Source organism: Podarcis liolepis, assembly GCF_965112155.1.
Source record: "Podarcis liolepis genome assembly, chromosome: 5".
Taxonomy (NCBI): domain Eukaryota; kingdom Metazoa; phylum Chordata; class Lepidosauria; order Squamata; family Lacertidae; genus Podarcis; species Podarcis liolepis.
The window spans coordinates 73600755-73889112 of NC_139556.1; the positions used below are offsets into that span (position 1 = coordinate 73600755).

General features: G+C 42.2%; 1 protein-coding gene and 1 long non-coding RNA gene across 22 annotated transcripts; both read right to left on the reverse strand.

The window, feature by feature from the left end:
- Positions 1–4809: 4809 nt before the first annotated feature.
- On the reverse strand, positions 4810–207293 carry DOCK10 (dedicator of cytokinesis 10). Of its 21 annotated transcripts, XM_083506256.1 has the most exons (58): positions 207107–207293; positions 181406–181496; positions 104775–104891; positions 100095–100184; positions 94337–94419; positions 90105–90177; positions 89699–89821; positions 89175–89309; positions 82952–83135; positions 81245–81330; positions 79656–79739; positions 78725–78880; positions 74577–74795; positions 74192–74314; positions 73490–73572; positions 69353–69475; positions 67452–67531; positions 65958–66145; positions 64846–64911; positions 63200–63292; positions 62386–62509; positions 61745–61866; positions 59792–59878; positions 57987–58079; positions 55674–55792; positions 53924–53993; positions 47034–47147; positions 46050–46121; positions 44484–44630; positions 43522–43605; positions 42046–42142; positions 41772–41816; positions 40993–41168; positions 40774–40890; positions 39647–39758; positions 38019–38140; positions 37813–37927; positions 36286–36352; positions 34592–34639; positions 33753–33854; positions 31328–31452; positions 30927–31039; positions 29621–29758; positions 27074–27256; positions 26253–26363; positions 24714–24929; positions 24133–24190; positions 23713–23811; positions 21775–21881; positions 19967–20089; positions 18789–18902; positions 13866–14012; positions 12141–12351; positions 9575–9765; positions 8552–8652; positions 8139–8277; positions 6858–6933; positions 4810–5426 (listed from the first exon to the last, which is right to left on the reverse strand). In XM_083506256.1, the coding sequence occupies exons 2-58, from the start codon at positions 181490–181492 to the stop codon at positions 5359–5361; spliced, it is 6546 nt and encodes a 2181-aa protein (XP_083362382.1). In that variant the 5' UTR covers positions 181493–181496; positions 207107–207293; the 3' UTR covers positions 4810–5358. The 21 variants fall into 21 exon arrangements, with proteins under 21 accessions (XP_083362382.1, XP_083362395.1, XP_083362396.1 ...); XM_083506269.1 differs by lacking the exons at positions 181406–181496; positions 207107–207293 and adding an exon at positions 179136–179383 and having other exon boundaries at positions 104775–104894; XM_083506270.1 differs by lacking the exons at positions 181406–181496; positions 207107–207293 and adding an exon at positions 179136–179331.
- On the reverse strand, positions 38402–39585 carry LOC310708404. Its single transcript, XR_014527003.1, has 2 exons — positions 39287–39585; positions 38402–39035 (listed from the first exon to the last, which is right to left on the reverse strand). It is a non-coding gene; the product is annotated as an uncharacterized lncRNA (long non-coding RNA).
- Positions 207294–288358: the final 81065 nt, after the last annotated feature.

Here is a 288358-nt window from a genome sequence, read left to right on the forward strand (position 1 = left end):
ATAAGGATAAGGTGAAGATTACCGTATTTTTACTCTATGATATTCACTTTTCCCCTCCTAAAAAGTAAGGGGAAATGTCTGTGCGTCTTATTGAGCAAATGAAGGCTGTGCAGCTATCCCAGAAGCCAGAACAGCAAGAGGGATTGCTGCTTTCACTGCACAGTGATCCCTCTTGTTCTGGCTTCTGAGATTCAGAATATTTTTTTCTTGTTTTCCTCCTCCAAAAACTAGGTGCGTCTTATGGTCTGGTGCATCTTATAGAGCGAAAAATACGGTAGTTCCCTTTCCATCTACAGTGGAATTTGATGCTCCTCTACTTAGAAGCAAGCAATTTGAGTTCAATGGGTACGTGTGCATAGGATTGCAGCCTGAGTGCAGGACTAGGTCTGTCCAAGCAGAGCGGTGGCCTCCAAGATTGGGACCCACTTTGCCCCCCAGCCCATCCAATCATTAGGCACCTAAGGTGGCTGTTGCCAAGGGGCAAGAAGGTCACAGCTGTGTGTCAATGCACTATGGCAGGTGTTGGGACCCTGTAGCCTTCCAGATGTTGTCAGACTTCAACTCCCATCAGCTCCAGAACCCTGTGCTAGAACATTAGGCTTTGCACCTAAGGAGACCTAGGTGTAAATAATCAACAAATCCTACTAGGTGTCCTTGGGTCAGCTGCATACTTGGATCCAGGAAAAAGGATGTATGCTGCCTTGAGTTCGTTGGAGATAATAAATGCAATAAACCATTATCATTCCTCTTTAGGAGAGGAATTAAGCACACAAGAGATTGCCCCAAGTCAACCAGTAAATTTCAGACCTTTCAGAGGCCTTCTATTTAATTCTACCGGTGTGTGTATATTAATGCTGGGGAGTGTATTAAGCATGGCTGCAGAAAAGAGAAATACTCTGTGGTACCCAGTGCATTTTTTTTGTGGGTACGCAGGGGTACGCATATCCCTGAACATTTTGTGAATCCAAGTTTGGTCTCAGTGAGGGGCAGTATGTCAATATGAGTAGGAAAATGAGAGTACCCCTAAACATTTTTTTTAAAGAAAAAAAGCGCTGGTGATACCAGAATCTACATTTATAAATAGAAATGTGCTTGGATGCAATGACAACTTAATTCAGATTTCAGGTGGCTGTACAGCAGCATTAATCAAGGCTCAGAGTGACAGAATATCTCAACAGTTTAAGAATATTGCAGTTACTAACACATACCGCCAGGCATAAAAACTGAACATAATGAAAGAAATTTCAAGGGTAATTGCTTTTATGGATAGAGTAGCTTGTGGCTTGACCACAACTGTAATTACATTTGTATCTTCTTCCTGATAATGATGAAAAGCAGCACAGCAAATTGGAAGAGGTGTCTATTTTCTAAATGCGGTTTTAGAACTGAAACCATCTCTCATATTTCTAGGATGGTAAGGGCAGCCTCAAAGTGTCAAACAGGCACTTCTCCAGGAATTGCCAGCTTGAACTACAAATATACCTTAAAACATATGAGCTACACATTATCGTCTGGAGGTGTGACTGCCTGCTTATCTAGCAGAGGTAGGGAAATTCAATACAGTACAGCTGGTGACTTTTTAGGAGGGGAAAAGTGAATATCATAGAGCAAAAATACGGTAATCTTCACCTTAAAGTCTTCACCTTAAATGTTTGCACAGCAAGCATTTTAAAATTGATTTCCATTAGCCAGGCATCCTTATTGAAAAATATGCATCTAAATTGTATGTTTATTCAGAAGCAAGTCCTTCTGAGTTTAGCAGAGTTTACTACCAAGTAAGTCTGCATGTGATTGCAACTTCGCAGTGCAATCCTATATACGCCTCCTTAGAAATAAGCCCAACTGAGTTCAGTAAATGTTAGTCCCAAGCAAGTGTGTCTATGATTGCAGCCTTGTGTGTCTTATTTACAACTGCACACTATGCAGTTATATTGGACAATAAATATACAATGATGCAGCAATAAAACTAGCACATTTGCAAGGTATCAAATTGGATAGGGGTGTGCATGTTGAGCAGGGGCATCTTACCCATAGAGGCTAGTGGCGTGGGGCGCCAGGGCGCCAAGTTCTGGAGGGTGCCAGGGAAGAGGTGGAGACTGGATGCGGCACCTCCCGGCATCAGCTCGCCACCCTCGCCCGCCTCTGCCATGCTGCGCCAAAGCAGTGCTGTGCCTGGAGCCTCCGTCTGCCTCTTCCCCGCCGGAGGAGCTGCCTTCTAGCCACTGCCTGCCTCCTCCAGTCCCGCCAGCAGCGTCACCCTCCCTAAAAAACTCTGGGAAATGGGGGGGAGCGCGGCGGGGCGGTAGAGGGAGCTTTGCACCACGGCTCCGGATATGCTTAAGACGGCCCTGATGTTGAGATTCCAGCATTGCAGGGGGTTGGAATAGATGAGCCTCAGGTTCCCTTCCAACTCTTCAATTCTATGAGCCTATGATTCTATGAAATATTCAGACCAGAGTGACCAGGCTATCTCACTTCAGCATCTGAGGCACACAAGCAACCAAGATCACTCCAGGAGGACTAAAACCATTTGCAAAATTAAGCATATAACCGCTGGTCATATTCTGAAAGACCAGTACTTATACATTGTACATCCAGATCTTACAGAACCGTTATGTTAGTCTAATATGTGGTGTCCTGCTCTAGCAGACCTGCTGTTGCTTGGAAACTTTCTCACGGCTGTGCTGGTGTTTTCGATTCAAATGAGCTGAAAAGTCTCCCAGAGGATGCCTACATTGTGCTTAAGTCACAAGTGGCATTTTAAATGGCTGTACCATATCTGGGACCAGGAGGGATGCAGCAGTGCTTAGAGCTAGTGCCAACCCTCATTTGAAAACATAACTAGTAACATTGGGCTCAAGGGTCCTGATGATAGCAGGAAAAGTGATGTGCTCAGGTAACAGAATATAGGGCCAAAAAATTGTTCCAATTAGGTCCCCCTTGCCTCTATCCAGAGAATGGAAAAACACTACCGGCTCTTCCTGATCACTGTTATCAACCTTCGGAAAGAAGCACTTTTAACAACATACAGAGGCATTTTCTTGTTATATTTTCCTCAGCAATGCAGGAATTGCAACTCCTAGAAGATCGCCGTGTAACTAAAAAGTTACTTTCAGACACTGCGTTTTTGTTAACAACCCTGTGATTTTAGTGGTTTTTAATTTTCCCAGTGCTGAATATGAAAGGCAGAGCTGTCCTCACCAACATGAAGATTAGATCCACATTCCTTCCATTTGGTTATGTGGCTGAAGCTGATAATGAGACGCAGGCTGATTTTCATTACAAGCAAGCACTTCACTCAACAGTGTGTATTATAGAGGTGACAGACGGAACAATTATCTACACACAAGCTAATGCTATCACTATATAAATGAGAAAAGGGAACTGGAGCAGTATAGTGTATTATGAGTAAGCAACAACACCCCCCCGTATTACAAGTTATCTCCCATGAATGTGAGTAAAATACACAAATAAGTGCAAAAGTTGATAATAGAGGGGGTAAAGGATAATATTTAAGAACGATGAAATTTTACCCTTTTCCTCTATTATCAAAACTGCCTTGATTTATATATTTGCAGACTGTCCGAGTCAGCAAAATTGCTGTGTTCTAATGAGAAAAGTAACCAGCGGCAACTCACAAAGTGATGGGACTGCTTCTCTGGTTTGAGCAGGATGGAGGATCACCGTTCACTCCATTTCTTCACCCCCCCCATGTCTTTCACTCACTCAACACATCTTGCTTGATCTCCATTACGTACTGCTCTCTACAGTCGTACACACCCTCACTTATTCTTCCCTCTGTGTACATGGACACACACATATCACCCAACTTTTTCACATACTGAGCTACACATCCCATTCTTTACCTTCATAAATGCACCTTCATAAATGCTATCAACACACACACACACACACACACACACACACACACACCTCATACCCCAGTTGCACACAAATACCGGTACCCAACACAACCAGGAAGGGTACCACAAGCCCTTTTAAATCACAGCAACTTCATCCAACTTTGAAAGATAATCACCATTCTAAATCAACTTCATCTTAGCAAGGGCTAGGAAGGTGTCAGCAACATTCAAAGGACTATCCCACAAGGGAACCTCATTTGCATCTCAACAATCCTAGCTCCTCACCTTTAAGGGCAGGCAAAGTCTTCAAGCACAGTTTGGACAACTTCTAGCTCTGAAATTCCTGCATTGAGAGAAGGCTGGGCAGGAAGATCTACAACAGAGATGTTGTTGGACTCCAACACTCTCAAGGAGGCTCACCCAATAACAATGTAAAATCGCATGTAACCCTCAAGCAAACCACCCTGGGCTTCTTGGAGGAGGGGCCAGATAAAAATGTGATAGATCAGAGATACATCAACCCCATCAACCCCAGCCAGCAAGGAAATCCAGCAACAGTGCTTGGTTCTCCACTCCTGTGACAGGCAGAATTGTGTGTGAATGTACCTTAAGTTTATAATGCCAGAGTGGGAGGTGATTAATACCTCCTGAGCCCAGCTGAGCCTGTAATCTGCTGGATGAGCTGGAGATCTGCTGCACCTTAAACAGCTCATCCCAATGGATCTTACCATAGGATTGCCCCTCAATGAAGGACTTTTTAGGCAGGGGAGAAAGGAGAATACAGTAGGCAGGGAAAGGTGAATGAAACTGAGTGCATGGAACCCTGAACCAAAGCACTGCACACTGAAACACTCCTGTTGCAGGACCCAACTTGTATGGTGCATTCCCAATGGACATTGCAACATGCCGATGAATTCCCGTATCACAAAGAAATAATTATCAGTAATTTTTTACACATAGACAAATATTTTAATATAATTGTATCTGAAACGTTATCCACATTTTAGTAATTATTAACTAAAAACTTTGTAAAAATGACATATTTTACACATCTTCTATTTACAATCGCAATATTCTTAAAGGTTATAAAACATCCACTTTTGACTTTTAAAATATATGTATACTAGGACTTGTATTAGATTATATTATCATTTACAGCAAGCGTAAGGCTTGTTGAGAAACCAAACTTTCAATGGAAATATCACGTTCAGTCTGTTTAATAAAGGCTGAATCATAATAAAGAAAACCATAGGAAATGTGCAAATATCAGGAAAGGCAAGAACATTAAAAGTATCAAACTTACAATTAAAAAAAAAAAACACTGAAAATGTTCAATAAATTAAAACAATGCACCGCGTTTCATTTTCGTGGGATCCATCATGATTTTGCTTATTCAGAATAATCCCAGTTTTCTAGCAATCCGTCGAAAGTCAATTTCAGCGATCAAATGTCAGCACTGGAGGCAATCAGTGGCCCAGGTGGGCCTGTGATTGTTCTACTGATTGCATGGGAATAAGTTGGTTCCACTCCTTGCTGCTTTGCCGAATCCTCCTTGTACGTGATCTTTTAAAGAACAAGTTTTTAAAAAAGACTTATGAGATGCAGAAAACTGGCAGAAATCAATACAATTGTACTATATTAAACACAGTTGTTCTAAAATATATCTTTCCAAGGATCGTACTGGATGGCAGTTACTGCCATATGAACGGGAAGGCAACTATGGGTCCTTTTGCCACCTTGCTCATTCCTCCCCCAGCCCCCTTCCGGAATCCTATAAGGCGGAATGTCCCCTGAATTAGAAGAAATAAATAACAACAACAACAACAACAATAATAATTTTTATTTATACCCCACCCTCCCCAGCCAAGGCTGGGCTCAGAGCGGCTATAAATAGAAATAAAAATAGAAAGCGGAAAGCAAAACACACTAACACCCCCCCAAAAAACCTGCCCTGATTTCAACTTTTGCTTCTTCTGTCTTTGTAACATCACCATGCTGCTTCTATTACAGAGAGAGGTTCAAGGTTCTTATATTAATTTACAAAGCCCTGAACAACTTAGGTCCAGGGTATCTTCAGGCGATATCTGAACACGTCCTTATATCCCAGCTCCATCACTGAGATGGAGCCTTGTTGGTCATTTCCCAAATTGGTGATGCTCATTTGACAACAAGAAGAAACCAGTCCAGCATTGTGGAATACTCTGCCAATAGAGATTCAGTAGGTGCCTTTTGTACTACCCTTTAAATGCCTACTGGAAACTTCTCTATTCTGCTAGGCCTATGTGGGCAATTAAGAAAATAACTTTCCACATTGGTTTATTGATGTCTGGGTTTTTTAATATTTTTTGTTGCAGGTTTTATGTATCATTGCTGTAAAAAACGTGGACATTTTTCTTTTTGTGATATAACAGTATAACAATAACAATAATAAAAAACATGATTGCTGTGGCACTTCTATATCTCAAAACATGTATATGAATCTGGTTTGCTGTGATTACAGGTAGCATTTACCGAGTGAGGTAAAAATAATAGTGTTTGTGTGGCACAAATGTTCGAAAGAAATATTAATTCAAGTGAGAAGTGTGTGTATTAAAAAATGAACATAGGAAATGGGCCTCAGTTATAAGTCCGCAAAGGCCTAAACAAGAGTACACTGTATCCTATCCTTACATTTCTCTCTGATCCCATATTATGTCCTAAGCTCTTTAAAGGAAATGGTGACTCATGCCCATTCCCAGTGCTATTTTTCTAGAAAAAGTGGTGCCGGAACTCACCACAAACTTTTCCCTTATTCTCTTATATCAATTGCATCCAGCTGAGAGGTGCCGGAGCTGAGCTCTGGCTGAAAAAAGCCTTGCCCATTCCTATGCTACAAGAATCGAAACAGAAATGATGTCCTAAGTAGACATTAAAAGTCGGGCTACACAGAAGACTAGCCAAGTGAGGATGTATGACAGTAAAGGAGCATGTAGACATAAAGAAAACCAAACATACCACTTTTGGCTATAGTATTGAGGGAAATGTTAGACAGTGAGGCAGAGAAGTTGTATAAGCAGTGACCATGACAGAGCTGTCAGGAAAAAGAGAGAGAGAGAGAGAGAGATGTTGATGAAGATGCTACCGCCATGGAAGGCACAAACAATGTGACAATGAGCAACGCAATGAGCAACCCCCAAAGCCCAGGCGAGAAAATGCAGTTAAGGGCTATTTGTGGTCGAGACACACACGTTATACTTGGATGCGGTAAAATTACAACAGGAGAGTTGACCTTTTCGGTTTGCATGGTTAATATATGTGCTGAGGTGGTGAAAGCTGAGATCTACCAAGCAAGCTTAAAGGGGTAACCCTATACCCAAGCATCTCCCGTGGCTGTCTGCTCACTGGGTGCTCTGGGAGGGCAGGACTCTTGGGGTGTGCAAGTGGGAGAGGTGCCACTGCCAAGGTGTATGAGGCAGTCAGTTGGCTCAGGCCTCCTCAGATGCAACCCAATGGGGCTGGCATAATGGGCAGAACAGCAGGAAGGTGATGGGTGATATAACTGAGGATGCTGTACCTGAATGGGGGTGGGCTCCCCTCCTTTTCCAGTGCAGATTTGAACCTGGAGCCTCCTGTGAGACCTGAGATGTGCCAGCAGGTTAGGGTTCTTCCTGCAGGCCATACTGACTGAGGGGACAGAGATGTGTTGCTAGGGCATAAGGAAAAATCTAATAGACAACATGGTGGGCTGCATTTCTTTTCCTGATCAGTGATCTTACTTGAATCCTAGTGAGACGTAAGGAAAAGGCAGGGGGTGTATGTCTGGGGCCTGGAGGTTAAGATCACAAGAAGAGCCTGGTGGATCAGGCCCATGGCCCATCTAGTCCAGCATCCTGTTCTCACAGTGGCCAACCAGATGGCTGTGGGGAAGCTCTCAAGAAGGACCTGAGCACCAGAGCCCTCTCTCTTCCTGTGGTTTCCAGCAAGTGGTATTCAGAAGTATTACTTCTGACCGTAGAGGCAGAGCATCACCACTGGTAGGGCTAGGCTTTGTAGGATGAGGATGAGGAGTGGAGATGGGGGTGTCTGCAGCCAGGAATTGCTCTCCAAGTGAAGGAAGTTTGGGAGTTGGAAGACCTGTCCCTTCCTTTCCAGCTGGACTTCCAACCCCCCATTCCCCAGGTTCTTCTCCAAACCAGGCTCAGGCTGCCTCCTGTAACATCTCTAATGCCGTAGGAATAAGAGAAATAAAATAGGTCCAAGCCATCAGCCACAAGGAGGTAAAACAGAATCGCCAACCTGTTCATTCATAACTTCAGAGAGCTCACTGAGCATATCCTTGTAATGAGATTTCATTTCTTCCTGGTATTCCAGCTGGTCCTCCTTAATCAGCCGCTCATTAACTTCCAGAGCTTGTCCGCATGCGTCTGCAAACTGCCTGCATAGCACAGGAAACGCCACATTTTTAATATCTAGGCAATGCAAAACAGTATTCTTCTCTCATTACAGATTTAAACAGTGATGGAGACAGGTGCAACTGAACTTCAAGGGATTTCTCTCTCTGCGTATGAACAGAAGAATGCAGTTCTGTGTTTGCCGCCTGGTGCTTTGTCAGGATTTGGTTAACGTTAAGTCAAACAGCTTTAGTTTCATTTGCTGAACATTTCTTAAAGGAGTGATTGCCTTGCTGTCTCTGGAATGGAAATGCTTACCTGAAGATTTCCTTCAAAAGTTTAACTTGGTTGTCTGGGTACTTCTTCGCATTTGTTTCCTCAAGGAAAGCTCGCGCATAAGCCATTGGTCCTGCATTTACCTAAAAGATAAAACATGCTGCTTTTTAACAAGGAAGGGCAAAGCTGGAGAAAGTCCTATGCTATCTTATCTTGTGAGGATTTGCCATTTCTTTTCATTCATTCAACAGGATTTTTTCTGTTCTACTTAATTGTCCACACCTTTAAGCCTGGGGACGGACTGATGGACTTGGCTCTCAGGCCTCCCCATGTGCCCTGCCAGGCTGTTTTTGGGAAGCCATGCCTGTCCACTTTACACCTGACTTCATACATGACATCAGGTGTGGGGAGGGATGCCAAAGGAACAGTCAGGAGCATAAAAGTTTTTCTAAATCCTGTTCTGTTACCTAGTATGAATCCAAATTGCACTTGAGGTGGTTGAAATTATCAGCCTCAGGCTTAAAAACAGTTTGCTTAAACAGCAACGCAATGCAAGGTCTAGGATAAGAATCCTGGTAGGAATTTGAATAACTCCCTATAGGTCTCAAGCTTCTCTCTTTCTCTTTTTCTTTTCTTTATTTCTATTGTTTTTTTTCCTCTTCTTTGTTTATTTCTAATTTTACTGTATTATGGAAAAATTTTAATAAAAGCTTTTACATAAAAAGGGATGCCCTGTGTTTGTCTATTTCCAGCTGCTATAGTACAAAACATGTTATTATTTTTTTTTTTAAAAAGGTAACAATTTATCTACTTGCTTGTAACCTATAGGGGACATTGTGGTTTTATCCTTATAATATTTTAATGCACACTGCAGTCTTCAAGAGGCGAGAGATTTTTGGGTTGTCGGCACATACTTCAGGTTTAGATTGTGGTAGCTTTTGATTATGAGTAATAAAGTCCATAACAGAATAACGACAAAAAAGTGGAGATTTTGTTCCTTTTGATGATGCGTAATATGAAATGTTGAAATCCTTAAGCCTCAATGAAGGACCAAGCCATATTTACCTTAACACTGACACTTCCTTGTAGTTTCAATTGTAGCCTAATCATATCTACTTCCTCCATTGTGCAAAGCTGATTGAGTTCCAAAATCTTCTTAGACATCTCATCAATGGCTACTTCAATGGGGTTCAGCTCTGTGCTTGTTTGGCTTATGACCTGTATTCTTTTCTTCACATAAGGGAATAAATGGCTGGCTGCATGCAAACACAAGAGGGCACGTTTAAGGAAAATTCCCCTTCTCCTGCAGTCAAGGCATTAATCTCACATATTCACAATTAAAATGCAAAATAAAAAAATTCCTTCCAGTAGCACCTTAAAGACCAACTAAGTTAGTTCTTGGTATGAGCTTTTGTGTGCATGCACACTTCTTCAGATACACAGTGTGTATCTGAAGAAGTGTGCATGCACACGAAAGCTCATACCAAGAACTAACTTAGTTGGTCTTTAAGGTGCTACTGGAAGGAATTTTTTTATTTTGACTATGGCAGACCAACACGGCTACCTATCTACAATTAAAATGCAGCCATCATTCGTGCAGTGCTTATGTAATAAATCCATTTACTGGACGTTCAATATTTTTTTAAAAAATTCTGAATGCTGATGAACACACTACACAAACTGAATCACTACACAACAGAATTTATTCTCAGAGTAAAAGAACGACATCATTCCTATTATAAAATCTAGCACTTGGTTTTTAATTTATTCTCCAGTAAATTAGGAGATGGGCAAATAATAAGATTAATAAATTTATTATACCACTCCCATCTGACTGGGTTGTCCCAGCCACTCTGAACAGCTACCAACAGAAATAGAGAGGGACAGGAAAAAAACAAACAAAAACATCAAGCATTAAAAACTTCTCCAAAAATGGTGGGATGGAATTCAATGTCATGCTCTTTCAGTCGCTACATCTGCATAAACTGTGTAGCTTGCCAGATTGAACTGCCCCTCCTTCCTTTTCAGAGGGTTCTCCAGACTCCCCCAAGCTAAGCTCAGGGGGGCATGGGGGGAGGTGGCCCTGTTGCACAAATGGAAGTCCTTGCACAGGGCTTCTACTGATGGGGATGCTTAGAGGAAATCTGTCCAGCATGATTAACTCTAAAGAAGCTTCAGTAGAAACAGCAACCTTACCAAAAAGGAATAGTTTTTGATCCAGGCTATGTTAATCAGTGGGTGGCGCTGTGGTCTAAACCACAGAGCCTAGAGATTGCTGATCAGAAGGTCGGCAGTTCGAATCCCTGCGACGGGGTGAGCTTCCATTGCCTAGTCCCTGCTCCTGTCAACCTAGCAGTTTGAAAGCACGTCAAAATGCAAGTAGATAAATAGGTACCACTCCAGCGAGAAGGTAAACAGGGTTTCCGTGTGCTGCTCTGGGTCGCCAGAAGCGGCTTAGTCATGCTAGTCACATGTACGCCAGCTCCCTCAGCCAGTAAAGTGAGATGAGCGCCGCAACCCCAGAGTCGTCTGCAACTAGACTTAACGGTCAGGGGTCCCTTTACCTTTATGTTAATCACTTTAGGCTACTATCTTATGCCCACTTAACTGGGAGTAAGTCCCATGGAACGTGATGGGAATTTTGAGTAGACACATACAGGAAATCAGTGGGACAAAACTGATCACAGCTAGCTCAGTGGGAGTTCAACAGGACTAAGGAGTGTCCAGCATAGGCCTGCATCCTACCCAACTTGGATGGCAAAATAGCATCTTTCCACCTTTGCTCAATTTGCAGAAATAATAATAATAATAATTTATTATTTATACCCCGCCCATCTGGCTGGGCCTCCCCAGCCACTCTGGGCGGCTTCCATAAAAACCGAAAATACAGTAAAATATCACACGTTAAAAACTTCCCTGAACAGGGCTGCCTTAAGATGTCTTCTGAATGTCAGGTAGTTGTTTATCGCTTTGACATCTGCTGGAAGGGCGTTCCACAGGGCGGGCGCCACTACCGAGAAGGCCCTCTGCCTGGTTCCCTGTAGCTTTGCTTCTCGCAATGAGGGAACCGCCAGAAGGCCCTCGGCGCTGGACCTCAGCGTCCGGGCAGAATGATGGGGGTGGAGACGCTCCTTCAGGTATACTGGACCGAGGCCGAGAAACCTCTCTGTATCTGCTTGCTAACATACTATGGGTTGTTTCTTTCTTTGTTTGCAGTGCTGAGAATGTGGACTAGCTTTCACTTTTGTTTCAGTGGGCATGTCCAAGATATTGCCTCTCTGCTTTCCCCCCCCCCCCGCAATAGTTGTTTATTTTTATTTTTTTAAAATACATGGATTATTTAAAATGCATTTTATAGGCTTTGTGTATTGAAGTTCTAAGGTACAGTACTACAGTTGATATAGTAAAATGAGATCCAGATTGCAGGAACAAATAAGGTTTGCTGAACCAATAACTCACACAAATTTAACAAAAGAAATGAAGAACTTTGGTCCTGGGGGGGAAAAAGGTTATGTGCCAAATGTCCTAAAAACAAAGATTCCCTCCTAAAACTATACATTCCTGAGCGCAACCTTTGGCAGCTCCACAACAAGCCTCCCTTGTGCCCTAAATAATGCAACAGCCATCATACTTGTCAGAATGGTCCTTCTCTTGCATTGCTCTTCCACCCCTCCGTGTTTCTTCCCTGACAACGTGAAGGGCGTTTCAAACACAAAGCGATTGATGTTGTGATGCGTTTCAAAGTCAGTCTTCCGCTCCTCGGCTTCTTTCTCTTCAAAGAAGGGTGTGACGTATGTCACTTGGATGTAAGCGTATTTCGGATCTAAGTCTTTGGGGTTAACCTGGACAGGCACGGCAAATGAAACAGCTGAGATCAGAATGGGGAGTATGACCAAACATTAATTAAAGACAGATATAGCAACGAATGGCTCGGTAGTGGGGATGGGCGGCGGCGGGGGGAGGCGCAAACAACCCCATCCTCTTTCTTTTAATGGCATGGCAAGGAAGATCAGAGTCCTTTTTCTATGCATTCTGAAAAGAATGGCAGTGGTTTATATAGCCCTGTGCTCTTTGCAGTCGACAGGGTGCACATGAATTTTGTACTTGGGCATTTCTACTGACTAAAGTGTGTGTGTAGCGGGGAGTGTTCTCATGACAGAAAGTGAAAGGCAACAATCCCTAAGGAAGGCTTTCTTGGTGGCAGTTCCACCATGATTCAACCCTTCACTTGGAAGTTAGACATGCGAACTCCTCCTGCTTGCACTTCGATTTGGTGCGTGAGGTTAAGCTACCCAACAAGTTATTTGTAGAATTGTACATTGTTTTAATTGCTTTCAATATTGTATCTTTATATTGCAAACTTATGGCTGTAAAGTTTCAACAACGTAATGTTGTAAGCTTATGGTGAACAGCAGGTAATAAATAATAACAGCAGCAGCAGCAACAACAATGTCTGAGGTTGTATGTCTGAGATTATTTTTTAAATATCTAATTTCAAGCACGTCATTTCAAGTCTTCTGAATGGAAAAGAGTAAGCAAGTAAATCAGAGGAAACTCCAAATACAATTCATCCCTAAATCTTCATCCAGCCTTCCATACCACCTCTGGCAAGCTACTGAGACCAAGTAAACTGCAGCCATGTGAGAGGAAGAACTCTTTTGAAATATAGGTGCTCATGGATCTCTCATTCTCAGCAATAGCCTAGTGTAGCTCTCCCCAATCTGATGGCCTCCTAATGTTTGTTGGACTACAACTCCCATCATTGGCCAAGCTGGCTGGGGCTGATGGGAGTTGTAGTCCATAAGGCACCAGCTTGGGAAAGTCTGGCCTAGCAAGTACCAAAAGTGGAAGAGGCACAAGGCCCTCACTCCTCTAGTCCTTCATTGTACAGAAAGATTTTAAAAAGTGTTTTCTTATAGCGGGTTGCCTCCAATTAAATCCTACCCACTGAAATGAATGGATAGGAGTAAGTTAGGTCGATTAATTCCAGCTGGTCTACTCTCTGGATGCAACCGCATTTCAATACACTTGGCAATGAACAATAAACTTTCCTTTATTTGCTGGTTAGCGGAATTAGCCCCTGACCTGCTCATTTAAGTATTATGAACTACTACATGCTAACAAGGGAACAGCACTGTGATTACTAAGGTGTGCTAGAAATCAACATCCTTTCACGTTCAGAATCTTTTGAGGACAATCCATCAGGACTTTTTCCTTTGCAAATCCCAGTGAAATGCTAGGAGCCACATAAGAATGTGTTTCTGCACATATTCCATTTATTTCAGCGGGGCCTGTGCAACAGAACTTCCAGCTACCTCGTGCTCAGAGTCTCAGCGGCGCTAATTTTTTTCCGTACCTTGTTTGAGTCTTGGATTATTTTCACATTGTCCGCTCCGAACTTATCTGCATAAAGCTTCAGCAATCTCTGTGAGATCTCAGACAGGCCTGTTAATTTGGGCTCTTTGTAGATGTATTCCTTGCCCTCCTCTTCTTCAAAAAAGCCCTATTTAAAATACAAACCATAATAGTTAAGAGGAAAGTAAGCAAGACAATACTTCCAAGCAATCCACTGTGGATGGAAGGTGTAACATATCTAATTGATAAGGGACAAAAAGCAAACCACACACACCAGCTTATCTGAATGCTGCAGCGTGTGCTTGATGAAGGAATGGAAGGCAAGAAAACCAAACTCTGTATATTAGCACAGGATGAATCTAAGCTTTTTACCAGTGGGACAAAACTCTGATGTGAAATGCGAAAGAAAATCTCTTTGGAGAGCAAACTACTAGTCAGTACAGTATAACAGGGGCACCCGCATTTTGTGGAGACTGCACCACCGTGTGGTGCAATCCAGTAATTGTCACAGGAGATGTGAAATAATCTCACAGCGCCATTAATATATGTTCAACCCACTATTCAGCGAAAAATAAACAGAACAGGGGGGAAAGTCTGCAATTAAAGTAGGACAAAATGCTTTAGAAGCATGTTAGGGGTTAACAGCCAACTCTAAACAGAATTTAGTGGGTGGAGAAGCTGAATGGACACAGTAGGATTTGGTTGTGAGTAAACATACACAGGCTTGTGTTGTTAGTCTACTGAAGTTTCTCAAACTTGGGTCTCCAGCTGTTGTTGGACTACAACTCCCATCATCCCTAGCTAGCAGGACCAGTGGTCAGGGATGATGGGAGTTGTAGTAAGTGTGGATAAGCCCTAAGCCTGACTATGTGCTATAGTAATGGAGGGCAAGAACTTGACAGAGGACTGCCATGTTTCTCAAAATGTGAAGTTTTGCAGTAAAACCAGTAACAAAGCCGACTCCGGATATATTCCTATGAAGTGCTGTGCCACTATTGAATCCTTCCTTTGTGCCTCCTCCACATGTTTACAGAATCCTCAAGCTCATCAGGAAGGATCCTGATGTAGGAAGAAAATGTGTTTCCTTTCACCGTTCTTTTTGTGTTGGGGTGACTCATTCACTCTGACTCTCCTGGCAGCCAAACATTTGGAGGTGGCAATTAAGAAGTCAGCAGCTCTGTGAAAACTTTACGGTTTTCAAAACACTCTTAGGTACACATAATTGCACCTATTTTACAGAACTTGAGTGAAGCATTATTTTTGTCTATTGTTCAGGCTGGCTTATGAATAGTGAAGTCTAACACATAGTTTTTCTGTGAGCCCCAGAAATCCTCATTTAGGAATTTTGTATTTCAGATCTGTGTTTGTGAACCGTAGAATTGGAGTCTTCTGTGGGTTTTTCATCAAATGCATTCTTGCCAAGAAAGAGCTGGTTACATAGAAATACTAATGTCTGTACATACATGAGTACTAAATAAGTCATATGATAGCAGTTCTGCTTATTTTTAAAAGAGTCATTGTTGACCAAGAAGCTTTCTCATAAGGTATTACTAAACAACATGTTTTAAACCTGTGAAATTTCTGCAGTTTTCTGGGAAGATTAACTTTTTTCAGTTTCTTAGGTTTAGCTCTCTCGATGTTTTTGAACTGTACTGTGAAGTTGAGTATGTTTGGACACCAACATTTCAGTATAAACTGCTGGCTTGCTAAGCATAATGAGCAGCCTCTAATATATAATATTGCCAGGGAAAGAGAACCTGCAAGTTCACAATCACCATGACGATAAGGTGTTGATGCTAACTCAAAGAAAGTATTTCGAAGCCTCAAATAATTTTGAAATAAACACCTTCAAAATCAGGAACAGGGAACCTGTGGTCCTCCAGATGTTGTTGAATTTCACCTTCCACAAACTCTGACCACTGGTTGGTGGGGGATGATGGGAGCTGGAAGTCCAACAACATCTGGGGGGGCAGCAGATTCCCATCCTTGCTTAGGTGAACAGAACTGCTACAACAGCCAAGCAGATGAAGATCTCCTTGCCACTCGATAAATAGGTGCACTGAAATATTTAATGCGTAGAAAGATGCTACAATAGATTTTCCATACATGAACACAACTTTAAAGTCCACTCTTCCTTTATTATTTTTTGTCTTTTTCACATTGCCCTCCCTTTCATAAATCAAAGCTGCAGATTGAGCAAAAATTAAAAATGACAACTGGCTGGTTCTTTGGCTTTTACATCTGAAACCAGAAAAGCAAGGACCAAAGTCATTCCTTGTCCATTCCCAGCTTTTTGCACTGGGTTTTGCCCTTGTGATTCCCCCTGAACAGCTTGTTTCCAGCCACATAAGAATGTTTTATTTCAAGTCTAGCAACTGCAACAGGGTCCGGAAGAAGGTTGTAACAGCAGCCCATTGATGATTACAGAAAAACCTCTCGTAGTCCTTTCTGCCTCATAACCATTTATTTATTGCCTCCTCCTCCTCTTTCTTGCCAAAATGGCTCTTAATCAGTTGGGATACAGCAAGGGATAGCCTTGAGGCTTGTATTACAGTCTCTTCTTTTCTGCCCTGAGTTACATCACTTGGGCTCACTAAAAGCAAGTTTAATAGAAGCATCTGCCTCCTTGAGAGAGGGGACAATTCTGAGGGTTTTCCTTGTGCCAAATGAGTGAGCAGGTGAGACTGGGGTTAAGCACAGGACTTGCATCCAGGAGAGCCTGTGGTTGGCTGTCCACATCGCCAGCCACATGGGCTCTTTTGCCTATCTGCCAGGATGTCCCCTTGGAATGCAAAGGCTTCCTTGTTCCTTCATCTCTTGGTCAGGTAGGTGAGGTATAGATTGGCCCTGGAACAGCAGTGTAGCTCCTCCTAGACATGTTTGTTTTCCCTCTCCATCTCCCCTCTTGATTTGCTTTCTGTTTTAGCCCTGATCCCTCACCCCTGTGCCTGGCCTTATGTGCTTCCTACAAGGTATCTCTGGATTCTGGTTTTGAAGGTCCCAGCTGACTGGGGCTACCTCCTCCCTCACTGGAGGTCCAAGGTTCTCTTCCACCACCCTGGCTTCTCCTAGAGACTCTTAGTGGTGTCCCCATTTCTGCCATTTCAGTGCAACCTCCTCTCTCTTTCCTCCCATCTTGTTGGCAGGCAGGGGCCAAATGCAACCTTCTCCATTTGGCCCTCAGGACTTTCCCCAGGTCACAGCCACTATTTCCAGGACACTTTTCTCACCAGCCATGCTTTGCACCTCTAGCTTGTTTGGAATAAGCCCTTCAATTTTGAGTATGTTCCAGATATGCAAACAACCAACAACATTTAGAGGGCCAGAGGACCCTATCTTTGGTCTGCAGTTATATTCTGGAAGATTTCTGGCCTCTTGAGCATTTATTTGAGGAGCTGCGAGGAGATAGGTATCTAAGTTGGGCAATAAGACCCTGAAATAGTTTCACTGTGGGTGGGGATGGAGTTAACTATAAATACCTTCTTAGCTCTGCAAACACATAACTGGCAAATCTGCTTGCAGTGGACATTTCAGTGAAAAGGAGACATGGCCTGAACCTGTTTCCTCTGGACAGAGGAACAGGATTAAGCCTCAAGTATGTAAACAGCAAAGAATCAGCTGTAATTTCAGAAAGCAGAACAAAAGAATTAGTTTTGCAAGATGCGACACGGCATATAAATGAGTGAAAGCAATGTCATTTCACCTCTCACATTGAATGCTAAAGCACTTGAAGTTAGGGTTAACTCATACAGGGAAGACAATGAGTAAGAAGAATTAAAGAAAAAGCATGCAAAAGAATAGACAACTTACCACAGCCTTGAATAAGACCAAGAGAAGAAAAGAGCAAATTTCTGCATTAAAACCTAATTAGCAGACAGAATGATTCAGATCAATCTGTTCTTTACACACCTCCTCTTTTCATTAGATTAGGGGGAATTGTTTGCCTGGAGAGCACTCTCTGAGAGAGCATGCTTAGTCCCCTCACCCAACTGGTGTATAGCAGAGACAAGCATAAGCACACACTACACCAATACAAGCATGCAGAAAGAGCACGTGCTCCAAGACTACTCTACAATGTACTGCAGAGAGCATCAGAGGCAAGCTAGAAAGCAAAGCCAGAGAGTCTATGAGAAATTCAACTAATGCAGGGATGTGGATTTCAGGCCACATAGGGGGAAAAAATATCTTGATTGCTTAAAACTATTTTGCAGTTGTAGTAGGGATAATTTTGGATAACATGACAAATGTCGAGTGGCAGGAGGAATCGCCAGAGGATAAATGTGGTATTTGTATCCCTTTTTCTCTGTTTCCCATTAGAAAATGTGCATCTCTCTTTTATCTCCGAGTAAACAATTGAAATGATGAGACTGGCTATTGGGTCCGTTGGTGCCACAAAAGTCAAAAGTGATAGACCTGCCGTAATTTTAGACTGCCTCCAAGGATTATGAGGTATGTTATGGGATCTCAAATAGGTAAACATGGTTAGTGATCAATCACTTCTGTGTCACCATTCATGGTGCTTCACTACTGTCATGTTAATTGTCTTTGATCCCATGCATGTTTATTTGGAAGCTGAATAGGACTTACACCCCAAGTAAGCATGCATAGGCTTGTATCTAGATGTGCAGGGAAACAGCCATTTTCTTGTGCAAGGCCCCATCAATATTGCTTATGCACTGCCTCAGTTAAATATATATTAAAGACCCGACTTTTGCTCTGGAGATGGTAGCACCGGTTCACTCCAATCTTCAGCAAAGATTTCAGAATTAGATCCTTAATAGTAAGTCAGCTAGCATCATCCTTAATATCACCCCATATCATCTTGTTTTCTTATTATACTTTCCTTAAGAAGAGCATCTGTGGAACTGTCTTTTAGAAATGTATATGGTATCTGTATGTTCGCAAACATGTTGGAGTCACTCACCTGCCCATAAAATGCTACCCGGTAGTACCGTCCAAATAAGCGCTTCTCAGAATTCACGACTTCTGCCACTTTCAGATAAGATCTATGGATGTCGTAGTACAACTCTGACAGTCTCTGGAGGTAGAAGAATGAATGAAATAAAAATAGGCTTTTTAAAAAGCGAAAGCACTGATCTTCAATACAACTTTGCACTAAACTTGGGAGCTCCCTGGATCACTGATTTAAGAGGCTTTAGTCTAGCCACATTCGCCATTATAAGCAAAGTGCTTAAGTCCTATGTCAATTATGGGAGTTTATCTTTTCCCACTTGCTCCTTCTGTATATACTCAAAACAAAAGCTGCATTTGGGGAAAAAAAGGTTTCACTTATTTTAAATGTAATTGTTACATGGATTTATTAATTATTTTCTCTCTCTCTCTGGATCACTTGTATTACAGGACTTCTCAAGAGGCTCCCCACACATGCTTGACTCAACCAGTGCCAATTTGGGCTCACTGTACGGGCAAGTATTTAAATGGAAGAGGGAAGGGAAAAGAGAGTAGGCAAGGAAGGGAAAGGGAGAAAGTTGGGCATATCATTTGTCTTAGTTGGAAAACTTTTAAATTAAATGTTTGTTTTTTAAAAAAAAATGTGTGCACATTTTGTACTGGGGTGTCAGGATTTCCCTTCACATATAGCTGAATGCATTGAAAGCCACTTCTCTATAGTGCAACGCCATAGCTGGAGGAAGCAGGCTGGACATGGATAACAGAATTACACAGGCAAAGCAAATTGTTGTGTCTTTCTTATGCCATGAATACCCTCTGTCCTGGGTGAGCCAACAGGAGTGCAGAAAGCTTCTGGCACATTGGTTTTTGCTGTGTGCAGAATTGCAAAGAGTCCAACAAACTCAATTCACATTGAGATGGTCTCTCTGAGCCCTGTGCCCTAGGTGGCTGCCTAGTTGTACTGATGATAGTACCAGACTTGAATGGAAAAACTGTAGCCTAGAAACTGTCCCCTGCATCACCACCATGCCTTTTGTCACTGTGCATAGGCTATACACAAAGTCTTTAGCCACTAGAGGAGGAATAACATGGAAAAAAGAATGAAAAATGAAAGTATGTCCAACTATGCCATGGCATTTTCCAGGACTCTTCTCAGAGCAACTGCTAGATCTTATTTTCAGCTTTTCGTACCTTGAAGTCTCTCTGTTTTTCAAACACTGCAATGATTGGCTTGTTAACTTCAGCAATGAGCTCATATCTTTCGGATTTCCACAAAAAGTCAACACACAATTCCAGCTGCGACACCAGGATGTTCTGTAATCACACAAGTAAAAAGAATGTTAAATCTGTGTATTAACCACTGTTGATATAGTTGAAGTCAAAGGCCTGGTTTAAGAAATTAGTGAAGCAAGTAACTGAAGCAAACGTCTAAGGACATCTTTGCATCTTACATGCCAAGGGTGCTTGGTTTTGGTAGGTGTGTTAATAGGTGTTGCACCGCAATGTACATGCTCACATGCTGCCACTATCTTTCTTAAGTTGATAGCACGAGGTGACTTATGTGGGCATGTGAACCACTGTATGCAATCTATGAGCACATCTACTAAATGCAGGTAGTTTCAGCATAGTAAAGGCATCCAAGAAGCTGCCCTAACTTTAAGCAAAAGTGTGGTGTCATAAGGAACATCAGACACAAACGAAAGACCATCCACATCTGCTAGATTATTTATATTGGTTGCAGATCAAGCACATGAGGATAAAATCCAACAGACTTTTCTGAGACCCAGAAAGGCTACATGCATGATCAGCTATCAAACACATTGATATAACTAGCTCCAATTCTCCTGCTTTCAGATATATGGGGTGAAAGGATGCCTTTTCTTCCAAAACTGGATACACCCACCAATTTATTTCAGTGCATGCTTTCTGTGGGCAATAGACGTTTCATTTTGGAGCGCATAGCTTTTGCTCAAGGTATTGTTTTCTTTCATAGAAAGAGAGGGTCCCTCAACATATTGTTCAAAGTTCTGACAATCCCAGCTTCTTAGAAGATTCTTAGAAGATTTCAGTTCCTTGATGGATGATCCAGGAAATAGCACTGATTTCTCTTCCCAGCTCCCCCCTGTGCTAGTAAACGTTTCAATAAGACACTGAAAACAGGACTTTGGGTTTGGCAATTATAAGCCTACCCTCTATCGGGGATTTATCTATCAATTAGGATTTTGTCCTAGGAAACCTCCACTGAAGGAAATGGGATGTTCTCACTCTTCCTGGTTATGCCTCAGAGAGCACTGTTGAAATTCTATTTTTGTAGATTGGTTTATTTCTGCTGCTAAATTAGAATTGTAGATATGTAGTACTTGTGCTGTGATGATAGAGAACTGTTGTTGTTTTTTTACTGTGGCTTGTTTCATACAGCAACAAAAAGTAGTGTGCAAAAGTAAAATGTAGCTGCAATCCTATGTATGGTTTCATTGGTCTAGGTAGGTCCCACTGGTCATGTTCATATGTCACAGTAAACCATGGTTTAGCACAACACATATGAGCTGGAAGTAGCCTGAGGCTTACTCGTGTGTTTCACCCTCTCCTCTCCTTCTTATGTGCTGAGAGGAAATCTTTGGAAAACTTTCTTTCAATTTCCCATAAACATGGTTGGTTATTGCATCTGAACCAGGGAGCGTGGATTGCACTAACTATGGTTAGTGTAAACAAGTCAGCTTCATAACCCATATGTTGAAGCTGGTTGGTTTTGAAACTAATCAGAACTACTGACAAGCTAAAGTTGATAAGAAACTGACGGCAAAAGCTTTTGTGGTTCTCCTCCTGGCTAGGAGGGCAGGGAAGAGGTGAGTGTGCAGGCCTGAGGCTCACTCGGGCTTATCCCAGCTCATGCATGTCACACTAAACAATGATCTAGCATGACATATGAACATAACCAGTGGGACTTATTTCTGAAAAAGCACGCACGGGATCAGGGTGTAAACATTAGCACTGCTGACCTCATTATATGGTGTATCCTGCATTCCAGAGTCTTCCTTCATAGCTCCTTCTTCTTTAATATTTGGTGTAATGTTGAGGAAAGCTGGCCATCCCATAGAAAACAAGCCTTTTTAAAAAAACAAGAGAAAGAGCCCCATGAATCTATTAATATTACACTCTTAAAAAGAAGAGGATGCTACTATAAAGAATGCTTTAAAGAAATGCTGATCAAAAGGACTTTTTTCAGAGCCCATAGGGTGAGTAGAACAAATGGAATGGGGTAATTTTGTGATAGGTTATTTATAAATTCCATTCAGTTCATTAACCTATTGGCAAGGCTGAAGTGTTATGATTGGATGATTCAGGCAAATAATATTCTTATTCAAAAAGCATTATTGAGAAACCTCCCAAATAATTGTATTGCTAATATGGCAAGGCATTTCTTTATTTGGACCATTCATAAATAAACAACGCTCCTGGATTCTTTATAAATAAAAAAAATGCTGACAGAATCATATGCTTTGTGTTTAGTCTGAAGTTATGAAAAGATGAATTGCCTCCCCATCATCCAGCCCCCTTGCCAAGGTGATTTAGGAAAAGAGGGTAGGGCAAGGTGGTGACAATGAATACTGCTGGCACAGAATCTAGCTTCTTTTGAACATGGCCTGAATCTTGGATTGGCCTGAAACCATTTTGAAAGGTTTTGAGAGAACAAACGGTTGAAATTCACATTTGATCCACTCATTTCAAGACTCAGAACTATCACCATAATATTTGTGAGTGGTCACATTTTCTCCCTTTCTCCCCTAAATTGCTTATGATTTTGCCACTACAGTAAATATATTTTATTTTGCTTTTGGAAACAGGAAAAAAAAATCACCAGAATGATGTTACATGGATTTTTTTTGAACTCTAATGCAGGAAGAATGGAATTTCACTGGGAAGAGCTACCATGTTATTAGGAGGTTTTTTGTTCTAATAATTTCCTCAACTACGTGGCAACAGTCCAGTTCTAAGGCAATGGATGCATGCCTCCATCTTAGGACTGGGGGTTTTCCACCCGAGGGAGATGTAGATGTAGCTTGATTTACATGCCTTTTCTTTCTCCCATCCTTATTAGAAAGCAAGGCAAGGGAAATGCAACCCACAAGAGTAATGCAAAATGCAGTCCAAGCATAATCTGAACTGAGATAAACTAAGCAACCTGCAACAAGCAGTGAGAACTATCCCACTACTGATCCCCACTTCCTTCTTGGATGCTACTAGATCAGGGATGGAGTGCCTCTGGCCCTCTAGGTGGTTGCCATTTGGCTGCAGTTGATGGGAACTGGAATCCAACATCATCTCCAAGGCCACGTGTTCTCCATCCATGTTCTAGATATTCCTTCTACCAGGACTAGAATCCTTGAAACCAATAGACTAAAGGTGGGGCAAGAGGTAGCTAGAACTACTAGGGTATGGAGGTAGGTGGACCCTACTCCACATACATAGTCATTGGGCACAGGATTGCTGTTGCCCATGGGAAGCTTGCAGAAGTGGCCATGCTGACTTATCATGCCTTGGTGTGTGTTTGTGTGTGTTAGAGAGAGTGACCTTTGCAGGCAACCAAATTTCATTTTCTTGTTTATCTTGGTGGGTTTGCTAAGTGATTATTATGCAGGCATACCCCATGCATACCTTAATGTGGAAAGTCAATGACCTGAGAAGTTGTCTTGGAGTAATCCTTATAAGAAAAATGTATACAGCATTGCAGTAAAAGACTTCTTCTAATTCAGTCTTCCAACCAATGACAGAAACAGAGAGAAGACCTGACACCTCCCAATGTCAAAGAATATAAATATGCATCATGATATTCCCTCCCTTTTCAGTTAACCTCTTCTTCTGTTGAATCTCTGCAACCGGTGTGGGTCAAATGTGGTTGTCTATGCCACATAAACAGACGTGGTTAGAACACTCACTTCCTCCAGTATGAGTTGTTAGTAAGACATTACTATCAGAGAGTTCAGCATCTTCCAGGAGCATACGAGAGGTACATATCTTTTCCATTTTCCAGTAACCTACGATAGTGTGAGATGTTATTAGCATTCTGCTATCTGTATGTGTTAATACATGCATACTTAATGATACACACTAAAGAAATGAGATACAAATGTCCCCCTTCCCAAAAGAGATTGAGTTAAGCTTCATTTTCACACCACATGCAAGGTTGTAACCATTGATTTTACTGGTTGTAGTATCTTACATGGGAAACATTTGAGAAGAGTCAAAGCTGCTTAAAGGATAACTACAAAAGGACATGAATTTCATCAGATTGAAATAGGCGGTCACATTTTACTGTTTGCTGCATCGATGCTAGCCTTGGAATAAAGTTATCTTACCCTTTCTTTTCAGGTATTCGGCAATAAGGGCAGCTATATGGATATAGCACATAGCAGCCTGCAACAAGAAATTGTATGCAAGTGTTAATATTAAGCCGCACAGATTTTCTTTATCCTCATAAATGTCAGGCAAGTGTTTTGCAGAAAGGTAGCCAAGCTTCACTTGACAGATTTATTAGTGTGAATGTTTGTGCAAAACAAGAAACTGATGCTGAAGTCTTTACTTGAGCTAAGCTCCAGTTACCAAGAGATTTGCCTAAAAAGGCTAAGAGTATGGCTAAATGAGAGCATCAGGATTTCAACCATAAAAACAACTATCTGGGTCATGTCCTTGTAAGAGCTTAGAAAATAAAGGAGTCTAAAATAATTTGAACTCTGAATCAGGTTTCTTTTGGGGTGGGAAAGGATGCACAATAACACTCAATAAAGTGCTTGCATTTTAACAAAACAATTGTTAGCAAATGTCAACGGGTGATAATACATGCTCTGCTCCAGCCAGATGTATTTAAGTCAGACTCATATAGAGTGCTCCTCCCAATCCCTTTTGGATACAAAATCAATCGTTAGTATTTGCAAGTTACCTCTGATAAGTCACCATTTCTAGCATGGATCTTGGCCATGCTTTCTAGCCAAGTCCTACGCAATTCAGGCGTGCTGGCGTATGAATTTGCCAAACTGTACTGCAAATCCACTAGCATCTCGGGGTCCTTCTCATGTTCCTTCATTTGAGCTGTAGCCATCAAAACCGTCCTTATGCGTTTGGTCAAGTCTTTCACTTCTGCTGGGAAGTTGCTGTTCTTTGGGGAGGAGAAGCAGCAGAAGTGTACTTTTAAACTTACAGAATTTCCGTTTCCATGTTAAATCACATACTTTTGGGACAGATGACATAGTGGACCATACACACACTTCAAAATCCTGTGCTTGCTGGCTCTTGCTCCTGTTCATACACAGTTACTGACAACTTTGCATGCCACTCCATTTTTGTGCATCATCTTTTTTATATAGCATTTATCATGCAATTCAAAAACCTTGATCATGTGCAAAGTGGTAGCTGAACATCTAGCCACAGACTAGGCAGGTGGGATATGCAGGACTTCCCAGAGGTCATAGGAGTTAACCAAAAGATACTGGGTCAGGATGGATGTGTATGGAGGCAAAAAGCCATGACCCCAGTACAGTTAGGGGAACCCTCTCCAGGAATCTAATACATACTTTGGAAAGTTATTCATTCACTAAGCATTTGGACACCTCTTGAGAAACTGTAACACAATTTTGCATGAAGATTATTGAGATCAGGGAGCAGGTTTTTGTCTATGTTTGGATACAACCAGATGTCACTTTGAATCAAGATGGCAGACTGAACCATTGAAAACTGCACTGATTTTAATTGCTGATTTCAAAACTGCACTGATTTTTGATCTCTTAGAATTCTAAGGGAACACTGTTGATGAAGCTACCAGTAGCATACAAAGCAGACTGAAAAGAGCAACCTCTTATAGAAGGTTTATAGAATTGTAATGTCCGAAGGGACCACAAGGGCCATATAGTCTAACCCCCTGCATGACCATGAGATTCCATGTCTCATGCTGTACTAACTGAGATCTTCAGCTTTCCACTGACATTGATCTATTTTTTCTAAAGGACCCAGTCCATGTGATACTTACCAGCATTATCTTTTTATTTATTACATTGGTGCCCTACTTTTCAGGCCTGATTAGCTCCCGAACAAGCTTACAATGAATATTTACCAGAATATACAATTTCATCAGACTTTGTACTGATAAAGCAGGGGAGAGGGTGCCAGAAAAATTGGTGTGATTTAGCAATACCCTAAATGATTCTGAGCAAATTTCAAGTCAATATTGGGTAATTTATTTACTCCAGAAATAGCTTCAATGATTGCAGTGGTGAAACAAAATACAATTCAGTACCTGCAAAGATATTAGCAGTAGGGACTGGACTGGATTATGCATCTCAGAGTGATTAGAAAATTAAGTATATTTCTTTTGCAAAATATATTTTTGGAAGGTTTTCACAGAAAGGACTAAGATTGTAATAGAGGATAATGTAGCTTAGGACCCATCTATTTATAGTTGTAAGTAATACCAGTCATTTCTTACTTTCATTTGCTTGTCTCCGTTAGCGAAGTTATTTGTAATCGCCAGTGAATGCTGAAACCGGGAGCCTCCAATTCCTGCATCTGCAATCAACTGGCTTACAGCTTTGATGAGCTAAAAAACATTAAAAGGAGGTGTTAGCATAAGTAAATCAAGCTAGCCAGTGGTTATTCCTTAGACGAACTACTAGTACAACTTAATAGACTGCAAAAAGGGCTGTAGTTTAGGGGCAGAACATCTGCTTTGCATGCAGAAGGTCCCAAGTTCAACCATCAATTTCTCCAGGAAGGGCTGGGAATGTCCTGCGTCTGTAATCCTGGAGAGCCTCTGCCAGCCAGTGTAGACAGTACTGAGCTAGATGGCTCCAGGGTCCGACCTAGTACAAAGAGGATCCTATGTTGACTGAGTTACAACATGGACAATAGTCCAAGTAGTTGTCTGTATATGTTCAAAGAGGGAACTAACAGCTCAAATGATGGCAGTGCCCCATGCGACATTTCAGAATTATAATCAGGGATATATAGGACACTAAGTGTGTCTCAAGAAGATTTCTACGCTGTGGACTGCATTTCCAGAATTAAACCTGCTCCTTTCCAACCAGAAAGTTTCCTTTAGTTTAGAAAGAAAAGTTGGGGTTTTGGGGATTTTGCCAAGGTACAGCAGGACTGGAAGAACAGAAGTGCTTGGGAACTCTATGTGATCTGCACATAGACACTGCTCATCTCTAGACTGAGTCGAGGCAAAAACTAAAACAATGCCATGACCAGGAAATTCAAAATGTAATCTGTGTGGGATGCTTATTCATCACCATAGTGTTTACTTACCTGCAAATGGGACCTGACTATTGACTTCTGCTTATTAAATTCAAAGTTCTTTCTCATGAAGAAATACAGCAGAGCAGAGGCTTCCATCTGTGTCGACCGTGACCTGTGATTGCAGCACTTAAGAATTTCATAGCAGAATGAGCCACATAAGTCAGCCTGCCCTTGGAAGAATGCTGAAGGGAACTATGGAGACAAAGATACACCTTTGCTACAACATAAGAGATTTCTTATAACACAAATGAAGCATCTGTCAGTGCTGGAAGGCAATCAAAGACCTCATGCCACATAAACTGCCTACAGTTGAGAAGGAGCTAGTCGTGACCTACAAAAAACACCAACAAGACTATCTGCATGGGCCACCGTGATCTCCAAAGATCATTGCTCAAGGTCATTCTGATTCACCCAGGTGTACATGTCATAGGGATACGACACAAATATTGCTGCATATGTGGCTAGCTAACACCTAGCTCAATGGTTGCAAGTGAGCACGAGGCAGGAGAAACACTCAGAGAGCAACATGTTGTATAGTTGATGTTTAGTGAAACAGACCTCTCCCTCACTAGAAGTCTTCAAGCAGAGACTATAGACAGTCATCTCTCGGGGATGTTCTAGCTCTGGATTTCTTCAGTGTGTAGGTAAAAGGTTGGATTGGATTGCAGTAGGAGTTGGCTAAATGGGGTGCCTCCATGAACTCACCTTCAACGGCATCACTACAGATTACTGGGAGGAGTGAGGCAGCAGCAGGGTTGGTGTGATGCAGCTGTAGCACTGGAGCTAAATGGATGCCCCCACTTGCACCGACTTCACTGCTGCTTCACCCATCCCAGTACGTTGCAGTGATGCTGGTGATGAAAGGTCATGTAAGGGCTGCTGCCCCACCCTTCAGCTCTTATTATTGATCACGGACTTCTGGAAACCATAGAACTCCCGCTTTCTGCTTGGACAAGCAGTACAACCATAGCCTCAATAACTTCTAAAAACATCCTAAGAACTGGTTGAAGTAGCTTTAAGTCCCAATTTGCTTTTGCTTCTGATGCGATTTCTTCTCCTCTTTAATTTTGATAGGATGTATCTAATATAAAATCTAAATAAAGATAGTATCCAATTAATGATATGAATAAATGAACTGAGATTTCTCTGAGTAACAACATGATCGGCTGAGCAGACTACGGAGAATAAGTAACATTATTCTTTGCATGCCACCTGTTGAGATGAGATTACTGAAGGAAAATGGAATGGAATGAGCAGGAAGAGAGCAACGTTACCATGTCAAGATGGAGCTAACCCCCATAGATATTTCAAGGAAGCATCCAAATCCATTCACTCCAGAGATAGCTCAGTGGCAGAGAGAACATGCTTTGCATGAAGAAGGTCCCACATTCAGTCCCTGGGTTCTCCAGGTAGGGCTTAGAAAGACTCCCTGCCTGAAATCCTGGACAATCACTGCCAGTCAGAATAGGCACTACTGAGCCAGATAGACTATTGGTCTGATGCAGTGTAAGGCATCTGTACGTCTCCACTCTCCCACTATTAAACAGGCTCCTGACAGTCTGCCACGTAATTGAAAGCTGTTCCTGCTGGGTTTGTCTAATGTTTCCCTTGGCCCTAGAAATATGCCACTGGCGGCGTTACAATAGCACACGTTGCGAAAGAAAAGCATTCTCCTCGCATTCTGTTTCGAGTACTTCACCGTAGGGTTCCGTTCAAGGAAGGGCTTGTCTTTATCCGGCAAAAACGTGGCTTTTGAAAATTTGCCGTATTAAGCAATGACTGAAGATGGTGGAGGAAAAAGCTGTGGATGGAATGGGCAATGAGGAAGGGAAGGCCAGTTCAGCTCCATGCTGCAGACGTATGAGTAGGACTGCAAAGGCTTCCCACTGGCACCTATCTGGTTGGCAACCATGACAACAGAGGGTTGGACTAGAAGAGCTTTTGGTCTGATCCTGGAAGGTCTGTTCTTACGTTCGTATGTTCAGTAGTCCATGAACAAACACAAGGAGCTTTGCTGAAGAACTAGATTAAAAAATAATAATGATCCCGGACTTTCTCTCCCAAATAATTCTTTATGAACTCTGATGTTGAATGTTGCCTGGGTATCAAATATTGACTGCTTGATGCTAAAGCTCAATTTAATGCCATATTTGATTTTAATATTTGTTATAAGAAAGGATGTGACTGTTAACAAGCAATGGGCTGCCATTTTAATACTTGGCTGTATTTGATCTTCAATAATATTGATCTATGATCAAATATTACAGCTGACATGCAATGCCTTTGTTGGAACTCTAGCATTTGATAGCTAGCATCTGCTTTTTTTTTTAAAGCAACCAACAGACTGATAACATGTCTATATCGATCAATGTCTGAGGTAAAATTTTGAATCTAAAACACAAATTTCTATGAGAAATTATCTGAAATTGTATTTCAGTACTGATTTCCAGGATGCAACTTGATCACTAATTATGTGGCAGGCATGGTTTCAACGCTGGTTTAAACAACAAACGAGCACTTCTTATCACAGGTGACCCAACTGTAGCAGGGACGTACCTTACTCACAAACAATCTAAGAGCAGCAAAGACGTGCTTGAGGGCTGCTGCAGAGTGATTGATTTGCAGAAACAGCAGGAAGGTATCAAAGACTTTCTTCATCAGTGTGTTCTGGCAATCTGATTGTTGCAGCTGTCTCTGAAAAACGAGCCAACAAACATCTTTCAGTCTTTCAAAAGCTAAACTGCCTGGCTTTCTCTGCATCTGTTTCTCCTGCCCAAATGGGCAAGGCCTGCTTTAACAGAATTAGCAACACAACGTCAAGTCAGCTGCTTCAATACTACCTCCCAAAGTATCTCAAATAATATCTTCTCCCTTAAAATAATTCTGCCTCCCCCCACTTGCTGCCCCTTAGGCCAGGAAGTTCCAGGACACTTACATGATGTTCCTCCTCCTCCTCTCATCAAAACCTATGTTTCTAGGAAGGCTTTGCCACCAAGAATGGTGGGGCTGCACTGTTCACCTGACCTCCCTTTGGCCAGCTTGTTGCAGCATACCAAGAAGGAAAGGTGGAAAGGTGAGATGGCAGTGCAGTGCAGTGCAAATGCACTGGCAGAGCCAATCAGACACTCCTATTGACATGCTTGCACAGTGCGGACCTCACTGTTGTCTTATCTTTCTCTCTCTCCATCCAGAAAAACCTGCAGCAACCCAGCCTGAGGGAGATCCATTGAATAGCACCTCACACCACTACTGTTTGGCACAATGCCACAATCCACTGAAACTTTAGTTTAGGGCAATGTTTTACTGTTATAACACATGCCTTGAATGCAAAAGCTCCAAGGAAAAAAGAGAGAGAGTAAATATACATTTTGCAGAACTTTCTGATATTATATCATATGCCTGCTCACCTGCTTATGTTTCCTAGATCTGCATAACTATTGTGAATTGCAGAGGAAAAAACAACACCCTCAGATTCTAGGGTGCATCAACAGTAAATGTAGCCATGCACATTTTTCTGTCTGAAAGGTGAATTGCTTACATCTCTGCAAATGCCTATCACAGAAAGATATGAATGTTTATGCAACTGTATATAAGAAACAGGACTCAGTAGAGAGTAGGAAGTAAGAAGAATCTTGGTAGAGGGTTAAAAGCCTATCATAATAATACATAATGCAAGGTGCATTGGGCCTAGCACATTCCACTTACTTTTCCAAGCATGATTCGTAGATTTTGCCCAGATATGATACCTTTGGGTCATGTCTTTCTCCAAAAAATTAAACCGTGCAACTATAATAGGTTGGCATAAATAATAGAAAACTGTGATTTTCATGTAAAGCATTAATTTGTCATATGGAAATCATACCTGATGATGTTGAGTAAACAGACATAATAAGTCAAGAATAGTAAGGCAAACTTCCGTGGCAATGTTGGCTTCGGTATCTACGTAGTTCACAATATCTGTTTCATTGGAACCACCTACAACAAAACAAATGTCATGGGAAAATGTATTTGAGGACAACAAGCGCAGACCAATTCACTAATGGCAAGTGCCAACAGTGAAGGGGAGGTCATTTTAACAGCATTTGTGTAAAACACTAGGCTTACTATCACAGTTATTTTTTTAGCTAAATTGCTAAAGATATAAGCTTGAATGAGTTGTTTTAATGGATGCTCTGGAGTAAGACTCATAAAGACTCATTACCCACACGGCAGCAGCTGACATTAGAGCAAAATGCAACATACACCTAGGTCTTTTGTGCTTACTTGCAATGGTGCTGTCTATCATCTGCAGGAGTTTAGGGTTGGAGAAGGCATTCTTGCCACGTATTATTGGTAAAGTTTGAGATCTGTGGTGCTTGTGGACGTCACCGCTGGAGGCAGAATGTATCCTGCAAAATGAGAAGTTAGAGGGTCTTGCTTAAATGTTACATACTGTGTCCCAAAAGTTCTTCATTTGCTTCAATATATAGAGTAAGATGCCAGTTTCTATTTGACATATTCCATTTTCTCCCAATATGAATGTAATGAAGCAAGGAGAAGTAATGGGCAGCAAAGTGGGATATAAAGCTCACTAGAAAGATTACTTAGCTGAAATTTTGTACACATGTGTTAAGTAACTTTAGGGACTTGGGTAAACTGGCAATTGTCTCCTCATGCTTGCAGCAATGACAGAAGGGGTTCAGGATTGGAAAACTGAATCTTGAGTCACAGACTCTGCATTTTTGTGCACAATCTTTAATGGTGTTTTATGTCTTATAGCAACAGACTGCCCTGATATATTATTGTATAGCAGTTTAAAAACAATTTAAGAAAAAACAGTTTCATGTCTTTTATGCTTACGCGCTTCACTGTTAACATTATATAAGAGAGATCAGCTCTCTGTTGGCACCAAATACCCAAATTCAAGAAAATTACCTGGCATGCTATGTACTGAACTCTTACTAGCAACTGACTGAACATGCAATAAAATATATTTAATGGGTTGTATATTTAGCTAAATTAATACCTCTCTTTAAAAAGGCAGAAACAAGTATAAAGCATATGTGGTATTAATATGGCTATACTTATTTTTTTCTTTTTAAAGCAGATGATTATTGTAGGGCTACAAACCACCATCCCCAAATCATGGCATCACAACAGGGCACCAACAGAAGGAATTTAAAATATTATTATTATTTAATAATTAAAAAAAAATGGGAGGGGATGTTGATAAGCCACAAAACCCCCCAAAAACTTCTCAGGGAGGGGGATGTTGATAAGCCACAAAAAACCCAAAAAACTTCTCAGGGGTAAGTTAAATGTAGCCCATGTATCCATTCCTGCAGATAAGCATATCTTTGTTTTATCAGAGGTGTAGGCTGGGGCTTCAGCAGCAGAACAGATTTCTTAACAGCAGAACTTCCAATTAATAAAGCTCTCAAAAACAATCAGAAGGAGCACTGGCAATTATCAAGATTCTCTTAAGATACAGCCTTCTAAGTCTTGTTAAGTTAAAGGCACAATGGCAAGAAAAAGACCAAGTGATTGCTTTGGAGAGAGCAGAGTGAAGCAGTGGGTTAAGAATTTGCTGCAGTACACCTCATTGCTAGGCCTTTGTTTTGTTGAGGTGTCAGGGTCGTTTTCCTGTAAACATGCCGCAATACAATGGCCCAGTGAAAGGATTCATTCAGTTCTGTAAAGTGAGATCAGGGCTTATTCTGGAGCGAGAAGCAAAGGAGTGCATCATTCCCCCTCATGCTTCATTTGGTCCAGCCATTCGCCATGACACAAGGCTATTATACTGGCAACTGTTGAGTTTCAGTTAGCTGTGAATGAACAAAGTGGCTCTCAAAGAACCATGGGATAAAAATATAAATGTGTCTTAAAGCCTACAAGCAGAGCAGATTCAAAATGTTCAGCCCTTAACATTAAGATGCATCTCACTGTCTTCAACGAACCAAATAACAGCACAACAGGGATTTTAATCACAATACCTAAGGATTCCTAAAGTCAAAAAACCAAAAGTGAACTGGATCGGAACCCATCAACATTTCCATCTTTTACTTTAAAGCAGCAACAGGAGGCTCTGAACTTTTTGCAATGCTGGTGTTGGAGAAGGAGGATTTCCCCTCTTGATTAATTTATGATTGCTCAAAAGTAAGCCCCATTGAATTCAATAGGGCTTATATCTCTGTAAATGAGATTAAGATTCTACTCTAAATCACACATCTATCTAAAAGTACTAAAACTCAACAACGGGAGGTAGTGGAAGATACAGGTACCTCTATTCTGTTAATAACAGCTTGCAGAAACAAATCTGGAGCACTTTGATTTTAAGTAAAAAATGAAAATATTGGGGAGATGTAGCCATGTATAGCTCAGCCCTTAGAGTCACTGCACACTGGCTGCTTTGCCTGTGGTAGGTCTACATGCAGATCACAAGGCAGAGCTGTCATGTCCAAGGAGCTGTAAGCACAAAGCAACCTATTTCACAGCACTGAGGCGACCCAGATGCAAAACTGGCTGGATCTATTGATAAAGTGGATACAAGATAAATATTACAAAAATATTGTGGTCATATGGCTTGTTAGATTGAAGTAACTGCATGGAAAAAGTATAGAGAAAAAGAAGAGGAGCATGGGATAGGGTTACTGTTGACTCCTTTTAGCTTGGGATGAAGTTAAAAGCTCAGTAGCAAAATGTATCTTACCATTGGGGCAGAAGCCCAGAGGTCTGGCAGGATGAGTTAGAGCCTTTCAGGGTTCCATTATTCTGTGTTGTTTGAGCAACCTTAAAAGCAGCAGCAATTTTCCTAATAATAATAATAATAATAATAATAATAATAATAATAATAATATTGTTGTAAGATGTAATCCTTAATATGCTTTTATATAATCAGCCTTATTGAACACAACAGGACTTATTTCTGAGAAAACATGCATTGAGTTGTCCTTTTTCATATGAAAAACACAATGGGTAAAAGATAATAAAAATACCAATAGTTTGTTTTCATTTTATAACTGCTGGAAATGTAGCAGACAGAACAGCTCATTGTTGCTGCTGGAAATGAAAAACAAACCATCATAATATTGCCAAGGAAAAGTGCGTGCCTGATCCTTGGCAGCTGCAAAAATAGCCTCATACTTCAGAAATAGTGGCCAAAAAATGAAGAGGCAAGAAGGTATTGGATTGCAAATGCTGCAAAGTATTATTGATCCCTTTTATACTACCTGTCATAGGAAAAGTCAACTGTTAAAAGCAACATGCAGCTGCTAATGCCATCAAACTAGAAGTTTTGCACACAGGGACGAACCCTCCTTAAGTTTTTTCATGTACCTAATTACTTATCTTCTTGGTAGTAACAAGGGAAGCAGCATTACTTGGAATCCTACCAGCTTTAGTGCATTTGGAGCTCAGCTTTCTGAGAAAAAAGCCAGTCTGGATTGAACTTGTACACACTGATATTTGGGTCATTCATTTACATGCCAGCTTCAAAGTGTGTTTGAAATTTCATCTTGCCATATGTTATATAACTAAAGCACAACTTACCTCACTATGTTTCGTTTCCCAAGGTATCTGAAATTTTGGAAGCAAACCCTGAAAGAAAGAAAAAGTGAGACTCTGATAGTTTTTGTTTGATAGTACAGGGATGGTCAGGCACTCACCTGAGCATAAAGTCAAAAGTTTGAACAGCAACAGGGCATGCACACCCTCTTCCTTGCATGTGTCCATCCCCTAAGTCTCCAACTTTCTTCATACTGTTCAGAGAAGGTCTTGTAGGGGTGAGGAACCTTGGTTTAACAGGGTCCCCAATTGCACAAACAGTTCTACTCATGTTCAAGTGAGTGCAAGGAGAAGCCCAGGCTTTGCCTCTGGAATATGGCAAAGGTCAGGAACTGAGTGGGGTGCGCCATGTGCATTGGGAGAGGGGGTTGTGTGCATGCCCTCCCCACCACACTTTCAGCATTTGCATGTTCAGGTGAGTGCCTGAACACATCTTATATAACAATGCACGTACACACACTTTACACTGAACCATTTTTTTCTCTTGCCAGGAGTATGGCACTGCAGCAAGACCAAGCTTGCATAACCACATCTAGCTTACAAGACATACAAGCCACCTTTCAGCTCAGGTTTTCCATGCCTTTGGAAGCCGACAGGATAGGAAAAGGGAAGCATTGGGAGTCATGATTCACCCCCAATTCTGAGCAGAAGTCACTGGACTAGACCTCCCATCAGCCCGTATCGTTGGCCAAACTGAATGGGCTGATGGGAGTTTGAGTCCAACAACATCTGGAGGGCCAAAGTTCTTCATCTCTGCTCTAGAGGTTAAACTAGTTTGGCTCTTTTGACAGGGCTGAGGATTCCTGAACAAGACAGAACTGACAGTGTCATAATTTCTCTATCATTTCTGTGGTAGTTTTATAAAGAAGTGGGCACCTTCTGTGCCAACCTTTAAACGGTTCTATTCCAACAGGCCTATGCAGGCAATTAAGAACACACCCTTCCACAATGGTTAATTGATGTCTGCTTTTGATGGTTTTATTGTATGGTCTTATGTTTCCATTGTGGGAACTGCTTTGATATTTTTTAAATGATACAGTGGTATACAAATATTTCTATAAATTAATAGCTGAGCACACCCACATCTTTCACCTCCAGGTAGCTGGCTCTGTGTACAGCAAACTATAGGGATCACATGCATAGTGCTGAGGACAGCAGAATCCTAGGCATGTCTACTCAGAAGTAAATTGGACTCACTTTGAGGAATGCATGCATAGAATCATCTCCTAAGAGATATAAGGAGATTCTGAGCCCTTTCATGGCATGTGATCTATAGTGAGGCTGACATAGGGAGCAAATAATCTTCATTTATTTCACAACAGAAAGAAGGGGAAGGAATTTGTCCCATGATGGGTCAGGAATGCATATGATGAAAACATTTTCTGTTCTCTATGTATGGGAGACCATAACACACCATGTTTTAGGCACAGATGTTATTAGAAGAGGTTCAAGATTCACAGGTTTCCTAGGTATATGGGTGGGGAGAGGGAACAATATTTCAAAAGGCCAGCAAAGATTGGAAATAATTGGCCTTTAACAGTTCAAAAACAACGCATATGTGGATCTGAGGCTAATAATTTTCAAAACGTCAGTAAAACCCAGTATTTACACCTTGCTTCGTTCTATTTGAGTCACTGCCAATGACAGCCTTAGAAGGACAAACCTCAGAGTGAGCTTACTCTAAAATGCTGAAAAAGTCTGTTATCTCTGTGAATGGGGCTCTCTGCCAGTAGGAGATCAATGTATCTGGAAAGAGACATAAAAAATATAAATCTATTATTTGCCCGCAATTAAAGAGCTGACTCAAAGCATTAAGAACATAAGAAGAACAGTGCTGGATCAGAGCACAGGCCCAGCTGGTCCAGGACCCTGTTCCCATAGTGGCCAACTAGATGCCTATAGGAAGTCTGTAAACAAGAGCATAGGAACACAGGAAGCTGCCTTATACCAAGCCAGACCATTGGTCCATCTGGCTCAGTATCGTCTACACCGATTGGCAGTGGCTGTCCAGGGTTCAGACAGGAGTCTCTCCCTGCCGAGCTGGAGATGCTGGGAATTAAACCTGGGATCCTCTGCATGCAAGGCAGATGCTGCGCCATTGAGCTACAGCCCCTTCCAAAGGCCAGTTGGTACACTACCATTCTCACAGCCTTGTGAGGTAAGCCCAGGGGGGAGGAGCTATGTAGGATACAAATGAAGCTGAGGACATGAATGCAGCAGAACGCTTCCCATTTGTTAGTCCTAGAAACTGGTATTCAGAGGCATATTGCTCCAGCTCTGGAGGTTGAGCATTGTCTTCATGGCAGGTAGCCATGGCAGCTTTCTGCTCCATATATTTATCTAATTCCCTTTTTAAGCCATCCATGTTGGTCACTGCTGCATTGTGTGGGAATGAATTCCATGATTTAACTATGCGCTGTATGAAAAAATAATTTCTTCTTCCTATGAAATATTCAGGTTTATTTGACGTAGGGGATACCTGATTCTATCCACTTTTTCCCACACCATGTGTAATCTTATAATAATAATAATAATTTATTATTTTTATTATTTGTACCCCGCCCATCGGGCTGGGTTTCCCCAGCCACTCTGGGCGGCTTCCATAGAAACCAAAAATACACTAAAATATCACAGATTAAAAGCTTCCCTGAACAGGGCTGCCTTAAAATGTCTTCTGAATGTCAGGTAGTTATTTATCGCTTTGACATCTGATGGGAGGGCGTTCCACAGGGCGGGCGCCACTACCGAGAAGGCCCTCTGCCTGGTTCCCTGTAGCTTTGCTTCTCGCAATGAGGGAACCGCCAGAAGGCCCTCGGCGCTGGACCTCAGCGTCCGGGCAGAACGATGGGGGTGGAGACGCTCCTTCAGGTATACTGGGCCGAGGCTGTTTAGGGCTTTAAAGGTCAACACCAGCACTTTGAATTGTGCTTGGAAACGTACTGGGAGCCAATGTAGGTCTTTCAAGACCGGTGTTATGTGGTTTCGGCGGCCGCCCCCAGTCACCAGTCTAGCTGCCGCATTCTGGATTAGTTGTAGTTCCCGAGTCACCTTCAAAGGTAGCCCCACGTAGAGCGCATTGCAGTAGTCCAAGCGGGAGATAACTAGAGCACTGCTTATACACTGCTACCATGTCCCCTTTTATTTATTTTCCCAAATGAAGCTTGAAACATTTTTTTGTGAGGGCTTGCACTCTATGGTTTCCTCACCTTCCGAAATTGTTTTCATAATGTGAAGGAAACACATCAGGAGACTTCTCGTTTCAGCCTGATCTAGTTTGTCAAACCGAAGAGCTGACCCAATCAGGGATAATGGCCTCACAATCTGTTAAGAGTGAAATACAAAGGATCTTTGTAGTGACTTGGAGGCCTTCAGATTCTGAAAATTGTTTCCAACCATTCACACGCATGCGTACCTTTTCACAGGTTTCTGTCGCCTCACTGTTCTTTTCGTTGGTGCTTGGGTTAGAGTCGAGACTTGCTAAGGAGCCTCTGGAGTCAGCATGGTTTGCTGCAGAAATAGCTACTGATGAAAAAGCTGGAAACAAAACCCACAACGAACATGCTAAAATGATGTTTATGGACACAAAAATTAGGCAGAAGAATGAAAACTCAAAGTGTAGGGTGGAAAAGTGACACACTTGTGGAACACAATGTTGCTCAATTAATGAAGACACTGATGGCCATGGGTCTGAGTGTATGAAACACTGTTGACATAGGATGATAAATATACAGGGATATTTGTGCTGTTGTTACTGATGATGTTAGGTACATTCTGAGACACAATGGACCAAAGATCACTGAAATGAAGAATTTTATTACGCACAATTAGTATTGTATACAGATAGAAGTACATACATCGAACAGTATTTCTATTATATCCTTTTGGCCAGGAGTTAATTTTATTTATTATTACTTATTTTAAACACTTGTATCCCGCCTTTGGAAGGTCTCTGACAGGACAAGGAGTTAATGATGCCCATGTTTCTGAGCTCAGCCGACCTCTGCTGTTGACTTGTGTTGGGGTGTTTTGTCATTCTGCATGTTCCTGCTGTAGCTATGGAATGTGTGGTGGATTGAATTACTGATGGTGACTGCCAGCACTGAGCCTAAAAACAGAGTGCTGAAGGCCAGCTATGAATCTGCTGGATTCTATGCTGGTCCATTACCCACATGGGACCAAAATGGGCCTTTCAACTGCACTGACCTAGAGCTGGCACAGCAATTTTTTTTTGGAAGAAACACTCTCCAACCTCCCACCCTGACCAGCATAAGCCAGTAAGGCTTCAGATGTGCTGGTAAATCTGTCGCTCCTCCTGAGTACAATTTATAATTACTATTCTAATTATTTACTTTACAAAAATGAGTTGAGAACAATGTGACCTGTTCAAAGTTCTTTTATTTTGGGCACCAATTTTTATGGAGCTCGGTCCCTGCTCCTGCCAACCTAGCAGTTCGAAAGCACGTCAAAGTGCAAGTAGAAAAATAGGTACTGCTCTGGCGGGAAGGTAAACGGCGTTTCCGTGCGCTGCTCTGGTTCACCAGAAGCGGCTTAGTCATGCTGGCCACATGACCCGGCAGCTGTACGCCGGCTCCCTCGGCCAATAAAGCAAGATGAGCGCCGCAACCCCAGAGTCGGCCACAACTGGACCTAATGGTCAGGGGTCCCTTTACCTTTAACTACAAAGCAGGGAAAAGTGTAATAAACTGATTAACTCCTCTCCCCTGGAATTATGGGAGAATGGAATATTTAAGCATATGCATACATTTAGGAAGCATGGAGAAATCCCAAAGGGATTCCTCTTCCTTAAAACAAGAACAACAGGCTGGGGTCATGTTTGATATCATTAACAGAAGGAATAAGATAAAGTCTGGTGTGAGAGTGCTGTAGCTGTACAAACTGAAAAACTAACTCAGGCATTATTTGGATGACGAAAATATATAATACGAAGTTTTCTTGCCTTGCATGTTAAGGAAATAATCAGAGTTTAAAAACTGGTAACAAGCCTCATGGTGGAGCAATCTGCCCCAAATGCTTTCGTACCTGCTATAGAGTTAAGAACATCTTTGGAAAAAGAGGTATCTACAGAGTTTGCATGTTTCATTGCTGCCTGACTCTGAAATCCACCAGTAGTACTCAAATCATCTCTGGATCCCTGGATTTCAATGAGAACAAGGGAACAAATTTAGTCACTCATATCATCAGCTTTCGAAAACAGCCTGTTAATTTGATAGTTATATAATTACATTGCTACTGGAATGGTTTTCTGGCATGACGTTAAAAATAAAAACAACCCAGCACCTGCTGATTAATGCCAAGGAGAGCTTATCCTCACTACCAAGTTAATCTTTCATATTTCCATCTACATATTTTTCCTGTGTGCTCAAATCAAATTCAGATAAAGCCCTATTCGTGTGCTACTTGTGTCTACATATGCATGTAGAGCAAGGAGAGGAACCTTCTGCTGCCTTTGCCTCTAAGGCAAGTGTATTGGTTGACATATGAATCCTGTATATCAAGTCAGCCAACATGAATATACTCAGTGGTTACTTCCCCTGAAAGTTGCTAGGTCAGGTGGTGTTGTCTCCCAGAGCATAAGAAGTTGGGAGTCACTGTACAGGGCTATGGAGAGTGGGAGCAGCACAGCATTTCATATGGTTTTGCTATGAAGGCTCTTCCAAACAAGAAATCTCTGACAACAGTGAGAACACCAAGCTACTACAGTCACATGAGTGGACCATGTGAATGAATGCTTGAATTGGTCTTTGGTTGCACTATAGTAACTCTTCCTCTTGTCCTTCATCATCATCATTATTTTTTAATAGCCACAGTCACCTCTCAGGGTTTTAGAACAATGGCTGGATAATCCAGATACTACTGTAATATAGCTGAGAAGCCTCTTTAGACAGGGCTATGTATAGACTTCTATATAATTTACAGTTAATTAATCCATAAGGGCTAACACAAGTCTGTTGAGGGCCCTCGAGGTGGATATATGAGTGTGTAGCTCATTTAAGGGCCTTCAGCCTAGTGAATTTGGGTCAATTGTTGATAAATTAACCTAATTATTCACCCAGCAAAGACAGATCTGAAAACAGAAAGGTCTGTATGAAAACGTAACAAAAATGACTCAAAATGAATTTGTGGAACAGAAGCTCACTCTTGTTTACCTGATTGGACGTATTTATGTTGAACGGAAACAGGTCCTTCATATATATCCTTGGCATGTTGTCTAAAAGCATGCCATACAGGGGCATATACAGGTTTGCTATCTTTGCCTGTTTCTCCTGGGGAAAAAAAATGAAATTCAAAGAGAAAGGCTCACTGCAGGTGGCTGACTGGTAGATTTCAAAAGCACACAGGAATATGCAAGTAAGGCAAAAATTTACCAGGTCGGCATATCGATCATCAAAGGAATGTTTCGCCATGAGGTTTTTTAGTACTGCCAAGGCCATGTGCCTAATATCCTGATCTTCCTGGAGCGCAAACCCAACCTCTCGCAGAAGTAATCCAATTAAGAAATGCTTTCGGCAAAACTCATTTGTCACAGTATACTCTGGAATATCTTGAAGAGAACAGGCAAGAGGTTCATTGCATATTACTAAAGTTATGCATGTCCAAGAAATAGATATGCCAGCAAGAGTCTAGTACTATTATCAGCCATTGCTATTATCCAGTTAACTTTTTTTTAATTAAAAAAACCTCATTATATTTTCACAAAGCTCTTTCGATTGAACCAGTTATTTTTCAAAGGTTCCTAAGGCAATGAAATATTATATCTATCTTTGCAAACATTTCTGTAAGGTATGGTTGGTGGATATTAGTCTCATCCAAGATCGCACAATATGGAAAACATCCAAACAACAACAACAACAACAACAACAACAATTTATTTATACCCCGCCCATCTGGCTGGGCTTCCCCAGCCACTCTGGGCGGCTTCCAAAATATTAAATATTAAAATACTGTAATACATCAAACATTAAAAGCTTCCCTAAACAGGGCTGCCTTTAGATGTCTAACTCCCAACTATCAACATTTGTAAATGCTTGGCTTCAGGTAATATTGTAGCTAATTTCAGAAGTGCTATGAATGGGATTTGGACCTCTTAGTGTGTTCATCCATTAATTTATGGTCATGGAAGGAATAAAAGCAATTCACCTCTTACCTGATGCATGAAACTGCAGTGTTGTTTCTGATGGTGTTGCTGGATCTTAAAAGATTTTGCAGAAATAGAAGGGGAGGGGAAAGACAACAATTACCTTTTTATACAATGAGCTGACTTAGGAAATGCAAATTGGGCACGTTGATCCTTCATATAATTAGATTAAGCATCAAAGTTCCATTGATTTCCCTAGGGCTTATTTCCAAGTAAGTGTCTTTAGGATAAAAAAGTTTGTTTTCCTTGAAAAGAAATAATAAATAAATAAGGAAGTTCTTACCTGGTATGTCTGCCGATCTCATAGGCAGGCACAGAGGAATGAAGTGTTCATGATTGCATACTTCTTGAAGAAAGTCAAATTTATACTGGAACAAGATCTGAAATGTTACAATAGTGATTGTTTTGCACTCAGTATTGGAGATTTACACTTGCATTACACAGGTCACACAGAAAAGAGGAAACCAGTGGTCTGTCATGTAAAGCAAAACTGGGTTTGGTTTTGCTATTTCACTGCAATTTATTTTGGATCCTTAAATATATTTTATTTCTTATGAGCATTAAATTGTATTGAATAAGAGGATACCCTTTGGGAGAGGGCAGAATATACTGTGTAATAAATGTGAAAATAATTCCCATATGTTGCTTTTATGTTTGGACTATTGGTGACCCAGGGGAAAAGGACTGTGTAAGCACTTCCTGTTTAGTCAAGAAGCAAGGCAATGAAGAACAGATATGGATACTTCACAGTTTGCTGGAGTAGAGCCTTTCAGTACTTCCCTTATGAATAAGCTTTCAACAAGGGGTGTATTTCGAGAGGAAATGCAGTATGCAGAGTGCCCTGCTGATGTCGGCATCCTTTTTACTGCACATCCATGATGATTTGTGCACATGATTGTGTCAGAGCAGTCACATGTGATCCCGCTTTATATATTGTTTGTGTCTGCAAATGCTTTGGGTTGGTCTCATTTTTGTTGCCCCTCTGGATAGCAAAAATGTGGTAGCATCAGGGAAGCATCACAGAACCAGCTGAAATAGAATAATTCCACCACTGATGCATTGTTACTGGGCCAGAATGCACCCTCAATAAAATAACAGTCTGGAGGGGTCTGAAGTCTTGGGGAGTGTAGTAAGACTGGGTATAGCTTTAGGGGCTGCACTGTATAGATAAATGTTGCATAACTGCTTCCACATGTTTTGGTAAAGCTTTGATTATAAATGCAACAGAAAAGTAGTATCTTGTATAGACCAACACTCTCTTCATATTAATCCTGATGTTAGGATCATCCTACTGTGTGTAGGACCCTGGCAGAGACACATGCCTGACTGGCATGTTCTCTCCATCCTGGTCGTTCATTCGGGAGCTTCAAAAGCTTTCTCCAGCCTGAACATCACAGTGACTGATACCAAGAGGCATTAGTACACTTACATAGTTTGCGTAACAGACTCAGTAGCACAGCATTTTGGCTAATCTACATTATTTACATATAATACACTCGGAGCATTCTGACTTGGCTCCTTCCTCTTTCTCATCAGACACCAAAGAGAAAGAACAAAGGACAACAGTCCCACATCACGGAACACTGTAATACCAAACATCCTGTCTCCGTCACTTCCCACTAAGTGGAATGAAAACATACACCGTCATGTGACATAAAACAATCCCATGACTGCAGGCACGGAGCAAGAATCCTAACACCTGATTCTTTCAGCTGCTGAAGAACTGGGCTGTACATTTAAACACTATGCGTTATCTTACCTTGTGGTCACCTGGTCCAAACATGCTTATATAGCTGTTGATCATCTTAAATACAAATCCACGGTCCATGAATGTGAAACAACGCTAAGAATAAAAATTGAGCTATTTTAATTATTCACTCTGGAAAGGGATTATATTAGCAGAAGAAAGGCAACAAAGCACCAAAGTTATCATCATCCTGTCAAACAATAAATTGACTGTGGACCATATCTGGTCTTGGGGACCAAATATTTGTCAGCAGTTTTCAGCTCAACAAGGAAGTCACCTTATATAAATGGCACTAAGAGATGAAGAGTCAAAGTAATGTGGGTTCTTTTTTTGCAGGGAGGGGAAGCCAAAGTAAGGCATTGTCTAGAAGCCTAACTATAGGTTTGACAAGCATGGATTCAATCCAACCCCCCACACCATATATCCCTGGACTGACATTATGCCGTGGAAAAAATAAATTAAGCTTTTGACATGGCACTAGAAACATACTTTCTCTGCAACCTGTGATTTGCTAGAACTAGTGTCAGTGAAAACCAGGTGTCTTGTTCTATAAAGGGCTATAAATACAAATTGTAAGGTAGTATGATAAAGTTGCATAGTATGCTAAATTAGCATGAGCTTCTCCACATGGAGTGTAGCTGCACAGCTTCCAGGTTCTGACTGCTCCAAGCTGAAGGCAAACAACCCAGTGCTGCTTATCAGGCACCCAGAAACATTTAAATGTATGACATTTCAGCAACATGTAGAAAATCCACACTGTTTGTAGTGGCTTTATGGATGTTGCAAAACAGGGCTGAGGAACCTCCAGATACTGCTGGACTACAACCCCATCATGCCTAACCATTGGCTGGCCTGGCCAGGGAATTGGAGTCCAATAACCTCTGGAGCGCCATAAATTCTCCATCCCTGCTCTAAAATGTAGATCAGACCATACCAAGGCTAAGTAAAGGCTATTTGCGGTAAAAGCATCTTACCTTCAGAAACCTGCCAATGCTGTGATTTGCATTCCTTGTTTCTTCAAGAGCATCCCTGTGTTTCCAAACAACATGATCTGAAATCACCATAATGAGCGTATCCAGCTCATTTTGGAATGATTCTGGAAATCTCTGAGTGCGAGGCATCTGAACAGACAGCAGATGACGTTTTTAGAATATAAGTTTAACCCTGTCACCACTCAAAGTTCCCCTGTGGTTCTCTCCAGCCCACAAAACCCAACAAAGCTGCAACTTTCAAAGCTATAGAGCGCTCTATAAGAGAATTTGATGGTATTACTCATGAATGGGTTGTTAGATAGAGTGGCCCACCTGTGAAGCCAGCTATGACAACTGCCTCAGGTGGCAGGATCTCAATGTAGATCTTATGTAGGTTCAGAACCATGTATTGGAAGGGAGGAAGAGGTAATTATATCAGTTTTGCATAGGAACCTACTTATGGTAAGACAAACCATTGATCCATCTAACTTGGTATTGTCTATTTTGACTGAGCAGCAGCTCTCCAATCAAAGAAAGGAAGGGGGGGTCCTCCAGAAAGATGGTTTCATCTGTGAACCTCCCAATTTTGTTCAACTACTAGCTATTGATTGTAACAATTAAAAAATGATTTTATTTGAGCTCCTATAAGTCCTACCAGCATGACCAACTGTGAGGGATTGTGGATGTTGTAGTATATCTGGAAGTCCCACCCATGCTCCAAAATTACATTTGATGTGCCATGAGAGCACAAAAATGTACAATGCTACCTTATATTGAGTCAGACCATCTAATCAACACTGTCTACACTGATTAGCAGAAGCTCTCTCTGAGATCTCAGGCAGAGGTCTCTCTTAAGAGGTCACTCTAAAGTGGTGATACTGGGGATTAAACTGGGAACCTCCAGCATACAGAGTGCATGCACTACCACTGCGTTATTGTCCTTCCAGTACCTAGAGCGCAGCCATTATATTATTAATTTGTGAGAAGCGACAGTCTATGCACTAGCTCACACATCTTTGGATCCTGGCAAATGCTACTTTTTAAGGGGGAGGGAGGGAAGGAAGGGGATATTAATGGGTTTTTGTTTTTTTACTTAGCTTATTTCTGGGAGGGAAAAACTATGCTTAAGAAAGTGTTTACCTGACAGCCTAATGAAATATAATTGGGACTGTGGAGTAATCACAGCCTTGGCTCTGCCAGACGGAACAAGATAAGGATTATGTCATGCACACTCTGTGCAATTATCTCTCCGAAACAGCAGATGTGTCGCTGTTGCCTCATTTCTCTGCCAGATACACATTTGATTCTGCTGAATGTTTGTCTGTGAGCCGAGCTACGCATTTTCTTATCTGCATAGCTCTACCTTTAACTCCATGGTTTGAATAGAGGTGTTTAATACAAATTATCTTCAGGTAGATGTGTGTGTGTGTGTGTGTGTGACAATGGGCATATGCCAAAGTATCTTTTTATGCTCAGGGATGTTTTTGTTCAAGTAAGGTATTTTAAATGTGTGTCTGTGTAAAGATTGATATCTGCTTATTCATAATGGAGAGCAGCACACAGTCTTACCTGTATTCTCTTTGTATCCACCAAATGCTGAGCCATTGATTTTAAGATAATTGCGAAAAAGAACCAGGAGTGCTATTAAAATTGGAAAAAAGAGAGAGCAGTAAGTTATCACAATGACAGCAATGCTCATTTCTTTCTTTTCCTTGTTCACCCTTACTTTATAGTTTCCTTCTTAAAATCAGAATGATCTCTGTAATTTAGGTGAGGCACGAAGAAAAGTTTTACAAACAAACAAACAAACAAATTTGGAGTTTCAATGGTCCAAATATTCCACATATTGCCATCTTGTTTCCAGAAGCTGCTGGCAAGATTGTGAACACTGTGAGAAAACTGACCTGCTCTTCTATAAGCAGGGATCTACTTTAATTCCCAGTTTGGATATGTGTGAATACAGAAGGAATGTACTATAATTTCATTAAAAACAACAACCCACTAATAAGTTAATAGTTGTCCATAGAGCATATAGCACTCATTCAATTAATAACCAAAACTGAATGATCAACTTGGTGTGAACTTTCAGACTTCAGGGTGATTTCTAGATTAGAGTAGGGCAACAACGGAATCTAATGGGTGCCTTGCACTTGTAAAATATGTTGTGCAAACCCTAGTACAGCTGTTCCTATTACTAGGTAATAGTTAAGCTTGTGCACTACAGCTTGTGCAATGTAACTCTCAAACTTCATGTGCAAATGCCACGTTGGATCTCATCCCATATCTCCATGTACGGTACTTTAAATGCTGACACCCCAGTCAAGAATCCCATATGAACTTCTATGGGCACCCAGTTGGGAAGATCTGTTTATGCAAATGGCTCTGTTCACTTCAGTGGAATGGATAACCCAACAAACACAAATGAAGTGAAGCACTCTCTGGTGTATGGAGCAGTAAAAAGCCAACGACACACAAAAAAGGAGCATGAAGAAAATGGTAAATCTGTGCAAATCTTTCTAGAACTTGTAGCTTTGGAAAAGAAGAAAGATTTACCTTTAAAACATGTTTCACTGTTCTTTGCTCATTTGACTTCAACAGACCGGTCATATTCTTAGCTAGCTCCTCGTGAACTGTTCTTTCTTCAAATGACTTGGTCTTGAATACATACTAAATATATATATAATAAAAATAATAATAAAAACATCATCCACATACACAGAGGAATAGTTGGCAGTGAGAAGGCTGGTCTCCCAAGACTCAGTGTAACATTCCTATTTGTTTGAAATGATTGCCATCTGACAGAAATAACAGAAGAGACACAGTGGTCTTTATATTTAAAGCAGAATTTATTGCACTGATTTATCATTTCTGCTTTCTCAAGCAGAATGAAAGGAAGAAGCGTATCAATTCAGAGTCCTCAGGTTCAGGAGGAGTTATGTGCTGTCTAGATACAGTGGTACCTTGGTTTACGAACTTAATCCGTTCCAGGGGTCCGTTCTTAAGCCAAAACCATTCTTAAACCAAGGCACGCTTTTCCTAATGAGGCCTCCCACCACCGGTGCCCTTCCACCATTCGGATTTCATTCTTAGACCAAGGTAAAGTTCTCAAACTGGGACACTACTTCCAGTTTTGCAGAGTTTATAAATTGAATCGTTCTTAAACCAGACTGTTCTTAAACCGAGGTACCACTGTATATAAATAAATGCAAGAATAGGAATTATGTATGAATGCTTGAGGCCATGGCGATAATCAGAATCTCCATATCTTTTTGTTTATCAAACTGCAGAAATCCTGAATTGCTGTTCATTGCATAAGCACTTCGGGCTGAAGAGCTGGAAGTTTCTTTTGAGACAGGAAAGCACTCAACACTGTTTTTCCTTAAGTCCTTTTACCTTTGGCATTGGAAATACTGCTTTTATGTACTGAGCTACGTGCAATGTGGGGTTTCGGATCATGTATTTCCCAGCATCATTTTCTAAAAGCAATTCTCTCTGTGTGTATGTAGATTTGGAGCTGTGAGGGATCTTAACTGCTTCCCTCCAGGGCAAGTCCCCAATGCAAATTGCCTCCCACTGCTCAATGAAGATAAAATTGTGTGGGTACTCTGTGACTAAAAGTGGCTTCATGAGGACTTCTTGCCTCTTGCAACTGGAGTAGGGAGGTTTCCAAAAAGTACCAAGTTTAAGGTTTGGCACTGCTCAGAGCAATCTAAATACAGTTGATTAATTCATCGAATAACCATTACTGTACAAACATAATGAATCACTAAATATTGTCCAGCTATTTAAGAGTTTTTAATGCAAATACATGTAATGTTGGTGTCTGGGCTATGATGTAATTAAAAAGAAGTGAAATCCTTCACAAGTCTGCTTAGCAGTAAGTCTTGCTGAGTTTAATGCGGATTACTCTCAGGTATAGCTGAATTTGGAAGAAAGGTCCTTTGAACTCAGTGGGTTTCCTTCCTGGGTAGACATGTATAGGATTGTACTGTGAATATGGATGCATACACACTATATATTTACAACCCATTCAAAGCACATTCTTTCCTTCAAAGAATTCTGGTCACTGTAACTTACCCATCTCAGAGTTAGAATTCCTAGCAACAAACTACAATGCCCATAATTATTTGAGGGGGAAGGGAATGTGCTTTGATTGTACCTCAGAGGAATAGTGTATATGCAGCACCTACTCTGGAAATTTTTGGTTTCATTAACTGATCCCTGCTCTTTGCTTTCCAAATCATGAAAACACTGGACCCTGCACCAAAGTGTGGACAGAGCCAACCCTTGAAGTACGGTAAATGTTATGGCAGTTTTGTAAAACAAAGAAAGAAACAAAAACTCATTTTACAGGCCAATCATTATCTACTAACAAATGAGTAGAAGAATGGTCCACATTCCTATTTTACCTACAACTTTGGTATAAGAATCATTAATGCTTGATTCACACTCTTTTCCCCCCTAAAGGTTGACACCACTTTTAAGTTTACTCACAGAAGCCAAGTCTTCTGATAATGGTGAATAGCAACACCTTCAAAACATGCCTTTTGAAATAGGCAATTAAATGTTGAACATATACATTTAAATATTAAAGCATCAATCCTGGCAGCACAAAATCATCAACAGATGCAATTAGCTTGCACATGCACCATTCTTTAGCAATAAACTCTCCTTACTGGCCAATCTGGAAATGTATGGAATGTAGTAACTCGCACATTTAATATTTTTTCTGAAATATGGGACGAAGGGGCAAACCAGCCATTCAACCAGAAGAGGAGGTTAAGGGGTGATATGATAGCCATGTTCAAATATATAAAAGGATGTCACATAGAGGAGGGAGAAAGGTTGTTTTCTGCTGCTCCAGAGAAGCGGACATGGAGCAATGGATCCAAACTACAAGAAAGAAGATTCCACCTAAACATTAGGAAGAACTTCCTGACAGTAAGAGCTGTTCGACGGTGGAATTTGCTGCCAAGGAGTGTGGTGGAGTCTCCTTCTTTGGAGGTCTTTAAGCAGAGGCTTGACAACCATATGTCAGGAGTGCTCTGATGGTGTTTCCTGCTTGGCAGGGGGTTGGACTTAATTGCCCTTGTGGTCTCTTCCAACTCTATGATTCTATGAACCAATGCTGCTCTGAGCATATTAAGTCAGAGAATACTTTTAGCAACAACTAATTAAACACTTACACATTCCTCAGTCATTTACACCTGAAGAATACACTACATCTAAGCTTTGCACCACTGTCACTCCAGGCATAATTTGGTTAATGAAATGTGACTTGTACAAGGAATTATGTACTGTGTATGTGAAACAGCATTAAGCTTAACTGATCTTGAAATTGTTCCCTAATAAACCTTTCATCACACACTCTTCTTAGGCTGGAGCTTGATGCTATAGGAGATGCAAGGCTACAGTCTGAAAGAATAGAGTCCTATAGCAATTATGTGAAATCTTTGACCCTTCAAATATTGCTGAACTACAACACCCATCATCCCCGACCATTGGTGACACTTGCTGGGGCTGATGGAAGTTGTAGTTCAGCACTATCTGGAGGGCCAAAGTTCCCACACACCTGGCCTATAGCATCTCTTTCTTTCCTGATTTATATAGGGATAATGCATATTATGATATTGTCATGCAGAACAATGGCATCATGCTTTGTGACGAATATCTGAAGAAGGGGAAAGGGGAATAATTCATCTGCAGCGGATGCTGACCTGCTGCCAAAGTCCAAATCATAGAACAGCAGCAGCAGCGACGACAACAATTATTTGTAAACACTTCTGAGTGTTCAAAAAACTTCACATACATTGGCTGCATTTGCACATTATGGTAAATATAAAGCATGGCTTATCGTATACGAGTGTGATCGTTTCATTCTTCCCCTCTTCTCCCACAATCCCTGGCTTGGCATTACATCCAAACCAGGTATTGTGATTTCTTTCACTCCAGCAAATCACAAGTAAGCCAGGAGCAAACCTTGGATATAGATGGTTTGTTGGGGGCGAAACAAACAATGATCTCTGGTATGGCCATGATGCTAGCCAAGGGCTGTGGCCTGTTTCCTCCTTTTGTGAGTGGGGTTCATCATGACATATGAACTGGGCTGCTATCTTGTTTGAATCCTTACAACAACACTGTGAGGTGTATTAATATCCCTATGCAGCAGCTGGAGAATTTAGACTGAGAGGGAGTAGCTTCTTAAAGGCCACATAGTGATTTCATGTCAGAGGTAAAATTCAAGGTGCCTGATTCACAGCTCATTCTCTTAGCTACAACTGCAGAATAGCCCTTGACATTCTTCAGAATGTTTGTTAATTATGGGGTTGCTTCTTTCTCTTGCAAGGTAGTTTTTCTATCCATTGCCCAATTTTTTTCCTACCCAGTGCTAGATTAAATCCCATGGAAGCCCCAGGGCCCCTAGGCAGGCAAAATCTCTCCCCTCACCTATGTGCGTGCTCTAGTGGGATAACATGGAAATAAGAAAGCTTGATTGTAATGTTCTTTCAAGATCAAGTCAATATTATTTTGATCCATTGTTGTGGGGCCCCTAAAAGGCTTGGGGCCTATAGCCCAGTGCCTTCTCTGCCTATTTGATAATCTGGCACTGTTTCTAGCAATAAATTCTTAAACCCTTGCTAAAAAACAACAAGCATACAGAATGAATACTAGTTTATTCCATTTGCCAAAATATTCACATAACCCACACTTGTATGCTGTATCCAATTACAATTTGAACATAAGAAAGGTGTTTAATTTCCTTTATCACACTCACTTTATTATTTTGCTCATCATAGGTGTAAGCTTTCTTTATTCAGCAGTGTAATACTCAGAGAACCAAATGAAAAAAGTGTTTCTTGTTTTGTTCTCACAAAAATGTGTAACTACTGTAGATTCAATTTATTTTTTGTTATGCCTCTTCTAGGCACAAAGTCAAGCAGTAAAGGATTTATATCCCAACACTTAATATTTCTGATGGCATATCTGCCTGAGATAACTGCAAATCTTCATGATCTGTGACAATATATGGATGCAGAACTCAGTAAATCTCACCCTAACACAGACATGGACTGAAAACCGTAATTCTTAGCTTTAGGTCATTGCTGTCCTAAAGTGCTTCAACTACTGTACACTCATATCCTAATAGCGAGGATGAATACATTCACTTTTTGATTCAAGGATGAACTGCATGAATGAAATAGCTATCACATATCAAACACCACAGTTAGACCTTTCATATCACCTCAAACACAATGCTTTACAATGGAAGCAGTTCACACATTCCCTTTAAAAACATTCGGCGGAAAGTCACTGAGCAATGATTCTGAAGCTATGTACATGCACATGTGAATCAGACCTAAATTCACTAGTTTATTCTTTTAACAAAATTTTTGTACCACTTATTCTCTAGAAATCCTCTAAGTGGCTGGACTAATATGGTGTAACTCCAAGCCAGAGGTGAAGGCTGGCACCAACTGCTCTCTAAATTTTCTTATTCCTTTGTTCACTGAAACACAGAATTTTCTAAACTTCTGCTTTTGAACTAGTTTGTATGAGGCTTGCCAGTGTCTGTGAGCTGATTCACACTATTTATTTTTTTCTTACTTCAAGGAATTTTTGTTGTGATAAGTGCACAGCAGACATTCTCATATGGAAACATTTCATGTGAATCTGTTCAATATGATCCTGTTCAGTCCTTTCTAACCTGGTGCCTCCAGATGATATGGATTTGAACTCCATTCAGCCCCAGGCTTCAAAGCCATGCTGGCTGGGTTTCAGAGGAGATGTAGTCCAAAACATATGCAGGGATCCTGGTTGGAATAAGCTGTTCTAGATCTTTGTCACCCCTCCAAGAGACTGCAAAGTCAGATTTGTCTGGAGATGGGCATGTCAGCAGGCAACAGTTGAAACTTATTTGTAAATCAAGCTGTTATTTCTTATTGCTACTGGAGAAGATCACATGGTTCATTATTATCTATTGAGCTGCAGTTCTGTATTGTAAAGGTAAAGGACCCCTGGATGATTAGTTCCAGTAAAAGGCGACTATGGGGTTGCGGCACTCATCCTGCTTTCAGGTCAAGGGAGCCGGTGTTTGTCCGCAGACAGACTTCCGGGTCAGGTGGCCAGCATGACTTAACCGCTTCTGGCGCAACATAACACCGTGACAGAAACCAGAGTGCACACGGAAACGCTGTTTACCTTCCTGCCGCAGCAGTACCTATTTATCTACTTGCACTGGTGTGTTTTTGAACTGCTAGGTTGGCAGGAGCTGGGACAGAGGAATGGGAGCTTACCCCATTCATGGGGATTTGAACTGCTGACCTTCTGATTGGCAAGCCCAAGGGGCTCAGTGGTTTAGACCACAGCGCCACCTGCGTCCCTGTATTGTAAGCAGCACATAAAGTGGTACATCTCAATTCAGAAATCCATAAACTGGAAGATATGCTACAGATCTAGGAACTGCATATAACTCTGTGGATGCCAGGCAGTCCGTGTAACCCGCCCAGGAGGTGTGTGGCACCATTCATACCACAAAAGCTACCACAGACGTATCAAAATTTTCAAAAGTAGGGGGGGGGTGTCCATGGATTGGCTTTTGAAAAAACAGGGTGTTCGCAGTACTTAGCTAATTGGGAACCACTTAGCTGCCTGGACTCCTATGCACATGTCTGATGATGTATGATTTCTATCTGCCCCAAGGGTGGTATTGGTAAAAAGACTGCATGTAATGTACTGAATGTGCATAGAGCTCTATGTATGTACATGCAAAAATTATCACTTCCCCATCCACCGAAGATGCATCAGCTGGGGGATATTCTTTCTCCTTTCAGGAAGTTAGTCTAATGGAGGTCTGCAGCAGGGACTTCTAAGTGGCTAGACTGAATTTCTGTACACAAGGATATGCTTTTAAGGTACTTGGTGCCAGCTTCCTAAATATCCTGGCAAGTTCAATGGCAGTTTTGAGTGAGAAGTGAATGGAGAAGGGGCATAACAAGCAGTGCAGACTCACGATAATGTGCAAAGAATCATGCTGGAAGATTTAAAATATTTAACATACCATAAGCAGGTACAAAAGCACTGTAATTTGGACAAATAAAAAAAAAGTTTCTTAAGAAAATAATGGGGGAAAAATAAGGAAATATTACGGCACAAGCAATTTCAAAGCACACAGAAAAGCATAGTTATTAAAATTGACCACCGAAGCCAATTTGACCATTTGTCAATTCCTTGTAAGAGGAGCAATTGATGAAATCACCACAGTTAACTTATAAAGGAAGATAACACACCTCTTACAACAACGTAAAATGCTATTTGCCATCAGAGAGGAAACCTGAGATAGGTATGTAATGTAAATGTAAAATGCTATTTGCCATCAGAGAGGAAACCTGAGATAGGTATGTAATGTAACAGAGATGATCAAAAAGTAAGTTAAATGCTCTTACCTTTACATATGTCTGAATACAGTGGTCTAATTGTTCTTCATGGAACTTGGCAACAATATCAGTAAGCACCCTGTAAAGTTAAATTATTGGATGACCATGAAGATACACATTTTCCCTTGGAGTTGTTTGACATTCAACATGGAACACAAGAAAAATCAATTGATTAAGGCAGAGGTTTTCAACCTTTTTGAGGCCACGGCTCCCTTAACCAACTACATTCTTTCTGTGGGGCTCAGGAGCCCAGTTATGACACCCTTTGCCTGCAGAGCTGGCCGCCTCTTGTCCTTTTTCAAACACCCTTTCTTGTGGAGTGTTCCCTCAGCCTCCTCTCCTCTCTTCTTGGGAGTCCTCAGGGCAGAGGAGGGAGGGAAGGAAGGAAGGAAGGAAGGAAGGAAGGAAGGAAGGAAGGAAGGGGGACAGAGGCCAGCATTGCCCGTGGCACCCCTGACCATCATTCAAGGAACACCAGGGTGCCATGAATAGCTGTCAACCTTCCCCTTTTTTGCGGGAAATTCCCTTATTCCAGCAACGTTTCCCACTGCTTCCAGCTGCTATCCCGGATTGTTAGATATCCCGTAGATTGTCCCTGGGACAGGTGAGGCTGCTGATCCCTTATTTTCAAATCTGAAAGTTGACAGCTATGGCACTGCCATGGCACACCAGTTGAAAACCACTGAATTAAGGGGTTGGTTTTTTCTGAACCTAAGGAGCTCTCCAAACTTGTTTTAGCTTGCAAAACAACATTTTATTATTATTTTTTAAATGCACATGTGTGGAGCTAGAACTGGTTAACTCGGGTTCTAGAAGCAAACAGCTGACATAGGAGATTCTAGGGGCTTGCATTGCTATCTGCTTTGGGAACACTGATGTACAGGATAACTTCAGGATAAATGCTTTGCTCCATATTTGCTTTTTAATGTTTATTTTTCGTCAGCAGACCAGTGGTCTGATTGCATATAAGGCAGCTTCCTAACTTCAAAGCCTATAAAAATTCTAATATAGAGATTTTAATAACGGTATCATAAAACTCCAGTGCTGTTCTGCCTATGAAATTAAGGCAGTTAGTTCTGGAATGGAAGAAGAAAAATCCAGCATTTTTCATTGAATTAAAAATGGAAACACTACTTTCTACAAAAAATTCATTCTGGACTTCACAATCTACTCTGGAGTTTGGGCATAATGAAATGGACCCAACCTTACATATGTCAAAAACATATTGGATTATTTAGCAAAGTTGTGGCCTCTGTGAAGTCAGCTGCAAAACTCTGCTTGGCGATTTTAGTAAAATTGAGCCGTTCCAAAGGCAAAAATAAATACACAGATAATCAAGAGATGTGTCATGCGGAAGTGCATTCTAAATACAGCCTTAGTTATTCTGCCCATCCCTTCCCATAAATGTGACCTCTTTGGTGTAGATGACAGGATCACAGAAAATTGCCTCTTCCCCTCCCCAAAAACTGCATATACAGATGTTTTCAAACATGAATGCCATTTTTAAAGTTAAGGCGGCATTCCCAATTTTGGTGTAGGTGACTAGAGGTTGTCTGGCACCTGCTAGGAAGGGTGTAGCTGTTTTACATAGAGAAGGTCCCAGATTTTACCCCAGAATTTCCAGGTACAGCTGGAAAAGACCCCCACTTTAGAGTCAATGCCTGTTAGTGTGGACAATACTGGGCTAGAGGAATTAAGGCAACTTCCTATGTTACCAGTACACACGGCAAACATGAAACGAATACAATGGAAAATAAACCTGGTCACAGCAGTTGTAATCTCATCCTCCTTATTCTGTACAAGTACCCAGAAGAGCTGGTTCAGAATCACAGGCAGAAAATTCACGATGACGTGGATCCTCTCAATTTTAAGCAAATTCTGATTAGGAAACAAAAATACATGTAAAGACAGGCAGATTCTCTGCTGCTTTGTGACAACTGCACATTAATGTAATTTCATCAAGGTAGAGTTATATTTTGCCGTAGAAACAGTTGTACACAAAATCACCTTTGATTTAAACTGTATTTTAAATAGGTATGCAAAGATAAAGCCAGAGCAGTATAGCTGTTCAGGTGTTGAACATGGAGCAGGGAGATGTGGTTTGGATTTATGCACGTCCAATGGACCTGCCTGGGTGCCACTGATCTGATAACACTTTCTCAACTTAACCAGCTTTAGGTGTCTATTTCTGAAATCTTCTATCCTTGCATGGTTAGCCAACAATGACAGAGTTAAGAAAGGATAAAATACAGTGACCCAGTGTATGCCATTGTGAGCTTCTTGGACAAAGGGAAGTGTGAAAAATAAATTAATATCAAGATTAATGGAGAATTTTCTCTGCATTAGCCTGCTGTTTTCTAAACCTTAAGGCAGTCTTCACCAACCTGCTGCCCTTCAGAGGTTTTGGACTACAACTCCCATCAGCTCCAGGCAGTACATGCTGGCTGGGGCTGATGGGAGTTGTAGTTCAAAACCTCTGAAAGGCCGTACGTTGGCAAAGGCTGCCTTACGAAAGCTCAAGAGAAGCCTTAGTGCCAGCAAATTGCTAAAGACTGAGCTGTGGAAAATTGACCACAAAGGGAGGGGTGTAGTTAATGACCACATTTCCTCATCCTGTTACTTCCTCTATATGTTGCAGCTGTTTGAATGAGGAAAACCCCCAAAAGAATGACATAAAGCTTCAGATTTAGCTTTTAAAGTGGCTAAATTTAATTTTGGGAAACTTTCTTGAATGAAAATGTGCAAATGGCTGTTCCAAGAGCATCACGGATCACAAACTGCAATATGCACATTTACCTCATGACAAAAGTGACATCAGAAATAGTGATGGACAAAGAGTTATGAGCTAGTTTTAAAGGGGCAATTTGATCATCTGTAAACAAGACCGTTATTGTTCAAAAAAACAGTGAACCTAAAGTTGGTGTCCTAGGATAAGCTACAATGATTCCTCCAACTTTCATGACTTTAAAAGGGGATTATACACATTCAGGGAGAATAAAAGAATGCCTGGTCACAATAAATGACATCAAAACTCTCAGTGGTGGCAATATACTAAGCCCACCCCCACCCCCTGATCAGAGTCACCATGCCTGAATGCCAGTTGCTGGGGAACATGAACAGGAGATAGCTATTTCACTCATATCCTGCCTGTGTGCTTCCAAAACACATCTGGTCACTCACTGTGGGAACAGAAGGCTAGACTAGATGAGTCTCTGGTCAGATCTGGCAAGGCTCTTCTTATGGTATTCGGCACGCAGTGCTGTACATGGGGCATTGCTGAGCTCCTAGCTTCCAAACATAGCATGTCGCTAGCTCTCATTGGAGAAAGAGGGTGAGGGGTGAAGCAAGGGGAGTTCAGGGTTGTGTGGCACAACAGAGCCAATCAGATGCTCTTGCGATTACATTCCCAAACAGCTCTGAGCTCCCCACGCCTTATCCCCTCTCTGGTAAGCACGAGCAATATGCTGCTACACAGGCCGCTACTGCTCTCAGGACATAGGGATGCTCTTATGGTGTTCTACCACCTATGCACTCACATAATGAATGGGAAGGCCAGTAAACAGCAACACTCAAGGTCATACGGTTCCTGGGAGCCAAATAAGGAAAGCAAACATTGTGTACCCTGGAGTTTTCTTGAGTGCTCCAGAACAACCTTGTAAATAGCCACTTTGCCTGATCACCAGTGGCAAATAAAAGTTACATCAGTGTGACTAGGCAGGATGATTTATTTTTTCATTTGGGAGAGAGTAGGATAATTTCCTTTTCTGAAGCAGCCCGTGCTGTGAATGGTGAACTTAGGTGGGCAGCTATTAAACATTTGCCATGGGCCTGTAACTTTTGGGCTAAACCTTTTTTGGGGGGCGATCAGTGTCATTTGCAAAGCTGCTTTGGAGCTATTCAGCAACGTGCCATCCATTATTGTGAATATGTGTGCATTTCTAAAACTGATACAATGGGAGTTATTCAAAAGGCAAAGTCAAAACGTAGCATTACTTAGTGGTAATCTCATCTTTATCACTACTACCAAATGCATCATTATCATTAGCACTGCCATTATCATTTATCATCTTACCTTACAAGAGATGATAAAGTTTGAGGTAGGTGGTTGGGAGAGATCCCTGTCCCTTTTTTGGCACTGCTGGAAAAATCTATTCAGATATGGATCCTACAAGCAGCAAAATACATTATTTACTTATTTATACCCACATCATGTACACATTGTATCCTGCTCTTCCTCCTATAGAAGCAGAGGGAAATCCAACCACATATGAACAAGAAACAAAACAGCAGTACGTATCCATCATTAAAAACGTACCAAATTCCATCAAACTGTTTCAGTAGCAGCAAAATACAACACCAAAACTACCGACACTCAGTCTATTTCAAAGTGATACACAAAATGACAGTGAAGTGTCAGAAATACTGACTTGCATTCTTATAAGCAGAAGTGTAATGGCAAGCAATGAAACAATGAAAAATTAGCCTGATACAGTTAACTTCTGCATCACTCCTTTATATATGTTTTTCATGTTTTATTCAGCGTTGATCAGATCTGTTGCAGTGTCAGCAGTGTCACTGACTTCCTAGAAAAGAAGATTGTATTTTCACTAATACCTACACCCTCCCCCTTTCTGCAAAAGATTAATTAGTCTGTTTTCTTTAGCTATTTACTGTGCAGAATCTTACCCCATAGATCTGTGCTGCTGGACAAATGTGAAAGAGGTCCCCCACCTGCTGCTGTTGTCCACCAGAGGCCCCCACTGTCATCATGGAAAGCTTGATGGATCGAACACGACTGCTGGTGGCAGCCAGCACAGAGCCCCAGAATGGGATATAGCAGAGCACGGCCAGCCATAAATCTCCACATCCTAAGCCCATCCATTCCCCTGAAAGGGGCTGGATCTGGGCTTCTCACACACACAAAAACGTTTCCCTCTACCTGCCCTGACCCAGCATGAGCTGCCAGGGCTTCAGATGTGGTGGCTGATCTGTTGCTCTGCTGCTGCCAACCATAGCTCAGGACTGCTGTGAAATTTTTGTTTTGACAATCTTTGTATACAGGGGTACCTTGGTTTATGAACTTAATCCATTCCAGAAGTCCCTTCTTAAACCAAAGCGTTCTTAAACCAAGGTGTGCTTTCCCATAGCAGTGGGGGACTCAATTTACAAATGGAACACACTCAATAGGAAGCGGAACATGTTCAGCTTCCAAGGCAAAGTTCACAAACCGAAACACCGACTTCAGGGTTTGTAGTGTTCTTAATCCAAGTTGTTCATAAACTAAGCTGTTCTTAAACCAAGGTAACCACTGTAATTTCTTGAGGAAGTGAGTACGGAATATTCATATTAAACAATTTATTACAGACTAAACTAAATAGTCTATCTTTGTCCTTTGGTGATCACAAGTAGCTGAGTAAGATTGCCTTCCATGAAAACGGTCTTAACAACGAGTCCGTAAGTGACTGTGGAGGCCAATTCTGGATCCACATGTCCTTCCACAGTAGGGACATAGGTTTCTGCATGGGAGTTGATCACGGTGAGGGTTTGCCAAATGTGACTTCCTCTTAGTTCGATTCTCCTTTTCGCCCTGAGTTTGTGCTTCTTCAAAGTCCATTACACCTTTGGTGAAGGCTGTTCTCCAGTGGGAGCACTTGCAGGCCTGTGTTTCCCAGTTATCAGTGCTTATACTACATTTTTTTAGATTTTAGATTTTTTAGATTTGCCTGTCTATACATTCATATTCAATACTGCATCTGTAAAGTGAAAACCATGCTGACCCAACTGAAATGTTAAGCAGAAATTCTACATGCAGCCTTTGTATTCAGCCTTTCACACACACTACCTTTCACCAAGATAATTTTTTGTAAAGGTGCTCACCTGAGTATAAACTGTCGATACAACCAACGAAGACACTTTGAAGAGTGGCTTCCCTCCATCTACCCACTTCAAGTCACTTCCGCTGTGCTGCAAACAATACAAACAGCACGTATTTCTATTTAATTCCTTAATTTGTAACACTAGATTTGTAACACTTGCTAAAACATGGTGCAGGATCGTTCCAAGGGGGAAAATGGAGGATGCCATTAAACAGCCAAACATTCAGCCTTTCAGAACCTCAGCCTTCTGTTGGATCCATTCAGAGGCCCCATTTTCAGAATGGAGATACTTCCCTGTAGTGAGTTCTGCAGCTGTTGTGGTAAGTGTATGAATACTGGAAACACATGGGCAGGACTAATCATATTTGTCTAAATTTATAAAAATCACCATGTCTAAATTTATAAAATGAAATACTGAGTCAAACTCCTCCTGTCACTGGAAATGTAAAAATCTGTGCACATGTCCAATTTAGGCAACAACAACAACAACAACAACAATTTAATTATACCCCGCCCAGCTGGCTGGGTTTCCCCAGCCACTCTGGGTGGCTTCCAACAGAATATTAAAATACAACAGTCTATTAAACATTAAAAGCTTCCCTAAACAGGACTGCCTTCAGATGTCTTCTAAAAGTCTGGTAGTTGTTTTTATCTTTTACATCTGGTGGGAGGGTGTTCCACAGGGCGGGTGCCACTACCGAGAAGGCCCTCTGCCTGGTTCCCTGTAACTTGGCTTCTCCCAGGGAGGGAACCGCCAGAAGGCCCTCGGCACTGGTACCCCCCCCCCCCCTTGACAGTGTTATCAAAAGCAAGAGTAGCCAACCTGGCACCATCTGCACTACGCATTTAAAGCAGTATCATGCCATTTCAAACAGGCTTGGCTTTCTCCAAAGAATCCTGGGAACTGTAGTTTGTTAAGGGTACTGAGAGTTGTTAGGAGACTCTTATTCCCTTCACCGAGCTACAGTTTCTGAGTGGTTTAACAGTCAATTCCTTTTCCCTCTGTGATGGTAAAAGGTGTCTCGTAGTAACTCTCTTTGGGGGAAGCCGTGACTGTTTAAAGTGATAAGATGCTGATTTAAATGCAAAGTGCAGATGAGGCCTAAACGTTGTTGGACACCAGCACAATGTCCACTACCCCTAATCCAAAGTCATGTCGCCGCATATTTTATAGACTACCCAGAACCAGAAAATGCTGCACCTATTTGTAGGTGTCCAGAACAGAAGTAGCTGTTCAGTATGTGATTCCAGACATGTATGGGATTATAACCAACAACCATGTGTCTTAATATGAAGGGCATATTTACACTGTACTTCACTGTGTCAGCTCTACAGCAGGTGCAGCATAGAAGAAAATTCTCTCACGTAATCCACACTGCATGCAAAATGTACCAGGTGAAGCAATGTGTGCATACACAATTATCTACCAGAGCCGGCCACCACAGAAAAAGGATGTGGTTGTATGAGGTGATTCTCTCTCTCTCTCTCTCTCTCTCACACACACACACACACACTGTACACATGAGGCAATGTGTGTCTGTGAGCTTGAGGTTTACTTCTGTAACCTATCATATGTAGAATCATAGAATCATAGAATCATAGAGTTGGAAGAGACCACAAGGGCCATCGAGTCCAACCCCCTGCCAAGCAGGAAACACCATCAGAGCACTCCTGACATATGGTTGTCAAGCCTCTGCTTAAAGACCTCCAAAGAAGGAGACTCCACCACACTCCTTGGCAGCAAATTCCACTGTCGAACAGCTCTTACTGTCAGGAAGTGAACCCCTCTTTCACCTTCATTTGTGAACCCCTCTTTCACCTTCATTTCAGTAAGGCAGTGTCAGACACCAAGGATAATAAAACTGCACAAATACTATAAATATTTCAAATTGTAAGATTCACAGACACTTTTCTTTTTGCTGGAGAGACACAAAACTCAAATGCTACACAATACCTTTCCAGCTGCAGGATCCTGAAGGCTCAGATAACCGGGAGGCAGGCTGGTTGCCACTGGTATGCTGTGTTCTTGAGACACTAGCTGGTCATCTTTCAGTAAAGGGAGCCAAGCATATCCCACTGCATCCAAAAGGAGGTCTAATTAGCATTAGAACATTTTGCTTCATTGAAATAAAGAGAATCAATGATGGTCACACACACAAAACTAATCTTGTCATAAATGCTTGACCTAAAATGGTACTACGTAATACAGTGGTGCCCCGCAAGACGAATGCCTCGCAAGACGAAAAACTCGCTAGACGAAAGGGTTTTGCGGTTTTTGAGCTGCTTCGCAAGATGAATTTCCCTATGGGCTTGCTTCGCAAGACGAAAACGTCTTGCAAGTTTGTTTCCTTTTTCTTAACACCGTTAATACAGTTGCGACTTGACTTCGAGGAGCAACTCATAGAACGCGGTGTGGTAGCCTTTTTTGAGTTTTTTGGTGATTTTTGAAGCTTTTCCAAAACTTTTCCGACACTGTGCTTCGCAAGACGAAAAATTCGCTAGACGAAAAAACTCGCGGAATGAATTAATTTCGTCTTGCGAGGCACTACTGTACAGAAACAATACAAATCATGGCTTCGATCAAAGTATAGCTACCTGATGTTTCCAGGGCCTCTTTCTTTTTGGCATTAGCTTTCGCATTTATGTCGCAGGTGACGTGATAAAATGAAAAGAGAATGTGGTGCTTCTTATGGAGTTGAGTAGGCAGCTCAAGCTTCACCTGAAATGTAAAATGTTGCAAACATTTTTAGTTAAGACGGACTCAAACAAGAGCAAGAGTGGAATCCTGGATGGCTTGAGCCTGATCTTAAATTATCATTGTTTCAATACAGTCAACTGCCCCTCTTGTCCCTACGCTGTGGAACTTGTGCATGAAATGGGGATGAGAGTACAAAACTCTACCCAGTTACATAAGTCTATTACTTTTTAAAATATGTCTTTTGAAAAACAGCACTGTTCAGGCAAGCCTTTGGAACGTGTTTTTTCAACAAACCTGTCTTTATTGATGTTTTTATTGAAGTTATTGTAGTATTATGTTTTTATGTTGCACACCATATACAGTGTGTTTTATAAATATTAAATAAACAAATAACAAACAAAATAATTGACCGTGTGTCTTATAATTTTCAAAAACTGTGTGTGTGTATAGAACCACCTCATAGCCCCAGCCCTTTCCTTAAAAACAGTTCCTAAAGGCCTGTCTTCTCTTGCCAATGGAAGGACAACAAGGAGGTAGCCAGTCTAACTTCTCTAGGGAGGAAGTTCTAAAATTTGGGAGCAGCTACCAAGAAGGCCCTCTCCCGTGTCCCCACCAAGCATGCCTGTCAGGGTGGCGGGACTGAGAGCTTTAACTGTTAAATGTATCCTAAGTAGTAGTAATACATATGAAGTCACAATAAAGTAAGCTTACCTCATCGTAAAAATCAGGGTTCTGTGAATGATGTAGAACAGCTGTATATGCTGCTGATGCAAAGAGTGGTCCACCAGGTTTTCCGTAGATACACTGTTCAAATAGATTGTGCTTTAATTCGTTTGTAACATTTTGTGGATTGTATTCCCAACAACTGCTTTAAGTGCCCAAAGCTCTGAAGGCTTTATCAACCTGGATTCTCATAACTTATATGAACTCTTGTCATAATGTGGCCAGAAGAATTGATGTGGATCATACCTGATATGAGACAACAGTGTACACTGGACTGTTTCTCTCTCTCTCTCTCTCTCTCTCTCTCACACACACACACACACACACACACACATATTCACACATATGAAACAGTTCAGTGTACAATGTCCTCTCATCTACCTACCTACCTACCTTCAGGGGGGAAGACCTGAACCAATGGTTTCAAATGATAGGAAATGAGATTCTGACTAAACATTAGGAATAATTTTCAGATGGTAAGAGATAATAATAATAATAATAATAATAATAATAATAATAATTTATACCCCGCCCATCTGGCTGGGCCTCCCCAGCCACTCTGGGCGGCTTCCAAAAGAATATTAAAATACTATAATACATCAAACATTAAAAGCTTCCCGAAACAGGGCTGCCTTCAGATGCTTCTAAAAGCCTGGTAGTTGTTGTTCTCTTTGACATCTGGTGGGAGGGCGTTCCACAGGGCGGGCGCCACTGCCGAGAAGGCCCTCTGCCTGGTTCCCTGTAACTTGGCTTCTCGCAATGAGGGAACCGCCAGAAGGCCCTCGGCGCTGGACCTCAGCGTCCGGGCAGAATGATGGGGGTGGAGATGCTCCTTCAGGTATACTGGACCGAGGCCGTTTAGGGCTTCAAAGGTCAGCACCAACACTTTGAATTGTGCTCGGAAACGTACTGGGAGCCAATGTAGGTCTTTCAAGACCGGTGTTATATGGTCTCGGCGGCAGCCCCCAGTCACCAGTCTTGCTGCCGCATTCTGGATTAGTTGTAGTTTCCGAGTCACCTTCAAAGGTAGCCCCACGTAGAGTGCATTGCAGTAGTCCAAGCGGGAGATAACCAGAGCATGCACCACTCTGGCGAGACAGTCCGCAGGCAGATAGGGTCTCAGCCTACGTACCAGATGGAGCTGGTAAACAGCTGCCCTGGACACAGATTTGACCTGTGCCTCCATGGACAGCTGTGAGTCCAAAATGACTCCCAGGCTGCGCACCTGGTCCTTCAGGGGCACAGTTACCCCATTCAGGACCAGGGAATCCTCCACACCTGCCCGCCTCCTGTCCCCCCAAAACAGTACTTCTGTCTTGTCAGGATTCAACCTCTGTTTGACAGTGTAGGATGGTGGACTCTGCTGGAATTTTTAAACAGAAGTTGGATAGTCCTCTGTCAGGGAGATTCCTGCATCGGAGGAGGTTGGACTAGATGTCCCTTTGTGTCCCCTTCCAGCTCTACAATTCTATGACTCTAAGTACTGCAGAATAAGCATTTCCAGAAGTCCTACTAATAATTGTCGTTATAAAGGATTGTTATGGAAATACAAACAATGCATGGAACAGCCTTAGTGGTGCCAAAGAAATTGCTTTCGACCTATTGTTTTGTGAATGAGATCCATCTCTGCTCACCTTCATGGGTTTGGCTCCTTCTTCATCGGAACTTTTAAATTCAATACAGACTGTTATATTCCGTGCCTGTAAGGAAAAGGTGCAAATGGAAATTATTAGCTCATAAATTACATGCAAATTAAAGACGTGTGAAATACAAGGCTTTGTTCCAAATCTGGCACTATGCTGCCAAGTTGAGAGCAAACCAGAGCAGTGTTATGAAGCCAGAAAGAAGACTGCGAAATATTTAACCTCTTATCAGCTGGAGTATATGAACACAGAAAGCCGACCCTTCACTTTTAAAACTTGCTTTGGTTATAATTCACATTCTGTATATAGTAATATTCAAAACGATCATTAATTTATGTTTATTTTTTCAGGTTTAACACTGGAGTTCTGTATTTGGACATACTGTGTTGTTAAATGTGATTTTTTTTAAACAGGGTATGTCTATGTGGCCGAGCCCTGCTTTAAAGCAGGTCTCATTTATTTCAGTGAAGCACATCTTAATGAAGTGTGTTTAGAATCAATCCTAGTTCCATTACATTGTAGCTGCTTCTCTAATGTCATTAACTACTATAGTTTGTCAGATCATTAACCCTGATTGAGATTTTGGAAAACAAAATGCAATTTTTAAATTGAGCAAAAGAAACAAACAGAAACGAGAGGCCTATTCCACAGGAAAGTCTGCTATACAGGTCCAAATGCTATTGATAAAATCAACAGGTCTTATTTTTACATAAATGCGTGTACAACTGGGTGTTCCAAAGGTGAATAGGGTTCAGACATATTCTATATTCGTTGCAAACTAAGGGCCAAATTATCTCTTGGTGAATGGTTATTAGGAGCACAGTGAGCTTTCAAGGAGCAACGAAGCTAGCATTCAACTGCTTAATCGCGCTCAGATCCCTTGTGAGAACAGCTGAGGCCAAGCAGCTGAATAATTGAAAGCATCACTTAATTGCTAGGGATCTAACCTATGCACTGAAAGCTGCTTGTGAATCCTTCAGTTTAAGGGAATTGAGATTTTAGTCGCAAACTAGTCAGTAGGTAAGTCCTGCTGAACAAAGAGGGACTTACTTTAGAGTAAACACACTGAGGGTTGCTGTGCTAAGGCTCTTGCTTTGGCATACCTTGTTGAAGCATTTTTGGCTATCATATTTCAGATGTTTGGGATAGATGTAGATTTGGTTTTTATATACTCTATAAGTCTGGGAGTACTTTGTCGATTCTTGGACAAATTCTTCCACCTCTACTGTGGGCTGATGCTCCTTGATATCATTGAATGGCTTGATTGGAATAAAAGATGATGTTACACAATCTTGAGAAAGAAAAAGAAAGAAAGAAAACCCTTTAGTCACAAAACTGTAGCCTTTTACTATTATGGGCTATAATCTAGAAAGCCCAGCAAACACAGCAGGGCTTCTTATACCTCTTCCCTACAACCCCCACAACAACCACACCATCACAGTTCTTGATGAATCAATCAATCAATCAATCAGACGTTGGTTTTCTGGGTCAAAACTCATACTTGGCTGAGCAATATCTTGGTGGGGTTGGGGAGTGCTGAATCTTGGAAGATCTGAAATATTCAAACCCTGCTGGGCACCCAGCAGCAGTGAGGGATGAATGGTGCTTCCCTCTCATCTGTTTTCCTTTCTGGGTAATTTTTTGGGGAAGTTGGGGGTTCCCTGGGCTGGGAAACCCTCCAGAACTGGCATATTATATCCTCCTGTTTGGGATAAATATTTGGGTAATTGGAAAGCTTTGGACTGAAGATGTATTCAGTCCAATATAACACTATGTAAAGATACACACTATGTAAAGATGCACACATGGGCATCCACAGAGTGGGAACTGGGGCAGGGGCTTGTTTCTTCCCAACTGGATGAACCGCAATCCACAGATTCCTGGCTTACCTTTTAAAAAGAGCATAATTCTAGCATGTGTAGAATTTTATTATTTGTATGCTGCCCACCTGACTGGGTTGCCCAGAACATGCGATACAAAAGTAAAATGTACATGTACTATTCATCTCATGTTTTTGTGAGAAATCAGCCTGCTTTCCCTGTTCAGTGTTTTACTTTCGACCTTCCCCCACCTGGAAAAATTCCTGCAGATGCCTATGGATGCAGAATTTGTTGAAGGAGGAAATCCTATTAAACTGGCAGAGGAGGAACCACGAGTGATACATATTTCCTTTGTGCATGTTCTTATGGCTCATGTGAAGATGGGGGATATTATCTCTTTCCCCTTGTCAGAAAAAAGGGCATCTCTTTCCATCACACAAGGTCTGAAAATGTATGGGAAGGAAGACTAAGACAGCCATGCTTCTACTTTTGCTGCTTGTATGGAATGTTTGAAATTGCAAATGGTTTTATCCATGAAATTCTGTGGAGCACAGATATGGTGATGTGCCATGCAGCCTAGTGTCAGATGTGTTAATGGTACAAAATCTGCCTATCTACCAAACTCCTTCACAAAACTCCACTCCTATGCAAAGCAACCACAGAATCAATAAAAACAATCCTTTTTTTAAAAAGTGATATTCATCCCCCCCCCAATTAATCCCAGTGTCTCATCACAATGGTTAGCAACTTCTTAGAAATTATAAATTGGAATCATACTTTGGTGCTCCAAAGGTACAGAATCAACTGTGATTTCTAAGCTGCCAGGTATGATCTGAATTTTGTTGATCTTCTCTGCCCTGCAAACATCAGAGGAATATTTTTTAAAGGTGACGCGGACGGAATAAGCAAGAGCAGTTGTAAGTGAACACAGACATTGATCACATCATCACCGTATGTTTGAAGCACTCTTATACCACTTTAATAGTCATTGTTTTCCCCAAAGAAACCAAGGAATTGTAGTTTGTTAATGGTGTTGAGAGCTGATAGGAGATCTTTCACAGACCTACAGTTCCCAGTACAAATTAATGGTGGGACCATCATATAAAGCAGCGGTTAGGGAACTGTGGCCCTCCAGATGTTGATGAACTACAACTCTCATTATCCTCATCCACTGGCCATACGACTGGGGCTGATGACAGAAATAGTCCTGCAACATTTGGAGGAAACCTGCCCCCCCCCAAGTATAAAGGAAAATGGAATTAGTGATTTAAGGCACAAAGAAAAGAATAAAGCAAAACATTAAATTTTAGTGAACTGCTGAACTACAGCAAAATCCATTTTTCTTCTCGAATAGAAGTGAGGTAACTGTCAGGAAAAGAACTCTTTTATTTAAACTTATTCCTGTTATTTTTTAGCAACAATTATTGTAATAATGGTAGGAAATAACTCTGAGCAATATTCACTGTATTGTCATTCAGCTACGCCTAGCTGAAAAAACGGTGTCAGCTTCTGTATTGTAACAATGAAGGGATGAAGAACGAAGTGAAAGCTCTGTCTAGGTGACCATTATTCCATTGCTGAAAGCTCTTCAATGGCAAATTTGAAAAGCATTATCAAGGCTAGAATTGCTAAGCTGTATAGAACAAAGCCTTGCTGATGACGAATTGCCGTAGATTCTGAAAAAGCAAACTAGGCTGGATTCAGCCACTGAAGATTAACTTTGTACTGCAACCTGAAGTACAGAGTAACCCTAGGGCTCTCTCTGCCCTTGGCTTAAGAGAAAACCCAAAGCAGGCTTATCCTGAGAGTCCTGCTAGGGAGCTGTGAAAGGTAAAAGGACCCCCGACCATTAGGTCCAGTCGTGGCCGACTCTGGGGTTGTGGCGCTCATCTCGCTTTATTGGCCGAGGAAGCTGGCGTACACCTTCTGGGTCATGTGGCCAGCATGACTAAGCCACTTCTGGTGAACCAGAGCAGTGCACGAAATGCCGTTTACCTTCCTGCCGGAGCGGTACCTATTTATCTACTTGCACTTTGATGTGCTTTCAAACTGCTAGGTTGGCAGGAGCAGGGACCGAGCAACAAGAGCTCATCCCGTTGCGGGGATTCAAACCGCCGACCTTCTGATCGGCAAGTCCTAGACTCTGTGGTTTAATCCACAGAGTCACCTGTGTCCCTTCCCAGGGAGCTGTACACAGCCCTAAACCAGTTGGGTTACCAGCTACTGTATGGAGCCTGAACATATAATCAAAGTTCCAAAGACGACACAGAGGCCTTGCTTTGTTAAATTCTTATAAATCATTGAACATGAACAGAGAGGGGTGAAAAAGACCCTTAATGAAATGAAGCAGTTACTGGATGAAAACCACTCTGTACGGGACTCTGTAACACTCCTCCATGAAATGCATCTATATATCTTTAATTCCTACACTTTCCCCTTGCTTCAACTGAAATTAATTCCATTCAGCACTATAATCAAGCGGCCATAAAGTTTGTTAATGCAGCAAACATCTCTCCAGTTTTCCCAAAGAGCTTTGCTGGAAACCCACTTTGGCATGCAACTGACTAATGTGAAAACCATTCCATGTAATGTGGTTGTTTTGGCATTCATCGCTTCTGTGCAAACAAAACCATTGATGCAAAGCAGTTAATCAACACAGCCAAGCAATGATTCCTTACCTTCTGTATTCCGTGACGAGTTTCATTAAGTCATCCGTTGAAATTTTGCTACTTTCTTGCCTGAACAAAGGTGAGAACCGGGAATCTCTGTCAATATTTCCCTGATTATCTTTAAAGACTGGTCTGTAACAAAGGGGAAACAATATATTAAATGAAAACCAAGCTATTGTTAATTATCTCTAGGGATGCATGAGTTCCTTCCTTTGCCGCTGAGTTCTACTTTCAAGCTTTCTTTTTACTAATTCCATCTTTTATTTTTTTAAAAAATCCCCAAACCTAAAATAAACATAATTTATCTAGAGGTTTTCAGCAATATGTCAGTCAGATTGTGGCGTGGGCATTGAAATCCAAGTAGTTCAATAATATTCACACCACACACCAGATTTCTGGCAGCACTTAGGATGATATCAAGGAGGTACCTCCATTCTTGTTGTGGGTACAAGTCTATGCAAATATACCTGGGAATAAACTAGGGTGACCAGAGCACCTTTAATGGTGGAGTAGATGAGGGAATTGCTGCCTTCTCATGCTACAATTAAAGGTCCAGGAGTCCTGTCCTCTTACACTTTTTGGCCACCTTGGAACAAACCTCACAGAATAGAGTGAGGCTGACTTCTGAAGATGCAGCCACAGGGCTGCAAAATAAATAAATAAATAAACAAATAAATAATCATATATTTATACCCCGCCCATCAGGCTGGGTTTTCCCAGCCACGCTGGGCGGCTCCCATCAGAATATTAAAAACACAATAAAACATCAAAAACTTCTCCAAACAGGGCTGCCTTCATATGTCTTCTAAAAGTCAGATACAGTGGTACCTCAGGTTACTTACGCTTCAGGTTACATATGCTTCAGGTTACAGACTCTGCTAACCCAGAAATAGTACCTCGGGTTAAGAACTTTGCTTCAGGATGAGAACAGAAATTGTGCTCCAGTGGCGTGGCAGCAGCAGGAGACCCCATTAGCTAAAGTGGTGCTTCAGGTTAAGAACAGTTTCAGGTTAAGAATGGACCTCTGGAACGAATTAAGTACTCAACCCGAGGTACCACTGTAGTTGTTTATTTCCTTGACATCTGATGGGAGGGCGTTCCACAGGGCGGGTGCCACTACCGAGAAGACCCTCTGCCTGTTGCCTGTAACCTCACTTCTCGCACTGAGGGAACCACCAGAAGGCCATTGACGCTGGACTTCAGTGTCCGAGCTGAACTATGGTGGTGGAGACGCTCCTTCAGATATACTGGACCAAGGCTATTTAGGGCTTTAAAGGTCAGCACCAACACTTTGAATTGTACATAGAAATTCTGTAGCATTGCCATGACATGACAGAAAGTGTTGGGAATCAGGATGTTTTCCTAGGATGCAGCTTTAAAGAAGGGCTGAGCAAGCTTAAGAGCTCCAGGATCTACTTTGTATTTACTACAGTCCAGTGGCGTAGAGTGGGTTGTCAGCACCCGGGGCAAGGCAAGTAATTTGCGCCCCCTAACCCGTGGATTTTAGCACTCGAGTCTCTTCCGCGCCCCCCCCCCAGATGTTGCGCCCGGTGCGGCTGGCCCGCCCTGCACCCCCCACGCTACGCCACTGCTACAGTCCCAAGGTAAGTATAAAATAGTGGCTCAGGGAGGGTGTAGATGGAAGCTGAAGGGGCCGTCAATGACTGAATCAGTGTTGAGGGGGACACCTGCTGTTTGTTCCCTGGGAAGACTGAGCTCACATGAAAGTCTACTCCCCATTTCACCTTAAGTTTTCTCACTTCAGCAGCCTTATTTGGGGGTACAGTGGAGTTGGGAGACTTTGGGTTCTTGCTGTTGTTAAGCAACTGTAGGCACATGCATACAAATAAACTGGCTTCTTTTGAACTCTATGTGCAACATCTCTCCCTCCCTATTCCTTTCCTAAGAGCTCTCTGTTCCCCCTTGGTATGAGGGATCATTATCCTTGGTCTTCCCACCCTCCACATTTTGTCTTATCATTTTGACATCGCTTCTGTAGCTTACTTGAAGATGCAGTTGTCCCCAACTTGAAAATAGCATGCTTTTTTTTTTTTAAGGAACAAGGTAAGCCAATGTGAAAATTATTCTCTAGAAAGGAAACACAGGCTGAGGATAAGATGATAAGAGTGACTTTCCACTGAAGTTCCCAGGAAGGGTCTATTTTTCTGATTATGGATAAAGTTTATGATATAATTGTGACAGTCGGCTTGTACGGTATATCTTTTTCTTCTATTTCTTCTTTTCTCTCTTGCCTTTTTCTCTCTTCCTTTTTATTTCTTATTTTGGTTCTCCTTTATCCCCCCCCCCCAAGACTAGTTTGGCTTTTATTGTATTTTATGTTGAAAATTTTTCAATTTTTAATTTTTTTTTAAAAAAAGAGTGAGTTTCCACCCAGAGAACTGATAAGTTTAGGTTCTGATACTTCACCTCTTAGTTTTAAGCCCTTCCTTCATAAGATATACAGGTTCAGATTCTCCACCACTGGATATTGGGGAAGCAGTTGGTTAGGTAGATATAGAATCAGACATAAAGGATACTTCTAATATTACAAGTCATTGAGATATTCTACATATTGGATTCTAAAATGGTCTGGTAATATTCGGTGCTCCAGATGTTGTTCAGTTCCCACTCCCATCAGCCCTAGCCATCATGCCCAGTAGCCGTGGGATGATGAGAGCTGTCATTCACTAACATCTGGAGGGCCACATTTCCCCCCACCTTTTTTGAAAATAATAGAATAATAGAATGGAAGGAAGGCTATATGGAAAATATTTTGTGGGAAATGAGGTCTCCAAGTACAAATCCTATTTGCAAACTCTGGCAGCTGTGGTAGAAATATGAGAAAGGGAGACTGACTTCTCACATTGTAATTCTAATGTGTGCTGCAATTATTGTCTCTTGGGAAAGTGTAGAGGGCAACAACCCAAATTCCAGGACACAGAAACTTCTTTTGTGACAAAGGGCAGTTTTAGTGGTCAGCTTGAGATCTTGTCAGATTAGGAGTGACTCAAGAGTAAAGATTACATTATGGCTGCATGTGCCTGCTTTAAATTATAATAGCACAAAGTAAAATATAAAAATCCACATTAAATGGGAATAGTACTATAGCCAGAAATTAAAGAAATGGAAAGCACATTCACAGTCCAAGATTTCTGCTTTTCATCATAGCCGAGCCACATTTTGCACAGCATGTTGTGTGTGTCTAGTGGAAATATCTATTTATAGCCTTGTGCAATTTACTAGGGCAAATTCCACTTTGTGAGCTGAAAACATGGATAAATCTACGAACTCCAGGAACTTTACTTTGGTTATGTGAAGGGACTATTGATCTACAATTACCAGCCGTGCTAAAGCTATCCTGTGCTTTAATTTAAATGATGCTTTTGCAGTCTGTGAGCTACCTGTATAAGGATTGGTACCTTGTCTGTCCAGTAACATATAAGAGCAGGAATTAAATGGGATGGGTGTGAGATGCAGTTACTTGCCAAGTCAATGCCACTCACTCGACCACTCTATTTTAAACTAGCATGCAATTTAAAATAGTGAAATGAAATTCCGCCCAGCCTTGAAAAGCACAGAAAGGTGAAACAGGAAGTGGGTGAGAGAATCATTTCCCCAACTTCCTTTTTCTGCTCTATGTAGTTTTTAAAGATCATATCAGCAGCTGAACAGAAAGTGGAGCGACCAAGAGGGTAGGAGAGAAAGGGGAACAGACCAGAAAACTGAGGAAGGGAAAGCAGAATGGCCAGAGGGGAGAAAGGGGTATGTCACAGGAGAGAGAGAGAGAGAGAGAATTGCTTAGAGGGTGAAGGAAGATACACATCCACATATACATATACATATACTGGTCCAGTGAAATGCATCCTCCCTACCCCAAAACACAAATGAGTCACCCATTGAGCTTCACAGCTGAGTGGGGAATTTGAATTCTGCTCTCTGCTCTCCTAGTCTAACCCTCTAACCACTACCCTACATTGGCTCTCTTTCTTTCCTTGCCCTGGAGAACTATACCAATTTATAGTCCTCTATATAGGGGTAGTGCTGTTGTTGTGCCTGGCTGTTTCAAGAAGAAGGGCCAGTTCCTTTCGCAGCCTCTGTTGGTATGATCAATTGCTGAAAATGACATTCACAAAGGCAGCTACGTACCGTACAGACCAGGCAAAAGGCATCCGGTATTTCCCCAACTTGCTGCAGAATTGCTTGTTGGATTTTAACACTCTCTGGGCCCACTAGGGGGAAAAACACACAGATTAATAATTCCTATAAAGAAAACTATCTGAAATCCCATAAACATACTGTAAATGTTACCCTGCTGGATGATCACTAGAAGTTTTAATTATTCAGAAGGAAAGAGTGACACGAAAGCTGCACATTTCAAGCACTTGTTGATTCCTCCAACCAATGGTCTGCCATAAAATTGGAGGATGCTCATTTGTCCATTGGGCCCGACCCACTTGCCAGTGCAGGACAAGACAGAGCAAGAGCATCTTCAAGAAGTGGCTGTCTATCCCCCTGCTTGAAGGCCTCAAGAGAAGGGCAGCCTGCCACCGCTCTAAGTAACTGGTACCATTATGTTGGTTTCATCAATGGACCTAGTTGAGTTATGGGAGGGGAGGGATTTGTAACCATCAATACCATAGCCCAGCAGGTTCCATTACTTAGCTATCAGCTACTTAGACAATGGGAGTACTCAGGCAATGAGAAACAAGCAGAAGCAGATCATTCATAGAACTGAAAATCCACCGTGGTCCTATAGATTGCTAAAGCAGGTTCTGAGGAGGTTTCTCAGTACAGTGTTCGACTTGACCCCTGGATTGCGAAAGGCATTCCATCTTTCGACCACATTACCTTGTTAGAGTCTGGATTCCTTATGTAAGGTTCTGCACTGGTGGCAATATTTCCCATGAGCACCTTTTCAATCTTTGCCACCAAAACTATTTCAGAATGAGGGTTACTTATGGAGAAAACAGCCTGTGGAGACAAGAGGTGAAATTCACTAAGACAGAAGAAGTCCCAATATGTGAGAGAAACATTTAAATAACTAAAGGCTCCCATGAGCCAAGCACAGCTCTTGGCTGAAAGGGCAGCGACTATTATACTACTGAGCCTAGCAAGTCACGCTGAGAGCCTTTTCAGCTAAAGAGCAGAAAAAAAGGTATAAATAAATAACTATAATTTTCTGCTTTAACAAGTCAAAAGCAAATGCCTGTGGAACTAGTGAAGTTTTGGGTACCTGTTTTGGGTACTTCAGCCATTCTTCTGGAAACCCCTTGACCTGTGGTTCCTCGTCTTTGGTGCCAGCAGACTCAATAGTACCATTTTCCAATGAGGGTGAAGGACCTGACATCATCTGTCTAACCAGAGTATGGTTTAGATCCACGTGAAAATCAGCAGAGAGCTTCCTGCTGTCCCGTATATCAAAAAGAGCCACACTCACAAAGAATGGCTCAATCTGGAGGCAAAGAGCAGGAACGAAAAGTGAAAAATCAGAATAATAGCAGGCTAAAGCTGCAAGGTTGACAGTGCAATCCTATGCACTGTAACTCAGATTAAGTGGTATAAGGGACTGAGAAGCAGCAAGAAGTGACTTCAACTCTCACCATGAAGGAGAATTGGCCCCATTCATCTCTGAGAAATGGCCATAGCTTAGTGACAGGCAGCGGTGGAGCAAGCCGATTGGGTGCCTGGGGCGGCACGTGTGCCTTGCACCCAGGGCCGGAGCCAGCCGCCCGCGGGGTGGGGACAGCCAGAGCGGGATGCTCTGCGGGGTCTCAAAAGAGTCTGCTTGCTTCCTTCCACTCAGTTGCCCTACAGCTGAGGGGGAGGTGGCGGGCGGACCGTTTGGGGCAGGTTGGAGCTTGCGGGCACCCAAGCCACCACGTCATTCTCAAGAGTGGGTCGGCATTTTGTCACCCCCCTCGGTGGTGACACCTGGGGTGACCCGCTCCTACTGCACCCCCTTCCTCCGCCCCTGTCGCCAGGTAGGCCAGGGAATGCTCCCTGTCTGAAACCCTGGAAAGCCACTGCCAGTCTCACAATACTGAACTAGACAATTGGAGACAGTATTAGGAAGTTTCCTCTGTTCAGTTCAGGCAACTTCTTTCCAGAGGAGTATATATAGGTTTGAAGCCCTACGCTGCAATTATATACATGCTTATATGGATCATTGTACTCAATGTAGGGCTGCCATGCATCCGGAATTTCCTGGACATAGTCTGAATTTGTCTGTCGGAAAAAATCCCTTCTTTTGTGGGGGGAGATTTTGCAAAAAAAAAATCTCAACAACTTTTGTGTCCGGATTTTCACTTTGTGAAATATGGCAACCCTAACTCTATAGGACTTACTTTTGAGTAGGCATGGACAGAATTGCATTGTTAATCAGCTTAACAAGCAACGTTTTTGCTGATTAATGCACCTGGGTAAGTTTTAATTGGGAAGGCCAAGTTTTATTTTGTTTGAGACTGCATTGGGTCTGTAACTGATAAAAGTAACTAAAAAGAAAATGCTTATTATGGTGTTTTCCTCTAAGTTTTTAAAGAGTTGGATTAAGTTTAGCCAGTAAATGAAATCTGGTTTACATTTGAACTAGGAATCCTTGTTTCAAGCTAACACTGGTCAGTTTTAACAAGGCAACTTCAAACAAAAAATTATGAAGCTGGCATATTGAAGGAACCAGACTCTGAAACCCGAGTTCCTGGCTTGAATGTAACGCTAAGCTCAGATTTTTTAAAACTGGAAAGAAACCTGGCAGTCCTCCTGGTCACAGAGGATGGGGAGAGGAGTGTGCAAGCCCACATTTCATTCATGCTCAGTGAGATTCATCCACATAGCACTAAACCATGGTAATGTGCGACCCAAGCAAATGTGTGCATTTTCCTTTTAAATTAGTTTGGCTGTTGTTTGTTCGAAGATATGCTTTCAGCTAGGTTTATAAAATGTGTTTCTATCAATTTCTGCAATTTCTATTGACCTGTCCCAACCCACTGACTAAGACTCCGTATGTTAGTTGCTTGCTCTTCACTTTTTGGAAATCCTGCATTAGCAAATAAATAAAATAAAAGCAATTATGCACTCGTCCCATTCTCACTACAGCTATGATTTTGCCAGCATTTTCATCCTGCCAAAAAAGTATTGACTGGCATGTGCAAAATAAATACTGCTGATGTCATCTGCTAATGAAAGAAACCAATGTCTTCTCCAAAAACCACAGAAATTGCATTGTCAGAACCTAACTGACACAGTCCCTTCAACCTGCCCTCTGTAACATAGACACTGGCAAAAATCTGATGCTCCTGAACTGGTATTTTGTAATTTATTCCAAGGCAGCTTTTATTTAGTTCCTAATTTCAACAGATACATTATATTTTGGACTTCTGCAATAGTTATTTTTTATTTTGTCATTTTGATGTAAAAATTAGAAACAGTTTTCTGGAGAAATGTTAAATTGGATCCAGTATAAGCTGGTCATGTTTAAGTTCCATTGAAAGTTGTAGCAAACTTGTCCCATTGTTTTCAATAGGAGTAAAGCATGACTAGCTGAGCCTGGGTCCAACCCATGGGCTGCAATTCTGCATTCTATTCCATGTGCAGTGAGATGAGTTCTATTTCAGCTTATAGACTGCTCCAAGGTCCCTCCATCAGACAGCAGACACTGATCTTTGCTCCCAAGGCCCCATGCCCCGAATTACATTACATAAAAGTGAATAGGTAAAGACACACAAACTCATTTGTTTGTATACGGTTTGATCTAAAGCCTGATGCAGCCAGCTTTTGTACTGATTAAGGTCAGGTAGTTGCAAGCCCCTATTAAGATGGATATTAAAATGAAAAAGAGGCTTAGCATCATGTTTTTATTTCTTTATCTTAAATCTAGAAGGAAACTGTGTTTCAAAAATATGTGTACATTCAGTGTTGTTTATATAAATTGATTTCTATAACATCACCACTCTTTATACATAAATAACAGCAAAATAAAAATGCAGACTAAAACCTGCTGTTTTTACCAAATCCCCATGAAAAGCAACAGGCTTCAGAAGGGATGTGAGTCACTCTCTTGAGGAAACAAAGCAGTGGCTTCATTCACACGCAACACTGGCCATAAACCATGGCTACAGAAACTGCACCCGTGCAACGCAGTTCAACATCTCTGCTTTGCTCATCCTATCTTTGAGCAGGGAAATGAACCACACAGCACATCTGGCTTAGTATTATGTGGGAACCAGCGCTCATGGGTTGTTTCTCCCCAACAGGGCCAGCAAAAGACATTACATAGCCTGAGACTGGCACAGCTATCCTTTTCTGCCTCCCTACCACTTCCTCTTTCCTCTCTCATTGCCGCCACCATCTCCTCCCACGCTCCTGCTCCATATTCCTCTTCTGGCCTGATCAGCCACAGGTGCTTCTACCTTCACTCTGAGGAAAGAGTGTGGGGGGTGGGGAGTCCTCCCCCAGAGCAAGGCATTGTGGGTAAGGTCACCAAAAGATGGCCTGGCACTTTAAAGTACAGCTCAAAAATGCATTCACAAATTTCCTTTGTTCTTTGTTCTGAAGATTTGTTCTTTCAGCTCATGGTTTGTTTATTCATTTATATGTATTTATTGCATTTATATCGCACCTTTTCTCCAAGAAGCTCAAGGTGGCGAACGTGGTTCTGCTACTCCTCATTTAGTCCCTACAAGAACCCTGTGAGGTGGGTTGTGCTGAGAGTCAGCGACTGGCCCAACATTACCAAGTGAGCTTCATGGCTAAGGGGGGATTTGAACCCTGGTCTCCCAGGTACCAGCATTACCCTCTAACCATTAGTACTTGTTTGCATGTGATGCTAAGACAGCAATTCCATTGTTTGTTTCTCCTGTCCAGGAAGGGAAGAGCAAAGTGCAGACTGCTTGAACTGTGTGTACCACCATGCAGCTCATGGAGAGGCCAATGTCCCTATGCTTTACTGGCCAATATTTCTCCTGACCATGGCCAGTGTCTTGATATAAGCCCCCCTACCTCTGCTTATAAGGAACGTGGGTGGCTCTGTGGGTTAAACCACAGAGCCTAGGACTTGCCGATCAGAAGGTCGGCAGTTTGAATCCCCGTGACGGCGTGAGCTCCCGTTGCTCGGTCCCAGCTCCTGCCAACCTAGCAGTTCGAAAGCACGTCAAAGTGCAAGTAGATAAATAGGTACCGCTCTGGCGGGAAGGTAAACGGCGTTTCCGTGCACTGCTCTGGTTCACCAGAAGCAGCTTAGTCATGCTGGCCACATGACCTGGAAGCTGTATGCCGGCTCCCTCGGTCAATAAAGCGAGATGAGCGCCACAACCCCAGAGTAGGTCACGACTGGACCTAATGGCCAGGGGTCCCTTTACCTTTACTTTACCTCTGCTTAAGACTTACATTGGTGACTGGGTCACTTTCATTATCAGAAACACAGGCCTGAAGATTCAGATTAAGGGATTTGCATGTTATCATGATTCGCTTGGCATCCTTTTCCTGAAAAGGCTTGAGCAATGAATCTGCTGCTGGAAATTCCTTTCTTTGAGGATTCAAGGTCTGGAATAAAGACACAGGGATAATTAGCTGATTGAAGTTAGTGTACAGAATTTATAGGGAAAACAGACTTTTCTGGAAAATAGTTGTAAGATCAGAGATCCAGTGACAGACAGCATAAAATTCATTTCTTTACAAGCCAGTTTTTGAAGAAAGACAGTATGTGGGACACTCCTGATAGTTCCAATGCCCTCATAATTGTGATGAATGGTGGCCCTGGAGGGAGTTTTCTCTGTGGCAGCCCTTAAATTGTGATTGATTGAGTTTACTTCTATGCCATTTTCCCACAATGAGCTGTGGCCAAAGCAGTTTACAGCAAAGATTCAAAAGATTGAAATACAGAGCATTAGAAATACATGCAAATATACAAAATACAGAGCAGCATCAGTAAACTGTGGAACTCCCTCCACACAGAGCTGCATTTAGCATTTTCATTACACAGCTTCCATTGTATGTTGATTATAAGCCTCTTTAGTCTGACCCTGGACATTTAAGGTATTTTTTTTGTAGAATCCACCCTTTCCACTTTGTTTAATTTATACTCTGCAGCTTTTGCTTAGAATTGTTTTAACTTGTCTTTATTATTGTATATAAACTGTTCTACTTTTTTTTAATTGTATGGTTGTATTACTGTAATCTGCCCTTGGACCTTACAAAGCAATAATAAATAATAAAGGCAAAACATTGAGAATGACACAGCTGTCTCCCCAATGGACATGCTGGTCACTTTTAGCTTTCTCTCACCTAACAATATAAAGCAACAAAGAATAATACTTACAGCAATATCAGGATCTAGGGAGAATAGATTCAACCTATCCATATTTCGAGATGCTCTGACAGTTTCTTCTGTTTCTGTGAGGTACTGCAACAACAACAACATCCCCTTATGCTACAGGTAAACATCATATTAGCTCAAATTGCTTCATGTCAGGGGTTCAAATTTGACCCACAAAGCTATTTTCCTCCTCCCTGCAACACACACACACACACACGTATTCAAATTTATAATTTGTGTCTCTTTGTTTCTGGTATTTCTCCCTCTTTTTGAATGTTAGCCTGCAAAGCAAACCCAGGTGGGAAATCTACATTTAATCTGGGGCAGAATCTCTAAAACATTCAAGAATATCACCTTGCTGTAATTCAGATAATCCTGTCTTATTTTGAGTAATTCATTTAACTTAATTATTGACCATGTTTAATTTCATCCAACAGTGTTGTTTGTAATTAAAATACATACTTATTTCCAGTGCTGTAGCAAATTACTTCAGATGCACCAGTACAACATTATAAATTATAATTATAAATTTGCCAGCAGCAAAGTAGCAAACACCAAGCTGAAAATACATAAACAGTAAGTGGCAAGGCAACTCTTCAAAATCTGACACTATGTATGCAAATTGTTGTAAGAGAGTCAAATTTACATTCACGTGCTCTGATTTGGAAAAACCTCAAGCTGTTTGGATAAATATTTTCCAAACCAGTTTTTTCCCCCTTTAATTGTAAACTCACTTTAATCATGAAGCCTAAATGATTTCAGTTTTGTTTCCTGCCATCTACAAGATCCTTGTTGTTAACAATGAAAAAATATCATGAAGTACCAGTATTAATGTGGCAGCATGTACTGTGAAGAAAATTTAACAGGTGCATTCTGCTATGCCTCATATTTCTCCCAGTACTATTAAAAAAGTTTGCAACTGAGGTTAACCACATAAATGGCTCCATAGCAGCTAAGATGCCTTTAGAATGGCATGTGGACAAAGTCATCTGTCACAATGTCTCCAACAAGCCAAATCTCCACCCATTTTGCACCCGGTACTATACTAAAATGATACATCTTTAGATGGCAGCTGTTCCCAGCAAAACCTATTCTCTCCTATCAAAAAAGGTTAGATTTGGAGGAGCAATTTTACTAAATGGTTGAATTTACTTCAACAAGGACTAGTGATGGAGACCAACTTGGATGCTTTGAAAGGGGATTAGACAGATTTATAGTCAAGATGGCTAGTTTCTACCTCCACTGTCACAGCCAGCATATCTCTGAATACCAGCTGGGAATTACAAGTAAGGAGAATGTTGTTGCACTCAGGTCCTGCTATTGGGGTTCCCAGAGGCATCTGGTTGGCCACTGTGAGAAAAGGATGCTGGACTAAATGGCACTTAGGCCTGATGCAGCAGGACTTTTCTTATGTGCTTATCCTGATGAGGAGAGTTGAATGGTCCTAGGCTGGTTTGCAAGGCTGGAGCTGCATGGTGCATCTTGCCACTAGAGCAGGACACTCTGGACCACAGATATGAATGCTTAGCTTTGGCACATGCAAAAAACAGAAGTTATTATTATTATTATTTTTAACAACAGTAGTCTCTTACTTTTGAAAAATCTGGATGCAGGCTGCTCTCTGCAGAATCCGTTTCCTCTTGCGGACAATCATAGTTCATTGACATGTCTTCCAAATCTTAAAAAACGAAAAGCACAACTGAAGAGTCAGAATCAGAAAAATCTTTATTTCCATCAGCCACCAGCCATAGCAATACAATAAAATGTACTGAAGATAGAGGTAAAAACATAACTATAGAAAATAGATTTTTGGGGTTTTCACATCAACAATCCAATAATAGATCTTATTCTAATTGCCTCCGCTAAAAACCTTGCAGTTTTTGTTGTCACCGGATCATCTTGATCTGCTAAAAGAAAGGGCACAGTAGCAGTGGTTGAGCGACCTGACATGGGCAATAATAGAGGGGTAATAACCTCCTCAAATCTTTATAAAGTGTGCAAGCCAGAAGCACATGAGCCACTGACTCAATACTGCCATCTCCACAGGGACATAACCATTTTTCCAGAAGAATATTTTGAAACCGACCCTCAAGTACAGCCAAAGGCAGTTTATTCAATCTTGCGAAAGTGAAAGTGCGTCTGTATTTTGGAATTGTTAAATTTTGCAAACAGAGTGCCAGCGTGTCAAAATGACTAAGTGGAAAATAATCATACCATGGACAAAAATTTCCTTATTGTAGCCAGATTATTCTGTCGCTCGGTATCATATAGGAGCTGCCTAATTAACAACTGAAGATTAATTTCTCCCAAATTCTTTAATGATGAAATCTATGATATGATACAGGAGCTCTGCATATGCAGGGGCTCTCCTGCTTCCTTTTATAAGTTGCCCTCTGCCCATCGAATGGCAGGGTAGGGGGAAAGAGCAGGACAACTCTATGTGCCTATCAGTGATATATTTCTACTAGCACTACAGCTTCTAGCTACACAACATAATTTCCCCTTCCTCTCCATTCCCCATGCACCTCCTATATCTGCCCTAGATTTACTTCTAGTCTTCCAGAGCAGTTTTTAGGAGGGTGTTTAGGGAGAGGAGAGGAAGTTCTGTTGTGCAGCCAGAAGTCCTTGAGCCAGCAGAGGTACTTTGTTAGATACTGCCCACTGTCTATCTAGAAAGAAAACCATTAGAGAAACATTTTTAACAACCTTTTCATCAATACCAATTAGCTAAGGACTGCCACTTTCATCACAAAACCTCTTTAGCAACGGAACATCTCTGTGGCTGTCAAGTAACTATCTTCTGCTGCCATGTGTCAAAGAAAAGTTGCGATTCTCTTGTGGAATTATGACTCACATGTAGAGCCCACCACAGGATATGCCCTGTGGTTGAAGGAAGGCTTAATAAGAGCATAGGCTCTTCCACTGCGTCTCCTTTGATGTAAATGCATTTTGAATCATAGGGCAGGTCTCACTATATAAGGTCTCCTAAACCTTTAACAATGTGATTGGTTTGTGGCTTCCTGCCCCAATATATAAATTAGATGGAAACGAAGTGATAGAAATGCATTTGCTAATACCCTGTATGTGCTGGTTTATACCATGCTGTTCCGAAGGACACTACAGGGAGCAGTGCACCTAGAAAAACTTTTAAAACAACCAACACTATGCAACAGGGATTCCGAACAATTAATGCTTCAACAGATCTATGCAAAAAAAAGGGGGGGAAGCAAAGCTTTACTTTTATCACTGCATTAAAAAAACGCAATGCACCCAAAATTATTAAAGGCATTCCCTGTTACCAAATTTCAGATCTGTGATGTCTGCGCTCTTCCTCTCTTGAATGGACCCTTCTGGATTTATCTGCAGGATCTTGTTGAGAGTGAAAATCCATTCATCCATATCTTGCTCATTTTCAGCTGCCAGCACAAAGTATGTCAAGTCATTCATTTTCAGCTCAAAGGCATGTTTTCGAAGCCTGTTATTCTATTGGATCAAGATATTTATAAGAAGCAGGGAGGAAGCAATGGGAAAAAAGCATTAAACTATAATGGCAAAGCCTATATTGAACAAATAGAACAAGAAGTAGCATCTGTAAGTTGCAGATACAAATGTTCTCCTTAGGCGGGTAATTGGGAATCAATAGTGGTAGAAGCAATGGAAGGTTTCTGTACCTCCTATACCTCAAACAACAGAAAAAGCACAGGATAATGCCTTATTCTGAGTCAGACCAATCGCCCATCATAGGTCAGTGTTGTTTACACCGACTGGCAGCAGTTCTCCTAGGGATTGCTCTACCACTGAGCTACAGCCTTGCTAAGTCTTAGGTATTTAAAGTTTCAGTCTATTTCCATCAGGACTATCCCTGAACAGATGCTTTGCAATTTGATCCAATAATGTCTCCCAGTTCCACTCAGTTCATTTGGGCTTGCTATCAAGTAACTGTATGTGGGACCACAAACCTAGTTGCTTATAATAGGAAGGTTGAAAGTTGTCCACAGCTGATAATGCTCAGAAAGTTTGCACAAGGCAGTTGTATACCAATATTTTTATATGGTGCTCTAATGCTCTCTATGCTGGCCTCTTCATAGTATCTATGCTTTTTGGGCCACCAGAGTGATGGACATTGCTACTTGGTTGTATAAAACTGGATTAGTCAGGCTCATATGGAAGAGCTGACTATAAGACCCCCCCCCCCAAAAGCAAGTCCCTCTGTAATAACTGCCAGGTCATTGCTTGAAATGGCTATTGATTAGCACTTTAAAGCAGACATAGTCAACACGATGCCCTTCAGATGTTTCAGACTACAACTCCCATCAGCTACAGCTTTCATGGCCAATGGTTGAGGGTGGTGGAAATTGTTGTCCACAACATCTGGAGAGCACTGCATTGGCTATCCTTGCTTTAAAGAGGAGACTGGATTGATATTCAATAATTGCAGACAGGCTAAACTGTATTCAGAAAAGTGCTGGGAACAACACCCCCACATCCCACGCAAGCATTTTCTCAAAATGCAAAGTAATGTTCAGAACAGAAAATAACGTTAATAGAAAAAAGAGACAGTGTATTCCAATGGAAGCCAAGCAAAATAAATGGATTGAAATGAATTGAAATATAAAAGCCAGCTAGTGTTTTACATGGCTACTGGTACTGCATGGCCTTTGATCTCTGTCTGCTGACTTAATTGAATTCCTTATAAACGACTTCTTTATAGCATTCCATAACATGCAAATACTTTCTCTCCCAAGAAACACATACAAAAGGGGAGCCCTCTCTTTTAATCTGCACTCAAATTATTCTTTCCTTGCATCTCATTCAATTCTTAAAGAACAAGAAAGCATCCTGGAAGATGTGACTTTCTTGGAAGATTAAAAATCTGCCAAGGATTTAACTATAGACTGAATCCTCTGTTTATTAAGAAGATGCAAATGAACTGCCTTCATGAAAGCAAGGAACAAATGTCATTTAATTCGAATGTTTTCTATACTGGCACTTCACCTTTTCTGCAAAGTCATTCAAATTAGATGACAAAACGTTATCGAGTTTCTTTTTTTTATAGCAAAAATCATTTTCACATGCTGAGTACTTAAACATACCAGACAACAGGAATTCAATATGTATTTATAAGATGTGCTTCAAAGTTTTGGCAAGCCTACAAGGTTCTGTGCAAAAGCTTCTTTTTCATATCTACAGCCAAATATTTCCTTCTGTGGCAAAGTTAATATAACGTGTGCCGTCCCCCTCCCCCTTTGATTCTTTACTGCTCCTACTACTGGATAAATTGGCTTTAGACTTTAGTATCTCCCACATTTAACTTAAAGTTCAACATTATGGTCTACATAAAGAATGTCACAAACACCACATCATATAGGTTGAGATAGATATTCCAGGCTCAGCCCAGATTATGTCTAATGTCTACTGGAACTATCCATCTCTTAAAAGATCACAGAGTGGTTTGAGAAGTAATTCACATTTAGAGTTTATTTAGGTTTTAACTTTCCAACAGCTATTTTATGTTACACAGACCCAGGCCTATGTATTAATCCACATATAACACCCCCCCCCAAAAAAAATCACATATGCCAGAGAAAGTAGAAGATCAAAACAACTATGAATACAGTACTTCTAATGGACTGGATATATTGAGTTTCCATGATGTGAAATACTTTATTTCACACCAAACAGCTGAACAGCCAAGAGCAAACATAGAGAACTAGAAAGTTGGGAGGCTGCACTACAACATGTGGTGCCTGCAAGTTTTCACCAATAGGAAAAATAGCACCAGGAGGGCAATTTAAGTCTGAGAAAGTGGTATGGAGAAATACTTTCTGTCCCAGGATTGCTATCCCAATCTGATCTGAATCCCACCCTCATCACTGGCTATGTGACACAATTAACTAATTGTCCCTAGCCTTCAGTCAAGGTTCAACAGACAATACACACGTACTTAACTAAAGTAAACGTTGCTGAATATCTGGGCACAGGTCTCCAGGTATCTTTGTTGAGTTCTGAGAAAGCTCTGGCTTCCAGAACAACAAATGTTCTAGAGGTTCTGATTTAGAGGATGCAAATGGCAGGTCTGTTCATTCACATTTCTTGTCCAACAATACTTTGTTCTCTGTATCAACTCATTTTTATCTCTGATAATACCACCTGATAAGTGGCAGGGGAAACAAATAATCTTTTCCAAAGCTTGGAATTAACATTTCCAAATGTTCCACATATGTGACATATGGATCTAGACTAGCCATGCTGGAAAGGGTTGATGTGAGCTGGAGTCCAACCATGTATGGAAGGATACAGGTTCCCCATTCCTGGTCAACTTACCAAACAAAAGCTAGCCAGGATTCAACAGGATAAAGCAAACTTTGAATATCTATGTTACCATAATTGTATTTCAAAGGGTGGGGGGTAGACTCTGCAACACTAACTAAAATATAAGAATGCTGAGATATTCCTGTATGTGGAAAAAATGGGATTTTGTTCCCAGGTAAGGGATGTAGGGAACATGTGGCCCTCTAGATGTTGTTAAACTACAACTCCCACAATCCCTGGCAATTAGTCTTGCTGGCAGGGGCTGATGGGAGATGGAGTTCAACAACATCCAGAGAGGGCTGCAGGTTCCCTATCTCTACCTTAAAATAATGTGCTTCAGTTTGCTCCTTTTGAATATATGGGATAAGTAATGTAATGTGTTATTTAAAGGCACTGTAGAAAAACAACTATGACTAACATTCAGCATGCTAGGCCAGCGGCGTAGCGTGGGTTGTCAGCACCCGGGGCAAGGCAAGTAATTTGCACCCCCTAACTCGGGGCAAGGCAAGTAATTTGCGCCCCCTAACCCCTAACTTGCCGTCGCTGCCAGCTTCTTCTTGCTGCTGCCTGGTCTGGTCTGGTGTGGTTCTCTCCCGCGCTCAGTGCTGCGCTGGGCGGCCGCTGCACTGTCCCTCCCCCAGATAGTCCCTCGCTCTCTCTCTGCACCGCACGCCTGGCACCCACCCCTCACCAGTGGGTGGCGACCCAGTGGCTCGGATTGGATTCGCACAGCCAGCACTGCAGTGAGAGAGAGTGAGTGAGCCAGGTAGGGGCAGAGAGCTGCGAGTGCGGGCGCCCCCCCCAGATGTTGCGCCCGGTGCGGCCGGCCCCTCCTGCACCCCCCACGCTACACCACTGTGCTAGGCTACCAGCCTTCTCTAACAAGTTCCATCTTTTTCAGCAAATAGATTTATGTAACTCTCTCTTGGTTTTGAATTGATGAAATTACAAAAAGCAGGTAGGATAAAACATTTGTATTATATGGCAGAAGAAACACACTCTGTATTTTGCATGGTTGAAATATATGAATGGATGCTACAACTAAGTTAGATGTTGCTCTGTGTTGGAGACACTGTGGTCAGTCAGAGAGTATTTGTATCTCCTTTTTGAGGCATACTTCCTCTGTTCAGCAAAGACGATAAATATAGTACAGCTGTAAAACTTGAGTATTCGCCAGGAAGTCTGGTTGAGCAACCACCACTACACAGCAAAGTGCCTTAAGAAAACCTCAAGAACCCAAAGAAAACATATTTGTAGCAACCAAAGCAGTCATAAGGATAAGTGCTATGAATCAGGACCCTAAAAGTTAGGCGATTCTTTCAAGAGGAAGAGGGGTCTTTCATGGCTCACGTGGAACTCCATGTGTGAATCAGTATTATCTCAAACGTCCAAGAACTACTAGATCAGGATGATTCACTCTCTTGCTTCCAAGTTGGCAAGCGCATGACACCACCAGAAAACATCTGGTGCAATTTAAGTTAGCTCTACGTTGTCCATTCAACAAAATGTAGCAAAAAAGTTCATCATTAAATGTATTGGCATTTTTTATTTTATTTTCTTCTTCTTTTTCTTTTAAAGCAATTAATTATTCGGGTGACTCAATCATCCGATTTGATAACTACATTAAGGAGATGTTCTGTGAATGATATCCGGTGTGAGTCACACTTGGAATATGACTTAGGTAATTTAATTCTATTGATTTTGAGGACTCTACTCTGAGTATGACTTATGGAGCAATCTAAATATCTGAGCAGTAGTGGCAAAGCCTAACAGAGTGGTGCAGCTGCCACCACGTCCACAGACCTGCCACTCACGCTGGTTGGGGGAGGCTGGCACAGCAAAGAGGCCCAGTTCAGGCCCAATGCTTTCTAGTGATGGTGGTAAGACTGGTTCAGGGTTCAGGGGATATATGGCCATCCCAGTTCTGCCTCCTCTCTGTCTCCCAAAATGCCTCATTTCAGGGATTTTCATTGGCCAATGCCAACAGTAGTTTCATGTGTCAGCCTGATAGACTGGGAATTTGGACTGAAATCTTAGTCAACACATACACCCTGTCTCTATGTATATAGATATTGTACATGCATACAAACTTACACAGTAGTTTCACGATTACCTGTGTTTCAACCTGCATGTATTAGCCTATATACCAATAACAAACTCATCCGCTAGGCACTGATCCATATACAGTATAATCAAAATGGTGGCATTCATGCTCAAGACATGTGTGTGATCAACAGGTTTGCGAGGGGCCTCAAGGTATTTATGTATTTGAAATATTTATATCTTACTTTTTAACTGAATGACCCTCAGGTCAATTACAATGGGTTATCATAATACGCACTCAAAGAAGTAGTGGCAATATGTGGTTGTGTGTAGCCACAGAACCACTATCCTGGCATTGGCATCAATGCTATTTACCTGGGTAGGACTAAGGTGGGACAACAGTGAAGTCAGAGCTACCATACTACAGCCCTGTCAATGTAAGCAGTAGAGAGGCCAGCACTGGGAGAGTGGCCCTGTGGCTTTGTACCACTACTGTACACAAAGCCACACCACCCAGCACCCTTTGAGCAATGAATGGGGTCACAGAATGCTTCCTTTCAGCTCCGCAGTCTAAGTCAACTGACAGTAGAAGCCAAGTGGCAGGAAGGAGGAAGCAAATTCTACCCCCACCCAGCTGTTGCTTTGCTGGCTGATGCATGGGCTCAGTTTTGTCTCCCCTGGTGTTATTTTGCAGGTATGCAAAAGCACAAAAAGGCTTTAGGGGTGGGGGTAACTTATCAGTGGAAGGGAAAAGCCCAAAGAACCCAGTGAAGACTGAGGATGCTTAGTGGTCAAAGAGCACTAAGTGTCTGCTTTAGTGCAAGAAATGGAAAACCGGAGGGATATTTTGGAAAACTGCATGGTTGAGTGGAAACCTGAACAGGAGCACTTCACAGTGCAACATTCTGTTGCAGGTCACTCTTGCCTTTCAGTTAGACTGAAAGAAGGGTGCCATGGAAGCTGTGAGCAGATGATGCAACCACCTTCTCTGCACAATGGATTTATATTGTTTTGATGCTGCTTTTATTGGAGCAATTGCCGATTTTCAGAATGTGCTTAAACAGCCTCAGAAGGACGGTTTAAGTGGGACATACGTTATGGAAACACACACATATTCCGGTACATTTGTATATAGCTTATATTTGAAAACCCAGCAAAATGGCTTACCTGCACAACCCCCGTACAGGAATCCAAAAAGATGCAGCCTTTGGGTTCCTTTGATATCTTTTCATCTTTGTAGAAGTTCATTATGTATGAGTTGTCTGACAACTGTGTCAGCTGGAAGTAGCGCTTTTTGAATGACTAGGTGAAAACAAACAAACCAAGATTGGACGTACTGCAAATTGTTTCTGAAAGGTGTTTTATTCAGAGAATTTTTTTTAAGTGTAGCACTACTGATAAACATTTCAAGTATACGTTTTTGGTAGACAATGGCAACATCCACTTTGCTATCACTTATAGTGCAATTTATGCATTTCTACTCAGACGTAAGCCCTGCTGAATTCAATGAGGGCTCACTCCAAGGTAATGTGAGAATAGCATTGCAGCCCATATGCACTTTCATTGATTCTATTTTGAGACAAAGAACTAAATGAAAACGGAAAGCAGAAATGCAATGATCGTGGGAGACAGAGAAGGGAGAGGATGGATAGATAATAACCAAAACAATGAAGACGTGGTATTTTCCTTACCCGAACCATAATGCTGTTGTTTACTGTGCTGTTAAAATTCCCTTTATAAAGCCAGCCCGATTTGAAAACTCCTGTATTTCCTCCTCCTCCACCTCCTTTTGAAGATGAGTGGGATGTTGTATCCTGGGCAAAACACATGGTTAATATTCCTTTGACTTGTTGATTTCCCTTCCCTCCCCCTCCTTATTTTTTTGCAAGTTGAAAACATCAAGCCATACTATGTGATTTAATACCTTCTTTCTATTAAACAAAACAATTTCCACTTCCTTTTTAAGTATATGTTTTTCTTTTTTGAGCAAGCAATGACCAACAAAGTTTGTTTCTATTAAGTTTACATGAGAATAAGGAAAACACCAAGATACTCAGCACTGAGGAGGAAAATGCTGGTGGGGGCAGGTGTGCTTACTTCGTCCTTGTCAACATCTTCATGATCAATTTCAAAGGAATGTGAAGGGAGTTTATCTGGTCTGCATTCGTGCCTAAGGAAAAGCAAATGGATTAATTTTCATCTTCATGAAATATAATGGAGTATTCCCTTTAAAAGAGGGGGAGGGGCTGCTAATGCAGTCAGTCAGACCTCTTATTTCTCCATCGTTTAAAAATATAGTGGTAAGAAGTGGATGGGTAAGGCATCGAGGAGCTTGGGAGCATTGGGTTGGCTCTGCCATTGCTCCTACATGCAGCGGCGGAGCAAGCCGATCAGGCGCCTGGGGCGGCACACGTGCCCTGCACCCAGGGGTGGGGCTAGCTGGGGCAGGATGCTCCTCGGGGCCTCCGAGGAGTCTGCCTGCCTCCTCCCACTCAGCCGCCCTACAGCTGAGGGGCAGGCGGCGGGCTGACTGTTTAGGGCAGCCCAGAGCCTGCAGGCACCCAAGCCACAGTGTCACTCCCAGGAGAGACGTGTGGCTCGGGCTCACTGCAGGCCCCATGGTGAGTGCCCGCCCCCACCACACACCCCTTCCTCTGCCCCTGCCTACATGGTGCCAAGCTCCCCATTGTCTTGCCCTCCCCCCCCCCGCTTGATGACCAGCAGTGATATACAGCATTGGGAAGCCAGGAAAGCAATGCAACCCCACTAATGCCAACCTGCCAACTGCTACTACTTAATTGTGATCTCCTGGTACTAAAAGGGTGATTTCATGGCTATTCTAAAAGTGTCTAATAAACACTGGGACTTGTCCATGCTTAACTCCCTTATAAAAACTACTATTGTATTTTATTTAAAACAAGTTCAATAAAATCAACAAGAATACAACATGCACATTAACTGGAGATGTATTTTTTTTTTAAAATACAACCAGAAAAGGCTTGGACAAGCATGTATTGTAAATTTTAAACAAGTACCAAAAGCACATTCCAGCTGGCACCTGTCTCATTTCAGAAGAGAGACAACCCCCCAAACTGGGCACCACCTCAGGCAAGACCCTACTTCCCAGTTGCCACAAGATGAACTTCAACAGACCATGGCACAACCCGGGGGGGGGGGGCTTAACTAAAGATCTTATTGAACAGACAGGGCTATCTACTTGTTTATTTAATGAGTTGCTTCCCAGGAAACTTCCTGTGATGGGATGATGAGCTGCTTGTGCGTAAAATCCAAATCCCTCAGAGTTTGTTCAAGTCCGCAAACCTCTGTCTGTAACGGAGCCCCTTAAGCATGGCTCCGTCAGTCGCTGGCAGATTCCGACATTGGTTGCTTTCGGAATCGCTTCCAACATAAAAGCTCCTTAACAGAAACACGTCTTCTGGACTCACGGCGTGACAGTTTCCGGTGAGGAGTGGGTGTCCCTATGGGAGGTCCAGAAACCTCCCCACTGTTCTCGCTGGAAGTGTCTCTGAGCCATTCCTCCTGCTCACTTTCCCTCGGAGCCCCTCCTCTCCCCCTGCTGGTTCCCTCTTCAGCTGCTGAGTCTCTCCCAACCTCTGTGAGCCCTTCCACCTCCTGTCCTTCCGATGGCCGTTCCCTGACACTTCCCAAAGTGATTAGCAATAAAAAACAACAACATGAAAACTAAAAACAATTTCAGATCCCATTCAGAGACACAGTGGGGATAAGAATCTCCATTTAAAAGAAAAAGAAGGACTTTGAAAGGTGCTGAGATGTGTCTATCATATAGGTTCTAGGAGGGGTTCCAATGGTGCCCCCACACTGAAGACCCAATTCCTATATCACATTGAATCTCTTGATATATATATATAATCTCTTGATGAGATTATATGTATCAGCAGCTTTCTCCTGCAGAACACACCAATCAGCTGGGTAAATAATAGGTGACACAATCTTTTAGATATCTCAGTCTCAAGTTGCATAGGGCTTTGTATTCCTGTACCAACAACTTAGCTAACTAGTAGCCTGTGTATCTGGTCTATATCAAAGAATGGTGTATATTTTTGCTTTTCAACAACAGCCTACATCAGTGGTGCCCAAACTTTTTTCAAAGAGGGCCAGATTTGATCAAGTGGAGGGCCTTGAGGGCTGACCAAAGGACCAACCAAAGTTCTTGACCTTTTTTTAGGATTGAAGTTGCTGGGGATTTTTTAGAATTTTACCCCGGGGAATAAACTGCCACAGGGGCAGTTAAACCGACTGCCAGGCCAGATTAGGCCCCCAAAACGGACTTTGGACATGCCTGGACTACATCTTCTTAAAGAAGAAATCAGATGCTCACGAAAAATCTATACTAGCTGCTAAATACACAGGATGAGGCATATTACACATTGTAAATGCTTCCCTGTCATCTTACTTCACAATTTAAGGACAAAAAGACTGTCCCAAAGTCAACTTTTTTGTCTCCAGATGATTATATGCCCACTTGTGCAGATTTTTTTTGTATTCCCCCTGCCAAATGTTTCCTGCTATTGAAAAAAAAACTGCTTTTGAGTGCAGTTGACTCCTTCACCAATCTATGTGCTCCGTAGAGTGTCCAAAACAGCCAGTTAACACAACATGCCTTGAGGGAAGGAAACAATTGAATCTTCCCAGTGCAGCGCTTCAAGGTTTCAGTCATGCTGGCAGCGTAGTATCACTGCCCGGTTCTAATTCATGTGATTATCAGTACAAAATCCAAAGACAAGGTTCTGATTAGTATTGAAAAATAAAAGCTCTATGAGCTATTTTGGGTCTGGTGAAAAATAACTTGCTGGGAGGAAGGCACTTAAATAAAAGCTGATTTAAAACAAAAACAATCTCCTCACCAAACTTCTAAGTTTCTACAATATAATGGAAGTCAGGATGGGATGAGACACAAGGTGTCCAGTGAAAGGCCAACCCGTTTACTCCCAAGCTGTTATTAAGATGGAAGGGACAGGAGAGATGTAGAAGTGATGCCTCAAAGTGCTGGGCCTTCTGAATCTGCCGTGCAGCTCTATGGACTGTCATTGTCATCAGTGGGCCAGATCAAATGGTATCCCTGTCACACAGGCTTGACAAGTACAGGAAGCCATGAGTGAGTTCTTCACTTAGATCTACTCCCAGGGTGTTTTAAGAGGACAGGGAGAAATGCCCGCTTCTAATAGCGCACATTTCCTTCCCCCCTTTCAGCTAACTAGATTATTGCATGCAAACATCCTTATGGGCTTAAGCTATCTTCCGGTTAATGTGGTCAGGAATGATTTGGGTTTTTTGTTTTTTGTTTGTTTTTGGTAGGATCAGAGGGGGAAATCCAGTTGGTTACCCTCTGCTGTCCAAAGGCATCAATAAGCAGAATGGGGAGGAAGGCAATTTTCAGGGATTCCTCATCCTCCTTTCCAACCCCCTAAATCTGCCCCAAAGAGGCCCAGACCCTTCATAGCTGATTTGTGGGGGCAGGGGCATGCAGAGATGGGGAGGAATGATTGAAAATTGTCTCCCTTCATGATGATGTCTGTCCAGTTTTAAATATTGTGTAATATTGATTTTAATATTAATGCTGTGTTTTAATTGTTGCAATTCACCCTGGGACCTTAGGGTTAGCAACATCATCATCAACAACAAGATATTAGTCCCTGAGTTTCATGTGTAAACCAGGGTGGAATTCAATGCGGTGTTGCGCTAAAATGAACATTCCATCAGCGCAAGCATTCCAGCTTCAGGCAAAACTATTCCCCTCCTCCCCACTATGCTGTTCTGTAGTTTCTGCTGACGTTCCCCCGCAAGCTTCTCAGGGTGGCAGAAATTTAAAAGGCGCCCTTCCTGCTGATCTTAACACCCAAGAGCAATTAGCTTAGATGTCCAAACTGCTCTTACAACTTGAAAGGGTTAAGAACCACATTATGTTTCCAGATAAATATCAATTATATAAGAATTCATGGGAGTATGACTTGCCCAAAGACTCCTGAGTTGAAGACACTTTAAGTCAAGGACACCCAGGCTCTATGCTTACATTCTTACTCACAACAGCACACCGATTTTGAAATCCAGTTCAGTGTCCATCAAGCACTGCTGTTGCCCAACATGCATTCCATGGAGATTAATTACGTGATATGAATTCATTATGACTGAACTAAATGGCAGCCATAGCAGGAAATGTTGTGTATACAGTGTCCGAGGATAACTTACCAGAAGCTAGGGGCAGTTCCATAGCATAAACCTAGACACTGACATATAATTATTAAAAATAACATTAAAGCAACAGGAAAAAAATAGAGAGAGTCTCTTACCTTGGTAATTGTCTAAAATCTCCTGAGTACTGCTCATATCTGTAGTTTACAATGTGCCATTGGGAACTGTAATATTTACAAGCCTAAAAAAAAAATTGAGAAAGGAACAGTTACATCAAGCAGATTTAGTGGTGGTGGGGATTGATAATTCATACACAGAAAAAAATGCAGATCACCCTTGTGGATGCACTCCCACATGTGCAAAAAGTTATGCATGTCCAAGAAATATACCTAGTACACACACTGGTCCCTGCATCCCAAATGTACCACCAAATGTTTGGTGCTATTATCACTGTTGCACCAATAAGCTGTTGGAGGGAAGACCACTTCCAGGCACTCATATTTGCCATTCCCACACACTCCCAACAGCTGATTTATTCTCTTGGAGACAACAGCTGTAGGTAAGAAAACCCTTGTGCACAGGATCTCTAAGATCTGTGCCTCGGAGAAGAAACATTCAGTCGTTGTAATCCTCCATGATTAAGTCACGCAATGAAATCAGCAGGGCTGAAGTGTGAGTAAATGGGTGAGGAGAACCTTGTAGGAAAGTACGCAACAGGCCTTTTAGGGTCTTTCCCTCCTGAAAAGCAGCCCTTTCCTTCAATATTGTATGGAGAGTGCTGTTTATTCCCCCAAATGTAATTTCACTACCCTTGCAAGCTCACCAGTCCTAAGCTTTTCCATTTTTCCTCCTCTCTGTTTTTTCCTAATATTCCTTATGGTGCATGCAATCCCTGTTCCAGTGGAATCAGTGGCAAGACTCCAATCAAGTTAATGATTGCACCCTCTGTGCAATTAATTATATCTCAACTGTCTTTTCTTCTTCTTCTTCTTCTTAAGCAGAACTACTTATTTTTCCTCCACACAACTCATATTTTCCAAACCATGATTTGGCTTTGTTGCTCATCTTGGACTCATTCGTTAGCACAGTGAGGTATCTTTCAATATGTGTGTGATTCTCTCTCTGTGTGTACCCATAGTTCATCACATATCCCTCAAGGAGGATCCCTCACTGCCAAGAGAAGTGGAACATTAAACCTGTAAACTGTGTTGAGAGCAGCAGACAGTTTTGTCTTCACACTAAAAAAACATTTCCCAGTATATTATTCTAATATTATGACAAATTTGCTAAGAAATAAAAACTTCATAGGAACTTCATCAAGAAGTAAACAACAAAGAGAATGGACTTGATTAAATCCTGTCTTGAGAATTAGGGTTAAAGCTTTGTGGCAGGATTTAATAATTGTACAGTGCCGTAAGAGCACTACAACATTGTCTAATCAAATTGCAAGTGTGCCCAGTAGCAAGTTGATTTATGCACTGCTGTGTCAGCTGAGCTGCCTTGGCTCTTTGTCCTGTGCTTGTGCCACAACATAGCTGTGGAAATAATTCTTAGATGAGAACTAGGAAATAAAAAATAAAAAGGACCACACATGCTGCTCTTCAAATTAAATCTGTGCTTTTACTCTGATTCAAGTGCCCAGGGCAGGAGTCCTAGAAACATCGAGTTTATTTGATTACCAGCCCTACCACAGGTACAGAATGACCTTGAGTTAGGTTGCAATCCAATGCTTATCTTAATGGAGCAATGAGGCCATCTCTTCAACAGCAGCCCTGCTGTGCAGACCAGCATTTTGCTAGGGCAATGGTGGAAGCAGTGGCGGAGCTTCATGCTCCTGCACCAGGGAGTGGAGAGCAGACGGGTGCAGGGGTGGCGTGCGTCCTGGGGGTGTGGCACACTGCCTGTGGGGGCGGGGCGCCCAGCACGGGCGGCGGGGGCGGGGGGCACTGTTGGGATACTGCCAGGGAGACAAAGTCCATCATGGCCCCCACGTCGCCTCCGGACGTCCATCGATCTCCCGTAGACATGCAGTATCAGCAATTAGCGACACGAGCTCCAGAAATAGCTTGCCACATTCCAGAGCTGATGCACGCTCTTATCAGCAGATAATGCACAGCGAAGGATGCACGCAGGAGAGCATTATTTATAAGTTTATTCTGCGTTAGTCAGAACAGAGAAAAAACATGACCGCCTGCTTCAGTGTTTAGGCACCGAGAGAGAAACGAAAGCAATAGAAAACATAAACTTCCTGTGAACAGGAAATACACAGACTCTGTGACTCACAAAGCCTGCTCCCTTTTAAGGTGGAACGGAAATATCCTAACAGGCACAGCTGCAATGGCACCCTGCTGGGATTGCGCTGCCAGGGGCTGTGTGCTCCCCCGCACTCTTCTTCCTCCGCCAGTGGGTGGAAGGCGTGCAGACAAATTGCTGCACTAGTCTAGAATCTGGGGGCTTCCCATTGGCTGCCAATGGTGGGAATCCACCTATCCACATGTTTGGCAAGTGGAACAGGGAGCCCCAAACCAGCAGAGTGATGCTAGTGGAAGCTGGCAGGGCTGAATGGAGGGACACCTCTGCCAAATCCACCCCATTGCCCCCAAAATGGCACAAAATGATTTCAGGGTCAGTCACTCTATCCCAGCTTTGACTGTCTGTTTGCAAAAGTCTAATAGAAATAACCTCCAATGTACAACTGCTGCAAGGAGCAACAAAATAAAAGCTGTGAAGAACAGTCTCAGTGTGATGAGGAGCACATTTATTTATTTTCTCCCAGTTATATTCTGCCTTTCTTCCATCATGGAATCCAAGGCAAATCCCATATTGTTCCCAAGAAGTCACCCATCCAGGTGCGGACCAGCTCAGACCTGCCTAGCTTTTGCAAGGTAGCAGTCCCATGTGCCTGCAGACATAAATTATTATATTGCTAACTAGCATATATGATAGATGATAGATAGATAGATAGATGATAGATAGATAGATGATGATAGGATAGATAGATAGATAGATAGATAGATAGATAGATAGATAGATAGAGATAACCAACCCAGCATATCTTTCCCACAAAATTAGAGGCAATGGGTTGTGTATCTGGACAAAGTTAATTAAACCTGATGTCACCAAAGACATAAATTAAATCTCATTGATTTAAATGGAACTTATGTCTAGATTTGACCTAATGCGAGTTCTGCATGAAACGCTGGACTGGGATATAAGGGGATCAGTCCCTTGTGTGCAGATTAGCAGGTGGACAAGAACATTCCTAGCTCTGTTCCCCCTCCCCCCCCCCCCGTAGTTTAGGTTTTTCTGAAAGAAAGCTGGTAAACATCTGGTCCATGATAAGTGTATATTTGATTAGCAGCAATGTGTACACACTACTATATGAGCCAGTGAAAAAGCCCTTTCAGTGAGTTGGATAAGGATCAGAAAAGATCCCACACTTCATTCATTTTGTGGCTGGCACATGGACAAAAACTGCATTCTTAAGAAAGGGCCAGTTTTCTTCTTTTCCACTGGCATTTCTCTTACTAGTCATTATACATGGGGGGAATGCAATAGTTATGCATGCATTGGAAGATCAACAGAGCATTAATTCTCAATAATATGCCATATTCACTCGAGCAATTGTAAATAGATACGGAGTTGACACATACAACTAACCACAGTTCTTGGACCTACAGTTTAATACAAAAGGGTTGCTTTCTTCATAGAGATCAATACATCTAACGTAAACAGAACAAAAAGCACATTCAAATAACTGTAAAAGACTAGCTTAAAGCTGCAAAGCTAGTTATATGAAGAACTGTATCATTTTTGGACAGCAGTGTACCACAGATGAGCACATGCTAGACGGGGCCCCTGCAAAGTTCAGATGATGTTCCAACAAGCTACTTCCTGCCAGACCACCCATCTATAAACTGGGCAGAGCCACATCTAAAAATGAGGAAAAAAATATTATTCCTTAGTAGGATCATGCCAGACTTGGATGACAAGTCTTTAAAAATGTGCTGATGATATTATGTTTTTCCTTGATACCATTATGGCATGTGTCAGCCAGGAAGTTTAGACTAGGATAAGAATAGGAATCTAGAAGATCCTACAAATGAAAGCTGGAAACATTTCTTGAATATACTCAGGTTAGACTCAGTTCCTCTTTCTTGACAACATGTGAGAGAAAGGGGATGTTACAGTGCCCTATTTGACCCCTGTAATAAGCATGGGAAAAAGACAAAAGAATAATTAATATAATTTAACCAAGATGGGTGTGACATTTCACGAACTTCCTCTGCACAGCAAAGTTTGTGAAAGTGAAAACAAATCATATATTATTCTAGCCAAGGTCCATGGCAAACCTACAGCAACTGTACCAATAAAACAAAACAGATCTATAATGTGAGCCAACATCCATGATTTAAGAGAGAGGTTACCAGAGACAAGCAGCCAGTTGATGCAAGTTATATCATATAGCATTCTAAATATTGTTCATAATTAGCATGCAGAATAAATATATGTAACATTTATTCTGCATGTAAAACCATTATATACTATTTTGTATTTCCAGGATTTTAAAAAGTGAATGTATAGGAAAATGTGTCTCCACAGAACCTGAGGTTAAATTCCAGGAAGTCTGTCCTGTGGGTATCATCTGTTAGCAGGGCATACCACTTTGTGGCTCTGTTATATTTGGGGAAACAATATTTTCAAGATCTTATTAATCATTCCACCAGGTACCTCAACTATATGGGCTGGAATAAAGGAATCCTTACATCAGCTTCCCAGAGCCTTCTATAACCTCCCAGAGCCTTCTACAGGATTAAAACTCCCACCCCACGCCAGTCATTGGCCATGTTGTCTTAGGCTGATGAGAGTTTTAGTCCAAAGTATCTGAGATGAATCAGGTTGGGGAAGGCTGTCCTTCATTTCTGAGTGACCTTTATTACTGCTGATGGTTACAAAGCACATCCTTATTCTGAACCTTAGCAATACTTTCAGTCTCAGCCAGTGGCGTAGCGTGGGTTGTCAGCACCCGGGGCAAGGCAAGTAATTTGCGCCCCCTAACCCGTGGATTTTAGCAGGGGGCAGAGAGCTGCGAGTGCGAGCGCGCCCCCCCAGATGTTGTGCCCGGTGTGGCCGCCCCCCCCCGACCCCCCATGCTACGCCACTGGTCTCAGCAGAGGAAAGAAAAGCCTGGGTGCTACTAAATACTTTGTGCTGAGGTTTTCGTTTACTTGCTATATATAGACTTGGAAATGGAAAGTGGAACAGTTTAAAGCCCTTATCCTGAGACTGTTCCATTAACCAAATTCCCATTGAAATCATAATTCCATCTCCCTGCATTTGCCATTGTGCCACTGCTTTCACACTTCCTTTGGCTCCAAGGAAGGCTTCAGCCTAAGCGACAACTTGCCAGTTCACAATAATTTCCAGATAGAATATGTCATGTTCCGCTCTGAAAGTCATTGCTTTTCTAATAAAAGCAAGGAAGCCAGTGCTGGCTTTGCTACTGTGTTGAGTATCATGTTTCAACTCCCGCCTCACTTTTTCTGAAGATCACAACTGGAAACAGGATACTTTCCCAAATGGAATACTTGCTAAGTTAGGACAACAGCTACTCCACACTGAGTAGTGATTTATGTGGAGGAGCCATAGCTCAGTGGTAGAGCATCTGCTTTCCATTCAGAAGGTCTCAAGTTCAACCCCTGATACCTCCAGCTAGAGATGAGAATGTTCCCTGTCTGAAATCCTGGAGAGGCTCTGGCAGTCAGTGTAGACTGTATTGGGCTAAATCCCATCAAGATGCTATTGTTCATGCCTTCTTGAAAGGCCATAACATTGTTTAATCTTTAATTAAAATAAAATCCACAGCAACAAGGGTACCTATGTAAGGTCAAGGAGATGAAACAAATGTTAATTTACCTCTTTAACAAACAAATGCTCTGCTTTTTGCTCTGTATCTTCAGAAACTGATGAGTACAGTGTTCTTATTTCCCAGGGAACTGTGGTTATCTGCAATTAAACAAAAGAGATTCAAAATGTTTTAGCATTCTCATTTTAGTCTAATAGAGAAGTGGAACAGGGATCTGCTCCATAGAGATGGATAACCTGGTTCTGAGACAAGTGATACAGCAATGGAGTCCTTTGCTTCCCCAACATCATAGCATTTGAGCTAGAGAATAAGACTTTCCAGTGCATAGCTCAGTCAGTAGAGCATGAGACTCTTAATCTCAGGGTTGTAGGTTTGAGCCCCACATAGGGGAAAAGATATCTGCATTGTAGAGGTTGGACTTAGATGACCCTCATGGTCCCTTCCAACTCTACAAGTCTATGAAACTGTTAACAGAACAATTTGCTTCATCAGCTCAACATGAATTGTATCGGAGGTATGTTGATACCCCTGAAAGCAATTTCTACTTTCTGCATCCTGCTGAAAATGAATTTTCAATGAAATTGCTAAATATATTCCTACTCACATATATCTCAATATCTAATAATGTTCTTTCACACAGCACTACCTGTTTATTGGCATAAACAGGGAACATTTTGTGAAACATCACAATTTCACAGCATGATTGTGGGGATTAAGGAGCGGAACTGGAAAGTATTTTGCAAGGTAATGTGTTCTATATAAATTATTAGTATTTATGCAGAACATGTCACCAGGCAAAATGCTTTGCAATCCCCATTAATCATGTAATCCCCATAATCATGTTGTGAAATTGATTGTTATTATATTATTCAGCGTGATGGAGTACCTGTAGCGATCAGAGATGTGCTTTTGCATTTAACCCATTGGACTTGGAGATGAAAAATGCAATCTCTGATTAAAGGAAGCTGGAAGGAAAACTGACAGCTCTACACAGCTTAGAGCAGGGATGGCCAATGTGTGTTGTTGGACTCCAGCTCCCATCATCCCTGGTTTATGAGCATGGCTCTAGCCCTTTCCCTGAAGAAAGGGAAACTCAAACAACAGAAGGCTTGTGAGTGCCTGTGTGAGTGCCTGGAGGCGGTTGGAGGATGAATGGTGGGTAATGGATTGAGGTTGAATCCTGACAAGACAGAAGTACTGTTTTTGGGGGACAGGGGGTGGGCTGGTGTGGAGGACTCCCTGGTCCTGAATGGGGTAACTGTGCCCCTGAAGGATCAGGTGCGCAGCCTGGGAGTCATTTTGGACTCACAGCTGTCCATGGAAGCACAGGTCAATTCTGTATCCAGGGCAGCTGTCTACCAGCTCCACCTGGTACGCAGGCTGAGACCCTACCTGCCTGTGGACTGTCTAGCCAGAGTGGTGCATGCTCTAGTTATCTCCCGCTTGGACTACTGCAATGCGCTCTACATGGGGCTACCTTTGAAGGTGACCCGGAAACTACAACTAATCCAGAATACAGCAGCTAGACTGGTGACTGGGGGTGGCCACTGAGACCACATAACACCGGTCTTGAAAGACCTACCTTGGCTCTCAGTACGTTTCCGAGCACAATTCAAAGTGTTGGTGTTGACCTTTAAAGCCCTAAACGGCCTCGGCCCTGTATACCTGAAGGAGCGTCTCCACTCCCATCGTTCAGCCCGGATGCTGAGGTCCAGCACCGAGGGCCTTCTAGCAGTTCCCTCATTGCGAGAAGCAAAACTACAGGGAACCAGGCAGAGGGCCTTCTCGGTAGTGGCGCCCGCCCTGTGGAACGCCTTCCCATCAGATGTCAAAGAGATAAACAACTACCTGACATTCAGAAGACATCTTAAGGCAGCCCTGTTCAGGGAAATTTTTAATGTGTGACATCTTAGTTTATTTTTGGTCTTTGTGGGAGCTGCCCAGAGTGGCTGGGGAAACCCAGCTAGATGAGCGGGGTACAAATAATAAATTATTATTATTATTATAAGGCTTAAACAAAAGTCACTCTCTTTGAAGATTGACTGTAGTCAGGAACCAACTGCAAAGATTCTTTGGGGGAAGTCTGGGCTTGCACATTGTGGGAGATGGGAAGAATCCGGGAGAAGTTGCCTTAAATCCCCAGTTCCTCTCTGAAGTTCAGTCTTGTATATTTCATGCCATGCGGATGTGGCATGAATGTGAATGTGGATGGGAGGAGGAAGTAGTAACCACCAGAGAGACAAGGGGGCCAGGTGCCAAACATCTGGCAAGTTGGCCACATTGCTGTGAAAATTGTATAAACGTATGTTGTGGCTCCATATATCAGGTTGGAGACAGAAATTATTCAGCTGTTTTGCTCAAATAACCCACTAAAATTCATGTTTGAAATGTATGGGCAGTTTGTGGATTAAAAGCCATTGTTCTAATATGCACCACATTCTCCTAAATGAACAAATGAACTTAAAAGGAATTCAAGACTCAAAATTTAGAAAGAACTGGGGTATGAAGAATCCTGTGCTCCTCTCAGTATTGTTCTTCAAGTTGCAATGAACTTCCCTTCTGAGAATTAGGCGTGCTCAGACCACTAGCTTCAAACTCTGCCACAAAAGTGCTTCCTGTTCAGTAGAGTAATTTTGTTTCTAAACTGCTGCAGTTTGTATTAGTCTGAAATGAGTTGATTTTAGCATCTGACAAGGGCAGCAAACGGTTTGGGGTTGTAACAGCTCACATTTTTAAATGGAAACATTCTCTCACCAAAGGTTGTAAAAATGAAAACACAGCTCTAGAGAAAGAAACAGATCTGCACAGATCTTCATTTGGGGGAGCAGCCCAATACTCACAGCATGACCAGGGGATGTAGCCGCCTGAAAGCAGTTGCTGAGCAACCTAGTCAATGCTCTCTGAGAAGCTCTGCTGCATGCCCATCTCAGGGACATTGGCCCTCTTGCCAGGTCCCCTCTCCAATGAGCAATGGTATACAGTGATACTTTGCAGTCTAATAGCATGCCATCTCTATTTTTTGTGATTCAGAATTACTACCCTTGCTAAGCATGGAGGATAGACAGAAATTCTCATGAGTTAGAGAGGTTTACCATGGCAAAGTAAGATTGCACCTCAACTGGAAACTGGCTGAGCCTCCCTAGAGAGATACATCTCACGTTCGGATCTCTTGATCAAAAGATGAGGTGGCTGAAACTCATTGCCTGCTATTATTAAAATGCACCACTTTCAATGCCTTCTGGTACAGAAAGAAGCAAAAGCCTATATCATTTGTGATAACATTTCAGCATGCAAATCAAAATATTTAATGAACTAATTTGCAAAATGGCTTGAATGAGCTGCATGGGATGGGATCTTGACCTTGAATTGGATTGACCTACCACAGATGGAAATGCTCTTTCCCTCCACAGGCTTTTGATTACCTGGTTAGGTGGGGGAGGTGTGTGTGTGTGTATGTATGTATGTGTATGTATATGTATACATATATATATATTCCAAAATTTACTTGAGGGGAAATTGAAGCAAACCTGCCAGAGAGAGAGGATCCATCTCAAAAGGCTGACAGTTCATTCTAAGTGAAGTGTTGAGATTGTTGGACCCTGTACCCTTCTAGCAAGGCTTTGGGAAAAGAATCCCCTTCTTTCACATTTGGTATCACGGTAGTGGGAAAGAACCCACAACTTTAACACTGGTGCTAAAGTTTTCCAACACTAACCTCTCAAGCGCAATACCTTTCAGTAGGCAGTGAATCAGTTAGCTTATGAGGTGTTTTATTTTCCTAGGCTAAGTACTGCGGGAACAAATAATCTTCTAGTTTGTCCTGAATTTAAATGCTTCCATTTCCAGATCTGCAAGTCATTATGCTACAAAAATGAAAACTAGTGAACCGAGCTGAAACTTTGGTCATTCCTGGATGTGGTGGAGCAGAAGGAGAAGAATTATTTCTCATTAAGTTCTATGGATTACTGGGCTATGGCAATAAGTACAGGCAAAATGTAATCTGGGTGGATAAACACCACACCATAGGAAGAGCGGTTATACCCAGTGCTCAACCAGGCTTGCCACTGTGTGTGTGGCACTTTCCTCTCGTGACCATGATGAGCTACTGGTCTTCCATCCAACTTTGAAGCTGTGGAGGTGGACAGAGATAATCATGGCAAATGTGCCAAAGCTGGCTGGAAGGCTGAGGATTGTTTGACAGTGATGTGGGCCAAGGCTCCTGGAGGGTCTAACCAGCAGGGAAGTCTGGTGGGTTAAAATTACTCTTCCAGAGGCGATCCCAATGAGCTACGCCCCTCACTATCCCCTTCCCTCAGGGAAGCCTTGGGGGAGAGTCTTGGACATTGATGTGTGAAAGTGTTCAAGCGGCAACACCCAACTTACCAGGGAAGTTGCTGTGAGAGATGTGCATTTGGTACACATTTAGCTTTAAAGCTAAAGAACAGGTTTTTGCTAGGAAAGGAGCTGGACAAGGGGGAAACTGCCTGGACCCATGCCTAGAAAGCACAAGTCAAGTGGAAAAATACTCAGCCCTATGCTTTCTAGAAACAGGACATGCAGAACTATGGACATGCCCTAATATCCATGTACGGTATATATCTCATTGGGTTTAAAAGTTTTCTGATGCAGAGCTACATTGCTCTCTTCTGCAATAAGAACTGGTCCAGCTTAGCCAGGAGCTCTAGAGGGGAAATGGTGCTGGGTGAGCTCTGGCTTCATTTGTCGCTTACCGAAAAATCATCATCTGGGAACAAGATGAGTTCTTTGAGACCGTCGTTTTCAACAGTCTTCTCAATTTCCCCAATGACAGTTTCATAATCCAAAGGCTCTAGAAGTTTGGGTTTCTCCTGCTGATGAAACAGAAACAAGACACAAGAACAACATTAAGCTCAGATGACATCTTCTCAGTTTCTAATATATAAACAATATATACACAATATGAGATCTGCTGCTTTCATGCACAGCAAGATGTGCTGAGAAAAAGCACACACCGAGACAAAAACATCATCGGCTGGTCAAAATGTTCATTATTAGCCTGATTAATCCCTGATAGTTAGCTTGCTCAAGGAGGGGTGGTGGATAATTATAGCATGTGGAAATAATATCAAATCATCCTACACATCCTGCACACATCATCAACATATTTAGCTCAGGAACTTGTCCTTTAAAATAAAAAAATACATACGTAATGCCTTATCACAGCTCATGGGCAATATTCTCAGTAAATTTGCTGCAGAACAGCCTGTTGTAATTTCAAATGTTTCCCTGAGCTGCACACTTATCCCCCCCCCCCCGCCGCCACATTACTCTTTATGCTTGGACACATTTTAAATTCATGTGGCTTACTAGAAATAGAAATAAAAAGTACTATTGCTCTATTTAACTTGGCATTTATCCTGATCTCTTTGTCAGGATAAAGTATTTTTCAGTCAGCCCCATTCCATTGCCAGTCAGAAGCTGGACTATATTTTCACAAGCCATCATGAAAGCATTGTTATTGCTGAAGTGCAATATTAGCCTTTTAAAAAAAAGTGCTCAGGAGAAACAGTCAAATAAAAGGTAAATCTTCATGTAATAACAAAATGTGTGTAGGGGAGGGGTTATTCTTGTTTTTATTATGTATTTTGTCTTTTCTACCTTGTATTTTTATGTTGTGAACTGCTCTGAGATCTAAGGATAAAGGGCAGTATACAAATTAAATAATAATTAATAATAATAATAATAATAATAATTATTATTATTATTATTATTATTCATGTGCCACACCCACACCAGCTGGAGAGCCCACTGAGTAGGCAAATGAGTTTGAAATGTAAGATTATGGCCACAGTCCTAACTCTCCTTCACCTGGAAGGAAAACCCATTGAATTTGGCAGAGTTTACTTTTGAGTATACATAGCTAGGATTTTGCTGTTCATGTCAGCTGGGTGGTGGTGATCATGCCCATTGCTATGTTGCACTAGGGATGGCTGGGCACATGAATGCAGAAGATCCCCACACCCTCTCCAGCTTGGGCTTGACTGTTTGGTTGCAAACTTTTGGATGTGAAAAGGAGAACAAGGGATTGTTATGACCTGTTGAAGGGGCACACAAATAGGTCAGCAACTAAGGCCTTGGTTCTGAACACAGTTGGACTGAAGGAAAGGCATGGGGGCCTGGTAACCATACAGTGGTGCCCCGCAAGACGAATGCCTCGCGAGACGAAAAACCCGCTAGACGAAAGAGTTTTCCATTTTTTGAGTCGTTCCGCAAGACGAATTTCCCTATGGGCTTGCTTCGCAAGATGAAACGTCTTGCAAGTTCTTGCGAGTTTGTTTCCTTTTTCTTAAAGCCGCTAAGCCGCTAATAGCCGCTAAGCCGCTAATAGCCGTGCTTCGCAAGACAAAAAAACCGCAAGACAAAGAGACTCGCGGAACGGATTAATTTCGTCTTGCGAGGCACCACTGTACAGCTTGGCTTAGCTACCTAGGCCAGCCAAAATGTGTGGTCCTCTAGGTGATGAGTCAATGTGGAACCACAGTCGGGGGAAATATTTGACAAACCATAATATATGCAGATCTACCACACAGAAATCACTGGGTGAAGTATTTGTCTCATCTAAAAAAAACAATTGCGTGGCAAGGCCCCCAAAGCAGCCCCTCGTTGGAATAAAATTCACACTGACACAGAAATTTTGTTTTTAGGTTATTGGGCAAAATTTTAGGCCACAACTTTATTGATTACAGAAATGTGAGTGGTATTGGCTTAGGCATTGGCAAAGGACTATATCGGACTCCTGCCCCCTTTGCAGGAAGTCAGTAAGGGTAAACCACCCAAAGAGGAAGCTACATCGGGGGAACCCGCCTGTAGCTCTCCTCCGTGTTCCCAGAGGCCTGGCATGGCCCTAGCCCCTCAAGCGGACTTCAGACAGGATCCAGGCCCTGGATTCCTTTAATGGAATACCCTTGGCTGACCTCCCTTCCCCCACAAATCAATGAGCCAATGCCTAACCGCCAAACCTTACAAAGTTGTGCCGATTGCTAAGAGGTAGGCAGTGGCGTAGCGTGGGTTGTCAGCACCCGGGGCAAGGCAAGTAATTTGCGCCCCCTAATCTGTGGATTTGCGCCCCCTAACCCGTGGATTTGTGCCCCCTAACCCTAACCCCCAGATGTTGCGCCCAGTGCGGCCGCCCCCCCTGCACCCCCCACGCTACGCCACTGGAGGTAGGCGAAAACCAAGTGACCAGTGCCAATCTGCCAAATGGAAAAATTCCTACCTGGCCCCCGTCCCAAGACAGATGACCAACCAAAGTCCAAAGCAAGGCCAGAGGACATCTAAAATAAAGGGTGGGTGGGTGTTCGGCAGTGCGAAGCAGGTGCTTGGCATGCGTCACGCTGCCATTTTATATCCCCCCATGATCACCCCACACAAAAGTGATTGGCCAAGAAGCCAGGGTGATCTTGGCGCCACCCTGGCATGACGGCATTACTCCGACCATGCTGGGGGGGTCTACCGGCAACCAGGACCATCCTTAAAGATGATCCCACTTGCCTGCAACTGAAACTGCATTTGTGTTAACAGAGCTTCCCCATCCTCTCTTCCACCCCAACCCCTGGAGCAGATTTTGGGGGTGCATGGGGGCTGGCAGCTGCAGCAGGAGGGGGAAGATTCACTGTACAAACAGAAGTCTATCGAGCAAGCAAAACATCCACACTACAGTTTGTTTTTATAGGACTGAGCACAGTGATATTCAGGCACCTAAATTCTTTGAGCAACAAAAAACACACAGAGAAGACTTTTGAAGCACTTCAAATATTTATCTGAAGTTTACAGAGGTAATGCGAGGTGAGTACGCAAGCCTTATTCAAAATACAGTATTCAAATATCTGATAAAGGAGATAGTGAAATCCTACCAATTCAGTTACACTAGAATGGTCCCTAGCGTTTTAGCTGACTTCTAAGAAGTTCTAAGATCAAGGTTACTGCGGGTGTTCTGGGTGTGATGTTGCTGTCTCAAAGAGCAATAGTAAAGAAAAGTTGCCAGTATTATATTACAAACTTGAAAGCAACGGGGTAGAAAGCCAAGCAGGGAAAGTGCAAACTGTACAGAAATCTTGATTTTGGATGGTCATTGTATTAGCTTATGCAGCAAAGAGAAACTGGTTTTACTGAAGTTACTCCATGTTTATGAGGTTCACATTTCTTACTACTACAGCACATTTTGTCTGAATCTTGTCTATGTTTTCCATTTGTTTTTCTTACCCTTGAATTCTGTGTCCCTATTGCCAGTGCAAAAACATTCTACCCCCCTGGTATTACACTGGCGCCACCACCATCACAACTTGTGAAATGATGCAATTGCTGGACTTCCCATGTGTTGGTTCAGCTGTGCTTCCCAAAACCCCCAGCATTATTTTACCAGAACTGTAGTAATGGACAATTAAGGAAAATAGATTCATTCATTTTAAACCAATGTGATTTTTAGTATTAAGTGGTCCAATCCTATCCAAGAATATTTCATACTAATATGTGAACCACTTAGATTTGTTTTTGGAGGGAGGGGATTAAGCGGCATATAAATCTTTCCAAGTAAATAAAATATCCTATATGCTCTATATGCTTTGGCACAAGCTTGGCAAAAATGGCACTATGACACAAGGCAAGTGAAGAATAGCTTTGCACACATAGTCCAGCTACCTTTAAAGGGCAATTTGATAGCACAAAGCTCACAAATAGTTTCAAGATGGCTGCTGTGTGATGTGGAGCTTGTTCATGTACTTCAGAGAAAGAGGGAGCTGAATTCATGATGTTGATGACCAATTGCATGGGAGCCTTACATAATGCAATTTCTCTTTCTCAACATATGGATGGGGTGGGGGGAGAGAACGGGGCCAGTGATTCCCAGACTCGCCCCCACCCACTTCATGGACCACTTGAAAATTGCTGCAGGTCTTGTTGGGCTCACTTAATGATTTTTCTGCCTGTTGTAGCAATTGTGATTCCATAGAATTCAAACTGTAGTACAATAAAATACAACATAAGAAATAAAAGAAGCAATTAAAAATGCAATTAAAACCAACATGATGGGCTGTCTCTCATCTACAACCAGAAATCCACAGACACCACAGACAACCAGACACCACAGACCACCGGAATGAAACTTACAGGCCACAGTTTGGGAACCCCTGAATTTTGTTTCAGAAATGAGATGGGGGATCAATATCTGAACTCCTCCCTATGCTCCCAGCTGCAGGACCCTAAATAATCCAGAGTTCTAAAGTTCAGGATATGCAGTCTGAGTAGTGCTGATTTCATTCTTTGCAGAGAAAATTGGTTGTGATTTGGCAAACAAAGCCCTGCAATTCACTTTCCTTCTCCTTGCATTTTGAGAGGTTCTCTCTGCGTTTGGGATGGAAAATCCTGATAATTTTTGCTACCGTTTTATCTCTGCACCAAGATCCTTGGGATAAAAAGCAGTCAGGAAAGTCTTACAGCATTTGAATTAGTGCATTTCTTTCTAGCAATGTATGCTGGGAGATTTGTAATGGAGCTTATTCTAATTTAAAGCTCCAACAGTCTCAGGATTGTCTCGCCTGAATTTAACTTGTCTGGTTCTCCTGGAAATGAACCAATTAGGCAATCTCTGTGCCAAGGCTGAATGATGCAGGATTGGATTTTGATAGTGCTGTTTTGATATTTGCTAGCTTAAATGAGTAATGAATTACGTTGGTGAGATGCAGATGATGTGACTATAAAAAGAGGCACTCACCAGCAAGCTCCTACTATTACACCCAATTTCTACAGACTATTTATTCACTAGACTGCAAAATGGAGCCTTCCATATTCATTCTCAATAGACAAGCTATCGTTAACACGCACCTGGGTCTGAGCTAGTGCCAGAACCAAAGAGAATTCCCCCTACAATTCACAGCTGTTATATATGCACTGGCTTCAATGTTATGTAGCTTGTTAATGATTAAATCAAGTCCCACCTCCTACAACTTCTCATTTTATGTTCCAGTCACAGCGTTGTGGCTCTTCCAGCAATGAAGACTAAAAATATCCTCATAATTGATTTCATAGAAGCAGACACAGTGCATCCATAGCTTGCCTGAGGTCCCAAAATTTGACCAGTCTCAGAGAGCTCTTCTTTGGAGCAATGGGGCAAAACAGCACATTCAGATGTAATGCAAGTTAAGTCGCACCTTCCGATGCAATGCAAGTTGACTATAACCTTTGAGTGCCTGGGGGCACATTTTGCATGATGAGCTTTTTCTATCACTATCCTGCAGGTTTTGTGCAGAACCTCTGAGCTGCTTTTTAACACCTAAATTAAAAGCCTCTCTTGAAAGCCCACAACTGCTGAATAGGAATCTAACAGAAAAGCTCCAGTGAGCACAATCTGTGTTAAATCTCATGCTGCATTGTAACTATTATGTTCTGTTCCCTGTGTGGTAGCCACAGAAGGGCAAATTGCCTTGTTGGCCACAGTCCTCAAAGCTTCCTACATGGGACTGCTGGGGAGCAGGATAGTGAGAGGTGGCAGGAGACTGGTTGATCCAGAAACCATCCAAAAGTTGACATATTCATAAGGTGATAACCAAGGGAAAGGAACGGGGGGAAATCAAAGTTATAAATGGAGTTTTCTGAAACAGGTCATAGGTCAGGTCAGGGACCCACCTTTAATCCCTAAAGCTTTACAAATTTGGGCAGGCTTGCCCAAATAAAAATATTTTTAGCAGATGTCAAAAATAGTGCAGCAAAGGCACCCACTTAATGTCAATGGGCAGGGAGTTGCAGAGTATAGCTGCTGCCGCACAGAAAGCGCAACTCCTTACAAATGCAGAATGGATGTTGTGTGGTAGAACTTGTCCATGCAAGATGTAGGAAAAAGGAGAACAGCTGGTTGGAGGGAGGCAGATGGAGCCTACCTGTTGTGACTACTTATGTGATGAAAAGCAACGATTGAATTTGTTGCCACAAGATGTAATGATGGCCCCTAACTTGTTGTTGTTGTTGTTTAGTCGTTTAGTCGTGTCCAACTTTTTGTGACCCCATGGACCAGAGCACACCAGGCACTCCTATCTTCCACTGCCTCCCGCAGTTTGTTCAGACTCATGTTTGTAGCTTCGAGACCGCTATCCAACCATCTTGTCCTCCGTTGTCCCCTTCTTCTTGTGCCTTCCATCTTTCCCAGCATCAGGGTCATTCCAGGGAGTCTTCTCTTCTCATGAGGTGGCCAAAGTATTAGAGCCTCAGCTTCACGATCTGTCCTTCCAGTGAGCACTCAGGCTGATTTCCTTAAGAATGGATACGTTTGATCTTCTTGCAGTCCATGCGACTCTCAAGAGTCTCCTCCAGCACCATAATTCAAAAGCATCAATTCTTCGGTGATCAGCCTTCTTGATGGTCCAGCTCTCACTTCCATACATCACTACTGGGAAAACCATGGCTTTAACTATACGGACCTTTGTTGGTAAGGTGATGTCTCTGCTTTTTAAGATGCTGTCTAGGTTTGCCATCGCCTTTCTCCCAAGGAGCAGGCGTCTTTTAATTTCGTGACTGCTGTCACCATCTGCAGTGATCATGGAGCCCAAGAAAGCAAAATCTCTCACTGCCTCCATTTCTTCCCCTTCTATTTGCCAGGAGGTGATGGGCCACTAACTTAGGTGGCTTTAAAAGAGATTAGACAAATTCACGGATGGTGGGTCTTTCAAGGGCTACTACTGCTGTATTGTATAATGATCCATAATCAGAAGGAGGATACCCCTCATTCCAGTTGTAGGGGAGCAACAGCTAGGTAGGGTTATTGTCTTTATGCCCTGGTTCTGGGATTCCCAGAAAAATAGGGTTGGACACTGTGGGAAGCAGGAAACTGGGCTAGATGGACCTTTCCTCTGACACAGCCAAGCTTTTCTTATATTCTGGCACCCTTGTATGCCAGAGCATAGGTTTTTTAAAGCATGACTCAGAAATAAGTCTCACATGTGACGTTAACTGGGCGCAGGACAGAAGAACAGAGTCAATCTGACACACTATGACCCTGCAGGGAATACTCATGCTTCTGTCTGCCCATGCGCCCAATGAAAACGAAGAGACTGACAGAAATCCCCGAGAGAAAGTAAAACAGAAACAAGGTGTATTTTACTGCACAGAGCCTAATTTCACAAAAAGCTTCTAGCAAAATCATGATGAGGTAGCTGGAAGACAAGTCACTTAACCCCCCCCCACCCATAAATGCAATAAACTTGATCTACTCAGTATTTTCAAGATCAGCCAAACAGCCAGCTGTACAATATAAAACAAACCCTCCATAAATGGCCCGTTCAAGAGGAAAAAGCCTGCTGCTTAGTTAAGCGTGGCTTCCTATGGAGACATTTAGCCACTCAGTTTGCTTTTTCCAGTGCTGTATCCAGGCTAGTCTGTTGCAGCAAAAGCAACAAAAGAGTACTTTAATGACCAACACACTTTATTGCAGCATAAATGTTTGTGGGCTAAAAATCCACTTCAACAGACGCATTCTGGTGTTCTGATGAATATCTAATGAAGTGGACTCCAGACCACAAAAGCTTGTGCCAATGAACATGGTTAGTCTCTATGACCTTTGGTTGTTTCAGTTTGCTTCTCTGTGGTGTGTACATTTAGGCTATGGTTGGGTGGGTGTGGAGAACAGGACCTTTGAGCAGTAGCATGGGCCCACTTGCTTGGACCTTTAAAGGAGGCCCTTTAAAACAGGAGCACAGCTGAATATATTTCCATTTCCATTCTAGGCCCTTTGTGGTTGTGTAGATTGCGGCTAGATCACATCCTTAAAATTTAGCTTGTCACCAAGAAGTGAAAATATGGCAGTTCTAACACAGAGGTACCCTAACATGGAGGCACAGAGTGGAGAAAGCGCCTGCTTTTCACCCTACTGTGCTTTATGGGCCAAATACCACAAGGATTTGGCAGGCTTTGAACCATAACGCTGGAACATTGAGAAAATACTGAAGTATAGTTAAAATCCTGTCAGAGTATTCAAGGGTGTGATATAAAGACAGACTGTTGTAAGTGTAGAATACTGCCTGATTAACAAAGAGGATCAGACCTGAAGGTTGCAAATCCAACACTGGAGGAAGCATAGTGCAATTACTCATGGGTAAAGGCCACTGTAGCACTCCAGTTCCAAACCAATGGGTGAGAGCTATACATGGTTTCCATCCATGGAAGCTGATATATCCAACCAACTTCAGAGCGTCTGTTACTTACACACACAAAAAGGAATAAAAAAAGATGAAAAATACTTCAGCATTTCAGAACCAAATACGCTTTCATCTGCCATGAGTTTTTTATCATATGAGTTTCCAGAGACCATAGGAAGCTGCATTATACCACATCAGGCCATAGGTCCACCTAGCCCAAGGGTGGGGAACCTTTTTGCCCCACCCCTTTTTCTCTCACCCCCAGCAGATCAACTTTGACGGGGCGATCCGCCTGTCAATATTTGACACCATATTGATACCTTGTCATCTTGCCCACCTGTCAAAGTTGACCTACTATGGGAAAGGTGGATACTGCCCAAACAGCATTGAGTTCCCCGTACATCAGCTGATTTTGTAAGGTTCCGCTGCACCAGCCATGTCCCGGGAAAACTATTTTGTGCGCCTGAACCAAGAAGGACTGAACTTTGCACACTTCAGCCAGTGAGTTATTCAATCCTGCTTTATGTAGACATATCTCTACCTGCCCCATATCTGGTCTCTACCTGCTCCACATGTGATGCTGTAGCTCAAGGAAAACAGTCTTACAAGCAAAATGAGCAGGTCTGGTGTCCCAGGTTTCACCTGCAGACTGGAGGTTCCCTACTCCTAATCTAGTCCAATCTTGTCTACAACAACTGACAGTGATTCTCCAGTTCTCAGGCAGCAGCCTTTTCCCAATGCTTCCTGGAGATGCCAGAGATTGAACATGGAATTTTATGCATGCAGAGTAGTTGCTCTACTACTGAGCTTTGGCCATTCCAACATTTCTCCAATGAAAATAGGGATGTCCATGAGGCATATTAAGCAACTCAAGAAGGTAAGGTATGTTGATTGGGCTGAGAAACACCCAATGTGGGAAATTGTGATCAGACAATCTAGCTTTAACAAACAAACAAAGTTTAAACCCACTCCATTTTTTTTATCAGAGAAGCAGCAAAGGTACTTAATAACTTCTACTTCAGGTAATTCAAATATAAATTTCACTCATTTCTATTCAAAGGGATCTCGTCCCAGGTAAATGAGCCCAGGACTGCAGCCTAAGAGGCCATCAAAGGATTAATAGAATCGTGGCTGCCTATTATAATCCTGTGTCCTGGTACAGTGAATATTTTGTAAGAGCACACAGATAAGATTGCCCTAAAACTGCCTGGTGAATTTTGAGATCATATGAATGCTTTCTGAAACTTAGAATTATTTCTGACAACCTGAATTTGATAGAAGACTGTAGGGAAGCTGCAGGGATGGTAGAGCTAAACTGAATATGCAGTTGTCACATCACACAAAAATAAGTGGAAGTGATAGGAACATTTCACAGCAAAAGTTTTAAAAAGGGGGGAGGGAATTTCAAGTGCAAATAGATTTAGATGCATACTACAATAAAGAAAAATAGTTGTAGTTACAAATTGCAACCAGTTCATAATTTAATGCCAGCATCACTAACATCTGCTTACAGCAGTGATGGCCAAACTTGGCCCTCCAGCTGTTTTTGGACTACAATTCCCATCATCCCTGACCACTGGTCCTGCTAGCTAGGGATGATGGGAGTTGTAGTCCCAAAACAGCTGGAAGGCCAAGTTTGGCCATCACTGGCTTACAGTGAACCCGTCCCCTTAAACATTAGATGCTAGGATACTCATCCTGCAATCTATTCTGAACACAGGAGAGGTGCAAAGAGCTTCTCTCTATAAGCAAACATGGCAGTAGCCAATTTGAGTGCCTTTCCCCCCCATTGATGGGTGGGGGCTAGTGGGTTGATGGGGCAGCATACTTGGACCATTCTGTGATTCTGTCTCTTTTTATGCACTTCCAGTTGCGGCAGCAATTTGGATTATTCCACACCTGGCCCACCACAGCAGCCACTGGCACCCATGCCATCTTCTTAACCTGAAAAGATTGGTGACCCTTGCCTCAAATCAATAATACTACTACTACTAATAATAATAATTTATTATTTGTACCCCGCCCATCTGGCTGGGTTTCCCCAGCCACTCTGGGCGGCTTCCATAGAAACCAAAAATACACTAAAATATCACAGATTAAAAACTTCCCTGAACAGGGCTGCCTTAAGATGTTTTCTGAATGTCAGGTAGTTATTTATCGCTTTGACATCTGATGGGAGGGCGTTCCACAGGGTGGGCGCCACTACCGAGAAGGCCCTCTGCCTGGTTCCCTGTAGCTTTGCTTCTCGCAATGAGGGAACCGCCAGAAGGCCCTCGGCGCTGGACCTCAGCGTCCGGGCAGAATGATGGGAGTGGAGACGCTCCTTCAGATATACTGGGCCAAGGCCGTTTAGGGCTTTAAAGGTCAACACCAGCACTTTGAATTGTGCTCAGAAACGTACTGGGAGCCAATGTAGGTATTTCAAGACCGGTGTTATGTGATCTCGGCGGCCGCCCCCAGTCACCAGTCTAGCTGCCGCATTCTGGATTAGTTGTAGTTTCCAAGTCACCTTCAAAGGTAGCCCCACGTAGAGCGCATTGCAGTAGTCCAAGCGGGAGATAACTAGAGCATGCACCACTCTGGCGAGACAGTCCACGGGCAGGTAGGGTCTCAGCCTGCGTACCAGGTGGAGTTGGTAGACAGCTGCCCTGGATACAGAATTGACCTGCGCCTCCATGGACAGCTGTGAGTTCAAAATGACTCCCAGGCTGCGCACCTGGTCCTTCAGGGGCACAGTTACCCTATTCAGGACCAGGGAGTCCTCCACACCAGCCCGCTCCCTGTCCCCCAAAAACAGTACTTCTGTCTTGTCAGGATTCAACTTCAATCCATTAGCCGCCATCCATCCTCCAACCGCCTCCAGGCACTCACACAGGACCTTCAGCGCCTTCGCTGGTTCTGATTTGAAAGAGAGGTAGAGCTGGGTATCATCTGCATATTGATGGACACCCAGTCCAAACCCCCTGATGATCTCTCCCAGCGGCTTCATATAGATGTTAAAAAGCATGGGGGAGAGGACGGAACCCTGAGGCACCCCACAAGTGAGGGCCCAGGAGTCTGAACACTCATCCTCCACCACCACTTTCTGAACACGGCCCAGGAGGAAGGAGCGAAACCACTGTATAACAGTGCCCCCAGCTCCCAGCCCTTCTAGACGGTCCAGAAGGATGTTATGGTCGATTGTATCAACAGTTTTCATCACTGTTAACGAAAGAAGAACCCAGTAACAGTTCGCTGCAAAGTGGCAGAAATGAATGAGGGATGCTTTATTAGACATTATGACACAGTAATATTATAAAGCTGATTTCAACAAAACTAGGGAACGATTCTGAATTATGTATGCATTGTATGGTAGAAGTCATAGTCACCTTCACTGTGGCTGGTCAGTGCATCCTGGCCTTACAGAATACAATGAGGAAAACTGCAGCTGTCCTGGGGAGGATGGAAGACTCACTGTATACTGACAGCAGAAATGCCTTTGGGACAAGTATTTAGTGTGCTCCAGTTGTGAAATATTGGGTGGGAAGGCATAGGTTATGAACTGCAGAAGTGAAGTCAAGGGAATCCATGTTTCAAGCACTTTTCTGAAGGCAAAACAAGCCACTGAGAAATGCCTGAACAGGACAGCAGGCCACAGTGACTGCAACTTACTTTAATCCAAACTCAAGGATGCAGGGAGTAGTGCTTTCCTGTTTTAAGAAGCCACAGTTTACAACAGCTCAGCTCACGTTGCATATAAAATCAGAACCACCAATGTTATTAAAAGCAACAATTTTATTTTAGTGCTCCAGTATTTTGTTTTTAAATCAAGATGTGGCTTACACACACACACACACACACACACACACACACACTATACCCCACATACAAAATATTATTCTTGGTGCAATCCTACCCCTGTGTAACCCAGTGTTCACTCATTGAGAGGTGATCCAGTCATATTGATGTATTAATCTGATCTTCTGATTTGTGTATTTTTAACTTGTTTTGTGAATATATTTATATTGTTGATTTCATGCTGTTGACTGCCATGTTATCCCCCTGCCCGCCCCTTAAGTTTGGTAGCGTATGCATTTTTGGCAAATAAATGAATCCTGTGTATGTACTTTCAAACTAGCAGCTCTGGAAGGAAACACACATTTTGAATTAAGGTACCCACCCAGCCAATTCAATGGGGATTGATAAGTATTCTGATGGAAACAAGGCCTCACACCTGCATGTTTGTTAGTCATCTTCCACACAGAGACCTTCCCTGCTATATCAGGGTGCCCTGTTTCTTCCAAAAACTCTCCAAAAACACTATTTGCAACATTAAACTAGAAGCTACAAATGAGTTCCATTTTGCTGCATTAAATTAGATTGATCCAGAATGCTAGTTAATTGGCAGTGAGATATTTCCACAATAAGAATGAGGCAGATGAGATGTCCCAAATCATATGCTGACCTGATAAGATCGACAAAATAAGACTGATCAAATAAGGTCGACCAAAACATACACCACTATTTATTTTTCAAATCTTTCTGATGAAAACGAAGAGACATTTAGAAGCAGGGCAGTAGGTCATCAGCTCCAAAAAGAACCACCTTAATATTCTGTCTAGAAACCCAAGTCCTGAACCAAGGCTCACCGTATTCTGAGACCAGAATACAATATGTATCTTGTCAAAGATTCAAAATTCTTTTCAGAATAAGCAGATAGAATAGTAACCACGGGAGAGGGGAACTGATCTGTTGAGGGCCACAAAGTCTCAATTCCTGGCCACAATTGTACAGACCTCTAACTATGCCCCCAACAATCCTTGCATATCTGAAAGGTCAAAGGAGATTTAGCATAGGGACAGAGAAAACTGCCATACCATCTGCTTAAGATGCCCATCTACCTTGCAATTATCTACTCTGAGTAACAGTGGCTCTCAAAAATCTCTAGCAGATATTTTCTCCATCATCTTTCACCCAGTCTCTTTGATGGAAGAAGCCAAAGATTAAATATGGGATTCCTGAGACTGGACATAAGAAAAGCATGTATTCTTCAAGTGAACATACTGCCTCTTTAATTTCTTGCACATAGATAACACAGCATTTACAGAGAGGGGTATAAGCCTTTCCCCCTAACCATTTCCCAAACATTAATCAATTCTGACACTATCTTGTTCATCCCTCCTGAACCTGCCACAGCACTTTAGGAGAGGGTTTAATGCCGCCACCACCCTGTCATTGCCTCAGCATTTATCTCCTTTCCCATTAGGGGAAACTATGCTTCTCTTATAGTAGAAAGAGCAGCTGGAGGGAGATTTGCATCAGGAAAATTGCATGGGGAAAGGGTTAACTATTGCCAGTGTCATCATGCCAACCAAACTGGGGAGGGGCTGTCTCTGTGGCTGCTTTTTTAAACAAAAATGACAAAGAGGGGAGATCTAATCCCCAGTCCTCAAAATCTTTTCTGGTTTGACCTAGAGACTATTACCAAATGCCTGCGCTTTCTGGAGCTTCTCTTGACAGGCTTAAGTAATTGGATCTTCCTTTTGCAAAGAAACCGTGAAAGCAGAAACACTTTAAAGATGCAAAATTCTGTGCCAGGTCTTGAATTAAAAACAAGCATGAGGAATGCACACAACAGGGGATAAAGGAGCAGCACTTTCCAAAGGCCTCAGTTTTCAAAGGATGAATATCAGGAAGGAATGGTGTTTTAAATCTATTGTGTATCCAGGTGGAAGATGTAACATTGTGAAAATCAGTCTGCTTGGCCAATTGCCTGGCTAATAACCAAGATTAAAATTGTACTCTTGTAATGCAACATTTACCTCCTTTGACAGATTAGCATTTCCATGTCATAAACACAAGCAAGGCAACAATCTGAATTAATAATACTACTAATTTCCCCCCATATTGTCTAAAGACAGGCCAATCTAGATTATTAGTTCCCTCTTTCTTTTTCCTTGAAGGAACAGGAAAATGAGTAATTTTAAACCCAAGATAATATTAAAAACTAGATTCAAGCTAATTTTGTTCCGTAACATTCAGACAGGGTTAGAATCATGATATGATGTTTGACTAGAAATGCAACCTCCAACTTTATCAATTGGCTTTGTACACAGATATTAAGTAGCTCAAATTCCGCTTTCTTCCCTATCCGTAGAATGGGGAACTTGCATGAGAAAAGAACTAGATAAAAGAAGAGGAAAGATATATATATATAATACATACGCAGCTCAACCTGTGGATTTCTCCTTGATTTACTCGCCTAATTGTCCTTTTTCTCCTCCAGAGTTCACTGGCCTCCCTTTTAAATACTTTCCCTCTAAAACTCATGGTGTCAGTAGGAGTCCCGGCAGCATATTCCTTTAACCTTTTGGCTACACCAGCTTCAGAGAAGAAACTTAGCTGTACTGTCTGAAGGGGAAGTATAGTATGAGCGTTTACTGCATTCACAGAAGCTGCATTTAAAAAAAAGCCCCAGCGCCCTCAGTTATAACTCATTACTTCCTGTGAGCTATAAAAAAGATGGTGCTTCAGTGAACCGCAAATAAAATCTTAGTGGGGATGACGCCTTAGGCACAATATTTCCCTTCGCAGACCCACTCATAAGAAAATCCTGTTTCAGTTAAGAAACTCTGATTAGAAGAAACCTGGTTACCCCAAACTCACACCATTGCTCCACCCAATTAGCAATTTCAACTTTGGTAAGGGACAAGCAAGCAAGTCTTCCCTAGGAAGATGGAGACATTTTCTAGAAGAAGCTCAAATCTTCCATGACTAGGAGGTGGAAACTGCATGGAGGGTGATGATGAGGGTTTGGGAAGAAAATCAGATGGCATTTGAAGGTGAATGGACTTAATTCACACTTTCCAAAACCATGTGTGAACTGAATCGCAAGCATCCTTTGAACTTCACACATTTCTGCATTTTGCAATGCAGCTCTCCAGCCAAGCAGTGGTGTTGCATCCTTTGTTGGTGCCCAGGACACCTGTGTCCATGTGCGCACCAGGTGGGAACAGGGACTGGGCATGGAGGGTGAACAAAACCTGGTGTACAGGCACAGAGCATGGAGTATGGCGGTCACATACCAACGTTGGCCGGGCAGCCATTCAGAGAGGGGGCTGGGGACACAGCAGCAAGGCCAGGCTAGGCTCTGGGGCCCAGAGATCCCTGGTGGCAGGCAGGACAGAAATCCCTGCATGGGGGCACCCCTGGTTCACACCCCCTCAAAATCACGCATCTGGGGCTACTGCCCCCCCTGGCCCTCTCCACGCTACGCCCCTGCAGCCAAGTAATTTGCAGTATCTCCTTCTCTTTCCAATTCCAATTCAACTGACTTACTAGGGGCTTGTTTCTATCAATTTTCTTTTCCTGTCTCCAAACTCTAGTTAATAAGAGCTGCCTTCCTTTATTTCTGATGCTTACAGTCACCCTTGAAAGCAACACCAGCAACTACACAATCTAGCACAAATGAGTTTTAAATGGCGATAGGACCATCCATTGCTCATTTGTTTAATTCATGCTCTCTCTCTCTCTCTCTCTCTCTCTCTCTCTCTCCCTAAGCAGCTGAAATAGGTAAGATAGGGATTGCAGGGAGGGAGAGATAGGAGAGGTGGTAAGCAAAATTTTTACTTTAGCTAAATCTAGACTTAACCCAAGACCTAGATCCGAATTGCCATTCACACAAGCCAAGAAGGAAAACAAATGAACAAAAACACAAGAGCATAATTAAATGTTTTAGAATGTTAGATTATTTGATTGTTTGATTATTTGATTGTTGTTAGCCGCCCTGAGCCCGGCTTTGGCTGGGGAGGGTGGGATATAAATAATAATATTATTATTATTATTATTATTATTATTATTATTATTATTATTATTATTTTGCCCTCCAGACATTGATGAACTACAATTCCCATCATCCTTGGCTATTGGCCATGCTTGTTAGGGCTGAGAGGAGTTGAAGTTTAATAACTTCTGGAAGACCAAAGGTTTCCCACACTGCTCTAGCAACTGACAGGAATGTCCCGTGATGCTTCCAAGCCTCAGGAGGGAGAGAAAAGCAATATAATGTCAAAAGTTAGCAGTGTTAGTTTGGGCCACTGGTTGCTTTGTCTTACATTTTAAGTAATTAGCTAAAACGATGTATATAAAGAATTCTGAACAATTGCATGTATTTTATATAGTAGTATTTCTCTTCCTAACCTCTCACTGTAATCCAGATTGCCATCATAATATCAACTTCAGTAGGAAAGGAGAAACAAAATTTTGGAAAGGGCTATGGAACTTTGGGAGGAATGAATTCTAGGACAATGTATGAGAAACGAAACAGATTTGGGTTTCTATTCTTCAGTTGTATGACTGCTCTTTTAATTTGTCATTTTTTAAAAAAAGTGTTGACGCTCTGAGAACCTGATCTGAAAACCTAATCTAGAAAGTGTTAATGGTGACTCATTTTAGAGGAAATTCCACTCTGCACATGTTTGAAGCTAATTTTTGTTCATGGTGTACATATCATTGAGCTGGGCCCTGACACAGAAAATGATTGCCACAATGATGCTCTGAATCTGGAGTGAAAAATGTCTGCCTGACATTGCAATATATTCATGTTCAACATTGTGCTGGCACCAGTGAAACATTGGTCTCCGTCATGTCCATTCTCTCGCTTAATTTGCTACAAGTAGATGCTTTACAATACTTTTACCTGTGGCAGGGGGTTGACCTAGATGACCTTCAAAGTCCCATCCAGCTCTTATCATTTTATGTGGATGGTACTGGTCACCAGCTGGGTATTTGTAATGTGCAATGGTAGCCTCAGTTGAACAGACTCCATGAGTTTGTTTTTTTCAGTGAACAGACAAATCTGGAACTTGGGTCCACCACTCTGGCACGAACTCCAAATACAGCTCCATAGTAATGGTGAAGGTGGAGCTAATCACAGGAAAGGGTACCATACCATTTAAATATTGCCTAAATAATACACTCACAGCCCTTAACAGATGCAATTTCCGGGAAATTTCCTGGAGCTTGGGTAAACAAGGAAAGCCCTTCACACAGCATATTAAACCAAAAGGTTTCTTGAAAATTCAACATTATTTCATCAGAGATTAAATTGATTAAGTGTCTAGGTTACACCTCAGGCAATGCCTTACTTCAGTCTTCAGTCATTGCCTAAACATCATCACACCAGACACCTGCCTGATTTGGGCTGGTAATTCATTCCACGGAGCTGCAGCAGCAGCAGCAGCAGCAGCAAAGGCTGGATTCTAGCAGAGGCTAAGCACAACCCTGCGTGGTCATCCATGGAAACAGAGGAGCACCCCCTCCCCAATTACTAATCCAAAAACACTCAGGTGCAACACTACATGTGGAAAACAAGCTGAATATGCTCACCCATTCGCCATACAAGAGATCTTGCTGGTTGATTACAAAAAATAATTCCCACAGCTCTTCATCATGTAGCAAATTGTTGCTGATTGTAGTAACCTGATTGTTTGCAATACCAAGGTATCAAATCTTGTTTTGGCACTATAGCTAGACCTCTAAAAGGGTTGTGCTGAATTATGGAAGCTTCTATTTTGGGGACCAGCAAAAATGTTGATTGCAGTTCTGGTTTGATCTTACAAAAATTGTCTTCATTAAGGAACTCTCTAAAGGACAGTCACGTTTTGCGGGTGGCTGTTGGAGGAACGGAAAGTTACTGTCCTTCCTTACCCAGCTCCATCACTCTCAACCACACAGTCTCTTTCCAGTAACTAAGCAGAAAATCTGTACTTACAGTACCCCTAAAGCCATCCCTTGCAATGGCAGCGGCCTCATTGGTTAATGGAAAGGCAAAAAGAAATGGGTGAAAATTTCTTCTCCCACTCTAACATGGCCCTGCAGCCACTAACATGGACACAGCAAAGGGCACTCCTATTTCTTCCAAATCTGGACCTGATGCCCAGTGGTGTGGTCAGAGATGGACCATTGGGGCTCTCTCAGCAAAATCATCGGGAAAGGCCCCCCAAAGCAGCAGAACTAGCTTCCCACATTTTGAAGCAATATACATTAATATCTGAGGAGCCCTCTCCCCCATCTCCATACGACCATTAAGTCCACATCATTAAATTACCTAACCGCACCATTGCTGATGACCCAAACTAACCACAGCCTCCAGACCCTGAGTTGGAAGGCAAGGGACAACTTCCTCCATCAGGCAGAAGCATTTGGGATTGGCATGTTTGTGTGCAGAAATTCTCTGCATTGCTTCCTTCCCGCCTCCCACTTTGGAAACACAGGCTCCATCCTCACTATACATTTAAAGCACTGGGATACCACTTTAACCGGTTGCAGTTTCCCCCACAGAATCCTGAAAAGTGTTGTTAAGGGTGCTGAGAGTTGCTAGGAGACCCCCATTCCCCTCGTGGAGGTATAATTTCCAGTTCCCTGGGAAGAGGGATTGTTAAAATACTCTGAGAATTGTAGCTCCATGAGCAGAATGGAGGGGCTATCCTAATAACTCTCAGCATCCTTAACAAAGAACAGTTGCCATAAAACTTTGGCGGAAGCCATGACTATTTAAAGTGGCATGATACTGCTTTAAGTGTACTGTGCAGATGGGGCAGTAATGGCTATTCTTCCAAATACTGGAAGTGCTTTCAAGAGGAATATTGTTCCCTTCAGTATATCCCTCTCTCTGGTGGCCAAATCACCCAATATGTTTTCCCTGCACACAGTATTTTAGTTTCCCCACAAGAATGTGAATGGCAGCTATTTGCTTCCTTATAAGAAAGTAATGGCATAGACTCTGCTTCTAGTGCTGTCCCGGTGTTGCAAATTGTATTGTGGTTCTGGTACAGGCCCTGGCCAACTCTCAGACTCTCTGCCTGTGCATCACCAGGAGCAGGACATAAAACTCCTTTCACCCTCACACAGCATGACCACTGGTTGGAGATGTTTGGAAACGTAGTCTGGAGGACTTGCTTGCTTGCTCTGAAGACTTGCAGAAGAGTGGATTCACTGTACTCCCACTGAGTGAAGTACTGAAAGGCAATGGCGTCTGGCAATAAAGAATGGAAAAGAAAGCAAAAGGTCTTTGCCAAGCTATGCAGACATTCCCAGTGACTACCAAGGAAGAACCACAACATTAACAAAGTTGGTATTTGTCCTTGTTTTCTCTCGTACCACCAACACTGGCGGTGTTCTGAAAAGTTCTCGCATGACACTCTGAAAAGAACTGCCAAGGCGAAATGTCCCTGACAGACTCGGGAGTTAACACAGGATCCCTCAAGCCCTGCTGACTTCACTGAAAATAGAGATTCTTTTTTCAGTAGCTGGAAAGGACATTGGACATTATCTGCAACACTTTATCTCAGGAAAGCATTCTAAGATTTCCTTGCCCCTAAAATACCTTTGCCATGCAAATATATGTCTCTCTCTCAAACACACACATAGAGACATTTGGTTCAAATTGTATAAAGACGAAGAATGTGTTGTTGCAAATAGCCCTAATGGAAGACAACATAGCTCCAACTCTGACCTGCCTCTCCAACAGAGAAATACGGTAAATATGCTTTGCTCTTAAAGGGAATTTACAAAGGAAGGGAGGCTTTTGTACATTGTACATTGTTTTGGCCCAAACAACCACTGTAATGGCAAGATAAATAATTGAACTTCATCCAAATGGCTTCCACCTAGCAAACGAAGCTGAGACTGCTTTGTCTTCTGCTTTCAGCTTCAAAATGGAGAAGGAATTCTGCAAGTGCAGCCATTAGTGAAGAGCAATAGCAAAGTCCCACTTCCCTCAGTAGATATATAAAGCCATACACTTTAAAATAAGTGGAACCAGATTTTGAACAGGATCGATATCCCAATGAAGTCAGTGACAAAGCACCATTTGAGCAGAATAGATCTAGATCTAAACACACACAAAGAGAGAGGATCTCTGGATGGTTACACACTGAACAGATGCTTGGCACTGGTTTAGGTGAGCCAAGAAGGGCAAGTTGGTTTAGAAGAGGAAGAGGCAACTTTAAGGTTTGCAAAACCAAGGCTGAGCATTATTTCCTTAAAAAGAAATTCGACAATGGGTGTGCAACACATGGTGTGTGCATAACGTCACAAGTGAGCAGCGTGTGCAATACTGGGGCCCCTCAATACTGGGTGCAAGACTACACCTCTGCATCACAGCAAGTGAAAAGTAGGTGGTGTATGGCTTCATCTTGCAATCATAAATTGCTTTCTCCCTGAGTGTAAAGACAGAAATCTCCTCAAATCCAACAGTCAAGTTTAGGAGCAATGGTGCCTTTTCATGTTTCTAGACGATGAAGCATGCTTTGACATGGTAACATCCCCAAATGTTAAACTCCCCAATTTTGTTTCGAGGATAAAGACAATCCTGTTTAAGTATCTGCATACTTCTGCATAAGGGTTGCATTACTGGGCAGGATCAGGTCATGTGAATTAATGTGCCCTCATCAGTGTTACATCTCAAAAAGATAGCTCCTGTTCTCATGCCCTTTTGGTACAGCCTGGATGGAATCCAGTAAACCCTCCAAACCACTTCGTTCTGGGTTATCCTTAACCTCAGATTTAAGGTACATTATGCATACATGCTCAAGAGTCGAAAAGTCCTGGGTGAATAAAAATGGTGTTCACACAGAACTAGTGCTGTGCCCTATGCTGAATGCCCTCTCAACAATTTCACATCAAGTAATTAGGTAGGAATTTGCATTTGAAAATGAAAACGTTACTTTTCAAGGGTCCATGGACTGTTTGTGACTACTGCGGTACCTCGAGTTGCATATGCTTCCGATTACATAAACTTCAGGTTACGGACTCCGCTAACCCAGAAATAGTACCTCAGGTTAAGAACTTTGCTTCAGGATGAGAACAGAAATCGTGCTCCAGCAGTGCAGCAGCAGCAGGAGGCCCCATTAGCTAAAGTGGTGCTTCAGGTTAAGAACACTTTCAGGTTAAGAACGGACCTCTGGAACGAATTAAGTACTTAACCCGAGGTACCACTGTATAGCCTCGTTCATTCTACAAATCATCAGCATTCTTCAGCCTTCCTGGGTGTCCAGGTTTCAATCAAAGCCCAGGGGGAAGACATGAGGAATGGGGCTTTTTTAGACAAGGAAGCACCAGCAGCCAGGGAGACTGCAGAGCACTGGATAAATGCTTACTGGAAAAAAACCAGAAACCACTCCATTAGGTTTGGTTGAAAATTACTGACACCTGTGTCTCAAATAGTGGTGGAAGGTTTGTCCATCATCCCCCAGAACCCACTGGACCTTGACATATGATATCCAATTGAAGGACCAACAGTTCACTGCTCATTTTGTAGCAGTCAGCAGCAAAGCTGCCTGTCCAATTTCCTTTATTTGCAGCAATCTGTGAAGCATCTGCATCTGAGTCTCCAGCAACCACAGAAGCTGCACTCTATGCAAAATAAAATAAAATAAAGCATCAAAGGCATATTGTGCTGACTTTCCTTCAGGGATGCACAATTTTGAAGGCATGGTAATTTAGTAATCTAAACTTATTTGATATGAGTTATTCCTCAGTTGAGACAGTGCTTGCTTTAACTGCTGAACCAATAGCCTGCAAATGTACTCTTGCTCTTCCCAACATGTTTGCTATCAGAGATGGAGCAGGGGGGTGGGGAGATTAACATGTAAATATTCCTTGTCTGAGACATTTCATGTTGGCTACAAATATAACCCCATGACTCCATGCAGGACATAATGGAGAAAGTCATTTACAGTCAAGGAGAGAGGGGGTGATGCCACTCTTTGATAACAAATAACATGCTCCATGCATCATTTCCTGCTACACTTAACAGGGCTTGCAGTAAAGCTGCTGGTTTCTGACCTAAAGCATCAAGAAAGAAAGCTTATGAGCTCCTAGCCTGCTCTCCTGTCTTCTGCTGCCTTGCTGCCCCCTCCCACTTCCCCATATTTGGCAGGATCTCCTCAAAAGAGGTTGTAGTTTCTAAAGAAGCTCTTTAGTCTTCCCTGTTCATAAGAGATTACGACAACTGGCTATCTCTAAATCCTCTCACAAGCTATGTCAAAGTACTGGGGGTTCTTGGCACTGTCAAAACTTCTATGGAATTATTGACAGCAGTTCCAATGGTAATCTTCAGCAACTGCCACTGTGTGTCCTTTCTAGCCAGCTTCTCTGCACCTTCCATCCACCAGAAAACAGAATCTGTCAACAGCTGCATTATTGGGTCATGCCTGTATATTTCACTAGCCACATCTACCTACCAGCAATTTCATGATAGCCCAGATGCTACCTTGGGGCTTCTTGAATTGTCAGCAGTAAAAATTGATGCACAACTTCACATTTTGTCCTCTGCCACATCACAAGGATGCTGGGTCAAAATTCTTGGGCTTCTAGGTCATGCACAACTTGGCTACCTAGCTAATTGGTACACTTAACAATAACCTATTTAACTGGTTATTGGAAATCAGCCCTGAGTGCACACAGGAAGGACAGATCGTGAAGCTGAGGCTCCAATACTTTGGCCACCTCATGAGAAGAGAAGACTCCCTGGGAAAGACCATGATGTTGGGAAAGATGGCGGGCACAAGGAGAAGGGGACGACAGAGGACGAGATGGTTGGACAGTGTTCTCGAAGCTACCAACATGAGTTTGACCAAACTGCGGGAGGCAGTGGAAGACAGGAGTGCCTGGCGTGCTCTGGTCCATGGGGTCACGAAGAGTCGGACACGACTAAACGACTAAACAACAACACCACCTAGCCTATTTTGGTTCATCTGTTCCAACTGGATCAACATATGAGTCAGGTTGCTAGCCACCAGCAACTATTTAGCTATCACTTATGTGAGACAACCGTTTTCCCTTGCATGACCTCACACTTTCATCTAATTGTTACAAACAGTCAGTCATTAAGAGTTTAGGGACAGAGTAATAATAGCTTCCTTCCTTCCAGAAGACTTTCACAGCACAGGAGCTCATCAAGCAGAAGTTGAAGGACAGAACTCTTCCCAATGCCTTTACTTCCAGAGAGGGAATAGTAATTTAATTTGCACATGTCATTCACACTGTGACCCACAAGGGTTTTTCTTGCCTTGATGGAAGCTGATCCCATAGATATTTCAGTATGGATCAAGTAATTTAGAGGCCTTTTAGCCTCATGTTTACCCAAGGCTCTATTTTGAATTCTGCTCCTACATTCCTGGTAATACGTGAAGCTAGTCTTCCATTTCCTTTAATAGACAGCACATCAGATTCTTAATTGAGCTGGGCTTTGCCTCTACCCATGACAGCCATTTTTCCTTCCATTCTGCTGTGAAAACAGGATATGTTCTGTAATTGCTTGATCAGCTACTATCTAATTAATTTGGGGTGTTATTTAGTTGAAACATTTTGCCCAGGGATTTTGGGAGCTCTGTTAGGTCCTTTGTGCATCAATATTAAGCAAAGCAGGCCATCTCACATTTGCAAACTCCATTCATGGACCAAGCATTCCTTTACCTTCAAGATATTGTTGTATGGCACATGTGTAAGAGATTGTGTTAAAATGTTTAATGCCTACACAAGGGCATATTGATTTATTTAATTTGAATCCTGCCCTCCCTCCCAAAAGGAACCCAAGACAGCAAACATCAAAAGGTAGTCAATATTCTCTTCTCCCTCAAAAAAACCCCTACAAATTCTTCATAGTTTCTCATTGTAAAATTTTTGAATGCTGATGACATTGAAATGAATTGAAGGGGCTCTAGCAACAAGGTAAAAAGTATGAGGGGATTAATAATAGATAAACTGATAGATTATGAATTTGCTGAACCAAATTTAAAAGGAATACAAAAATGGGAGATGTGAGGAAGTCAGGAAAATAAGTTAACTAAAGTGGAGAGATTAAGAAAGAGAGAAATTTTGTTTTTCTTTTATATATGTTTTTTCTTTTTTCTGGTTTTTGTGTTTAATGTTTGTATTTTTGTATTTTGTATTTTTGTGCTTTTGTATTTTGTATCTGTTTTGCATTTGTTGTTTGTTTTTTCTAAACTTTTCTATTGATAAAACCTAATAATATATATATATATATATATATATATATATAAAATTATATATAATTCTTCATAGTTTCTAATTTTCATGGATCCATCAGGATCTCGAATGGTTTGGGAGCTCAAGATAGAAGAGGAGCAGCAGCAGCAGGGGGAGAATGGAGAAGAAACAAAGAAGAGGCTTGAAAGCTGGCACCCAAGGATGGAAGTTCTCCCTTTGAGACTCTAGATATCAGAGAGGGGGGAGAAGATCTGCCAACTCTCTACATCACCACTCCTGCACAGCATGGGGATTCATTAGGGAGTGGAGAGGGCTTTGACCAGCTGAGGTGGATGAAGTGGTGGCAGAGCTGCAGTCAGACACAGCGTTGTCACCAAGAACCAGGCATCACCTTGGTAGGTGGGATCCGATGCCCCAGGTGTTTCCATATAAAGCAGTCTAATAAAGTAAGAGTCTCATAAGTGAGATCATCCCACCTCATCTTTAAAAGCTTGGCAAGAGGGGCATGACAACAGTTGGGACATCATGGTTGCTTCTGTTCAGTTCTGCATCTCTTGCCTTGCTCGACCCTGTGCTTGTGCTGAGCCTGTACCATTGTTAGCCTGCTTTCCTTGTGTTTTGGGACAGTTAATTCCAATTAATTTTTGTGCCCTCCTTAAAAGTGTGGCAATTACCTGGATATTTCTGGCAACCTAGAGGATTTACCCAAGGCAACACATCCATTGCAAGAAGATCTGTTTCCTAGCATTTAAATTATAAAGTGTTGTTCCTGGGGAATCACACCTAACGGCTAGGACTCCCATTACTATTGTGAACACAAGTTTCACCTCATTCCTAACAATGTGAAATGGATCATTCCTAAAAATGGACAACAACTTAGGCACCAGGCAAAAACATTCCTTTTCAACCAGGCCTTTTGCTGACTAGCATCCTATATCCTTTTAAATGTGTTTGTGGGAGGGGGTTGCTTTTGTTATTATTATGCATTTTATATTTTTATCTTGTGTTTTTATGCTGTGAACTGCCCTGAGATCTATGGACGAATGGTGGCACACAAATTTAACAAATGAATATAACAACTTCTCTCATATCCATGCCATTTTGTGTACCTTTCAATTTTTTATCTAAACATTATTTACCTAATATTTTAGAACTATGATCTCCTGCACTGTACTGCTAAAGCATAGGAGTGCTTTCCTAATCCACCTTAAACAAACAAACGTAACACATGGTGAAATTTGCCTACCTAATTCCTCGTCTCTCCCTTTTTATTAAAGAGCAAAGCAAAAACAGAACTTTGGCTCTATTCTCACACCTCTAGCATTGCATGGATATGTTTGTGTGTATTTTAATATTTAGTCAAAACCACTTTCCTGATTTTGAGAGCATGGAAGTGAAATTATATATTGAAACCACCCTGAGAAAGGCATTTCCATAATCTATGACTTTTCCCACGAGAACAGCATATTGTGTTGTGGGAGATTTGCAAGATGCCTCTACCAACAGAAAAAAATGTTGAGCAATATTTTGCACAATCATCTTGATTAACTTTTTTAATGCAGGCACAGTTGTACCCTATTAAAACAGTCCAATAAAATAAATAATTTGAAACAGTTTGATTTGTCTTTGCCTTTCACACAGCCGTCGCCACTTCTGTTACCAATGCTTAAGAATCTAACCATCACAAATGAACCCTGTTTTGTTAGTTGTGTGATCAATAAGGAGTTGTCTCCCAGATGAGCAACTTGTATTTGACGTGAGCATGTAAGCTTGTGAGAAAACACAGAACTCCTCAGTTCATCTGTGAGATATTAGTAGGTAGAGTGGCAGGGATCCTGCATACGCTGCCAATGCTGAAATGCCATATTCAGAAGAAGCAAAGATCACCAGTGTTGAAGAAATGATTCTTCAACATCAACTTCATTGGACTGGTCATGTTGTACAGATTATCGTCTTCCCAAGCAACTACTCTATTCTGAACTTAAAATTGGAAAGCGTAATGCTGGTGGTCAACAAAATGGTTTAAAGACTGTATCAAGGCAATTTTTTTAAAAAAGTAGTATAAACACCAACAATTGGGAAACACTTGCCTGTGAGTGCTCCAGTTGCAGAACAGCCTTTACCAAAGGTGTAATGGGCTTTGAAGACACTCAAACTCAGGACGCAAGGGGGAAATGTGCTAAGAGGAAGGCACACTTGGCAAATCCACACCGTGATCAACTCCCACCTGGAAACCAATGTCCCCACTGTGGAAGGACGTGGATCCAGAATTGGCCTCCACAGTCACTTACAGACTCATTGTTAAAACTGTGTTTATGGAAGACAATCTTACCTGGCTACGAGTGATCACCAAAGAAGAAGAAGAAAAAGAAGCCATATTCTACATAATTATTAAAGGGGCATGAGCCCTGTATTCCATGGCAACAGCTTCAGGATTTAAGAACGTAAGAACAAAAGAATCATAGAATCATAGAGTTGGAAGAGACCACAAGGGCCATCGAGTCCAACCCGCTGCCAAGCAGGAAACACCATCAGAGCACTCCTGACATATGGTTGTCAAGCCTCTGCTTACAGACCTCCAAAGTAGGAGACTCCACCACACTCCTTGGCAGCAAATTCCACTGTCGAACAGCTCTTACTGTCAGGAAGTTCTTCCTAATGTTTAGGTGGAATCTTCCTTCTTGTAGTTTGGATCCATTGCTCCGTGTCCACTTCTCTGGAGCAGCAGAAAACAACCTTTCTCCCTCCTCTATATGAAATCCTTTTATATATTTGAACATGGCTATCATATCACCCCTTAACCTCCTCTTCTCCAGGCTAAACATGCCCAGCTCCCTTAGCCGTTCCTCATAAGGCATCGTTTCCAGGCCTTTGACCATTTTGGTTGCCCTCCTCTGGACACGTTCCAGTTTGTCAGTGTCCTTCTTGAACTGTGGTGCCCAAATAAGATCCTGCTAGATCAGGCCAGTGGCTGTTCTTATAGCAGCCAACCAGAGGCCTATGGGAAGCCCACAAGCAGCGTTCTCCTCGCTTGTGTTTTTAAGCAACTGGTATTTCAGAAGCATTGCTGCCTCTGACTGTGGAGGCAGAGCACAGCCATTATGGCTAGTAGCCATCAATAGCCCTTTCCTCCTTGAATTTGCCTAATAGCCCTTTTTAAGCAATCCAGGTCGATGGTCATCCATGTTGGTGGCTATTTCACATAACAGATCTGCCCCAAATGCATGGCTACATGCAGTGAATCACAGACTATTTGAATGGCGGCAATAATTCAAGACAATGAGCCTCCTCGCCATTGTTAATGTGCTACGCACTAGGTAAAATAAAACAAGAGGAAGAAACACACCATGGCTTACACAGAATGGACCACATAAACACATAAGGAAATGGGTGAGAGAACGGAATTAACAGATTAACAAAGGGAACACAATCAAATCCAGAAACCATTTTCACGGAAGGTAATAATGAACAGAAAATACAAATGAGTAGGCAGTGAAGACAAAGCAGTCTTTGTCTCTAGGGCACACTTAGTTGTATCTCACATTAGATTTTTATTGAAGATGAGAGGAAAGGCCACACCATCACTGATGCCATTCTAGTGTTCCACACAAAGCCATTTTCTCCCTCATTATAACCAATCAAGCTCACTAAACCTCCCTAGCAAACATAAAGCCAAAGCCTCCTACGAAATAAGCTTAGAGCTTATTATTTTTACAGCCAAGCAGTATATACATTTTGTTAAATAAAAATAAATAAACAATTTTATAGGAGTATGCAACGGCCCCATGATTCATGCTTTTGTCTGTATATGCACTTTTGAAAAATTTCAATTTGTTTCTGAGTCGCTCTGTCTGCTTTTGGTGCTGGAGGAGACTCTTGAGAGTCCCGTGGACTGCAAGAAGATCAAACCTATCCATTCTTAAGGAAATCAGCCCTGAGTGCTCACTGGAAGGACAGATCCTGAAGCTGAGGCTCCAATACTTTGGCCACCTCATGAGAAGAGAAGACTCCCTGGAAAAGACCCTGATGTTGGGAAAGATGGAGGGCCCAAGGAGAAGGGGATGACAGAGGATGAGATGGTTGGACAGTGTTCTTGAAGCTACCAGCATGAGCTTGACCAAACTGCATGAGCTTGACCAGTGGAAGACAGGAGTGCCTGGCGTGCTCTGGTCCATGGGGTCACGAAGAGTCAGACACGACTAAATGACTAAACAACAACTGTCTGCTTTGAACTGTGATTTGACTTCTGAGCCATTCTGTATAAAAAGCAGCTCTGTGTTCCCCATTCACTTTTGGGGGGGTATTTAAAAACAGGTATAATCTTTTTTTTTTCTTTTGGCAGAAGCAGTTGAAATTTGGAGGCACAGGAGCCCTTCCACAACTGATTTTTTTCCTGCCAAATTGTGGGTCTGGGGGCTTTTGTGGGGGAAGTAGAAAGGATACACTTTCCTACATAAACCATATTAAGTCAATGCCTTTGTTAGCCTACTAAAACTACAAAATCCATATTGGTTTCATATTTTCTGGAGGGGGGGGGTTATCTTTGGCTCCAATAGGCAGTACAAGATGAGGCTGTCTCAAAGAACCGAAGCACTCAGTAAGTTTCATAACCGGTGCATTTTGCTTTTCCTATGGATCATGGTTACTCGATTGGATGCTAATGTAATTATTCTCCTATGCACTGCAACTTATCCTCTCTGATAAGTAACCAAATGTCTCCTATGATTGCCTACCAATTTTTATTTTTAGCTCAGAATGGAAAGTGTCTCAAGCACTAAATGGCTCTACATCATTAAAAAACAGATGATGCTGCTGTGCTGACCCAGCAGCCTCAGTTATAAGGTAGACTCCAGACCTAGTTATGCATAGTGGAGAGGCCCACTGCCATCAAGGGGACATATACTAGTCCTGTCTAGATTAATTCCCATCAATTTCAATGGGCCTACTCAAGCACACTAAGTCTGAATCCAGCCCATAAATACTTTAGAAAAGTATCAGAGATCAAGCTTAGAAACTGACCAAATTCAAAAGACTGGAAAGTATTCCATGATCTAAAAGTTAGTAATCTAGACAGAAATGTATTTGTCACATACCAGTCATTCTTTATCATATGCTCTTTTTTCTGCACTATTCCCCCCCCCCCCCAAATACTGAGAATTTCAGCATAAGGTATTTGATAAATTAGGTTATAGGGAACAGCCTCAAACAGAAGAAGACGTGCTCCATCTAGCCCTGCTTATTTTAACTAGAAACAGCTCTCTAAGTCAACAGCGGTAATTTCTGCTACTGGAGAGTTAAGGTTCAGGTTCAAGGGCTGCAAACTGCCTGGGATAGATAAGTAGGTACCAGGCTGGCATCAGGCACATTGTTAAAATTCCCAGTAGCAGAACTAGGAGTGTTATAGGAATCAGTAGAACAGGGCTGGCTTCACTGCATAACGTGATTCTTCAGGATGAGAATGACAGGGTGGTACTACCTGAAAACGCCTCTCTTGTGACACAAAGGAAGCTTAGAACCAGCGTCTGACCTGCAGTGCTACCATCTTGAGTTTCATGCTGCCAGATCTCTGCTGGAAGATCAGGATATCACTGGGACAAACTGTCATGGGTCAGGAGTCAGCTTCTGAACAGCACTCTGAAGTGGCAGAAGGCAGAATGACTCCACCAGCTGAGAGAGAAGGCACCGATGAGAACCAGCTGGCACTGATAAGAACCAGCTGGCATCAGCCTTCTTAAACAGAGCTCTCAGCAGCAGTCAGATGCTGAAAACAATGCCTGTGGTTCCTGGCCCTACCTTGCAGCTTCCTGTTATCCACCTGGACCCTTGGCTTTGTGATCATTGGATTCCATGATCTCTGGATTGTCTACATCAGGCTTCCTTAACCTCGGCCCTCCAGATGTTTTGAGACTACAATTCCCATCATCCCTGACCCTGGTCCTGCTAGCTAGGGATCATGGAAAGTGTAGGCCAAAAACATCTGGAGGGCAGAGGTTGAGGAAGCCTGGTCTACATGGATTGCTCTTTGCCTGACCCTCGGAATGGACTTCACTTTGTATGCTGACTCTATCAATAGTATCTCAAAAGACTTTTATATTCTGTCTGTTTTGCCCCACACTCTACACAGTGTTACTTGGCAATGGGACTATGACACAGACACCTTTCTAAGTAAGTTACAGCTATTGATTTTAACAGGTCTTCTCTGTGTATGACTTAACTGGATATCACTGGAACAGAAAAATGTGAAGAATAGGAGGCAAATGTAGCTAGTATTTCATTGGAGTGGATGGAAAAGACCTGCCATCTCATTGCCTCTTCTATAGCTGTGTATGGAAGGCTAGAATCTATAAGAGGAAACTTGCTGAACCATTCAAATCAGTTCCTATGCCTATCATCTGCATCTGTGTGAGCTTTATTGCTGCAGAGACAAATGAGTGTGTCTTTTTCTCCACCTCATCTGGCCAGATGTCACATCAGCCTAGGGTAGAGACAGGCTAGGGCGTGTCTGCTGAATGTGAGTGGGTTTGGTGAATGATGGAAGCTGGAGAGACAGAGCCATGTCTGCCCCTTGCTGGACCCAAAGCTGAGTTTCGGGCTTCCCTGGAAACCAAGTTGCTAGGAGCCCATCCAACCTAATGTGTAAATAATCTCTTATATCCTAAATTCCCCGTAGTCTCCATTGACCTTCATTCCAAGGAAACCAAACCCTGGTTAAGTGCAGGCACCCCTGGAGTCTCTTAACACGTGGAGAAAGGGGTGTGTGTGACAATATGTTTTCCCCCTTGTTGTTGTTTAGTTGTTTAGTCGTGTCCAACTCTTCGTGACCCCATGTTTTTCCCCTGCCTTTCGACAAATATAGAAAAAGAAAAACTAACAACACTCACAGAAACAGCTGAAGTTGCATGCTGTAACTGCAGAGGAATTTTTCAACATAGGCTGATGGCATCCTTTCAGGAGACAGCCATGCACAAAAAGTACCAAAAAAACAAAACCCTCCACTTCTGCCTCCAACCCCATTGCCTGCCAGAAGGAAGCTAGCGTACACTAGCAAATAAAGTGCATTGGCTGCAGTTATGCAAGTCTCTTTATTTGTCTTGGATGACACAAATATATTATCAGCTACCCCTCCTCCCACCACAACCATTTTTTGATTATTATTTTTTACCTTTGTACATGGTCCAGATGCTATGGTGCCTTGCCAAAGGACAAGCATTCCTCCCCCTTCTGTGTACAAAGATCACTAAGACCTCCTTGCTAAATCATCAGAATTGTGACGTTTAAATCATCCTTAGACCCCTGCTTCCTTGTGTATTAATTGGAGTCTTTGCTCTTGGTTCGTTACTTTAGTCCTAGGGGAAGAGGAGACACAGCAGGGGCTGTGTGTGTGTGTGTGTGTGTGTGTGTGTGTGTGTGTGTTACACCTCAGTTGTGCTCCTTGCAAAATCTGTTAAACCTATTAAATTCAATGGATCTGATTTTAGGCAGAACAATCCTAAGTAATGGAAGCTGGTGAAACTTAAACAGGCTTAAGTTTAGCTGGTGTAAATTGCCCCTCTTCCACAATCCATTCAGGAGCAGGGCTACTGCTGGGTGAGGCAGCCTAAGCCTGGCAGAGAGAAAATAAGCCTTTAAAATTCAAGTCCAATAAATGACAACACCCAATATCCTTTAACAAATTCCACATGCAATCCTCAGGGGGTAAAGCTGAATGAGGGAAGCTTTGTGGAAGATCAATTTACCAGTCATTTCATTCATTCATTCACACACACCCCTTTTCTATTAGCTATGCACAAAGTGATGTACAACAAATCATGCATTAACAATTTTTAAAATGAAGCGTGTGTTTTTTTTAAACTACCCTAGCAATGAAAGCTAAATAGTGTAAAATAAAATTAGGGCAGCTTGAAAAACTTAAGATGCCAGAGCAAATGGTATGACTCAAAAGCCTATCCCAAAAGGCAGGTTTTCAAAACCCACAAGAGACAGAGCCCGCTGGATCTTTCCCAAGATCTTCTATAATTTTGGCACCAGCACCGAAAAGGGCCCGTCCTTCACACCACCTGTCATTTTTTTCAGTGTGGAGGGGATAGAGAACAGGGCCTCTGAGTTGCTGTTAAGAGTTTGGGCAGGCTCATATTTATTTAGTTATGACTTAACCTATCAGCCTCTGAAAGGCTGAGAAAAATGATGAGCCTCTTCACTTTGCACCTAAAATAATTTCAAGTTTGAGTGGGATACACCTCACTGGGGCAATATAAAGTTGGGGTGAGACACACCTCAAATGAAAAGACAGCCCTTTAATTAACCTTTAAAAAGGAAAAAAGAACTGGACATTTTGGTTAGGCAATTTGACCTTGACTTGTGACCTCAAGGCAGCATAATATACCTCAGAGTAACGATCAAGACTGTATTGCTACCTGGGCTGATTTGGATCCAGCTCAGGTGTGCTGAGAACAGAAGGCATTAAAATGATAATGGATTTCGGGATGGCAGAGTAAGTGGCTGTGTTCGTGCTCGTCCTTTGCAACCCAAATCAGCTTAATCTTGACTGCCGCTGCTTTTCAAGGATTTGTGGAATATTCAGATTCACTGCTGTTTACTATTTCCAGACATACTTATTTGGATTTCCACACACATAACTCTGAATGGCTGCCTAATGAGTACCAGAAATATCTGCAGTAGTTATAGAAAGGATTTTTAAAAAGTTAATTTAGGCAGGAAAGCCCAGCTCAGACACAACATCTGGTTTCTGCAGACTCTGCTTTATACCCAATTTTCCAGCTGAAATGACTGAAGCAGAAGGAGGTCAAGTCCTTTACCCAAAGTCACATTGGTTTCTCAGACAGATATATTTCTCTAGTTCTTAGCAGGGGATCACACTCATTCACTGTCTAATGCTTACGCTTGACAATTTCCTATGTAAGCTACTATTCATTTGCTTTTTTAAAATCATGGAACCAGCTGATCAAGACTCTCTAGGGGGCTTGCAACACAACAAAGTATATAAAAAGCACTTTAAAATAAGATTTTTGGCCATTCAACTCCAATGAGGTGTATAAAATACTCCATAAACAAATCCATCAAAATTGAAAGCATTCCTTAAAAAGGAGGTCTTCATAAACCTTTTAAAGTTAAAAAGAGGACAGATGTATCTGAGTAGGCAGTTTCAAACAAGGTGCTACCACTGAGAAGACCCCGCATCTTATTTACAGCTTTCAGACACACCACTGAAAAACAGGACACCTGAAGGAAGGCTTCCTATGGTATGTTTTAGGACTGTGCAACTGATCTGCCTGTATTCCAAACTGAATTGGGGCAGCCTGGGTCAATTTTGGTGGCCACAGAGTGAGGCGAGAGTGCCCCACTCCAAGTCACTTTGGAGGTCCAGGGAGACTGAGTTTAGAAACACTCAGAAAATCCCAGACAATTGTCTCAAAAATATTTTAAAAATGAAGCAAAAAGTCAAAGATACACCATACAAGGAAAAGGTGTGGGGAGCAGGGTAGGAGGGGAGTTGGACTTTGCTTATTGACAAACTCTTCTTCCAGTCCAAGGCTAGAATGCCAGGGTGGGGAGATGGAGAGGTGGGCTTTGCTTATTGAGACAGCGGTCTTGCTTCCACTCCTCAACTAGAAAGTCTCATCTAACATCTTCCCAATGACAGTGCTTGCGGGGAGGGATGGTGAAACCTTAAAATTATGAGCTTTCCCTCCACTTGCTTCACTCTTTTCTTAGTTTTTCTTGTGAGAGAAAGCTTCAAAGAGTTGATCAGCATTTGGTTGTTTTATATTCAGCTTTTCTTGTTTTCTTCTCTAGTCCTTAGCATACCAGTACCTACTCAGCCTTATATCTGTTAGTTTTCCCAATCCCCTTTACTGTAAATAAAATAAAATGTTTGTTGCCTGGGTCTTGTCTTAGCTATTCAAGCTGTGCTACCAACCCACCTGGAATTTTGGCCCTATTTAGCAGTCCCCTCTATAGAGGCTACCATGTTTACAAAAAAGCCTATGTAAAAAATAATAATACATTTATCGTGATTTTGATTTCTCAATGCAAGTTAATGGGATTCCTAAAGATTTGTTTTTCTGGCTCACAGTCTGGAACTGAGGGTCAAGTTGGGTCAGATTAGGGTCAATATGAATCATGAATCACCAAATCAGGCCCTGAATGGGATGCAAAGTGGGGAGCTGTGCACATCCTTACTATGACTGGTGGAATATGGAAGGTATGTTCCTTGAGATACCTCAGATCAAAGTCATTAGGGCTTGTCTTCTTGCATGGAGAAAAAGTTATAGAAAAGCAACATGGGGCCAGTTTTGAAATAACCTTTACAACTTCATTCCTGGACAAACAGAAAGTTTGACCAGTTTTCCAGATATATGTAAAATCAGAGGTGATTGTACTGGTGTCCCTCACATATGGAACATTGCTTTCAGAATTGCATCAGTAGCCTTTCATCAACTATTTGACAGTATTGTGTTAACAATGAGGAAGCCTTCCAATGTTGGGTGTTTGTGCAGGAAGATCATATCGACTCATCCCTGGATTAATCTGGGTGATCCATGTTTGATTGTCACATGAAAAGATACATAGATTTACTTTGTGAAGCACAAATTGCCACATGAAACGTTATGTGTGTGTTGCACTAGGCTAAAGCCTCAGTGCATACAGAATATGCACTGTTCAAAAATGCCATTTTCCTAAACACTAAAAGGCTGTGGATTAATTGTTATGAGAAGATACAAGATTTCTTCTTCTTTTTCCACTAGCATGAGCTCCAAACATGCTTACTCATGGGAAAGCGAATTATTATCTGCACGAGCAATCACATCTGGAATCAAAATAATCGTTTGACCTCCTCAGAGCTGAAAGTTTTGAAAGAGTTCAGCTGCCATCCTAAGCATGCTTATTAGGTAGTTTCACTGAACCTCAGTAAAGGCTTATTTCCAAGTCAACATCTTTGGAATCATACTGCATGTCAGAAGGGTCAGAATTTGGAATGCTGAATGGAAGATAAAAAATCTGGCTGTAGCCCCAGTCCTTCCAGAAATGTATTATGTAGTTAAGGATGAATTATTCTGTCACAACTCACATCCTCCCCAATACATTTTCTTATGATGACCCTTAAATGACACAAAGCAGGATCTGTGGAATAAGGAGACAATTTTTGTATTCTTCACAAATACATTTCTCTTACTTCCAAGCACCAAATAAGTGAGCCACATAGCTGAAGATGCATTGCCTGTGTGAGGAAATAAAATTTAATTTTGTATATTTTCCCCCTCCATGTAGGATGATCTGGAGTTCTGTGCAAAGTTTCAAGTACAGAACACAAGAATCCTTGAATTAGCTTTCACACGACTGTATTCTTTGGGAACAACCCTATGCACAAGAAGTTGGCATAAAACAAGCTGGTGTAAATTAAGCCCATGTAAAGTTACACCAGATCCAAACCTCATTCAGCAGCAACAGCTGCTGCTGCTCTGTCTAAACCTGGCAGAGGGAAAGCAAACCTTTAAAATAGTGTTCTACACTGGCTTGCCAGGTCACATGACTGAGCTGAATGGCCTTTGGGATCCATCCTAAACCTCCCCCTTCTGGTCCCACTTCTCCACTCACCTCCAGAACTCCTCTTTTGAGGAACTTACACCAGCTCAAATGAAACAATGAGCTTTGGCTCAGCCAGCTGGGCCCTCACTAGCCTCCCATCAATAGCACCTGGTACTTTAACTTAAAACTAGTAAAGGTAAAGGGACCCCTGACCATTAGGTCCAGTCGTGACTGACTCTGGGGTTGCAGCGCTCATCTCGCTTTATTGGCCGAGGGAGCCGGCATACAGCTTCCGGGTCATGTGGCCAGCATGACTAAGCCGCTTCTGGAGAACCAGAGCAGCACACGGAAACACCATTTACCTTCTCGCCAGAGCAGTACCTATTTATCTACTTGCACTTCATGCTTTCGAACTGCTAGGTTAGCAGGAGCAGGGACCAAGCAACGGGAGCTCACCCCGTCGTGGGGATTTGAACCGCTGACCTTCTGATCGGCAAGTCCTAGGCTCTGTGGTTTAACCCACAGCGCCACCCCTTCTTAAAACTAGGGAAGCCTAAAAACAAAACATAAATAAGCCCTGTGAAGTACTTTACATACAGAGAAGCAGTGATTGTACCAAGGTCACCCAGCCAACTTCATGAATGACTAGGGATCTGTCTCTGTGATCTCAGACAAGATGCTATCTGCTTCTTTTTTTCTTATGGCAACATTACAGCAAAGCCAAATGCATACCATACTCGTTTCATTGTTTGTTTCTAAACATTACTGATTAGTTCACTTTTGTTCATATATATACACTTCAGTTGCTTTTGTGAAAGAAAAAGCAAAAGAGCCAGCAAATCTGATTAGATTTACATCAGAAAATGACTCCTTTGTATATCCTGACTCCAATGCAAACGGAAAAACATTTCCACAGTTATTCTAATTTTGTTTATCTGTAAACAACTATGGAAATTCCATATCTGTTGAGGCGGTTATGATTCCTGATGACCGCGTGGCACAGACAAGAAGTCTAAACAATCCAGAATTGACTTTGGTTCAAGGAAGGCTGATGTAAGCACAAGTAGTGTCTATAGAGGGCAGTTCTACATGTTACAAGGAACATGCAGGTGCTGTTGAAAATGACAGGCCTGTGTTGAGTCACTCTCCACAATACACAGTATTCATTTTCTGTAACTTAAGGGAAGTTCAAGCAGTGCCAGCTCTGGGTTTGGGGGGATCTTTAGGCAGGAAGCTCCCGGCATGGGCTGTTTTTGAATGGGCCCATCTCTTCCTTGCCACTGTTACTTCAGCCCACTTGCTTGCACGCTTCTACTAGGCCCAGTCTATACATAGCCAGAGGGATGCTGTGCCATCTCTCCAGGTCTGCCTACTGTTTGAGTCCTGGAGAGGGTAAGTAAACAGGGTGATAGCCACAAGGAGGAACAGGGCCTGGAGGCTCGGGGGGGGGGGGGCAACAGAAGGCCCCTTGCATGGCTGAGAGCCTTGTTGGCTACCCAGCAATGCTGATCCCTGACACCAGCCTATTCCTGGTAGCTTGCACAAAGGTAGGCTTGTCAATAACTCATTCATTGCTTTCTTCCTTACTGGGTGTTTTATTGATTGAACAAGCCAAACCCCATTCAGGCAGTACATTTTGCAGCAGGGATGGGGAAAAGAGGATGGCCCTCCATCCTGTTGGATAACGGACCACACTGACCATTTGCTGTGCCAGCCAGCCAATAGGAATAGGAAACACAACATGCAGAGGCCAAAGGTTTCCAAAGTCTGATGCAGACAAATACTGTATTTTTCCATTACTCAAAAACCATGTCAAAAAACTGGGGTCGTCCTATACATGGATAGTGATGGGGGAGGGAGCTGCGTGCCGCCAGCCAGCCGGTTAGTGAGCGCACAATTCCCCCTCCCCCCCCACAGCTGTGGGAGGTGTGCGCTCTAGGGAGTGATTCCCGCAGCTGCATGGAGGGGAAGCTGCACACCACCAGCCAGCTGGTTGGGGGGTCAGCGCACTATGGAGCTTCCCGCTCACAGAGGTGTGGGGAGAGCGGTTGCCCACTTTGCCAACCCCCAGCAATGGTACTGCTGGGGTTATGGCACACGTGCAATTCACCCTTAAAAAAGCTCAACAACTTTGGGCCATCTCCCCTCATTTTCTTTAAATTTAGTTCCCCAAAATAGGGAGCGTCTTATACACGGAAAAGTGCGGTATTTAGAAACAAAATTGCACACCAGCATTTTCCTGCTATGGTCCAAAGCAGTTTTGAATTGCATATACTTAGTCACAAACATATCAAAATGGTAACTGGGTTTAGTCAGCACTTACAAGTGGGGAGTTGCTGAACAATGTATATCTTTACTTATAAAGTGTAGCAAGAAAACTTTAGGAAGCTAACTGATGCAAGGTTGTAACACTTACACATTTGAAAACTGTTACTTCTTCACCTTCTCAGATTTTTCTCCTCAAGTGTTAAGCAAACACAATTTATTGTCACTTTCTTCCCCTTTTGTCAATAAACTGTCAAAAACCAGCTTATACTTAGCCAGTGCTGCTGAACGGTTTTGAACAATCATGTCTTTTGTTTTAGATATGATGTTTCTCCTAATGCAAGACCGAATTGTGTTTGGCATTGTTTACATTCACATTTTGTTTGCAACCCAGAAAAAGCACCCTTGTTAGTTGTGTTTTCTCCCCCTCTTGCTTAGTCTCGTGCTCTTAGAGCATGTCTTAAATGGATGCAAACCCATGCTTCCAAGGATATTGTGAAAATATGCAACACATTCAACATCTGTCTTTATAGCATCCGAATCCCTTTCTAATTTTGATTATTCTCATCAAAAGACTCCCCAGTTTAACTGAATGACCATTCGCCTTTGTGTTTCCAAATACCAGTAGTGAAATAGAAGAAATGGTGTTCATTAGGGCTGTGGATAGAGGAAATACACCACTAATTTAAAGAAGTAAAATGGTTTCTAAATATAAAGCTGTCTTGGGGGCATCATCATCCAGCTATAAAACTGCTATTTTTCATAGGGTAATTAGCTCAGGAAAATACTATCTCTACACACTGAGTGATTATAGTTACTGCAAAACACATGTTGATCCTGATTAAAAATACATTCTAGTAGTAAAAAAAAAAGCAGCAATAAACTATTTTGGAAAAATGTTTAAAACCATTGCAAAGGCAGAGATAAACACACAAGGTCAGCTTATTCGCTCTCATAAGTGACAGGACTCAAAGGGATATTTCCTCCCTAAGCATTTATGGCTGCCAAATTTTGAGTTGGCCCATTTAAATATGCTTTAAACAGCCGTCTGACCTGAAGCAATTAGAAGGATTTATTATTTATCTCCATGATACAAAAAGCTTCATTGGATGATTTCTTTATATCAAATAGCTATTCAAGGTCCAAGAGCAACGCTAGGCCAGTTTTTTTCTTCTTCTTCTTGCTACTTGGCAATCTTACGACTGACAGCGATCTGTACTTAGGGAATAAAAAATGAGTCTTTTATTGGGGATCCATGCAGCATCTGGCTAATTCTGAACTCGAGGAGACCCGGGCAATACGAAAGACAAGGCCATTTGCTGTTTCTGTCCAGAATCTCTTGAAGCTATAAAGAGAAATGAAACAATTTATTCCTGATACCGAAACACATGAACAACCTAGAATTGGCCCATGAGCTACCTAGAACTGACACACAATTCCAAGCCTCAGCTACTCTTACATCCAGAAAGTATATGAATACCAGGATATTTATCAGTGAGTGCTTGCAAACCTCAAAATCGCCATCATGGATCAAACTAGAGCATTGTGCCATTTGTTCCTGTTTTATAAATGCCAATTAGAGTAGAGGATATTGAGCTACAGGTACATCAGCAGTGGGGAACCAGTAGCCCTTCAAATATTGTCAATAGCCTGATGCAGTTTGAAGCCATTGCATAGGGCCACAATCCAAATCCCTTATCCATTGGGCTGGAGTGGGTTTGAATGAGGCAAAAGCATTCCTCTACCCAGCCCTGCCTGCTTCTGTCAGTGCAGAGGGCCTCAATGTGCCTACTTAAACAGTGGTGGGTTGAGTGGTGGTACTTAGTGGTAACCTTTGAAATGGGGTGGTTTTGAGGGTAGGGAGAGGGCAGCTGATCCTGAGCCAGCTCTGTTTGCATTATGCCACAGCAATGGGCCTGATCCAGGCCGCTTTGCTGCACTAACCTGAGTGGTGGTATAGCAAAATGGCATTGCTGTCCTGTGGCGATCACACAAGGTCCCCAGACGTTTGATGGTCTATTGACCCTGTGCCACCACTGTGTTTGCTTTCTTTGCTGCCACCAACCCATGTCTCTCGGGTACACACGGAGTCCAGACAGTTGTTAACATTAACAAATAATCAAGTTTATTTTTATAAGCAACTTCAGCTTCCTAACAGCCTCAAACTAATTATCCCAACTATCTATCTGACTCCACCTAACAGTTCCTCTCACTCTCTCACCACACAACTCGACCAACCAACAGACTTATCCCCCCCCTTCCTTCTCCAACTCCCAACTCTCAACTAACTTCCACACAACACCAACTCTCACTCTAACTCCTCCCCTTGGGTTCCCACTGGCCAATCATCTTCACACACATTTAACACTTTTCTTATGACCCACCAGGGACGTGGGTGGCGCTGTGGGTAAAACCTCAGCGCCTAGGGCTTGCCGATCGCATGGTCGGCAGTTCGAATCCCCGCGGCGGGGTGCGCTCCTGTTGCTCGGTCCCAGCGCCTGCCAACCTAGCAGTTCGAAAGCACCCCCGGGTGCAAGTAGATAAATAGGGTCCACTTACTAGCGGGAAGGTAAACGGCATTTCCGTGTGCTGCGCTGGCTCGCCAGATGCAGCTTGTCACGCTGGCCACATGACCCGGAAGTGTCTTTGGACAGTGCTGGCCCCCGGCCTCTTACGTGAGATAGGCGCACAACCCTAGAGTCGGACACGACTGGCCCATACGGGCAGGGGTACCTTTACCTTTACTTTACCTTATGACCCACCTAGGAGGTAAATGCCACATGTCACCTTCCCACAACCCTTTTAGCCCTGGTCATTACAAGCAGTGGGGCTGTGGATGCAGAAGTGGCTTCACTGCTGCATTCAGCCCCACTGCTGCTGGGCAGGGCATGAAGATTGCTCTGCCTGTCATGTTTTAGTCACATTGAAATTAATGGGAGTTCAGTGTTAGCCATGACTCACTTGCACCATTGATTTCACAGAGGATAAAACTTGATCAGCTCAATGTGGATCCCGCCCTCTATATTTTCCTCTGCCTCCTGCTGGAGGATGTGCCTTGGTGGACACAGAATTTCCACAGGCCTAAAAGCCATTTGGTGGAGTTATGGAGTTGCAAGCTGAAAGGCACAATTCCAGAGACTAAATCTGCCAGGCTCCACGAAGCTGAGTCCAGCTGCAAGAATCCAGGCTCCAAAGTGTGATGCTGATGATGTCAGTGGAGCTTATTCCACACTCACAGAAGGACGTACACCCCATAAGAAAGCACAGCGAGTGCTGATTGCTTGATGGGAAGATCTGCTCTGGAGCCTGTGCCAGAAACAGCTTAATCACTCTCCATTCAGGTTCCGTTAAATGTTAATCCCCGAAGTAAGGTAAGATGGTAGTTAAATGCGCAACATCGAAGGATTTTCTAGCAGGATGAGGACTGCAGAAAAGAAATTTCAGGCTAATCATCATAATAAGGAAATTAGAAATTGAGGTATTAAGATAGACCAATGAGAGACAGTGGTTAGAAAGCAGATTATAATAAACTATCTTTTCAATAGCAGTGTGCCAATTTAATTAGGGCATTTTACATTTGGCTTCTCCTTCCCTGAACTCTTAGACTGCCTCTGCCTCTTGATCTTTCTGCTTTACCCCTCCCCCCCCTCTAGTTTCCCCTCGAAGCTCTTCATTTCTGGCGTTTTCTTTTGCTTGGCTGACTTCCTCATCTCGTCTCTCTGCTTTATGGGTCTGTTCCTCAATCAGCGCCTCTCTTGAAGAAGTGCCTGTTTGCTTCCAACACTGAGTTTACAGACTTTTGCTACTAGCCAGAGTCCTGGAGACAGCTTCTAAGTATGTTTACACCTATCCAGATTAACTGCACTGAGCTGGAACCAAAGACAAATATACACTCAAGAACAAGTCCAGCTTACTTGACACGCCAAGCAAATGGGTTGCAGCTGAAAAACAAACATGTCTGGTGCAGCTTCTTAGCTGAAAATAGATTAAAAGTAAAATTAGCCTCTCTGCATCTGCCTAAAACTATGTGACACCAACTATAGCTTTAACTCTTTATAACTGGCTTGAATTGGGACCAAAGCCACATTTGTGGATTCTATCTCCCCCCCCCCCTTCTCATTTTATTTAAGCTCAATCTGACAGTAAAGTAAGTAAAACACAATCTTTATTTTGTTCTGGCTTTCCTATTTCCCATCTCTCTTCTATTTTTGCAAAGACAACAAAAAAGTTACTAGCCTGCAAAAAAGAAAAAGCTGGGAGTAGGCTTCATTGAGGCTAATAGGTTTTCTTTCCATGCTGGCACCAGAAGAGGAGAAACACTGCTCTCCTTGCCTCACATGGAAACATAGACATGCTGGAGCCGGAGTAAGTGGTAATGTGTAGACAGCCCAAGTGGGCTATTGGAGGAGAGAGAGATTAATCTGTTCCTTCTCTACCAACCTGCTCACATAGCTGCATTAAACAGGTGAGTCCTTAAATTCAAAGCTAGCCTAACACTGTCTTTCTATGTTTATTCTAGGGCTTCATTGGATACCGACCACTTTTGGGTTTTTACTCCAAAACTGGCAATTTCTGCTCTCATTGAAATGTCTCATCCCAACCATTAACTTATTCCCCCCCCAAAAAAAAAATATTCACCTTTTCCCAGTCCTGTTCAATACAATTGTTTCCTTGGGTGTTGCTTCTTCAGCTTTGCATACACACGTGTGCCTTCCATACCTGCTTATTTCTAGCCCTTGAATAGTCACATGGGTAATTTCAGTCAATCTGAATGAGATAATTTCATGATGCTATAGCTGAGTGGATACTTTTGATTATACTAAAAATATTTATTTCATAAAAATCATATAATGCTTGACTTTTTAAAATAAAATAAAAAAGCCTTGGCTGTAGTCATTAATTCTCTTGGCCCTCAACTCCCATCTTCTCTAACAATTGGCTGTACTGGCTGGCACTAATCCAATCATGTCTGGAGGGCACCAAACTGCCTACACCTGGTCTAACTCATGACTTCCTACTACCTCCTATGAACTACCAGTAACACTCCTGTGATCCTCCTAAGTGCCTCCATTAGGTTGCACAATCTTTAGAGCAACACAGAAGACTGGGATGTGCAATGGCTTCAAGTACCTAGGCAACTACAGTGGTACCTTGGGTTACATACGCTTCAGGTTACATACGCTTCAGGATACAGACTCTGCTAACCCAGAAATAGTGCTTCAGGTTAAGAACTTTGCTTCAGGATGAGAACAGAAATCGTGCTCCGGTGGCACGGCAGCAGCAGGAGGCCCCATTAGCTAAAGTGGTGCTTCAGGTTAAGAACAGTTTCAGGTTAAGTACCGACCTCCGGAACGAATTAAGTACTTAACCCGAGGTATCACTGTATTCACTTTAGACAAGGCAACATACATTGCTACAGACCTTTCCCAGTGGAAATCTTATTTCCTGTTATAAGACCATTGACTTTCGTGGGGAGAAAAGAACCACACAGGTTAGAAATAGAGCATCCCTTCATCTTCCTGTGCTGAAAAGCAGGAAGCCTAGTATCTTTTCAGCTGACCCAACTCCTAACAATCACTCTGACCTAATGCTAAGTCTCCTGCACAAAGTCATATGTTTATTTGTGATTAGAAAATATTGGAGAGAACACAAAGCAGTATTTGGAGCTGGCATCTGAGTGGCTACTCATTGATTGGAAATTGTTCTAGGATGTACATAGTGTTGCTGTACTAGTGTTTTAGGTACATCCACCTGGAGCATCTCATTGATGGATGCATTATAAAAAACAATCAATAAATACATCAACTTTAATAATTAATAAATATTATTATGCATCAAAACTTCTGAGTACGCTAGAAAGCAACCAAATTGGAAAATCACTGTCTCTCTCAGATGATACGGCATACAATGTCTGACTAAGTGTAGCAACTTTGAGGTCTTTGGATGAAGCCCTCTAACAAATAATAGTAAGCCTTACCGTGGTTCAACCATTTAAAGTTTAATCAGGTGCAGCTATTTAGATGTCTGCTTGATAATTCCATCCACGCAACAACTGATCTTATTCTCAAAGAATCTAATGAAGGAACTGAAACACAACACACAACCAAGTCACACAAGTAGCCTCTAATGACAGTCTCAAATGGCTGTCCAAATTCACAGCCCACTCAGTTTCACAATATTTGGGTGTATTTGCTGAACAAGGCACAAATCCTGTTTGCTACCTCATCTTCTAGAAAGAATAAATACTTCAGGTTCTTTTGTAAATTTCTCTGTTCTACAGGAAACAGAATTTTAGCAAACTTCTTTTTAGATTGCTTCTTATGGACTCTGAACTCAATAAGAAGGAAGTGACTGAGCTTGTAAAAACAGAGAAAGGCTATTCACTGAAGTACTGTACTGATATGAGGCTATGTAATTACACAAAGGGTACTATACAAATCCTATAGAAATCAATGCCTCATTTTTATTTTTTGCAAGGCTCCTGTGACTTTAAACAGTTGCTTGATCAACTTCCATAGACTGGTTTGGACAAAGAGGAATGGGGGGAGGAACCAGCTGGGAAACCCCCAAGGGAAGAAGGCTCAGAGTCCAGAGAGTGGTGATGGGACAACGAGTGGTCAGAGAGAAAAGAGGAAGAAGACTGGGAGGAGGAGGTGTTGGAAGCTGAAGAGGTAAAAGGTCTTAGTGAGATGGGATAGTCTGTGGCAGGGAGGAATCCAGAATCAGAGCAGAAGCTGAAGGAGGAGAGGGAGGCCAAGAGATGAGTCTGGCTGGTGAAAAGGCATGGGTGTCTCCCCCTCCTGCTGTGACAAACTCCGCCCCCCCCAGTCTGCAAGAACCAGAAGAGGCATGTAAAGGGTGGAGAAGTTAACTTCATGCAGGCATAGTCTCAGATTGCTTGGGGAAAACCCTGTGGGGAGGCAAGGACCCTGTCTCAGCAACTGTTTCATGGGGGCAAGACTTACTGGAGGTGAGTTGTTCTGCTCATTAGGCCTGACACTCCTATGAAGATCCCATTTTTGCTAATAAAGAGTTAACTCCAACTTGCTCAGTGTGATTTACTGCTGGCTCACTCCTGTCATCAACGTATATTTGTTAGGCTATAGTTCCGTCTCCCTGGCAGTATCCGAACAATATTAAGTGCCCCCCACAACCCCCTCCCATGCAGCTACAGTAATGGGGAGAGATTAATATATGTAATTCATCTAGATGATTTAAAAACATAAGAGCTTCCAGATGGGGAGGAGATGTTGGTAACTATTGTATCACATACCTTTCACTGGTTTTAAATGGTTTTGCATTTCTACTTTTTATTCTAAGCAAGGAAGTAATTCTATGGAAAAGTGTTCTATTATACATTCATAGCTTCCACATTAATAATAAGTTTTCAGCTGATGTCAATGAAAACAGACAAACTGAATACGTTTGGTGAGAGCTCCTCATGTGCCTTTGAGCATTCAAAAAAAGACCACATTTTGTCACAAGTAAGTAGCTCTGTGGTTGAATTTCACAGCTCTCCAGGGAAGGCTTACCCAAATAGGGAGCTACTCCACCAACCTCAATGTATGCTCAGCCAAATAAATTGTTTCAAAACATTGTTACGTATGCCACCCCAATCTCTGCTGAATGGCTACATGAGATTCCAGGGGTGCCAGATGCTCACCCAAGGTTGTGCTAACCAAACCTAGTGCAAGACGGCACCTTTTTCTTGCTGCACAGCCTGCCACCATGACCTTGGCAATGTCTCGCCTAGTTGATGATTTCCATTGACTTGCTTCCAGCACCTTTTGCCATTCTTAACAACTTCTATCTCAGTTGAGGCCCTGGCATCTTCCCTTCGATATTCCAAATATTATCTAAATTCTACAATTTATTCAATTCTATCATTCACTAACATTGCACCCCGAAACCTGTAATAGTATCTATTTTCTGGCCAAACACTTGCATTGTAAAATGCTTTCCGTGTAAGAATATGAAAGCAATATGTAGGTTGTTCATGTGCACTATTTCAGTGTAATACCTGTGTTTTAGAATTTCTGCTCAGGAAGCTCACCTGTGATGCATGTCATTAAGAAAGAAGATAAGCCCTGAATGGAGGCCAAATTTTGGCTAAACAATTCCTCAGTGCTAGGTGTTAGTGAAATTGCCTTTCTCAGCAGGCCTTCTCAACCATGGCATCCCAATCAGGGAATGCTCTTCCCAGAGAATTCCATCTTTTCCCCCTTCTGGTGCTATGATAATGCATTTAAATTTTCCCAAACCTTTTGCACATAATTTTAGTCCTACTGATTGTTTTTTATCTGGCTTCTAAGGTCTTGCTGCCTTTTAGTTCTTGTGTTCACTGCGATAATCTGGATTTGTATTGTTTATTTTCACCCTAATGCAAACCATCCTGGAAATTAATTCACCTTAGTTAAACCATCCTGGTATAAATATATCTGTAATAAATCAATTACAAACAGAAATGTTCATTAAAAGAACGTGAAATTTTGAAATTTGCAAAGACAGGCCACTGCGGTCCATAAAGAGAAATCCTTCCTAAGGCAATTTGTGCTAACAATGGTGCTAATAGTAGTATCTGGGTGATACTTAGAGGATACCTGGAATATCCTTTGTTAAAACAGGGAGTTAGCCACAGAGACTGCACAGTCCACACTTGTACCACAATAGTCCATGTCAGCTGTCTAGACTGGCAGAACACAAGTGAAAGCTAAACATGTATTCTGCAGGGACAGAATGTGCTGATATCCAATATGAACCATGTAGGCATAAGGTATGAGTATGGGACTAAAAACACACTTGTCCCCTTTTACATTCCATATATCTGAATGTCTATGAATAATTAAGAGGCTCTTTGCTATGGAACAGCATTCTGGACTATCTACTCAGGTGCAGTGTGCTGCATTAACCTAAATGATATTCACCGATACTTTACCCTGTGGGGAAAGATGTGCATAACATGTAGAACTGAGCAATATTAACACGAGGCAACATCATACCTGCCTTGAGACTTTGCAATGTACTAGTGCATCTGAAAACACTGTGCTGTGGTCATGGTAACTGGAAATAAAATGCTGAGAACTAAACAATCAAGACCATTCTTTTTTATACACTAATCAGAAATAAGAAGAAATTCAGTTGAACTGTTTTGGGGAATGGAAAGGGGAGCAGGAGGGTGGTCTCATTTCATTGTGCTCTTACTCTGAAATCTTCTGCTTGAAAAAGCCAATTCTAGCCAATACCTAGTTTAAATTGGAGGTACATCTCTGAGTCCAAGTCACCATGATTCTTTTCAACCAAAGCAAAATAAATACAAAGAGATCTCTTGTATTCATTCATAATCTAATAAGTCACTCTTAATGTGGAAAAGCCTACTGGCAGGGTAAAGAAATCTCTAGCTCCCGTAAAAACAAAAAACAAAAAAAACAAGAACACCTTTAAGACTAAAAGGAATCATTTGCAACAATTGGCTGTGAGGAACTATGGGAAGGTGCTAGGAAATCACTTTGCTCTATAATATGGCTGTGTCTATACCACTGAGGCAGAAGTTTTGAAGGAAGATGACAGAAGCACTATAGAATTCAAAACAAATTATAGTCAAAATAAAATGATGCTGTTTCCAGCAACTAGAACAAAATGCAGAAAGAAATCCTGTCAGATAGCAAAATGCCCTTTTCTCTATTGCATACAGACCTTTCCTAGTTTCAGCTGCAGAGAAGTGGAAATTGCACTCTGTTAGGTAACAGGCAGAATTTCAATTAGAGGGTTTCACAGAGTTTCAAGCATGTTAGCAAATGCTCTTTTCTCCTCTTCTCCCCCACTCTCTATCTCAAGTCAAGAAATCACAAAACAATTGTCCTAAAACCCCCTCTCAGCTGTCACTGTATGCAAAGAGTATACTGTACCATTATGATGAGAGTTCTGGGTCTGCTCATTTCATCATCACTATCCAGAGGCAGGATTTCATGTGACAATTCCTCTTGCCGTCTTCTACAAATATGTGCACAGTTCCTCTGTACCACTGAACGAAAGGCTTGAAGCAGAACAATGCTGGCAGCACAGCCCATAGCTGCATCCTGAAGCCTACAAAATAACTTCTATGTTTATGCTATGTTTGAAAAACAGTAGCTCCTTGTCCCTGAAAACAGCCTACAGTGCAGCTGCAGCCAGCCAGCTCGCTCCAATCATTTCCTTGAGCTGCAATCATCTGATCACAACCAAATAGCTTGGATGCAGATATAGGAAAGATTTGATCCACTGAAACAACATAACACACACAGAGAGAGACACACACACACACAGTATTAAGGTCCTTTTTTTGGAGTAACTGTTTCTGAAAACACAGAACAATTTTTTTTCTTTAGCAATAATCCTCCTCCTCCTCCTGATCCCAGATTCAGAGAGCTGAAAAGTATAAACCAGCTGTTTAATAAAAAAAAATCTGGCAAGACTCATTTAAATGCCTGTTAACAATCACACAGAGGAAAATCAGCAATGACAACCATAAGTAGGATTAAACAGTGATGACTAAAAATGAAATACTTTGTTGTATTGCTTTATTAAGGATGAAAAATAAAATCCAGCTTCTGCTTCATTGAGGCACATAGGCTGGTACCTTTGGATGAAAGTGTTTCATTTTCTCAAACGAAATTAACATGTCAAAGTATTAAAACATTATTGGGGGGGGGTGCAAGATAATAACAATAAATGGGTTGCACAGCTCATGCCCGAACATCAATGGCTTCATGAAAAACACCACTGTTTAGCTATGAAATGCTTCTCAAGACTAGTTTTTTTGTGAGTGATCCCACACAAACACTTCTGCAGACTGTGGCATTTTTTTTATACTGGCAGAGGCAGCTTGTGTGTGGCAAATCTTTCTAGGAGGGCTCACTTCCAAGGAATTAAGCACAGATTATCTCTCCACCCACCCACCCCCACAGCCACCACCACCCCTCAAAAGAAAAAGAAAAAAGCAAGGTAACCAACTGGGAAGCATTAGTAAATGTTTTATTGCTAATAATTAATGCAGAGAAAGAAACAGGGTTTGAGCAGTTAACAACTTAGTATTCTAACTGCTGGCAGAGAAGTAATTGAGAAAGCTGCTAAAAAGAGGTGCTTAGAAACCACATGACCCCGTTTGGATAAATATCAAGATCTTAATGGTACAGTTGTGTGAGGTAAGAGTACTTCAGGGAAAGTTGGCACTAAGCCTCGTTTCTCACAAATGAAGAGAGCTGCGAGTGTTGCAAGGAAGATGTTTTCAGAAGGAACAGCATTCTTGTTTCTATGCTTATTTTCTTACTATCTGCAGTCACATCTGTCTTCACTTTTAAAACATTGTTTCTGTCTACACACATGCGCGTGCACACACACACACATGGCCCTACTGCTTTTGTAGGCAGTGGGAGCCTTGCCATTCACTTTCATGGGGACTTGAGTAAGCCTGTAATTCCTGTTGATGTAATCTTTGGAACGGCTGTTTCATAGAATGGATTGTTTAAAAAGAGAATGGGGCTGCTAACACTGTTCTCCGGAACCATTTTACACAGGGGTTGATTAGGATTTAATTGCTCAGTAATCTGTCACAATATGGCAGCATTTAAATGAAAATATTTACCAGGGCCATTAAATGGCTCGCTTTTTTTTAAAAAAAAAGGCCTCCTGCCCACTGCCAAATGTTTCTCTTTGCTTGTATCAAGAGCGAACTGACTGCAGTACTTTGATCTATTCTCTCTCGCTCTGTCATGTATGCATATATGAGAGGCAAACAGGCATAGTAAACAGCATTTGCATCTATCCGCCTTGAGTTTTGTTAGCATCCTTCCAGGAAACGCTTTGCTCCCCCCCCCCCCAAGTCATCTCACTAGAAAACTCCTTCTCTTGAATCATGATCTGGCGCATAGGAAAGTTACACGTTAGAAAAGTCCAAGGCATACTTTTTTGTGCTTAGCAGTTTCATTTCTTCAAATACACTTGCAGCAACACAGTGCTGTCATTCCAGCTTCAAAATGGGATGCCCTGCTGCCTCTTGCCTGCCCCACTTGTCTTTTCATTACTTTCCTTCTGCACATTAGGATGAAGCTGACCCTTTTGGGAGATAAGAGACTAAAATAGTTATCATTGCTGGTCTTAATAGCACCAGTCTGGGTTTGACTAACTTCCATTATGGTGTATGTAGTTTGCTCTTCTAGTGTCTGCTGCATGGCCTTGGGCAATATTAATGTCCCTGGCATGACAGGCTGCTGCTGTTATTTTACTCATATCATACTGGAGTGCTTGGAGTTTGGTTCCTATGGCAACAAGGCCCAATTTCACCATGCAACTGGATGCCAGACAATTCTTTTCCAAATCCCTTTAAAAAACTAGTGGAGGAAAATTCCCACAGAACTGAACAGTCCTGGATCAGGTCCATTCTCTTTAAATGCTTTAATAAGGAGACAGAGAAGAATTGCTCGAGATACGGCTAGGAAGCAGCTGTGGCTTATAATCACTATAAAGAAGTACAGTATGAAGAGAACAAAGCCTACCCCAAGGGAACAAGACAAACTCTTTGTAATTCATAGAACTGTAGAATTGTAGAGTTGGAACGGTTCCTGAGCACCATACTCCAACCTCCTGAAATGCAGGAATCTCAATTATAGTATCCATGACAGATGGCCATCCAACCTCTGCTTAAAAATCTCCAAGGAAGATGAGTCCACCACCTCCTGAGAGAGTACATTCCACTGTTTGAACAGCTCTTACTATCAAAAAGTTATTCCTTAAGTTTAGTTGGAATCTCATTTCTTGTAAATTGAAGCCATTGGTTCGGGCTGTTCCCTCTGGAACAAGAGAAAACAAACTTGCTCTATTTTCCATGAGACACCCCTTCAGGTATTTGAAGATGACTATCATAGCTCCCGTCAGTCTCCTCTTATCTGGGCTAAACATATCCAACTCCCTCAACCATTCCTCATAAGGTTTGCATTCCAGACCCTTTATCATCTTGGTCACCCTGATGTGTGGGTGACAAGCCAGAGGAGTTTTGTGCTTCAGACTAAGGCAACTGTAGGCCAAATGGGTTGCAGAAAAGGAAAGCAGCAACTCCGCTTAGTTACTGTTAACCAGCCATTTATTTACTGGGTATCTTACAAAATTATCTTTATACAGGCAGCAATGTATAAACTAGATGTGGAGATCTGGAAGGGCCCAGTTAATAATCTACTGAAGACTTCTTCAACCTGGTGTCATCCAGGTAGTCCAAACTGGACTACAATTCTTTTCATCTCTGGCCAGCATGGCCAATGCTCAGGGATGCTGGCCACAGTAGTCCAAAACATCTTGAACAAACCAGGTTACTACCCAAAAGGTAGGATGATCCTTTCACCCAGATCCATCTAGGCACATGCCGTTTGGACTATGGTGTTCTGGGGCATCACACTTTAAGAAGGAAGGAGGCAACCTGGAAGGGATGCAGAGGAATGCAAAATGATGATGAGCACTGTGGCAAGCAAGTCATATGTCAAAAAGTTGAAGGTGTTGGGCATGTTCAGTCTGATAAAAAGAAGATTGGGGGAAACAGAATCATAGAACAGCAGCATTGGAAGGGACCATGAGGATCATCTTGTTCAACCTCCTGCAATGCAGAAATCTTTCACCTGTTGTGGGGCTCAGATCCACAACCCTGAGATTAAGAGTCTCAAACTCTACTGCCTCCATGCCAGAAGAAGCGTTCTGGGCTGAACAGAGGAAGACAACCCATCAGTCAGCACAGCAGATCAACTGTTTGGCTGGAACCACCAAACTTTTTTCCCCTTCCAAAACTGTCACCCTCTCTAGCTGATTCCATTGGAAAGGCCCATATAATAAGTCCCGCAGTCTTATTTCAAAATTAGATCTCTTCAACTTCTCTTGCTTTAGGTCAGATTCTGTTCATATCCTTTCTGACTGTTGACAGAATTTATTTTTGTAAGATTACACTTTTTAATCTTTCGGTATAGCTTTTCTGATTGAAATGACTTAGCCAGGGATCACACAAGTGATGAAAGGCAAGATGTAAATTGAAATAATTAGTCAATCAGTCGGTTGGCAGTATGGCCAAAGTCTTTATGCTTAAGTCGTATGAGCTCCATTCATCTGTAAAGCAATACGTCTAAATTGCTATATTAAATCACCAAGGAAAAACGCCTATTAAAATCACCTTGATTCAAATCAGTTACTCATACATTCATCCTATCTCATCGTTCTCAGTGCCACAACTAACATTTTTCCATTTGCTGGATTGCATCTTATTTACCGGGTATTTATTGCATTTATATTTCACCATCGCCCCCTCCTCATCTAATGTTCACATCAACCTTGTCCAGTAGGTTAGGCTGGGAAGGATGGACTGACTCCAGGTCACCCAGTGAGCTTCATGGCTGAGTTGGTATTTGAACCCTGGTCTCCCAGGTCCTAGACCAATACTCCCCAACCACTGCACCACATTGGCTCTCACGTATTCTTATGTGTTGAGGACTCCTAAGAACTAGAGGCCAAGACAGGTGATTTGCAGTTCTGAGAATGAGATCTGTATCACCCTGAATGTGCTTCAAGAGCACTTTTAAAATATATGATATTCATTGCTATATGTTGCAGCTAGCTACTCCTGCTATGTTACAGACACATGCAAATGAAAGAAAACTCAAAGCACATTCACAGCCCGGGGGGAAAGGATAAGAACCACCATTATCATTGTGAGAAATGGTCCATCTAGTGCAATAAAGTGACACAAAATAGAAGCTGGATCAGATGAGACAAAAGGAACTGTTCAAGAAGCAGAGCACTTACGGAATGAGCAAACAGAAGTGGTAGTTAACTAGGAATATCTAGCAGTCAGTGATGAATACATAAATTGGAACAGGACCAATTACAGATTCCCGCGGCACCCCGCTTACTCTCTGCAACGAAAAAGCAAACTCGAGTATGATAAACACAAAGTAATTTAAAATGTGCACACTGAAAGAACAACTTTTTCAGTATTGAAGTGAAAATGTGTCGCAGCACAGGAACCAACCGACAATACATTGTTCAAAAGAAATGGATCAAGAGAGAAATCAATATAAAGAAAATTCTGAATCCCTCTAACTGTCTTATTACAAATGGTGGGCAGATATAGTTGCTGTTGATGAGGGTGAATGTGTTGCTGTTGTTGTTACTGCTGTTGTTGTTGTGCATAGACACTCTGTTATTTAGAAAGGGGAGCAGCATCCATTTGAAAAATAAAACCTCTTTCATCAGACAGACAGAGAATCACAATATCTCTCAGTTAAAGAGTGACATAATTTCTTCAAAATACTACTGTTAGCAAACAGACAAATGAGGAACTGCAGGAAATTAGTAAGCATATGGCACCCTCTAGGGAGTAACCCTCGAAAGGCAGCTAGATCACCCTGAAATATTTTAAGTAAGTAGCTTCCCAGATTGCAACTATGCCTACTGAAATTTCTTTAGCATTTAAAAAACTAGGAATTTTTAATTCCAGATGACCACTTAATCCAAGCTAAATGAGAGATGGGCAAGTGAGCAAGCATTTGGACCTAGTCCTGCCCTGAACAATGGATCATCACTATTACAGGCAGATAGCCCAGGAAGAAGCAAAACTCCATGTGGCGGTCACACAGAGCCCCCCCCCCCCGCCCGGTCCTTCCACAGACTTTTGACCCTACACCACCATGGCTTATCTCTTCCACTGCCACCAACAAGGTTTCCCCGGTAATATATTCAGACTCAGTCAGGTTGAAATGTATTAGCAAAGATTCTAGTTTATTGTGAACGCAAACAAGTTTTAAATACAGTGGATGCTCGGGTTGCGAATGTTTGCAACCTGCAGCGCCGCGCATGCACAGGTTGTGATTTGGCACTTCTGCACATGCGCGAGTGCCAAAACCCGGAAGTAACCTGTTCTGGTACTTCCAGGTTTGGCACGGTGCACAACCCAAAAACGCACAACCTGAAGCGTCTGTAACCTGAGGTATGACTGTACTTTGAAACACTAATCCGATTCTGTCTCTGTCTCCCCCCTGTGTCTAACTCACTCTGGCTCCTATGCTCTTGTCCACCCACAAGAAACCAACCGAACTAACTGCCAAGCTCCGCCCCTGGGCTTTCTTATTGGTCAGCCTATCAACCCTTTCTCTCTCTCCCCCAGTACAACATCTCCATAATGTGTGGGCAAATGCCACACTCCGCATCAGTGCTCCCCCCCCCATCAATCATTTCCCCAACTGCTAAGGAATCGCTGTATAAAGCATGAGTTTGCACATCTGAAGCCATTGTGATGCATTGTTTGTCACTGTCCTTTCCCCCTCTCTCTTCCAAGTTTGCTTCTGATGCAGTTGCTGAGAATATTTATTTATTATTTAATAATAATAATAATAATAATAATAATAATAAATTTTATTTATATCCCGCCCTCCCCAACCGAGCCGGGCTCAGGGCGGCTAACAACAGTCAAATAACAATCAAATAATAACACATTCTAAAAATATTTCATTATAAAAATTAGTTAAAATCAAATTGATGGCAACCGATTAAACAAAATTCTGTGCAGGTTGCCAGAGGAGGGAGTCAGGCTGCGCCCTGACCAAAAGCTTGGCGGAACAACTCTGTCTTGCAGGCCCTGCGGAAAGATGTCAGATCCCGCAGGGCCCTAGTCTCTTGTGACAGAGCATTCCACCAGGTTGGAGCTGCAGCCGAGAAGGCCCTGGCTCTAGTTGAGGCCAGCCTAACCTCTCTAAGGCCTGGGACCTTGAGGGTGTTATTATTTGTAGACCGTAGGTTTCTCTGTGGGGCATACCAGGAGAGGCGGTCCCGTAGGTACGAGGGTCCTAGGCCGTATAGGGCTTTAAAGGTTAAAACCAGCAACTTAAACCTGATCCTGTACTCCACCGGGAGCCAGTGCAGCTGGTATAGCACCGGATGAATGTGATCCCGCAGCGAAGACCCCGTAAGGAGTCTCGCTGCGGCATTCTGCACCCGCTGGAGTTTCTGGGTCAGTCTCAAGGGCAGCCCCACGTAAAGCGAGTTACAATAATCCAGTCTGGAGGTGACCGTCGCATGGATCACAGTGGCTAGGTCAGGGCGAGAGAGATAAGGGGCCAACTGCTTAGCTTGGCGGAGATGGAAAAATGCCGCCTTTGTTATAGCTGTAATCTGCGCCTCCATAGAAAGGGAGGTATCGAAGATTACACCCAAACTCTTAACGGACGGTGCTGGCACTAATTGCACCCCCGCAAGAGATGGGAGTTGCCCCCTCGATCCCATATCGTCCCGCCCCAGCCAGAGGACCTCTGTCTTCGAAGGATTTAACTTCAACCGGCTCCCACGTAACCATCCAGCCACAGCTTCCAGACATCTGGTCAGTGTGTCTGGGGCCGAGTTAGGATGGCCATCCATCAACAGATAGAGTTGGGTGTCATCAGCATACTGATGGCAACCCAGCCCAAAACTCCGGACAAGCTGGGCGAGGGGGCGCATAAAGATGTTAAAAAGCATCGGGGAGAGAATCGCACCCTGAGGCACTCCACACACCAAGGAGTGACGCGATGACAATTCCCCCCCAAGCGCCACCCTCTGTCCCCGATCAGAGAGAAACGAGCGCAGCCATTGAAGGACTGTGCCCTGGATCCCCACGTCGGCAAGGCGGTGGTCCAGGAGTTCGTGATCCACCATGTCAAAGGCTGCTGACAGATCTAGAAGAATCAGCAGCCCCGACCCGCCTCGATCCAGCTGCCTACGGAGATCATCTGTTAGGGCGACCAGAGCCGTCTCGGTCCCATGACCAGCACGGAAGCCAGACTGGAATGGATCCAAAGCAGATGTTTCATCCAGAAACCTACCAAGCTGTTCAGCAACCGCTCTCTCAATCACCTTACCCAGGAATGGAAGATTCGAGACCGGGCGGTAATTGGATAGATCTAAGGGATCTAACGATGTTTTCTTTAAGAGCGGACGCACCACCGCCTCCTTCAGTTCCCCTGGGAATATCCCGGTGCCAAGGGACAAATTGATGATATCCCCCAGGGGGGCCCGCACCTCGTCTGGACACGCTCTAATCAGCCATGACGGGCACGGGTCAAGAGGACAGGTGGTGGGCTTTCCAGCTTGGAGGAATCTGTCCACATCGGCTGGAGATATCCGGTCAAAGTGGTCCAATTTAAAGGCAGAATGCTTAGAGAATATTTATTATAGAAAGTAAAACATTAAGTAAGCAACATCAACAAGAACCATTCTTTGGTTCAACTAAACCAGCCAATTGAACTTCCTTTCTTATACTAAAGACCTGTACATATGGGCATTGCGACCCTTGCCCGGCTAATTCAAAAGTGGAATCCCCTAAACTCACAACAGTATGCTTTCACCTTCATAAGTCAATAGTTCTTCCTCATAGTGGCAAGTGAGTCACAGCATTTGCAAACAGTGAAAACATCACATGGCAAGCACATTTCTGAGAAAGTTTAACATGCCACCTCAAAGCAGCAGCAACTTCCTGTCAAGCTATCTAAAGTCACTCGGTCACCTAGCAGGAAAACCTAAACTTTGCTGTTCTCAGGCATCATTCCCATGCTTTGTTCTGAGCTGGCTTTGTTTTCGTATCTTGCTTTAACATGCGTTGTTTCTCTTGTCCCTGCAAAGGCTTTCAAAGTAACCATACTTCATCAGAAAGCTGAGACTAGGATAGGATTCGTATGAGAGTGTGCCATTCTGCTGAGGTTTACTCAGAGCAGAGCCACTGAAATTAAAGGACATGATTAAGTTCGATCCATTGATTTGAATGGGTTTACTCTGGATAGCATCTTTATGTACTTAAGATTAATGGGTAGGGGGATAGTATATGCAAGAAAAATCCAATTGATTTCAATTATATTAATTCACTAAGACCTAAAACATCATAGTGCTTAAGTGTGAGAGGAAGCAAGTGCCTTTTCCAAATCTGGCCTCAGGCATAAATATCACCACTAGGTGATAATAATACTGTACTATCATGTGGAATTGTGGTAATTAATACTAAGGTAATGTATATAATGGGACACGGGTGGCGCTGTGAGTGAAAGCCTCAGCGCCTAAGGCTTGCCGATCGAAAGGTCGGCGGTTCAAATCCCCACGGCAGGGTGTGCTCCCGTTGCTCGGTCCCAGCGCCTGCCAACCTAGCAGTTCGAAAGCACCCCCGGGTGCAAGTAGATAAATAGGGACCGCTTACTGGTGGGAAGGTAAACGGCGTTCCCGTGTGCTGTGCTGGCTCGCCAGAGCAGCTTCGTCACGCTGGCCACGTGACCCAGAAGTGTCTTTGGACAGCACTGGCCCCCGGCCTCTTGAGTGAGATGGGCGCACAACCCTAGAGTCTGGCAAGACTGGCCTGTACAGGCAGGGGTACCTTTACCTTTACCTTTAATGTATATAATACTTGAAATGCACAGCATATGCAGAGTATGAATTAATCTGTGAAAAATTGTCTCAGTTGACTGTTGACTATGTAAAATGAATAAATGGCCACGTAACACAACTGAGGAGTCAGCTTGGGTCTCTGATAACTTTTAAATAAATGTGCCTGTCAAACAAAGAGAGAACTTAATTAGCTGGAATTTAATAGAACTTGCTCTGTAATCCTAAACAAGTTTACTCAGAAGTAAGTCACATCCAGTTTAATTATCAGAAGTCTCTATAGCTGAACTAAATTCAAATTAGGGATTGATGGTTCAGTTTGTTCATGGCCCATGTCAGTGTCACATAAATTAGACACATCTACTCTCTCTCTCTCCCCCACATTAATATGTGATTCTGCCCCCGTCCAAAAAAACCTACTTGAAATTTTGTATTTAAGTACATATTTTTGATCCTATTTTCTCACAAAATACAAATTTCTAAATGCAATTTATGCTACATGTTGATATATATGCATTTTTGCTATGCTTTTTTAGCAGAGAACTGCTCCACAAAATTCAGAGAAGAGAAAAATCTGCAAGATAAGCTGTGTTCTTATCCACAGATTAATAAGGAAGGGCAGATCAAGCCAATTCAAATCACAATTCACAAAGAATGGGTTCTTCAAGCACCCCTAATAACTGGGTGAGGTTTGCAGATAACCTCTTGGGCATTTAGCCACCTTCTTAAATAAGCCATTGTACATTTCTGAAGATAGAACCATTTAACATTAAACACTATCATTCTAAAAGGACTGATTTCTTATTTCACAGTGAATAAACACAATTTGACACTGTGACACAAAGCACATAAAAAATGTGCCATACACATTGAGAGACATGGGGTTTTTTTCTCACTAGATGAAATGTAGGTTAAGCAGCAGAAACACAGACAAGACAAGGTTTGACAACAGGCAATAGTTCACTTAAGGAGGTCGAGTGGGTAGAGAATGTGCTGTTTAAGGGAACCAAACATCAACACATGAGCTTTAAGTAGAGATGAAACACTTGTAATTATAGGCAGAAACAAGTTTAAAAAAGAAGACATACACACCTCAAAAAGGGGGTGTAAATACAAATGCCATTGTATTATTGGGAGAAACTATTTCAGAATCAGCGTTCTGGTCTAAATTCCAGCCATAAATATCTTATTTCCAAATAGTTTTAATTGAATGTGATTTACCTACATCTAGGCCAACATCCTCTTCTTGCAGCGGCGAACCAGTTGCCTATGGAAAACCCATAAGCAGAGTGTAACACCACTTTCCTCAGTTGTGATTCCCAACAACTGGTATCCACAATGTATCAGTAACTCTCATTTAAGCATAATATGCATTGCTGTCTGACATGCTCTCCACACAAGGACTAGATCACTTCCAGGTTCTAACTCTATGGTTAAATATTATTTGCTGCATATTCTTGAAGCACAAAAATGTTGTGGCTCTGATCTTTTCAGAATAATCTCTTTCACACCTGCTTTTCTAATACCTAGAAATTATTATTTTTGAATCTAGTCTTCTTTTCCATTTGCTTGTATACCCCAGTATTTTGATATTATTTTGGGGTGAGCTTATGTATGCTTTGCCTGCTTTGTGTATGTTTGTATGATTACATTTTTAAAAACCATTATTGCTAAAAACTACTTAAGTGGATGGAAAATTGATACATCCTATTGCATATTTAGGGGAAACAGGGACAAACCCCTCAGCAAATTAGGGTACTTTGCTGGCTGTTGACAGTTTCTACTTCAGAGTCTCAGTTTTACATCTGACAACTTTGCTGTACCAGTTTTCAGAGTGAGAGCTAGTAAAGGTGGGTGTGAGGAGTTATATCATAATAAGGCAGTTCCATCTTATACATGCCATCCAGCCCAAGTTCCGTTTCTGTCAACTCCACATGACATGATGGTGTCACTAGTTAGTGCAAAGATAACTATTTCATGGAAAATGGATGAAGTGCTTACAGTTCTGCTATGCTGATCAACAGCAAGAGACAGGACCAATAATTTCAGAGAACAGAGTGGGAGAATGTGTCCTTCTTGCCCTACAGACCCTCCCAGGAGTTAAGATCAACAGAGGGGGACCATCTTGGTAGTACCGCTGCCCTTGCAAGTTTGGGAAGTGGTGGTTTAGGAAGGAGCACTCTCTGTGGCAGCTCCTAAGCTGTGAAATTCCTTCCCTACAAAGGTGTAGCTGCAGAAGACAGCTGCATGGCAAGGAGTTGGACTAAATCCTCAGGGTCCCTTCCAGCTCTATGATTCTTTACCCTGGCCTTTGACACTTCACTCACTCTCACACACCAGGACCCAACCTATTCTTCTGACTGTAGATTGAATTAACAGGGCTCCGCTCAAGTGCAAGTTCAATTGTTGAGAAAATCATCACCATCCCTACATACCAACTGGCATGCATAAAAGCAAAATGCCGTTAAATTTCACCTTCACAGATGATAGACATTCTGCGTTTATGAAACTGAACCCACCAGAACAAGGGTGGGTGGAAACAGAAATCCATCCAGACCCTTTAAGTAGGTGCCAGAACACAAAGTAACAATAAGAGCGTATGCCGAGAGAGGAAATTATAAGCCATCCTTTTCATAGCTTCTTTTTTCACTCCATATTTGATCATGAGTTTACTCATGACTGATTTGCTTGTGTTAGCTTAGTCTTTTTTTGTTTAGCAAAAGGTAATAATGTTTAATTTAGCCATCTGGTTGTCATGCTTCTTCTGCAAAGGTGGATAGCATAAGACTCCGGCTAGCTTTTGAAGTCCCACTGCATTTGCATTGTTTATCTGACTGTTGCATGCAGAAAATAAACTTATTTCAGATCATTGGTATCTGTATTCAACTTGGATATCCACCAGTGCAAATAACAATTCATGCCCTTCATACAATTATCAATTATGTCATTGGCTTTTAAAAGTTAAATAGCAGGTACAGAGGCCCCAATCTGGGGAGCAGGGGCTTTCATCTTTTGCCACCTGCTGTGGGTCCGATCCTGATAAAATGCCCCCCCATCCGACCCATTCTCAGCAGAATGAGACATTATACTACACATGGCTACTGCTGGAAATAATCAAGGCAAAGCAGGCATTGGGAAGGTTTCAATTCAAAAAACAGAGAAATTAATGTACTTGGGCTAATTAAAAAATGACTCAACCTGGCATTTCAAATTTACAGTTAGTATGTACTTCTTAGATTTCAGATAAGCTCTTCTCATACCAAATAGGTTAACCAAAGGTTTTGACTACCCTTTTGCATGTGCTTTTTCATAAAATTCATATCCTTTCTTTTTTCTTCTCCTAGATTAAGTATGGAAGAAATCCATGGGAGAGTGGAGGTTCACTGTATTTATAACTAGCAGTATAGGTTCAGAGAGAAACCCACTTGAAGGGGAAATTACCTTCAAGAAACATTTAAACCAGGGGTACCTAACCTGTCACCCTCCAGATGTTGCCAGATTACAACACCAACAATCCCTGGTCATTGGCCATGATGGCTAAGGCTGATAGCAGTTGGAGTTCAACAACATTTGGTGGGCTACAGGCAAGCCATCCCTGTAACAGACCTACACTCGTAATAATGTAAACCTAACCAGGCAGAACAACAAATAAAACCAGCGAAAACATTCCTTTGTTGATCAGATTTAATTTTCCTTTCTTCACATCCATGCTGGTATCAGTTGTCTCCAGTTAGAAAAGAGGTGTTTTTTCTCCTGCTGGTGCTTGTAAGCTAGCTGCATTCATTAAACACCATTATATCTGCATCATTTAATTTAGGTCAACATGTCAAAGCGATGCAAGTTCATATTTGCTCCCAGTCAGTCTATCTTACCCTCAATAACAAAAGAAAGCTAAGCAAGCTGTATTTGGACTCAGCAATAGAAATAACCATGTTCTTTATATTCCATTACGATACAGCACAAAGAGCACATGCACCATATATGGCATATAATTTTGTTTCTACCTGTGTGCAGTTGCTCTTTCCAAAGATAAATGTGAATGTTAGCCATCAATTTCGTACTTAGGAGTGATAGCAATGTGTTTAAGAAATGAGGGTTTTGAACAATCCTAAGCCAGTATGCATAAAGTCAAACACACTTTTTAACTAACCAATAGGACACTAACTTTCAGCTTGATTTGTGACTACTCGACACTAGCCTTCCATGGCTACCAGCCTCCCCTATTTTTATTTATATGTTTTCTAATAAACCACTATGTCGCACAACATGATAAGGGTTGTTTATACATATAAATCTTACTGTTGAAATTATAAAACACAATGTAACAAATTAAGGCCAGTATTGCAACACATACCAAGCAAACAGCACAAAACAGTTCTCCATTACAAATGGATGACTTATCAACCGTATTGATACCGTATTGGCCTGAATATAACCCTCACTTTTTTTTCCAAATTCCGACCGTGAAAAGTTAAAGTGTGGCTCAAATTCGTGACCTTACAAAAACTGGCTTTTATGATATCACTGATGAAATAGACATATGGTAAAACGGAACAGGTGTGAGAGTGAATTTTAAAGGAGCAGCTTATGTTTGGGCATTGTCTTTTTTTCTCCCCCCCCCCCCTGAATTTTAAAGGTGCGGCTTATATTTGGGTGTGGCTTATATTCGGGCCAATACGGTACCTCAGTGAAGAGATGTTTGAGCTGCCACCAAAACTCATGCCAGCCACATTTCTGATGGGAGGGTATTCCACAGCTGGCACCTCAGAAAAGGTCCTACAGCACACCAGCACCCAATGTACCACAGGTACTAGCCAGAGCTTCAGAAGACCTTTCCCTGCAGATCTCCAGTCTTGGATAGATAGGTGTAGGGTGTGTTATAGGAGAGGGGTAATCCATGTGGGTCCCTTCAGATGTTGCTGGACTACAGTTCTTGTGATTCCTGATCTTTGGCCATGTTGACCACAGCTGGTGAAGGCTGTGGTTGATTGCTTGGAGGGCAGTACACTGGCTAACCCAGTAATAGGTATACAGTATACTATACCTATATAGGTTAATTTTGATATGCTACTGGTTTCCTTCCCGCTCCCTCTTTTCTTATCATTATAAGGAGGGGGGGCAAATTGGCAGCAAAGACTGGGGAAATTGTCCATCTTATGCTATGGTTGCAAGTCTGCAGTGGGCATACATAGTGCTGATATCTTTTTATGGAAACACTGCACACTGTGATATGGAAATGTATGAATCATTGCAGTTAGCAACCACAGGAATTTAGGGTGAGTTGTTTTTTTTTAACCATTTGTCTATGCTGAGTTCACGGCAGATTCCCTTCTTTTGAAATTTGATGGTTAGGAATGCGTGGAAATGGGGTAGGGAGGTGGATGAGTAGTAGAGGGCTTGTGGCAGTAGAAGAGTAGCACCTGGCTGGGTGTTTCTGAGCCTAGAAACTCTTTATGCCATGGGTAGGCAAACTAAGGCCCGGGAGCCAGATCCGGCCAAATCGCCTTCTGAATCCGGCCTGTGGATGGTCCAGGAATCAGCGTGTTTTTACATAAGTAGAATGTGCGCTTTTATTTAAAACACATCTCTGGGTTATTTGTGGGGCCTGCCAGGTGTTTTTACATGAGTAGAATGTGTGCTTTTATTTAAAATGCACCTCTGAGTTATTTGTGGGGCATAGGAATTTATTCATATTTTTTTTCAAAATACAGTCTGCCCCCCCTCCCCAAGGTCTGAGGGACAGTGGACTGGCCCCATGTTGAAAAAGTTTGCTGACCCCTGCAGTTTTATGCGGGTGTGTACTTAAGAGTTCTCTCAGAGAGCTCAGAAAGACTGAAATATATGATTCAAGAAGGGGGATTTCACCCTCACTAGAGCTAAATATTTCCAGCCCTTGACTGAAGGCTGGTTCACACACTGACCCAGTTGAGGAGCATGCATATACTGTTTCTCTCTCTTTTTTTTTTTTCAAGATCAGTGTTGAATTTCTTTTTTTTAAAAAAAAAATTTTATTGGGTTTTCCACTTTTATAACAACAAAACACACACACACACACAAAAATGACACATAACAAAACATGTATAAATTCAGCCAATCCTCGTTTCATGACCTTGTTCCCTGACTTCCCCCCACCCCCCCTCGTGCATCCCAATTCCCAAGATTATATCAACAAATTGGTATTTCTCCTCTTAACCATCTTGTTCTTCTTATTACCTCTTTTGTAATTAAAATTGATATTCCTAAGTTGGACTTAAGTTCTCTTCCATCGATTTTTCATTTTGTCTTAATTAAAAATCATATTAACCAAACCTAAAAATCTTAAGAGTTTCTAAAAGTCTCCTCTTCCCTCCCTCCCATCCCCGGTTTTTGTCCCTTCCCGATGAAAGTCCAAAGTCGAGATTCTCAGCCTGGGTTCCTCACGTCCGAGGCTTTCAAGTCCCTTTCAGTCCCTCTCCGCCGTTCTTGTTGGTAGCCCTTTATATCAGTCGTCGAGTCTGGAAAAGACATCCAAATATATTCTCTTCCCACAAGGAGATTTGTAATCAATTGCTGGAAAATTTCCACCAAGCCTGTATCCTCAGAACCAAAGTCCAAACAAAGGCCCCAATCATGCCTCTTTATTTTAAATTCCTGTATTCCATATTGTCCCAGGGCCTCTTCCTTCTTCTTCTGCATCTTTCGCAGACTTGTGGTAGATGTGTTCCCAAGATCTCCTTGCTTGTATTCCACAGATGTCAGCTTTTGGATGTTGCTTCCCAAAGTTACTTTCTCTTTTTCTTGTTTAGTCTCTTCCACCTCTGAAAGTATTGTTTCCTCTTCAGCTGTGGATTCTTTCTCATTCAAGTCCTCAACACAAACAGCAGAGTTGCCTGTTCCCAAGGTCATAGTCACAAGTTGTTTATTCATAGCCAAACTCTGCTCTTGTAAGGTTCCCACCAACTGAAACATCCTTTCAATTTCAGCTAGTAACTTTCCATCCACAGCCATTGTATCCATTGTAGTTTCACAGAATTCCCCCTAGGGGGAATCTGGTTACTTATTAATCTTTTACTCAACAACCCTTTAACTTCTTATTGTTACTTTGTTTCCAACAATTTTGATTCAATTGTGTCTTAGTCCAGGGGGATCTTAAACAACAATTTTTCCGCTTTAAATTGCCCGTTTGTCAGCTTTGACAGCTGTCAAACTCCGCGGCTCTAACACAAGCACTAAGGCAGGACGTTCCCGAGCCCGGGAGGGGGGGTAGTTTAAAACAAAAAGAAGGCTTCTGAAACTCCACTCTCCAGCATAAAATTTCCCTTAGCGAAATCTTGAAAGTTAATGTCCTTTTTAACTCACCCCACCAAGGGCAGGCTCTCCAGCTTAGCTCTTATGTCGTTGCTTAGATCTTCTGCAAGGGGGGGGTGCGGACTTCCTTTTAGCACACCCCCCGGTCGTCTCTAATTCAGGGTAGAAATTTTTAAAGTCCCAATCCGTCTTACTCACGGGTAGTTCTTTCAGTCCAGATTTTCAAGGAAGGAAGTTGGCGCTCTCTGGTTATGGCTCGCGGCTTCGCTCCACCGAGGTAGCGATCGACTCTCAGTGCCACGCCACCCCCGTATCCCCTCCGCAGCCTTTAAAAAGGCTCTTCGCGAATCAGGGGGGGCGCTTAAGGCACCCGCCGAGTCTTCAGTCCGCAGGCATCCGCGCCTGCGGTTTTTAAGGGTCCCCGCGTCGCCGGCGCGGCTAAGACCCATCCTCGGTAGAGCCGATTCCCTCCGGAGCTCGGAGGGAATCCGCCATTTCCAGATCGCGTCAACCCGGAAGTCCTGCATATACTGTTTCTCACCATGTGTACAATCTAATCTGAGGCATGGGAATGACACACATAGAATTAGGATAACAAGAATCTGGCCTACAGGTAAATATGCATGCATTTACCATTTTAGTCATTAAATATCTTGTATGCACATATTCCCAGCATTTCTTTCTAAGGCTCTTCACATCTCCTCCTTGATTAGACCTTCTGTTAAATGCCCCCTTATTTGCATTCTATTATTTCCCTTCCTAAGTTGGCTGCTGAGCACATCATCACCATCTGAATACATATCTGCCATTCAAATATTGCAGTCTAATTATACAAAGAGCAACCCAGGTAGCAAACATATTGACTGCACCCTTACCTTGGGTTGTGTAGCAGTGCCCACAAAGTGACACAGAGCTCTTGCAAGATCTCACGGAAGCCACCGCCGCTTCTCTGCCCCCAGTGGAGGCAGCAGGGTGGGCTGCCCAAGGTGGCTGCCTCAGTCTGCCTCACAGGTGGGCCAACCCTGACTATTTCAGACTCCAGTTGGGGATTTGCATGATTCAATAAATCAAATGTTTATTATGGTACATCAACCATCAAACAAAGTTCAAAATACAAGAAATACAAAACCATACCCTCAGAAGAACTAATTAGGAATTACTGACAAGTCTGAGAGATATTACAATGTTCAGATATATTGCCACCTGTAGCAAATTTAATAGTCCTCCTTTTGTAAGACTGACTCAGCTCAATTGATCTTTCATGATAATCAGTCCATTTCCTCCCCTGCAACTGCAAGCTATTTGCCAATTGCTTATTTCAGCTCTTCCACTTCAAACTTGCTACTTTGCCACAGCAGGACAACAAATTTTGAAAAGCTAAAGCTAATTTGCTGTTTGTTTTTTTTGAAGTTTGCAAACCTTTTGAAATGCTTGCTATTCAACATGATTCATAGAGCAAATGATTTCTCCCCCCCTTTTTTGTTACTTTAAAACTTTGTCCCTTCTTTAAAAATTACAACAGCTTATAGTAGCACACCTAAATTAAGGGGTGTGTGTGTTAACTTGGAATCTGCAAGAATTCAAGGGTCAGTTTATTAGTCATCTACCCACCTGTCCAAGCTTGGATGCAGTTTTCTTTGATTCTTTCCTCCTTTTCCATTTCATTTTGGTTCTCTCTTTTTCTGCTACTTCTTTTCTCCTTTCTCCCATCTCCGTTATGCTTTATTCCTTTGGCTGGACTTTCTTGCTCTTTTTCTACCTCCTCCTCTTTCGAGGAACAAATTCATCTCTGGTGTCAAGCTAGTTGGACAGAGCTGCAGGAATAAACTGCCCCTTTGTCTTGGTCTCTCCTAGAGGGCGAGTCCAGCAGCCAGGGAATTTGCAAGCAACACATTCTTGCCTCTGCCCTTTTCTGGTTGCCTCCTAATCCACCGTACCAGTAGCTATGAGATATATCTATATGTTGGTGGCTGAGCCTATTGAATGATAACACAAATCTTAAGAAGTGAGCCTCTTCACAACATTTCTCCAGGGAGAGAAATTATCTTACAGTAAGATAGATCAGTTTAACAAGATGAGATTTACCGAAGATTGAATATTCAGCAGAATTTTTGGAAGTTTTTGTTCAGATTACCCTGTAGAGTATTACCAGTTTCTTTTCTCTCTAAAACCCATCTGCATTATTTAAAGTGACGGCTAACAGATGGCACCTCTATTGCTTCATGGGGTTACCTTTTCAAAACCCGCTTCTTCCATGAAGCCTTTGGCACAGCGCACTAGTTCCCATGCCCAGTAGAACACAGCCTGAAACTTAGGCTAAGGATGTGTGACTGAAACTAATGTATATTGCTTCCCTGTTTAGCCCTGCCTCTACTTCCCTTCCCTTTCTCTATTTCCCCCATGTTGAATTTTATATTGAAAAGCCATTGGCCAGTAGCCTGTTCTCTTGTATTCTGTAAAGTGCCATGTACAGTGATGGAACTATGTAGGTAACAACAGCAAGAACAAACAACAACAACAACAACAACAACACTTGTAGGAACCTGATATAGCCAGATCCTACTTAACATACATGTACCATAACTGGCTGGATCCACAGACCTCCTGTGGACAGATCAGGAGGAGAAAGTAGAGGAGAGAAAGTCACTAAAGTTGGCTGAGTAGCTCTTGCAAATCTGCTATCTGTTCACGTTTTAATCCTGGCTCTTCAGGGGACACAACGTATATTCCAATTCCACTAGAGAAGAGTGCTTCTTGGATTTTCTGCCAATTCCCTACCACTTAACCTAGCGGTTATAATATCCTGGGTCTAGTCAAATCCAAAGCTCTGACTCTAAAGTGGGGTGTACCATTCCGTACAAATAAAATAATAATTGCTCCCATTAAACAGCACAGAATGTAGGTTGCACACCATTTACTCAAGGGAATCTCACTAGAGATAACAGGACAACTACAGTGAAAGTGGACTGCAACCATAAGCTTCAGACCATTTGGTCTTTCTCTGTCTCTCCCCCCCCCCACAAAATTTGTGTTAGAATAATGCTGAACCATTGCTTCTCCTAACCACATCCTGTGGCAATGCCGCAGTGTCTAATTACTCACAGAGTGAAATTAAACATGGGTTTCAACTTTCTTTGTCCATTTTGAAATTTCCTAGCAGATAACTCTACATCAGCAGCTGTATTCATTAGGAAGAGAATGCAGAGGCTTACTGAAACAAATGCAGGGAGCAATCTACCAAGCACTGCTGCAGCACAATCTTCACTTCAGTGGGGCTTCTGTACCAAAATGAATGATGAGTGAAGGCTACACAGAAATGGTGCTGGGTGAAATGAACTAAGCACAAATGACTGCTTTGTTTCCTGCTATGAAGAGAACAAATGGAAAGCACTGTGGCACCTTGGGAGTCTGACAGTGGCATCCTATGCTTTACACAGTAGCAAGTTCCACTGTGTTCAATGCAGCTTGCTCCTTAGTAAGTGCATTCAGGATTGCAAGCTAAGGCTTCAGTCCTGTGCACACGTGTATGGGAATATGACCCTGCGAATACAAGAGGACTTATTTCTGAGTAAATACACATGGATCACGCTTCACTTCGTACATTGATCAGGTGTACACGAGGCAGGTACTACATATGGCAAGCTATCTTCCGCTGCTGTTCCGCACAATCAACTGCTGCAGGCAGATAGCGCAAATCTGCAGAGCACCAGCTACATAAATTCAGCTTCTAGCAGCCTCCATGACTATTCATTTTGTTTCTAGAAATGACCCTCCATAGTTTACCGTGGCTTTAATAGGCCACAGTATTCGACATGCTTAGAATACATTCACTGATTGCAATGCAGTCTGTGGTCTGCTTTTAGCATTAACTTAAATGGTCTGGACAGAGGTGTAGCAAGGTCAGGTGATACCGGGTGCGAAAATATTTTTGTCAAACCCCCATTGCAATTTTTGGGAAGTTCTTGAGCTTTTGGGGGGGGGAGGATACCCCAAAGTTGTTGAGCTTTTTAAGGGAGGGTTGGCTGCAGATAGCGCAAATCAGACCTTGTCAGTGCCGCCCAAGTGCTGTCAATCAATCTAAGTCTCAACATTAACAAATACAGTCATACCTCAGGTTACAGACGCTTCAGGTTGTGGTTTTGGGGGGCTACGGACATGCCAAAACCTGGAAGTACTGGAACGTGTTACTTCTGGGTTTCGGCAGTCACGCATGCACAGAAGCGCTAAATCGCACTTTGCGCATGCACAGAAGCACTGAATCACAACCCTCACATGCGCAGAAGCGCCACTGCAGGTTGTGAATGCTGCTGGTTGTGAACTTGCATCCTGCATGGATCACGTTCACAACCCGAGTGTCCACTGTATGTAGCATTTGCAAGAAAGGCCACACAAACTTTTTTTTAAAAAAAGCTACTGTTGCCCCGTGATCCAGTCACAATTAACAACGAGGTTGGGTGAAAAGAAAAAGTTACATTGCATCCACTGAAAACTGCAGATCAGAATAATGAACACAGAACAATCTTTAAACATTATGGTATATTCTGGAGACTTAAATATTCCCACTAATGAATTATTACATATAAACTAATAATTTATTAAGGGATTGTTAGTGTGTTGGCTATGATACTGATGGCCAGATGCAAAATACAATTGGGATCCTACAGCTTTAAAAGTTGTTTGGAAGAAGAAGAAATCAGTAGGCACACCTACTTGGCATCTAAGTGGATAGGCTTTTGGTTTAATGCATCATCAAGATACACTTGTTGAAAAAGCTGAGAATAGAGATAAAGAAAATATAATGCATTGGGACTCTACAATAAACATATACTGAATTCAATTTAAAATAATAAAACTCCTGCCTTGAAAGGGTTAATAGTCATGAGTGGGTCACCCTCTCTCCTCACATCTAATATGAAATAGGTTTATTTGAATAAGATCAATTCAGGCATAAAATTAATCCAAAATGTGATGCTTTCCAAACTAGTAAAACCTCTGTATTCTATTTGCATTTTTGGTTATGTCACTGGGCATATGATGGATCGAACCACAAAATTTCAAAACAGGAAAGTAGATTAATATATTCAACGGATGTTTCCTTGGCCTGGCCCACACATTTTTCAGAAGGGACATTCAAAAATATAATTATTGTCCTGCAAGCTTAAATCATGCAGTTCATTAATTCCTGTTTCATTCCACTGCATGTGTAGACCCAGCCTATTTATATGCCAGAAATGTCTTAAAGCTTCAGAATTAATAGGCATGTAATGCTAAATAGCTTCAGTGAGACTTGCAAGACTTGTAAATTTGTGTGGTGCAACCTTCAGATTATGTTTTAAAATACTGTACAATAGAGGTTTTCCCTTGGGTGTTTTTTTGTTTTGCTTTGTTAAATAACCATATATATTTTCGGTTTCTGGAAATAACAAAGGTAAATATTTTTAGGAACTTACCTGGTTTGCATGTAACACTAAGCCAAACCATGGTTTAGCATGAGCATGAACAAACAAACATTAAGGTTCTCAGAGTGAAGATTATGACTGCTGCTCCTCAAGTCCTGCTGCTACAGGCTGAAACCATGGCTTTGCTTTGCACTGCATCCAAGTGGGTGTTTATTGTTTATCTCACGCCAGACAAACCATGAGCAGTAACTAAGGCTTGCTCTTGATAATGATTGTGGCTTGCTTGGGGGAGACAAACCACAAGCCCAGATTCAGACATGATGCTAAACCACGTTATGGCTTAGTTCATGAGTAGGCAAACTAAGGCCCGGGTGCCGGATCCAGCCCAATCGCCTTCTAAATCCAGCCCGTGGACGTTCCGGGAATCAGTGTGTTTTTACATGAGTAGAATGTGTCTTTTTATTTAAAATGCATCTCTGGGTTATGTGTGGGGCATAGGAATTCGTTCATAATTTTTTTTTCAAAATATAGTCTGGCCCCCCCACAAGGTCTGATGGATAGTGGACCCCCCCCCCCGCTGAAAAAAGTTTGCTGACCCCTGACTTAGCCCTTCACTCCAGCAACCTGCATGTTTACTCATTTACACTAAGTCATGGTTTAGCTTAATGTTACATACAAATACATACATTGTATAACTCTGATGTATCAAACCTAAGTAATTTATGTTACTTACTCAAGAAGGTGTATTTATCACTGCCAAATGACTGCTGCTGGAAACTCTTTTGCCAGAAATCTGTTGCTGTGCAACATAAAATAAACTTGGTGATGGAATTCCTTCTGTAAATTCACACATGGCTACAATCCTTGGCTGAGTGAATAGCCAAGAAATATATAGCATTTTCCAGATCTGTAGTACTCTAGCCAACAGTAACTTAAGATTCTTAACAATAAAAATTATGCAGTTTCGAGCCCACACTGACAGTGTCTTTGGATGTCACAATCAACCATGGTTTATCATGACAAGAATTAGCTTAGTGAAGCCTCAGGCTCATATATTTCCCACTTTTTTTTCTCCCTTGGCACAGCTGCAGAATGGAATTTGGAAGCTTTCACTTGTGATTAAGCATAGCTGCTTGTGAACTGAATGCAAAAAAAGGGGGGAAGGGGGGAGAGGTTAATCTGAACTACAGTTTGCTTGCAACAAGCCAACTTCAAATTATGGATTATGAAGCTGTCTTGTTTCCACACCCCATCATTATGATTTACCGCTGTTTAGATCTGAATGCAATACTGAATTGCATTTAATCAAAAGCAGAAGCAAAAGCTTCCAAATGCCTTCTCATGTCTGGAGTAGAGGAGAGGAGCGATGTTGATTCTAAAGGTTCGACTTTGTTCCTGTCACAATAAATGAATGAGTTGTGGCAGTAGAAGGCAATATAAGGTCTTCTACTTTTCACCCCTCTATTCTCCTGATTTGCCCCTCACATCAGCTGGGGGGGGAGGTGGCTTTCAAAGGAACTCCTAGAATAGTGCATGGGGAAGAAGGAGAGGGGAGATTGTTCCATCTGGTATGCTGAAATGCTGGAACTGATGAAACTATCTTCTTAAAACTACACTGAATTCCTCCCAATGGTTCTAACAGCCAGTATCAGAAAAACCAGTTATGCTTTTTGCACACATGTAAAGCAAAAACTGTTGTTAAGGGCAGGGTATTCTTACACTGAATAATAATGCATACATACTTGCCATAGATGGCAATAAACAGGTAGGTTTTTGCCATAGTCGCATGGCAGCTTGGTCATTCAAAATTGTCCCTGGTTAAGGCATCATTTTTTCATGGGGAAACATTGCCAATTGATGATGAACTCATAATGAAGGCAGTTTATGAATGGAACATCTTCATCCACCCACTTCTTATGCAAGAGACACAGAGTTTGCACCAATGTTCCTGTACTGCCGCATGTCCATAAAAATTACAGGAAATAATTTGGCAATGTTTGCTTACTGCAGACCAAGGACACATCAGATCTTTCCCCCAAGTGTTACAGTCAGAATCGATAGCTCAGTGGTCTATATTAAACTGTGTGATTTTTCAGGTGGGTAACTAACCCTGTAAAAACAATGGGACCCTCCTTACAATGGAGGTCATGACACTTTCTGTGCAACAGGGGTAGCTGGATGGGATCTCTGTTAGAAAGTAAGAACTATAAAGAAACCTGCAAACATAACAAATTCATAATGGAATACAGTTTCATGGACTAGTCCACTTCATGATAAATTGGACTCTGGTATAGGAAAGCTAATGGCATAAATTTATTATGTATCACAATATATTTTGTTATGCTTTAAGCAGCCACAGGCCTCTTTGGCTGTTTTAGCTGCAACAAACTAACCCAGCAGGAAGTTGTTACTATTTGAAAGCACCAATGCCCGGCAGGAGCAACATAGGCATAGATGGCCACAAAGAAACAGATGTCATATCTTCTTATTCCTCTTCTTTGGCGATCACTCATAGCCGAGTAAGATTGTTAAAACTGTGTTTATGGAAGACAATGAGTCTGTAAGTGACTGTGGAGGCCAATTCTGGTTCCACGTGTCCTTCCACAGTGGAGACATTGGTTTCCGAGCGGGAGTTGATCATGGTGTGGATTTGCCAAGTGTGCCTTATGCAGTGTTTCTGAGATGTGAAAGCTAGGAGCTAAATGGCACCTTAAACCTAGGTTATGGGCACCGCAATGGAGTGTCTAGGCTTGCTTTTTTTTAATAACAAGAATACAAAGCTGAAAATGAATGAATCTTACGTTCATTTCTCACATGGCCTAGTCCTCATCTTAAGACTGCAAAAAACAAAGCCATACTTACCCCACCCAGCCCACTAATACTGTATTCTTATGCGGATCCCTTTTCCAGTCTCAACAAGTGGCTGGAAGTGGGGAGGCAGAAAAAGGTTCTCCTTTCCTTCCAGCAGTGGCAGTTTCAGTCTGAAATCTTATGGGCAGTACTGCGCCCAGAGCTCAGAAACTGTTTGCATTAGTGAAATCCCCAAACACTGGGAGTTTCGAATGCTAGTCCTATGCAACACACCAGAACATGCCGTATGAAAGACCTTTGCCACAATCTTACTAATTAAAGAGCTGCTGTAACACCATACCTAAGGGCACAATCCTATGCACACTTACCCTCCTGAGTAAAACTTACTGAGCACAGTGGGATTTGCTTCTGATCACACATGCACAGTATTACTCAGCAAGAGAGCTGTTTGAGCAGGAAGCCCTTGCTTTGAATCTTGCTTCTGTGGGGAATTTAAGAAGGAAGGCTGCAATCCCAGCCGCATCTCCCTGAGAGTAAGATCCCAGCATCAAACCCCAATAGACATGCATCAGACGCTGTTGCGTGCCACTTTTTCGGCTAACCTCAAGTCTGGAAGCTTCAGCCCTGCTTCTCTCCCCAGTTCCCATCTCCAATATGAAAGCGGTGGGTGGGAAAATACTGATTTCCCTTATAGAATCTTAGAATTGTAAAGTTGGGAGGGGTCTAAAAGGACATCTAGTCCAACCCCTGCAATGCAGGAATCTTTTGCCCCCCCCCCAACCACCCATGGGACTCGAGATTAAGAGTATCATGCTCTACGGCTGAGCTATCCCAGATTAAAGTTTGCTTAGAAGTTTGAAAGAACGAACGGGAGGCGCTCTGAACGCTCGACAGCGCTATATACATGGCCAGGTCTCAATACTATTGAAGGGGACACAAGGAAACAACGGCCTTCCGATCCAAGACAGACGCGGCTCGTCGCGACAGAAAACGCCGGGACTCCCCGCGAGCCACAGGAGGCGCTAGGGCTCCCTCCGTCTCCCCCACTTTGCGCCGCTGCATCCACGTCTCCCCCTTCCAAGCCACATGGTACGCGCGCCCTGCCAAGGGATGCCAGCGCGCGAGATGGGACAGCGCGAGTTCATTGGCGGCGCCCGGGGGGGAGACGGGACGACGCTTCTTCGCGCCTTTCCCGCGCTCTCCAGAAGAGGCGAACTGAACTCACCCTCAGCCGGAGCCGGCAGCGGCTGGCGACGGCGGCGGCTGCGCTCTGGCGGTGCTCGGACGCCAAGCTGGGTCGTAGCAGGCTCCGGGTGAATCTCCGCGTTTTCTCCACAGCCATGAGAGGGTCAGAGCGGCTGGCAGGAAAAGTCCGGCGGCGCAGACTGGCAGCGCTCCCGCCTCTCAGCCGCGTTCAGGAAGCGGAACTCAGGGCTTGCTTGCTTCTTCTCGCTTTCCCCCCTCCGCAGCTCGAAGGCGTGACACGCGCGCTCCCCCCCCCCCCATTCACCTCCGCGGCGCTTTTCTCCTTTTTTTGGGGGGGGGGGTGCGTCGCAAGGCGAGGCGCCCAAGTTGGCAACTTCAGAACGACCGGCGGGAAAGCTTCCCCGCCAGCAGCCCAGCCGCCTCTTTCTCTCTCTCTCGCACACGGCTGCCTTGGCCGAGCGGCGTCTAGTCAGCGCCTCATCGTTGCTCCCCGCAACAGGCCGAGGCTGTCAGGGTTCCTAGTTCGCTACTGGAAACATCGGGGGCCTCGGGGCAAATGCCCCCTAGAATAAGCAGGAGGGAGCCCCCACACTCCGCAGGGCTGCCTTGCTACCTGTGAAATAACCCACATGCTGGCGTGGGAGCCAACTCCTAGGGGGCCGAGATCCCTTCGTAGCCCCCCCCCCCATAGCTGTCAACGTTTCCTTTTTTAAAGGGAAATTCCCTTATTCTGAATAGGATTCCTCGCAAGAAAAGGGAAAAGTTTACAGCTATGCCCCCCTCAAAATATTTAAGGGGGCCGCCCCCCCAAGTTGATGGGCACTGCCGTTCAGATGCTGTGTGCACGTGCTGCATCTTGTGTTCAGTTATGAGGGGCGGAGCTCCCCCCCCAAAAAATATCTAATTCAAGTTGGCACCCCTGCGTGCCAGAACTGTACCGTTGGTAAAGACCCTGAGGATCAGTGTCGGATTTACGTATAAGCTAAACAAGCTATAGCTTAAGGCCCCACTGTTGCCCCCCCAAAAAAAAATTAAGGAAAAAAAACCCCTGGATGTACATTTCCAAAATATAAGATAAAAAACAAATAAAACCTACATACAGCAACATTGTTTTGTGTCGTGTAGGCTCCTATGATGTAAGTAATGGGCCCCGCCTGCTAGCCTTCTCCCTAAAATATCACTGCTTTGCTCATTTCTGTGTATAGGGTGACTACATTCTGCATGGGCTTTGCATTCTGCATGAACTTTTCAACAATTACTTAGATAAAATACATATTTTGTTATGTGCAAATGGCTTTAGTTACATATTAAGTCCACAAATTACCATATAGCATATATTCAACACAAAAACCAGTGACAATTTGTTGTTGACAAAGGACAACTGGACATATAAAGGGCCCCATTACCTTCCGTAGCTTAGGGCCTCATCAGACCTAAATCCAGTCCTGCTAAGGATCATCATCATTTTATTATTTATACCCTGCCCATCTGGCCAGGTTTCCCCAGCCGCTCTGGGCAGGTTCCAACAGAACATGAAAACACAATAAAATGTCAAACTTTAAAAACTTCTGGATACAGGGCTGCCTTCAGATGTCTTCTAAAAGTAGTCATCTAGTCCAAACCCCTGCAATGTAGGAATATGCAGCTGTCCCATACGGGGACAGAAGGCATTAATCAAGCCACAGGCCCTCATAGGATGGACTAGGTATAAATAATAAACTATTATTATTATATTATTATTACTCCTAGGTCAGCATCATCAGATACAGTGATGCAATGATCCTCACACACTGAATGCAGATAAGTGATTCTGCCAGACATCCGGTTCTACAAACAATGGCTGCAAAACAGGCTCAGATCCTGTGTTACCCACACTGCAGTGTGGCTGCTTTTACACAGTTCAAAAAACATTTCAGGAAGTGGGCATCATGGGCAGGGTTGACAGCATGGTTACTTCCCACTCTGGAAGCTGGTAATCTTGTCTTGAGACTCAACAGCAACACCACCCCATGACCACTTCCTTCAATCATGAGTGGAGCAGAATGAGTGTTACCACACCACAACTGGTAACATATGAACTTAAATATTTTCTTCCACCCCCCTCCAAATGAATTTCTGTCCAGGGTATTTGGTAAAGCGGTATAATTTTTAATAAATATATAAATAGCACGTCCAGGAAGGCATGTCACATCGTTTTAGTTAAATTTCTGTGGTTTTCTGGTCATTTTTACAACCATGTTGAGCGAACCCTCTTCATATATCTCATATTTATGAAAAGGTAATCCAAACCTGAAATCTGGTGGCAGCATGGAACAAATTCTGCAGCAGCAGCAGCAAACATCTGTCCTTTTCTTCCATTTCATCAATGGCATGCATCCATCTAGAAGAGAGGAAACAGCAACTTATTCCACTAGTGCTTGTGCACTCAATTCATAACCAAGGAAACTAAAGGCAGAAATGAGATTTTTGGGTGGCATTCTCTTCTCTCACTTAACTGGAATTTTTATATAGGCTTGAGGAATATATATATATATATATATATATATATATTCAGGAAAGAAAGGAATGCGTGCCATTGTGGCTGCCTTGTTTGTCATACCCACCTCTGCTTGAATGACAGCAAGGTGCCTGTCTGAAGCTAGAACACAAATGCATAATCTCTTCTGCTTTGGGCACTTAGGAAAGTCAAGAGATGGAAAACACAGGTTTAGTTGCCCAAGGGCTATGTTATTGAATGCCAAGGCTTTGAAATTTAAAATCAGCGTCAGCTTATTGCAGGACTCTCTCCAGCTATTCTAGCTTAGTTTGCATTAATTTTAAAAGGCAGTGTCTGGGCACAGAGCAGTGAGCCTCAGGGCTCTCTGAGGCTGCACCCTATGTTGCTTGGATTATCTAGTGAATGTGGTGGAATCAGGGTAGTATGTACATGTGAAGGAAAAGCCATTGCCATTGAGATGTTAATATGTGTTCCTTGACATTTCTCCCAGATACAAGGACCAGAACTTTAGGAGTATATTTCTTACATGCAGACTGAAAATGTGATAGCTGACCAGTATTTACAGGCATTGATACTATCAAGTGACTCCGACACGCGGCAAAGTAATAATAATTGTCGGAATCCACGCACCAAATGGGATAGTAACAATGTTAGAACAGGTAACCCCTGTATTGTGCAGGGGTTATGTTCTGGGTTGCTGTGTGTGCTGGCAGAGCATGAATAAGCTAGCCCCATTCCACCCCTTTCACACCCTCTTCTGGGTCCAAAACCATCCTGTGCATGCACAGCCATACATTCTTTGAACTCATGCAAAACGGGAGTTGCCTGTATACCTATGCCCATACAGTGGTACCTCGGGTTAAGTACTTAATTCGTTCCAGAGGTCCATTCTCAACCTGAAACTGTTCTTAACCTGAAGCACCACTTTAGCTAATGGGGCCTCCTGCTGCCGTTGCGCCACTGGAGCACGATTTCTGTTCTCATCCTGATGTGAAGTTCTTAACCTGAGGTACTATTTCTGAGTTAGCTGAGTCTGTAACATGAAGCGTATGTAACCCAAGGTACCACTGTATTAGTCTATCCCACTAGTGTGTGAGGTCACGAAGAGTCGGACACGACTAAACGACTAAACAACAACAACAACAACTAGTGTGTGGTGTACCAATAAGATAATTTGAATCAAATCGTGTTGGATTTAAAATGGGTATTGACAAATTCCTGTCTGTCAAATGGTTACAAATTGTGATGACTACATGCTGGTAGGAAAAACAAGAGGCGGGTATTCCCTTCTTGCCCTGTCTGTGGGTGTCACAAAAGTGTTGGGTTGGCAGCTGGAGGAGTTCATCCAAATGAATGATTTTACCATTTTGGGAATGAAGTTGACAGTTTTCCAGTAAGTCACAAAGTCGGAAACAGTTTGATTTCATTACAAAAGTACATGAGGGAAGTTCAGTTGCTCTACATTCCCATCTTGTTTTGTTAGTCAAAAACAGATCATTCAAGATGGGAATGTAAAGAAACTGAAGTTTGCCCTCCTTACCACACATCTTTAACTTATTTTTGTTGTCATCATTTGTTTTGTTATGAAACAGGGGTTGCTTGTCCGGTATTGCTCTTAGTTCTTGTTTTGTCATCAACTAGAGCAGGCTGTGACTGGACTTAACTGCCAGAGGTCCTTTACCTTTACCTTTTTAGAGCAGTCATAGGCCAACTCTGGCCCTCCAGATGTTTGGGACTACAATTCCCATCATCCCTAGCTAACAGGACCAGTGGTCAGGGGTGATGGGAATTGTAGTCCCAAACATCTGGAGGGCCAGAGTTGGCTTATGCCTGAACCAGAGCCTATTCCTATGCTGCTTTTTCCTTTATGGGATGCACAGCATATACAGACTTCAGTATACATCTCTTCCTAGATAAGTTTAGTTATCTTTAAGGCGATGATGACCCATGTTTAGACTTGCTTTGAACACTAGAAAAATCACCATTTCTAGCTCAAAGTAACGGCAAACATTGATAGAAAACATATCACCCTTTTTCTTTTTGGAAATACTTTCCTCCTCCTTTCCATGACACATATTTTTTGTAGGAGTTGATGGGATCATTTTCATGAAAAGCTGAACTGCAAAATACTCCTCCTAAATAATGATGATGAAAAAATAAAATTCTGCTTCTTTTCCTAGGAGCAATTCAAATAACTGTTCCTTCTAGAACCACCAATGGGTTTTTTCCTCTCTTTTCTTTCTTTCTCTTGAAAGATTGTTCTGGATGGTTTTAATATTAGAATTATCACTCTAAGGTTATGCATCACTGTGTGGTATAGACAGAACACAAACAACATGTTGGTTTGTGATGTTCCAGATTATACCATCTGCGATCTGCCTTTTCAATATGTTTCTTGCTGGGTAATGCTGTTTTCACTTCTTTCAGATTGAAGCAATTGAACAATATGTTCCTGCTCTCCTGGAGCAGGCCACCATCAGCTTCCACTGTCTATAGCTCATGTTGAGAAGCTAGCATAGAATTGTTATTCTTTCACAGACCAGCCACCTCAGAGATAGTTTCTGGCTTTATCTCGTATTGAGTACAACATAATTGCATTTTGGGACTTAAAAATCTATGCAAAAGGGACATTTGAAAGGTGTGTTCAGGACTTCATAGCTGCTAGGACAACCATATTGCTTTCCCAGATCCAACAGATGAGACAGATCATATACTGGATTTGTTGTTCTGCCCTGGCCTGGGAAAAGGCTGTTTCAAATTTAGGCAAGGGAGGAGGAGATTGATGTTTTATACATGGTCAGATGATTTTTGTTGTATTGTGTGTGCAATGCCTCTGACACGGATTGGCTGAGATGATGCAATTGCATGGAATGTTCACAAATACTCCAACTGTTCAGGGAATATAGATGTTTCAGAATGTTTGCAGTTCAGCTTGTGTGTGGGAGATGTGAAACTTGTCAGTTTGACCGAGACTGAAACTTCACACAGCATTAGAATGAAATGTTTTATGGATGAAAAGATTTATGGAGTATGGTGAGTACTGAGAAGTTTAACAAACAAACAAACAAACAAACAAACAAACAAACAAACAAAAATAGCCTTAAGTGTATGAGTTTCTTCCTTTCAGTCATTATTATCCTGATTTTTTCCTCTGACCCACTATGCTGCTCACAGTGGATATGGGGAAGGTAATATGGGGAAAGGGTGAAGTAGTGTCCTCCTTATTCTTCCTGTCATTCTTCTCAGATTGACAGCATTTTGAACCTGCTTTTTAATGCAGGGGAAAGATGCATGCAAGTGCATGCCACATATATTTGGGGCCTGAGCTACATGTTAAGAATGTATGCATAAAATGTCTGTAAGATATATATTTTTGCCAAAGTCACCTTCCTATACCATATACCATATATTTCCATGTATAAGACTAGGTTTTTTCCCTAAAAAATAATGTCCAAAATTTGTGTGTGGCCTATACGCGGATAGATCTCCCCTCTTTTCTTAAATTGGAATCCCCCAAAATAGGGGGTGTCTTATATATGGGGACATCTTATAGATGGAAAAATACGGTAATTCTCTCCAGAACTCTGTTGTGCTTGCCACAGCTAATAGTAAAGGTTCGATAAGTAAACTGTGTGCTATTTCCTGACTAAAAATCTGTTTCAAACATATGTATAAAAGAAAAGGGGAGAAAGCCCTTAATAGCAACTATATGAAAAAAGAATAGTCTTAGGTTTTTCAAAAAAATAGTCTTGGATTCTTCAAAATCCTTTATTTCATCAGATCTAAGGAAGAGCTCCTTTAAAGTAATATTCATTGGTATTTAAGACCACATGTAATTACAGACATTCTCCTTATGCATATATTAACTTAAATTCAGCATTCTTTTCACAAACAAAAACATGCTTGCTTCCATGGGAAGAATTTAAGTACTGCACATTATTCAAAGAGGACACAAGCTTTTGTAACACATGTGAGGTTTAAAAATCTGATGACAGACAGGCAGGCAGAAAGTAAATTGATTCATTCATCTTGGGTCTATTATGTCCCTGGACCAATATAAATTATCAGAGCTAATATCTGTATTGCTTTGGCAAAACCAGTTGTGGTTTGCATACAGCAATCTGTGGCTTGGGGTTATTCAAAAAATGTAACGATATTGATTTCTCTTGAAACAGGAAAATACGTGCAAACATTAAGGAGCCACTTTCCCCTCTTTATTCTTTACCACGAACATTTATGCTTTATAACCAACCTTTTAACCACTTTGCACTGAGAGTCAGCTTGAGGTCAAACTCTGCTTGCTGGCTCTCATGAAGCAAATTAATGAGGCAGACAGAGCAAGTGGATTACACAGGGTAGCAAAATCAGAAACTGCTCCTTTGCATCACACACGAGATCCTTAAGCCTTTGGTAGATGTGATATGATCCAGAATAAAGATGCGGGGCACCTACAGATATTTTAATAATGCCAGCAAATGAGTTGTTTTCAGATGAATAGACTTATCCATTGGAGGGTTGCCCTTCTCCCCACTCCCCAGTTATTTTATATTATTTTGACAGGCAGGAGAGAATTATGAGATGGAAATCTAAAAACACAAGAAGGTGGCATAGTATTGCCTGCAGGAGCAAACAGTTCTACACTTAACAAACACAGCATGTAGTAGAGCTCCTTGATGCATTAATAAGAAATTATAAATACGGCCATTCAAAATGCAGTACACCAAGTCAGACCATTAGTCCATCTACATTGACTGACAGTAGATCTCCAGGGTTTCAGGCAGGCAATATTCTCAGCCCTACCAGGAGATACCTGGGACTTTCAGCAGTTGCTCTCTTTCTGAGAAACGTGGATGTAGCTATAAAAAATACAGCTACAGAAAAAATGGTCTATTGGGATTAATTAAACTTTGATTGTTTTGCATCCAAGTGGTTTCCCTGATGTTTGTGCTGCAACAACTAAATCAGGATCATGCGCTTCAAAAGATAGCAGGCATTCCTTCAAGAAGAAACCTTCCCCTTCTCACATGACAATCATGTGAAGAGACAGGGCTGTATCTAACAAAATCACTCTGGAAGCAGAACAAGCTCCATAAGCACCGACATTCCCCTCCGCTATTTAACCCCCTCCCATTGACCCCACATCTTTTCTAGAGGATTTGGGGAACCTCAAGAGCAGATCTGGGGAGTATATGGAGGAAGGGAGGAGAGGGAGGGGAAATTCCCTTAAACTCACAGAAGTTGGCACACACATGCAATGACTTAGTTGGACTCATTCTAAAGCCTTTGCCAGGTGTTACAGTCATGTATAAAACTAACTCATGAACAGGGACAAGTACATAGAACTTCTCCGCCAACCCCAACACTTTCCCCAACATATTCAAAAAGTGGAGAGCAAACTTCTGAATCAGGGGACCTCCTGTACTCATGGAGGCACCCTGCACAATTTCTGATCTTCCAAGGCTATCAATTGCATGGGAAACCTCCATGAGTCCTGGATGAGCAGCTAAAAGAAAAATGAATTCTCCAGTGCCTCCACCACCACCTCTCCAGTACAGGCAAAACAATTCTCCTTCCCTGATCCGTTGTCATTCTGTGGCTGCTGTTGGGTTTGCTTAGTAAACCACCTCAGTGGCCACAGATAGATTTTATCACAGCCCTGTCTAATAATTCCATAAAATTTTCTTTTTCTGCCACATTTTCATAGCACTGGGGATTTTGTGGGTGTAGATTTGTGAGCTTACCTTACTGCTGCAAGGTGGCCAAAGGTGGTATGCTTTTCTTTCCATCAAGCATTTCTCCAGTGTTCTGCAGCCTCCCCAGTTGCCTGTTTGGAAAGGTTTGAAAGAGCTGCATGGGAGGAGTTGCCTTATGTTGTCCTCCCCTGGGCTTTAATTGAGGAGCAGGCACCCGGGGAGGCTGCAAAGTGCTGACCACTGGTGACATGATTTGCAGAATGAAAGAAAATACACTCAGAAACACCCCTGGGCTTTAACTGGATAGCTGGCACCCGGGATGGCTGCACAGTGCATTATACTGGTGAGATGATTTGTAGAATTAAATAAAGGACATTCACAGACACCTCTTCGCCACCACAAAAGTACAGTAAGTGTAGCACCTCACTCATGAGAATTTCACCAACATTTAAACTCCCCTTAGATCATTTCCAATGAAAATTCATTTTCTTCGTTACTGAGAAAAAAATAAACATTTCAACACATTAACTACTACCAATAGCGTGTTTAGTATGCAGCTGAACCAGTCACATAAAGAGAGCAAGTTTTGTTTTTAAGAACCAAAAGGAACATTCTGGAGGTGGTGAAAGTGAAGAACTCTGCCTATGCCTCCCCTCCAGGAATTTCTCTCACTAACCAATTCTCTCCTGTAAACTAGCTATGACCATAGCTAGGCGAGAACCACTTGGGAACAGGGAATGCAACGAGGATAGCAGAAGATGATGCTATACTTCTGTGTCACTGGGACAGTTCTGTGCTGAAAACACAGAAAACTTCTTCTGTCACATACAGTTTATCTAAGGTTTAGGGTAGAGGCAGAACAATCTTTCGGCAACACCAATGTCCATGCATTTTATGCCTGTTCTCACAAACTAGAATCTTATAATCAGCTATTTCCTTCCGATTCAATTCAATCATGTCTTCCAAATCCCTCTGGATTCCTTAATTTGTTTTCTAATCTATAAATAACCCCTCTTTGCATAAACAGCTGTTTGTGCCAGACCTCCAGCTTATTCCCACTGTAATGGTGAAGCTTCCCACCCACCCCAGTGCCTTTGTAAGAACTAGAAATATTTGCAGACAGATAAACTCAAATGATCCGACTTGCCAGGCTACGTGCCACAAAGTAATGACTGGACCTTACTAAAAGGTTCCTAAGGCAGCAGTTGCTGTGGAGGGGGGGGGATTGTTGCTGACCTACTGCCTTCCTCACCCCCACATTGCAGAGACTAAGGACTCAGCTACATTATTTAAAAAATCCCCAGTGCTTTGAATGTGTTATGAACATGCAACACCAGATGGCGCTGCAGAGAAAAATATTTTTTGAATATATTTTACATAGCATTTTTCCCCTGACTTATTTATAGCGTCTCTCCCCCCCCCCCCCATGTGTAGATCCACCCTAAGGCTCCTTGCTAACTTAAAATACAGCTAGGTCATTTCCCCCCCTCAATGTGGATCAAAACTGGTTTTGTGGGAAATGCATCAAAAAGCAGTATTTGATAAGAGGATAGATATGGATTGTGGCTAATGTTGTGTGCATGCCACTTTCCAAACCAGCAGTAGGAATGCCTTGGATTCAGAGTAAACAGGAGAGTGTACATACTCAAATTGTTTGGCTATATTGACAAGCATCAATGGCTTGGAAACTTCAATCCAGTAATGTTAGGGCTTCCAGGACATCTCTTTTGCCGTCCATTGGCCAAAGAGGAGAGGAAAAGAGGGGCTTCATAAACTGCCAGTGTCCCTGACACTAATATCTCCTATGTGAAACAACAAAGGGAAGGGAAGGGCTGGAACATGAAATGATAAATAGTATGGTCTGGAGATGGAACAGACCCACAACACAGAACGCAGCTGAGGATCTTCTACCACAACTTAAATCTATTGTGGCTGTTTTCAAACCATGCTGGGCGCTATCTAATTTTGTTTTAAATAACCCCGATTGCCAGCTCCCTTGATCTGTAACATATTTTCAAAGTCCGTGGCAGTCCAATGCACGAGGCAGAGTTTCCCAGGCAAACATATATGTTGCAGCAAAGATACAAGCTTTTGGAAATTCGTTTGTTTTCACAGCTGACAAGGCTCCGTGAAGCACAACAAATTGCTCAGTGGTGGAGCACATCATTTCCGTTGTAAAAGACCCTGCTTCAAATCCCTTGCCTCTTTACGAAGGACTGGGAAAGATTCCATCCTGAAACCCTGGAGAGGTGCTGCCAAATCAGCACCGACAATATTGATATTTAAGGCAGCTTCCCATGTTCCTCTCTTGACACCCTTATTCTTTAAGAGCAAAATAGTTAATTGACTCTCTTGAGATTGAGGTTGAATCCTGACAAGATAGAAGTACTGTTTTTGGGGGACAGGGGGTGGGCGGGGGTGGGGGATTCCCTGGTCCTGAATGGGGTAACAGTGCCCCTGAAGGACCAGGTGCGCAGGCTGGGAGCCATTTGGACTCACAGCTGTCCATGGAGGCGCAGGTTAATTCTGTGTCCAGGGCAGCTGTTTACCAGCTCCATCTTGTACGCAGGCTAAGACCCTACCTGCCCGCAGACTGTCTCACCAGAGTGGTGCATGCTCTGGTTATCTTCCGCTTGGACTACTGCAATGCACTCTATGTGGGGCTACCTTTGAAGGTGTCCCAGAAACTGCAATTAATCCAGAATGTGGCAGCAAGACTGGTGACTGGGACTGGCCGCCGGTTCTGAGAGATCTGCATTGGCTCCCAGTATGTTTCCGAGCACAATTCAAAGTGTTGGTGCTGACCTTTAAAGCCCTAAATGGCCTTGGTCCTGTATACCTGAAGGAGCGTCTCCACCCCCATCATTCAGCCCGGACACTGATATCCAGCGCCGAGGGCCTTCTGGCAGTCCCTCATTGCAAGAAGTGAGGTTACAGGGAACCAGACAGAGGGCCTTCTTGGTAGTGGCGCCCGCCCTGTGGAACACCCTCCCTTCAGATGTGAAGGAAATAAGCAGCTATCCTATCTTTAAAAGACATCTGAAGGCAGCCGTTTAGGGAAGTTTTTAATATTTAACGCTGTACTGTTTTTAACACTTGATTGGGAGCCGCCCAGAGTGGCCGGGGAAACTCAGCCAGATGGGCGGGGTTAAATAATAATAATAATAATAGTAATAATAATAATAATAATTGATGCTTTGGTTTCTCTATATTTTTATGTTTGCTAATCATGGGACATAAAGATCGAACCTTCAACTTTTCGCATATTTATTGGCTTGAAAAAACTTATCAAGGCATCTTTTATCAAAAAACATTTATGCAAAATATCACTTCTCCCCTGTACAATACACCAAAGTAATTAATCTCCCCCTCTGATTGCTATTCACAATATTTTCAAACTGAACAAATCTTTGTCGTGTGAATAGCCTCCTTTACTCGCTCTGGAACTGTTTGTGAATTTATGTATTCCTGCCTCCCTCTAGTGGCTAATTCCATGAATGGTTTTATAATACAAAACAACACACATACGAGAGAGAGAGAGAGAGAGAGAGAGAGAGAGAGAGAGAGAGAGAGAGAATGTGCTGGACTATTCAGTAGGAAATTTTGCTCATGTACAATCACCATTGTCTCATAATGAAATAAAATCTATTTCAGTTCAGTTGACTTGTTTCATATACAGTGGTGCCTCGCAAGACGAAAAGAATCCGTTCTGTGATTCTCTTCGTCTAGCGGGTTTTTCGTCTTGCGAAGCAAGCCCATTGACAGATTAGCGGATTAGCGCTATTAGCGGCTTTTAGCGGCTTATCTGCTGATCGGATCAGCTGATAAGCGGCTTAGCGGCTTAGAAAAGGGGGGGGGGAGGAAAAAAAACCCAGCAGGAACTCGCAAGACATTGTCGTCTTGCGAAGCAAGCCCATAGGAAATTCGTTTTGCAAAGCACCTCCAAAATGGAAAACTCTTTCGTCTAGCGAGTTTTCCGTCTTGCGAGGCATTCGTCTTGCGGGGCACCACTGTATAATTCCTTTTGACAGTTAAAAGATGTAGCTTTCCATGCATGCATCCAAGTCATAACAATAATCCATTCAACCTTTTTGGGAACAACAACAACAACCCACCTGTGATGTTTGCTATTGATTACTGCAATTATCTGGAGATTCCTTAATCATATTTTTCTGATTAAATAAGGGTAAGCTTACATGTGGATTTTTATGATGGCCATAGCCCTGAAAGAAATTTTAATGAGTGAAATAGTGGCCTTCGCTGATCAGTTACCGTTCATGAATTTCAGACTACTTTGTCTTATCAGATACAGTATCCCCCCCCCCCCCACCATTGAGGTCTTTCATATGTTAAGTTTTGTTCAGATGAAACATCAAGTGATGGCTATACATGTGAAAAATCATAGAATCGTAGAATTGTAGATTTGGAAGGGATCCCAAGGGTCATTTAGTCCAACCCCTTGCAATGCAGGAATCTCAGTAAAGCATCCATGACATATGGTCATCCAACCTCTGCTTAAACACCTCTGGTGAAGGAGAGTCCACAACCTCCTGAAGGAGTCCGTTCCACTGTCAAACAGCTCTTACTGTCAGAAAGTTATTCCTGATGATTAGTCAGAATCTCCTTTCTTGTAACTTGTATCAGGTCCCAGATAACCTAGAAAAGCTCTGTTGGATGATCACCTGAGAATGCAATAGAAGCAGTAAGGTAGAGACAACGCTAGTGGGATTTAAAGAGGCTTTGTGAAAGTTAAAGATGGATTGTAAAAAAGAAATAGAATTGAAAGGATAACATTAAATGGCAATATTAAATTTAGAGAATGCACAAAAATAGAAAATATGGATGATTGGTGGAGAAGCTGGTGGAAGTCCAAAAAGCTGAAATTTGTGAATATTGTTTGAGATGGCGAATTTGTAAAAGGAAAAAAATTAATAAAAATTATTTTTTAAAAAAAGAAGAAGCAGTAAGGTAGAATTCCACCTTCCATGAATCAGCACTAACATTCAAACACAGCTGTATAAAGTACTGGCTAGAAAACGTTGTGTATAGTCTACCCACGCTGCAGCTTTTCGTCTGAAACTGTGAATTCAAGGTTGTTATCTAATTGCAATAAGAGCTATTCGGGGAAAACCCACACCTTTCTCTTTGAAGAAAACAGATAGAGAGGAGTTTTTTCTCATAATAACAGAACTCAGAGCTATTTGATTAAGCTGAATGCTGGAAAAAAATCACAGAATCACTGAATTCTAGAGTTGAAAGCGACCACAAGGATTATCTAGTCCAATCTCCTGCAATGCAGGAATTTTCACCCAATGTGGGGCTCAAACCCACAACCCTGAGATTAAGGGCTCAGCTATACAGCTGCAAATAAAATGTTTTAATTTTGTTTTAAGCACAATATACAATGTGACACTAGATGGCGATGGCGAGCCTTGTGGGAAATTCAATGTATTTTTTTTTTTTACAAATGGTTTTTAAAAAGCATTTTCAGAACGTTTTTTTATATGTGTGTAGATTCCACCTAAGAGTCTCATGATGTACCAACTGAGCTATCCCACTTGAAAGAACATAATAAGACTATGGTGCTCGCTCCCATAAAATACAGTGGTACCCCGGGTTACATACGCTTCAGGTTACATACGCTTCAGGTTACAGACTCCGCTAACCCAGAAATATTACCTCGGGTTAAGAACTTTGCTTCAGGATGAGAACAGAAATCGTGCTCCGGCGGCGCGGCAGCAGCAGAAGGCCCCATTAGCTAAAGTGGTGCTTTAGGTTAAGAACAGTTACAGGTTAAGAACGGACCTCCAGAATGAATTTAGTACTTAACCCGAGGTACCACTGTATAGTGATGGTGACCAACTTGGATGGCTTTAAATGAGGAATGGGCAAATTCATGAAGGATAAGGCTACTAGTCATAATGGCTCTGCTCTGTTCTGAATTACAGTTGCTTGGATTTACAAGTTGGCGGGATGTTGATGTACACAGGTCCTGCTCGCAGAGTCTTGGTTTTTGTCTTTTTTAGTAGTCCAAATCACATTCTTTCCAAGAAAACAGTCTCGCCTTCATACGCATCAATCACCAAAAACAAAAAAGAAAGCCAAAGTGCTGACGTTTAAACCTGAGGTCCTGGCATTCCTGCTATATTGATATGGAGCTTTGGAAAATTTATCCTCTAGACTTCAGTGGCAGACACCAGATTGTGGGAACAAAAGCCTCAGCATCTGTCTGCTTGGCAAAGCGCCCAGTAGCTGCCTGAGTTGTTTTGGCTTTGGATCTGTGGCAGGTCCGTTTCATGATTAAGCTGCTGCTCTGGATCTTAAGTATCATAGCGAAGCTATTCACTTATAATAGAATAAATACAAGACCCTACCCCATTTTGAGGTAGTCCATGCATCGTATACAAACTGCTTACAGTCTGAGGCAAACTTGTGCCTGGCAGCTTCAGATTTCTACTGTTTCACAAAACCGTATCTCCTTGAATTACTGAGTAAATGTCATGAACTTTTGGCCAAACCACTATTTCTCACCAGCAGGGATAGGAGAGAAATCACATTCAGTTCATATTTAAAGATTTATCTACCAAAGCCACACTTTCCAAAAGAACTGAAAAAACAGCCAGTCTTCAAAATTTGCAGTTATCCAGTTCTCCAACCAACAAATGTTTAAACAAATGCATATGTTAGGTTAAATAATAAATAATAATAACAATAATTTTATTGTTTAAGGTAAAGGTAAAGGTGAAAGTAAAGGACCCCTGGACGGTTAGGTTCAGTCAAAGGTGACTATGGGGTTGTGGCCCTCATCTTGCTTTCAGGCCGAGGGACCCGGCATTTGTCCACAGACAGCATTCCAGGTCATGTGGCCAGCATGACTAAGCCGCTTCTGGCACAATGGAACACCATGACAGAAGCCAGAGTGCATGGAAATGCACTTTACCTTCCCGCCGGAGCGGTACCTATTTACCTACCTGCACTGGTGTGCTTTTGAACTGCTAGGTTGGCAGGAGATGGGATAGAGCAACGGGAGCTCACGCCGTAGCGGGGATTCGTACCACTGACCTTCCAATTGGCAAGCCCAAGAGGCTCAGTGGTTTAGACCACAGTGCCACCTGCCCCACCCGTCTGGCTGGGTTTCCCCATCCATTCTGGGCGGTTTACAGCATATATAAAAAGATAATAAAACATCAGACATTAAAATCTTCCCGATACAGGGCTGCCTTCTAAAGTTTGCATTTTGGTGAAAATAACAACCTAAAACTTATTATGAGGAATTACTTTTAAAAATGTGTAGGTTAATCAACTATGCATTAAAAACTGTTTCACCAGGAGACATTCATGGTAATATGCTGAATAATTTTCATGAGGATTATAAAACCAAAAAACCAAATGGAAGAGTGCTACAGAAATGATGTAGGATTGGGGAAATGAGAAACTTAGAGAACTAAGGTCAACAGATCTTTCCACCCTTAGCTGCTACTTGCATGCATTCCATCAGAGATACAAGCGGAACCATGTAGCACTGGTCCAGGACTAAATGAGCCAGAGTCCCACACGCAAGGGGCATAAATAGTAGAGGGCAGTGCTCCAGAGCAGAGTGGCACTGCTTACGTGACTGCTTAACCTGTGTTGTATCACTGATTTCCATGGACCAGTATAAGCTGCTTCTCACACAGAGTTGTACCTGTGCTTGGCGAAATCAGCCCCCACCAAAGGTGTAGGCCAGCCCATGTCCTTAAAAATCACCTATCAGGCTATGGAGTTTATGACATATATGTGAGTGGTGATGCACCGCTGCTGTCATGGCAAGATCAAATGCAGGAGAAGTCTCCCATCCTTCTTGTACCATGGCACATTGACGTGCAATTTTTCCACCTTGCCACCGCTCCAGATGCTTTGAGTACTTTGTTGTTGTTGTTTAGTCATTCAGTTGTGTCTGACTCTTCGTGACCCCATGGACCAGAGCACGCCAGGCACTCCTGTCTTCCACTGCCTCCCGCAGTTTGGTCAAACTCATGTTCGTAGCTTCTAGAACACTGTCCAACCATCTTGTCCTCTGTCATCCCCCTCCCCTTTTCTTTCCCAGCATCAGGGTCTTTTCCAGGGAGTCTTCTCTTCTCATGAGGTGGCCAAAGTATTGGAGCCTCAGCTTCATGATCTGTCCTTCCAGTGAGCACTCAGGGCTGATTTCCTTCAGAATGGATACGTTTGATCTTCTTGCAGTCCATAGGACTCTCAAGAGTCTCCTCCAGCACCATAATTCAAAACCATCAATGATCAGCCTTCTTTATGGTCCAGCTCTCACTTCCATACATCACTACTGGGGAAACCATAGCTTTAACTATACAGACCTTTGTCGGCAAGGTGATGTCTCTGCTTTTTAAGATACTGTCTAGGTCTCTGCTTTTTAAGATACTGTCTAGGTTTGTCATTGCTTTTCATTGTGTAAAATGTAATTTCTAATGAGGCTACTGTAGTAAAGTGGGTTTCCCCCCCAGCATTGGGTGGGATGGGGGGCCAATACAGCCAAGGGTACAAAGGGGACCCTAGGTACACCTCTGTCATTGCATCAACACATCTTTAATGATATTGTGTACCGCTATATGAACTTAAATTGTAAGCTGATTTGAGAGCCCATCTGGGCTGAAAAGCAGGGTATGAACATATTGGAACAAAGAGAAGTAAATTAATGTATCCGAGATCAGCCTTTGTGCTTCCATCACGGCCAAGAACCTGGTGCTCTGAATTGCAACAACTGCCTTCTGCATCAAGGCCCTTCCTTTGTTCCACCTCAGGTATCACAATGAAAAGATTGATGAATAGAATGCTGAATAGAATTCTGTAACGAGAAAGATGAGCGGAGTCATCTGAAAGTGTGGGAGAGAGGAACTGAAGAAAGCACCAAATCCAAAGCCATGCTGGGCTTATGGCAGCAGGGCAGAAGTTTTGTGTGTGTGTCCCAAAAGGAGGGGAAATGAGCACACCAGCTCCAGGTCTAGCTACCACCCTCCCCATTCTGTGGACATCAGGGTAACCTTGCCCTACCCCAGAATGCCTCCTTTTTGTCTTCTGTGCTGTCAGCAGTGGAGGCGGGCCTGCTGTAGATACTGCAAGGAAAATGCAGATCTTCTGCTCTACTTGACAGGGGGAGATATGCTCTATCTCAGGGGTCAGCAAACTTTTTCAGCAGGGGGCCGGTCCACTGTCCCTCAGACCTTGTGGGGGGATGGACTATATTTGGGGGGGAATGAATGAATTCCTATGGCCCACAAATAACCCAGAGATGCATTTTCAATAAAAGCACACATTCTACTCATGTAAAAACCCCAGGCTGTCAGAATCTCCATTCGACCGAGGTGTTAAAGCTCATCTTCCGGAATCACCCTCCGACATGATTGATGACCTGAGCCTTTGATGAGGCTCCAGGCACATTCCTATTCAGCAGAGAATCAAAGCAGCACGTGGAAGTGATGAGATTTATGGCTACATTGCTATGCTTTATTTCTTACTACGCAGACAGAAAACACATCCTCTCTCTGTGAGAGCTGAGAGCAACTGAAACAAACAAAGGAACAGGAAACCAGTAACGTCACATCCGTCTCCCGTGAGACTTCCAACAGCCTGGAATGTCTCTGGAATGTAAACAGAGTCTTGTGACTCTGCAGCACAGTGGCAAACAGAAACTAACACAGGCAGGCCCCACAAATAACCCAGAGATGCATTTTAAATAAAAGGACACATTCTACTCATGTAAAAACACGCTGATTCCCGGACCATCCGCGGGCCGGATTTAGAAGGCAATTGGGCCGGATCCAGCCCCTGGGCCTTAGTTTGCCTACCCATGCTCTACCCTGTTGTCCCATGGGATGACTTCCCAGAGATCTCAGGATTGCAGCCCAGATTGTTTAAAGGAATTCCATTGTATATGGTGCACTATTTGTCTTGACTTCTGTTGACCACAGAAGCTTTGTTCTCCCTGCAGCACTCTTGTCGTTTCGAAACTCTCATTTTACATACCCCCATCTTTTCAGGTGTGTGTGTGATGGGCATTCACATTCTTCCAATATAATTACTGCCCAAATAATATACCCCTGATCTTGCTGTATATGTGTGGCTGTGGTTGCCATGTCAGCCTGCTCTCTCGCTACAATTATTTCACTCTGTGCCATGAGTTTTCAAAGCAACATCTGCATTAGCCTCAGAAGTAAAATCACTCACTGCTGAGCTGTTAATACGTTCAACTTGCAGCAGCAGATGTTGACACCCCCTGCTTTTGTAATTATGAATTAAACAAATACCATATCCCAAGAATAAATCCCTGGGTTTGAGTAGGCCTGAAGTATGTGTGCATTCTGGCCTCCTCTGGTGAAAATTCTGCTGCATAAATTAGTTCCTTACAATCCCAATCTCTGTAAGTGTTTGAGTTACCAATGCACTCTGTGAAATGAGTGAACTCTGTTCATTTTAATTCAGCAACAGCGGGTGACAGATAGCCCTTAAACCATTTCCTGACAATATGTCCTGCTTGGTAATTTTTGCTTGACAGATTTAAATATGAATATGACCCTTAAGGGAGGTGGTGGGGGAGGGGGAGCTGATTGGTTAAAATGGTTCTGTTGACAGTGCCCACTAGGGCTTCTATGTTACTCTTAGCCTTTCTACTCAATTTCAATCCATTTGCTAACGTAATAGAAGAGCTGGCATAAATCTGTTTGTCTTCCTTGGCATTCAACACAACTGCAGATGACCCACATTTTAAGCACATGGCTTCCCCCAAAGAATTCTGGGAACTGTAGTTTGTTAAAGGTGCTGGGACTTGTAGCTGTCATAGTCTCACATGCAGAACTCAGTGGAAGGGGAGGCCACCCAACTAGAAGAGTCTCTGAGGTGTACCTGCCTGGAGGCAAAGTCAGCATCCAAAGTCAGGTCCAGCCCTAGGGTTGGCAAACAACAATCCATTGTTGTCAGATGGTCTAGGGATCAGGAAATCTGATGATCATGGGGTCAAGGGTCAAGATGAGCAGGAAGCAGCAAAGTAGAGCCAGGAACTGCAAACATAGTTATCAGCATCTGACAGCCACTGGAAGCACTGCTTAAGAAGGCTGAAGCCAGCTGGTTCTCATCAGCGTCTTCTCCTCTGACTACCTGAAGGCTGATAAGCTGCAGGTGAAGTCACTCTGCCTTCTCCTCCTTCAGGCTGCTGTTCAACAGGTGAAGCTGACTCCTGGCCCATGACACTAGCCCTGTGACTGATAAACTACAGTTCCAATGATTATTTGGGGGAAGCCATGTTTTGTGTGGATATGAGTGAAAAAACAGAAAAACTGGTCAAGAAACTGAAGAAAGACTAGACAGCCCCAGCACAATAGCACTGGGATGGGTTGTATGAGCAAGCTGCCTAAAGTTCTGGTTAATAGTATGGAGGTGGGAAAAGATCTGATCCATGTGTGGGTAATTAACAAAAGTATTGGCTGAATGCCTAGAATCAAAACACAGGGCTTTGCACACTCTCCAGCAAGAAAGAGACACCTTAGCAGAATTTAAAACTCTCTGAGTTAACAAGCAGTATAGCATGGAATATAGGTTCTTAAACCCTTTTGCATAATCCATTTAGTCTGCTTTAATGCTCTTGCCCCCCTTTCTCTACTCATCTAGCAATGAACAGACCACACCCTCTTAAGTAAGTTTAAAAGCTTTCCTTACTAAATCCAAAGTTCTGATTCATGCATTGTTCCATGCAGCAGGAAGGAGAACACAGGTAAAATACTCTTGGGTACAAAATACAGAAAGATAGCTTCCAGCATGCAGTCTGGTCAATTATATGGTGTGAAGGGAATGTAAGGAACAGGAAGCAACACAAACTAAGTCTAGGAACAGAACTCTCTGGTCTTTCACACACTACCTGTCACTCATGCAATTTCCAACAAATGGAGGGTAGGTTATGGTTTACTGTAGGTTCAGTCCATGTAATCTCTGGGTGACACAGCAGAACTTCAAGTTTCTGTTTGCCAGTTTACAAACTGATTCCTGAGTGATTCGAAGTATATTTGCCAGAATTGTGCTTCCTGATTTCTAGACCATTGCAACAAGAATATATGTTCTAAACTAGTTACAGATAGGTAGCCGTGTTGGTCTGCCATAGTCAAAATAAAAAAATCCTTCCAGTAGCACCTTAAAGACCAACTAAGTTAGTTCTTGGTATGAGCTTTCGTGCATAGAAGTGTGCATGCACACGAAAGCTCATACCAAGAACTAACTTAGTTGGTCTTTAAGGTGCTACTGGAAGGATTTTTTTATTTTGTTCTAAACTAGGTTGCTAAAGTGAAGATACTTGGGGGGTAGGGAGAGACTAAGAGTGGATGTCTGCATGAAAGGGCTGTGAGCTCATTTCTGGTACTAAATCCTCACCACACACTAATACCACAAAATCAAGAGCATAACAGCATAGACGGATACGACGCAAGAGTCCATATATGTTATGATGGAAACACAGGAGAGAAAAACTGGATCAGCTCAATACTTCTGAGATATGAAAACTCTTATTGTAATTTGAAAGGGTAGGTTTGCATGGACCTCTCTGTGCCCCCCATCCACCCCCATGCCTTTCTCTTTATGAATAAATATCTGCCATCCTTCAACAGATCTGCAAAATCTCCTGCATCTTATTAGTTAAGTAATTTTCATTTAGTTTGAAGTGTTTAAGAGGTGCTTCCTTCTTCCTGTGATGCTAGCTGTGAAGTACACCTGATTGCTTGGCAATTAAAGGACACATAATTTCATTTTCCTGCAAAGCAGAATTTAGGATGACACAATCATTTCTGACTGGCTAGAACAAGCTCTATTCCCCCTAGCTGCATTGTTTTTAAGATGCTATTAAAAAGATGTTTTTTGTTGTTTTATCGTCTGCTATTTGCCATCCTGGGTTCCTTTGTGAGGAAGGACAGGATATAAAATTAATAAACAAACAATCAATCAGAAGGAAGTCCCATGAGTTCGGTAAGCCTTATATCCAAGAAAATATGCAGAAGAATTAAGGAAATGATGCAGGAAAAACCTAGCATGTCTTGAGTAGTATCTCCTTCCACCACCAAGGGCAGAACAACACACCTGTCAATCACCTGACTACAATATGATGGCAGATAACTGTCAGGTGGCCTGTCAAGGTTGGCTTCCAGGGTGGGGCAGACCTCCTCCCCACACTGAAGCAACATCAGATTCTAAGTTAGTTGCACTTAATTTACAATCCAATCATTGGGACTTAATTTTAATCACGACTAACTCACCCCATTGATTTGAACCAACATAATCTCTTCAGCTCAGAGACTTTGAACTCTTTCAGAACTATTGTGTTTCAGAAAATGCTGGTGAATGGAAACCTGCTTTTAAATGTGTGATTCTTTGATATATCAGTAGGTTGCAGTAGAGAGCTAAATTCGGGTGGAAATAACTATTAATGAAATGAGAGTGCACAACCAATGATGGTTCTTTGACAAACGGTGTACAGAAAGTCAGTCCAAAAGCAAATATGTAACACCAGATCCTTCCATATCACAGCGAATGTGTTTTAAATGTCAAAGGATACACATACGCCTCATAGGAATACACACATACCTTATGAAATTATAGGAGAATATGAAAGTTCCCAGAATTACATTTGGAGGTTTTGTCCGATTTTGGCCAAAATCCATTACACAATTACCTGGGAGTAAGTTGCATTGAACTCAACAATGATAACAACTGAGTAGAGATCATAGAACTGTAGACCTGGAAGGGACTCCAAGGGTCATCTAGTCCAACCCCTAATAATAATAATAATAAATTAATAATTAAATAAATTTTATTTATACTCCGCCCTCCCCAGCCAGAGCCAGGCTCAGGGCAGCTAACACTTATAAAATTACAGTAAAAACATAATAGGAAAAAACCACACCAATTTAAAATACAGGTTAAAATGCAATTTAAAATGCAGCCTCATTTTAAAAGTAATCCATAGATCAAAACCATAAGGGGAGGGAAACATAAGGGTCAGACTGAATCCAAACCAAAGGCCAGGTGGAACAGCTCTGCCTTGCAGGCCCTGCAGAAAGATGTCAAGTCCCGCAGGGCCCTAATCTCTTGTGACAGAGCGTTCCACCAAGTCGAGGCCAGTACTGAAAAGGCCCTGGCCCTAGCTGAGATCAATCTAACCACCTTGCGACTTGGGACCTCCAAAATGTTGTCATTTATGGACCTTAAGGTCCTCCGCGGGGCATACCAGGTGAGGCGGTCCTGGAGGTACGTGGGTCCTAGGCTGCATAGGGCTTTAAAGGTCAAAACCAGCACCTTAAACCTGACCCTGTACTCCACCAGGAACCAATGCAGGAATCTCAAGTAAAGCATGCAGGACAAATGGCCAACAAATCTCTGCTTCCAAACCTCCAAGGCGGGTGAGCCCACCACCTTGCGATGGAGTCCATTTCACTGTCCAACAGCTCTTACTGTACAGGATGGTGATAAAAATGGTTCTAAGACAGGACTCACACTGTTTAGGTGCATACACAAGTAGCTAGCTCTGTAGTGGAAGCTTGCTTGCTTGACAAACACAAATAGCCTGAAACTGTAATTGCTGAATCCAGCCAATTTAGGAGGCGAGGATGAAAAAAGGAAGAAAGGAGACATAGTCATCTGTCGGAGTCCGTCCCCCCCATACAAAATATCGAGTGGTACAAAGAAAAAGCAAAAATTGGCAGCAAAAACCTAATTATTACTTTGATAATGAAGCTTGTTTTCTTCATTGATGATATATTGGCACGCAGAAGTAAAAAAAAAAAGAGGAGGAAGAAGACGCAATATCCCATTTAGTCAAAGTTTCTAATAGCTTTAGCGAGGTCTCTGATCCCTACAATTGTTCCTTTCCTCTAATTTGGTTGTACGCAGTAACTTCACAGCTGCGCCTTGGCAATAAACTGCGCATCTATAGGTTCCTATATTTAGATTGCATAGACATGCGTTAACAGTGACAAAGACAGAAAAGAGCGCTGCTTAGCCCCTAGTGAAACTGTACAAAAGAGCTAATGAAGCTTACTCTAATAGGCTTTGCAGAGTGACCAGCTGTACAACTTCATTTGTATTCCACTACAGGGACTCTCATTGTTGAGGAGAAACTCCAAACAAAGTATCCAGTGATTCTTCTTTCAGAGTAGACATATGAGTGCTTGTCACCGATTCCTTCCGGTGGTATGTACACAAGGCTGTCCAATTAAATGTGTCTCTTCAAACAAAACAAAACAAATAAATCAAGCACTGCTAAAACAAAACGAAACAAACATATGTTGCTTTATAAATAGCCAGGTTTTAAGTGGTGGCAAACTCTCTGCGCTGTACCCAGCGTTCTCCTAACGCAAGCGCCAGGGTCCTTGTGGCAGCAAACGGGTTTGTTTTGTTTGTTCAATTTAAAACGGAAGCAGAAGTTTCCAAACTCTCTGCAGCCAAAAGGTTAATGTTGCTCCTCCCTGTAACACCAAACCATGGTTTAGCGTTGCATAGAATGGTATTCTGGTTCCTCTTCTCACAAATCACTGCTTTGTCCATGAGAAAGAGTATAGAATACCACTTTGTTGTAGTTTCCAACCTGATTTCCACATAACCACTTCCGAACTTGTGAGGGGGTGGAGTTGCGGGCTTCATGCCCTCTCCACGTGCGCGGGGGCTCCGCGCGATTGAGGGGATCCCTGGCCATGTCATCTCCTGGCCAGCCAATTGGCTGGCCTTGGGGAGGCTTGGCTTGTGCGATATCACTCTGGCGTGGCCAGGGAGCTCCCTCTTTTGCCGCCTCAGCTCATTGGGTTTCCCACCCTCCCACCCTTTAGGTTTTCCTTTTGATCTTGCTATAGACCTCGGTTGGTCGCTGTTGAGGGGCCTGGTAGGAATTTTTTCCACTTGGCAAATTGGCACCAGCCACTTGGTTTTGCGCCTACCTCGTAGCAATCGTTACAACTTCCTCGGCATTGGCAGTTAGGCATTGGTAGGGGTATTGTCATGTAGATGAAGGGGGGAGGAAGCACCATCACCTCCCCCGAATATCGAAGGGTAGTCCGGTAAAGGATTACGGGGGGTTGGTCCTGTCTGAAGCCTATGGAAGTGAGAGCCCAAGGCACACCCCAGAGCAGTGACCCCGGGGGAGTTCCTAGTTGATGTGCATCAGCAGGACTCCTCCTACTGGTGGTTAACCCTTCCCGGTCTTCAAACAATCGGGCTGAAGCCGGGTAGTCGGTTAGGACCAATGCCTAAGCCAATACCGCTCATTCCTGTAACCAATAAAGTTGTGGCCATTTTTTGCCCATTAACCTAAATATTTGTGTCATTTGTCTTTATTTCCACCGGGGGGAGGCGGGAACTCGCCATGCAACCATATTTTTTTCTGCTTGCTACTTTTCTTTGCTTTCCAGGCTTCCTGCCAGCTTCCATCAATGTCTTATGTTGCACTCCCCAAAACGCTTTCACAACAAATGTTGGCACTTTATTTAACATTTTGTTGGATACGTGTGATAGATCCTTATGAGAACACAGGAATGACCTGGTCTTACTCCAAAGGGCGCTGTGTGTGTGTGTGTGTGTGTGAGAGAGAGAGAGAGAGAGAGAGAGAGAGAGAGAGAGAGAGAAAATACTTTTCAGCCAAAAATGTTTCCGGAGGCTTACATTTGATCAGTTAAAACAACGCGATCCCTGCCCTCAGGTTTGCAACAAAAAAAGCCACAGCGCAACACGCAAGGGAAAAGCAACAGGGAAGGAAGAGGAAATCAAACTCAGGCACCAGTTCTTAAACAGTTATTCCTATAATGACCAGCTGGCCTAGTTCAACTCCTAGGAACTGAACCCCTTTGAGTCCCCCCAATATTTGTTAGTGGGGGCAATTTCAACCAGGGGAGGAGGGAGACAGAGGGGAGGGACATTATCATTTACTTTCAAGTTTCTTTTCTGCTATTCCTTCTTCCATATCCCCCCAACATTTGCCTGCCCATTTGATAACCAGTGCAAAGTTATGCTGTTGGGGATAGAATAATAGCAGTTCCTCAGTGGTTTTGTGAACGTCACACAGGCAGTGGATACAGATTTTTCTCAGCAATAGAATCATAGAATCATAGAATCATAGAGTTGGAAGAGACCACAAGGGCCATCAAGTCCAACCCCCTGCCAAGCAGGAAACACCATCAGAGCACTCCTGACATATGGTTGTCAAGCCTCTGCTTAAAGACCTCCAAAAAAGGAGACTCCCCCACACTCCTTGGCAGCAAATTCCACTGTAATATGATTGGATAGAGTCATGCCTTAGCTTGGAAGCAAGTTGAATAGCCCTGGATCCTTTTGCCAGATGCCATGATGCATCATGAACTCAGAGCAGTGGAGAACAGGATTGGCCTATAAGGCAAAATTTACTGAATTTTCTGCTGACTTGATGCACACGATAAGCTTCATCATTGCTTACTGGACTGAACTTGATTGACAAGTGAAAACAGAAGACTGCCAGCAGCAGAAAATTCAACACAATGCCCGCTTCACCAATTGACTGGTCTAGCTTGTTCTTTTAAGAAGTAAACTGTGGAGTGAGTTAGACTCTAAATCATATAGCTTTCCCCAATACTACAGCACCACGGTCTGGGTTGGTGCTGGAGCTACCATAATGATATAAACAGCTTGCAACTTAACACAATGCAGCTGCTTAAGAAATGGCTTTTGCCTGTGGTTTTGCTTCCAGTAAACTACATATTAAGCAGGCTAAAGTAATAATATAATCCGTGTGATCATTAATTCCTTAATGAAATGGCTATTTTTAGATTCAAATAAATATCTGGGTCTTGCTGTGTGGAACATAGAGAATGCCACCCTCTATTTGTTTTAATTAAACCCACTTACTAAATAGCACCCCACCCCACTAAAGAAACATTTATGAATGTAATTCTGTAGCTTAATTCAGTTCATTAATTTTTCTCAGTGAGCTTCATACATCAGAAAAGCACAAAAACAACTGGCAATTTTTATTCTTTGTAAACTCACTCTAGAGCTAACTGGGCCAACAGGAAGTTATACTTCAGCAACGACACAAGCAAGTCAGGAAATTTAGCTGTGATTTTTCTCTATATATTTGCCATACTTTCATCATCCTCATCCTCATTATCATCATCTTTATTAGCTTTTGGATCTTCGTGCAAAAAGTAGCAACCCTACCCACTGAGTGACATGATGCAGTGCACTTTTTTCCCAACAAAGAGCTGAGGAGCCTTAGGCCGAGACCCAGATGTGTTCCTCCAAACTTCTCCCTCTGGTTTTTGGGCCTCTTCCCAGGCCATACCTGCTCACCATCCCTGCTTCCCATTCTCCCTATTGGCTGTGGAAGACTAGTTTGAATAAATCGACCATTAAACTCAGCATCCAAATACTCAGTCATCCAAGTGGGGGTCACCCCCTGAAACATATGCAATAGAAAACAAGTTTAATTTGGGTTGGCAAAACTCTGGGGTAGGTGATACCCCATTGTCTTTCTTGCTATGGCCTGTAGTGGGGTTACACAACTTCCATTTTGAGGAAGAGTTTGGATTTGATATCCTGCTTTATCACTACCCTAAGGAGTCTCAAAGCGGCTAACATTCTCCTTTCCCTTCCTCCCCTACAACAAACACTCTGTGAGGTGAGTGAGGCTGAGAGACTTCAGAGAAGTGTGACTAGCCCAAAGTCACCCAGCAGCTGCATGTGGAGGAGCGGGGAATTGAACTCGGTTCACCAGATTATGAGCCCACCGCTTTTAACCACTACACCACACTGGCTTTTGGTAGAATATGCTTAAGGATTAAGGGAGCCTAAACAATTAGGCAACTGTGCTTATTAGGGATGGATGAATCTGTCGGTTTTGGTTTCTCTCAGGTATTCAGGTCCGATAGTATTCAGTATTTCTCTCAGGTATTCAGGTCCCTTTCCAGGTTAGGGCTCTTTCAAGTATAGGCAAACTCTTAGGTTTGCCTATTCATTCTCCTACCACTTAACCTGTCACAGGTAGATGCTGTGTCTGAAGAAATATATCAGAGCAGATGGTCTTCAGGAAACTGCATGCTCTGCATTGGAAACACAATTGCTACATGTACACCACAGTTTCCTACCATGGAAGTATGGAAAGCAAATACCTGTGTATTACTGTTTTCAGTCCAAATAAAAAAATTCCTTCCAGTAGCACCTTAAAGACCAACTAAGTTAGTTCTTGGTATGAGCTTTCGTGTGCATGCACACTTCTTCAGATACCAGTCCTTTAGCCCAAGGCAAGATATGATGGAATTCAGGTTGAATCTGTCAGTTTCAGTTTCTCTCACTTCCCTGTTTACCCAATCTTAAATTCAGATCAGTTTGCAATTTTGGGAAGCATCTGTGAAAATCCATCAATTTTAGTGCAATTTTCCCCCCATACACACATTTTCTATGATATTTTGCCAGCTACACATATTTTTCAAAAGCAATTTCCCCTGATGCAGCTGTGTATGCAATTCTCACTGATATTTGCATTTGCATGCACAGCTTACTATAGTATATGCATTTTTAGACATATTGCTTGCCTGGGGAACTGCACTGCAAAATTCAGAGAAGTTTGAAGGATGGCTATATGTACATAATGTTTTGGAAAATGTGCATCAGGTGGTTTCAGCTTTAAATGCAAACTGAATGAATCCCACCCAGCACCTATAATTTAGGCTGAAGAGAAATAGAGAACAAGCTCTCTCTCACACACATACCACACACCTTCAGGCTCCAAACCATTGAACCAGATAAGTGACCCACCTTTCTGATCAAGAAATGGGGCAATTGAAGCACTGACCATCTCCATCTCCATCTCCATCTCCAGCTTCATGAAATTGGAGTGCATTGGGGAAGACTGAGAGAAAGAGAAGGCAAGAGGAGGACAACATTTCATCCCTTTGCCCTGCTTTTCTTCTCCTTCCCTTTCAAATGACATTCTGCCTGTAACTATTTTTGTTATCTCTGTAACTGGAAAGCCTCCTTGCCATGCTTTCCCTTGGCACGGAGCTTTTAAAATAATCTAATTGTCTGAAAGCACACAATGAACCTTCCTCACACTCGGCCCAGTCACTTTTGGCATTCTGCCAGACTCAGTCAATAAAACTGAAAGGCAGGCAAATGTGAGGAGACCAAAGCGTCTTTCCATTTCCACCAATACAGGGAGACATCAAGGTGGTTTTCAAGAATCATGATTTTAAAAAACTAAAAACTGAAGGAATACACCCAACTGTTTTTGTTACTATTTCACATTTCAAGTCAACAGGTTTGCCTGGCTTCTACAATACACTCTCCAAAAGACAGTAGTTATGGGCAGATTTATTTTGAATAAATATGTATGATATGGTAAGGTATTCAATGGTGTAATTGTATATTTTTGCATAACATTTATTGCATGCCCTTTTTGTATGCTTATTAACAAATCAGATGCATTTAATTGTTGAGATCCGTGTCTATATTTAGATTTGCAAACCTAACTAGTGAATGCGGTTGTGCTAAAAGTTTTAGCTTAGTTAAGTCTGCGGCCGCAGTCTAGACCTTCTTAACTGATGTGAAACAGGCAGCAGATGATCTAGTTCTTTCGGACTTCTTTCAGTAGAAATGTCTCTATATTAATGATGATAAATTATAATGGATTAATAGAGCCTCCTCAGAGGTAAAAATGTCCAACTACTGTATTCGCCCTAATATAAGCTGCACCCAAATATAACCCGCACCTTTAAAATTGGAGGGGGGAAATAATAATAATAATAAAATACCTGAATATAAGCCGCTCCATTCCTCGCTGCCCCTAGCTGCATACTGGGGGGTGGGGGGTGGGGAGAGCCACACTGTGTTGTTGGTGGCCTTTCCCCTTCCTCCCTCTCTCCCTTCTTGGCCTTGGGGGAGAGAACGGAGGACTACACACGGGGTGGGTGCACTGTTTGCCCCACACTCCTGGCTGCATACTGTAAGGTTGTGAATATAAGCTGCAATTTAACTTTTCAGGGTTGGAATTTGGGGGAAAAGTGAGGCTTATATTCAGGCCAATACGGTAGTTTCTTTTCTCTGCTTCACATAATCATCCTAGCGCTGGATGTTCTTTAGCTCAGTCAAGTTCTGATGTAATCAGTGAGAGCTACCTCCCCTGACCTGAGTCCCCAGATGTTGTAGGTCTACAGCGACCGTCATTCTTGACCATTGGCCACGCTGGTTGGGAGTGATGAGGACTGGAATCCAACAATAACTGGATTAACGTCAGGGAAAGCTGAGCTAGAGAGACAACTGGGCACAACCTCAGAAGGCCAGCACTGCCCATTGCCACCAATATGACTCTGGACTGTAACCTTGGAAGGATGACTGGCTGCATTTTGAAAATGAGGCATGATGTCCAGGCAGCATTGAAAGTTTAGAGCTCGCAGTTTGCATGGATTTAGAGTACAAGCTGGTGTTTCTTCCCTTTCCCCTGGTGTTTCTTACTGGAGATCATGAATGGAACTCTCCCCTCTCCACTGGAGTCTGGAAGCCGCCATTCAGCTATAGCAACAATTATTGTGGGCAGAAACAACTTACGTCAAAAAGGGCACTTACTATGGGAGATTGGAGCTACCCCACAAATTCATTTAAATCTCAAGTAGGAAAAAAGAAATCTCAAGTAGGAAAAGAAAGAAAGAAAGAAAGAAAGAAAGAGAAAAAAAGAAAACTTGCAAAAGGATAGTTGAAAACAGAAAGTCTAAAGATGTTCTAAGATGTTTGAATTTTGACTAAGGGATCTTTTGGCTAAGTGCTTGTCCTGCTGGGAACAATTCAGGCTTAATACGATTCCCTCTTCCCATACTGGTATTGAAGTGTTTTACAAGAAGTTAGCATGAGACACGGCGAGTAGCAAAAATGGAAGATTGGCAGCTAATGTATTTTGAAGTAGATTCTAATAGAGAGGTGCAGACTTGGAAAAAGTGTACAGAGAGCAAGAGGCACAATCTCTGTGTGTCCCCCATCTGTTAGAACACTTGGTGCTTGGTTAAATTTTGGCCCAAAGGACATTGAAGGAGATGCATGTGGCTTTGATTCAACGTGCTGACTTAGTTGCTAAGCAACTGATTTCCCATGTTTGGAAATTCTGCTCTCCATTTGACACCTGATTGAGCAGGGTTCCTGTCACTGTGTTGGAAGCCCTATGCACAAGTCAGACAGCCCCCTCTAGGCTAACGCCAGTCATTCATTGGCCAAGAAGTACACCTGGCATGTGCAGCATGAGGAAGTGGACCTCAGTTCTCATGTTCCTGCTTGCGTCTTTGCCTGTTCAGACCTGAAGGAGGCTAAGATGTGCAATACAAGGAGAAATGGCTTTTTTTTTTTTAAGGTCAGAAATTTATGGCTGCCTGCAAAGGGCTCCTCTCTGGAACATTCAATATTTTGGGCCATTCTGCTGTCCTTTGTTGTTGTCGTTTAGTCGTGTCCGACTCTTCGTGACCCCATGGACCAGAGCACGCCAGGCACTTCTGTTTTCCATAGCCTCCCGCAGTTTAGTCAAACTCATGCTGGTATCTTCAAGAACACTGTCCAACCATCTCATCCTCTGTTGTCCCCTTCTCCTTGTGCCCTCCATCTTTCCCAACATCAGGGTCTTTTCCAGGGAGTCTTCTCTTCTCATGAGGTGGCCAAAGTACTGAAGTCTCAGCTTCACTATCTGTCCTTCCAGTGAGCACTAAGGGCTGATTTCCTTCAGAATGGATAGGTTTGATCTTCTTGCAGTCCATGGGACTCTCAAAAGTTTCCTCCAGCACCATAATTCAAAAGCATCAATTCTTCGGCAATCAGCCTTCTTTATGGTCCAGCTTTCACTTCCATACATCACTACTGGGAAAACCATAGCTTTTACTATACGGACCTTTGTTGGCAAGGAGATGTCTCTACTTTTTCTGCTGTCCTACAGCCCCCTAATCTCTAGTCTGTTTATCTCATACATTCTTGCTTGGTTGAAATGTTAACTTTCTGACAGCTTGCAATATGTTGCCGTCGGTCTTCATATATCCAACGTACCTCTGGGCTGTTTTAGACATCCTCGGGAAATCTATCTGGGATTCCACTTAATTTCATTTCCCCTCCTCTCATTGTCTGGTGTCACTCAAGTGCAATGCTTATGATGCTGCATGTAGCAAACAAAAATAAGAAGATGCATGAGACATAGGTGTTTTTCCATACCACCCCCCTCAGTCTAGACTTCACGAAAGCTCTCTCGGTGCTCTCTGACTCTTGGTGTGACATGTGGGCTTTGATGTCTTTGAACCTCCTGTAGTTAAATGACAGGCAGTCTGAATTATTATTTATCAGTTCCCTGCAGCAAACAACTGCATTTTCTTATTTGACAATAGTAGCTGGGGGAGGGAGGAATCACTTTATTCAGCTTGTATAAATAGAGAGCTCAGAAGCTTCAAATTTCTTTTTTTAAATAATAATAATAATATTTATTAAGTTTTCCATTTTAACAATCCAAATTAAGCCACATTAAAACGATTCCAAATTATAATACGATCAAATAGTCCAAATTTTATGCCAAATTATAAGTCTTTGGGTGACTTCCCATGCTCTGGAGGTTGAGGAGCAATGATCTCACATAGTGCTGCATTCATTATTTAGTTCAGGTAATTCCAATAAAACATTCCGATGTTGATCCTTCATTTGTTTTTAACAGCCTCTGAATTCGTCTAAGTCCCATGAAGTTCTGTGAGAAAGGTTTCTTGATGCCAGAAGCTTCAAACTTCATTTGAGTTCTCCTGCAAGAAGATTTCAGCAAGTCCCTCAACATATTTTATTTTGGATTTACCTTTATTAAACAAAGCCTGCTTAAAAAGGTAACCACAGCACTTTCTTTTGATGCATACAGATTTAGGTAACCCCTGTCTCCCCCTCCCTCAAACCCCCCCCTCACCTTTATATTCCACCACAGATTACACTGCTTTGTTTCTAGAAGCCAATGTACTGCAACCAGGCTTTCTCAATAGAAATATAGTGAAGTGGGGGGAATTATGCTGCTTAGCCAAAGAACGTCATGATTTCCTCCTTTCCTTATAAATCTAGCCCTGTATTTCATCCAGACAGCAGGATGGAATGATTAAAGCAACCACTTAAGAATCCTCCCAGTCAAAATAATAATACAACTTAACAAAAATCACAGTTTTTCAAACCACATGAACCTAGGGCCAGGATGGTTAAAACAACAACAACATAACAATATATAAAAGCCAGAAAAAAGAAAACAAAACCTCTCTGGGGAAGGATTTGCAAAAGACAAGATGCCACCACAGAAAAGACCCTACCTCTGGTCATCAGCCATGTTTGTTGGGGGTGGGATGAAAGTGGAGAGTAATGTTATCTTGTCTTTTTTGTGGTTCTCCACCCTGCTAGCAGTCTCCAATCTGATTCAGTTCATTGGAGGTTGTGGGTGTGACAAAGGGAAGTGGTTCAGCTGTGCCCACACCTCCCTGTAACGTGTATTTTGATACTTCAAACCATTCAGTCTAATTTTCTGATTACCAGTTTCACATTCCACAATGTGGGCTAGCTTGGAGACCTGTTGGGAGGACATCCCTAGATCCACCAACAGAAAGGATGGAATGGACCTCCTGTTTAAGGATAGCCGCCCCTCCACAAAAATAGGAGCACTGAAATGGAAGTTCAGCTTTGACTCTGGAGTTTTTCTCCCCCATCTCTACCCGCACTCCTGTCAAAGTGTCTGCATGGATGCCCTACTTGCAAAGGAACTTCAGTCACCACCAGATTTTTCTCTAGCTCTTACCGAGCGTGAAGTTTGAAAGCAGCAAAGGTGGGCACTCAGAGAGAACATGCCAAGTGAGGAAGAGAAGAGCTGTCGGCTAGATTCTTTTTAAAAAAGGGACAGGGACTATAAAGCTGCTAACCAGATTCACTTCATTCTTCTGCAGACCATCAACTTCTGTTTGTGCAGTATGCAATATTCATTCCCATCAATCTGCATCCATAGATTTGGGCTCTCTTTATGACATAGTTTTTGTTCATTTCATCTTTAAACTGTTTAACATGGTTGCATTGAAATATATCTTTGTTTACATTAGAGCATACGATATTACATAAAAACAACAACAACAACAAAATCAACAAACACTTCTGAATATATTAACAAAGTTGTGTCAAAGTGTATATACCAAAATTATTGCAGATATAAAATGATGTATAGTAACATGTATAGTAACACTCAATATGCCAGCAAGTTTGGAAAACTCAGCAGTGGCCAGAGGATTGGAGAAGATCAGTCTACATCCCAATCCCAAAGAAGGGCAGTGCTAAAGAATGCTCCAACTATCGCACAATTGCACTCATTTCACACACTAGCAAGGTTATGCTTAAAATTCTAGAAGGAAGGCTCAAGCAGTATGTGGACCGAGAACTCTCAGAAGTGCAAGCTGGATTTAGGAAAGGCAGAGGAACCAGAGACCAAATTGCAAACATGTGCTGGATTATGGAGAAAGCTACAGAGTTCCAGAAAAACATCTACTTCTGCTTCATTGACTATGCAAAAGCCTTTGACTGTGTCGACCACAGCAAACTATGGCAAGTTCTTAAAGAAATGGGAGTGCCTGATCACCTCATCTGTCTCCTGAGAAATCTCTATGTGGGACAAGAAGCTACAGTTAGAAGTGGATATGGAACAACTGACTGGTTCAAAATTGGAAAAGGAGTATGACAAGGCTGTATATTGTCTCCCTGTTTATTTAACTTATATGCAGAATTCATCATGTGAAAGGCTGGGCTAGATAAATCCCTAGCCGGAATTAAGATTGCCGGAAGAAATATCAACAACCTCAGATATGTAGATGACACAACCTTGATGGCAGAAAGTGAGGAGGAATTAAAGAACCTTTTATTGAGGGTGAAAGAGGAGAGCGCAAAATATTGTCTGAAGCTCAACATCAAAAAAACGAAGATCATGGCCACTGGTCCCATCACCTCCTGGCAAATAGAAGGGGAAGAAATGGAGGCAGTGAGAGATTTTACTTTCTTGGGCTCCATGATCACTGCAGATGGTGACAGCAGCCACGAAATTAAAAGATGCCTGCTTCTTGGGAGAAAAGTGATGACAAACCTAGATAGCATCTTTAAAAGTTGAGACATCACCTTGCCAACAAAGGTCCGTATAGTAAAAGCTATGGTTTTCCCAGTAGTGATGTATGGAAGTGAGAGCTGGACCATAAAGAAGGCTGATTGCCGAAGAATTGATGCTTTTGAATTATGGTGCTGGAGGAGACTCTTGAGAGTCCCATGGACTGCAAGAAGATCAAACTGCAAGAAGTTGAATCCTGACAAGACAGAAGTACTGTTTTGGGGGGACAGGGGGCGGGCTGGTGTGGAGGACACCCTGGTCCTGAATAGGGTAACTGTGCCCCTGAAGGACCAGGTGCGCAGCCTGGGAGTCATTTTGGACTCACAGCTGTCCATGGAGGCGCAGGTCAATTCTGTATCCAGGGCAGCTGTCTACCAACTCCACCTGGTACGCAGGCTGAGACCCTACCTGCCCGCGGACTGTCTCGCCAGAGTGGTGCATGATCTAGTTATCTCCCACTTGGACTACTGCAATGCGCTCTACGTGGGGCTACCTTTGAAGGTGACTCGGAAACGACGACTAATCCAGAATGCGGCAGCTAGACTGGTGACTGGGGGCGGCCGCCGAGACCTACATTGGCTCCCAGTATGTTTCCGAGCACAATTCAAAGTGCTGGTGTTGACCTTTAAAGTCCTAAACGGCCTCGGTCCTGTATACCTGAAGGAGCGTCTCCACCCCCATCGTTCTGCCCGGACGCTGAGGTCCAGCGCCGAGGGCCTTCTGGCAGTTCCCTCATTGCGAGAAGCAAAGCTACAGGGAACCAGGCAGAGGGCCTTCTCAGTAGTGGCGCCCGCCCTGTGGAATGCCCTCCCATCAGATGTCAAAGCGATAAATAACTACCTGACATTCAGAAGACATCTTAAGGCAGCCCTGTTCAGGGAAGGTTTTAATCTGTGATATTTTAGTGTATTTTTGGTTTCTATGGAAGCCGCCCAGAGTGGCTGGGGAAACCCAGCCAGATGGGCGGGGTACAAATAATAAATTATTATTATTATTATTATTATTATTATTATATCCATTCTTAAAGAAATCAGCCCTGAGTGCTCACTGGAAGGACAGAGCATGAAGCTGAGGCTCCAATACTTTGGCCTCTTCATGAGAAGAGAAGACTCCCTGGAAAAGACCCTAATGCTGGGAAAGATGGAGGGCACAAGGAGAAGGGGACGACAGAGGACGAGATGGTTGGATAGTGTCTTCGAAGCTACCAGCATGAGTTTGACCAAACTGTGGGAGGCAGTGGAAGACAGAAGTGCCTGGCATGCTCTGGTCCATGGGGTCACGAAGAGTTGGACATGACTAAACAACAACAACAACATAGTAACATGTATTGATTAGACTGGTGACATTAAGTAAAATATATTTTGTATCAATAACAATTAGAATTTATAGGAATTTATCAGAAGGGGGAGAGAGGGAAAATAAAATAACTTCATGCATGCCAGACTGTGCTGTAAACTATGGGTACTGTTCTACCATACATGGCATTTTATTCTAAAATCAATGGATACCCAGTACTTGGCTTTTCTATGTAGCCTCCCCTGCAGCCTGGATCTGTTGCTTACCTTTTGTTCCTAAAAAGCACTTCCTGAGAAACTGGTTTCATTCTAACAATAAAAGCTCATTGCTGATTGATTCTGCATTACACCCCAGAGTGTCCTTTTGAAAACAGATGTCGGTGGGCCCAGCAAGTGTGTGTGTGTGTGGACATTTGTCCAATAATATTGGGTGGGTGTATCTTCTTCTTTGGCGATCACTTGTAGCCGAGTAAGATTGTCTTTCATAAACATGGTTTTAACAATGTAAATGACTGTGGAGGTCATTTCTGGACCCACACGTCCTTCCACAGTGGGGACATTGGTTCCCGGGCGAGAGTTAATCACAGTGTGGATTTGCCAAGTGTGCCTTCCTGGTGTAGTGGTTAAGAGTGGTGGACTCGTAATCTGGTGAACCGGGTTCGCGTCCCCGCTCCTCCACATGCAGCTGCTGGGTGACCTTGGGCTAGTCACACTTCTCTGAAGTCTCTCAGCCTCACTCACCTCACAGAGTGTCTGTTGTGGGGGAGGAAGGGAATGGAGATTGTTAGCCGCTTTGAGACTCCTTAGAGTAGTGATAAAGCGGGATATCAAATCCAAACTCTTCTTCTTCTTCTTCCCTTGTGTTCTGAGTTCGAGTGTCTTCAAAGCCCATGACATCTTTGGTAAAGGCTGTTCTCCAACTGGAGCACTCACAGGCCTGTGTTTCCCAGTTGTCAGTGTTTATGCTACATTTTTTAGATACCAATATCGCAATTGTGAATTTCTCCTCCATTCACCTAGGGCATGGGTAAGTTTTCAAATGCAGATCAAGTTACCGCACCCATCCTTGCATACAGCAGGATCTAGAAACAACTGAAAGCAGCATGTTGAGGAAAAGCATGAGCTATTTCAGTTTTCTTTTCTTTTTAAATACTTCTTTGTGCTACAAACAGATTAGTGTGTATGCAGCCTCAATTGCACAAAGTGTGGGAGAAAGGCAGCCTCCTTTTTTCGTCCTGGAGAGTCATGAGTCACAAGCAGGAAGACAATTGTATAAAATGTCCAGTCTGGTCTATTCCACCACCCCACCCCACCCCTGACAATTGCTCTCATGACACAGGTAGACAAGTGAGGGTCTGCTAAAGACAGAAAGCGCCTAGTGATGCTGAAGAGGATCTGGCCAGGTGAACTGTAGCTGAAGGCTTGATACCGACGAGTGAGTTATAAACATGCAAAATTGTACATAATCACACATTGCAATATTGCAGAAGACACTGAGCATAAATAGTTAAACGAGAATTAATTCTGGAAACTAAGAAACCTAAAGCCAGGGGCATCTTTATGTCTGACGTATTTGCTTGCAGCCGCTCTGAGCATGTTTTGAGCTTAATATCCTTTATCATCAAAATCCCACAACTGGGAATTTGACCAACGAAATGTGAAATGTTGTAGGGTGCACCAAGGGGCACCTTCTAAGCTTTGCACGCACATGCATGCAGCCATTCAGTCTTTGTCTGAACCGCTGACATTTTGAAATCCTTAAAAAAAAAAAAAATGGTGACCAAGCCCTCCATTTCAGAAACAAGGATCTTTTTAAACCTTATTATTAGCATAACTGGATCTGTCAAAAGAGCTGCACCTCAAAATCTGCCTTCATAATCAGATGAGTCATTTGTTTACTGCATTCCTATTTCCCGACCTGCGAGGGGGTTTCCGAGCTGTCCCTACCTCGGCAGATGGAATACTCCTATGATTGCATCGCCATAGCAACCACAGCTGCACCAGACAACCAATGCTCTGTTGATTTCCATGCAACATGTGAGGTCACTGGAGCTGGCAGAATCTTCTTTATTCCAATTACGATCCTCTTTGATTTAATTCGTTTTAACATTCAGTTTGTCCCAGATCCCATAAATATAACCAGTGCTTAAAAATAAAAATTCGGGCTCCATTTTAAGAAATGGAGCTAAGCATCAGGAATGTTGAATGTACATATTTTGGTAAAATAAAATAGCACTTTTTAAAAAAAAGCTTTTCAGCTATAAATAGAGAATGATGTATAATCTTGATCAACACTTTTCTGTGTGCAAGAGCTTAACAAAATTTCAGGTGAATGGAATGAGCTGATCTATGTTTATCAAAACATAAATATTGCTGTGCACATGCTATAGCTACACACACAAACACAGACACATTTCAGTATCATTAGGATCAGTATAGGAAATGATGTACTGATTGTGCTGGGGCTTTGAAGAGCAAGGTTTAAAGCTTAGGTTTACTTTGTGCTTCCTGCACTACAAAATATTACACACTCCACAATCTCTTTCCATGTCTGTTACCGTGCACGTTAAAATCAAGCCATTACATTCAATTTTTTCATGCTTCCTTCTAGTTCTAATTTTATTTATGAGAACTGACTGCATGAGCAACCCTCATTTTCTGACCTCATTACTCAGTGGCTTTGGTATCATCTCCTCCACTTACGCTGCAATTAAGTGTGCAATCCTATTCTTCAGTTCCACTAGCTGAAGGTCTCTAGGATCTGGCAGAAGCCCCTGGTACCATGTGCTCTCATCTATATGTGTATAGCAATACACAGACGTACACATGCAGAGATCTTTAACAAAAAGTCACTGTGTACAGCAGTAAGAACTGCAGCACAAGATGGGGGGAAAGCAGAGCTAGGGTTTGGGGTGCATAAATACATGGTTTATTACAGAGGCAGAGAAAGTATCTATGCTTTCAGGGGTGTCCAAACTTTTTTCAAAGAGGGCCAGATTTGATGAAGTGAACATGCGTGAGGGTTGAACAACAACAATAATAATATAATAATAATAATAATTTATTATTTATACCCCGCCCATCTGGCTGAGTTTCCCCAGCCACTCTGGAAGGCTCCCAATCGAGTGTTAATTTTTTTAGGATTTTACCTAAAGAGCTGGATTAAACTGACCAGGCTGGATTACCCCCCCCCCCAACGGACTTTAGACATGCCTGCAGTATTTAAACTCGACCAGCAACTTTGTGGTTAAAACCATGCAGAACACAGAAATGTGGGGGAAATGAGCAAAACAGAACAGCAAGCAGGTGATATAGGAAAGGTGGAGAGGAGATGGTTAATGTCAGAAAAGGGGGGATAGGAGGCTGATTAGAGCCAGACAGATATAGGGAGCCTGGTCAGGTTGGAGAAAGAGATAAATAATGTAAATAATACTTCAATTCTTCCAAGGTGGAATGGGTAACAGAATGAAAAGTGAGGGAAGCAATAATTAGACAGTGAAGTGTGGTTGGAGCACAACAAAAATCCACTTCTGAGGTGATAAAGGTGCAAATGGACTTACCCTCAAGATTCCCAGTGAATCATTTTGCTGTCTTTGTTACTGAGGACTAGGAGGTGGTAGGCCTTATGGCTGAATTTAGCATAACAGCAGCCAATTGAGCTCCAATAGCAAACTGCCTGGAAACATCCACCAGAACATTGGTAAAGGGGAAGGATGGGTCTGTGCCAAGCATTTGGATTCTTCCTGATTCTGTACAGCCAGCCCAAGAGGAAAGGAGTTTGAGAGAGAGGATAAAAGCAGCCATCTCAGGCACCAGTTCTTAGTCTAGTAGGAGATAATTCAGCAGGTCATGGAGTTGGATCTAAGGACAATAGAAGGGCTTATTCTGCTGCTGATTTTGGTGGCCTTAATCATGTCAGTTGATAGGTGGAGGGGGAGAGGATACAGCTGGAGCTGCATCTAGGTACAATGAAGGGTACCTGCCTGCTGCTTCCTCTTCCTCTCTCTCTGATGGCTTTAGCAATGGGCTAACTATTGATCCATCAACAGCAACCTAGCAACAACTTCTAGGCGCATGGCAAGGTATACAGGTTACCGTGACCTTTCTCCTGTAAGGGGAAGAGCCATAGCCCTATGGAAGAACATTTGCTTTGCATGCAAAAACTGAAGGTTTTATACTCATCTCCAATTAAACAGATCATGAGATGCAGAAGACCTCAACCAGACATCCAGAGAGTTGCTGCCAATCAAAATAGACTGAACTGGGCTAGGTGGATCAGTGATCTGACTCAGGGCTTATCTATACTTCCTCCTGCTTCCCCCTGGGAAAACCACTATTTAGTTGGAGCAAATGACAATTCAGGTTTTCTCTGACTTGATGTTTGCTCTGATTTAGAGCTGGGTTTTCCCTGGGAAAAGAGCAGGACATGGGGAAAACTGCACAGACCCATGCTTCCTAGGCATGGGACGAATAGGAGTGTGGACAAGCCTGCAGTATAAGGCAGCTTTCTGTGTTCCCAATAAGTGTCTCTACAAACCTAAAACAAGAAATCAGCTTCTCCTAAAGCAAGCAAATGACTCTCCAACAGCCCTTGTCCTTCAGGGAGAGTGTAGCCCAGTCTGGGAGAGATGATAGATTTTGGAGTGCTGTCATGAAGATGCCACCTGAAGAAGTGCAAAGACAAATGTAACCTGACCTGGCATCTTCATTTACAAATCACTGAGCATTGGCAACTGAGTCTGACAGACCTGGGCAAACAGGCATAAAACCTCTGAGGTCTGTATTCACTTCATCCTCCCAAACCCAGAGGGGTTTTTGATGTGATTAGAGGGGAGATGCAGAGAGAACTGAGCATGGAAGAGTGACCAGGCACTACACTATTTATTTAGCATTGTTACTTTAAGAGATTGTTTGGACACGCTGTCAAAATCCATCCAGGAAAATCTCTCACTGAGTGTGTTTGAAATTGGCTGAATGGTGTGATCATCAGGCAGCATGTGGGGATTGGGGTCTTTGTGGGGAAATAGGAAACACATAGTTATTATATCAAGGGAGGAGATGCAACACACCCACCCATTTCCAGGACTCCACTGAGCTATTTCTAGTCAAATATGGGGGGGGGGGATCCCTTGTAAGAATCTCTCTGCTCCATATAATACTTGAAGAAAACTATGTAATGCATTTTAAAAGTAGAATTTATTTATGTGTTGATTAATATATATAACCTTCTGCTTCCATCAGTGGAGATGCTTGAAACCACTTACAAATAGAAATCCAAAAAGTAACAGTAAGACCATATATACTATTGTAAAATCTGGTCACAGACAGGTCAGCTTCTCCCAATATCTACTAATTTCTACATTCACAACAACACAACTACTAAAAAAAAGGAGAATGTTTAGACCCCAGCTGCACTGTAGATTTAAAGCAGTCCCATACCACTTTAAACAGTCATGGCTTCCCCCTAAAAAATTTCCTGAGAACTATCATTTGTTAAGGGTCCTGAGATCTGCTAGAAGATTCCTGTTCCTTTCACAGAACTATAGCTCCCAGAGTTCCCTGGGAAGAGGGATTGATTGTTAAATCACTCTGGAAATTATAGCCCTGTGAGAGAAATAGGGGTGATCTAGCAACTCATGAGAGCCTTAACAAACAACAGACAGGACCTTTAATCAAAAGGGAGAGGGATATTGGAACTGGAGGGACCTTGACGGTATCAGGATGAGCCAACCCACCTCAAGGGACAGCACCACTGCTTTGCCTCAAGTGGATGGACCACAGTTGTAAGAATGATGTGAGTTGCTGGCAGTTGTAGCCTGCTTCCATCTTCTCAACATGGCCCAGCAGGTGGGCAGGATGAAGCATTTGTGATAGCACATGGGATGTCAGAATTAGGACACTTGCCATGGACCCCTTGCTTCTGTGAAACTGTATCCACTAAAAGGTATCCTGTATCTTGTGTGTTCTCTTCTCCCATCAACACTCTGCTCCTGATTGCAGGGCACAAATATGGAAAACTATACTTGCCTCTATTATAGGTTTCTTGGTAGAGGAGGAGAACCTGGTGCTCCCCTTATATTGTGGGACTCCCATCATTCCCCAGCCAGCATGGCCAATAGTCAGGAATGATGGAAGCTGGATTCCCAACACCTTCAGGGCAACACCGTCATGATGTGAAGGAGGTCAAAGATAATATCTGAGTTTTCAATACTTGAAATGCACTATGCAAATGCTCAGAATTATTGTTATAATAAATTACCATAATAACCTTCATTTGTACATCTGGTGAAGTCCTCTCTCTGTTCACAGTACCATAGATTGCTGAATGGCTGGGCATTGCACCCCACCCTGATGCTGCTTAGGGCAGATGTTTTCTGCCTGGTACATAATCAAGGAGTTTTGTCACTATATTAGTTTTCATTTCAACATGTCATAGGTTTCTTTACTTGCTGAGGATTTTATTTACAGCTGCAGAAAGGCTAGCTAACGGAGAAATGTAGCCTGCAGTCAAAATGACATCCATCATTCAAGCAGAAAAATAAATTAAGTCCAACATTTAGGCTCTCTCTGTAAGGTTGTTGAGAAGCAACATCATTTGTTTTGTGTTAATGTTAAGGTTTGGCTGCAGGAATCAGAAGAATTGTGGGGGGCGGGGAATGTGTTGCCTGTATTAATAGAGCCTTCTAATTAAGTATGTGCTTTAGAGAAAGCAAGTATTTAATAGCATGCTTAAAGAGTAACATTAAGCCTTACCAAAAACCACATTGCTTTAATGAAAGCAGGAGCCTGATGGAATAAGTTAATAATATCATAAATTAGGGTAATGGGGTTTTGTTTCAGTGCTGAGAGCTGATCTGGATTTCATCTTCAAAACTATTATAATTTATAACTAGCGTGAATTGTGTCTTAAGTCACAGGCAAGCACACTTGGAATTCAGTCCACACACCAAAGAAGCCAGTCACCTTTCGTATGATGTATGCCAGCCGCGCCAGCTCCTCTCTGTTAAAAACACATTGCTGGTGAAAATATAACTCAAAATATAACTGAAAACATGTAAAGTGAATTTCTGATTATTTGGTGTGTTTCTCAGAACTTCCATTAAAACAAGTGGATAGAATAGATTACATTTACATTCCCATGCATGTAGAAGCTCATTTGGATTTAGGCTGCAATCCTATGCACGGTTACCTGGAGGCAGACAGCTGCTGCATTGCACACACAACAGTAAATTTTGTTTCAGCATTGCAAGGGAAAGTCTATGTGAGTTTGGGGCTTATATGATGCTCTCTCTCCCCTCCTCCCCAACTGTGAGGAGATTGGAAGCTTCCACTTCCATTTCACGTTGACCACAGTTTAGTGTTACGCTGTTAATCTTACAGCTTCATAAACCACACTGAACTTGGCTTGTGATCACAAACCATCGTTAAGATTAAGTACAAATTGCCTAGGTTCAGTTGTCAAATTAACTGCTGTTAATCTCCTACCGCTCTGAGCCCGGCCTTGGCTGGGGAGGGCGGGGTATAAATAAAAAATTATTATTATTATTATTATTATTATTATTATTATTATTATTATTACCAAACTCCTCCTTGCGATTGCTTCAAGGTGGGAGAGCACAAGTTTTAAAATATTTATCTACAGTATAAAAATATTAATATTTAGACTGAACTAACAACAAAATTAACTATAAGTTTTGACACAAACTAGCCCCCAAAGCAGCTCACAAAATTAAAACCAGTCATTTGAAATCTGCAATAAAAATACACTTACAAATTCTTAAAATCAATATACACCAAATATATATACAGTCATACCTCATGTTACAGATGTTTCAGGTTGTGTTTCTTCGGGTTACTTCTGGGTTTCAGCGGCCGCACATGCGCAGAAATGCTAAATTGCACTTTGCACATGTGCAGAAGCGCTGAATTGCAACCCGCGCGTGCACAGATGCACCACTGCGGGTTGCGGACACTGCGGGTTGCGAACGTGCATCCCGCACGGATCATATTTGCAACCCGAGTGTCTACTGTACAATAAGAGTGACAGAACAGGCTTCAACATAACTTAAACCTTTACACCCATTGTAAGGGCCAGATTAAACATTAAACACATCTCTAAAATGAAACAAAACTCCTTTCCAACTTAACAAATGCTTTCTCTGATTCTCTTGGACACCATTTTTATTCAAAAAAAGCAACCAGGCAAGTGGCTATTTACCAGCTTGGGCTAGTAACGTCATATTAGAGGTGTGCAGTGACTTCAGATGAATCACAGATCCCAAGCTGAAGTGGAGATCTTCAAAAGAATTCTGGGCTTGTCCATGATAGATCTGTAAACGCAAAGCCTTCTATCACAGGACAATCACTGCCACTATCCTTTTGATATTTGGCAGGATTCATCTCCTCTGAAACAGTCTATTATTATTATTATTATTATTATTATTATTATTATTATTATTCCTAGAACAAAAATCCCTGGACCTATAATTTAGCAAGCATAACCCACTCAAGGGTTTATGATGCCTGCATTCCCCCCCCCCTTCAAACGTTTAATCCACTCTGGAGAGGCTATGATGCCTGTATAAAGTGGGGGAAAGCTATAGCCATTGTTAAATTTCAAACAAAGCTATGTTTTCCTGTAAGTGAACTTAGCCTCAAACCACAAAATGAATTGGGCAGTCTCTGAAATTTTCCAGATCTGTGGACTGTAATCCAAAGGACCAAAATGGGGTCTGGAGCAAATCTTGTGGTCAGTGCACACCCATACCGCAAATCTATGAAGTGCTAGTTAATTGAATTGAGCCTCATCAGGCTGTGTGTGTCTAATCCCAGAGGCAGCATTATTATACAGGAGTATGTGAATATTTTTGGTTACTTGAGAAAAAAAGAAACTCTGAGACTCTTGTAACGATGGCAGCGGGGAAGAACTGTCACATGTTCCCAATTTCAAGTTACCAGACTTGGAGTTTACTATTTTCAGGCAGTTTCATTTGTTATGTCTGGAAAATAATTGGCTTGTACTATGCAATGCTGACCTTTCTACTGTTCTGAAAGCCTCTGCAGGAAAAGCTGAATACCTAACAGCTGTTCTTCAAAAGGCCAGAGGGGGAAAAACTATCCCAGGCACTTAAGAGTAATTCATCTGACCTACATATTTATTTCATTAAATGACATGAAATATTAGCACCCTGTCTACCCACTTTCAATTTCCATACTCCTCATTTCAAAAGTAAATAGACCATATAATGTATTATTGAATGTTTACATGGTAACCAATTTGTTATTCTTTAATATTTCTGCATATATCATTCGCTATGGATTGAACTCTTGAGGCTGAAGACAGATGGACTACCATATGGACTCTGGAAAGGATTCGCTAAAATGGTAGGGATAAAACTTAACACGAAATGCAAGAGAATGAAGAAGGCATTCTTTTGGAAAGCTTTTTCTGCAAAAATGGTTGCTAACATGCATATTTGCTATTAAACGGTGTATCGGAGTTGCATCATATTTCTGTGCTGCTGGTGAGTAACAGTGTTTTATTGCACCACTATTCCTAACTAGCGGCTGCAAGTATAGAGGGACAGTTCCAGCAAACCGTGGTTTACAAAAATGAGAGTGAGCCATGGACGGTATTGGGCTTGTATGCTTTTTCTTCCTGTCATTTGCAGTGTTGAAGAAATCAAGCTTCTGCTTTTGAGGTTTAAACTAACCCCAGTTCCCAATGAACTCAAAGATATAGTTTGTTAAACTCTGGTTGGATGAGGGGAAAAGCTCAAGCAGCTGTTTTAAACCATGACTTATTCTCACTAAGCTAATCACAGTTTCCTGAGCATAACTGTGGCTTATTTAAAATAAAATTTTGATAAAACAGATCAGAGATGGGAAGGTCTGGGGGGGAAGCTGGGAAAATTGGGGGTGGAGGGTGGAACCAGGTTCCCCCCCTTTTCCCCCAAAGCTGTTTTTTCTTGAAAAATTGGGGGGGGGGCACAGTTTAGATATAGTTTGAATATTCCACACACTTTTGTTTCAATTTTCCCAGAAAAAATGGCTTTGGGAGGAATATGGAAAAACCCCTGTTTTTTTACCCGATTTTTTCATCCCCCCCCCCAGGCCTTCCCATCTCTAAGACAGATCCATATGTTATATCAGATTGCAAATTCTCTGCAATTTGGATTAATTGTTTAAATTTAATCTTCCACTGCTGCTTAAATAGATTAAACAAGACGTCACATACATATTTTGATGTTTTCTGGTTACACCAGATGATTCCATTGTTAACCACCAATAACTCTAATTGCTGGTTCACCAGTGAGAACCAGAAGTTAACCTCTTTCCCACTGACTGCTCTCCCCTGTGGAACCCATTCACTAGTAGTATGCAGAGTGTGTGGTGCAGATGGGGAGGAAAATTGGTTTCCTCTCCATCTCCTCTGACTCATTTACCTTTTCTGCCTTAATATAAGGGACTAGACAAACTAGCTTTATAAGATAAGCTTAAAAATGTCATAGTTTTTATACTAACCAAGGTACTCAACTTTGCCATTTCAAAGAGCAAGATGAATAGACTCCAATGAAGGTCCCAGAAAAACAAAACATCCCTAGATAAAGATGTCTAGTAATAATATAAAATATGTTTTTAGGTGATTTGGCTGAAGGCTCCCGACCTAAAAATGCCCCTGTCAACAATCTAAGGGTCTGTTCCTAATCCTATCTCTGCATGGGTGCCAATATGTTTTATAGCCTACGCATGTATAAACACAGCAAAATGATTTGCAGGAAACAATACAGGAAATAATATCTGTTCCACTTCCTAATATGAAAACACATTGCATCATATATCATTTTGATTTACAAGAACAAAAACAAGAGCGTATTTCTTCAGTCTGTAAATCTGTGTATTTCTTCAAAGACGTAAAGAACTTAATAGAATTTGAACAGGATTGTGAAGAGAACTTTGAATTTCCTGATTATTATTTTTGACTATTTTTGTGGCAGCAGCGATAGGGAAGGAACACAAACTGAAAGCTAAATGGTTTCAATCTAACAGCTCAATTCAAATACATAACAATTGCCTGAAAAACTACAAAAAACTTTAATATGAAAGATACCAGTTTGGAATGGCAAAACAAGGGAAATACATTAGATATTACAAAGGGATGATAAGTAAGAAATATTGGTGTTGATCCAGGTGTACATCTGCAGCCTGAGCTATGGTTAGGTTTACTAAATTCCCATCCCCACTGCAGTGGGGATGAAAATGTGCACTGTTGTCCACACCATGACACACTAATGAGGGTTACATCTGATGCCAAACACGGAAATGCATATCACATTTCAAATGCATTTTAAGATGTGCATCCACATCTAGTCTATGCATGCTTTTTCCAGTTCAGCAACAGAACATATGCACAAAGGCGATGTCTATATGGGAGGATTTATAGGAACCCTCTCACATATTGAAAGCATGTATGATTGTCTTGTGAGGTTGCACTGGCTAGCTGTGCCCTTGCCAGCGATGCATAATGTGTTACAACCAGTTAATTGGCACTGAAATGGAGAATACCTGAATGTGTATTGCTAACACTGGGGATTTTCCATGGCAGCAAACTAAGAGTTTTCTGAGATCTAACTGAGTACATGATTAACTGAGAATGTTCTCTGCTCTAAACTTGTGAGTGTTTAACCTTAGATCACATGAGTAAGATATTAAATTGTAAATCACCATTTTGAAGGGAGTTGTCAGTTAGTCACTCTGTGGACACCACAGAAACAACAAAGGATGTGATAAGGGCTCTGCGGGAGCTGCATAGCCTTAGGCAGAATGCAGGCTAATGTAGGCTGGAATGAGAAAGAGACCCAGAACTGCAAATATAACATTTTAATTGTGTTTTAAGTGCATTATACAAATGTGACACTAGATAGTGCTGGTAAGCTAATGGCAAATTCCATATTTTTATTTTTAAAAACTTTTTTAAAAAGCATTTTCACAGTGTTTTTTTAAATATCTGTAGATTCAGCCACAGTTTTGAATTCTGGAAGAAGTAAAATTATTTCTTATAAGATGCTGAGTCTGTGCAGGAGATGCACAAGATACTTTATGCAACTATTTTGGATGTACCACTTGTTTTTTGTTCTGTTTTGAAGAAAGTTCTGCAAGTAAAGTTTTGAATCAAATACTTATGCGCCTGGACTATGTTTTATTCCAAAAGGAGTCAGTTTTTATGGATCCAGTTGCTTCAAGCTGCACAATATTAATATCTGTAATATAATGCACAGCCTGCTGTCTGTACATTCAGCAGAAATATGAAGAGGCCCAACATTGTAGGGGATCCTGGACCAATCTCTGGGACACCATCACAAAGCTTTCATTATGCGAGAGTACTTGGGCAAAACCTCTTCTATTGATTGCAATGAGATTTACTCCCTAGTTAAGCGTGCTTCTTAACATTGCATGCTCAACCATGCATAGTTCCACATAACTATCATGTACTGCTTGAGTATTGCACCTTCTCAGGAAAAAAAGAAGCCTTACTCTAGCAGGCTACAAAATATAGAACTTGCAAGACAATGTGGGTGTCAACAACTATGTATGAATAAACAAGCAAGGACCAGGTGAGAAATGAAAAGTTTAGAACAACAGGTGTGCATTTTGAAAGACAGATGTAGACACTGAAAACTACAGTGGAGAGACCATTATGTATCAAATTTAATGGATGACCTGTGGTTGTGTGTGCGTGTGTACACACAAGCCACTGCTGAGCAGGCAAGTGGGATAAGGGAAAATAAATGTCCCAGACAGACTTTAGGATGAGAAGAGTCCATAGCTTCTGTGGGATTTAGGGGATCATCAGGTGAATCCTAAAGGAAGGGATGCTCTGCTCCCAGGTTTGCCATTGAATAGACATATAGATGCAAAATGAAAAAGGAAGATGAAAGCAAGTACTGGTGCAACTGCAGCTCCATTATGAATGAGGCCAGAATTTTCTCCCACTTGCCATGATATTATTTGTGGTAGTGAAGCAGTGGCAAAGGCAAGGGCAGCATATGCCAGCTTGGTGCTTTCCAGTTGTTTTGGACTACAACTCCCATCAGACCCAGCAAGTGCTGCTGTGCTGACTAGGACTGATGGGAGTTGAGGTCCAAAAGAGCTGGAGAACATCAGGCTGGTGAAGGCTGCACTAGAGTGTGCTCAAAATGATGCTCTTTGTAGCCAAGATACCGGGAACAGAAGAGTTATAATATTTTTTATTCCCACTTCAGGGGAGATGTAAGTGCCGGAATTCATCACAGCAAGGAAGAGGTTAGCTGAAGCAAAATGCTTTGGACTAGATACAATTGTAGTGACATCCATGCAAAGATTAAGCCTCTCTGGTTGGTTTCATTGCAGACTGGCAAGAGGCTCCTAAGCCATTAATATCAGTTAGACACGTGCTACTCCTTGAATCCTTGCCCGATATTAGTCTTACTTGCACATCCCTCTGATGTTTGAGAATGTTTGATAACATCTCTCAAAATTTATGAGAACTTTAGGCTGTTTCCCTAAAAATAGCATCTGCTGCCTTGCTATCGCCCACATTAGCTTACAGGATTAAATAGAGGATAAATCCATGGAGATCTCTTCATTTGCATTTCGTATTACTTCTTTGAAAGAAAACTTAGGAAGGTCTGCAAAAAGCCTCTTAAGAGTGCAGATGATGGAGCTAGTGTACTGAGTGCTATGCTCTTAGCATATGCAGAAATAATATGAAAATAGCATATTATTCTTTATTATTAATTAACATTCTATACCTCCCTTCACCCAAAGATCACAGGGCAGTTCACAACATAAAAACAAGTAGCTTGTTTTCAAAGTCAAAATTAATCAATTTTTCCAGCATCCGTTGTGAGGTCCGCCACATGCAAATACTGTACTCTTCTTGGTTTATAGCCCAGTTTAAAGGAGCTAAAGACATCCTGCCAATCCAGGACTATGAATCAGGACACCAGCATTTTTATCAGCCAGCATCAATATATGTAGCATGTGGCATGAAAAACCACAACGTGGCACAGACATGAGTGAAAAGGGGTTTATGGTGGTGGCAGTTCCTGCCTCTTCCACTCCAAGGGCTTCATTATAAACCAGATAAATTACTAGATCCTTCTCAGTGGTAGCACCAGTAGCAGACTGCATGGTGCAAACACACTAGCAGGAGTACTGGGTTGGCTCTGCCAGTGTGTTTGCACCATGCTGACTTCTCTGCCATCTTGCCCACCCCCTTCTAAAGGTAAAGGTAAAGGGACCCTTGACCATTAGGTCCAGTCGTGACCGACTCTGGGGTTGTGGTGCTCATCTCGCTTTATTGGCTGAGGGAGCCGGCATACAGCTTCCAGGTCATGTGGCCAGCATGACTAAGCCGCTTCTGGCGAACCAGAGCAGCACACAAAAACGCTGTTTACCTTCCCACCGGAGCGGTACCTATTTACCTACTTGCACTTTGACATGCTTTCGAACTGCTAGGTTGGCAGGAGCAGGGACCGAGCAATGGGAGCTCACCCCGTCGTGGGGATTTGAACCGCTGACCTTCCGATCGACAAGCCCTAGGCTCACTGGTTTAGACCATGGCACCACCCGCGTCCCCGCATAATGGTAGGAGAATTTTTTTAAAAAAACCAGCCAATATATGCTAATTTCTCCAAAGCTTGTTGCAGATTATGCACGATGGGCAGAGAGTTGACAAAATTCAGCTGATAAATGCACAGTTCCCAAGACCTGTTGGAGATTATGTGTGTTGACTCGAAAATGTGCACAATTCCCTCTTCATGGAAAGTTTATATATATATATTCTCCATGAGGTCTGGCACATAACCACTCAACTTACATTCTCCTAAGTTTTTGAATATGCAGTTGTTCTGGGTATGCTTTTACTATATTGTAAATTGCTTTGAGGTGCCTCATGAGAAGCAATTCATAAATAAAACAAACAAATAAATAAATAGGACAAATGCAGGCCACTGTCTGGAAGGGTGAATTATTACCAAGAGCCCAATGTGAGCTGCTTCAATTTTTTCAAAAATGAACAAAGCGGAGATCAGTACAATAAACAGATAAATAAAACTCAGCTGCTATTACAGAATTTTGGAACCCAGCAACCTACTTCTGAGTAATTTAGAAGAATCCTAATTCTTTTGGAAACAATATTAAGTGATTTCCCCTTCTAACTATTTATTTAGTGGGAAATAGGATTAATTTAAGGAGAGCCTATTTCCCTTAATAGTGAGAAAATTATAAGTTATTGGATCTGGCAGTCCAACAATGCACAGGCATTGGGTTCTTGCCCATTTCCAGACTTATTTTTGCACATTTAAGAACAGAGGCTGACAAGCACTCATTGACTTAATTCAGATGATTAGAAAGCCAAACAAATTGACATCTCATTTAGCTTATTTGCCAACTTGTTCCCCTCAAAGGCTCCTGTGACTTTCTTTCTTTCCTTACAGAAAAGCCACCTGAACCAAAAGTCTCAAAGTCCTAGAAATTCACCTGTGTGGAATTTGTCCTCTCAAAAGATACTGCATATGGTGTACTCTTCCCGCTCAACTGTGAAGGACGCAGAAGACTCTGGTCAGGATTTTTAAATTAACATGCTAGTTCTGCCTCTCCAGAGCTTCGAACCCATGCTCCTAAGAAGATTTATTATGAAGTGTTGAAAACTCAATGAATAGGGAATGCTAAGTCTCCAAGAAGAGGATCCACACAATGAAGACTCTTGCCTTGTGTGTGAAAGGTCCCAAGTTCAATTCTAGGTATCTACAGGTAGGGCTGGAAGAGACTTCTGCCTGAAACCCCACAGCGTCACTGCTAGTCAATGTAGACAGTACAGAGCTCGCTGGACCAGGGGTCCATAAGGAGCTCTCAGCCTGGGCTTTCCGCTCACACAACCTCACACAACATAAGCTTATTTGGGAATGAGGGGAGATGCAACATGAAGGTGGCCCCATTCACTCCTTGCTCCACACAGTTTTCAGTGAGTAATACATGAACAGAGTGAAAGTTCTCAGGAATGAAGTTGCAAATGCATGTACGCATTGGAATAAGAAGTCCTAACTGCTTCCCTGTCCAAATGAGCTATGGCAGTTTACCATACTGTAAATCCCATTCATCTTTGTAAGGAGCCATGTATTTTTAAAGTGCTGCTTTATTATAGTTATTTCTAACATAGCTGCAGTTGCTAGGATATTAATCTCTCTGAGGCATAGTTTAAAAGACAGCAAGCACACCTTGATAAAATGCGAAGGGCAAGCTATATTTGAACGAACGGAAATAAATTTCACTTCTAGTCAGATATGGCTGAAAAATGTAATTCTTTGATGATGCACTTCCAACTAAAAAGTGTTGACGTTACGTTACGTGGTTGGTTGTGACAAGAACATGCCACAGAAAGGCTTTAGGTTGGTTTTTGCCCCCCCCCCTTCCCTCCTTCATTGTGCGTAAGAGGAGGAAGTTTTAAGCTTCTGGGTGTGGTTTTGAGAATATGCCTGAATAAGGAGAATTGCAGTTTGCTTTAACAACACTTAGTTACCAAACTAGGTTCTGAAACCATGGTGTGATCATTATTTGCTTAAGCTAAATGAAATTAAAACAAATTGCACTATGCCGTTATCTCCAGAAACTGTGATCAAAAGCTTGAAAGAAGGAAAGAGGAAAGGAAGCAAGAGGCTCATACTTGCTTATCCTTGTAACACCAAATCATGTTTCTTGTTACATCACATCTGAAATCTCATTCACTCAGATTTTTAATGGTTGCAGCCAATGATCATTACAATGAAGTGCCAACTTGTGGCATGTGAAGTCAAATAAAACCCCAATGCCAGATACAGCTGTCCTCTCTAGGCAGGACTGACCCTGGACTTTTTGTGGCCTGACATGTAGGACAACAGCTCTGTTCTATGCTCCAACACATTGCTGACACCACCCACCCATCAGCCACCTCCCTCTATCTAATGGTAGGGCTGGGCTTGCCTCCAGAAGCATCATAAACAATTTGTTGCCTGGGCCTGCAAAACGAAGAGGTTGTCCAGCTCCTAACAGGCCACCATACAAGGCTGACGGTCCGCATTTAACTTGGTAGCTGTGCAGTCTTGATAGCTAATAAAGTTCTAAGAGACTGCAATTCTAAACATGGTATTTGGAAGTAATTCACTTAAATCTGTAAGTGTTCTTAAGGCATCAGCTTAAGTGGAACTGTTTTTATCTTCAAGACTGAAGCTCAAGTTTCCAAGCAGAAAATCTACATGGATGATTGATGTTTTCTAACTGAAAGAAGCAGGACTCAAGTAGCAGAGCCATTCCCAAAGTTGAACCTTTAGGAGTTCGAATGACTCAAAATTCATGGCTGTGTCCGCCAAAACATTTTGGGGGGGAGGGGGATGAGAATGCTTTTCAGAAGCATTGGATTTGAAAAATATACATGGTGGCCCTGAACTTTCAAGTCTCCTTCCTTTGGGCAAATCCACATTATACCACTAAAGCATATTCAACACAATTTAAATCATGGCTTCTCACAAAGAATCATGGGAACTGTAGTTTCTTCTTCACAGAGCTATCATTTCCAGCACCTCAATAAGCTGCAGTTCCCAGGTATTTTTTTGGGGGAGGGGAGCTTTAAGTGTGCTTTAAATGTATGGTGTGGGTTAATATTGCCTGCCCTCTATCAATAGGCAGGTGAATGCAGAAAGCTAAAGACAAACATTCTGTAGTTTAAACTCATCATCAAAACAACTTTGGATTTAGTATAGGCTAATTATGCCAAGAGAGAGAATAATAATAACTAGAGAATTAGCCACCTTCCCAGTTTCAAATAGATGTGTTAAAATTTAATTTAATGAGTAAATGACCTTCAAATATTCTATTTAGTGTTTATGGCGTCGGGGTGTGTGTGTGTGATCTGCTTACACAAAGAAAGCTTGGGGAAATGAATAGATACTACATTTGCATGTCTTGCATTTCAACTGTAAGCATAATTATACTGATGGAAAATCACATTTCACATGTTGCTCATGCATTGAGTGGGAAGAAAGGACACACTGGTAGCATTGCCCACCAAGCTTGTAAGCCCAGGCTAGCTCTGCCCACATAATATCTGTTTGCTGAGTGCAGAAAACTGAAGAAGGAGAAGAAGGAGACCCTGTTTGTGAGCATCTGCTCTGGCATAAGGGCTTCACGTGACCAGGATGCCGGTGCAACTGGGCTCCCAATTGCATGGAACATCTGCGCATGAGGAGCTACTTTTGCATAGGGGCTCCGCTTCTGACGTCCACACACAACACATGGAGGCTGGGGGCAGGACTAGCTTAGGCAAATGGCAGCAATTGTGGGACCAGTCGAGCAGATCCCCAGTCATCACATGTGTCTAATGTGTGAGGAGAGCTTAACTCACATCAAGTTTAATGAGACTGAATTCCTAGGACAGCTTTCCCCAACATGTTCTCTAGATGTGGTGGGACTCTCATCAGCCCCAACCAACATGGCCACTGGCCAGAAATGTCGGAATCAGTGATGGCTGACTTAGACTTAATTCTAGTTCACAGAGCTTCAAGCAAAGCATCCCGAGCATCCTTCTAGGTGGCATTTGGGGGAGAATGTAATATATGAAATGGTCTAATCAAGCACAGCCACAGTAACACTAGAGCCCAATCAGAGCACTGTCAGAATTGCAGAAATCATTGCTGAGTGGCTTCAGTTCTATCTGTGGAGTTTAAAAAACATAAGAAGAGCATGTGGGATCAGGCCAATGGCTCATCTTGTCCAACATCCTGTTCTCACAGTGGCCAACCAGATGCCTAATGAAAAGACAACAGTGCTCTCTCTACTTCTGATTCCAAGCAACTGGTATTCAAAACCATACTGGGGTGGAGAACATAGTTTTCATGTTTAGTAGCCTTATCTTCCAGTTTCCTATTACATTCTTCTAGTGAGAATGGCTGTGATGCATAGTTTGCCTGGAGCTAAATGTAAACATATGAAGTTACCTTTAAAATGGAGATAAAGTCCATACAATAAACTTTTGCTCATTTAGCGTGTAATTTTTAATATACTGTCCGCTGCAGTTGTACCACATTACTCTTAAGTCATATTTTGAATTATTAACTCAACTCAATACACTTTTCAGTTGTACGCATTTGTATAATCTTGTGTTCTTATTATGTTGAAATGGCTTACATATCACAAATGCCTAGGATCAGGGTTGGCCTATTCCATTGTTGAATGCAACTTGGAGTCTTCCAGATGTTGTTGGACTCCATTTCCCATTAGTTCCAGCTAGCATGGCCAATGGTCAGGGATGATGGGAGATGGAGTCCAAAACAGATGGGAGGCTTGAGATTGGTCAAGGCTGGTATAAGGTGAGAAGCTAAGACCAACTATACCTCATTCATGCCCCATACCCTTGCTGACACTTCCTTTACCATGAAAGGCACGATGGTGCCATCCTAGAGTAATTTGTCTAGGAAATCCATGTGCAATGTAGTTGTCTGGCAGTCACTACCCTGACACCCTTGTAGAAATCTGCCACCTTTAATTGCATCTCCATGGTAGGGTTGTGCCTTCACAGGCAAATTCCTATTTCCTTAGCAGCTCAAAATCACATCAGCAGTTGTATTGACAGAAAGCTGAGCTCCAGAAATGAATGAGCACAGCAAAGAGGACAACCAGAGATTTTAGACTTATCATTCACTCAACAGTTAAACTAGTAGGTAAAGTCACAGTCCATTCTTCTTTCAGGAATCCTATATCTTAGTATACAGGGCTATTTCAGAAATTCACTGGTGGTGAGGAGGGGAGAAACTGACACACAACTTGATGGAAGATTACATACAAGCTGCACTCCCATCTGTGCATATTACATTGTTGTCAGCTAGCACTTGCTACCATGAGCATGACACAGCAAAGTTATCCGAAGTAGGAAGTAAGACAAATGGTTAGGGAGGGAAGCTTTTGTTCTCCTGAGATTTTGGTATGATGATGTCCTGAAGTGAAGGACATGAGGCAGGAGTTGATAATGCAGGTGAGCTGCGCACAGGTGAGCTGCAAGCAAGCTGTCGGCCAGCTCTGTGGAGGCTCCTTGTATTGACACAATATGCAAACCCAGGCAGATACATTTTGGGCTGTGACCTTTACACATCTTCCAGTCCCAAGATTATGGGGTGGTACAAAGCTATTGTGGCACCTGTTTCCACCACTTCATTTTCCCCTTGCACAGTGTATGACGAAGGAGACAAAGGTCTCAGAGACAAAGGTTACAGACAGAACACCGCAGACTATTGAGACCGCAAAAGGTTAGACAGAGGGCAAGATGTCCAGACAGCTGTGGCTTTATCTGTGAGGGGGAGTGTGCCCTGCACACCAAGGTCACGCGTGCAGGCAGCTAAGGCTGCCTGCCGGTGGGGAATGTGCTCTGCTCCCAGCGATCATTCCTACAATGTCCATCAACACTTTACTTAACACCCAGGCATTCAATGAATTCTTGAACATCTAGTTGTGTTATTCTAGCTGTGAGTAAGGAAAAGGAGAGGGCAAGCAACTTTTTTTTCTTTTTTCTTTTTGGTGGTGGAATATATTACAGATATGTTCCCTTCACAAAAGATACTTCCCTCTGCCCACTGATGCAAGAACGAATTCATTGAAATCAACAAGCAATGAATTAATAGAGCTTTTTAGTGATGTCTGGTTCATTGACAATTCACATGTTTAGATGCAGGTGACATGCTTCTGCACAGCTATTTAAAATGCACACCTACCCAGAAATATTGAGATACTTCTTCTTTTTTGCTTTGTTTGCTAGGGTATTCAAAAACAATAAACGACAAATGAAATGGCCCCATTTTCTTCTATAAAAGGCCTAATTTGGCTTAAAAAAATAATAATCCTCCACTCAAACACCTACAAGGCCACAGATGAAGAATATATGCTGAAGAAATATCCTCATTCAATCTGTTCTCTGAATGCAAGTCTAATTTAGAAGTCTCCCAGTCCTTTGGAATGCAATCACATTTTTACATCCCCCCCCCCCATTGTTCAAATTATTATTATTTTCCAAAAGTCACTGTCAGTTTGAAAAATTAGCTGTACTTACTGTGCTTTTTATATTGGAAAGGAAAGCTGACGGATGCATCATCAGCAAGTATCCCAGGGTTTCTCTCATCAAGCGCTGGAGTTCATGTCAGAGCAGATAAAAGGATTAAATGGCTTAGATTCGTGATCCCCCTTACTTTTAACTAACCGAACTTTAAATATTTAATGATTCTTAGAAAGCTTGAGGTTTCTATATATTTTTTAAAGAAGTCAACCATATTTTAATATAAAAGGGAAAGGAAATCTGTCAGACCCCCCCCCTTCCCTTGTATTTTCCCTAAATGGCGGAGAAGTATGGAGACATATAAATGTAGGTTCTCTGATGTGCACATGATGGTCTGTGGAAGCATGTCAGGGGCAGATCTCTGTACGCAAGTGCACCGTCTTTCCCCTGAAAATGAAAGGAACAACTTCTGTTAATGCAGAGCTCCAGGCACATTGAAGCCTCATAGAAATGTTTTTTGTTTTATTTACTTATAAAATCCATATACTGCCCATTCAACCAAGTTCTCTGTGCAGTTTGAATAGAAAATAAAATTCAATTTGCAATAAAAAACCTCTTAAAAATACATAATGACAGTGAAATAAATATAAAGCAAAGAAATTAAAACTAGCACAAAACACAGCAAGGGGCAGCTTGATGCAACAACTGAAGCATATTGAACCCTGAAGAGCAATATGGCAAACCTCTCTTCCATTAAGTGGGCTGCCACCACCAAAAAGGCCATCTCTCTAGCAGCCACTCAACTCACTTCTTGAGGCTGGGGGACCTGGAAAAGGTCCTGATATACTGCAATTCCATGTGAATGCAAAGCAAACAGTCACCAAATCCCACTTCCTGAGAATCTCAGCTTTCACTTTAAAAAGTGGGACCATCAAGTTTCTAGGCCTTATGGCTTTGAAGATATGCTTGATGCCCAGTGGGCAATTCATGCTGACAAACAAAATGCCAATGGTAAGAGCTCCTAAAAATGCATACACAAACACAAGCAAAACCTGAGGAGATGTTCACTGCCCTCCCCCAAATAGTAGAAACTGTGGAATATATATATTTCACAATTTATATAGTTTGCAGAACTCCCCTTTTTTAGAATGCAGGATTCAGGCTGTTTCACCCAATCAAACTCAGTACACACAAATGGAGATCTTGCAGTCCCTCTCGCCAACAGTGCCTCCCACAACTCCTGGAAAGTCACCACTGAAAGTTGGGCAACCCCCCCCCCCCCGGCAAAACCATTAGATAAAAGCATGAGGAACAACTGCCGGGGCAAAAAGAGACTGATGTGCATATTGCAGACTCCTGGAGATATTTTTGTTCCATCATGGCCTAAACATAGAAAGAAAATTAGAGACCAATATGCTTTGCTGGAAATCCTATTACTTTCTACTTTTCAGTCATCGTAATATAGAACTTGCACGAGGAAGCAAAATGTGACATGAAACCGTCTCCTGCATTCCCCTGGTCTTTAATTGCTTCAGATTAGAAGTGACGTGCCAAAGTAATGAATGCAAAGTAGCAGCTCCTTTGCATATTGTAAGGATCTTTGACATCCATTTTGATCTGCCCTGCTTTGTGCAGCATAAGCCGATCATCTGGAAGGGACTGCCTCCTGCCTGGTGCCTACACACCCCATCAGTCTCATGACAAAGCATTCTGCAGAACTTAAATACAAGCATTTAAATTCCAGCCTTAAACTGCAAGAACATATTACTTCCTGAGATCTATCATAGATGTTGTTCATTCTGTGGGTGCCAAAATCCTGAGAGCCTTTCTGGGTGATCCCCCCCCCCCATGCAAACAACTGTGCCACTGCTATCCAGTTGTTACACATGATCCAGAATGGGCCAGAGAGCAATTATATCCTCATAGCTAATATGTATATTGAGTACTGTATGTAACAAAATTACAATTTTATTTCATTCCTCTACAGGCAAAGATCCAAACAGTCAACTCTAAAATATAGTCTTAGAACAGAGAAGATATCAGAGAAATGCCACTACCATTTTGCTCTCGCAATAAGCAAATACTGCAACTAACATTTGCTTTGACTTGAGGAAAGTATGATGCTGTCTGGTAGCTCCATTTGAGGAATATCATGTTACATGGGAATTTCATTACAGTCTTGGAATGATTGCACTGAGGCTTGAAAATCAGACGCTATTAAATAAATAAAAAGATTATATTGCTATGAGTTTGGGGTACTAAGCTATATTCCAGACCCCTCTAATCCCTGGATTCAGCAAATGTTAACAGTTAATCAAGCCTTCTAATACTGAAAGTAGCCAACTTAGTTTCCTGGTGAGGTGATGGGAGATTAAGGGGCTCGTTGCAAAATGGCAAATGGGTAGAACCTTCTCCCTCAACAGAGCAGAGGTGGCAGTGATGTGACCTAGAGGCAAAGCAAGTAAACTGGAGAGAGAGCCAAAGAATATTTGCGAACCATGTTTGATTTCTGTTTGAATCCAAGGCTGAAGCTATGGGAGAAACACGACTCCTTTGGGATATTAATACTGTGACCCTCTCCATCATAGGCTCAGGTTGTATGTATGTGCAAATAAACCATATATCCTAAAGACACCACAGTCTCTGCTGTTCCACATTTCCCAAAGGAAACATGAACGCTTTGGAACCTCTGGAATCTTGTCCCACTCAGGGATTGGTGTGGCATACAGCAACATTATTTTGTGGGGGGAGCCATCATCAAACATTTTGCAAACACAAAATATTGCAGGAAATGGTGTTGCACAAGGAGCCATCTAATTGCTACCCCACTCAGTTTGTGGGCAGAAATGGCATAATAAAAATACCACATAATGAATTTGATGTACCAGTTATGCCCAGAATGAATGTATTTATGAAAATAAGACACTCCATTAAACAAATATTCCTTGTACAACAAAGCACCTCTTTGAAATCAATGGTGCAGTCATTCCTGTCATTTCAGAAAGGATTTGCCTAGTAAAATGTTATGTAGTATCATAAAAACCACCAGCAAAGTCAGATATGGGAAGCGAACTACCCACTCTGCATGCAAGTATAACATCTCATGTAATCCAGACAATTTGCCAAACGACTTTTTCCATATGCAGTTTCTTGATTTTATAGGATTTTAGCTTTAATTTGCAAGGGTGCAAAATGACAATTAGAGGAAGAGGAAAGAAAAAGACACACGGTATGTTGGTATCTCTCTTGCATCCATAGGCATTTGGCAGGAATACAGTGGAGGTTTCAAGAAAGCATCAGAAAAGGTGTTTGGATGCAAATACATCATGCCTCTGCTAGTCTGAGCTGTTTAAGTTACTTATACCAATGAATGGGTCCAGACAGTAGAGGCTAGTTCACTGGGACTACTAGGGCACAGCCCTCCAATTTCAAATGTCAAGCTTTCTTTCTTTCTTTCTTTCTTTCTTTCTTTCTTTCTTTCTTTCTTTCTTTCTTTCTTTCTTTCTTTCTTTCTTTCTTTCTCCTTCCTTCCTTCCTTCCTTCCTTCCTTCCTTTCTAAAAAATCTTCCTCAGAATCTCAAAGCCACACACTTTCCCCCATCCCATACGTTTCATACTCGCTTGAATTTACAGAGGCATTTCTATCAATCTCCCTCCCATATATCTCTAAAGCAGAAAAATCCTGTGACTATTTGGGTTGCCAGGAAGTCAGCCCTGATTGGAAAGCTCTTACTCCATGTGTTGTCATGAGACCTGTCCAGCATATATGGGAGGAGTCAGGGCTGCTTCATAAACATCTGTATAAGGTAGCATTAGCCTACCAGAATCATACATTGGTTCAGAGCATGGTCAGAGGCCACTGGCCTGAAGGCCAGTGAAGCAACAAGGGGTGTTTCTTAGTCGGGGGAGCTTTTGTGTGTGTTTAGTATATATTTCGTGATCTTGTTGAGACAGAGACAGTAAGCAACATTGAGTCTCTTTATGATAAATATAATTTTTGTACTTAATCATTATGCTTCTTTACAAAAATTGGGAAACTGGGGGATAAGTAGGTAAATAAAGGTAAGGTAACTGACCCCTGGATGGTTAAGTCCAGTCAAAGGTGACTATGGGGTGCAGTGCTTATCTCGCTTCAGGATGAGGGAGCTGGCCTTTGTCCACAGACAACTTTCCAGATCATGACTAAAATGGTTCTGGTGCAACGGGACACTGTGACGAGTGCCAGAACGCACGGAAATTATGCTTAACTTCCCGCTGCAGCAGTACCTATTTATCTACTTGCACTTCCTCAAACCTGAAAGATATTTTCTCAAATTCAGTGGTAGCAGGATCCAGGAATGGTTCTCACTGCAAACTACTGTAATGAGGTAGCAGCTTATTAAGGTGCTAAATGCACCATTACAGAGAGCAGGTGAGTGGTGTCATTCTTCAGTATTCCTATATTATTATTATTATTATTATTATTATTATTATTATCCCTTCACATTTGAGATACAGTGAGCTTCAGGCTTGCAGGGAACTAGTTAGCCAAAACTGAAAGGAAAAGTGTTTAGTCTTCCCCTGCCATGTGTGAAGGAAGCAAGCCCCAAATTGCAGCAGGTTGTTCTTGATAATATATTTTTAAAATGTATTCTTTATTATTATTTAATGTAAATGATAGGCGTTCAGAGTAATGCATGGTTATCTATAAGCAATGAGACTATCGCATGATAATTAGTTTGCACTATGGTTAAATATCTCAGCTTTACATGAAACATGAGGTAAAACTGTATCTAATTAGTCAGACCTCTATGAAGGTTACAATGTACAGGAGTGTGACAGCTAACGGAAGCCTTGGATACAGTTGCTAAGGAGGGAAATGTGGTGTTCTAGTTGTAGGATCTTGTAAAGTAAATGACCCACCAGAAAATACATACCTTCCATAATCTAAACTGCGCCTTAGGTAAACATATGAACCTGTTTACAAAGGCTAAATGTTTAATATTCACATTTTCTGGTGGAGTAAGTATATGGTTATTGCTCTTTACTTTGAAAATTATTGGCACTATAGATAAACTTATTATTCTTGTTTTCCTTAAACTAGTTGCCCAGAGTTCTGCAAAAAAATAAAATAAAAATTGTTTTTGTGTGTGTGTTTTAATCCAGAGCAACTGTGGGGCAGCAGATAACTGTACAGAAAAGGGATTCACAGGGAAAGGTAAACCCTCTTGTTCCTCATCTTACATTTTAAATCAAAATTACTCTGTGTGTGAGAGACAGAGAGAAACACAGAGGCAGAGAGATAGGGCATCTGTGCAGTGCAGTTTTGAGCTGAAAAAGTACGTGAGAGGACAGCTTATCTCTACCTATCGTTCTTCTGCTCAGACACATCTGTAAGATGTACTCTGTACACAAAAAATGGTGACCAGATCTCTTCATTTACAACAAACTAGTACACATTAAGGATGAAGAAAGCTCAACAGAAATATGTCTCTTCAACGTCCACAGGATCTAACCTCTAGATATCCTGCACTTCATGTAAAATCTGGACAGGAACTGCGCCAAACGCTGTGAAACCGGAACACATAAAACACAAACTGAATTCCCTTATGATCACACCATCCTGCATCAGGCTCAAGCCCAACATGGAGGAGAGAATCTTCCACAGTTTGTTTTAAACATGTAGTTTTTGGGTTGCCAGCTTATGCCTATTTCAGTTTCTTTGGAGGAGTTAAGTTACATGTGATCAAGGCTATCACATGATGAAGGTTATCGGTGGCTACTAGTCATGATCCCTCCATGGTCAGAGGCTGTAATTCTTCTGATTACTACAGGAGGGGAGAGTGATCTCAGGTCCTGCTTGTGGGTTTTCCACAGGCATCTGGGTGGCCTCTGTGAGAACCGGATGCTGAATGAGAAGGACAACTGACCTGATCCAGCAGGCGCTTCTTATGCTCTTACGTTCCTTAAGCTGTTTCCTCCCCTTTTGACCCCGCAGTTTAAGAGCCCTTAATAGAAAGTGGAGAGGCTTGCAAGCAGCTCCACACCAGAACAGTAGCAGTGCAGTCAACTAGTCACAAGTTAATGACTATTATCTGTCAGATTAGAAGGAAGTTATCCCATGCCAACTCCTAAATATGAGATTAAAACTTCAAAGAAAAAGAAATCATGTGTCAGATGAGCAGCCATTTCATTATCTGGCTGAAGGAATGTTATTACAGTCCAGCTATAAAATAGCATTTAATTACGTTGGCATGGATATTATAACCAGAAATATTATTAGGCTATGCTCAAGCCAAAAGCTGGCACAGTATTTTTGTAGGGAAAGTAGTTCTTATATATAGAATGAATTCAATTCATGATGAATAAAAAAGAGAGGTTTTTTAAACTAACAAATGCTCCCTAAAACTCCCAGCCCATATATTCTTTGACTGGATCCAAGCCTGAACAAAAGAAAAGGTGAAAGAGGAACAAAAGAGGAGAAATTGGTTTTGTTAAATCTTTTTTTTTTAAAGCCAAACAAATCTTAAATACATAAAAGCATGTTAGAAAGAACAGAGCAAGGTACAATAGGCAATAAATAGCAATTAAACTTTAGAATGTCTAATTGGTTGGTTCCCCCCCAAATTGAAAAATTCAGTGCACAATCCAATGTATATCTACTCTGAAGTAAGTCCCATCAACTTGGATCCTAACTAGTCTTCTGTGAATAGCTGGTCTCCTTCTGTTCACAGATGGTACTGAGATCCAGGAGAAGATCCCATTGGCAGAAGGCAAGAGGCAGTTCTTGTTCTTCCACCCTGCCCTGCTTTTCATGATGCTCTGGAAGGTCCTCAGACCCTCTGGAGCAGAGTTTCATGGAGTGAGCAGATTGCAGGTGGAAGGAGCAGGAGCAAACTCAATATGAGTTCAGTGGGACCTACTCCCAGAGTTTAGAGAATTACAACTGGGAAGAACTGCTCAAGGAGGCTGTGGAATGTCTTCTGTTTCCTACTGGAAAACTGGAATGTTTTCTCATGGGCAGCTTTGAAACAGGATGTCCTTTCCAGTGACTTGTATTGCTCTAGTAGACCCACTTGGTTCTTTCCAGTGCTGCAGTTATGCAAGTCCAAAACACAGATGGGGAACTCTTTCAGCCCCTTTCCATGCCCTTTTCGGCAACCTTCTGGAAGCAGAAGTAGGTTGAGCAACACATTTTAATTTTATCTTTGCACAATAGGTTTGTTTCTGCACATACCTCTCTTCATCTTCCACCCAGGCAAGCAAGAAGCAATAGCAGAACTCAAGGGCTCATTCAAGCCAGGCAGAAGTACTCAGGGAGGGTGCAAAGAAGAGTCAGTGGAGGGGTGTGGCCTGGGTGGAAGGGGTGTGGCCTAAGTAGTGTGGCCTGAGGTCCCCCATTCCTAAAATCTCAGTCACTTTGATTAACTTTTGATACTTTGCTATATGCAAAAGCCAGCTGGGGAAATGCTTACAAATCTTGAATCTTCATATTACCCGGTTTCTGTCTGTGTGATCCAGAAAGTCACTTTTGCTTATTCTTCCTTGTTTTCCCTATGCTGCCAATTCCTTTGGTGTCAAAGTTATTGGAGCTAATAATCTACACATCATTTTTTGATGCTCCTCTAAGGGTAACAGTGAAAGAGAGTGTTGCCCATTTGCTTCTGTGTGGGAGCATTTGTCACTACAAGTCAAAGCATCTATCATGTTATTTATATCCTGCTGCTCTGTAAGGAGCCCTTTTTAATAGATATATGCACAGATCCATTAACATGATCACTGACAAAGAAGAAGGTAGATTCAGGTAGGTAAACGTGTTGGTCTGACACAAAAAATTGTCCAGTAGCACCTTAGAGACCAACTAAGTTTGTTCTGGATATAAGCTTCCGTGTGCATGCACACTTCTTCAGATACACTGAAACAGAAATCACCAGACCCTTCTATATAGTGGGAGGGTGGGGTGGGGTTTTTCTCAGAAGGGTAGTAGGAGATGGGTGATTGACTCAATGGGTATGGTAAACTGTTGACTGTTAACGACTGCAATTAGTCCTACAGGAAAAAGCAAGGGATAGTATGCAGATGGCCAAAAATAGCTTTAGCATATGTAATGAGACAAGTATCTCTATTCAGACCAGGTCTCTCCATAGTTTTCAGTTTAGTAAAAAGTTGTAATTCAACAACTTCTCTTTCAAGTCTGTTTCTGGAATTATTTTGTAATAGGACAGCTGCTTTGAGATCCTGTATTGAATGTCCTGGGAGATTGAAGTGTTCTCTTACTGGCTTCTCTGTCTTGTGATTCCTGATGTCAGATTTATGTCCATTTATCCTTTGGCATAGGGTTTGGCCTGTTTGTCCAATATAGATCGCTGAAGGGCACTGCTGGCATTTGATGGCATACACAATGTTAGAAGATGAGCAATTAAATAGTCCTGAGATGGTATGTTTGATGTTGTTGGGTCCAGTGATGGTGTTGTCTGGGTGTATGTGGGAGTAAATTTGGCATCTGGGTTTATTGCAGGCTCTGGTACCAGTGTCCATGTTACGTCTGGTTGCTGTATTATTGTGGGTGAGGAGTTGTTTAAGATTGGGTAGTGAAATTACCCAATTTTAAGAAGGTAGTGAAATTAAAGGAATACCATAGGTTTTTTCCCCTGTAAGAGTAAGTAACTCCACATTAAGTGCTGGCACCTACAGGGCCTAAATCAGTGTGATGAGAATATAAATCCATAGCATATCCATGCAACCAGGACTGGAGGCAATTGCTAAAGGTGCTCCACTGTTGGCAACCTATATACAAGCACTGCTGGGTTCCTTCCAGAAATCACGCTCAGATGTGGCTAAGAACCAATAGGTGGTTTAATAGGACAGCAGGGAAGCTTGAAGTCATCTAGGGAGTGGCACACCATAACTGACTTTTAAAATGTAATAATTCAAGCCTTTAACCAGACTTCAGTGGTTGCAGCTCAGCTGTATATCAGGCTCCTCTATTACAGGGTTTTCCTAGCACAGTTTGTATAACAATGATATTCAGTGATATCAGTGTCAAGATGATAATAAGCACTCTTTGACAATTCACAAAGAAAATAGGTCTCAAATTCTGCAGGAGGAGTGTGGTGTGTATGCACATGCATGCATGCGCAACTCTAATTGTGCAGGATTCACGGGGAGGATTCTAGCCATGTTCAGCTGACTGTGGTTGACACCATGCTCAGACACCATGTTCGGCTCACAATTGATGGTAGAGGGACTGATCTGCAGTTGGATGTTGGAGGTGGGGGTTGCATGCATACCTTCTCCCCACTATAAGACCTGCACAATTCTTTAGAACACTTGACGAGGGGGATAGAGAACTTAAATTCCTGCTCTCTGAGTTCATCGTGGTGCTTGTTTGTTTATTATTTGCATTTATTAGGGGTGTGCAACTGCTCTGTGTGTATGAAGTGAATCACCAATCAAATATTTATTACGGTCAACCAACTGTTAAAACTAGGGTGATTTGGAGAAGGTTCTCATTTTCCAAGTGACATCATGCCAAGAGTAAGATGTCTCAAGTACCTCGGGTTACATACGCTTCAGGTTACATATGCTTCAGGTTACAGACTCCGCTAACCCAGAAATAGTACCTCGGGTTAAGAACTTTGCTTCAGGATGAGAACAGAAATTGTGTGGTGCTTCAGGTTAAGGACAGTTTCAGGTTAAGAGCAGACCTCCGGAACGAATTAAGTACTTAACCCGAGGTACCACTGTAATAATAAAAAATCTTTATTGCGGTCCAAAGACCCATAGAACAATTTCAGAACAAAATACAGTTAAGACAGCCAACCACAAAAGAGGGAGAAAGTGAGGTGGTCATTTTGTTATGTCTCAAGCATGATGATCTTTGTTTCTTTTAACTTCCAAAAGAAACTTTGCCACGGCCAGTGTAATATTGTTGGGCCTGTCCTCCAAAAGATATTTAACATGGGAGGCTTCAGATTTTCCCGGCAGATTTGCCAGTAGGGGTTTGATCAGTTGGTCCCTTGCTTGCTCATACTGCCCACAATGCAGTATGATATACTCCAGGCAATCGAGGGAGATGTCTCAAGTTGGATCAGAGGCTTCCAAGTTTCTCTGTGGGTTCAGCTGTCCAAAAGCGCAAAGAGCTGAAGGAATTATGTGGCTCTGGGGTGGAGTCATGTGGCTTAGCAGTGGAGCTATAGGTGCATCTGCACAGCCCTGTTCTATCCATGTTCTCTCTTTGGGTGATAATGCATGAAAGGGCTAGGAAAACGTTCAGACTTGACATACCTCATCAGAAAGCCAAGAGTTTATTCAGCTCCATTGACTCTTAAGCTCAGAGTCATGAGTTTGAGCTCCATGTTGGGCAAAAGATTCCTCCATTGCCGGGGGTTGGACTAGATGACCCTCATGGTCTCTTCCAACTCTACAGTTCTATGACTCCACCTTAGGTTTCGACCTCTTCATTTGCTGTGTGTGTAGAATAGGCCAATGGCAGCCCCATTGCACCACATTCTTTGGTGCTAGAGGAAGACATAGCAGAAGATATAGCAAAACGTGAGACAAGTAGTACCTTCAGACTAGGTGTCAGGAAAACATTTGATTTAGTTCTCATTTAAAGGTGAACCTACTTAATTTGCACTTTCTGAAACAATGCATGAACTAAAATACTGCCATCTTTGAAATTTGCACTTTTCTGAATTTTGCAGTGCATTTCTCCAAATAATGTTTTCTTTAAAAAAAAATAACACAAACCCCACCCTGCAACACTAGTTTGAATTGTGCAGAAAGATGCATATCTTAGTGAAAGTAACATACAAAATAAATCTGGGAAAACTGTTTTGCAAAATTGTATATATTTGACAAAATTGCTTGCATAGTTGTGCATATGAGGAAAAATTCACACTAAAATGCCTATAACTTTTTGTAAAGAAAAGAAAAATCACAAAGTGATGTGGAAATGTGGGGAGCTGAAATTAAGACTGGGAAGATGAGAATCCAGAACTGACAGATTCACCCATCCCTACTCTGGATGCTGCTTAGCTGATAGTTTTGTATAACTCTACCTGACTCAGTTCAGCTGGTCTTCGACATTATGTTAACGACATGCTGCCAGCAAGTGAGGAATTAACTGCTTCACTTCCATCAGCCTATGCCTTTGGGGCCTGGCATTGTTGCTCTCCGTTTACCTACATGCAGCTTGATTCACTGCACACTAACCTTAGGCTCTGTTTTCTTAATTATCCTCCTTGTCCAGCCCTGGAAATTTAAACCATGCAAATCCCAATGACCCAGCTGCTTGCCTTGGGTGTATTCTACCAGATGGATTACTGATAGTTGCTAAGACTTCTGACATTCTTTAGACTCTGGAGTCACTATTTATCCTCAAATGTATTAGTGAGAAGTAGAAAAATAGGACCTTTGATACAGGCTCAAATAATCTTCAGGGTGTGTCTGCATTCGCACCTTTAATCTCTGTTCTTCTGAGACTTTCCTTCCTGCTCTTTTGCTCTTCTGGAAAACATTTTTTCATCATGCAGCTCAGATGTAAGATACTTTTACTTAAAGGGGCACATCTCTGTGTTGGACTCAGTGTTAAAAGACCAGTAAATCAAAGAGACTTTTATTTACGAAGAAGTAACAGTTGTACTACTGGCATATATGAACATCCTAAGCAATCTGTTGTGAAATTTGTGAGGCATTCCCTTTATGGGGTTGGACTTTGACCTTGCTCCATAAACAGAAGGTAATGGGCAGTTTGTTATACCCTTGGGAAACTGTCCTGTTAGCACCTCATTAATGTGTTTTTATTGCATCATTGAGTGGAAGTCTCTCTTGGACTAAAGCATCACCGTCCCTCAGTGGTTGTGGACGTACATGAGCCACTAACAAGGCAGTTTTCCAGGAGCAAAAAAGGAAGTTGTCCATTAGTTTTGTTCGTGGAGAGAAAACCTATGAAGTTAGCCGGCAGGAATGGCATGCAAAGGAGGCAAGGAGGCAATATAAATGAGAAGAAAGGAAAGGGAACTGTATAGATGTCAGATATAACGGTATACAGTAGTACCTCAGGTTAAGTACTTAATTCGTTCCAGAGGTCCGGTCTTTTTTTTTTTATATAAAAATTTTTATTGGTTTTACAAAATTTTTAAAACAATACAAACATATAAAAAGACAAACAAACATGTATAGTTTCATAGCCTTTTTTTCGTAAACCTTGTTTCTCGGACTCCCCCATACCTCCCCTTTCTGCATCCCAATGTCCAAATTTTTTTAGCAACTTCTAAATATTTCTGTCAAACCTCTGTCCTCTTAATCTTTCCTTCAATCTAATCTTATGTCACTGTAACCCTTTCTTTCTCCAAACCTCAACATTCTAACATTCATCGAGTTTATAGTAGTCCTTAAGGTAGATTTTAAATTTCTTCCATTCTTCTTCCGCCGTCTCCTTCCCCTGATCGCGGATTCTGCCTGTCATCTCAGCCAGTGTCATATAGTCCATCACTTTCATCTGCCATTCTTCCAGAGTGGGTAGATCTTGTGTCTTCCAGTACTTTGCGATAAGTATTCTTGCTGCTGTCGCCAGAGGTCCGGTCTTAACCTGAAACTGTTCTTAACCTGAAGCACCACTTTAGCTAATGGGACCTCCTGCTGCTGCTGCACCGCCGGAGCATGATTTCTGTTCTCATCCTGAAGTAAAGTTCTTAACCTGAAGCACTATTTCTGGGTTAGCAGAGTCTGTAACCTGAAGTGTATATAACCTGAAGCGTATGTAACCCGAGGTACCACTGTATTACAAACCAGAAAAAGTTTTAAATATAAAGATAGAAAATTAATAAGTGACTTTCCTTACACTAAGCTCTATAATTATCCTTCAACGAGCCAATGAATCAAAATAGATAAATAAGGATAAACCATTCCAGTCTGTCACTTGGTTGTGGCAGAAGCACTGGTGAGCTGGTCAGCTTCACAGCCTGGCTGTTGTGGTGGGATATGGCATTGGGATATGGCAAGGGACCCCATGTGGGGGTCTGCGGAGAGTAACATATCAGGCCATAGCCTTAGCTCAGTGGGGTGACCCTAATGCCACTCACCTTGAGTTGTCAGCTGGTTCCCAGATGCACGGCATGAACCAAGATGGCAGCTACCACGGGTGTGCCCAGCAGGTGGGTTGTTCAGATCCTTGCTCTGTGCCATGCCAACCCCATTTGCTTCCTGTTATCAAGAATTTTTTAACCCATACATGAGGCTGCTATGCCCCATTTCCTCCTCTATTCCAGGGACTGCCCTCTTGCACATGCCACACAACTCAGGTTAGTGATAGTCTACCAGACCAGGCATCCTCAAACTCGGCCCTCCAGATGTTTTGGGACTACAACTCCCATCATCCCTAGCTAACAGGACCAATGGTCATGGGTAATGGGAATTGTAGTCCCAAAACATCTGGAGGGCCGAGTTTGGGGATGCCTGTACCAGACTAAGAGAGGAAATTTCCAAGCTAATCTGAAATGAAGAATGGGCAAAATGTAAAATAAGCTTTCTGCATTTTCTGTATGTACATTTTCCAGTTACAGCATTTTGCTACATGCGACTTCAATCTCCAACCACCAACAGATTCTGCGGAGGTCTGTGCTTTATGCAGGGTTTGGTTCCCTTGGAATGAGGATCAGTGGAGATTGTGGTGTATTTACAATATATATGGTTTTATTTACACATACAGTATATACAACCTGATCATACAATGGAGGCGCTTGCAGCATTAACACTCCAGCAATCTTGCTTCCTCAAACTCAGCTTTGGATCCAGCACAGAGCAAGGCATGCCTCTGTCCCTTCAGTCTTTCAGCATCAGACCCACTCTCTCACACAACCTTCCACACCCAGTCCCCTTGACCTATTGTTCTTCCTTCTAGAATGACATGGCATCCAGCCAGGTGAGGTGGGAAAAGGCCCACCCATTTGTCACTATGGCAACAGAGCAACATCTTTGGATATGTTAAATCATGGAGCCTAACTAGGCAGCCAAAGCCATTAACTTGACAAAGGAAGTAGCTTGGCAGCCTGCCTCTTATATAGCCTACCCTCAAAGATAGAGGATCGCCAGCTGGGAGGGGAGCCAAGGTATCAATGAGACTGACTTCCTGAAACTCACTGTACATTTCTCTCATGCTGAAATCTTGACCTTCTTGAGTCTCCTTTTATGAAAAGCAAGTTATTGGTGCTTAGGAAGCTATGAGGAAAAACTAATATATATCTTTTCCAGCTTTAAGCTTTCAAGCATGAGTGTGACAAATACATCAAAGGAAACAAAGTAGAACAAAACAAAAAGAAACTGAAATATTTTAACTGCAAAGCACCCTATGCTAGCTTTACGTGACTGTTTGTGTGATCAAATTTGGGGGATATTTAAACCAGAGTGAAAGCAGCACCAACCCATTCTTTCTTTGAAATATTTCATGCAGGTGGCTTGGCAAATAGTTATCAAGCATGCAGAATAGTCAGCTCCACAAATTCTATCTGCAGTTAACTGACCAAGAGTTACTGGGATACATAGCTGTCAACTTTTCCCTTTTCTTGCGAGGAATCCTATTCAGAATAAGGGAATTTCCCTTTTTAAAAAGGACAGTTTTTTGGAGACCTACCTGGCAGCATTCACTGGCTAGAGATGGAGCAGTTACAGGTGACAGGTCCTCTGCTCCCCCAAGCTAGAAAGAACAAGAACATAATGGCAAAGGGGAGGCCAACTTGACCCCATCTATTGCCCAGAAAGTCAACACTTGCTTTCCTCTCCCCCCCCCAATCTTTCTCTTGTGTCATATCTATTAAATGGTGGTCCTATGGACAGGGTCTGCCTTCCCTTTTAATATGTGTACAGGGTGTAGAAAAAATCAGGCACGTAGTATTATTTATCGATTACTCTGAGAACTGCAAGCAATGCTACACTGGAAATAACTCAGTAGAGGGCAGTAGCAGAGCAAGATAGTAGCACCGTTTGAGTGTCCTGTGTTTCACCTTGCTCTGACATCATTTGGACTTAGCACCAGAAGGCTGAAATGAACTGTTGCCTGTTCCTGAATTGTCATTGACATGCGACTGATATTTGTTCTGCTGCTGCATTGTGAACTCTGTATCATCTATAGCAGGGGTAGGCAACCTAAGGCCCGTGGGCCGGATGCGGCCCAATCACCTTCTCAATCCGGCCCACGGATGGTCTGGGAATCAGCATGTTTTTACATGAGTAGAATGTGTCCTTTTATTTAAAATGCATCTCTGGTTTATTTGTGGGGCCTGCCTAGTGTTTTTACATGAGTAGAATGTGTCCTTTTATTTAAAATGCATCTCTGGGTTATTTGTGGGGCCTGCCTAGTGTTTTTACATGAGTAGAATGTGTGCTTTTATTTAAAATGCATCTCTGGGTTATTTGTGGGGCATAGGAATTCGTTCATCCCCCCCCCCCATATAGTCCGGCCCACCACATGGTCTGAGGGACGGTGGACCGGCCCATGGCTGAAAAAGGTTGCTGACCCCTGATCTATAGCGTGGTTTCTATGGGGAACAGATATTAGTATCTAGTACTTTACACTTTCTGAACTGAATATCCTGTTCCTTTTTAAGCAGAGCCTTTCCCATGAATCAGAAAGGTGTGACTATGTGCTGTTTTTCCTTTTCCTTTTCATCCATTAAACTATACAGTATCCCCTTTCCATGTCATTTCCCTTAAATCATCCCATGCTTTTAGTGTCACTTTTAATTCTGCTGAGATGCAAACGACACAGTTGTCATAGGAGATGGATTTAGACATGATATCATTTGCAAATTATCTAGTCTTGCAAGGCATTTTTTATTACAAATGCAGAATTTGCACGATGCAGAAGATTATTGTTTGTGTGACAAGGCTGGAATTAGGCTTTAAATAAATAGTGATAAAATAGGTCAGTGCCATCCATATTTGTAGAAGCCAAATGTGTTTAAATCAGAATGCAAAAGTAGAGGGAGGAATTAAGTAATCCATATACATTAACATCAATGATTTAGATGCTGCAGGAAAAATATACGATTCTTCAAGTATTTGGCTGGTACCAGCCATACTTGAATGGGGCTTAAAGATTATAGCCTAAGTGGGGTCATCTGCCTTTTTGAAAACTGCAGCAGTACAGGTCAAGTCAAGATAACCTTGCCTACTTGATCAAAATTTGCACCACTTACATGATACCTACCAGGTTTTTTTATATATTACTATTTTTTGATATAACAATGTGTCTAGGGATATTTACCTGTGCATTACAAAAGAGAGGGATATTCAATTATAGGCAGCATCAACAGAGTATAGGTTTTTTTCAAGGGAAGTAATAGTATTGCGCTATTCTGTCTTGGTCAGACAACACCTGGAGTACTGTGTCCAGATACGGGCACTGCAATTTAATGAGGATATTGACAACAGAAATGTGTGCAGAGGAGGGCAACCAAGGTGATCAGGGGTCTGGAAACCAAGCCTTATAAGGAGTGGTTGAGGCAGTTGGGTATGTTTAGCCTGGAAAAGAGGAGACTGAGAGGAGATCTGATAGCCATCTTAAAATATCTAAAGGGCTGTCACATGGGAGATAGATGCAAGAGACAGGGCCTTTTCAGTGGTGACTGTACAGCTTTGGAACTCTCCCCAAGGAAAATAATATGGCTCCTTCATCTTCTTTAAAATAGGCTTTGAGGTTTTTTCTGTTCCAATCTGCCTTTAATTAAAATGCTGTGCAGAATGTTGCTGTTTTACATTACAGTGGTAGTTCAGATTACATACACTTCAGGTTACATACGCTTCAGGTTACAGACTCCGCTAACCCAGAAATATTACCTCGGGTTAAGAACTTTGCTTCAAGATGAGAACAGAAATCGTGCAGCAGTGGTGCAGCGGCAGCAGGAAGCCCCATTAGCTAAAGTGGTGCTTCAGGTTAAGAATAGTTTCAGGTTAAGAACAGACCTCCAGAACGAATTAAGTTCTTAACCTGAGGTACCACTGTACTGCTTTTATATATCTCACACTGCTGTTTGACATCTTTCTGCTTTGACATTCTAGAACAGGGGTCGGCAAAGTTTTTGTGGCTTGGGCCGGTTCACACTCCCGCAGACGCTGCTTTGGGCCTGAGTGTGTGCGCACACGTGTGTAAACACTATTTCTGGTGCTCCTTCCAGTGCGAAAGAGGTGTGTGCAGCTTCCCATTGGCTTCAGGAGCTTCCTGCAGCCAATGGGAAGCTGACCAGTGTCGCAGAAGGCAGGCCTCAATCTGCTCTGCACTGGTTTAGTGTGGCGCATGGGAGCTGACCGAGCAGGCAGCGGGGGTCCATGGGCCGGTTAAACGACCCCCATGGGCCGCTTGTGGCCCATGGGCCTTAAGTTGCCAACCTCTGTTCTAGAACATGGGCAGTCAATGTGCTGCCCTCCAGATTCTACTGGAGTAGAACTCCCTGGAAAAGACCCTGATGTTGGGAAAGAGTGAGGGCACAAGGAGAAGGGGACGACAGAGGACAAGATGGTTGGACAGTGTTCTCAAAGCTACCAGCATGAGTCTGACCAAACTGCGGGTGGCAGTGGAAGACAGAAGTGCCTGGTGTGCTCTGGTCCATGGGGTCACGAAGAGTCGGACATGACTAAACAACTAAACAACAACAACACAATGCCCATCAGCCCCAACCAGCACTGACTACACTGATTCTAGAATCTCAAATACCAAAATTTACTTACCACACCATCTCTTTCACCACTATGAGATATCCATAATATTTGAACAAAAATACACCATTGGCCCACCAGCAAATGTATGGAAAGTGTAGAAAGAAGTGAGATGCAGAACTTTACTTACCATCCAGAAGGAGAAAAAAAGAGTGCCTTGGAACTAGTTTGAAAACATCTTTCAAGAAGCCCCTTGCAGGGAGGAGAGAGGCAGAGCAATTTCATTGTTTACATCGTAAAGCATGTATTGCATGACAGGCTCTGACATTTCATTCACAGCTGCACGGAAACCGACTGTGCGCTGATGAAGTCTTTTGCGTACAAGCTGGTTGGGAATCTTAAAAAATACATGAGGCAGATAGAGAATGTGGTTTCCTTAAGAAAAATAAATGACCAGATGCCAAGTATTTCGTTTTTGTATGAAGGGTTCTTTAGAAGCTGGTCAATTGTTAAAATTCATAACAATGGTTTCGGTGTAATATTTGAGGTTTCCTGTCCTGGAAAAGGCTGTGGTTTACATTTTTCTCCTCCTAGTTCCCTTGATAAGCAGAAGGTAACTGAAAAGTATTCCCTGGGATGCATTAAGGTAGAGTAAAATTCTTTCTGCTCCAGTTACTGAAAAAAACCAGAGCAGTGGAAATAACAGAACTTAGAAATCCTATGAAATATAGAGTTCATTCAGCTCCAGTAATCTAGGTTGCTTTTTTGAACTCAGCATGCTGAGAAGGCTCTGTGAAAGCCCAAACCAGAACAGGAAATGATTCTTCAAAGAGAAACCAGCTACAACAAAGTTGCACTCGAGGGCTTCTTCTAACCAGACAATATTTCAAGTCTTTTGCTTTTAAGGACCACACTACTGATCACACAAACAGCTTTCTCAACCTCACTAGAATAGTGTTACAGATGATCAGCTGTTCCTATTGCTCAACAGAAGATGGGGGAAGTATCTGAAATAGATCTTATCCTAAATCTCTCAGAATATATAATTTTCTGAGAAAATTTCTGATATTTTTTCTCGTTCTTACTCTCTGCCCAGAAAACGAAGGCCATTTTGCAAAATTTCCTTTGAATGTTCACTCTTGTACGTGTATGTGACGATTACTATACCTCACACTCCTTCCTTGCAACAATGTCTGAAATGACACTAAGTATGGAGGATTTCAGAGAATAACAAATGGCAGCCAGGCTAAAATGCAAGCCAGAGAGGGAGAACATTTTTCCACACAGCTCCATGTCCTACTTGGATATGACAGGTCAACAGTGGTGATGCTGTATAGGTACACTCTGTTGGGATACTGACAGGAAAACAGAGGCATCAGGCAGCCTCCCTGGCAGTATTCCAACACATTCTGCATCAGGTTCATAGAACCCAAGACATTTAGGTTCTTACAGCTGAGCACCAGCAGCTTGAATTGGGCTCAGAAGCAGGGTCAAGTTTCCTGTAAACTTGCTCTCTCAGAGTGAATGCAAAAAGACCAACCATCCATATTAATTCCCTGTTGTCAAAATGGAAGATATCACTTTCCATTTAAATCCAGCTTATTACTGAATTGAGGCACTCAGTCATCGCTTCCAGAGTCTCACCTGATGCCCAAGTTATGGGATATCCTATGTGGTGCATGGCTATATTCTCTAGTCATCAGAAAGTTTGATTAGAGCTAAATGAAAAAAACATGCAAATGATTAGAAATACAATATTTATTGTGGAAGAGATTCGCTGAAACTCCTGCGGAGGGACTTAAGAGACAAGGGAGAGAGACAGACTTTCACAAATCAAGGTATTTATTGTATTTGGAATTTCAGCTTTAACTACAGCTTCTCAAAGTTGTTAAGTGTAAGAACAGTAAGCTGCTCTGATGATTAATATATGATTCATTTGGTTCATTAATATGTGATACATTTCTAGTTTTCAGGAGGTTCTGTTGGTGCAAGGACTACAGATTTTGTTAGTGGTTCTATAATGGGTGGGCAGGTGATACGGCAGCCTAAACTGGAGCCCACGTTTTCTCTTGTTCCTACTTTTCTACATTAAAATAAAAATAAAAATGATCTGTTTCTGAGCCACTCTGTGGCTCTGCTCCCTCCTTTTTGATCTGTGCTTCAAGTTCTAAACTCTCCTGCATGAAATGAATATCTGTGTTCAATCATTCACCATAATGGGAAAATCGTAATAAAACTCTTTTCCAAGCCAAGGAAAAAATCAAGCCTATATGGGTAATATAGTAGTGGGAGAAGAAGAAATAAGACATAGAATCATAGAATCATAGCACTGTAGAGTTGGGAGGGATCCTGTGGATCATCTAGTCCAACCCCCTGCAATGCAGAAATATGCAGCTGGTCCACACGGGGATCGAACCTGCAACCTTGGTGTTATCAGCACCATGGTCTAACCAATTGAGCTATCCAAGCTCATCAAATATCTGATTTGCCATTAAATCGTGCATTCGTTAGGGCACAAAAGGGTATTGACAATAGTAAGTGAAGAAAGCATGGGAAGAACAGAATGTTTAGCTTAGAGGAAAAAAGAATAAGGACAAGACCACAGTGATTTCAATAATAATAATAATCATAAGCCAGTGTACCAGTGTGGTGTAGTGGTTAAGAGCGGTAGTCACGTAATCTGGGGAACTGGGTTCGCGTCTCCGCTCCTCCACATGCAGCTGCTGGGTGACCTTGGGCCAGTCACACTTCTTTGAAGTCTCTCAGCCCCACTCACCTCACAGAGTGTTTGTTGTGGGGGAGGAAGGGAAAGGAGAATGTTAGCCACTTTGAGACTCCTGAAGGGGAGTGAAAGGCGGGATATCAAATCCAAACTCTTCTTCTTCTTCTTCTTCATAATCATAATCATAATCATAATCATAATCATAATCATAATCAATTTATTTATACCCCGCCCATCTGGCTGGGCTTCCCCAGCTACTCTGGGCAGCTTCCAACAAAATATTAAAATACTGTAATACATCAAACATTAAAAGCTTCCCTAAACAGGGCTGACTATAGAGTTCAGGGGCCGCAAAATGGGAATATTCCACTCTCCCTTACCTGGGTTGCACAGTGGTGGGTTTCTGCAAGATCTCAAGGGGTTCTCACAAGTTCTTATAAAATGCTTGAGATCTCAATGAGATTTTGGCAAACTCTTACAAGATTTCAGCAAGCTCTATGTGATCTCATCATATCTCACTACTGGCAGTGCTTCTCCAGTGCTGCCAGTAGCAGAGTGGGCAGGGCGCTGGCACGGGCACTGCGTCTTGTGCTTCTGCCACCCAAGGCAGCTGCCTCAGCCCACCTCATGGGCAGGCTGGCCCCAATAGTATGAACAATGCTGCACCAGGCAGCCCTGCTGCTGAAAGTAAATGGGGGCTGTGCAATGGCCCTCCAACCTGCCCTGTGGGCCCTGGACCAGGCTGGTTCACTGTGTGGAACTCCAGAGATCACCCAGCCCAGATCTGCCAATGAAGTAATTTGGAGTAGGGCTGAGGGTTTTACCACACATTTAAAACAGGGTTTCAAAATATGGCTGGGAAGGGGGCGCACCAGCAGCAAACAGGTTCATATTCTGCATGGGGCTGCTCCTTCATGAGTAGCTTCCCTGCACCTCTCCTTCCTGCTGGGCCTCTCCTCCTTCCTGCCCCCTGAAGTATCCCTGTGGCGCTGTGGGGTAAACCACAGAGCCTAGGACTTGCCAATCAGAAGGTCGGTGGTTCGAATCCCTGTGACAGGGTGAGCTCCCCTTGCTCGGTCCCTGCTCCTGCCAACCTAGCAGTTTGAAAGCACATCAAAGTGCAAGTAGATAAATAGGTACCACTCCGGCGGGAAGGTAAACAGTATTTCCATGCGCTGCTCTGGTTTGCCAGAAGTGGCTTAGTCATGCTGGCCACATAACCCGGAAGCTATACACCGGCTCCCTCGGCCAATAAAGCGAGATGAGCGCCGCAACCCCAGAGTCGGTCACGACTGGACCTAATGGTCAGGGGTTTCTTTACCTTTTTACCTTCTGAGCAGGAGGATCCATTCCTGTGTTGTGCTGCACCTTCACAAGCAGATTCTGTGCCCACAGCCTGTTAAATAAGTAAAACACAGTGGACAAATCAGAGTGGGGAGAAAATCCTCTTTAAGAAGTCTGGGGTTTTTTGCCCCCCCCCCAACCTCACCCCCACCCCCATACTCTTCCAGCAAGTAAGAATAGCTGAGTGGGGAATGCTTCCAAAATTCATCTAGATTTTTTGCATTCTTCACTGGACGCCCTGGGAACGGCCTTAGAAACGAAGCAGGAAAGATCCTTGGAGAAATATAACTCTTATAGAGCAATTTCATTTCCAATGGCAAGTGAGCTGTCATAAACTAATTGTTCTTTGGCCACTCCTGGGAGGTTCACCACCTGTTCGCCGTCTTCCTCCATAGACCAAAGGAGTGTGTAGAGTAAATATAAAAGCAGCAGTCAAGTCAAATTGTTGCCTGCAGCCAAACAGTCTCAAGCTGCGAGCTCATCAGCTCTGATAAACTAAGCAGGTTGAGGCGAGGTCAGAACTTGGTGAGGAGGCAGCCAGAGACATTCTGAATGCTGCAGGAAATGGCGCAGGAAAGACAGATGGGCCCCCTTCTCAGCACTAGGAAACAAACCAGGCCCCAAATGTGGTGCTATGAGGCCAGAATGTCATTGGGGGTGGCTGCTCTTTCTCAATTAGCAGCCCAGGAGGATACATTGATTGCTGGTGGCGGCTAAACTTCTAATGCTAGAACAGCCGCCACACTTCTCACTTAGTTAGGCATCTGGAGACATTGTAAGAAAAACGTCCACAAACCCCCTACTCCTAAGCAAACACAGTTCAGAAGAGGCTCCTTTGGCCCCAGCAGGAGTGTTGGGAGCTGATACATATGCTCCTAGACAACCTCAGCTTCTGACATATAACAAAACCACAACGAAGTGTAATAACAATTCTGCCATAACAGAGAGGACAGAGACTGAAAGTCTTCTCTGTGGGAACTTTTACACAACCATGTCTCTTGACAAAACAAACAGCAAGGGGGGGGGGTCTTTAGCAGAATCAACACATTGGAAAAGCAAGTTTTTTGTTTCAGTGCCATAATTGGTACACTGTTTGGGTTAATGGAGACAGGAATTCTTACTGTAGACCTGCAGACGGGGCCTACCAGCAAAGAAACTGAAGTTGGTGATCGTTTGGAGATACATCAAGATGGGGATAGGTCTGAGATCTCTACGTCCCTATCAGATTCAGTAGCAAAACAATGGAATGACATCTATCAAGATTGGAACTTGAACTCAGAGGCCTGCTTTTACAATATGAATGCTCAATAGATGGACTTGGAATTGTTTTCCATTCTTGATCTAAGCCCTTCAGATCCAAGGCTATTTATAGTGGATGAGTATGCTGAAAACCCACTTGCTACCTTCCAAGGAAATGATCTTGGCCTGTCACCTAACCTAATTTGTTCAAACCCCAATCTGGCGTCTGGAGAGCCAGTGTGGTGTAGTGGTTAAGAGCGATAGACTCGTAATCTGGGGAACCAGGTTCGCATCTCTGCTCCTCCACATGCAGCTGCTGGGTGACCTTGGGCTAGTCACACTTCTTTGAAGTTTCTCAGCCCCACTCACCTTTGTTGTGGGGGAGGAAGGGAAGGGAAAGGAGAATGTTAGCCGCTTTGAGACTCCTTTGGGTAGTGATAAAGTGGGATATCAAATCCAAACTCTTCTTCTTTTGACCGAACTCTGGAGGCTACAGGTTGACACTCCATGTTTCCTGCCCCACAGAGCAGACGGGAGTAAAAGGCAGTGAACGATGGATTAATAAACACACCTGGAAAGTCCAAATTCCAATGATGACTCTTCTAGAAAGAGATATCCAGATGTTCTACATCAGTAATGAAATCCAGTGGAATAATGAAAGCAGAATCTCAGCTGCAAGCAGGAATTCAAGCCATTGTAGGGCCTTCCCTGGATTTAGGAAATGGTTTACAATTTAAATACCGGTCTAATTGTGACCAGAGTGGCAGTATCAAACTAACCTTTCAGGATCCAGATGTACAGGATAAATTTTGGTTATTGATTCATATGTTCCCGCCCCGCACCCAATGGCATGTTAGAAATCCACTCCCTGTACTTACTAGATGAAAGGAATTGCAGTCTGGAAAAGGCAACTTGAGAGGATGAGCAGGAGGTTCTCAAGTCATACGACTCCTGCCTTTGTCACCTATACTAATAATACCCAGATGTGCTCCAATAGACAAGAAAGGGAGATTCATTATATTGGCACAAATGCAAGCATTGGAAGAAATATGCCCAGGTTAAATCCCCCAAACTCCTACCCTGATAGCAATCTATCTTCCAGAAATCAAAGGGATTATCCATGAAGAAATGCTCAAGATAAAACCAGGCCTAGGGATAATAATAGAAAAGCAAATTATAATACCTTTAGCTCTCCTTTAAGATGGTGCTGTGGGTTAAACCACAGAGCCCAGGACTTGCTGATCAGAAGGTCGGCGGTTCGATTCCCCGCGACGGGGTGAGCTCCCGTTGCTCGGTCCCTGCTCCTGCCAACCTAGCAGTTCGAAAGCACGTCAAAGTGCTAGTAGATAAATAGGTACCGCTCCGGAGGGAAGGTAAATGGTGTTTCCGTGCACTGCGCTGGTTCGCCAGAAGTGGCTTAGTCATGCTGGCCACATGACCCAGAAGCTGTACGCCAGTTCCCTCAGCCAATAAAGCGAGATGAGCGCCGCAACTCCAGAGTCAGCCACGACTGGACCTAATGGTCAGGGGTTCCTTTACCGTTTACCTTTAAGATACCATAACTGACTAGAAAACATACAGAAAGGTCTTAACATCCAGAATGGTATTAACCCAACCTGGCAGGTTGGGTTAATAAGAAGGCAGATAAGGATTTTATTTATCTGTTCCAGCAATTTGATATAATATGTTTGTGAGAAAATGGGTCTCAGGAACTTAACCCTTTCCCTTGCCACACACACATAATTACATGTTTGTAACTCTTTTAGCCGGCCAGCTGTTAATAAATTGAAAGGGGGCCACGGAATTGGGAGCTTGACTGCCTTGATATCACTTGATTTGGCAGAGGAAGTTTGGATAGCTGATTTTGGAATTCAAAATAATTCTATTTTGCCAGTACAAATCAAAACTGAATTAGGAAGCATGTTATTCTGTATAAACATCTGCCTTCTCCCTACTAATATTCTGTCACTGATCACCAAGATCATGAAGCACAACACTTGAAATACATGGATCTAACTAAGCTGACATGAAAGGACTTTAGTCATGTTTTAATTTCAATGAATCTACTCCAAACATTGCAATATGCCGTGATTACTACCAAAGGTACAAGATAGATAGTTTTTTTATATCCATAAGATGAAACGGAGGACAGGATGTCTACCGTACCCAACATAACATTGTATTGAAAGAGTGCCTTCCATTTCAAATGGCTAATTAGATTATTTTATGGGTCATAAATCATTGAAAGAAAAATTAGCGTAACATTCTGACTGAACAATATATATTGCATGCTTATTTTTACTGGAGAGGGCAGCATATTTTTCACTGGAAAATTAGACGTTTGATTTTCAGAGTTCAAACAAGCAATTTTCTGTAAATAGATATAGATATAGATCCCTACCTTGCTTGTCTAAATGCATGACTACAGATCTAGAGAGCAAAACACTGTGCCATAATAAGCATCTGACTCTTTATTTTAAAAAGGGTTCCTTTTATATTCCATAATGTCCTTTTAAATGCTCTTTATATGTTCTAATAGCTTTGCCAGCAAGATAACTGCTTGGAACTTTGTCGGGTTTAATTCAGTTTCCCAGGATGGCAGAGCAATTTCTTTGATTCTTCATTCCAACATGTGTGAATGTGTGAGGCAAACTGTGAAGGCTTCCCCCAGGCTCACCATGGTGCTTCCCATTTGGTGCTCTGTGGAGGAGTACATTTTGCTTCTCACCAGCCATTCAAGCTGATGCTCAGCTTCCAATTCCAGTTCCCCAGTCGCCTTGCTCTAAATTAATCTCAAGCTAGGTATCTCGATACAAGAAATATTCAGATTAAGAACTACTGCAAGGATATTGAAAAAGGCAAGCATATTTATTCAATAGGGGTTTTGTTTTGTTTTTAAATACCGTATTTTTTGCTCTATAAGGCTCACTTTTTCCCTCCTAAAAAGTAAGGGGAAATGAGTGTGCGTCTTATGGAGCGAATGCAGGCTGCGCAGCTATCACAGAAGCCAGAATAGCAAGAGGGATTGCTGCTTTCACTGGGCAGTGATCCCTTTTGCTCTTCTGGCTTCTGAGATTCAGAATTTTTTTTTTTCTTGTTTTCCTTCTCCAAAAACTAGGTGCGTCTTGTGGTCTGGTGCATCTTATAGAGCGAAAAATACGGTATATTATTCCACCTTTCAGGGCCTCTACCCTTGCAAAATGGCTCAACATAATTGTTTGACAAACAGCAAATTGCAATGCACTAAAAGTTCAAATTATTAAAATAACACTAAAATGATATTGGGAGACATCAACAGCAGGTAAAACAGTGGGTAAAGTGCATCACCATACAATGGGGTATGGAATAATAATAAAAAAACACTCTTTAAGGATGCAATCCTACTCTTACATGCAGGAGAGTAAGCCCAATGGAACACAATGGGTTTTACATCTGACTTAGCTTATATAAAATTGCACTGCAAGGCTGAATGCCAACAAAGAAAAGGCAATGTTTGTAGTGGGTGCAACATGATGGAGCTTGCTGCTTACCTGACATTCCTCCTGTTGCCACACTGCTGCATACCAAGGTAGAGAAGAGGAGGGAAAAGTGGACCTTGCTGCTGATGGCAGAGTCTGTTCTTATAGCAGGGCAAGCCCTGGATCCCACCCCACACCCCAGCTGTATCCACTCAGCCAGAAACCAGACAATAGCCCACACTGCAGTGAGCACAAACACCCATGTGTGTTTGTGTAGGGGGGCATTGCAACCACTGAGCCACTTAGGCTTGCCGATCAGAAGGTCAGCGGTTCAAATCCCCGCAATGGGGTGAGCTCCAGTTGCTCTGTCCCAGCTCCTGCCAACCTAGAAGTTCGAAAGCACACCAGTGCAAGTAGATAAATAGGTACCGCTGCGGCGGGAAGGTAAATGGCATTTCCATACGCTCTGGTTTCCATCACAGCATTCTGCTGTGCCAGAAGTGGTTTAGTCATGCTGGCCACATGACCCGGAAAGCTGTCTGTGGACAAACACCGGCTCCCTCGGCCTGAAAGCGAGATGAGCACCGCAACTCCGTTGTCACCTTTGACTGGACTTAACCGTCCAGGGGTCCTTTACCTTTTTTGTGCTCGTGCCCCCAAAAGATGCTTCCTCCCATGCTTATCGGCTTCCCACAGGTATCTGTTTGGTTACTGTGGGAAACTGGGTGCTTTTGGCAGGGGTGTCAGAGAACTCAACTGAAATGGGAAAAGGTACCAGAAATTGTCTGTCATCTTCAGATCCTCGACTCATAGAATTGTGGAATTTGAAGGGATTCCATGGGTCCAATCCCTTGCCACAAAGGAATGGCAGTTCGCAGTTCACTGTTGTTATTTGTCCCCAGTACATTATTGGTTACCTTCCGCCCCCGCCCCCCCACTTACAGTGAATAGTGTGGAATCATATGACAACAACACAACTGATTACATTATTAAATTTGGCCACAAAAAAACAAATAATCTTTTTCTTTTGCGGAAGCCAAACTGCAGCAGAATGGAAATGACACTGAAGAACAAAATGGAAAATAATGCCTTTTTATATCCCTAGCCTATCATGTGATGCAGTTGGCTCTTCTCATGTTTTCATAGGCAGCAGTAATAAAAATGGTGATGATATTGAGAATTCTGGTGATTATTATTTTTTTAATAATCCTGTATTCTGCAATTGTTTTCTTTAAAATAAAATGTGTGGCTTCATTCTAACTGCCCAGAATTGGCAAAGAGGAAGGATGAGGCTATCAAGAGGCTAATAGGAAGCTACTCATTCCCTCACCAGATAGTACAAATTTGTGGTGATATATTTAAGTAGCATTTATATGTTTTCACTATTTTGAGGAAGCCTCATTCATGTATAATGATCAAAAGAAGAATTTAGAGCTAAACACATTAAGGAGAATTTGCAGAGGGGAAATTGTTGTAAATTACCTCTCCTCCTTAAGGTTCATAGCAACCTCTGGGTCAGCCGTTTCTCTTCTGCAGAAATAGAAATGCCTTAATTAAGGAAAACTTGCAAGTTCTAAGAGAGAGGATCTTAAAATGGTGGGTTTAAATGCCAGATTGTAGGGCTCCATTATTGAAAAGCTTGAAATTTAAAGAGTATATTAACCTCACCATAGAAAATTAGAACCAAATACAGTGGTGCCCCGCAAGACGAAATTAATTCGTTCCGCAATTTTTGTTGTCTAGCGAATTTTTCGTCTTGCGAAGCACGAAATCCCATAGGAATGCATTGAAAATCAATTAATGCGTTCCTATGGTCAAAAAAAGTCCAAACAAAGCCAAATTTGGTACAACAACAGTTTATTAACTGCTCTTTAAAGTCACACATACTGTAAAGAGCAGTTCAAAAATTTAAGGGAAAATAAATTAACTTTATAAACAAAACATGTCTTTGTTTTTAGTCAAAGAAAAAAAAGTCGCGAGACGTTTTTGTCTTGCGAAGCAAGCCCATAGGGGAAATTCGTCTTGCGAGGCAAATCGCGAACGGAAAAACCTTTTGTCTAGCGAGTTTTTTGTCTTGCGAGGCATTCTTCTTGCGGGGCACCACTGTATATGTATGTTGGAATAATAATAATAACAACAACAGATTTGCCATTACAGCCACTACATAGAAGTGGAGCTTCTGTCATCAGAAGTTTTATCCTCGGGAAATCTAATCAGTTCTTATAGCCATTACCTAACACAATGTTTTCATGGGTCAATCTGGTGGTCAGATTTTGAAAAGAACAATGAAAATGGAATTGTATCTAATGGAAAGTACTATCCTAGATATGGAGACCAACCAGCATTAGGGAAGTTGCAGATATCTGCAGAAAAAATGCTATATGTATCCAGTCATTGATACTGGCAGTGAAATGGTGGGGGCATTGATATTTATTATTATCATCATCATTATTATTATATTAGTATTATTTATTGAATTTATATACCACCCCATACCTGGAGGTCTCAGGGCAGTTCTCAGAACAAAATCAAAATACAAAACCACAAAATGCATAATCAAAATAAAAACAACAACCCAATACCCCCCCCCCCAATTTTAAAATGGCATTGGACATCAATCAAATCAACCAAAGGGTCTGGTTAAAAAGGAATGTTTCTGCCTGGTGCCTGACGGTGTATAATGAAGATGCCAGGCAAACTTCCCTGGGGAGAGCATTCCACAGACAGGGAGCCACTGCAGAGAAGGCCCATTCTCTTGTTGCCACCCTCCGGACCTCTCAAGGAGGAGGCACACGAAGAAGGGCCTCAGAAGATGATCTCAGGGTCCGGGTAGGTTCATACGGAAAGAGGCAGTCCCTGAGGTATAGAAGTTCTGAGCCATTTGTCAAGAATGTATAACTTGCTGTTGAAATGGAACACTCAGGATGAAACGGTGAAATCAGCTATGATTAAATGGGCACAAGATGTTGGACATAACATAATGATGGCTGACTGGGAACAGTTATGGACCACAGGTATGAAATTCACGGCATGTAATACCCTAAGAGAAAATTTAATGAAAATGATTTATAGGTGGTACATGACACCAGTCAAGCTTGCAAAAATTTACCATTTGCCCGACAATAAATGTTGGAAATGTAATGAGACTGAAGGTACATTTTTTCACCTTTGGTGGACATGCCCAAGGATTAAGACATTCTGGGAGATGATTTATAACGAAATGAAAAAGATATTTAAATATACTTTTCTGAAGAAACCAGAGGCCTTTCTCCTGGGCATGGTCGGCCAGATGGTGCCAAAAAAGGATAGAACTTTTTTTATGTATGCAACAACAGCAGCAAGAATACTCATGGCAAAGTACTGGAAGTGGAATACAAAAAGGGAGGTATGAGGAGGTCGTGGAAATAAGTGAATGAAAGATAAGATGTTGAAATTGTTTTGTGTTTTAAATGGTTTTTGTTTTGTTTTGTTAGTCTTATGTGTTAGTGTTTTGTAGTGTTTTTGTATTGTATTGTATTGTTGTATTGTTTCTTTTGTTTTTATGTAGTGTTGTAGTTAAACTGTTGGAAAATTAATAAATATTATTTTTTTAAAAAATAGAAGTCCTGAGCCATTTAAGGCTTTATAGGTCAAAATCAGCACTTTGAATAGGGCCCAGAAACTACTGGTAGCCAGTGGTCAGACTAGGATCACTGTAATATGCTCATACAGTCTTGCTCCAGTGAGCAACTTGACCGCTGAATATTTCCTGCCCTATAGGAAATATCAGTAAAGTGGTTACAGATGCTTCAGGTTACAGACTCCGCTCACCCAGAAATAGTACCTCGGGTTAAGAACTTTGCTTCAGGATGAGAACAGAAATTGTGTGGTGGCAGCGGGAGGCCCCATTAGCTAAAGTAGTACCTCAGGTTAAAACAGTTTCAGGTTAAGAATGGACCTCCAGAACGAATTAAATTCTTAACCCGAGGTACCACTGTTTTGGAAATACCCAGTGAGCATGATTCATTCTTGGTATTGACCTACTGTACTTGTTGCAGTTGTTTTGGTCACAATTTAGACCCATCCTTGTAATATAGGAAGCACCTTCCTTCATGGGTCTAGGAATGTCCTTCCTGGGTATCAGGAGCTCTACAGAAAAGCGTTCAGGTAATGGAAATATCCATGGCTACTGGTTTCCTGTAATATCCCTTCCCACAAAAATATAGTAGGGGCTTACACATCCCTACTGAATAGAGTCTGAAATGATCCAGAAATACATTTAGAACCCATACTTTTCTTTTCCTCCAGGAAATCTGCTTCTTCCCTTTTAGAGTATCATGTATAATAAGAGAAAGGTTAGTTTTGGAGATTGCACAATTTGACCAGAATCCATTTGCTTGCTTGGCATGTGTTATAGTGCTGGGCCATACAAGGGAGCTGGCTGGAGGCAGCCTAGCTATGAACAGCCAGCTCTGAGGACTGTGTGAGATTACGAGACCACTGAGTACTCCCCTAATTTCCCGAGCACCAGTATATAAAGTAGGCTTCTGGTAATGGCAGGGAAAAAAACCAACCAGTGATTCCCAGATAAAAACCCAAGGGGACTCTAAAAGGTCTTTAAAAAGTTCCACTTCATTAACATCCCCACTTAATTACACTGGTTTTTATAAACAATTTAGAGATTCTGCACTAATGCTGTAAATAGAGATGCGGGTAAAATAGCGCTAAAGAAAATGATGAAAAACAAAGAACAGTCCCTCCTTTTTGTTTTATGCAGCTTACAATTACAATGGTAGATACATAGCTAATTCATATTTTTTTTTTCTTTTTGGCTGCAGTTTGTTTAGTGCTAGGACAACGATGATGATGATGAAAAGCAATTTGTGGTTAATATCAGCAGAATAGACACAACAGAGAAAAGTCATTACCAAGGCGGGAATGAATTAGAAATAAAGCCATTTTGGCAGAAGCAAATTATTGTTTACTTGATTGTATGGATCATTGGCTTTTGATATTAAAGTGACCTGTTTGTTCCATAAAGCTCTTTGCAAAAAAGTGAAAAGAGAAAAAAAGGTAACTTACACAATATTAGAAGTGGAAGTCAGAATGTTACAGAATATAGCTGTCTTAAAAACAATTGTGGCACCATCATCCAGAAGTTCCCTAAACATTCTGGAACATCTCATGCCTTGAAATGAGGAGCTGAGGATGTGGTCAGTATTACAAGTATGCAGTTTTCTCATTATTTAGTTTAGGCCATTCATTCAAATGGAAATACATCATTAGGCATCTAAAACTGCACCCAGACATCCTGCTGGAGCTGTCTGTGGTGTCGAGCATCAGCAATGAGGTTGACTGTGTGATTCAGTCACCTGCTTGAGGCTCTATCATAGACAACGTGACCTTAGTGCTAGAGGAAAAAATGTAGTAAGCCCTGCCATGTTGATTGCAGATGATGCCTAAAGGGGAGCATAGACTGTTGCCTTCATGCTTTCCTGTCCCCTTTCCAGCCTTCCCAAACTTTGAAAATGTTTTGCTTCTAGCTTTAGGCTGCATTTCTAGATACAAAGGTCCTCTCTGTTTCTCCATTCTTCTGTTAAGTTCTCCACATTGCTACATCTGTTTCAAAAGCTGGCTCTCTTTTGGTTCACATATTGTTTCAGGAAGTACAAATTAGGTTGATTCACCTTGAAATGGGAATTGAACCAAATTTCTCCCCGCATCCCTTCCTCTCCTTTAATACATGTAATTTGCTTCAGGGGGTTCACTGCTCTCAATTTTTAGAAGCACATGGAAGGGCCTTCTCTTCCTCCCACATGGAGGTAGGTCCTTGACTCTGGAATGACTTGTGAACCAGAGTTACACTGTCCTCCTTGCTGTTGGCAAAAAAGCTTTTTAAAAAAACAAAACAAAACATAAAATACAGAGGTCCAATATGATATTACATCTACAGCAGCTGTGTGCAAGCCTTGTGTTTTAAGGATTCTGTTATTTTACTGATATTTTCAGTTTCTTTAACTCTTTCATTTATTGATTTATTGCTTTGCAACATTTTGTGCAAGGGATGCGGGTGGCGCTGTGGGTTAAACCACAGAACCTAGGACTTGCCGATCAGAAGGTCAGTGGTTCGAATCCCCACGACGGGGTGAGCTCCCATTGCTCGGTCCCTGCTCCTGCCAACCTAGCAGTTCGAAAGCACGTCAAAGTGCAAGTAGATAAATAGGTACCGCTCCGGCGTGAAGGTAAACAGCGTTTCCGTGTACTGCTCTGGTTCACCAGAAGCGGCTTAGTCATGCTGGCCACATGACCCGAAAGCTGTACGCCGGCTCCCTTGGCCAATAAAGTGAGATGAGCGCTGCAACCCCAGAGTCGGCCACGACTGGACCTAATGGTCAGGGGTCCCTTTACCTTTAACATTTTGTGCAATATGTGACAAATAAAACAATAACAATAACTAATGCAGTCTCTCCTGAATTCAGTGAGATTTCCTCCCAGGTGATGAGAGGATTTCAGCCTAAAAACTGACGTATTGAAAGCATAGTGGATTGCAGTGTGATGACAAGCTGTTTTGCACATATGATTTGCACCCACTGTTTAACAATGTAGTCTTCAAAATGCAGAGGCACTATCAAACCACTAAACCCAGCAACTTAATCTTCAAATGTTTTTCAAGCTAGCATTCATATTTTTACCCATGAAAGCCAATAAATGTTGTTTCCCTCTATAGATGCTTAATCTAATTCCTATGACAACAATTACAAATAAAAGATGGGAAAACCTGTGAGACATTTCCCTGAGAATGGTATGTTCACAAGCTGATCTTGATTAAAGCTAAGGTACATGAAAAAGAACTGTAGGAACTGTTTGCCAGAGTCCTGTTTTGGCTAGGCTGTGGGCTGGTGAATGTGAAACCAATAACCTTGATACAAAAGGACATACATTCAGTAATCTGCATTTTTTTAAGCCTTCTGGGGTACCATCTCTATGCCCTCTTTCACCTCTGCTTCCATCTACGAGAAACTGGATAAAGCCCTTGGGCCTTTCATTGCCTGTCAGTGCTCTGACAATTCTGCAATTCAGATTAGATGTTAAAATTAAATATGGAAGTAGTTCTAAACATTCATTCCCAGTCCTGTTGTGTTACCCTACTGCTGGGATGATTATTGTACTACAAGGGCTCACCAAACCTGAGAAGTTGATGAGAGGTTGTCATGAACAGCATGTGAACAGGCCCAAAGTAGATTCTGTGTTCATTGAAATGGTCCTCCTCACACAGCCATTTTGTAACTGGAGGAAACCCTGCTCTTTATGCTCAGTTCTAGCCAGGCCAATGAAAGGAAGTGTTTTGGTTTCGGGGTTTTTTTTCTGAATTCTGATGGTTTACAAATGATTTAGCCTGGAATGGATTTGTGCACCTCTTCATGTATGGACAGTTGGGTGCCCAAACCTAGCTAATCATAATGACTTTATCACTGCTCATTGTTACAATGCAGGAAGCCATTCCATGTAGGGTTCTGCAACTGTCACACACCAAAGACGCCCTTGGTTTCAGGATTATCCTATCAAGATAACAGGATTATGAAGAAAGACACATGATTTCATCTTGGGATTCATATTCTGAGAGGCAAGTAATGATCGGTCTTCTAAGAGAGCGCCATTCAGTGACAGTGTAATAAAGTCAAGCAAGATCATTAGTAACATCTGGAATGCTTGATAAATGATGCCTTTAATGCTTAACCTACTCGTAATGACAATGGGGCTATAGGGAACACATACCATCTCAACTTGACAGGGAAGATGTGTTCTTCTTACTTTGAGGAACTGACTGATGCTCTCCAGATACAAATGAAAGTAGAAGCCAGTGCTCAGCACTAGCACAAACTAATAAAATATAATTGGCTTCTTGTGCCATGATTGTACCAAACCGCTGAAATATTACCCCTGAAACACACACACACACACACACACACACACACACACACACTAAATATACAGGGTAGTATTCAATTAAAGGTTACTCAGAGTAGACCGTAACAAAAGTAGTCGTAAACAATAAATAAGAGATCAAAAAGCACACAAATTGAAAAATTTCCACATAAATCATAATAAGATGCAAAACAAAGACACAAAAAATTAGCATCGGCAATAGCAACAACCCCGCTGCACGATACCCCAGCCCAAGAGTCTGTTCAGCAGCCTCAGCTTTTGTAACTGGAGTCAGCCAAGGCCCTATACTCACAGGTTAGGTGGGAAAAGGCCTGCAAGGCAAGGAGTAGGTCTGGCAGGACTCACAGCCAAGATAGTCGCTACCTGACAGTGACTCTACAGTGTTTCTGACATGAGACGTCTCCACCTTCTCCTGGAGATGCCAAGCATTGAACTTTGGACCTTCTGCCTGAAAAGCAGGTGTTCTATGGCTGTTCCCCATTCCTGATCTATTGTTACTAATTTCAGATATGCACCTCACACAGAGACATGATATTCATTTGTTTTCTCTATAATGCATACCCTTTCTGAAATTGCAGCTATTCAACAATTCAAAGTGTTGTATTGTTTGTAACAAATTCTATTAATTATAAATGCCCTGTCATCCGGTTGGAACAAAATATTTAAGAGAAATAATAAAAGATTCCTTAGTAAACATGCTAGCACATTATCTTTATTTTTGAAACACAGAAGGTTATTTTTTCAAAAAGAATTGTCCCCTTTTAAACATTCTCCTGTGGTTCTAACTGACAAAACACTCTGGAAAGGAAAACAAGAGCTGCAGAGGGAAATGTCTATGTTTAGCCAAGTTAAGAGAAGAACAGTGGTGCAAAACCACTGGTCTAGAATATAGGACTAGGATCAGGGAAACCCAGGTTCAAATCCCCTCTCAGCCATGAAGCTCAGTTGAGTGACCTTGGTCACCACAACTTAATCTAGCCTGACTCACAAGGTTGTTGTGAGCATAAAATGAAGGGGGACCTTGAGCTCCATGGGGAAACAGCAAAAATGGATGGATGGATGGACGGACGGACGGATGGATGAATGGATGGAAGGTATGATGGCAGCTGGATGATGAAGAGCTGTTAAACCTCCTCCACACACAGAGAGAAAGAAGAGGTTCACATACCCTCCTGCCATGCACACATTTCATTAGCGGGCTTGACACACAAAAAGCAAGCATCTGGTCCAATCACATGGAGGAGATAGAAGTGCCTACATCACTATGTACATATTGCAGAATTGGGAGTATATAGAGTTGGGAGGGATCCCAAGGGCCATCAAGTCCAACATTCTGCAATGCAGGAACCACAGCTTAAAAAATCCAACAACAACAACAACAATAGATAATTTATTTATATCCTGCCCATCTGGCTGCGCCTCCCCAGCCATTCTGGGTGGCTCCCAACAGAATATTAAAACAGCATAAAACATCAAACATTAAAATTTTCCCTAAACAGGGCTGTCTTCAGATGTCTTCTAAAAGTCAGATAGTTGTTATTTCCTTGACATCTGATGAGAGGGCGTTCCACAGGGCGGGCGCCACTACCGAGAAGGCCCTCTGCTTGGTTCCCTGTAACCTCACTTCTCGCAGTAAGGAAACCGCCAGAAGGCCCTTGAAATTCTGTTGCTGGAGAATGGCTTCATCATGAGAGTGCTACTCTTCTTGGGCTTTGCTTTGCTTCCCAAAGTCAAATCATATCGTATACCTGGTCCTCAATGGCCATCTAACCTCCAACAAAGAATCATCTACCACCTTCCAAGGTAGTCAGTTCCCATGTCAAATGGCTCTTACCACCAGAAACTTCTTCCTAATGTTAGTCAGAATCTCTTTATGTTTCTGGCCACTTTAAGACCTCAAGACAGCCAGAAAATGTTGGAATGTTGGAAAAACCCATTTTTGACATCCCTGTTTACAATTGTTCATAACTCTATAGTGAAAACAGAATATATAATAAACTCATGAATGACTACAAAAAGAATATTGAAATTGCTATATTAAAATTTATGAGTGTCTGGATATTTTATGCAGGTTTTCTGTCATATACAATATTTTATTATCTGCCTTTGCGATAGATGGGTGGAAAGGACCTTAAAAAAAAAAAGCTATATGAGCTGTTTTTTTAGTTGTTGTTGGTGTTGCTTTTCAAAAGCTCATTGTCACTTTCTGCATGTAATCATGAACAAATTCTCTCAGGCTTTCCAGACAAGAAGATTAGACACAGCAATATCTCATGCATGTTCATAATACCTCTAGAAATACTCAAATTAAGTTCATACTAAAGTATCAATACTTTCCTGGTGAGTGGTGAATGGATCTAGGTATACAATATGATTTGCCTTTGGGAAGCCCAAAAGCAAAGCCCAAGAAGAGTAGCCCTCTCATGATGAAGCGATTCTCCAGCAACAGAATTTCAAGGGCTTCCTACCTCTGAATGTTTAGCTTCCATATAACTGTCAGGGATAAAAGCTATCAATAGACCTATCGCCCATAACTTTGTCTAATCTCTTTGCAAAGCTGTCTGTGTTAGTGCCTGTCACCACGTCTTGTGGCAGCAAATCCCATAAATTCATTACATGTTGTGTGAAGAAGTACTTTCCTTTGTTTGCCCCGAATCCCCTGCCAATCAATTTCTATGTGAATTGTCGTGTGGTAATAGAGCTTGTTCTATTACAGTCCCAGCACGATAAATTTGCTGTACCAGCAAATGAGAGGCTGTTTCCCTTTCCCAGTAGTGTCTATACCTTGGGAGCAGCATCTGATGGGTCAGAAGTAATAGGGACTAGTACCATGCCAGAATCTGTCCTCCAGTTCCCCAGATATGTTCTTTCCCCGCTAAAGGGGCTAATAAATTTCTTTATAACTTCAAACGGGTATGGAGTTGAGCTAACCTTATTACTGCAAGATGACAGAAGGTGGCATTTGTGTGTGTGTGTGTGTTCTTCTTTCCATTGAACATCTGGAGAGATGACTTGTAGGGTAAAAACAAAGATACTCACATAAGCTCTCAGCCACTCAAATGTAAGCTAAGTACAACAACTCCACCCGCTGTCCCATAGCATCCCCATCCATGAGAATTTCACCAAAGTTTTCTCTCCCCATGTTTAATTTCTCATTAATTGATGAAGAATGGTTTTTTTAAAAAAGCAGAAGATTTTTTGGGGGACAGAGCATTAATATCACACAGAGAGGAGCCTGGCAATGGACCAAGTTATCACCAGAACGATCCAATGAGGCTGTGTGTAAGATGCATGTTTCCTCAGCGTGACTTCTCTCTGTTATCTTCTTTCTCCTCCTGAACTAGTGCTAACCCCATTCTATCAATGAATAGTGCAGAAGATGGCATCAAAGAAAATAACAGAACATGTGACTAGATGATAATGTCAACTGAGAGCAACTTAGGGAAATGACAAATGAGGAAGGTGAAACAAACCTGTCAAACGTCATTGCAAAGGGGTTCAGGAAAATTGTCAAAATTACCAAGACAATTTTCTTTGCTTTCAGAGATTGCTTAGCTGGTAGAGCTTACGATTCTTAATCTTGAAGGTCATGGGTTTGAGTCTCACATCGGGCAAGAGATTCCTCCATTGCAGGGGGTTGGACTACATGACTCTCATGGTCCTTTCTATAACTCAAATAGTAATACACATCCGGCATTAACCATGGTTCTGACATTGCTATGAACTGGCTTACCTTGACCCGGTTTGACATACTTGGACTTGCATCAATGTGGCTGACTTACACCTGCCTACTGGACTTAACTTACTTCAGTGGTAAATCTGCCTGCCTCAGCCTATCCTTTCCCTTGTCGGTTCAAGCGGAGTGTGTTCCCAGTGTGTTGCTTCCAATGTGGAAACAAGGTTTGCCATTCTGAATTCAAAAAGCAAAGGAGAAAGCTGGTCAAAGAGAATTTGAGAAGCCTCTCTAAATTTGGAGCACCAGTGATGGGGGAATAGCTCTTACATTGCATTGTGGAATTACATGCAGTGTGTACTTCAGCCCTGAGAGGGAGTATTTGTACTATTTGTTTCTTTCGAACAATTGATCTAGCTACTTCATTTCCATATAGCTCTGTTGGATCACTCTCTTTGGCCATCAGGCAACCTGTTGAATCCCATCTTGTGGAAACATGGAGGTGGGCATTCTCTATGGCAGTGCCTATTTTTGTGGAACAATCACCCCACCCCTGCAGCACAGCAGGCTCCAACAGTTAAGTGTTTCTGTCATATATGGAAACCTAACCTTTTGACCCAAGTAGTTCGTGACCATTCATGCCAGATTTGAAATGCCTCCTGTACTGTTTTGCTGATGTTTTGCTGTATTGCTCTGTCTTATCATGGTTGCCCTGTTGTTTTATTGTAGAAATATACTCCACGATTGTAAACTACACTGGGATTTTTAAAATGAAAAGTGGTTTAGAAATGTTTTTCTTTCCAGTAAGAAAGTGAAGCGTTTTTTCAACACTGCTAAAAGTGTTCATAAAATGTGATAAGTGGTTTTGGTCCCAGTCTTATTCCCTCCCTCTGCAGTATGTCATTGCTAAATGAATGAGAATTTACAATTTTCTCTCTGGCTCTTAGGATGTGGATGGCTGCCAAACAGCTCCTGAAGCTTTGCTGCTACTGCTGTTTGCTCACTGGCTGCTAGAAAGTCCTAGGCTCCTTAAGCACTCCATGGTGTCAGTTGCCATTAAGATGAGGAGCTATAATTTGAACTTTCCTGTTCAACTTTGTGCCTTGATATGGCATTCAGCCACACTTTCCTGGTTCCACAAGTGTTATACTGTAAAGTTTGGAAAATGAAAATTCCCATTAGGTTAATGAGAGGCTGGGAATTGTTCAACGTGCATTTCTCCAATCTCTGCCTGCCTATTCCGATGCTGCTGAATTAATAACAATTCTGCAACTTAATTTAATCAGAACTTAATTTGCACCCCAATCAGCTTGATTGAAAACCCATAGTCCAAATTTCCATTTTAAAAAGTGCACGGACTTTCATTTGCATTAGGATCACATTACATTTGTCTAGTGGTACATGAGTGTGTTTGTATACATCTGTCAATAGCAAGACACTGCTATTCTTTTGCTAGTTCTTAGAAAATGTATAGGCTTGTCTGAAACACAGCAATTCCAAATGTAACATTAAAGGTAAAGGTAAAGGACCCCGGATAGTTAAGTCCAGTCACAAACGACTCTGGGGTTGCGGTGCTCATCACGCTTTACAGGCTGAGGGAGCTGGTGTTTGTCCACAGACAGTTTTTCTGGGTCATGTGGCCAGCATGGCTAAGCCGCTTCTGGCGAAACCAGAGCAGCACACGGAAACGCCGTTTACCTTCCCGCCGGAGCAGTACCTATTTATCTACTTGCACTTTGATGTGCTTTCAAACTGCTAGGTTGGCAGGAGCTGGGACTGAGCAACAGGAGTTCACCCTGTTGCAGGGATTCGAACTGCCGACCTTCTGATTGGCAAGCTCAAGAGGCTCAGTGGTTTAGACCACAGCGCCACCCATGTCCCTAAAATAGTAGCTTCACAAATTGTTTGATTTGCATGCTTTGAACAACCAGGATTCAGGGCCAGCTCTGCATGTAGATTTCAGCATGCAAAACGTTGCACAAATCTTGTTGTTCAGTCTCCTGTTCCAATACTACACAGAAGGTAAAAATGTATTTATGGAAAACCTGAATGTAGCTGTTTCACAATAACAGAACTCAACTTCTTTGAGAGAGGTGGAAGATAACACACAGCTCCACGCACTAGGTTACTATGGTCACGTCATGGTATCCAAGCATTTTTTAAATTCACTTATCCTCAAAGTTTGAAGAATATGGACACTCTCATTTTGCAGATTGTTATGCTGATGCTGATGCTCACCGATGCATTAGAATGATTGCCAAATGATCTTAAATGCAGCCTTGCAAAGGATGAGAAAAGGGTGCATTTGTATAAGAATGCACTCATCATGGTCTTCCATAGTTTAGTTATGCTGGCCACATGATCTGGAAAGCTGTCTGTGGACAAACGCCAACTCCCTCAGCCTGAAAGTGAGATGAGTCCTTTACCTTTACCTTACAATCAGTCCAGTATTCATCAGATAACAGGAATTGCCACACCTGAACTGATCAGGCTAGCTTGGTTGTTTTCAGATGGGGAACAAGTCTTGTGTTGTGTTGGCTATAGGAACACAACAAGCTGTCTTGTTTCAAGTCCAACTTGATCTAGCTTAGTATTGTCTACACTGCTTTGCCATGGCTCTTCAGGTTAACAGGGGTCTCTCCCAGTTCTACCTGGAGATGTCAAATATTGAACCTGGGACCTTCTGCTTGCAAAGCAGATACTCCACCCCTGAGCTGCAACTCGTCATATATGTGGTGGTGCTGGGGTAACCTGTTAAACCTCTCATCCAGAAAGAGTGAAGATGAAGATAGAAAGTATCCACACACGTTTCAGATACACTTCCACATGTTGTCTTAAGTGGAGCCTTGAATAAGAAAGGTCAGGAGAAACATCTGGGAATCAGTACAGAGCCAAGGCCAATATCAAAAATAATACTGATCAGTTGATCTCGTTTTCTGCATTCACTGCATGTCCCTGCTTTGTAACATTCTTTCAATGCAAATACAAATGCAGCTGCTGTTTAGCTGAGCCTTGGATTGCTTAAGAAATGTTTTACTCTTTATCAATCTATTTTGGAGGGGAGGGGTGGCAGGCTGTGAAGCTTTGTTCCAGTTCAATTTCTGATTGATGCCACCAGCCCTGCAACAGTTCACAAAGCCACCTACAACACAATTAGAATTTAAATATATAAAAGGTTAGGGGAGGTACACCATATTAAGAAAGACAACTAGATTCAGAAGCCAGAAACCTGTGTTGCTATCAATAACTTAAAAGACTCCAGAAGGTAGCTTTTTATACACTCTGGCTTCCTAGACTGCACCCTAACCATAACTTCTGGTATTAAACAGTTTAAGGGGTTGCTGTCTCAAAAACTGGCCTCAACCTTTTGGCACCAGCATTCTCCACCTCCTTCTCTGACAGAGCCAAGGGTTCTTCAGCAGGTCTCCCACTGGAGAGCTCCTCAAGGTGATTCTTAACTCTAGTTCCAGAAGATCCCCCCTGCTCCACAAGGTTATTGACCTGTGGGGTGTCTGGTTCATCTTCCAAGGACTCGTGTCTGGCACCAGGTCTGGGCTAGCACCTGACTAGATTCGTTTAGCTCTTGTTTTGGGGAAGAAGACAGTGGACATGGTGTTTCTGAGCCAAATCATTTTAAGGGCATAAAGGAACATCCTTGGCTCAACATCCTCACAAACTGACCCTTTTAATGAAGATTCTTCCTTTTCAACCTTCCATTGAGTGAGTTATTTCCTCCTACATGCCTGACTGGTTCCTTTCTTCTTGCCCATCTCCATTTTCCAGCCTTCTGTTCTTGGGCTTCACCCAGGGGTTTTCCTTTGTCACTTTATTAAGTGCACATTCAGTGGATTAACATCTTGACATAGTTTCTAGCCATCTGCTATTGGGAAACAATATTTAGAGCAATTGTTAAAGCCTAGTTGAGATAAGTCCAGTGGGAATTTTGTTTCTGTAATAGTGTTTGTCCTCTCAATATTAGCAATGATCACATTACTAATTAAATGGAAATGTCTGGAGAGTGCTATGGTGCAGGTCTTCATAAATTGGTCAAATGCATTATTAAAAATATTAATCATTAAGAACAAAGAAGAACAAGTCTTGCTGAAGAACATGGCTTCTCAAAAGGTACGGAACTCACTAACTTTTCAGAGCTTGTTGAGTGTATCAATATGCATAAGAACATAAGTCACTTACATAAGTCGCCCCAAAAGATGTGTGTGATGGGGTCAGGATGAGACAAGGCAAGCTATTCCAAACGCTGCTCAGCTCAGTCATGTGACCAAAGACTCATACTTCAAAACTGAGATCCACATTCACCACAATCTCTTTCTCAGAGGCTCCCAAGTTTGGAATTGGGGCAATTTATGCTGGAATAATTTTAAATCACAGCCACCCTTCAAGACTCACACTTCTCTGAATTTTGTGATCCAGTTCTCCAATGAAGTAATGCATACAAAAATGCACCTACTAGGGCAAAGTGTACATAGATAGCCATATGGATATTAGTGAAAGTAACAGACAAAAGTGAATTTTACTGTGCAAAACTGGTTTGAAGAAATGTGTAAATTAGGCAACATTGCATAGAAAAACATGTATATTAGGAGGAATTATTACTAAAATGTTGATGGATTTTCATGAGGTCTTTTTTTTATTTTAAGTTTGCAAACCAATGTGGAAATGTGGAGAACTGAGAGACTGGAAAAACAAAGAAATAGCAAAATTGACAGATCCACCCATCCATAGTTAGAAGCAAATGTCAGCAAAACAACAATAACAACAACCACCTTACTCCCTAGGAAGTTTATTTAAGATTGGTTCCATAATCATGGATTATCATGGACTGGAAGCATGAAACTTCATAATCTCACTCTATGTTAATTAATAGAAACTAGTCTGGCATATTATTATTATTAGCAGATTCCATTCTAAAATCTGCCAGTAATATTTTATTTCTTCACAATTAGATAAAAATCTTGCCCAACATGTTTGGCTCTATGGCCATCGTTTCAAAGATATGCTGATATTTGTAACTGAACAACAGCAGGATATTTAACATCAGAAATATGAAATCATGTTGGCACTGAAGTGGCTCGAGACCGGTGAAGAATGTGAAGGCGGAGATAATAGAAGTAATAATGCCACTTCCTTTCTGGAGTCCTATATGTGGGCAAAAAATGCTTGTCACTTTCCCTCTTTCATATCCTGTGTGTGCCATGGCTGTGAGAAAGGTCTGTTTGGAGTACTTTGTGCTTTGATTTCTGTTTAAAGGATGAAATTGGAAAGCTTCTGGACTGGCACTATCAGGTTATTCATTTCAAATGTTAGCACCTCTCTCTCTCTCTCTCTCTCTCTCTCACACACACACACACACACACACACACACTCTTATGGCTCCAAGACTGGGGAAGAGGATGGGAGCATGTGCATTCAGTGCACTCACCCCCAACATTCATGCTTTGAGCAGAACACTCTAATGGAGCCTCACAGACATGATTTAACACAGCAACTAGTCGAAGAGCACTTCCAGGCTCACTATTTTCAAGTGGGTTTCAAGCAAGGGCAAGGCAATCCTATATGCAGGAAGCTGATGTAAAGTTAAGCTGTGGCTAAGTACACCCATTCCAAATTCCATTCTGGAGCAGGGCTACTGCTGGTCGAGATGGCCAAATCATGGCAGGCAGGAAAGAAGCCCTTGAATAGTGTTTGAGTAACACCATGCCTTTTGTCAGTTTAATTTATACCAGGTTGCCAGGTCACATGACCTAGCTGAGCGGGTCTTCTCTCTGGCTGCACCCCCATCGCACTCCTTTCCCAAGGCTTACTCAAGATCCACAGGGCTCAGCTGAGCTGGGATGGGGGAGATACACCTGCATATCTCTGGCTGAGCTGAGGATAAAAGAACTAAGTCAGCGGCCTACAATGACTCATGCAACCTTTCACCAAATTGTACCTGTATATATAGAGTGGTGAATGTTAGTGTTGGGTGTGGGTTGGTTGGTTGGATGGATGGTAGAAAGATGGTTGCGTTTGGTGTGTGTAAAAGCTGTCGGTCGTGGTTGGAGAAGAAGACTTTTTAAGAATAAAAGAAGAAGAAGAAGAGTTTGGATTTGATATCCCGCCTTTCACTCCCCTTCAGGAGTCTCAAAGCGGCTAACATTCTCCTTTCCCTTCCTCCCCCACAAGAAACACTCTGTGAGGTGAGTGGGGCTAAGAGACTTCACAGAGGTGTGACTAGCCCAAGGTCACCCAGCAGCTGCATGTGGAGGAGCGGAGATGTGAACCCGGTTCCCCAGATTACAAGACTACTGCTCTTAACCACTACACCACACTGGCTCTCCAGCAATACTCTGCAAGAATACTCTTTTTCAAAGACTCTTTTGTGCCAACTAAGGTCTGAGGACTAGGCAAAGGAATAAAAAGGAGGTCAGAACCTTTTCTTTTTCAAACACTGACAAGTTGCACCAGCATAGCCCTGCTTTGCCAAGAACCTCCCAGGCCAGCCAGAGGTCCACTGGATTCTGACTCTGCCAGTCGTGGTGCAATCCTATAGAAAGATCCACCAGGATGAGCAGATTCGGATTGTGTAATTAAAGCTGATTTGGAGTGCAAACTTCCTTTCTCATAAGATTCAATTTTTCTGTGTGATCAGGATAGTGACAGGGAAATGCTGTGTGGAAAGTGTGGGGTGACACCTCCTTTGATGCAACCATCTTCTACCCTTCCTGCAAACTAATCAGAGCAAATGCTCATTAAAGGGTCAATGTTGTCTAATCTTCCTGCAAGTAAATCAGGACGAATGCTCAACAAACAGGGTATTGGGAAGCACCCTAATAAACAGATAATTCAGTATGTAGCAGCTAAGCAAATATCAGCACACTGCTGTTGTGGTGGTTTTTATGTGGCTGTTTTGCTGCTTTGTTTCACTGCTAGTTTTGTTTTTAATTTTGCTGTAATGTATCTTTTTATTATTACTCACCTTGAGTTTGATTTTATTGTTAAGTGGTGAGATATAAATGTTCTAATAGAAGTTCTCTTCAGGTGGTCAAAAAGGTGTGTGCAGGAGTGTGTGTGTCCCTGCGCACACTGCCACAATGTTCTCTCTTATACAAGCTGAGCAGACCCACACCTACTCCAACCCCAACCTTTCCATCTTGTCTGCGAAGGTCAGGGGAGGGCTTTGCAGTGTGTTCAGATGAGCAATCAGGGTTCTTTTTCACAACAGAAATCTGAGTGTTTTCAATTGAAAGTGCTCTGAAACCCTTTTCAGACCTCTCTCCCCACAAATGGATAAAATAATAATAATAATAATAATAATAATAATAATAATAATAATAATAATAATAATAATAATTTATTTTTTATACCCTGCCCATCTGGCTGGGTTTTCCCATCCACTCTGGGTGGCTTCCAACAAAATATAAAAAATACAATAAAACATCAAACATTAAAAACTTCCCTAAACAGGGCTGCCTTCAGATGTCTTCTAAAAGTCAGATAGTTGTTTATTTCTTTTTCATCTGATGAGGGGGCATTCCACAGGGCGCCACTGATAGATCTTAAAGGCTCAGGCAAACCAGACAGCTGTATCTGGGCATCTGAAATAAAACTAGAGTTACATTAGTTGCATGTATTTTGGAAGGTCTCTTCCAACTCTTCAGTTCTATGATTTTATTATTCTATGAAGGATCCATACCAGTGAAACCGCTACCAAAATGTCGTTATCTGTGGTATCATCTGCTTCACCTCTGAAGGCAAAGGCAGAGAAACATGGTCTTCTAATCAAGATCTCAGCTGATAGATGAAAGTGGGTGAGAGTTTTATGTGGGTGAAAGTGATCCTTTAGATATTTTGGCCCCAAACTGTTTAGGGCTTTTATCAGTTGAAACAAGCAATTGGGAAAGGAAGTGAGGCAGGTATTTAAGTACAAGTGAACTATGCTAACTTTCCAAACATTTTTCAAAGGCAGTCCCTTTTTGCAGTAATCAAACCTGAGCATTATGAAAACAAGGATAACTGTGGCAAGGTCATTTCTTTTTTCCCCAGAAGAGAACTGCAACTTAGGACTGCAGAGTGGGGGGAAGTTGGTTGATTTGGGGCTGAAATGGGAACCCATGTGTGCTTGCCTTAATTTTGTTCCTTCTGAAGGCAAATTCTCACCTCCCTCTCATCTTCTTTCAATTTGGGCTCTGTCAAGTAAGAAAGCGCTCAGGAATGGTCATGTCAGCTTTTGTCATGTCAGGGTTATCTCTGCTTTCAGCAGGGTTTGCAAGAGAAGCACCAGTCATGTCCCTCAAGGCCCCTTGAATCCATTTGGAATAGTTGCAATATTCCCCACTTTCAGAGCACCTTCTTCCTTAACCTTCCCCTTCCTCCAAGAAAACCAATTATAGTGTGTGTTCTGCTGCATGTATTGGGCTGATGAAATGATGAGATGGTCCCATGATTGTCATGGCAGCCATTAAATCCCAGGCTGTTCCAAGGTCATCAGTCTTGGAGTCATTAGCACCACATCCATGGCCAATTCTGTCAGCTCATATACAGAAACTGCTGAACAACAGGGTGAGTGGTACTCCAGCAGAATCCCCAATCTGTCCTGCCTTCCCAGTGCAAAATACAAACACTCCAGATTGGCACTGACTGGAGAGAGAATTCTGATAGACCATGATTCTCCCACCCCACCCCTCTTCCTAATGCTGAACCAAGAACTCAGGGGAGTACAATTGGGAGAGATTAACTCCTCCCTGCTCCCCCACCCAAGTCTTGGTTAAGTATGCTAGGTCAGTCTCTGTATCCACAATTAAATTCTGGATGACCGACTCAGCTTATTAGAGATGAACTGATGACTAAATGCCAATGAGTGTGATCCACTGATCAATTTTCTTACCAATGTTGCTGATAAGCTACATTCCACAGCTTCTAAAGCAATTGAAGATTCCACACACACACACACACACACACACACACACACACACACACACAAAATCTGACATAGTTAACTAGAATGATAGGTTGCCTTCAGAGAGGAAAACAATGGTAAGGTTGCACACAATTTTCACCCAAGTGAAGCCATTTATAAAAATAGCATTAGTAGTCTTGTACGCAACAATGCCTTAAGCAATAACCGCTCTTCACTTTCATTCTTTAAACCTCCCCAGGGACATTAGGTTCCATCTGTGAGCATGTTAGATGTATGCTAATCTAAATTTTCCACTTTCAATAAAAGTTATAAAGTTTCTTTTCCTTTTGACTTCTTCCTCACTCACTAGATGCATGTTATTGCAATGCAAAGCAAGGTACTCTCCACCCTCAGCTCTGTGACCTTGGAGGCCTTAAACTGGAGCAAAGGAATGTCAGTCTCAGCAGAACTAAGATATGCAGGATGTCATAATGTCACCATACTTCTGAAGAGCAGGACATGCATCGAAAATGGTGGGGATAAGATGTGAGAGAAATAACATTGTTCTAGGATCTGAGTTTTTATGCAAGAAATGTTGTGTGACAGATAGCTCAAAAGAAGGGCAAAAGATCCCTTTCCTTCCAGAAATGCCTAGACCACAAACTGGTGGGCATGTTCCATGCAAACAGAGGAGGAGGGAGAGCATTAATATTTTAATACTACAGAAAAAACATAATAATGAACATTCATAATTAACTAATTTTATTGCTCTCATTGTCCAAGGTTTGCATGGATTGATTCCCTGTATGGAGGAAATAAGTGATTTCCCCTATTCCTTGCCCTTTGTTACACTTCAAGTGCAGACTGTTTTCTGTCCTTTGGGTTTTATAAAGTACCTGACACGGTGCATCTTTTAACCAAGAGATAGGGATGCTTATAGTCTTGTATAGCTCAATTTAAGCCAGGAGCCCAAGGAGATCTGTTGCAACCAATCTAAATTGCTAAGTTTCAGACAGCCTGGAGGCATAATTTTATCTACACAATGATATCATCTACTCTGAGACTTTTTCCAAGTTCTTTAGAGTTAGAAGGGTTTGCCAGAAGAACTTGAAGAGGATTGTGAACTAATAAATAAATAAATACATGCCGCTTCAGGGTGATCTTGCAGATAAACAAGTGTTTTCCTTCTCTGCCTGGTTTACCTGACAAGGAGACTATGAATGGAATGTTTACACTAGGGATGAAGTGTCAGCTTTAGTGCCTGAGCAGAATTCTGCAAAACCTTGCAGAATTTGCATTCGAATGCAAACAATCAGGTTTCCTTAAGTCGGACTGATTATATGATCTTGCTTAGGGGAAAGCTAATCCTCTGTCAAAGACTATGAGGTGCTCTTCTGCTCTCAGTGGTTTGGCAGGGAAAGAGAGAGAGAGAGAGAGAGAATGTTCTGGCAGCAGGGACCCCAAATCCTGCATTCTCCCCTTGGATTGCAAAGACAACCAGAGAGTCCTCATTGATTTGTGCTCAACGAAGGCAAACCTGTATGCAACCAAAATATTCTACCATATTTCAACTACAGTGGACCCTCTGGATATGAATTTAATTCATTCCGGGGGGCCGTGTGCACCCCAAGAAATCCATATGCAGAAGCGCCGCTTCTGTGCACGCACACAGCGCGATAGAGCGCTTCTGCGCATGCGCGAGCGGTGAAACCCAGAAAAATACTTCCGGGTTTGCCGCTTTCGCAACCCAAAGTTTATGTTACTTGAGAGTAACGTAACCCAATGGTCTACTGTACCAGTAATGTGCTATGACCAGAGGAGAAATAACCACTGGGAGGAGCACAGAGAAGAAACAGCATGGTGCATCCCCAGCAGCACAACCGGACACTTTCATCTACCCCAGCTGCAACAAAACATGTCTCTCCCATATCAGTCTCTACAGCCACAGCAGGCACTGCAGCCTGTCAACAGCTTCACCTCACCCCCAACAGCACATTCCTCCATTATCTCCTGAGACAAACAGATGCCAGCAGGAAGATGTTTTATGAGCCTTCCGGGATGGTCAATGCAGAGTCCCACAAGCACACAGTTGTTGATCATTTGCTGTGTGAGGACCATGCATATTATCGAGGAAACACTTCTGTTTGGTGTGATAGCACCTTTTTCCATTTTGCAAAAATTATACCATGTTGTTAGGTGAGAAGTAACTCATTGGGCTTTTTTTCTCTATTTGGGGCAACTACTAGGTGTGTGGCATCACTAGTGTGAAGCACTGTTACTCCTTCTCGCACACAGCTCTACTGGTTTAGATCTAGATTCTATCAAGTCCCATTTCCAACAGAATCCAGCAAAGCGAGTCTGAGAAGCCCAGGAGGACATGAAAGCAACAAGATACATTGAAAATACATTGATACAGCAGGTGGTTAAAACAAATGCAAGACACAGTTGAATTAAAAACAACCATTTGCTGCCCTAAAATTCAAAAAGGATGGAGGCCAGCCGAGCTTCTTTTGGGAGCGAGTTGCACGAGCTGGGTTCATACGAGAGGAGGTGACCCTTCAGATAACTTGTTCCCAAGCTGTTTAGGGCTTTATAGGTTACAACAAGCTCTTTGAATAGTGTCTCTGGCAATGAAGCCAGTGAAAACAAAAAACCAGAACTGATGCAATATATTCTGAGAAGTGCATGAAACCAGGCACTGCATTGTGCATCACTTGCAGTTTCCAAACATTCTGCAAGCACAGCCTCATTCAGAGTGCATGGCAAGATCCCACTCTGATGGGATCAAGGCATGAATGACTGTAATATGATCTGCATGATCTAGGAAAGAGCATACAAGCCATAGCTGATGGAAGGCACTGCTGCCACCTGGTTCTCCAGGAACAAGGCCACCACATCCAGGATCATTTTGAAATTGTGGACCTGATCCTTCAAGGGAGACTGCAGCCCCATTCAGCACAGGCCATGACTCCAAGCCCAGGTCAACTCTCTTACTGACCAAAACCATCATTTGTCTAGATCAAGCCTCAGCTTCTTATCCCCCACCCAATAAATCATTGTGCCCAATGATCCAAGAATTTTTGATCCTAATATCTTTGCCAGAAATGATGGGCACAAGGATGGGCACTGAAATGGACTAATCTCAAATCAGTATGGTGAAGGCACTTGTCATTTTCAGCTACATCACCCCATATCTTTACATCTGGAGTCAATCTTTAGACTTTGCCTTGAGACTTTGGTGGGATTTATAGCTGAAATGAAACTGACAACAAATGTACCCTGAGACCAGTCAGCTTCAGTATGACCCTTCCTTTCAGGTTAAGCGCTCTTCTTCTTTTGTGCAAGAGTTCATCAAGTTCAGTCATTGATATTGTCAGTGGATATTGTCTCCACACAAAAGTAGTGAATTATCCAGCAAGGCTGACCCCATATCCATTATGCATTGATAGAATATCACACAATTGCCTTGGAATTATGATTCACCATATCACTGCTCTAAAATGTAACAGGAGCATTCCTTGAACTTATGTATCATACAGGCAGAATCTTTTGTTATTATGGAGCGATGCAAAACCTAGCTTTTGATTTTCTGATTCCTTGGACCGGTAGTGAAAAACAAGAACGAATTATAAATATATATGAGTAAATGCATGCTAATGGTATCTTCAAGCTTCCCACTTCATAATTACACCCTGTTGGATGACTTATCATCAGTAACAATAACTTAACAAAAAGAGAACATGAGCGAGAAATGGAATAAGCAACAATATTGTTTAAAGATTTTTAAACATGCCAATGCAAAACTATTGCTACAAACAGACACCTGCTGCATTTGCACAGCCTCTATTAAGTAACAACAGTGGTTTTGTCTTCATATGTTTCTATACTGTATGTCATTCATGTTGCTGCTAGAATGTGAAGAAGAATCATGATGGCCAGCTAAAATGTGTGCTACAGTCGCTGACACTTAGCCTGTACCCTCACTCTTCTAAAGCAGGGATCCAGACCAGGGGTGACCAAGGTGGTGACCTCAAGATGTTCTTATACTCCCAACACCCATCAACCTTAGCCAGAATGGCCAGTGGTCAGAAATTGTGGGAGTTGTAGCCCTGTAATATTTGGGAGGTGGCACTAATTCCTAAGGCTTTATCTAGTTTTCACCCATATAGATTTAGAGAATAAAAGTAGAGCTGGTGGGACATAGTTCTTACAGAACCTTCTACTTCAGATGGTGTCCACTTTTCAGACTTGTTCACCACCCATGGCTGCTTTAATGTTTCACTCCAATTCCCTGTATCATGGAGAACACAGTATACAAGTAGAGCCCTGCTAGATCAGTCTAAAACAGGCACCCCCAAACACGGCCCTCCAGATATTTTGGGACTACAACCCCCATCACCCCTAGCTAACAGGGCCAGTAGTCAGGGATGATGGGAACTGTAGTCCCAAATCATCTGGAGGGCTGAGTTTGGGGAGCCTGGCCTAAAAGAATGCATAGTCCAGTGTCATGTTTCCAGCAAATGTTTGTGAGCAGCCATCATTCATCTGCCCACAGAAAGTTGTTTTCAGAGGCATGCTGTTGCTGAACAGGGGGATCCATACAGCCATCAAGACTAATATGGCTGATAGCCTTATCCCATAGGAATTTGTATAATCCTCCTTTAAAGCCAGCTAAACTGGAGGCCATTATCATATTCTGTAACAGCAAATTCCATGTTAATTATCTGTTGTTGCACACACCATTTTTTCTCTGTCCTGAAAACCCTTTTTTTGCTAGCTTAACTTATGCTGGGTTGCTAGATCATGTGATCATGCTGAACAGGGTTAGGATACTGCCTATGTCTCCCTCCTTCCTTCCCATCCCTGCTTTGCTTCCAGGATGCCTTTTCATGACTTACACCAGCTTAAAATCCCGTGGAATGGGCTCAGCTGGCTTGGCTCTGGCTAAGCCAGGATGTGGAGAAAAAGCTGGCAGACCTCAGACTGAGCCAGGAAGGAGGAGTTCAGGTAGCAAAATCCAGCTGAGCTGGAAACCTACTGACTCAGCTGGAGATTTTCTGGATCCTGACATCACTCAGCCTGGCAGATCTCCCTTTAGGATCGCTCCCTGAATAGCAACAATAATATATAGCATTATGCTATGTTGGCAACACTGGAATAGTAATTATTGCTACAGGTGACCTTAATATGCACAGACAGCAGTGTCATTTTGTTTGTTAAACAAACAAACTTTCAGTAGGAACATGAATCATGCCTCCATGCTGAAAAATTCTCTGGAAAAATATCTCCACTGCAAATAGGGAAGCACATTTGCTTGTGTGTATATCAGTTTTTCTCAGCACTATAATTAGCTGATCTATTAGGTCTTATTAAAAGACGTAGATACACCCTTATTTACATTACCTTCCTGGGTAACGAATTCACATTTTTATAAGCAAATAAGCAAAGTCTGAAAAGAAGTTTAAAAATAGTTTAGCTTTTCTATTGCTCCTTTTAACTGAAATCGCTGGTTGTTTTACCATTTGCCTTATACTGTACCATAATTTTCAAAACCCATTTTGCTATAATTTCACCATATGCTTGGTACAAGATGCCCTAAAGCTCAAATCGTCCCTACCACTAAACTCACGTGCCTGATAGGTATGGAGGTTTTTG

Bases quoted from the DNA above. Each gene is read 5' to 3' on its own strand.
- DOCK10 (XM_083506252.1), bottom strand. From the start codon at position 153,076: ATGGGCTGTGCTGCCAGCATTGTTCTGCTTCAAGCCTTTCGTTCAGTG. The intron at 74,796-78,724 runs GTAAGTCTTAAG...CTTTGCCTCCAG, and splicing joins AAAGTGACCCAGTCACCAAT to ATTGAGCCATTCTTTGTGAG. The intron at 64,912-65,957 runs GTATGCCAAAGC...TTTTCCTTACAG, and splicing joins GCCAAAAATGCTTCAACAAG to GCACGGAATATAACAGTCTG.